This window comes from Abramis brama (assembly GCF_963993115.1).
Source record: "Abramis brama genome assembly, chromosome: 7".
NCBI lineage: Eukaryota > Metazoa > Chordata > Actinopteri > Cypriniformes > Leuciscidae > Abramis > Abramis brama.
Window position 1 is genome coordinate 23,528,291 of NC_139969.1, and position 288,358 is coordinate 23,816,648.

The 288,358-nt window shown below is 37.0% G+C and overlaps 13 protein-coding genes and 1 pseudogene across 19 annotated transcripts in view; 8 read left to right on the plus strand and 6 right to left on the minus strand.

Moving 5' to 3' along the window:
• Positions 1–41,581: 41,581 nt before the first annotated feature.
• On the plus strand, positions 41,582–98,839 carry tox (thymocyte selection-associated high mobility group box). Of its 2 annotated transcripts, XM_084120783.1 has the most exons (10): positions 41,582–42,083; positions 71,324–71,389; positions 73,673–73,780; positions 82,622–82,867; positions 88,370–88,621; positions 89,917–90,147; positions 91,736–91,816; positions 92,359–92,727; positions 97,073–97,221; positions 97,317–98,839. In XM_084120783.1, exons 1-10 carry the CDS (start codon positions 41,985–41,987, stop codon positions 97,351–97,353), a joined length of 1,638 nt encoding a protein of 545 aa, XP_083976909.1. In that variant the 5' UTR covers positions 41,582–41,984; the 3' UTR covers positions 97,354–98,839. The 2 variants fall into 2 exon arrangements, with proteins under 2 accessions (XP_083976909.1, XP_083976910.1); XM_084120784.1 differs by lacking the exon at positions 73,673–73,780 and having other exon boundaries at positions 41,624–42,083.
• An 832-nt stretch (positions 98,840–99,671) lies between these two features.
• Positions 99,672–103,484, plus strand: LOC311086554 (uncharacterized protein). Of its 2 annotated transcripts, none has more exons than XM_084119491.1 (5): positions 99,672–100,752; positions 100,903–101,024; positions 101,321–101,484; positions 101,576–101,708; positions 102,389–103,478. In XM_084119491.1, the coding sequence occupies exons 1-5, from the start codon at positions 100,671–100,673 to the stop codon at positions 102,893–102,895; spliced, it is 1,008 nt and encodes a 335-aa protein (XP_083975617.1). In that variant the 5' UTR covers positions 99,672–100,670; the 3' UTR covers positions 102,896–103,478. The 2 variants fall into 2 exon arrangements, with proteins under 2 accessions (XP_083975617.1, XP_083975618.1); XM_084119492.1 differs by having other exon boundaries at positions 99,690–100,752; positions 102,434–103,484.
• A 2-nt stretch (positions 103,485–103,486) lies between these two features.
• On the minus strand, positions 103,487–105,699 carry LOC311086553 (uncharacterized protein). The gene is made up of 2 exons (XM_084119490.1): positions 105,543–105,699; positions 103,487–104,964 (listed from the first exon to the last, which is right to left on the minus strand). The coding sequence occupies exons 1-2, from the start codon at positions 105,656–105,658 to the stop codon at positions 103,758–103,760; spliced, it is 1,323 nt and encodes a 440-aa protein (XP_083975616.1). The 5' UTR covers positions 105,659–105,699; the 3' UTR covers positions 103,487–103,757.
• Positions 105,700–119,448: 13,749 nt separating this feature from the next.
• Positions 119,449–120,461, plus strand: LOC311087516 (putative nuclease HARBI1; annotated as a pseudogene). Its single transcript has one exon. The product of its transcript is annotated as a putative nuclease HARBI1 (transcript).
• A 5,852-nt stretch (positions 120,462–126,313) lies between these two features.
• On the minus strand, positions 126,314–129,256 carry cyp7a1 (cytochrome P450, family 7, subfamily A, polypeptide 1). The gene is made up of 6 exons (XM_084120820.1): positions 129,123–129,256; positions 128,573–128,813; positions 127,876–128,480; positions 127,517–127,647; positions 127,238–127,416; positions 126,314–127,135 (listed from the first exon to the last, which is right to left on the minus strand). The coding sequence occupies exons 1-6, from the start codon at positions 129,203–129,205 to the stop codon at positions 126,836–126,838; spliced, it is 1,539 nt and encodes a 512-aa protein (XP_083976946.1). The 5' UTR covers positions 129,206–129,256; the 3' UTR covers positions 126,314–126,835.
• An 18,898-nt stretch (positions 129,257–148,154) lies between these two features.
• fam110b (family with sequence similarity 110 member B) lies at positions 148,155–194,587 on the minus strand. Of its 3 annotated transcripts, none has more exons than XM_084121082.1 (3): positions 194,446–194,587; positions 164,727–164,817; positions 148,155–150,676 (listed from the first exon to the last, which is right to left on the minus strand). In XM_084121082.1, the coding sequence occupies exon 3, from the start codon at positions 150,347–150,349 to the stop codon at positions 149,156–149,158; it is 1,194 nt and encodes a 397-aa protein (XP_083977208.1). In that variant the 5' UTR covers positions 150,350–150,676; positions 164,727–164,817; positions 194,446–194,587; the 3' UTR covers positions 148,155–149,155. The 3 variants fall into 3 exon arrangements, with proteins under 3 accessions (XP_083977208.1, XP_083977209.1, XP_083977210.1); XM_084121083.1 differs by lacking the exon at positions 194,446–194,587 and adding an exon at positions 181,842–182,316; XM_084121084.1 differs by lacking the exon at positions 194,446–194,587 and adding an exon at positions 182,121–182,311.
• Positions 194,588–203,275: 8,688 nt separating this feature from the next.
• On the minus strand, positions 203,276–206,802 carry selenof (selenoprotein F). Its single transcript, XM_084118962.1, has 5 exons — positions 206,674–206,802; positions 205,469–205,636; positions 205,152–205,215; positions 204,984–205,033; positions 203,276–203,950 (listed from the first exon to the last, which is right to left on the minus strand). The coding sequence occupies exons 1-5, from the start codon at positions 206,782–206,784 to the stop codon at positions 203,819–203,821; spliced, it is 525 nt and encodes a 174-aa protein (XP_083975088.1). The 5' UTR covers positions 206,785–206,802; the 3' UTR covers positions 203,276–203,818.
• Positions 206,803–207,416: 614 nt separating this feature from the next.
• hs2st1a (heparan sulfate 2-O-sulfotransferase 1a) lies at positions 207,417–219,439 on the plus strand. The gene is made up of 7 exons (XM_084119646.1): positions 207,417–207,833; positions 214,690–214,922; positions 215,257–215,342; positions 215,711–215,849; positions 217,219–217,316; positions 217,397–217,554; positions 217,637–219,439. Exons 1-7 carry the CDS (start codon positions 207,710–207,712, stop codon positions 217,861–217,863), a joined length of 1,065 nt encoding a protein of 354 aa, XP_083975772.1. The 5' UTR covers positions 207,417–207,709; the 3' UTR covers positions 217,864–219,439.
• A 1,949-nt stretch (positions 219,440–221,388) lies between these two features.
• On the plus strand, positions 221,389–226,420 carry lmo4 (LIM domain only 4; the record flags this gene model as incomplete). The annotated part of the gene is made up of 4 exons (XM_084120842.1): positions 221,389–221,410; positions 223,752–224,004; positions 224,819–224,915; positions 225,079–226,420. The coding sequence occupies 4 exons, from the start codon at positions 221,389–221,391 to the stop codon at positions 225,241–225,243; spliced, it is 537 nt and encodes a 178-aa protein (XP_083976968.1). The 3' UTR covers positions 225,244–226,420.
• Positions 226,421–227,752: 1,332 nt separating this feature from the next.
• On the plus strand, positions 227,753–253,392 carry pkn2a (protein kinase N2a). Its single transcript, XM_084119447.1, has 22 exons — positions 227,753–228,183; positions 232,977–233,268; positions 241,980–242,134; positions 243,122–243,251; positions 243,341–243,486; positions 244,787–245,015; positions 245,608–245,790; positions 245,908–246,017; positions 246,099–246,242; positions 246,474–246,549; positions 247,828–247,987; positions 248,084–248,201; positions 248,457–248,593; positions 248,670–248,760; positions 249,448–249,539; positions 249,637–249,813; positions 249,902–249,964; positions 250,340–250,416; positions 250,492–250,634; positions 251,275–251,382; positions 251,486–251,566; positions 251,681–253,392. The coding sequence occupies exons 1-22, from the start codon at positions 228,163–228,165 to the stop codon at positions 251,882–251,884; spliced, it is 2,937 nt and encodes a 978-aa protein (XP_083975573.1). The 5' UTR covers positions 227,753–228,162; the 3' UTR covers positions 251,885–253,392.
• gtf2b (general transcription factor IIB) lies at positions 253,362–261,897 on the minus strand. Its single transcript, XM_084119448.1, has 7 exons — positions 261,796–261,897; positions 260,684–260,790; positions 260,458–260,591; positions 260,227–260,373; positions 255,068–255,197; positions 254,206–254,487; positions 253,362–254,112 (listed from the first exon to the last, which is right to left on the minus strand). The coding sequence occupies exons 1-7, from the start codon at positions 261,810–261,812 to the stop codon at positions 253,979–253,981; spliced, it is 951 nt and encodes a 316-aa protein (XP_083975574.1). The 5' UTR covers positions 261,813–261,897; the 3' UTR covers positions 253,362–253,978.
• A 1,905-nt stretch (positions 261,898–263,802) lies between these two features.
• lrrc8da (leucine rich repeat containing 8 VRAC subunit Da) lies at positions 263,803–269,389 on the plus strand. The gene is made up of 2 exons (XM_084120509.1): positions 263,803–264,112; positions 265,449–269,389. The coding sequence occupies exon 2, from the start codon at positions 265,451–265,453 to the stop codon at positions 267,929–267,931; it is 2,481 nt and encodes an 826-aa protein (XP_083976635.1). The 5' UTR covers positions 263,803–264,112; positions 265,449–265,450; the 3' UTR covers positions 267,932–269,389.
• A 621-nt stretch (positions 269,390–270,010) lies between these two features.
• Positions 270,011–280,667, minus strand: znf644a (zinc finger protein 644a). Of its 2 annotated transcripts, none has more exons than XM_084120508.1 (6): positions 280,548–280,667; positions 274,518–277,140; positions 272,753–273,280; positions 272,072–272,197; positions 271,186–271,288; positions 270,011–271,014 (listed from the first exon to the last, which is right to left on the minus strand). In XM_084120508.1, the coding sequence occupies exons 2-6, from the start codon at positions 277,114–277,116 to the stop codon at positions 270,822–270,824; spliced, it is 3,549 nt and encodes a 1,182-aa protein (XP_083976634.1). In that variant the 5' UTR covers positions 277,117–277,140; positions 280,548–280,667; the 3' UTR covers positions 270,011–270,821. The 2 variants fall into 2 exon arrangements, with proteins under 2 accessions (XP_083976634.1, XP_083976633.1); XM_084120507.1 differs by having other exon boundaries at positions 272,753–273,283.
• A 254-nt stretch (positions 280,668–280,921) lies between these two features.
• Positions 280,922–288,358, plus strand: part of hfm1 (helicase for meiosis 1) — a 14,950-nt gene continuing 7,513 nt past the window's right edge. Inside the window, exons 1-15 of the mRNA XM_084119388.1 lie at positions 280,922–280,985; positions 281,550–281,605; positions 281,692–281,783; positions 281,908–282,020; positions 285,110–285,329; positions 285,468–285,718; positions 285,977–286,018; positions 286,451–286,521; positions 286,599–286,731; positions 286,860–287,011; positions 287,092–287,169; positions 287,267–287,422; positions 287,524–287,724; positions 287,812–287,900; positions 288,224–288,267. Of these exons, the coding sequence (XP_083975514.1) occupies positions 281,713–281,783; positions 281,908–282,020; positions 285,110–285,329; positions 285,468–285,718; positions 285,977–286,018; positions 286,451–286,521; positions 286,599–286,731; positions 286,860–287,011; positions 287,092–287,169; positions 287,267–287,422; positions 287,524–287,724; positions 287,812–287,900; positions 288,224–288,267 (1,621 nt within the window). The 5' untranslated portion in view covers positions 280,922–280,985; positions 281,550–281,605; positions 281,692–281,712. The remainder of the gene's footprint in view (positions 280,986–281,549; positions 281,606–281,691; positions 281,784–281,907; positions 282,021–285,109; positions 285,330–285,467; positions 285,719–285,976; positions 286,019–286,450; positions 286,522–286,598; positions 286,732–286,859; positions 287,012–287,091; positions 287,170–287,266; positions 287,423–287,523; positions 287,725–287,811; positions 287,901–288,223; positions 288,268–288,358) is intronic.

A 288,358-nucleotide genomic window follows, 5' to 3' on the forward strand; every position in this document is an offset into this window, starting at 1 on the left:
ATGAAAATGCTGTCATCATTTACTCACACTCAAGTTGTTCCAAACCTGTATGAATTTCTCTCTTCTGTTGAACACAAAAAAAATATGTTTTGAAGAATATGGGTAACCAAACAGTTGATGGGCCTCATTGACTTCCATAGTATGGAAAAAATACTATAGTAGTCAATAGGAAGTCAAAGCCCAACAACTGTTTGCTTAGTGACATTCTTCAAAACATCTTCTGGTAACACTTTAGAATACTGTTCCTTCATTAATGAATAATTACACAGGAACAAACAAGTAACGCATTATTAACATTCTAGTAACTACTATTAACTAACAAGAACTCTGATTAACAAATTAGTAAGTAATAGCGCTCAGATGAATGTAGTAGTTCATTATTAGCTAATCAATAACTACTATTTATTTTCATATCTCCCAGAGAACTACTATCTACAGGTTCATAATTAACATGAATAATGCATAATTTATAATAAAAGGTAATGGTAACCCACTAGTAATGACTCAAGTATTACTACATCATTCAAAAGGAACTACTAATTATTTGGATCAGTATTCTAAAGTGAAAAACATGGTAACTACCTAATATTGACTGAAGTCATTGTAAGCTTTTGAGATTTTTGTAAGCTTTTGAATAGTAATTCCTTCCAATGGATTTGGTAACACTTTAGTCATTACTAGTGTGTTCCCATGATCTTCACTTTAGAATACTGATCCAAATAATTAGTAGTTCCTTTAGAAATATGTAGTAACACTTGAGTCATTACTATCAAAAACCTTACAAAAGCCTTAAAAGCTTACAATGACTTCAGTCAATATTAGGTATTTATCATGTTTTTCACTTTAGAATACTGATCCAAATTATTAGTAGTTCCTTTAGAAGGATGTAGTAACACTTGATTAATTACTAATGAGTTACCATTACCTTATTATATATTATGCATTATTAATATTAATTATGAACCTGTATATAGTAGTTCTTAGTAGTCTTCAGTGAGGTATGAAAAATAGTAGTTACTGATTAGCTAATAGTGAACTACCACATTCGACTGAACGCTATGACTTACTTATTTGTTAATCAGAGTTTCTTGTTAGTTAATAGTAGTTACTACAATGTTAATAGTGCATTACTCATTTGTTCATGTGTAGTTATTCATTAATGAAGGAACAGTATTCTAAAGTGTTACCCATCTTCTTTTGTGTTCAGCAGAAGAAAGAAACTCATACAGGTTTGGAACAACTTAAGGGTTTTTGGGTGAACTATCCCTTTAAGGAACCTTACTGAATGTTTGCTTCAATTGAGCAACCCAGTCTACACACAACACTACAGCAAAAATATGACTGTGTATCTGCCATTATGATGTTAGCATGTTGTCATTTAAGGCGTTGACATGCCAACTGCAAACTGACTGAATTTGTATTTTAATCGTATTCTACTGGTCCGCAAGGAAATGTTAACATCACCTATATAGCAACTAGCATAATATGCAACTCCACCCAGTGGCTTCAAAGCTTCTAACACAGTATAATGAATATCCTGTTTTGTCTGTTGTTTTGTCTTCTGAATACAGAGGATCCACATCTGTCAATTCAGTCTAAAGTTATATTTGCTTGTTTGCTTTCAAAAGGCATGTTATTGTGTAAATTACACCACAATAAAAATTATATATATACTGTAAATATATATATATATATATATATATATATATATATATATATATATATATATATATATATATATATATATATATCACGATATCATCCAAAGTAATATAGCACATAAATAAGATAATAATTCAGCACCAGTACTGCAGTACAATGGTTTTACCATCACTTTTCATTTTTGTGAGGGTCACATTAGTACTGCTAAGGCATGTAGGTGCTGTGGGTCAAAAAAAATGTATTTTACCACAGAAGAAAGACATATAATTGGACTTTGGACCAAATTAGCTGTATTTTGTCAAAAGAACAAACAGATGTAGTTATCAGATTACTTTATGACTTTTAGATGGGTGTTATCAGATCACTTATAGCAACCGAAGACGGCTGTATTTTGAAATGTGTCGATTGAAACACGCTACAGCGCCCTCAGCTGTCTGAAAAAGAAATGACAGACAACAGCAATTGCTCATTAGAACTTCTGTCATTTCTTTTTCTGACCATAGTGCTATATTTGTGTCTTGAACCTCGTTAACGCCATTAAATTGCGCTCATTTCCTGTTCTTGCGAGGTTCAAGACACAAATATAGCACTATGGTCAGTAAAAAAAAAAAATTATTTGTTAAAATCACTCTATCGCTTATGGAAAGATGATAGTGTCACATCAGAGAGCAGAATCATCAAATCTCTAATGAGGATGAGAGCATATCTTGGCTCCACATGGTGTGGGTGAAGTGCACGAGAGAGCCTTTCATCTTCAAACACACTCAAATCGTCATGCTCTGACATCATGCATGGTTAACTATGGGTTAAAATTGTTGCATTATTCCAAATAAATAGACTGAGATTCACAAATAAATGTAAAGAGTTTTACAAAAATGTATAAAATAAAAATACAAATATGTTTTATGTCACAAACACCCTGCCTGGCACGCATTATTGTGCATTTGTGGATCCCCACATTCATTTGTGGATTTTGACACTTCTAGGGCCCTATGATACACCTGGTGCAATGCAGCGCCAGGCGCGACATATTTTTTTGCTAGTTTCAGCCCGACGCAGTTATAATTTTCACGTCATGCGCCACATTGTTTAAATAGCAAATGCATTTGAGCACATTTGTGCGCCCATGGGCGTGCTGGTCTGAAAACGAGGTATGTTCAGGCGCATTGTTGGCACGTTGCTATTTTGAGGCAACTGACTGCGCCCTTGACCAACTGAAACCTGGTCTAAAGTCAATGGCGCAATATTTTTTTTGTTATTTAAAGAGCGCGTTAGTAATATGCGCCTATAGGCAGGTCCACAACGCTCAGACCCTTTGTCCCGTAGATAGTCTGCTCGCACGTTTCCTCGCAAAGAGAAGCATTCAGTTTTTCCGCTTGCAAATTCCGCCATTTAAAAAGCGAATCCGCCATTCGGCGGCAATCCGGCAGCTTTTAAAGGGACTGGGAGATGAGACTCTGATTGGTTTATTGCACGTTACGCCCAAAACACAGACCATGCGCCGGGTGTGCTGACCATTTTTCCTGTCGTTAAACTGGCAAAAGTGGATTCAGACACGCCCTAAGTGCACTTGTGCCGTACGCTTTAGATCATGAGCTTAGATCATTAAAATAGGGACCCTATAGTGTCAAGAAGTGCAGACAAATCCACAAATAAAGGGACTGCACCAACCGCTTACTCCAGCCAATCAGATAACGACCACATTGCGCTGACCAATCGCAGCACTTTCTCACTACAACCAATCATGTTTGGCTTAACACTCAGGACGGGAACAGATTCATTTTGAAGTTTGCACCCCTGAAAGGCACTGTATTTTCATATGTATTCGCTTCGTTTAAACTGAGTTCCACACAACACACACAAAAGTGCTGTTTGTGTGGTTAAAAACCCATGTATATATTTCCATCAGGATCAGTGAATCAGGAAAAACTAAGAATTTATAAAACTAAGAAAAAAACAAAAAATTATACACAAATTATGAATATTGACAGATCCCAAGCATCATTATCAGTAACACCCTCTCTACACCGGACGCAAGTGGCATGACAAAATAGAAAACCCATTATATTATACCATCAGTAATACTGTCTACAATGGACATGATGCTGCGCAGCGCAACATAATGATTCACTGACAGTAAATGGATGCCTGTTCTTCTGAAGTACTACAGTACACGCACTTGCACTAATTTATACGAAGGACAAATTCGCTTTGTCCTTCATATAACGTCTAGTGTAGACAGCCTCGCACGGGGTAGACGCGATGTAAGACATGGCACAATGGCTGATTTTGCCTTTTAAAGCACAATCGCGGTGACAAATATAGGACATAATATCATGTATAATACCAAATATGAGCCCAAATGAAATGACCATCAGTGACGTAACAGTGCGAGGCTCAGCATCACTGCAGTTTTACTGGGGTTTTGTGAGTGGATAATGCAAATAAAAATCTTGCAATGCTGAAAAAAACATCTTTGCATTTATTTTTGGATGCTGTAAGTACCTTTTACAATCAAAAACTTTTTTTTTGGTGAATTGTATTAATTTTTGTGAAACTTTTTACATTTATTTTTGGATCTTAATCTATTTATTTGTGAATTTGTTTCATTTTTGTGAATCTCTTTACATGTATTTGTAAATCTCAATCTATTTATTTGGAATAATGCAACAATTCTAACCCCATAATAAATTGAGGTAGTCAACCTAGTGTGTCACGCTAAATGAAACGTTTCACTCCACTAATCAGCAAGAAGATTCGCACAATGCCCATCAGACAGCTAATTCCTCAATCCTCTTGTCGTTATTAAGACTTGATTAGAGGGAAATTATAGCATGAAAAATAAACAAGATACAAATGTTAATATGTTAATAGCTCTCCCTTGGCCCTGAAACAGGCAGATTATAACAATCATTCACAAATCCTATCAGTCTAAAACAGAATTACAAACATGAGCAACAAGCGTGCATTCATGCACACACACTTTTGTTTTTCTATCATGATGGGGCCTATGCATTGACTGCTATTGTTGTTATACTGAGCTACTGCTTTTTTGTCATCATACCCCTAAACCAAACCCTCACACAAACCTTTTTGCTTTAAGAGATTATTTAGTAGGTTTTTACTGTTAAATTAGGTATATACTAAAATAAAATGAATATTCAAATGATTCAATTCTGAAAATAATTATTTTCATGTTATGACCAATAAAAATATTGGACCAATATTTGTCTAAATAAAAAAAAAGATAAAGCAGTAAAAAATAAAATAAATCATTTTAATTTTGTAAATGTAGGCATCACTATATTACAATGTGTAGTATGAAAATGGATATTAATTTTGAGATTTGCTAAAGGTTATATTTAACAGCTATTAAATTATTTGCATTAAAGATTACATTTAAGTGAGAGATGATGGCAAAGGTAATCTAAATTAAATATTCAATCTTTAACAATAAATTTGTAAAATCTCTAATATCAGCCGATAACTGATATGGTACCGATGTGTATCACACACACACACACACACACACACACACACACACACACACACACACACACACACACACAATATTGGATATTCATTTTGAGATTTGCTAAAGATTGCATTTAACAGTTTAAATATTCAAGCACAAACAATAGAAATAAATTATATCTAATATAGATATATACAGTTGATAACTATGGTACCGATATATTGTGCATCCCTAGCGCTTTCACACACTCGTATGCTTTCTACATTGTTCTCTTTGACCAAGCCTATGCACATTCAAACTTTGCTCACTTCAGTGGCATCACAAAGACGTGCTTTGAATAAACATATAGATTATGTGTATGAATAGTCCAGAGCTCTTTTATGTGGCACATACCTGTAAGTAAACAAACTGATTGTGAACACAGAGGGGGGTGCATGAGCAGAGATCAGACAGTGCCTGAATGTCACTGTCCCAAATCTGCCCAAACCTGTTTTGATCAAACATTGTGCTTCCATGCGGGAACAGAAATGACTCAAGTGTGTAACCTGGAATCATTTTATCAGCTTGGACACAAAGAAGATATAAATTTGAGCTGGAAAATATATGTTTTATGTGTTTTCTTTAAATGGTCCAGAAAAACCATTCAAGTGGCCACTCTAGTGTGATGTACCAGCAAACACAAACTTAATGCAAGATGACACAGATTTATTTTGCTTATTTTGCTAGGATTTTGTTCTCAGATAAGTGCCGCTTTATTCTGGTGGTCTAGTTTGACATGATTCCTGGCACCAGGGGGCTGATGGCACACTTGTAGCTGCTTTGAAGAAACAGCAGGGGGAGCTCTGAGTATGCAAGTTTTTATGTACGAATGGAGGATAGAAAGGTTTCAGGCCACAGGCCATCTAATTGAGTGATCTGCAATGACCTTTCATGGTCAGAGGGGAAATATCAATGACAAAGGATTATTCCATTTGACATTTCTATTATTCTCCTCCAATATTCACATGGATAGTTTATTTGTTGTTTTTGTTGCCAACAGCACTATAGTGCTTGGATTTCAGACATGGATGATTACATTTTATCTTGCAGATTTTTAACCGGAAAAGTGTGGCACTATTTTCACAGAGTTTTAATCTATAGTCTACAATAAGATGTGCAACTTGCTACATGAATGTTCTGACCTCATCATGAGTTCCAGTTAAACATGTTCATGCATTAAAACATGTCTGGGCAAAATTCAGCTCTTCATTGTACACATCAGACATAATTGCAGTGGCTTTAATTGATTTGTTTCCATAGTAGAAGATTAGGTGGACCCAGATGTACCCTCGAGTACAGAGGTATCGCTTCCCCCTTTTGTTTTGCATTAATTCACAAGTTTATTGATGTCATTCCCGGAATGACCTTTTGCTATTACAGCTTTAATACAAAAGAGCTTAAAGCCCAAACAGATGGTTGCTTCATGGGTTGAGGGACAACTCAACGCCCTTGTAAAGCTGGTGCATTTCCCGTCCGCAATACTACTCATTTTAGCAACAAAAATATACTGTATGCCACGATGGAGACAGAGGGTCCCTTTACATTCCCTCAGCACAGATATCAAATCACTGGTTTCTTTTTTTTTTTTTCTTGCATCTGAATAGAGAAGGACCATAGTTAAAAAAAGAGAGCGAGGGGGGGAGAGAGAGAGAGAGAGAGAGAGAGAGAGAGAGAGAGAGAGAAAAATTCCTGGGATGGAGTAGTAAATCCCAAGGGTCCCCAATGCCCCAGGCTACTACACCTCCACAGACACTCAGAAGGAGAAGTATTATGGAAAAAAAAGGATTTAATGATAAGGTGTTTTAATGAGAAAGAAGGCTACAGAGAGAAATAAGATATAAACCACTATAGTTTCTGTACTGTTTGTGGACATAATATTCTGCATATAGCAGAAAATTTACATGAGGTGCAGATCAGCATTTTACTGGAATGGGATTCTGAAAGAGACATAATAACAACAGATATAAATCAAACAACAAAATCTAATCCATTTCACCATGACCTTTGTGCCCAAAAGAGAGAATGTGTGCAGAGAGAGACAGAAAAGGAGAGACGGGGGAACAGAGAGAGAGAGAGAGAGAGAGAGAGAGAGAGAGAGAGAGAGAGAGAGAGAGAGAGAGGAATGACTATTGTTCCATTAAGCTGCTCTAAAAATAACTACCATTTCTAACCAATGAGCTGTGGGTTGCTATAACGTCCATATCTTTATGCCAATGAGGGAGATATAAATGTGCAGTATGGAAGAAGAGAGGGGGAAGGGAAGAACGAGAGAGATATTGATCACTCACTCCCAAATGGAATTGAGTGTGCTTGACAACACAGGGCTGGGGGTGCACAAGAACATGGCCTTGTAATTCTGCCCACAGGCTCCAAAGAGAACAACATTCGGTTTGAGAATATTCAAATCATTTTTTGCCGTTTGCTGCGCAATTAAATTGTGTGGGCAGTTTACAGTTGTCAGAATCTAGCAGTGGCAAAACAAAAACAAAGTGGTGTTATGTTTTCAGACAATATTTTTTTCTGTTGCAATGTAACACAGTTGCGGGCTCCATCAGATATGTTTGCAAATAAGGCTGTTAAGATCATCAGTGGCAGTTTTGGACAGATGAGATATGAAAAAGAATCTCCACAGAGATTCATTACGCTTCTGTTTTAAAGCAGTTTTACATGAGCTCTTATATTCAGTACTACAGCTTTTAGTAATATGCAAAAAGTAAATATTGATTAACTTACATTTTAGTAAATAATATTTCCAAATGACGTCAAAACAGAATGAACCATGCGTCTCCGAGCAACACGCAGTAGAGGGTTTTTTCGTCCTGAATCTATTGAGTGGATAATTCAATGACTCATTTACAAAAGCAGTTACCTGTTTATTTCCTGAATGAATCAACGTTTTAAATGAATAGCTTGTGAATGCTTAGACTGACTCACAAAGACATTAGATGTGTTCGACTTGAAGCAGCGCTGCGCAGACCGACCGGCGTAGGACATCAAGTTACAGCGAGAGCGATTAGAGAGCAGATGGCTCCGTATGCTTTCGATTCTCCCTCGCTGTACTTTGATGTCATACACCGATCGATCGGTCTGCGCAGCACCACTTCAAGTTGAACAAACCTAGTCATTTGTTTTGTTCTTGAATTAATCTGTGTTATTAAACAAATTGGTTGAATGAATGATTCAATGATTCATACATTTCCAGAATGAATCAATGTTTTGAACAGAAGATGACAAGACTCACCATTTACTGGTGTAATGATGTAACTACCAGAAAGAATATAAAAATTCCCACCACTAAATTGAACAGAGTCAGACTGACTGAACTAAATATCAGCACGCTCGGCCAATCAAATTCAAGGACCAGAACTATCTGTTGTATAATGCAAAAAAAAATGTTTTTCCACAACGAGTATAAGACCCCTTTAAGCAAATAGCAGATCAGATTTCTTCCTTCTTGACATCCACTACTTATCTACTATCAATCTTTAAATCTAAAGTTACTTTAGAAGGCTCTTTGTCATGTTAGCAATCCTGTTTGGAGTGTCAGGCCTGTGGAAAACAAAACCGCCATTAAGACGAATATTACTGCTATATATGCTTAGCTGCAAATAGGGCTCAGATACAGGCAGCTGACTTTCGCACACTTGATGAGTGTAATCATGCAGTTAAAAACATTATTTAGACGCCAAGCTTACATAAAGATACTTCAGCATTTGTCCTATATTACCGTATTATTATTATTACCTATATTGTGCTACTTCTATTTAAAGATCATGCTGAATGGTCTGTATGGTCACTGCCTCTAAGTATTATCACATGTTTTTAAAAGCAATAGTTAAAACATGACACACAAGCTCCTTGCTTTTAAATGCTGCAAATGCAAGTTTCTTCTGGTGACAAAATCGATCATGACGGGGGGTGTTTATTATCGCAAGGAATCGCATCCAGCATGGCCAGTAGCAGTGGATGCAAATGGAGTGGCACTAGGTTTTAGCAGCCATTCCAGGCAGGCAGCAGAGCATTATGTGGACAGATTGGAGTTGATACGTGATTGTGTGAGGGCAGGGACCCAGAAAATGGGCAGTTATTGAGACTGGGCTCTGAGGGGAGGACAATGTCCCATTCAATTGGTGAATGTGACACAAGTGTTGATGATGAAATGTGAAAGAGAGAGACTCGAAACGATGGAATTTGCTGCATGGAGCCTCCCAAGTTTGGAATTTCATCACACTCTAAACTTACTTAGGCTCAGGTTTTGTTCGCAGGCTTCATGTTAACGTTCCCATACAGATTAGAATCCTCTCTAGATAAATGATATAAGATAGCAGTCACAACAGACTCTTCGTTTTGTTAACATACCTCATTAAAGAAGGAAAGCGGTTTGGAAAAGCATTGGAAAGCGAGTCAGGCATAATTAAACCCAATGAGTGGTCATTTAAGTACAACTAGAGGATAATCAATATTGATTTTTCAACTGTTATAGAAGTGCATTGATTAAACATCACTCAGGAATAATTGATGTTTCTGGGCATATGTTACATTAAAAATTAAAATGAAGTTCAAACTCGAATGTCTGAACATATATAGCGCTGGAAAATGATGGGGTTTTGACAAGACCTTGCTAAAGGGGGTCACTGCAAACCGTACTCTAACAGAGGCAATGACCCAGCAGAAAGAGATCATCAGAGCAAACTAGGTCTGTTGCCCCTCAAGTGGGCTGTGACAGTGGAATCAAAGGACTATTAGAGTGGTATAAGATTCTCCACTTTTCCTGAACTATGTGTCCTCTCTCCTGAAGCTGAAGCTTCCAGAACCCACCGAGCATCACTGAACCTGCTGATTAGCTCATAACAACCTCTGATCAGGAGTCCACTGTCAGACCACCAAGACTCAAGACGTTAAATAGAGAACTAAAATGCCAAGTGCCTGAGCTGAAGACGTTTTGATCTGTGCCCAAAACAATTCATCCATCCACTAAAACCACAATAGCTTAGTAGCTCTTAATAAATATCCCAATTAAACCATTCTTGTTCTGATTCCAATTTCTCTTAATGATTTTGGTCCTTTAACGATTCTTTTAATTTTATTAAGGAAGAAGTAGTCGTTGATATAACAGAAATGACAAATTATGTGATCATCTCATATTAAAAATGTAAAAAAATAAATAAAAGAAAACAAATAAACAAAAACAAATAAATGTGGTGGCATATTTTATTCATTCATCATGTATAAAACTCATATGTATTTTAATTACATATAATAATAATAATAATAATAATAATGTTTAATTTATATAGCGCCTTTCCCGAGCTCAAAGATGCTGTAAAAGGCAGATAGTATAAACATACGAACACAGTCATGAAGCAAATACACAATATGACTGATAATCCAGGTTTTGGGTTATATAAACAACCAGTCATTAGCCACACTGATTTAGGTATCAAATCTAACATAGCACAGTATCAGTTGCTTCATGTAGGCAGAAATTAATGACTAGGGTTCAGTAATTAGCATAAATTGAGAAACTCGAATTGATTCATGTGCTTGTGATTCATGAAAAAGAACTGGTTCATAAGAGTCATTTGTTCGCAGATAGAAATACACTAGTTGCGCTGTATATTTTTGATTCACTAAAAATAACCAGTTCATAGGAGTATTTTGCTCGGGATAGGACTTCACTGGTGAAGCTGTATGTTGTTGATTCACTAAAATGAACCGGCTCACAGGAGTTATTCAGTGAAGAATCAGACATCATTGGTTGCTGAACAGTATTTTGCGCTGAATGGTGCTGGGAACACTATCAGATTAGTACATTGTTATGTCTGCAACGGCAAAAGAAGAGAATACAAGTGCGAGAACCGTTAATGGAACCGAACCTCATGTAAATCATAAAGCTAATAAAATAACACCGGATAGGTATGCCAATTTAAAAAAAAAAATGGAAAAGTAACAAACTGAAAAAATTAGCAATTGATTATGTCATTTGTTCTATTGATAATCATAATCTTTGTATATTTGTTATAAAAAACTGTTGTTTCAGGCAATTTCCTTATTATGGAAGCCCTTTTCTACATTAGAAAAAAAATGCTTTATTGGGTTAAATCACAATTATGACACAAGAAGTCTAAATTATGACATAAAAAGTAGAAATTAGAACATAAAAGTCATAGTTATGACACAAAAAATCCAAATGATGACAAAGTCATGATTATGGGATTTTCTTTTTTACTTTTTGTCATAATTATGTCTTGCCATAATTTCAACTTTCATGTCCTAATTATGACTTTGTCCCTATAATTTAAATTGTATAATTAGATTTTAGCAAAGCATGTTTTTTATTATGTGGCAGAAATGGGCTTCCATTCCTTATAATATAACACAGCCTTTTATGATTTTATATTATAGATGATGGGCACATGTATCTATAGGTTGTGTCATGTCCTTCACTGAGCTCTCAGCCTCTTGAAAAAGTCAATGTTGTGAAATCTTCATGTTTATTTACATGGCTTCAGTGTAACAGACTCTCCTTTCATTTTGAGAAGTCAGCACAAGTCTTTTGGACACAGGAGAGCCAGACTACGAAACTCCACCAGCATTATGTATATTTTATTTGGTGTGGTTTGTACCTTAGTGGAGTTTCACACCTCCTGTAAGTGCTGTAAGTTATGCTTGGGCTGTATTCTGTTTCACATTCATAATGAGAAGGAATGGAAGAGAGGAATGTAATCACAGCTGCCCCTTATAAAACCCTCCTTGTGTTTTGCAAACCACATGCCACACTGAGCTAGCTGTGCCAAGTCAAATAACATGCATTGTATAGTAACATTTACTGTGAGACAACAGCTTGATTGAACATATTCAGCTCAGACACAATCTCCCATTACGGTCCGAGGCTCTGGTGGCTTGTCATCAGTGTATTGATCAGCAATTCATCATAGTTTGGATTTAGTCTTGGCTCTCTGTTCGCTTGTAAATAATGGTCATTAAAAATGGTTATGTATGACGTTTCCTCATTTATCAAAAATTATACTGTTTGCTTGTTCTCCACTCTCTATAAATGCCAATGCTATCTCAGTAACAATAACATAAGGCGTTTGAAAACTGAGTGATATGCAAGAATGTAGTTTTCAATGAATCCAGCAAGCTGGTTTCACTGAGTGAAGATAAATATTTGAGATAGAAATAAGATTTGGCGAAATCTAGGTCATAAAGTTCATGAAAACAAATCCATTCAGGGAATGTTTATGTTGTTTGGTCAAACTACTGTGTGCCCAACAATGTTCCGTCTAGTCTTCTTAGAAATTTTGAAAGAAGTTGAAAGAACACATAATTAGATGTCCATCTGTTGAAAAGATGTTTCAGATATAGGCACGTCTGGGTTTGGAAGCCTCAAGACCATGGCTAAATTTGTAATAGCATACTAGCATACTACTCTTACTATTTTTGCCATATGTCAGAAATAGTTGTATGCTAGTATGCTATTCTGAATTCAGCCCATATTTTTCTTAGAAAGTATGCTTAAAGTCACCATCAAATCTTTTAAAAAAATCCTATCTTCCTATCTTTTCTTCTCTAATGACGTGAGAGCGGGGCAACCTCACAGTAATAGCAAACCACAATTCCTGATGGACAAAATCAAATTTTTCTTGTTCGAGAAGCCATTTCACTCTGAAATACAACACAATAAAGAAAGAAAAGGCTATCGCAACTTCCGTTAAATGCTGACTTTAATAGTAAGCCCAGTATTTTTTGTTAAAGTTGCACGGACCAATATGGCATTATCTTGAACTTATACTGACGCCTAGTGTTGTGCGTATATCATTACACCAAAGCAAAAGCAAAAGCAGCTAACATCTTCAGTTATCAATGCTATAGAAATAAACTATTCAGAGTAAGCTATGAACAATTTGTTTCAAAGGAGTCCGATAATAAAGCAAATAAAATGGGGCTGGTCATGTGATTGTAGAATACAACAGTTTATCATTAGACTGTAAAAACGACTGCACTGTAAAAACGACAACTCAAAATTGTTCACCTTACTAAGATTTTTGCATTCACTGACAATAAAATTGCTAGTTGGAACTTGAACTCTGTTGTAAGCCACTTGAACTCACTTTCAGACGTTTCTGAGGAAAAGTTCATCTTATTTTATAAATTGAGTTGATTTTATTTTGAAGTTGTAGTTGACACCCAGTTAGAGTGAGGTCAACTTATCTGCGCATGCTCATTTGAAATTTGTCATGGCAACCGGCTGCGACGGGGTTTCCAAGGATTTTCCCAGGAGCTCCCTTTGAAAGTTTGAAAGTTTGCGTCCGCCATCTTGTCACGATGCCAGTGGTAACTTTCCCTGACGTCTTTGTTGAAGAGAAACATTCCTTCTAACGGGTAAGCTAATCATATGAATATGTATGCATTTGGTATTTGTATTACATTTCATTGCGGGAAACAAAATCGATAAATCATAACCAGGCGAGGCGTTTATGGCAATACAAAATCCCCCACTAGCTAATCGGTTAGAAGCTAGCTTATTTTGAACAATATAATTATTGTCCACATATTAATTGAAAGATTTGTGTGGCTGTTATGTTTGTTATTCTCGATGAATGATGGCATTGTTTTATGCATGTCTGCTTTGCTCATTGACATGAAACCGAAGCACCGGTGGTGGTTATAGTTCACATTGCTGCTCGTGACCATGCGCTGCAACCAAGGTAGAACTAACGTGCTAAAACTTCGGTTTGATATGGTAGTTAACTAGATAGATATAGCTTCTAGCATGCAACCTTTGTGTGCTTTAGCCCTTTTACAGACTTGAAAGTTCCAGTAACTGGAATTAAAAAAACTTAGTTGTCAGAACTTGAAAAACTTAGCTGAGCCAACTTAATAATTGTAGTTCTTCAAAACTTAAAAAATTAAGTTGATATCTTCAGCTCAAAAATTCTGTGCAGTCGGTTGCCTTGAAAATTTGAGTTGAACTAACTTTTTCTTTTTTACAGTGTGTAAACCCAGCCCGATCTGCCGGCAATTTGATTTCACCCTGCAGCTCAGGCTGTAAACCTGTACATTCTTCTATCCTGCTTCCATTACAAATTTGTGGGGACCAATCACAAACTGGCTTATCCACCTGCCGCGCTATTGGCGGGTTTAATCCAATCCAATTCCTTTTAACCTCTCGACGATGCTCAATGGCTTCTTTAGTTTAGCAAACAAATCGCTCAAGTGGGTGTAAATACCACTCACTTTCATGGGTTTTTTTGCACAACCTGCAAAAATCGCTCGATGCCGTTGCTGCTTCTGCAAACCGCTGATCAATGCTAAAAACCAACACGTTTGTTGACACGTTTCCTGCCTGGAGTTTTTCGCGTCGCTCTGCAAAGTACGTCACCCGGATCGTTGGTCTGATTGGTTGAAAGACTATCCAATTGTGTCATTTGAACTATCCCCGTTGATCACACCTCTTGTGCAGTAGAAAATACAGAGCAGACTCCGCAGACTAATGTTCAATCTTAAAAGATTGAGCTTGGTCTGGTGATAGCCAGACTAGTTTATCATTGTTTATAGGCCTACTCTTTATTTTTAGGTTTGAGCTGCACCAACACAAGATTAAATTGACAAAAGATTAAAAGCGTTTTATATAATAGACTCACTGTTGATCAGTGAAATATGCTGTTTCACGACAGCTGGTCTGAACGCAGCCCAAAACATCCCAGCAAATCATTCCTTTATCAAAATTTAGCCAGTCTGATCTTTACTCTTTTTTCTATTATACAAGCGCTCCGCATTGCAACTCCACCCCACCCCCTCCATCACAGAAAAAAAAAAAGAGGTAAAAATTGAAATCCAAAAACTCATCTTACATTGTTTGCTCTATAACATTCCGAACAGAGGATATCAGATGCATGGCCAGAGTGAGCCCAGGTGGAGTGGGAGTGCAATCACTCCAGAAGCAATAAAGAGCTGAAGAGATTGAGGTCTACACTGATCAAATCACACTGTTTCTTCTCATCAAAACGAGCACACTAATATTGATCTCAAACATAAAAAGCACACGCACCTGAACTCTTTTTCTGAAGTCGTCACAGGCTATTACCACATTCATTTTTCCCCTTTCTCCATTTCCCTTTAATTAATATCAAATTGAATTTCTAGTAGTGCCCTAACAACTTGACAAATCAAATCAAAGATTTTCTGGCCTGATAATACAATACATTCACATCTCACAGCCTGCAACGTGCCTTGCTTCTGTTGTGTGGAAGTAATCATTACGCCGCTGCTGTCAACAGCATAATCAGATCAAATTATACATGGGACTGTGTTTTTCCCGTTGTAATTGATTTACATTGGTGTTTACAGATTTGCAGTGCCGTCAGCTCAGCACTCTCTCAACTTCATTTTTTAAAGCAGATTCCAGAACAGATGCCATATACAGTACATGGCACTTCTAATAAGGTGAGGCTGTAGCTTTTATTCCCTGTAGCTTTAAGAGGATGGATGTGAGTGAGCTAAATGAATGTGGTACAAACTAGCAATGCAATATAGGTCATTTTGCATGATCTCATAATTTCATGGCTGTCAACTCTATCACCATGGACATGGACGTTCAGAAATGATATACAGCGAGGCCCAAAAGCTTGAGACCACATTGTGGGACTATTTCATATTTAAACCTAGAAATAAACAGAACATTTTAGGATAGTGAAAAAGTAAAACAAAGAAAAGCTATGACGTCAAATGAAGAAGATTGTTATTTCTAGGTCACTAAGCAAATTTAAGCAAATTTGTGACTGACGTCAACTGACGTGAACTCAAAAGGTCAGATGTTCTTGAGTCCAGTGAAGCAAAAGATTATTTTAGGGTCGTTCTCAAATCACGCCGGAGAACATGATCATCAGGTTTTACACAAACTTGTGGAGTTCATGCGGTTCGAGTGCTGCTGCCATTGAAGCAAAAGAGAAACCAAGTACATTTTCAACCAGTCAAACATTACCAAAGACACGTTTACTCAAATTACAGTATGCGAATATATTTTTGGACCCAGACTTTTGGACTATGTTTATAGCCAAACATTTATGGTCTCTAGTAAATAAAAAAAAATAAAAAAAAATTGTTTTTACACTATAAATCCATCACGCAATTGCTAGAATATGTTAATGGGACCATTCTGCACTTAAGATGCCCAGCAGCACCTGCACTTCACAATACAGCAAGGGCTACTGTAAGTACCTCACTGACAGACAGAAAGCAGGCGTACTGAACAAACTATATACTGTTTACTTTTGTTCACATGTTTAGGTTTCTGTTCCTTGCAAGCATGTGCAAACTTCTTTTAGGCGATTCTGGCCCACTATCACTGTCTAGCTCCATGCCAATAGTAAAAAGAAATCTTGGCTGCACATTTTCATCTGGGTCTGTAAGTTTTTTTTTTTTAAGGAGTTAAACAGCACAACTGTTTTCAACATTGATAATAATTGAGAAATGTTTCTTGAGCAGCAAATCAGCATATTAGAATGATTTCTGAAGGATCATGTGACACTGAAGACTGGAGTAATGATGCTGAAAATTCAGCTTTGCCATCAGAGAAATAAATTATATTTTAAAATAAATTACTGTATTTGATTTTACCATATACAATTTGAACATTGAAAATTAGAAGTAATTTTGAATTGAACATAGGGGTGAATTTTAAATAATTTCATTAGTTCCTTCAAAAAAAAAATACAGTTTGTTAATGGCAACTTACAGAAAACGGCAATTTTTTGTTGAAAAAAAGCAGCACAAACAGTTTTTTTCCCCTTTGCATTTTAAAGCTCCTGTTTTATAGTATTAATTGGTTTGTCTCACTATAAATCAATCTCACTTGATGGTTCAAATGTATCAAAATTAACATCCTAATGTAAGCTAACTCTCAATCCCCCAGTGAACAATGGCTAACTTTGGCCCTTGATCTCATGTTAGCTTCCAGCCTGAAAGACTTCTTTTCTTGCCATTTTTCCATTGTGTAAATAATCAAGTTATAATTAATAAAACACAGGCCCTGGAGCTTAACCAGAGCACACTTCCGAGTCTGCTTTATAGTCTGACAGCTATAGCTTTTTTATAGAGATACTTCCATACATCATAACACAAGCATATTCACTTTTTGAAAAATAACAGAGCTCAAAATATATACAGCCGTAACCCTAGCCGCATTTCAGTTTGTCCTTCTCTGTTTCCAAGAGACACAGTCCGTTCGGACAAAATGCAATGTTCCCTCAACATGCTAATGTTCTTTATATCGCTCCTCACTGATATTCAAAAACAGCTTCTTGCACAATGCTGACTCACTCATTTCCATTTCTGACTAAGCCTATTCAAACACTGAGATGATATATGCATGTACGCGGCGTACATCAGTGTGCAGTAGTTTTATAGAGAGTGGTAGAGACAGAGTTAAAGAAAATTTAAGAGAGTGGAGAGTGAAAATACGACCTTTGACAGCACACAATAACAGCTGTCTGAATGCTGGCTCTTCTTTTTTTTTTTATTGTAATGGTAAAAAATATTTTTTTGTTGAAATCAGTCTGAATTCATTAATGTTTCACTGAGCAACAAACAGAAGACTTGAGTCATAGTCTGAGAACACTAACCATGTGCTGGTAAATAAAACTGCTTTTGGTGTTGTGCAATCAGTATAAAGGGAGTTCGAGAATAATGGAAAATTAGATTAGTTGATGATCATAACAAAGAAATGCACCAGTTTTATTTATTAATTTGTGCTTCATCATGCCAGATAATGTCCTAAATGATCAGTTAATAAAAAATAAAAAACATGTAAAAGCTAGCAAATAAAACTAGACATTTTGAAATGAATTGGTGACATATATGCACATGACCTTTCAGTCTCTGCTCCTCATTCAGAAACTGCTCAACTATACATTCTACTCATTCTAAGCAGATATTATGAATTAAGATACAGAGTGCCTTTTGTTGTATGAAGCTAATTTTACCCTAAATGAAACAATGACACAAAATTCCAGTTTGTGTCATGATTAGAATGAGCCTTTGAGTGTTTTGCTGATTTTGGTCAAATAAAACCACAATGAAACCTGCAAATTGATTTCTTATGCCATTGCCAACATTTACAAAGGGACCCCCTTCGTCAAATATAAAGCTTTATATTTTTTTAACATTTTATATTATCGTAATGAACCCAACGCAAAATTATTCAAATATATGGAAAACGCTGAAAATACTTTGTATCAAGTTTAATAATTTTCCTACCCACATTATCCACTAAAAAATATATTTAGAGTTCCATTCAAATTAATTTGTATAGCGCTTTTTACAATAGACACTACACAGCAGTTTTCAGTTAATTTTGACAGCCTATAGTTCTATATTTTATTTGACTTCCAATCCACAGTTTGAAAAATGAAGCATCTTACACAAATTTGAAGGAGATCCCAATATCCATTTATTATTGTTTTGCAGTAGTAAAATATAATTGTAGAAATTATGGTATTTAGATTAAAACTGGTTACCATGGTAATTCATTTGTATTTACAGTTTGCAGTGTTCAACACTGTAGTGTACCATTAAACCAGACTAGTTATGGGGTTATATAATTCTATTAGCTCTTTTTTTTTTAATTGCCAATGTGTGAACAGCAGCTTGTAACGAAACCATGCAGAAAGCCCGTAGAATGAAGGACTCGGGAGACGGGACGCTTTTGCCGGTAAAATCAAAAGGATGTGACGTTTATGTGAGCTCCCGAGAGCCTCTATTCCGCTCAATGACACATGAAACGCATGCTTGTATACAATTTTAATGCCAAAATAGTTATTCTGTACTGTAATGTCTATGTGCCATGCACAGAAAAGTGATTAATTCAAATTATAGTCTCACCCAGGTCTAGGCCTATAGTCACAAATGTATTATCATAACGGTGTAATTGTAATTACCTCATCTGTAGACACACGACGCCGGTAAATTGCAGAGCTCATGCAAACATATCCACATCGTTATGATCAGATGCTTTCTTACATGCTGTTTTCTCACCGCTGTCATTTTTGTTGTGTGTTTATAGTTATTAAGGGGAAAGCGCGCGGCACATATTTACACATTGATCTAAAAAACCGCTCGCAGCAGCCTGAGCTTGGACGTCGTCTGGATGCTCGATATGTCGGTGCAAAGGTATTTCCAACTTTCTTTTACTTCTAAGCAAAGAACGAAAAAGAAATGCGCTTTGCCTGTGAGTGTATCGGGGCCTTCAATTATGTGCAGTCTTGTCACGTGTGTGCCCGAGTGCGAGACTGCGAGCACGAGCAATAAGTTGCCGCCTGCAGTTCACTTAACGGCCACCAGTGTCGCAAATAACAAGGGTTTCTGAATAAAGGCTATACTTATATTAGTGGAGCGGCTAAGTGATATAATCGTTCAGTTTATGATACAAGCGTGAAAATTGGCATGAGCAGTCTCCATGGGTCACTTGACAAGAAAATTGTCCGAGCCACTTGAAATTTCAAGATTTTAAATTTTTCAAGATGGCTGACACCTTAGTGGAGCAGTTAATTGATATAGTGGTTTATTTGGTGATACAAGCATGAAAATTGGCATGAGCAATCTCTGATGGTCACTAGACAATAAGCCACCCACAGCTACTTGAAATTTCAAGATGGCGGCCATTTTTCAAGATGTCCGACACCTTAGTGGAGCAGTTAAGTAATATAGTGGTTTTATTGGTGATACAAGCATGAAAATTGGCATGAGCAGTCTCTGTGGGTCACTTGACAATAAGCCACCTACAGCTACTTGAAATTTCAAGATGGCGGCCATTTTTCAAGATGGCCGACACCTTAGTGGAGCAATTAGGCTCATGGCAATTTTCATGCTTGTATCACCAACTAAATGATTTCTTAAGCCTAATTGCCCCACTAAGGTGGTGGCCATCTTGAAAAATGGCCGCCATCTTGAAATTTCAAGTAGCTGTAGGTGGCTTATTGTCAAGTGACCCACAGAGACTGCTCATGCCAATTTTCATGCTTGTATCTCCAAATAAACCACTATATCACTTAACTGCTCCACTAAGGTGTCGGCCATCTTGAAAAATGCCCGCCATTTTGAAATTTCAAGTGGCTCGGACAATTTTCTTGTCAAGTGACCCATGGAGACTGCTCATGCCAATTTTCACGCTTGTATCATAAACTGAACGATTCTCCCAAACATAAGTACTTAGCCGCTCCACTATATAGGCTATATAGCCCCTTTAATGTAGAGAATGATAGCATCACTTTCTCTTGCACTTTTGCATATGCAAATATCTGAATATTTTTACATTCACCCAATTGTTGTCTAAAAATGTATTGAATTCAGTAATCAGTTACAGTCTCGATCTTACTGGTTACAAACGAGTCACCTTTAGCTGTCTGCTTTGATTCCGGCTAATGCAAAGTAAGCTTGTGTTACAAACACACCCTGCCGTATACAATTACAGGTCTCCATGGCCATAATGTTTCTGTCTACTGTAATAATATCACACACATGGCTACTGAAAATGACCATGAGACAAAGCCCTCAACGCACAACAGCAAATTGAGGACAATTTCACCTGCCTATAAAGTTTCCTCCAAGTCATTTTGACTGACCTTGAGATCAACTGTGAATTATTTCTGTATTTATCTTCATAAAAATTCCTTCACAAATGCGATTACATTCATATGATAGATAGAGGCAATTTTCTATTAATTATGTTAGAGAGCAGGAAAAAATGCAGAGATGGTTGCTTTGAGAAGGTTTTTTTCTCTTATAAAACAAGTGTAAACAGAGACTGAATGATGTCTTTGAGTCAAAAGGAAACTGTGCTGCTGGCTCTGGTCCCAGAATTACTGAGAAAGAAAAGAGGAAAATGAAGTCATATATTAATCTTTGGTAATTGCAGGATACAGTGAGGTATATAGGACAGCCTTTGGACATCATTTGAGTTGAACCCAATGGCATGTAAGTAAAGCACTAATTTTGGTTTTGGCAGTGCACTGTGCTATTAAAAATGCTGGAGGAATGTGAAACCACACAGTTTCTCTTTCTGTCTGTTTTAAAAAGAGAAAGAATTAGGATTACAATTCTCTGATTGGAAAGGTACAAAGTACTTGAAAAACTGTGAAGGCCTTTCAATATAAATAAAGACCTGAGATATTTCATAATGATCTGCAGGACGTTTAGGATATGTTTGGACAGTATATTTCCTCTCCTCCTGTGCTAGAACTTTAGTACTTTGACTATTTGTAAAAAGACAGACTGGGTTATAACTCTTGAAGAAAAAAAGTGCTGTTTTTTTTGTAGAGCACAATGATACAGTTGGGATATATAGAATAATATAAAAAGAATACAGTTATAAAATAAAAATATAAATATAGCTGCAAGCAGCAATCATCAGGGTCAAGCGGAAGCAGACGATAAGTCATGCCAACATGGCTGGGAGTGTCAGACCAACTGCAACAATGAGCAATTAAAGACATTTAAAGAGAATCTTAGGCGAAATGGCTGAAAAATCATATAAACAGTAAAGAAAAATATGATTTAATGGATTACCACTTTCGACCAATAGGTGGCGCAGTTACGAAATTGATGTGGTGTGATCAGAGTGAGGTGACAATGACACATACAAAGTTTGGTGTCAATATGTCAAGGCATTGCAGAGATAAAGCCTGAATAGTCATTTTGGCAGCATGCCTAAACTTTGATGCTGCAGTATACGAAAACAGTTTAGTCTATCGTCACGAAATCCATAACTTTTAGTCAGCTTTTAGCATTTTTATGTCACTTACTATTAATATTTTGTCATTTGGGCATTAGCATATAGCCAACGACCTATGTTTTCAAACTTCTGACGGTGGTTTCATCTCGATTGGTCTAACGGTTTCAAAGATATTGGCAAATATTTTTTAAGCGCTAAATCATAATGCTACACAAACTGTAAGGTGAAATCTAGCTTGTTTGGTATCGTTGGACTCGGCAAAGATTCAGGAATCTATGAAGATAAGTCCCGTGAAAATAGGTCAACCACACCTAGAGTTATAAGCATTTGAACATTTTATTTTACCACTAGCTGGTGCTGGTTCGAAACTTCTCAGGCTCCTTCAGGGCATCGTACTGATGACCCATACCGAGTTTTGTAACGATACGTTCATGCATTCATTAAATACAGCATTTTGGTACAAAATTCAAAATGGCCGACGTCTAAAATGGTAGATATGGAAAAATTGGATATCAGTCGACTCGGCATGACGCCATGACGAATCAGAGGAATTTTTTTTTTTATTTCTAGCCCTTATGATTCAAAAGTTATTAGCATAAACATGAGTGAAACTTTGGATAGTTGGTGGCGCTAGTTCAGACTATCCTCTTTCTGTGTCCCAAATTTCATAACTTTCCCACAAGCGGTTCTATGGGCTGCCATAGACTCCCAGAGCAGAAGAATAAGAAGGAAGAATAATAATAATAGGAACGCCAACGGATACAATAGGTGCCTCCGCACCTTTGGTGCTTGGCCCCTAATAAAATGACAATTTATCTAAAACCTTTCAATTATTACAGGATACTTATATTTTTTTAATTGGAGAAGTGCAAAGAAAAGGCTTGTACTTATGAAACAATAAGTACGTTTGAAACATCTTAGGAAATGGTATAATGTCATGTTATTGTTTAACTGATTGATTTGAATAAGATCAAATCAATCAATGAAACAATAACATATCATTTTGTACTATTTCGTAAGATGTGTTTCAAAACGTTGCTGCATTCTTTACAGACATCGCAGTTGCATCCTTCATCACTGGCATCGCCAACAGATGTTGCTAAAAACTGCTTTCACAACATTAATGTTAAGCTGTGTTCGTATTGGCTTAAAGAGCTAATCTGCACGATGACTGGCAGTAGCATGTGCAGGTTCATTGAGCTGGTGGTTTAACCCTTCGTATGAGGAGTCACAGTACAGGACGGGGAAAAGCAGAAGTGAGCATGCATCCTCATTACCTCTAAATGCAATTAATTATTTATCAATGCAAATTCTAGCTTCACATGGCCCTTCCTTTTCGAGAGAAAAAAAGTGAAATTTTTATCATATTGAGAAGGCCGTATTAATAAAACATCAACTCTTTGCAATGTAGTCATCTTTATTCCTTACATCTTCCACCAGACTCAGAATATTCTCTTTTAGTGCCACAATGCACTCTAATGAAAAAGAGTGACAGGGAGGATTGCTTTTTTATTCAGGGAACCGGGGTGGAATGCACCTCATTTGAACACACCTGGAGGCTGCACAGGGAGGTTAGCGTCATTGATCAAAGAACAAACCGATTCGTGAATGTGAAATCTCTGACACGTACAGCCAGTGTATCCTATTTCAGGGACAAGGACTGCATTACAGCCGTTCCTCTCCAAAAAACACGACACAACAAACTGAGGAGCCCATCTTAACCCAAGACTCAGCAAACAATATATATGCACTGATGAAGGTGGATCGTTCAAATAACATCCCTGTCTGGGGTTCTAGCGCACCGACACCCCGCACAGGAAACATCTATCTCAATCTTTATACCTAAATGTGTTGTCTGAGAGGAAAGAACGAGAAAAAAAGAGAAGGAATGAGAAACCGAAATTAGCCTGTCGACAACAGGTCGTCTAGATGCACAGATCCACTCCGCTCCTTCTCTTTTTATTGTTCTCCATCTCTCTGAATCAAAGCAACAATCCGTCTGAAATCTCAGCATTGGGATATCACTCTTAATTCTTTGAAGATTTACTGTAGTAAGATGTGTAAGTTGAAAGTGGTGACTTCAGTAAATGAGGGTTAATACGCAGACTACTTTTAACAGCCATGAAATTTCGCCCAGGGCGTTCAACAATTCAGAGCTCTCTGTAATGACATGACTGCTGCCAACATGAAAATTCAAAGTAATTCATTGGTACTGACAGATGGAATAGATTGAGAGGAGGGTGAGTTTCACAGTTCATCCTAGCTTCTCTTTCTCGTCTTTTAACGCTGCGGATGATCCAGAATAAAGCTAAGAGATAACAGCTGGGTACACTGGAATAACATTTATAAGCTATACTGTGAGTGTTTCATAAACATTATTCCTGCATGTTAAACCAAAATCAATAAAAGCAAAGCTCATCAAAGCACAAAACTGTAGCATTATTTCTGAATTGTAAATGGCGAATTGCAAATCTGGCCCTTTTTGGATGTAGATGGTGAAGTACATGCTGTGGTAGTTGCCAATTTTGGTCTAAATTGAGAACAGCATTAAGTAGCCAAAAATATGACAGATACTATCAAGGCCAGGTCCCTTTGACTGCAAAACATGCAGGAGCCCACAGAAAATATAAACATGTCCTGTAGCGTTTTCAAGAGCTCAGAAAGTTGAAAATATCTCATTGATGTTTACCGTAAGAATTTAAATAGAGAAAAAAAGCCATTTCATGGTTATACACAACACACCATCAAGACAGAAATCAATTAAAAAGCAAAATACATTGCCAAAATAAATCCTGTTGAAGTAATGAACCGACCATTCGTGAATTTCTCAAATCCAATTTTGTGGTCGAGTTTTGAAGAGGGAATGTGGATGATTGCCATTTGGATTATGGAGAAGCTTCATTCATGTGCTATTGATTATACTGCTGATGTTCTTTTTCCTCTTTAAACATATTATATTCACATGAAGTCACCATTCTGATTTCCTTCCTGTCAGTTGTTTCCCTTTTAATACAGCCAATATTACTGGCAGAGTGGAAATGCTAAAACTAACTTTTTGGTTTGAAAACATGTTTAATAATGAAGACATATTAAAATCAACATTAAGAAAAAGCACGCAAGAGGCCACCAACCGAGTACTGCAAATTGCCACAGCAGTTTGAGTGTGATATAGTTTTTAATAGTCCCCCCTCCCTTCAATAACCTTGATAAAAATTTCAGAGCTAAATACCTACCGTTTTTTCCGGTCGTAATCCAGTCCCTGTTGGAATCTCTGATTGCGGTATGATATTTTTTTTCACCTCACTTCTGTTAATTTATTTTGACCTTTGTCGACTACCATAAGTTCAGTAGCTTATTTTGCCACACAGATTCTCTGACAGCCTGCTCCACATTCATTATAGGCCTTAATGCCATTTGATGAAAAAGCAGCTCAAAATGGCAACTATAATAGCTGTGTAAGGTAAGCATCTAAACCAGGGGTTCTCAACTCTGGCCCGGAGGTCCAATTTCCTGCATAGTTTAGCTCCAACATTGATCAAACTCACGTATAACTTTCTAATAATCCTGAAGACCATGATTATCTTGTTAATGTGTGTTTGATTAGGCCAGAACACTTGATCTAAACATTACTGAATTATTTTCCTCATTTATTAACATAATGTTAATTATTCACATTTACAAGTCTTATTTAAATTTTTGTTAATTTCATCGCCTGCCTAATTCAGTACATTGATTCTGTTTTATTACCCATAAATATATTACGTGATGCACATATTCACATATCCACCTCAATAGCTAATCCAATCCAAGTCCAAATTGTTACACAAAATCAAAACTGAATTGTTTGCAAAACTAATCCTCACAACAAACGCTTATGTTGAGGTCCTGAATGAGTCTGAGACTGTATCCGAAATCGCATACTTCCCTATATAGTAGGCGATAAAAAGTATGTGACTAGAGTATTATGACGGAAGTATGCGATTTCGGATACAGCCAGAAAGAATCAGTTGAATAAATGATTCAGTGACTCATAATGAGAGTCACTTGTTGCCACCTACTAGCATAATGATGTAACCTTCAGGGGGAAAAACACTTAAAAATCCCCAACACTAATGCAAGTAGTTCTTTAGACTGTTCTGTAGAATCTGTTTTTGGGAACTCATTGAATCTAATTTCAAATGCATGTCACAAAGTAAACACAAAAGCTGTTGCATATCCTGAGGGAAACATTTCTAACTAGATCTGTTAATGATGTAAAATATAGTTTTGTAAATTTGTAAATGTCTTACATTTCTGTTTTTACACTATCTACAAAATGGTAATATGGTAATTTGAGTGTTTCTGTGGCTTTGTAATGACTTGCTTCTTACGCTCTGTATTGTGGGGGTGCTCTCGGTTTATTTCATTTTTATTTTAAAGACAGAACTCCTGACTTATGAGGACATTCTTGCCGTTGGCACTTTATGTCTGTCATAATGAATAGAAAAAAAGAATCTCTTCTCTTCTCTTCTCTTCTCTTCTCTTCTCTTCTCTTCTCTTCTCTTCTCTTCTCTTCTCTTCTCTTCTCTTCTCTTCTCTTCTCTTATACTCCTTTCTTAATTTATGCAATACAACTGCAGTAATACAGAAGCCTGAAGCTAGGCAATTTATACAAGTAAAATTGCCTCTTTTTGTTATGAGAAATATAAATATATATCGACCTCTCAATAAAACAAAGTGCATCACATGAACCTGTTTGTTTGTTTAGATGGTCAATAAAAGTGGGAGCATGTAGCTGCCCTATTGATGAGAAAATAGTTCTCAGCAGACCTCCACTGCAATTAATCATACCGGCTATTAATGTCCATTTGTTCTGTTACCAGTGACTATGACTGCAGCCCCTTGCATGTGTTGACATTTGTTAAAGCTTGGTTTCTGTCAAGACCACTATCGTCAAAGATGATTGACAATTAGCATAAAGTTGATGGTATATGGTTCTGTTCTGGGCAAGCCATGGATGAGAGCAGCGATAACCCCCTTTAGGTTAAACAGAACAGAACCAACATAAATGTATTGCAGATATCATTAATGCTCAATAATTTAATGTGCAACATCATTTAAAAAAAAAAAAAAGTCTGATTCGAAGAGAAATATCAGAAGGCCAAGGCCTGACTGGACGAGAGGAAGAGCCAGGGATGGAGGAGGGCAATTAGAGCAACAAGATAAAGAATGGACCTGTGATAGGTATTTATAGACCTGTATAGGTGGACGTGGATCAGCTGAGAGTCAGTTGATGCGAGCTTGACTGACATGACCTGCCAGAACTAATGTTGCTACACTTGATTTCTGCCCACTTTATATGTTTATAGCGCAGGTTAACTCATGATTTCTGTTCTGTGCGTCTGTGCGCACCAATTTTGCACTTATATCTACTCCTCAACCAGACCACCTAGAGACTTCGGGTTTTCGGCATTATGTTAAGGAAGGTCTAATCTCGGGAACGCACAAAAAAAATCCAGGAAAAGATTTAGTGTTGTGATCCCATGAGGTGAGAAAATTGCGCTAAAACACTCACCGAGTTTTTATTACTTGTTTTGGTAAAAGTTGCCTGCCAACCACCAACAGCGTTTTTGATAATTTTCGCAAAAATGTAATGCCCCCCAGAATGATTGGCTGTATGAATATATGAACATCAAAAGAAAGATCAGAGCCTCTGCTTTTAAACAAACAAAATGTTTTATCCTAGCTTCATGCATTCTTTTTTAGTCAACACTTACTTTTTCAAAGAATACAACGTGTATAAGCAATCCTTTTATCGCTTGTTTCTGCTTCTTTTTTCCATGTGTTTTGATCGGGAGATTCTGTACTCTTTCCGAGGATACGTAATAGCGCCCCCTACAGTATAACAGTGAAAACAATGGCGCAGAAGCTTTGTCTCACAAATGACGGAAAATTCCGGCAGGGAATATTAAACCTTTCCATTGCATAAAAGGTCCTTTATCGTTTTAGATTAGGCCCATTAAAATGTTGGAAAAAAATGATTAAGAACTGTAGCCTACACTGAAAGGGTCTTTGGGGAACCCAAAATGGTTCTTCATGGCATTATTGCGGAAATCCACTTTTGGATCCTTTATTTTTATGAGTGTATTAAAATTACTTAATCTTAAATTCAATAATATTTTTATGATACGCCTAGCAACACTCTTTACATTTGAATATTCAATATAGCTCTGCTATTTCTTATTGCTTAAATAATGTAGCCTTGCATTCTGTATTTTCTTTGTTTATGTTGTGCTGGCTGATATGGAAGTCATCTTGGATTGGACTTGGTGTGGATTTCCTTTCTTATTTTGTTTTTTATTATTTGTTGTGAGTGTAAATCATTTACACATTTTAAAATGTGCTATTGTGCAATTTATTTGTGTAAAATGTAAATATATGTAAACAGAATGTAAATATGGTTTAGTTAGTAGTGAAACTGTACTAGTATAGCCTACAAACTGGGGTGAAGCAGTGAGTTTGCAACACATGAGACATAAAGAACTATTAGTAATAAAATGAATAGTCAGGAGATATACTGCAGATATAAAAGCTGCCCTGTAGTGTCTTTGCTGTCTCCAGGACAGGAGGAATAATTTTGCAAGATAGTTAAGAAGATAACCATTTCACAGAAGCATCCTTCACAAGCCATTATGGCTGACAGCCTATTACATTTCAGATTGAGGAGGTGAAATGATTAAGAACATTGTACTATGTTGCCATGACAGCGTGCATTTTTTCATCCTGAGAGTGTAATCACTATAGTTTCAATGATGTACAATCAAACCAGATGATAATAAGCAGCAGAGACATGGAGATATTGGGTTTGGAGGGATGTTTCCATGGCAACTGAAATAATAATCCCCATGATTGATGTTTTCTTTTGCGTTTTCCCCTTTGTATGGCTGTAAGATTCAAAGCCTGTGTTTTTTTTTTTCTTCTTCTCCACTGCAGCTTCATATAGTTTATTAGTCTGTCAGAATAGTTTATGAGATGTTGTTGCAAAGGAAATAACCAAGTTCTCCTGCTTAATAACATGCCACATTTTCTGTTTACATACTCTTTGGGTATAAAACAAACATCAATGGATTCATCTTTCTCAAATACATTTTCCAGTTGCATCCTGGGTAAACAATTTTGCTGTCTATTAGCATTCAGGTCACACATAAATGTCAGTGAGATAGGGCTTTTGGGCAGAAACGAAAATAACAGTCACAGAATGAGTTGCCACTATTTGTTCATGAACGATGTTAAAAGTGTGACACCCAATTACTCTGACAATAATTCAGCAGCCGGCTATTCTTCACAAATAAAACTCTATTTCTCTACATAATGAAAATCTGATCAACTTGAAATAGGGTTACATAGTGAATACGTGCTAGAATTAGTTATTTGTAAGTGTGCCGCTGTAACTTTGTAAGTCGTACAATAATTAGATATGTATTTGTTGTGTGAAGTGTGGGAGCTGAGATAGAAAAGAACAGATGGTTCTTTCAGTTATTGTGCCAGTATTATACTAACATTATTGTATATTGTCTTGGTTTTAGGAGCAAGACTCACCTTGCATGGAGCAAAAGTAAAAAGACCTTTATCACAGAATGTATTCAGTTTGGCTTGGGCATGAATTTAATTTCTAGTGCGTAATGCAAGACGAATGTGAGAACTGAGCATATGTTACACCAATCCACGGCAATTAAAAAACCTAACAGGCACCATAAAGTAGTCCATATGGCACATTCCAAATCTTCTTAAACCAAATTATAGATTTGTTTTTTTGTGTGTGTGTGTGTGTGTGTGTGTGTGTGTGTGTGTGTGTGTGTGTGTGTGTGTGTGTGTGTGTGTGTGTGTGTGTGTGTGTGTGTGTGTGTGTGTGTGTGTGTGTGTGTGTGTGTGTGAGGAACAGCAAGAAACTGAAGTTGTTATTCATTGAAAATAGCTCTTTTTTTCATTTAAAAAGATACAGTCAAGCTTGGTGTCACAATTGGTCATGTGACATGTGAGAGCCAATTGCATATAAATGCATTAAATAATGACAGAATTTCTATTTTCGAGTGAAGCAATGAGTTACATACAGCAGCAGTAACGTTTTAATGGTGCACAGATAAAAGTCGCAAGATGGTTTTCTTATGCAAATGTGCCTTTTGTAGAGGAGATCAGAATGAGATTTTACTCTTTCTAGTGCTACTTGAGCAAAACAACACCTATGTGTTTTGTACGTATTGTGTTCTGTATGTATATTTATATGCAATGCAGAAAATGCAGTGCTTCTGTTGATGTAATTTCCATGGCATATTTTCTTTGCATTGTCGATGAAGCCATAGAGCACATTTGTGCATTCCACAGACATGAGGCAATCGTTTTTTTTTCAGCACATATGGAGGGAATGATGAAGCTGAGTTCTTTAAACATTCATGACAAAATTGCAACAACAAAAAAAAAAGGTTTGAGACCTGCATTGGAAAATAATAAGCATTTCTAAAATGGATTTGAGAGACACTCAAAGAGTCTGACTACATGTGCAGCATGACTATATGAGTCATGGTTCAGAGTTAAACTAAGAAAATGTTTTAACACCAAGACATTGAAGCCACTAAGAATAAAGTAGCTAGTCTGTTGAAGTGTGATTTTATGTGCTTGAATTAAATATATATATTTTTTTACTTTATAATTATATACATATTTTTGGTGGGTGGAAAAAAGCATGTTGAATTGAAACTGGTTATATTGTCATTATTTCTGGTAATGGCCACACCTGTTTCTTGTTATGCTTTATTACTTTAGTCTTCATGCTGTTTGTCTTATGCGTTATCACTGCATCAGTGAGCCTTTTATTATTTTAAGCATAATTGCATCTTTCTGTATTTACATTCTACTCCATTATATCTCTTTCTCGACTTTGTTGCCTTAATTGTGTTCTGTACATTGTATGGCATCATGGAGTCAAGGATATCTCAAATAATAAATGCCTCGGAGACAAAACTCTTTGAACTCTGAAAACAAATCCAGTGTCAAATTCTTCCTGTTAGGTTCATTGTAGCATCCTGGTAAACACAATTTTGTTTCCCAGCGGACCTGCGCACTGTAACTTCCAGTGACATTGGACTTTTGAATGGATGGACTGTCCATCCACATTGTTTGCTGGATCCATGACCCTAGATTTCTATCAATCCACAAGAACATTTCACATCAAGCTGAACATAGTAGTAAAGATCATGTGGCTCAGACATTCTAGACTCTTTTAACGGCATCCATCGTGACCACCCATATTGTCTTTGGCCTAGAGCCAGGTCTTGTTATGGCGAGAGATTGGCTTCTGGAGCCGGCTCTGGGGTAAATTCAGAAGATTCTCTAGTTTTGACTTCAGAGGTCATTATAGCCTGCATGAGCTTTACGGTATGATGGTTTCAGGTATTGGTTACAGATGTTCCTTGTTATGTTTAATTAGTTACCTTCTTGTTATTTGTGAAATCTTGCATGTGTGTATCTTCAAGATTTCCCTTGTTCTAAGTATATTTTATTCTCCATTTGCTTACTATTTGCTGTTTCTCAACCGTCTTACATGGATTTCTGCACATTGTGCTTGGAATTACTATACTTTGATGGACTTATACCTGTCTTATCGATTCATGGTATTTAGATTATGTGAAGTATCAAACGGTCGGGAGGAGCCTAAACATTCAGTCCTGTCAATCATCATTACGAGAGTATGTAAGCAGCAGTCACTGCCATTCTTCCGACATCCCCCCTCCTCCCCGTCTCCTCCTCTATTTCTCTTATTCTTCCTCTGTGCAGTTCTGTTATACGGGGGTTTAGCTCGGACCTCGAGCCAAGCCACGGGTTCGAACCTCCTTCGAGGACAGCAAGCCAAGTTCATTTACCATTAACTATTAAGACTGAATGGTCAGGCAAACTGGTGAAATATGGGTTTCTATAAAAGAGTGGAATTTGTCACAGACATTGTGATTTGTTTCAAGACCAGATGGATGTGTGTGAACATCAATAAACAACTTACATATTTTTATTATTTTTTTGCCTATGCATGATCACATTATCAGTTATCGCAGCTTGTTGGATCTAAATATTCGCACAGACTACCTTATTTCAAATTGCCATATTTTTTTGCAGTGGATCTCAACCTTTTTGACTGGTCTGTTTTTTTCTAAACTCATTTGATATCTTAAAATAACCACACATGGTCGCCAATCTAAGAGTCTTCTTCATCTAACAACTAGGTTTTGTGGGGTATTTTTTTAAATAGTTGAGATGCACTGAATGATTTATCATTCTTTGGGGTCTTTCTACATAATTGGTGCAGTCTGTGTCTCTCAAATACATACATGTAAACGGTTTAACTGTTACTAATGTAGACAATAGTTAAAACATTAATAAGTTGAAAACATATATTAGTAAAAAAGAAAAAGGAGGTTGTGCGTCAAGTGTTTATAAGTGATACCATCATATTTTCTCCCTTTTAAAGTGATAAAGTATTCAATAAATCACTTATCACTTTATCTTTTGCTTTTTTACATTTTTACACTTGTTAACCCTATTATGTTAACCCTGTTAACATAATTTCATGTAAACAAGTGATAATTAAAAAATATATTCTGGTAAAAATGTTGGCATTAAATTATTTGGAGCACCGTGTAATTTCATGAGGCTTGTAATGTCAAATTAAACTTTAAAACTGTCAACCCTCTTACCATCAACCCGATAACCTTTCTTAAGGCTCTTATATTAAATTGTGCAAACTTAGCATGAGATAGCACAGTGTAATTGATAAACACTTAAACACATAGTTTTGTGTCATAGAATGTTTGAAATCTTACAAAAAAAGATATTTTATCAAAGAGGAACAGGGCCGTTTTATTGAATGACCTCTTTCTGAATTTGACTTCACATTACACTGAATTTTGTGCTCCACTATGAAGGTTTTCCAGTTGAAGATGAGGAGGAGCACACCGAGTGGACTGGAATGTATTTGGTTTGAGACTGTGAATGATGAAGAGAGGATGCCAGAGAGAATCTATTTTCCATGAGTCCCTGTGACATTATTTTATTTAATGATGATGTGCCCGCTTTAAGAGGCTGAATCAATCTCATTGTGTCATTGTGTTAGAGCGCTCATGCGTTGAGTGAGTATGTGTGTGTGGTGTGTACCATGTTAATTTATTTGTGTGTCTACATGTGTGTAGTACAATAATTTAATTCTGTGTGTGTGCGTGTGTGTGCGAGTACGCACATGTGTGTATGTGCGTGTTTGTGCATGCATGACTATATGAGGTGTGGTCGGATGTTTGTGGTGTAAGTGTGGGTTTGTGTGTGTTATGCTCATTTTATTGTGTGTGTATGTGTGTGAGTGTAACAATGGGGTCAAATCAGTCTGTAGAGAATGGAATGAAACCCAGTGGAACAAACTGCTGATGAGGCCACGCTCCCCCTCCCCTCCCCCTCACTGTATAACTCAAACCCAGGCTATAATACATCAATACTAGCAAAAACCCACTTCTCATGCATACTTTCATTGTCTTTTCATTGCGAGATATCTTTAGAATAAAGGATAAATCACATCAAGAATACCAAATTAGCTTAGTTATGTCGACATATTCAGGGCTTTTATGAACACATATGAATAAGGACCTACAGTGAGAGCGATGGCTGATAATGCGCTCTCCCTAATAAGAACTAATGAACCAATGACGAACTTCAGCTCTAGTTAGAAACATAGGGTGCTCTGCTGGGTTCCGGTCTGAATGTCTGAAGCTGCTATTCAGCTATTCATAATGTTGCTATATGTAGAGAACACGAGCCTCTATATAACAGTGTTTATAATAATGTGTTATTTTTAGTGTAATATGTCCTGGTTTTATATTTTTATATTTAAAAAATTTATGATAATATAATATATTATAATATAAAATGTATATACACTTATATACTTATATAACTTATATACTATAAAAATATACTTATAAAAAGTTATGTTAATTTAGTTTTTTTTATGTCATTACATTGTTTAGAGGATAAGAAACAAATGGAAAAGAAAACATTTTTTAATAATGATATTTTATTTATGTGTTATGCTATGTCCTCTTTAGTGGATTAAAAGAGATTAAATGACATAGGCAAAAAAATAGGGGTTTTTTTCATTCACCAATCAATTTTTAGGTTTCAAGATTTTTTTTAACCAAACTTTGTATAAAGATGATTCTCAACTATGTTATGAAATATATAATAGAATGAATTGATATACCATTTTATTTTATGCAATATGTGGGTAAAATGACCATAAATGGGTAGTGCCATTTAATACATTGTATCTAATTTGCATATTAACGTGTTCTTAGGGCAACATGTAATGAAAAAGAAGTGTATAAATGGGAGTAATAATTGGCAACATTTTCATAATAATATATATTTCATAGGAATATTGATATATAATTTCTTTCCCTATTCACTTGTTGTATCTCCCAAAATGCCTGATAAACATGCTTTAAAGCTGCATTATGCAGCTTTGCCGACTTCTTCGCTGTTTTCTCGCTTTTTGCTCGCGGGTTTCTCTATAGAGCTCCCCCTACAGCTTCGGAATAGATATTTGACAACACTGTCGTTAAAACTCGTTGGCTCGTCCCATCTTCTCCCGCTGGTCATGTGCATTTGTTTTCAAAGAACCCGGCGAACGCACGGAGCCATGTCCACTGAGGTATGTATAATACACAGAAGGCTAGCATATAAATGTTTAGATAGTATATGTGTGCAGTGCCGTAAAGCAGTTTGTTACATCGCGAGACCTGATATCACGCGATACTTCCTGATGGCCCAAAGTTGCAAGGGTGGTTTTTCGTCTCACAGGCGCTCGAGGGGTGCGAGAAGACCACCATTCAACCCGAAAACAGTCATATAACCATTCCAATGACTCCGAAGCTGTTCGGTTAAGATAAAAAAGTTACTTAGTTCACCTTTAAGCCCTGACGTCCTCTACAGTGGACATGTATGAAATCAATGCCCTGTTTTGTAACAGAAAGTCACATTTTGATTAGAAACCCCATAACATTCTAGTGAGTTGTTGATTTTGTTGACAAACAATTAGAAAATTTGTCAGATTTAAGTGATAATTACAAAATATTTCCATATGAGTGCTACATTTGATCACTAAATTATTGTCAGACATTTTTAAAGACCAAGGAGAGGCAGTTGTCATGTTGAAACCTCCAAATATTTGGAATCTCTGAAAATCCCTGAATGTGCTCATCCAGACTTAAAACTGTCACTAAAATATAATGTCCACTACAGTGGACAGAAGTCTATTCCTGGTTCCCTGGAGGATATTATATTATATTACATTATACTATATTATATATTTGCTGCCATATCAAAATATATTATTGTTTTTCTGATATAGGGATGAGATGTGGAACAAAGATAAGTTGTATGTATATATATGCACACAAAAATACACAGGTTATTTAGCAGGCCCATAAACAGACATGTACACACACCCTCTCACTTACACACAATGTAGTTTGTGTAGACAGCTGCGCACACATAAGTCAGTCACCAAAAACTGACAATGACATAACGGCATGTCACCTAATAAGGCTCATGAGCTTTAAAGTGATATCTGAGCAACATCTATTAATATGAAGTGGAACACAGCAAGAGAAATGCAGTGGAACCTAGCAATAATCACGAAAATAAATTTATGACAGAGAAAATATTACAAACATATGGCATATTAAAGAGTTGAAGTCAAACTCTTCACATTCCGCTTCCTTCCTGCTGTTTTGAATTATTTTAGAAACCCATTAACTCTGTGTATATGTGTTCCAGGCCTCAGGTTTTGGAAAAACAAGAGGACCCCAGAAATTAACTTCCCACTCTAGTGTAAAATAGCAGCCTTGTCAAATTCTTAAGTCTTCAGGCAGTATCTCCAGTCTACACTATGTGACAGGCAAGAGACTTCCCGATCCAAAATCAAAAGCAAAATTGAATTTGATCTGATAGATTCAAAATAATCTGGTTGTCTTGGTGACGGATGTGAAAATCAGAAGCAGGGGAGTCTGAAAGGGTTGATATCAACAGAGAACTGGACAGGCTGTCATTTCTGGCACAATCAGTTTTTATCTGATACACACTGCACATACAAACGCACACTACAACACATATATGTAGTGCTCGAAAAAACACACAAGTGACGCACTGATGTTGATGTCACAAAAATGAATCATTACACAAATAATACATCATTTTGTCAGGAATTTCTCCCACGGCCTCAAACACAATGCAAGGCTTATATGCATTTAGCAGGTCTGAATGAGAGAATTGATGTAGCACTAACAGGATATTCAGCAAGTTAACGAAAGTTTTCAGGAAATGGACCAAATCAAGCTTAGACCAATATGATGTAAATGCGTCCATGAATTTACGAGAAAATGTACTGGCAACAAATGCATTAAATGATGAGATTTATGGAGAAGGAAAATGGAAGAAACCCTGAATGCAGAATGGCCCCTGAGCAACGAAAGTGCAAATGTATTCAATGTACACTACTTGACATTCATCTATTGAAAGACAGACAGATCACCGCATGTGTGTGCGTGTGTGTGTGTGTGTGTGTGTGTGTGTGTGTGTGTGTGTGTGTGTGTGTGTGTGTGAGAAAGTGTGTGTTTATGTGTGGGTGGTTGAGCAGTGGGAGATGATTACATTTGGTGTTAGATACATTTTTTTGATGTAACAGAGCTCATCAAAAATAGGAAGAGGGTGAAACAGAAGAAAAAGGAAGGAGAGAATAAATTTGAATGTATGATATGATGTATTCAGCCTGATGCAGTGATGATACCTCACCCACAGCCTGCAGGTGAGATGCATACAATGTTTCACTGGATTAAGACGCTGTCAGTGTGAAAGCATGACCCTACATAATGTCTCTGCAGCAGCAAGCGGGCATTCTGTGATTTCATGGTGCTAAAATGCTTATCTTGCTAATTCTGCTCAAAGACACTGCAGAATTCATACGCAATGCTTAATGCTCACTTTAAAAGTCTGTGGAAAGAATCTAATCAAATATTCAATATAAGGGGGATTAAGGGTAACACTTTGAAATACATTAATACATATTGGCAGCCAATCTGAATATTGTCTATATACACTCGATCAATAATTTGATTGAATGAGCTAAAGTTAAGTTTTATTGCCACAACTTACTTTAATTGTGTTCAATCAAACTAATATTTAAAACTGAACTTTACTTAATTCATGTGTGTTAAAACTATGAATAATTTTTTTGTTGACATAACTAACTGAGCAGTTGATCTGTATTTCCCAGCATGCTTTGCTAGGGACTAAAGTAGGGGAGTAAGTTTAGCAATTAAGTGATATTTTATGTGTTTTTCAGTAAGGAAAAAGATGTTGGTAATTTATGTTAGTGTTTAATGTTCAGTTATGTAGGATATTTAGGAGTATATATAGGATATATAGGAGTTTCTGAAATGTTTTTACCATGCATTATGCAGAAGAGCGTTGATCTGAGCTATTGTCTACTGACATTAGTATATGATCATATTTGATCTTAAAATACATAAGAGTATAATAATGAATGTCATTGCTTGATTGAACACAAGAACTTTAAATCTCAGTAAATTAATAAAAATTTTTTTTTTTAAATTACACTAACGTGAACAAAATTAGTTATACTAATGCTATAAAGTTAAGGTTAACATACTAGAGTAAATTAATTTGTCTTAAACCTACCAAATTGTGTTGACCCAACTAAACTAAATGAACTAAATTAAATTGTGTGTAATTATCAAGTTATCATGAGCACCGTAATTTTTGAAGCAGATTTCATAACAAATGTCAGTAGATTTTAAAACAAGCGGTTCATTTATAAATCTGTAAGATCTTCCCTTCATGCTGAAAAGGGGCGGGGCTACATCAGGTCTATATGTTGGAAATATGCATAAATTATGTTCAATTACAGTTGATCTTTGAAAACACTAATCATTTAATAACACTGTTAAATGTAATATTTAGATTATCTTAAAATGAATACAAATTCCTTACTGTACATATTGTGATACCTAAATTTACTTTTAGCATTAAAATGTTTGATTTTAGTTTTATTTTAGTTTCTTTCTCTCTATGGGTATTCTGCCTTTTCCAGGCAGCACCAATACATTTTAATACCTTCACATGCATCTCACAGACAATTTAAAAAGATGTCAAAAAGCATTTGCTGAAAATCAAGTTTCTTGAAATCGAATAGATATGCACAATGTGCAAATGTTTATGATTTATTAAAGAAAACATTCATCTATGTGCTTTTGAAGGATTATCTGGCTATATCTTGAAGTTATTATAGTTTAAGACAGCAGGTACATTGTAAAAATGTTTTGTAAGGAAACCTAAAAAATGTGCTTCATGTGGTAACATTTAAAGTAACTGGTTTTATTTGAGCCAACAATGTTATTTATATGACTGAATCAACTTGAATACTTCAGGTTACAGTGAAAGACATTTTTAAGGATTCGATCAAGTAAAAGTAATTAAAAACTGCACTAATCCACCGGGTGTGTGTGCAGTGTGTGCTAGATATAGATTTGTGACTGTATACATATTCACACAAATCAAACTGCAGTGCATGGGGGAGGTTTTACATTTTTTATGGGGGAAGGGTGTGTGTGCAAGGGGGTTGTTTGAATGTACTTAATAGGTAATATGGTGGGGGATGGGAAGTTAACATTCAGGAGATGCCTGTTTCTGAGGCAAAGTTATGATTCCAAGTATCCAGCACTGGCACATGCTCATGCTCTTTCAAATACACAAGAGACAAAACAATAGGCAATCAGAGTAACTATTGCTCATACAATTAGGAACTGACCTCTGAACAGACTGGGTTTTGCAATTATAAAAAATAATCTGAATCTTTTTGTTCAACCACAAGTCAAACCCAAACTCTGGCTGGCACGCGTGTGTTTTGAAATGAATTCAGAGTGAATGAACATGCACTTTTATAAATGACCTGATTCACTGAATTCTGATGAACTTCAGCTGCGAGGAAGTTGGTTTAACACTGGTGATAATATTTGTAGCTATCAGATGTTTCACATTGTGAAATCCTATTGATTTTTGGTTCTGTGTACATCCGTTGAATTAATATTGACTAAAATGGAACTTCCCCATAGACTCAACCTCCAACCAAACACCCTTCCCAAAAGAAAGTCTCATCCACAAATAGTTTGGCAGTGTATGGGGAGTAAAACTGAACAAATTCTTCAACTAATATCCTAGTCATTCTCCTTTGTTCACCTCTTGTTCCACATTTGATAAATTAACACTGTGTCATCCAATTGAAATAAGTCTATTTACGAGCTCTCTCGTGATGTGATAGCTGAGTGCTAGTCTGCCAACACAATGCTTCAAATGCCAGCTGATACTCAAAGGTTAATGGAATAGAAACCTCATTGTACATTTATTCACCCGATGTGGGCACCATATTGTTCTTTAACAAAATGTCAGCATAGCTTAAATGTTAATGATTTCTCAAATTTCTTCAGCTCTGAAATTGTCTGCCACATTTATCAAGCTACCTCACTGTACAACAGAACTTTTTGAGATTCATACATGCATGCCTTTACGTGGTGTTGTGAAAGTGTGAACTGTTAAACTCAACTTTTAGCTCTTGGACACATATGTTTGTAGCCCATCTTTTTAATAATAAAAGAATAAAGTTAGATTTTATGGCTGAGAATGTCATGAAGCCATAATGTGGGGTTTTTTTGTGTTTTTTTTTTTTTTGGCTGCCAGTCACACATTGTTCAGAGATTAACAGCCTTTGAAAAAAATGCTGACATGACTTTGACCACAAAAAAGCAAGCTGTTGTGTGCACTAGCATTCAACGTTCAACGGCCTGTATCCAAACAGAACCAAAGCAGACTTTCTTTTACTGTGGCTTTTGATGCAGAAAGGCCACTGTAATAATACATTCTGCTTTGGTGCATTCATTGCCAAAAACATTATACCAACAGCAGCACTGTGTATCTCTATCATCATCAACCTCACCATCATCATCATAATCATCAATGATAAATGATGAATATTACCAATTTCTCGAATGTAATTGACAAGAAATAGGACCACCTGCACCTCCTTCATTTCCATTTGTCTGAGGAAACATGGGCTACTCATTTTCTGCAAAAAACATTATGCTCTGTCATAGACGGCATTGTTTTTTGTGTTTCTCTCAAGCTTTGATAACCTATAGTTCCTAAACAAATGAAAGCGAGAGAAAAAGATAGAGATAGATAGATCGATATATAGATAGATCATGAAATAATATCATGTAGCTATAGTTCCCCCCTTAAAATAGCCTTTTTTACGTTGTGCAATTTTGCAACATGACCCAGCGCACAATGTTTCAAAGAATGCGTATCTTGAATTTTAAGAGCATAAGTAGAATCTGGAATAGCTCAATCTTATTTATGCCTGTGCACAGAGCTGCTTAATAGACTATGTGCTGAGGTCTGAAGCGAGTAGTGAAGCCTGTCAGCTTTCTATTTTAATTCTGTAAAAGCAGCTTTGGTTGTTGCTAATAACTCATCTTCATTGATTAGCCTTCTTGAGATTTCCTGTCAATTGAGACTGTTTCTCCTAATTACAGTGGAGAAAAAGATTTCAGAAACTATAATTGTTCTGTTTCTGTTTTCTGAAGGCAATCACTCTATCTTTATGCATTAATAAAATAATAATAATAATAATAATATATAAACAGGAGTCACATTTAAAGTCAGTTTATATTTCATTAAAAGCAATACACAACAACAACAAAAATAAAAACAAAAACTTTAGAAGTCCTTGGACAAAGCATGTGAAATACCATAAAAGGTTTATAATTTATTATGACCATGCAGTGTTAAGTTACAGGGACCCTACCTAGGTGACGCAGTGTTATGTAATGTCACATTTAAATTAGTAAACTAATCTTTTAGAATTTTTCACTTTTAAAAACATATTGCGCCTATTTTATTTTTGTTTGTTTGTGTGGGGAGCAGCGACTGGAGAGGGGAAAATGAAAAACCAGGAGTGGATGTTTATATGGCAGTATAGATGAAGGGATGGATAACAGTTTCCAGATTCCTTTTATTTAGGATTGCCACTGCTATCAGTAAAATGTAGACCAGTGGTTTTCAGCCACTATAGGAGTATCAACACATTTAAACAATGAATAGTGCTTAATTGGATGATTCCACAACTTTCAAGAACTGCTTGCTCTTCAATAAAAACAACTTAAGAAAGATGATGCCAGTTTACATGATTTTGCCTACTTTTATTTTTTAGCAGGTTTTAGAGTTTAATTTAATTGTGAATTTATGTAAGATAGATTGTTTTATTATAACGTATTTTAAATTCCACTTTGGAAGTAGCCTATAGTTGTTCACAGGCCTAATGCACCCAGTGCTGGAGACTCTTGTTTACATTTCACGATAACATTCTAATGCGGTGAAAGACACTCCTGTCAAAAATATGTTTGTTTTGAAGAGCGATACTGGCACATCTAAACGGAATCTTCCGTCAGCATATGTTCAGACAGTATCATACGCAAAGTGATGCAAATCCTGAAGCAGGAGCGCAGTCCGCGCGCGTCGCAGCGCCCCCTGTGGCCGCTCAGCGGTACCGCCGCGTGGCTTGCGAGTCTTTTGTGTGTGAACATTGGCAAAGCGCTCGCTTCTCTCCATAGAGCAGTTACTCTGAGCCACAGCTGCACCAAGAAGATACACATCTCTACTCACAGCAGTCAACATAGACTCACCAGATGCTCTTGTTCTCTTCAAACCTGAGCACTTTTTTCCCGCGGTATCTCTCTATTGTAAGACGACTGAGGTAAAGGTTCATATAAAAGTTTTTGTGAAAACCGCGGAACGGATGTGAGGCGCAATAGACAGCCTCTTTCAGTCTTCAGTTGGCACCTTCTTCTCTTATTTGCGTTGCGATTTCTGAGTAAGCGAGGAACACATTTTCTAGTGGAAAGGCAATAGGGGCCGGTTGATGTTTTTACTGAAATGGACGTGAGATTTTATCCTCAACCTCCACCACCATCAGCAACAGATCCTTCCCGACTGGGACAGTCTCACTATTCGGACTCTCCGTACTGCAATAAGGTAAAGCTTCATTTCATGATGCATGCTCTTCATTTATGTGTTTTGTTTGAGTTTGGCCGGTTTGAACTTTAATGCCGACTGTCGAGGACTTGTTCAAAGTTTGTACTTCACCCGACTGTCACAGTGAGTCGGAGAAAGTAGGAGCGATTGAGCGCGCGAGACCAAAAATGTTTCCAAACCTGGTGACTTTGTTTATTGTTTTATTATTTCTTTTTTTTCCCTGAATATAAACGTTTATATATTTAACTGTTAAATGAGCACATTAGCATTTTCACGTGCCATTTACGTCGCGAATTTAAAAAGCGCCTCTACGGGTTGTCATAGAGACCGCTTATGGACTGTAAATAATATGCAAATAATTAGATCGCACTAAATAAGTTGGTAGCTAGAAGTAGCACTCGCTTACTCAAAAACACCTGCTCATCATCACAGCCCCAAACTCATGGGCATCAACAAACTGTCCTTTACCCAACACGCACTAACTACATAGTAACCATATGTATGTATATGTTTATTAATGCTGTTCACATCATATTTGTGTTTAATGCTTTGTACCTACGGAATTAATTGATCCTTCAAGTTCCCTGAGGAATAACAGAGATAGCCTATGTGGGGTTTGTATTCTTCTATTTCCCCTAATGATGGTGCTGTTACTGTGTGTGTGTGTGTAGTGCATGTGCGCAGGATAAAGAGAGATGGGGTAGACGAGAGAGAGAGAGAGAGTGTGTGTGTGTGTGTGTGTGTGTGTGTGTGAATGAGGAGGGGGTAGGGTTACTGTGGGGTGATAGAGTGGGGGTTGGGGGTTGTATTATTCCTTTCAATGCTTCTTGATTCACTGCCATAGGTCTCATATCCATGTCTAAGTGCAGTCACATACACAGTGAAATGTTTTATGGATTAATCCCATTTTTAGTGACAGACCTTATTTTTAAAAATCCTTGAAAGCGCAATTTCATTGCATTGTTTCAGTGATTCATTTGTTAGATGTAATTTTGATGTGAAGCAGTAAATTGTTAATATCTTTGCTGAGTTTATAAAACCAGGGTAGAGAGGTTGGCGGGGGTAGGGAGGGAAGGAGGGGAAGGGCTTTCAGATGTAATCTATATAGTGTAATTTTACTGCAGAGGCAAGTCAGCCTATATCAACTCCACTCGAGATTTTTCATCTTAGCAATTCAGAAAGAGAGGGAGGAGGGGAGCTGGAGTTAGAGGAGTAAGAAAGAGAGAGAGAGAGAGAGAGAGATGGGGGTAGTGGTGGAGGGACACAGCAGAGCAAACAAGTGAGATTGTGACAGTGGTGTGTGGTATCTCCAGAACAAATAGACAGAAATTGATGGTATGTGGCTAAACGGGGGTCACGGTACCAGTGGGACTGATGCAGTCTGTGCACATAGACCCCCTTCTGATTACCTTCCTCCCTACCTGCTCTGCTCAGATCCCAAAACACTGCGGCCCGCACTCTTTCTGTTTGATGTGGACAGAAAGATATAAAAACAAGCACTGTGTCTTTATTCATACACTATGGATTTTAGTTCCGAGCCTTCGAGACACACGCCGGTTCATAAGCGTTCAGTTGTTCTGCACTTTGTTGTGGATTTTCTGCAAAACGTGTAAATGCAGGAAAGTCTGTGTTTGTCTAGCGCAATGCTTTTTGTGCATTGAAAGGTACACGTTTAAACGAGCCTGAAGTTATTGCTGCGAGGATCAAGAAAAAAATAAAGCAACTTTGTACACACTATCTGAACTTAATGCTCCACACTTCCTGTGCTATACAGTTTGGTTCTTATCGCCCTGTGCTTATCATGCAACCTGCTCGGGACACAAGACACAGTGTTGCTTTGCTAAGAGAGTGTTTCCCAAGCAAATAAATGCAAAGGCAATTCAATCTGAATCTGAAGACGCCGTACAGAACTTGCTGAATCTGAATCTGCACCTCTGATGTGTGCTTTACATGAGTGCTGCTGTTAAGGAAGTCGAGAGTGGTCTTGAAGGGTACTCTGGAGAGATTGGATTACAGTCTGTTTGGGATTATGAAAACCGGCAGAGATGCAGCCCCTGACCATTAATGGCCAACAAAACCACTCCGCTGAAACCGACCTATATCAAAGCGAATTATTTATTTCATGGCTAACGACTTTCAGCTGGCGCTCAAGTCGCTGCATTAATGGAGTTTGCAGGCTCAAAGTTATTACGGCCAATGAGATAATGCAAGCAAGCTGTTAACACTACGCATGACTCATTGTCTTGTAAGTCTGTCGTTGATGTGGTTTTAAGGAATGGCGAGAGGCCCAAATTTCACAGGTTTTGCTTGTGTGTACGGTCTGTGCGCTGTCAGCTGATGTCACAGCACAAGTCTGATTAATTGGGCTGGGGCCAGTTACATAAACTGCAAGACTAGTCTTAGAAGTTAGTCATCACATTTTTTTTCTTTAAGAATGTTCATAACTATTTTAAGTCAGTTGCATAAAAACGTAGACTGGTCTAATTTGAAACCAAAACGTAAGACTGATTGCCCCATGACTAGCCAGAGTCTTGACATAATGGCTATGTTTATGCAACTGGCAGCTGGAGTCATTTTGTACCTACAAGGTTTGAATGATGCATACACTGTAAAAAAATATATTTTTAGAAGTTGACAATAAAATAAAGATGATTGGAGTACATTTGACAAGAAAGTACTATTTCAGTCTTTCTACAAAATTTCACATTTAATTCAATGTGTTACTTGCTCTTTCTCTGTAATAATTTGTGAATTTTACGTAGTGATTTCTGAGTGAACATTTTTTTAAAGTAAATCCTACATCAGTTTTATTTTCCAGTGAATTAATCAAGGCTGATACAAGAGGATTTAATTGCCTGTGCATTTAAAGCAACAGCAAATAATAGAGAGTTGGTGAGCATAACAGGCTTGTGGTTTTTTTATTGACGCACATTTTTTATACCTAGCAAACTGTCTCGAGACAGACACCTATAAACATTTCATAAAAACCTAGAAAATTAAATTCAAGATCTTTTGATTACAACTATGGAGTATATTCTCCTGAATGTTCTGTATGTGTTTTTGTAGTGTTTAGTACATTCCAAATGTGATTCCTGCTCTTAAGAAGATTACATTAAAAACGGATGAGAAATTAGATATCTCAAATATGTATTGCTGTCATGGGCCATGCTCTGTAATATAAAGTCTGCTGTGTGCGTGTCTTAGCCACAGGCATTTTCAATTAAGTAGAAATTACTGAGATCTTTGGTGGTCCTGGATGTCAGAGGGTCCCAGGATGTCGACCCTGACATAATACGTTGTCTTTTGTGTTTGTTAGTCAAGAGCAGAACTCAAACCCCACTCTCAACCCAACCCCCCCCCTACTCCAGCTGCAATGATCATTACATGCATGTGCATTTTTAACAAAAGGAGCTAACAGACTTATCATCTGAGTCCTGAAAGTGGAAGCTGATTTGACTAGGAGAGAAGGAGAGAGGAGCTATAGGCTAGCTCTGGTAATCTCTGTTTACCAGGTCACTGCTTCTTAGAAAGAGTGATGTGATGACAGGGTGAGACTGAGTGGGCATTTCATTCATGCCCCCCCCCCACCCCCCACCCCCCCACCCCCCCGCCTCGGCCTTTAGAGCACTGATCAAACCACACTCCTAAATGTGAGAGGAAATCAATGCATGCAGCAGTCTGTTTGTATTTGATGCTGTATCATTCACATGATGTCATATGGTAAGTGGTTTGCTGTACAAAAATCCCAAATCTTTATTTTTCTTGGCTCAAACTGAAGCATGTAAATATAAATCATGTGGGACTTTCCATATGGTAGACTTTGGTGTTCCACTTTGGTTTTTATCACAAGATCTATTAGATATGTTTGGCAAACTAACCTGTCAATTTAACATAGGATGAAAAGTATAGTTTTACACACATCAAATTCTTTATTCCCCCATTAGAGGTCTTGAAGGAATTTATCTTTATTGATTTATGTGTTTCTTCTTTTCATTTTTAATTTCTTTATCACTAAATCTCACAAATCTGAGTTTAAACTCCAAATTTTGTTAACATGGTTGCAAACATCACAAACCTCATTTGAAATGCACAGTAAATAAAAAAAAGTTAATATAATATTTCATTTATTGATCAACATTTAAGCAAGTTAAGCAGATCCTTTAACTGATCATTTGTTTAAAAAAAAAGAGTTTTAGACTGAGGGTTTTAGAATATGAAAGCCAAATTAGGGATGCACGATATATCGGCCACCATATTGGTATCGGCCGATATGTGTTCATTTTTAATGTTATCGTTATCGGCCTGTTAAGAAAATGTGGCCAATATATTAAAGCTGATGAATAATGTAGAATAATGTATTATTTCCTTCAGCTCAAACACTTCAAGATGCGCACTGTTCACTATGATGGTTTGGAATTGCTTGAAATATGATTGGAATCACTTCAAAAACGAAAATACAGTTAAGTGCAACATGTGCAGCATAAGTCTGTCATAGAGGCTACATACAATTATAATGAGAACAACAGATGTTTGGGTCATGGCTTTTAATGGTGAGACTTTTGTTTTTGTAATCAGGCTCTCAAAAATTATATAAGAATTAGGATTTAGAATTATCGGCCAATTTGTAAGTTATCAGCTTTCAAATATAAAGAATTATCGGTAATCGGTATCGGCCAAAATGTTCATATCGGTGCATCCCTACCAGTATGGTTAGAGTTTTGCTGAATTATTAAAAGTTATGTTGATTTCAATATGCACAACCAGGTGTCAGTGTTTAGGGCTTTAATACCTCCATGTTTTAATCGTTTTGAAAGCATTGTACGGTAACTCCAAAAATGGCTTGTTCTCCCCCTTTAAACAGAGATGTCCTTCCACTGACGGATATCTGGGAGTTTTTCCTATGTCAACAGCATATGTCAACATTACACCAGCCGGCCACACATGGGTGGATTGTCATAAATGTGAGATGTTTACATAGGCTGTGATCTTTGCTCATGTTGTGCCTAGGTCAAGCTCCAAGCACAACAGCACAATGAAGAGCTGCACATCACTGATGTGACTTTCTTTACTTGATGCTTTTCCATACGATGACGTCTCCACACCAACCACGCTTGACAGATAGCTTTACAGATGATTGACACTTTTTGATGTGTTAGAATGGTCAACAATAGTCACCGCAGTGCCCTGTGAGTAATATAACTAGTAACTTCTTACTGTTATCTTTGCAGCAGATGCTAAATCAGTTGTCAGTTAATGAACTAAAATGTACATTTGCTGAAAGAAGAGATCCAATTATTGTCTCGTCTCCACAATATCAATATATTCTCATTTAAGGTCAACTTAATTGCATCCAAATTTGGTCTTGCTGGTAACAAAAGCCATTACTGTTTGAGTTCCTGTTCAGTGGCTAGCTGGCACGGTTCACTGGCTTCTGTCAAAAAGGATTTGCTTCTGATTGACAGACTCACTGGAATGTGAATGGAGTTTTTAATTGCATATCATGTGTGCATATCTAAAGAGACAAGCTCTGTGGCTCGGGCTACTGTTCATTACGACTCTACAGGTCAACGTACAACTCAACTACACAAACACAAACACGCACTCGTTATATAGGACCATTACACGTGGGCTTGTTTCTTCTCACTTTCTTCCATTATGTGGTAGAATATCTGCTCAGTTTGTTTGCTTTGCCTTTACGGACATGTCCACATATAACTTTCCCGTATGTGGAAATTAAATACATAATATACTGTCCAAACACTCACACAGGAACTGTAGCAGATCACCAATTTATTTGCACACCATAAATTACGCTCTCTACCATCAGCAACTGTGCTATCACAAAACTCCACCAGCCACATTTCTTTTGGTATCCTGTACCTGGATACCAGCTTGACTTATCCTGCCAAGCTCCAAAAATAAATAAATAACATCATAAAAGTATTATTAATAAAAAAAATATTATCATATGACTTGTGTACTGTATTCACGGTCATTTGATAGCTTTGTGAGGAACAGACTAAAAGTGAAGTTGTTATTCACAGAAAATCTTCTCTTCCTCTTCATTCTGCATATTCAAACACGGTGTGTGTCACGTGTGGTTACAAATTTAACCAGGTTTAGCAGTATTCTTTTTTCCAATAAATGGTTTACATGGGTATTTCTATTTTATAAAATTATTGTTGGACTGAAGATTTTCACTGGATTTTTACAGTTACCGTCGATTCAGGGGGTTACAAATTAGGGTTCGGGGATGCACAGTTGGCCTCAAGTTATTTATACTGTGTATATATATATTAATTTGTAAACCCCTGAATCCTGTAAAAATGCTGTACTGTATAATCCTGTAACTGTAAAAATCCAGTGAAAATCTTCAGTATATAACCCCTGAATATATATATATATATATATATATATATATACACAGACATTATATATAAATATAATAATATATATACACACACACATATATTATGCAAACAAAAGCTTATGTTAGTTGCTATTAATCATGATTAATCGATTTGACAGCACTAATATATATATATATATATATATATATATATATATATATATATATTAGCTTTAGTACGTTGACTAAAACAATAATTTATTTTTATATCACACTTCAAATTAGGGCTGCCCTTGACTAAAGATTTTTCTAGTCGACTATTAGTCGTTCATTTACGCAATTAGTCTACTAATCGCACGTGTATATTAATAAGCCATAAATCATAATATTGAGCCTTTAATTGTCTAAGCATAGCCTAATCAGCGCTCAAGCGCACAAATAAAGCTTGCCACAGCCCACTGGCAAAAGTAATGATTATGAATGTGTCGTGAAAAAACAGCAAGGAATTTGTTTAATAATTTATTGATAATGTTTTCTGTGTTTTCGACTGCACAGATTAAGTCGAGGATGCTGACTCGCCATCTCCGCAGAATAGTGCACGCACCTATATGCATGTTTCATAACATAATCTTTTTGAATCCATTTGAATAGATTAATTTAAAAATAGACATTTCAAGCTTTCTATAGATGTATTTCGCATGTCTGTGAGAAAAGTTCACGCTGAGTTTCGGTTTATTTTTTGGCGCACTCAAGTTCACAGAGGCCGAGACGACAGAATGCGCATCCTGTTTGTTTTGTTTATTTTACAAAAGCACAATGTTTCGTTATTTTGAGTGCACACAAATAAAATTAGTCAGTTTCGAATTACATATTAGGCCAGTCTTGGTGTAAGACCAAAATGACAGAGTATTTTAAGTTAAATGCCAGTGATCACACCGGCGCCTTCATGTCATGCAGTATGCGCGCTATACTTTATCTTCCACACTTCGCACAAACACTTGGATATGCACCTAATAATAGCATACATTTATCTAGGTTAACGTTAAAGCGAGCAGCCATGTAAAGTTGCTACTTGCATGTTTTAAATGACAAGCTGCCTTCATATTTAATGAAGGTGGTCCAAATTATATTTGGGGGTCCTTGGCATTAAAATTTCAAAAACCTTTGGTCCAGTTAACCGTAAAGTTATTTTTATTTTTTTGTCACATGCTACATATTTGTTTTTTCATTCATATTTATGTTCTGTTTTCTCTCCCATGGAAGGTGTACAGTGAGAAAACAACAACATCAAAAAACACTGGTATTGTTACTCTGTATCAGGAAAGAAAAAGTGTAATCAGTGCACCTCTAGTCCAGAATGATTGCCGGTCATGATCTCCAAGCCCACAAAAGTGTTGTTAATTATGCTGGTAGAATGATTATTGTTGTCATTGCTCGTTCCACAGACCCAGAGGGCCAAACCTGAAAAACAGAATCGAGGAAAATAATGTGGTATCTGCAATCAGCCAAGGTGGTTTGGGAAATATATCAGTGATGCTATTAAATGCGAAATGACTGAGAACAATCTGCATAAGTGGAGTATGTTGTAAAGAGGTGAAAAGAGTTTGTCATAGTCAGTCTGAAGAGACCTGTGCTGAAGTGCTAAGACATCACTTTGTGTCTGGGGAAGAAAAGAAGGAATTTTGCTTGCTTGGTATGTTCCATTTTTGTCTTTATCACTGTGGAAAATGCAAGGCCATAAACACGAGCATTCCTGTGAGAAAGACAGCGTTCAATTGCATTTTACAGCCTTGAATTCTAGTGACATGTTTACGTCGTCTGCGTCTGTGTTTACGATGCTGGTCGTCAGTCCCAGTTCAGCCCTCTCCAATCTTTTGAGTTTTCCTTGCGTAGTAATTCAAACAAATGTGACATAGCGCTGCAGCCATGTTTGTTACTAAATAAGATTATTTTCTCAATATAATTAGCTTCTCTCTCTGCTAGCATATCAGCCAGTTTAGTATGATGCAGAAAATGCCAAAAGATCAACTCATTAAGTAGCTGAACATAATGATCATAAAATCTGGACATGTGTTCGCTTTATTTTGGCTGGGGAAATGTTTTTTTTTTTGGGCCGTCATGCGCGTCGAGAAAATTCTGGCACAAATCTGTGATTGCGATTCATTGGCGGCATCTCATTTTTTGGGTCTGCTTTGCCCAATGACAGTCTACATATGAATAGCTGATTAGGCTCCCAGTTTGAGGAAACATCCAAACAGATGGCTCTGTGAAAACCAATCCAGAATAGCTTAATTGTTTAGTTTAATCTCACTATGAAACATATTGCAATCATTTTCACATAAAGACTTTTTTTTTTGTCACAGAATGTAATGAAAGTTATGGTGCAGATCCAGGATTTTTGGAGCAGCCTGAGAATATCCCAAACATCCTCTTTCGCCATTAGTTTAATTGCTAATATCTTTTTAGGACTCTTACCATAAGAAATTTTCAGATTCCGTTGTTTGTAGTGTTTGAGTGCGTGTCAATAACACGCAAGCCGTGTCTCGCAACTGTAATCCTCTGTTTAATTCACAAACTTTTCTCTATTTTTTTCATGGCATATGCACGATTTCAATGAGTCCAGCATCTGTTAAATACACGTTTGTTTGTTTGTTTGTTTGCATGCTTGTAGTGTTATTCTGGCCACAACAATAGTGCCAGCCTCTCCATTGTGTGGTAGACTTTCAGCAACACGTCAGGACTTAAATGCGCACAGCAGCTTTGTGAAGGAGCACACCCTGGCCTTTGTGGGCCCATCTGTAGGTGAACTAATGGCCTGTTGTGTTTCCCCTCATTCAGCTCAGTCTTTGGTGTTTAAGTGGCACCTGTCAGCCTTTTGATGCCTGGCCCTCTGTTCTCCTGCGATCAGGAAGGACACGTTGCGAGTTACCGATCGCTGTCTTGTGACAAGTGTGAGATCATGTTTCAGCAGCACTAGAACAGGTGGGCCTCACACCTTTCTCCTCTGGAACATAATCATCAAAATGGACTCCACGCTCTGAGGCTTATCGTTAGCTGTAATCAAAACCTATAAGTGCAAAAAAGTAGGGTGGTGCGCAAAACATCAATATTGCACTAACCGTGATGTGGTTTCAAGATGATGAGAGCATTCTGATGCCTTGTTTTAGATTATAAAATGGAATTGATCTACACTACCATTCAAAAGTTTGGGGTCAGTACTTTTGTTTTGGAAGAATCTAATATTTTATTCAGCAAGGATGCAATTGATCAAACGTGACAGTAAAGACTAAATTATAATGCTGTTCTTTTGAACTTTCTATTTATCAAAGATTCCTAGAAAAAATGTGTCATCATGGTTTCCACAAACTGTTTTCAACATTGAAAATAAGAGTGAATCATCATATTAGAATGATTTCTGAAGGATCATGTGACACTGAAGACTGGAGTAATGATGCAGAAAATTCAGCTTTGCCATCACAAGAATGAATTAAATGACATTTTAAATTTTAAATACATTTTTCACAATATTACTGCTGGACTGTATTTTTGATTAAATAAATGCAGCCTTGGTCAACATAAATAAATCTTACAGACCCCAAACTCTTGAACAGTAATGTATGTAATTTGGAAAATCTACAGCAGTTTCTGAAAATGGGGTATTTCCTTTGCTTATTGTAATGTAATGTATTGTTTTCTAAATTACTATGAGATCTGAGTTGTTTTGTGTTGTTGAAAGAATTTTTAAAATGGAAAACATTCTGCAAATTGAGAATTTAAGTTCAGTTCAGTTCCTGAATTTGCATTTTGTTCAAATGTAAAAAGTTAGCATGTCTGTCTTTATGGCAGTATGTTTATACTTTATGTTAAAGTCTTTTGGACGTTTCCGCTGCATGTAAAATTCAAGAGCAAGAAGAAAAAGATGTTTTTAACAAACATCCCTTTTATTTTTTATTTTTTGTCTTCACTGCGAGCAGCTGTGTTTGAGGTCAAAATCGACCCAAAATAACAGACTTAAAGTTATAATTGCACGCTTGACTTTCAGAGAAACTCCCCTCATTGCTTGTTCATGGTCTGGTGAAAAGCTTTGAAGCAAGTCATTTGCCCAAGTTATTATTTGAGGGGTTGAGGCTGATCGATGTTCCATATTTTGGGGTGTTTACACATTCAGGCTTTTAGAGGACACACTCAGCCAACTCAACTCAACTCATGAGCCTAAAATTAGACATGAAAATATGCGTTACTCTGACTGCGGCGCACAAGAGAGCAATTAATTTTAGTGCGGCAAGTGTGTACGCCGTTCATACGCAAAAGAGAAGGTAATTCAAAGAGACTTAAACCTTATCAGGACAGCTACAAGTGAAATGGAAATGAAAGGCGGTGGACAGAGAAAACAAGGAGCTCATTTCAACAGGAAACCAGCAGAAAGTCATACTCAATTTTGTTTTATATTAGTCATACCTTTTTTGCGGTTTCCCGCTGAAAGGATAGAAAATGGAGTCAAAAATGTTTCCAAACCCATTTGTTTTATAGAAGCACTTTGAAAAGTTTTGCGGTTGAGGCTAGCATTAGATTAGTTGGGATATGTGACTGTCTGCCATCAAAACAGCCTTTCATCCTCTACCATTATTTTAAACACTAAACATTAAAATTTTAAGCTTTAAAGTCATTTCAGACATTAATTTCCGCATAGCTTTCAACTGAAACTGCGTCTTGTGGTCCTGATTTAGTAAAATGTGATTCTCACTGTGCTAGACAAAAGGCACAGTATATTAAAATCTGTCCAGAGGGGCACGTTTCTAGCCTCTTCTGGATTAGAGTGCAAATGAGTCTGTCATCACAAATATTAAACCCGATCTATAAAACAATTCATGAATTTTCGAAGCCCCTGGGCATTCAGTTTCATACCTTCCCTGTTCGTGGAAATGCAAAGCAGTATTACACAGGTGTTATGTGTTTTAAAAAATGGAAATAGTTCCATTGTCATTTTAATAACAAGATTTTTTTCAACCTTTCAATTCAAACGGTCGAGGCTTATAAGTTGAACGACAAAATCATCTCTGTTTCAGTACCTCTGAGTCTGATAGAGGTGGACACACTGTTTTTGCTCTCTGCAAACAAGGCCCTGAAGAGAGAGAGATAAAGAGAGAGTGAGAGAGATATGAACACACACACACACACACACACACACACACACACACACACAAATATATGACCCCAGTGTAAATGAGGAACAGCTGCACCATTGTAATTAAACATGGGCAAAAAAACTACACAAACAAATGAACCTCACAGCCGTAGGTCCTGAGGCACATTAAGGAGAGAGAGGGAGAGGGAGAGGGAGAGAGAGAGAGGGAGAGAGAGAGAGGGAGAGAGAGAGAGAGAGGGAGAGTCACAAAGCTTCCTACAGGTGGTTAAAACACGAAATTGCTTCTTGGAAGACAAATGAAGCACCCTTTAAATTTGTCAGATAGGAAGTTAATGCTTTTAGTGCTGTTAACGTAGATCAGGCAACCACATTCGCATTTGACACGTTTCACTGGGTGTAAACTCACAGTGCTCAGCTGTAGTTAGATTAAGCCAAATATTATTTTAAAACATCACACTAAAATGATGTGATAATGAACATCATGGACAAATAGCAATCAGAGTGTTTCCACTTAGTTGTAAATTATGTTATTTGGATTTAACTGATTATTAAATATTAATGAATTTAAAAAGATAGATAATTCTGCAAAGAAATGAATATCTGTTTTTAATTATTTTTCTCACGTTGCTCCAAACCTGTCGCTGTTGTTGTAGTTTTTCTTTTCAGTGGAAAATGAAAGTAGAAATTTTCTAATGTTTGACCACAACTGTCAAGTTTCAAAAAGGAAAGAAAAACATAAAAGCACCATAAAAGTGCTTCATTTGACTTGTATGTTATACTGATATATATATATATATATATATATTTGTGTGTGTGTGTGTGTGTGTGTGTGTTGAATGTATACAATACATTTACGTGAGAAACAGACCAAAATCATATAGCAGTCATATAGCACAAAGTTATGTAGCACAACAAATGGACTATTTTTATGAAATCTTTTAGGATTTATTTCTTTTCTTTTTTTGTCGTTTGTATGACTGAAGCTGCATAAAGATTAAACAAAAAGTTTTTGAAAAATATCAGTTTGAAACACCATGAGGGGAAAGCAATTACAGAATTTTCATTTTTGAGTGACATGTCCCTAAGTAAAAACAAATCTGTATTACTTGAAAGATAAAAATGACTTTTGCCATTGTTATGGATGTGACTGTAATGTAGCAACTATAAATATCATGTCATCAGCGCTTTTTTTTTAGTCTTCGTACCCTCGTAAAAGTGCATGTGTAGCATCACTCTATTTAATTAATATCATTACACATCATGTTTTTCTAAGGAAACTTCAAAGCAAAGTTGCAGCTCAGGTTCACCCGCAATCAATACTGTAATATGATAGAGATATTTTTGTCCTCTTAGCAAATATGCTGGTGATTTGCAGACTACAGTTCGAGAGATAACTTCTCAGGCGCCATTATCCAAGAAAGAGAAGAATGAGTCATAAAGGTAGGTTTTGGTCTCAGGTTATACTCCTTAAAGGGGTCATCGGATGCAAAATTCACTTTTATATGGTGTTTGCATATAAATGTGTCTTTGCAGTGTGTGGACACACCACCATACAATGAAGAAAATCCATTCGCTCCTTTTTTTAAAAATAATCACAAAGCCTAAACACTCTCAATAATCAAGCCGTTTGGATTTTCAGAGCAATATGATGTCATGTTGCTCATGCTCCGCCCACGACCACTGACGGCCTGTCACGTATTAGCATATTTCCCGTATTAGCATATTTCTGCCATTTGTATACTGTCTGCCACGGCAGCACTTTGTGTCTTGTCAACACGCTCCAAGGAAGAGGGGGGTGGGGTGAGGTGAGCAGTTGCTCATTATCATTTAAAGAGACATGCACCGAAACGGGTCGCTGTGAACAGAGCTGTTTTTGAGGAGGTAAAAAGGGATTGTTTTACACAACCATTGAGAAATTTTTTCCAAAGTGCGTTACAAACTTTACTTGAAGACCCTAAAGAATCATACCAACTTGTGGAAAATGGGCATCCGATGACCCCTTTAATCAATAGTTATGTAAACAAAACTACAATAGTGATGAACTGCAGTAGGTCCGGCTAATAGCGATGCAGGCTCAAGGCACATCTGAGGATGCCATGGAGACCCATGTGATCCTGATCAGGCTGAAACTCATTAGCCAGGCCAAATTTGTGCGATTGCCAAGGATGCCGAAATCTCGAACCAAACAGATCTTGTGGATGCTTGTCATGGCAACAGGCATGTATCAATAAAGCAATCTTTATTTCCTGACAGGGAACGAGACCTGCATTCTAATGGAGGGGCTGTTATTGCGTCGTAGCTCGGCACTGTGGCATAAACACTGCAGTCAAACTAGCTTTAGTTAACCCATACGTTTTGCTGTTAATGTATCAATGCAGACAACCGGTTTAGATGATTGACACATAATGGGATGTTTGTGCCCTGTAGTGTCCGAGCTTGTTTTTCCGTGTATGTTTTTAGCAGCGGCTCATTGGTCAGGCCGCATTAATTCCTATGTGTTTTCCTAGCAGGAGAGGTAATGAACAGGAAGTGATTGTGGTCATGCGTCCAGATAAGAGAGCTTGTGTCCCAGCATCCCTGATGCTTATCACCCACCACACCAGGGCGGCAGCTGCAGAGGAAGTGCATAGCGCCATAGCAACAGCCCAAGAGAGGAGAATCCGCTCTGAAGCTCTCAAAAATGTCTCGGGTTCAGCTCCGCACAAAACAGGGCTGTGGAATCACCTGTTTGAAACATTGTCTCTTAGAGAAAATGAAGATGCAGCATTATAAAAAGGAGTCTAAATTCTGATGAGTCATGTTCAAAGCTTGTTGTCAAATAACTATAATTGCATATCTCGGACTGCAGATAATATTTTAATGTGGCAAGTTAGTATAGGGAAAAATATTACACATGATAAAATAATAAACATGATAAAATATATTAAACACAGATAATTCCAAAAATAAATGTGTTGTTGTTGAACACTGATGTCTTATCATATTATAAAAACAATAAGCCACTAATGAAAATCAGTGTAACCAATGATTTTTTTTAACCAATATTCACACTAGCTTAATTGGTTATAGAGTATATACTTTAAAAAACAGAAAATGGCACCATTTGGTGGGTTTCCAAAGAATAGCACCCAAAATTCACAGGTAAAATAACTTTTAATGTATAGTTTATCACTATTTTTTTCTTCCTGTTGGTCAAACCAAAGAGAATAGTGCTAGCAATGACAAGGTCCGGGGTTAAAGTATTATTTTATTATTATTATTATTGGTAAACACAAATATAACAATTAGGCAAATGCTATATTGGTTGATATCTACCTGTCAGACCTGGTACAATCACAATAACTCATGGTCTTTTGTGGCTTGTGGAATTCAAAGCCTGAGCCATAGATTGAATGGAACAAATGTGGAAGGAATGCTTGGGGTTTTTTTCTCCCCCAAGTATGTCCACTGCTGATAGCATTCCTGGTCTCTCGTGTCGTGTCGCTGTAATAGGCCGGGCAGCGCTGGCGATGTGAGGCACTGCTGTGCTGTTGACTGAAGCTGAGCTGAGGATGAGAACACAGTGGCCCATTGTACTGCGTTCAGATACAGAGCCTGATGTGTGAGTTCGGTCAGCTCCTGCTGGGAGCTTTTGTCAAGCGGAGTAGCTCGCTCAAGGGTGTCGCTTTTTCCCCCTAAATACGTACGTTTCTGTGGGAGATTTGGGGAGGGGCCTGTCATAATGAACATGGCCCTTCTGATTTGCCATCACTGTCCGCGACAAGTCGCACGCCACCCCTTTGTCAGCGTAGTGTCAGGTTAAATGATAGATTAGCGGATTGATTTTCCTGGATATTCCGTTCAGTTGTCTTCCATGTTTTGCAAATTAGCAGGAAAATGACTGAACACGACTCTCTTTGTGGCTTTCCGTGTTTTCACCAGATGGCAAGAGCTGTGCTATTGATTACAAAAGGTGGTTCTTAAATTAATGTAAACAGCAGTTTATTAAGTTTTCATTTACTAGCTCTTGCAGTTGATAAAAATAGCTTGTTAATTGTGCCCAAATGTACCGAGTCACTTCTCCATGTCAATCAGGTGTGACGAGGGCACTTCCTAATTTAGAGGAAGGTGGATTCATATTTTAATAAGCCACTGTGCGTGGCATTCAGCCATGAGGTTAGAAAAAAGACGAGGCAACATCTGAATTAATCGCGTTGGAGGTTAAATTCAATTTCACGTAATGGGACTTGGCACAGGTTTTTTCCCGCACAATAGCTGAAATTGCAGCCCTTTCAGCTGGCTGCTGGCAGCCGTCCACCCAGGTCATTCTGGCTCCTGCTTCTTGTTGTCTCTTTTTTCTCCCCTCTGTATAAAGATACAGGCAGAAAAATGTTAATCCTTTCAGTGCGTCGCACCTGTTGACATTTTTTGGGGTCTATCGGTTTTGCGATTAGTGTGATTTAATGTAGCTTACCTCCCTGCAACAAGGACGGCAAGAGGGTTCTGGGGGGGGTTGTGTCCATTTTCCTGATGCACCAGGACAAATTCTTTGAGTCTGTTGAAAGTGATTAGATTTCTCAAGGGTCCTTGTCTCAGAAACACTACCCTACATAAATTACTCATGCTCTTCTCTCATGGGCTTAGGGACCGGCTGCCAGCGCTGGAACACATCAGCCATTTGCTTGTTCAAAGGTTGATTTGGTAAATATAAAGGCATAGGCTGACGTGATATTATTAGAAATTATTACTCTCATTCAGCAAGGATGTATTAAAATGATCAAAAGTGTTGAAAATGATTTCTATTTCAAATAAATGCTGTTCTTTTGAATTTTATATTCTTCAAAGAACCCTGAAAAAAATGTATCACAGTTTCCTCTTAAACATTAAGCAGCACAGCTGTTTTCAACATTGATAATAATTAGAAATGTTTCATGAGCAGCAAATCAGCATATTTGAATGATTTCTGAAGGATCATGAGACTGAAAAATGGAGTAATGATACTTTGATGTCATACACCGATCGGTCTGCGCAGCACCGCTTCAAGTCAAACACACTTATTTACTTCATTCCTGAATGAATCCGCGTTTTCAACAAATCAATCGAGCGACCCAATGATTCAATGGTCCATTCATAAAGAGAGCCATTTACTTAATTCTTAAATATCATTTCATTAAAAAAATAACTTCATATTTTGGGGATAGTTTGCCAAATATACAAAATATAGCACAAGTACATTTTTCAATCATTCATAAAATAAAATTTTGTAAAGATATATTGTTCAAAATGATAACAAAAGTCTAGGGCTCGTTCACAACAAGGACGATAACTATAAAGATAACGATTAAGATATACAGTAGTTCTGAAAATCGTTCTCAATATGAAAGAATAGCAGAGTCCACACCACAACTATAAAGATAACAGCACAAAGAAACCATAAAGTTGGAATCACTTTATTATTCAACAATAAAAACACTGACAGCCAATCAGAATCAATCCAGCTATAACGAACTCAAACCTTTCCGCTGTTGTGGACGCTAATATAGTTATCGTCGTAGTTTTCTTTATAGTTTGGTGTAAACAGGCCTTTAGACTTGTGAAACTTTGTTTATTGTTGATATGATGAAGTAAAGCCTAGTTCGATATTTTGTATCTAATTCAGTGAAGTTATTATTATTATTATTATTATTCTGACATTTTACATTAAGTGTGACTTACATGTCCAAACTATTCTCAATATAATGATGAGGAATGTGCACTGCAACACTGTGTATGTGTTGTGTAACCCTCTGTGCTGGTGACAGTGGTCTCATGTGGTTATTTGTGAGGGGTCACCATGTCATGCAGAAGGTTTCATGTCTTCAACTAGCTGTTCTGTGGTTGAAGTGCATTGTGGGACATTAGTGTAGACATATGTCGGACTGCATCCCGGACAGCAAAAGTAGCACACACACGCACCACTCCTGTTGAGATAAAAATAACGTGACCTACCTTTCAGCTGCAAACATCCTCAAGTGAGCAGATGCACTTAAACACTCTCCCACACGAGTTAAACACTGTTGACCCCGCACAGCTGCACCAAAATCTGCACCATTTATCAAAATACAGAAATGAAACAGACACCGAAGACAAACAAGGAGAATAAATGTTGTCATTGGGCTTTCGGTGCTGGAAAACACTTGTTCAAACACCCTTATCAAACCAAATTTTCCCCTCAACCAATCGTAAAATAAAGCAATTAAGTGGTCGTGTCACCATCTATTGGTCTCCAGTGAAATATGCCTTCATTTACCTCCATCGGGATTCCTGAAGCAGTAAATTATGATACACTGTAATTTTGTCTCACTGTGAAAGGATATTTAACAAGCCACTGGCTGCTCACTCTGAAACTTAATCATTTTTATCCCCCGTCTTTTTTCAGGTCAGCTCTGTTTTAGATGAGATTCGGTCAGTGTTGAAGCATATCTAGGGATTCAGTTAGGGGAAACAGACATTAAAGTTCACTAATGGTTTAATTTAAGCTAATTGCGCCGACACCAGTGACCAAAAACCATGAACCGTAGGAACCGATAAATCGCTTCACGGCAACAATACGAGCAAAGGAGAAAAGAAAAAAAAAAAAAAGCAATATGTCATCATTCATGAATCATTAAACCAATGAAGGAAAAAATTTTCCCAGAAGCTCGGCTGTCACTTTACAGACCAGACTGCAACGGCAAAGCTGCATCATCACGTTATTCCCCCTTATATAAATTGCCATTCTTCACAGATCTATGTTAGACCATTGTGAAGATAATTGTAACATTGGAGGCTGGTTTCGCTCTCTGCGTGGGGCTTTCACCAATCAACTGATAGAAATGAATACGTGCATTACATTGCGATATATTCAGAAATAATTCCGCATAACGCCTTGGAGGCAGAGCGCAAAAGGGAAAAGCCCAACTTGGTTTCTCGGCTCGACATGAAATCGTACCAATTCAATAAGAGCCAGCCAGTGATTTATACTTCATCCTCATCTCTGGGCCTAATATCAGAGTGCCTCTATAGGTAGTCATGAAAGTCACTCTAGCTCACTGTAATAAATTACAGTGGTGGAACACGAATGAAGACTCTTTCAGTTCAGCTTCAGGCTCTCGGAAAATTGCCATTTTGAGGGGGGGGAGTTGGGGGTGAAAAAAGAAATCACTTTGTGCCGTAATGCAGTACAGACAAAGGTTATTCATCAGAGGAATGATTTGAAGTCAAAGATGACTGCCACTCTTGATATTGAATGCTAGGGAGCAAAGAGAGAAACACTCCCCCCTTCTCTCTCTCTCTCTCTCTCTCTCTCTCTCTCTCTCTCTCTCTCTCCCTTTGCCTCTATTTCTCTCCATGACGACCCTGACCCACTTTTGTGGCTGCTTATTATTCAGGCTACGGTTTATCCATGGAAAGAATGTGTATAATTTGGTTTGACAACAAACCCCTGCGTGTTCCTCTCAGAGAAGTGGTTGCTATCGACAGCGACTCGTATTGAGTATTTTTTTTATTTCTTTATTTTAATATAAAATAAATCATAATGTACGCATATCTGGGGAATCAGTTATAGTTTTCTGCACGGGAACCATTCGAGTGTGCGTCTCGCGCAGAGCCATTGCTGTTAGTAACAGCGTTTGACCTTTAGATTTCTGCTGAAATTAAACCATGAGGAAACCTCTCTTTTTCGCCCATACGTCCTCCTTTCCACTGCGTGCCATTATGCTCACATTTTTCTTGCCCTCTCTGTGTTTTATAAACGTTGACATGTTTAGAATGTGAAGTTTCACCGGTGACTAATTACACCAGGGGAAACCAAAGGTGTACATTTGGATGTTGATACTATTCGAGCATCTGCTGATCAGAAATGAAACGGAGAGTGTTTCTGGCACATCTCCAAGACAGCATTAGCATCTTGCGAGAAGGCAGAGGAATATATTTTATTACCTGACAGGCTGCTTTTAAGGGTCCACACATGTTGACATAGGGAGGTCGGCAGAAGGTCTGAAAGGCCAGATGTACCTTCAAGTTGATACGGAGCGGCTGATAACAAGATGATGGGATTAATTATTTCCCTCAATCTGCCAACAGTCGCTAATGCAGTCATGTATATACAGCCGGAGCAAAATGTGTTCATATAATATATCATCTCATGTATGTTGTGAAAATGGGTGTGAGGAAAGAGTGAGGAGGAACTGAATTTAAACAGATTTGGGGTTTTGTGTTCATTTGAACTCAGACATAACAATATATGCAAAGACCATGACTGGAGTCAAAACAAAAATATACAAACAAAATAAAAAAAATTGTATACATTTGCATTTTTCTCTGCCCTGCCTGTGTTTGACTTATTTTTTTATTTTATTTTTTTAAATAAAGTATCAAAAAAAAGAATTTGGTTGCTTTTCGTTACTTAATGAAATAAATTTACTTAAAAACAAATATAAAAAGTAGGCCTATATATTTTTTGGAGTATTTTTAAGTTTATTCACATTTACCTAAATTGATGCATTACCTGTATAAAAATAAAAAATAATAAAACATTTGAACATTTTGGAGTATTTTTAAGCATATTCACATTACCTGCATTGTCTGCATTACCTGCATTAAAATAAATTAATCAATTAACAATAATAATAATAAAAATTGTACTCTTTATTTATTTATTTTAAATGTTGTAGTATTTTAAAGCTTATTGACATTTGCCTGCATTACCTGCTAAAACATAATAATTTATTGCAGTTTATTGAAAACAAAATAAAATAATTTAAGTTAACTTATTAATAAAACCCTTAATCTGAACATTTCAGATGTTCAAAATAAAAAAAACACGCTGGAGATAAAACAGCTGTGAAGTATTTCACATTTAAAAAGCACATTAGCATTGAAAAATGCATTATATCCATTTCTGTCAGTTCAAGAGGTTTTATGATAGATATTTTAGGGGGCCCATATATTTCAGCGGCTCCTAGTCTAACATAAAAGGGGACGAAAATGAGCATGGTGCTGAGTAGTGAGTGCATTTAAACCACAGGGTGTGGAAAGAATACACACTCGCAGTTTGATTTTCCCATACTCTGACCTTCCATAAGAAACTGATGAGGAATGAAATTGGTTCCAGTCTCGCGAAAAAAAAGAGCTCTGATTCACATCTGGACAACTGAGAGAGAGAGAGGGGGAAAGAGAGAGAGAGAGAGAGACGCTCAAAATGTCCTAGTCGGTGCAGTAAAAATGGTTCCTTAATGGTTTCATACAATGTGAAAAACTGTCATACTAACAATCAAGGCCTATGCTGCATTCCTGCCAAACAACTGCATTTAATGACTGAAAGCTGTACCACACTAAAACATTTGTGGAAAACAAACATGATGCCATTCACATCTGCGTCACATGAAATGATGAGTACAGCACAGCAATAAAGTCTGAGCACAGGTGCAACGCCAGAAATAGGATTCGTTCTATTTGATTACAGTATGTATCACTGAGCAGGAGAGATGTCACTTCTAGACATATCATCCAGTGCCAGAGAAGCAAATGCATAAAGCCAATTTGACAAAGGGGTCAATATACAGCATCCAATAAAAAAGAAATCTACAAGATCTGCCAAGAGCTATAAACATCAAAATAATGGCCCCACTGTTCAACACATATATTCAATTGGCTCCTCTTTTCTTATTTGTTTCTTGGATCATTTTATATTTTTTGCCATTTACAAAGTCGTAGAAGTCAAACATGATGCATGGCGGCGGAAAGTATGCCACATCTTCTACGGTGAAACATTAGCCGCGTCTGTACAACAGGCAATCACGAGAGATGATGCGGGGGCTCATTGATTGCACGCAAGTTGCATGATTATGTTCGGCGCAAAGCATTCCATTGCACTCATATCTCATTACCCTTCTTCCTGAACGGCGGCCATTTTGATTGGGTGCTGCTACAGCAGAGAGAACTGTTGAAACAAGAGAGTGCCATCAGCCTCCGGTTCCACAGGAAATGCATGATAATCTGTGTAGCTTCACCAAAAAGACCTCAAAATGTCCTTTGTTTGTAATCTGTTCTGTCACCAGTATGTCTGTGGCATCATCCATAGCTAACAAAAACATGTTCTTATATGTGCTAATATTCCCATTCAGTTATAAAAACATTATTACTGAAGAGGACCGTCTTGCTGTGAGGTGACAGTACCCAATGAGCCACTGTGCCACCCTTTTTATATTTATGTTTATATGAATTCAAGTGATAAAAAATGGATAAATGCAGGCATGCAATTCATTTCTTAAAGCCGCATGGATTTCAAATTAACAAAATTTTAAGTACCAAAAACGGTTAAGTGCATTAAATATTTATACAAAAATAACAGATAAGACTTTACTTTAGGATTCACATTTTACTGTAGTAATACACTAAACTGTGTAAGAGTCTGAGAAGTACACAGTCCAAAATATGGAATCATAAAGAGCATTTCTATACCAAAAACACAACCCCACCAACCAAACCAAACTCAAACATACAACTAGACAGCACACAAGTCAAATCTAACAAGACGTGGAAGACATCACTATAGAAAAAGAAAACTGTGTATATTAACTGTTTCATACGGAGTTTCAAACAAAATGCTTTGTGATGATTCAGTCTGAAGAGAGACCTTAGAGTGTAACGGCTATCTGCAGACTCTGGATGTTTGGTTTAAAATGGCATGGAATGGAGCGCATGCGCAGAGTTGTGAGTAATAGAAAGATAATGAGAGAATTTAGTTCACAATCATCTTAAATGCTGTTACAGTATAGGGGAAGTTCAAAGTCCAATCCCAGCTAACAAGGGACGTTCCCATAACTTTCACTAAAATGTATGTAAATGTTAGGACAAAATGTTCTTAAAACATTTAAAAAACTAGATGTTTTGAACATTCAGAAAACATTCAGAAATAACCTTTTCTAAACATTTTCAAAATTATAGAGTGGAATGCTCCTCTGACTTTCACATAAACCAAGAAAAAATGCTCTTAATACATAAAAAAACTGGACGTTTTGAATGTTTAAAAGACATTCAGAAATAACATTTTCATAACTTAATGGGATTGTTGGCTGAACATTCTAAGAACATATTTTTAGCTAGGATGAAGTCAGTGTATTATTCATGCTTGCCTGTATATTTTATATACAAATTGCATTCATTGTTTGTTCCTTATGCGTGTGTCTTGTTACTTCATGTTCTCTTCAATTCTCTTTTATGATCAAACAAGTAGTAACGTTTAAAAATTAATAGATGAACGTCCAACTAAACCATTCCAAATAATATGTTCCATGAACCATGTATAAATAATGTTGTTTTTTTTCTAATGTTTTGAGAACATTTTTAAAGGCCAGATAACTTTTTTTTCTAATATTTACACTACTTTTAAAGAACATTAGTGAAAATTGTGGGAATGTTCCCTGTTAGCTGGGATGTGTCTCTCCTAGGTTCCCTTCCCCCTTCTTATGATATCTGTTTATATTGGATCTGTACAATATGAATAATGTAGAGCAACCAATCTCATTACCATGCTCAGATATAGAATACAGATTATTGTATAACATTTGCATAAAATTATGGCTCTCGTTGAGGGAGAGGGAGCGTTCCTTTCACAATTTGATTTATTGGGTTCATTTACGGTGAGAAAGATTAGGTTTGAGTTACATAAAATTGGCTCGAATGTGAAATTTATGATACTTAAGTTGGAATTCAACACCTTAAAATCTGATTTTAATAGCTGCAAATTTTAGACACATTTCAGTTAGAATGACTTATCAGGAAGACCTTTATCATCATTAGCACTTTTCAAAATTAAGTTGTTTCATAATTCTACATATTTTGCACCTTCTTTTGCATAATACGCTCATTTACAATTCCTCACGAAGATGTATTTTGCTCATATAACAAATGCAACATTTCATAGCTTTTATTATATTACACACGCTATGCGAACATACCAAATGCAGTTTTGCTACAAATGCAATATTTTGCTGTGATTTGAAAGGCCTTCATTTGCGTCTGTTTTTCCAATTGTCGCTGTGCATAAATGAATAGCGTATCATGTTGATATTACAGCCCATAATTCTAGTTTTGGAAAAACAGTGGCACGCTGTCAAATATGGATGTTTGAGGAGTTTTTTGTGAATGCAGTACAATATAATTAGCTGGAGTGGCCAAGTACTTCGCTCAAGGGCACAGACTGGTCCTAACATAAAACATAAGGGTTTAACATCATCCCAGCTTCACAGCTTGTTTTCATCCCAGAACCTTTCAGAAGTCCGTCCCGGCCCAGCTAAGTGGCAAACACTTAAGATTAGAGGAACAGAAGTTCCTCATATATTTTAATAGAGAGTTGTTCAGAGCTGGTTGAGGTTGGCAGGGTGCCCTGGTACCTTCCTCCTCAATAGCTGGTACTCTTATATAATAGTGTATGCCAGGAAAAAGAGTTTGTCAGGAGGAGGGGGAGAGCTCAGGGTGGGGGTTATATAGGTTTAGCCAGAATGTTTCCATTTTATCTGTGTACACATTGGGATGATGAGGCCGGGCAGGGGGGCTCTGCAGAAATCCTGCTGACCTCTGGAGAGCTCAAAGAGCAGTACACTGATACCAGCTCCTCTCAGACTGCAGGTGCTGAAAGCTATTACTCTCTTGATTACGGATGGGAATCTCAGGATTTAACGATTCTGGTTCCTATTTCGCTTAATGATTCCGGTTTCTTAATATCGTTGAGGAAGTACCTGATAATTGATCCTAATTACATTGCCATTCTGTTTGTACAAAACTCTGTTCTTAATGTTTGTTTTTTAACTATACGTTGTCATATGAACAATCGGTGCATAATCATTTTGATTTTATTCTCATGAACTGTAGGCACGTAAAAATAAACAGTAACAGTTATTGGTTTTGGATGAGTCGTTTTGAGTTTGTGATTCATTTTGACGTTTATTAAAAATGCTCATAAAAGTCACGAGAATCAGACTATACTGACCATAATATATAATGTTGACAATAATTGTTTTTTTTTAATGATTCACATCATATTAAAGGTAGGGTAGGTAATTTCTGACAGGCTAGCAATTTTAAAGCATAGCTTTAAAAGAAGATCACACCCTCCCTTCATGGCGTCTCTAAAGCAACGCCTTCAAAACACACACAGCAGAATCTGCAAAGCCTCACGAGACAAGAGACGGCATTAAATTACCTTTACATATTTTCAAAAATGAGTTAGTTATTTTCACGTTCTCTATTAAAAACATTCAAAATTATATATAAAAACACCAAATTTGGCACACACCAAGTCAAAACCAAATATTTGATAATACCATGATACCACAATTGTTTGATTAACATTAATGAAAAAGACAGCCTATATATTAAGATCTACTGTACTGCATGGATCTAATATAATGTTACACATCAGATATTTTTCCCCAACAGTTAAACGTTCACATAAGACTTAACAGATAATGTTTGCATGAATACTAGCCAAAACAAATATTTTGAAATACTGTAATTCTGTGTAAATCGGGATTGCGCGCTGTCTGAGGTGTCTTTGTGCGCACACTTCGGATCTGTCAGTCAATGCGCGTAAGATTGTTTTGTTTAACATCAGCATGAGTTTGAAAATCACATTTCATCGGTTCAGACTCATGCTATCGAGAATTCGCTATGAGTATTCACAAAGTTGGAATGCTGCACTTTAAAACGATACCAAACTTGAGGGGAAGGGGAAGCTGAGGGGAAGCACAGCCGTTGAGAAGCGATCAGAGAAAAACAGCATTTTTCATGGACAAGGGAAAGTTACTACTCTTAGAAAACATACAAATAAAGATACTTTTAGATGTTTAATCGCTATTTGGAGCATTGGGGCATTCATTTTTGTGAAATCCTCAAATTCGACCAAAATGGACATTTTCCACTTTTTTTATTTCAGTGTAGGTCATAATTAACCTGTGCGCATTTCCGAATCATTTCAGCCATTTGTCACATGTTGACAGGAAGGTAAGACATCGTCCAATCATTGCCTTCAGACCAAATGCAATGATTGGACGAACATTTTTTGGTCCTGTGACTTCCACAGAAGATATAGGCCTACATGTTTTAATATTTAGACCACTTCTATTATTTATTGCTATCAGGATGTTTCAATAGTATAACAAAAAGTGTTAAACAAATTGCCTATACCCTACCTTTAATTCATACAAAATCACCACCTTGTCAAATAGTTACGTTTTCCTGTGAGACTGGGTTGGCCTATTCACACATGCTAATTGAAGACATTTTGAACTAGTGTCGAATTAGAATCAAATACAGCTCTCTTAAACACCTCGTTCTGATCGACAGTCAACTCCGAGACCATCCAGTGACACTAATTAGAATAAATTAACAGAAAACCCCTTGTAAGATAAATACAGGCATTAACGAATGAACACATCCCTGGCCACAGTTCAGTCCCCCACACACACACTTTGGCCCATAGGCCTCGTCGTTCTGAACCAGGGGAGTCATTTAAGGATGAACAGTTTAATTACAGAGCTAATAAGTGTTGCCACAGACTTTCTAATATTATTCTGGGAGAACACTAGCATGTCATTACCCTCCTTCCCCTAAGGAACACTTCCTATTAATCATAATGAGGAATTTGTTAGCATGTGGTCATGTCAGTTGGGATCAATTTCTTTTACCTAAGCTTTCTATGAAGCTGCCAGACGCTCGGGGCGGAGTGTGGAAGGGATCGATTTACAGTCCCGCAGCCATTAGGCCCTGTTTTGTTTTTGTTGTTTTTGTTATTTGATACCTCATTTGCATCAGCGCGGCAGCTGCTGAACGCACATTGTAGTCGTTTGTTGACCTGTTCGCACAGATACTTTCTTGCTTTTCGCACTAAAACTTGTTTATTTTAGGATGTAGCTGATGCCTGCGGCCCTGTAGTTTGATAATGGACTCTTGTGGTGTTTTTTGCTAATAATGCAATAATTTGTGTAGTGCATGCAGTTGAGCTGTCAGATTTTAGAATGGCAATCTGCACTAGGTGTGGTTTTATTGGTCATGTAATGGCACCTCAGGCTCTGAAAGAAAAGCTACAATGACACAAAATGGCTCCCTGCTTGCCACAAGATTGACAAATGCGAGTTTGCACGAATCAAGGAAAACCTCAGTCATAATCGGCCTGTACAGCTTGCAAAATGGAGCTGCCGGGTTTGCTTCGAAAGTGCAGTCGGCGTATAGTTGAGGGAGGGTGTTGGCCAACTGTTGCTGGATGGATTTGGTGTCAGTGTGATGTGTTTAGCTCTGAGGTTATACTTTTTTCAGCTAAGGCCACCTCACACTTTCCACTGGCACATTCATATGCAAATAGTGTCTGATAGGGTAAGAGCTAAGCAGATAGAACTGCGCACAAACACTGAGAGAGCCATGTTAAAGGTCATAACAGGGAGAAACCAGAGAGAATCTTTATAAAAATGGATATGGTTTGAACGGCTGCGTCTCAAATCTTCAGTTATAAATAACTGGCTGTTTATAAAGGCAGCTTACTAGGTCCCATTTCAATCAAGCTGCTACCTAAGTAAACAGAAAGGCAGCTCCTAGGTTTTGTAACAGAGCATGTGTCTAACTGCAGCATAGCTGAAAAATTAGATGCTTTTTCAACATTTTTTCCTTCTTATGAATTGATTTTGGTACACTCATGACTATCTTGTATGTTGTTTTAAAAACAGCAAATTTCATAGTTTAAGAATAGCCACATCTTAGATCAGCCTGATCACATTAATCACAATCAATAAGCTAGCATGAAATTAACTGTCATCCGTGTGCAAAAACCAATCAGATCAGCCCATCAACTCACACACTTAAAAGGTCGCAATGTGATAGGCTTTCATTAGGATTATTGCCATTTCATTTCCATAGAATTATCTGGAGCAGGCATAATGAAATGAGATGTGCTGCTTGGATGAACAGAAATATAAACATTCAGCCAGTGACAGGCATCAACCATGAGTTTCCTTTCTCACTCGATCTCCTCTTCTTCGTGATGTCCTTTTCTCATTCGTTCGTAACACTCAAATAAGTGTCATGGATCTGTGTTAATGACAACGCTGTCGGGACCTTTTGCTGAGAAAGCCATTCCCTCACAGCCAACTTAAAACATATCTGATTTCTGCTTTTGATGTTAATCAGTCATTTTTCATGGGTTTTAAAGAAGTGGAGCAGATGTAAATTGGCGTGTGTTTGTCAGGAAGGCGTGTCAGCAGAATTTGTGTGTGCAAGTGTGTTGCTGAGTGGACTGTAGCAGGCAGCCAGTGTGAGCTCCTGTAATTTCCCAGGTGTGCTGCACAGCTGGGTCACAGGCTCATTCTCCTTCATCACACATTTAACCTGCACTGACTCAGCTGAAGCTGTTTTGAGCATCTTCAGCAGGTGAATGCGCAAGCTGCATGTGTACTGTAAAAGACACTGTGGCTGAACTGAGTCATGGAGGTATAGAAGATTCATTACCAGTTCTTGTTTCATAAAGTTTTCTTATTAAATCTCAAGAAAAAAAAGAAGAAAAAAAAACAGTTTTAGAACTTTAAAGTCAACATGAAATACCATGCATGTGCAACTCATTTTACTTCTGTAATCTGACATAATTCTGAGTGAAACAGGATATTTAATGAGAAAAAAAGGCTTGATTTCATCCATCTGGAATAAATTGACGTGCAGATTACGTGCCAGAATAGAGCCGGATTGTTGGAAAGGAGGGGTTGAAAAAGTATGAGGGAATACATGACGTCAGCCAAAAAAGGCGAGTTGTTTCAGAGGCGGAGCATTTGCTGTGAAACAATCTGTATTGTATAAAGCGATATATAAATAAAGGTGACTTGACTTAATTTTCTTACATTTATGTTTAATATTTTACAATTATATGAATAGATTTAATAATATTAATATTACAAGCTATAATATAATTTTTATATTTTAAAAAAGAATAAATAAATCAGATTTTTTTTTTTTTTAAAAGGCTGCAAGATAAAAACAGATGAACTTCTGTTTGGAATAATATGCACCATTGAATCATACACAAGAAGACCAGAAACATAAATTAAGGAAGTAATATTAATATATATATCAATTTTTATTTAATGTTGACTGTAAAGGTGAAGCATGTATTTTCGGTGACAATAGCAGCATAATAATTGCAAAATTAGCAACTCTAATTTGGTGCTGCCAGTAGTACACACTTCATTTTATCCTAATTGTGGTAAGCCAATTATAAAATCTTAGTGTAAATAACATTTTTTTTTATTTGATTATCAGCTTGTCTTACATTTCATACTGATTTATCAGTCCATTGATGGTACTGTATAATAAGTCAAACTGTCAATTTAACAGGTTTTTGTACGTTTATATCTGCGGTGAGACACCTGTACCCTTCCTACAGGCTCAGGTCTATCCTTGTGTGGGCTCATCAGACTCCCTCTGTTGTATTCCACTGCACACATGAAAGCATTTCATTAATCCCCCTCAACCAGCAACTTTAATTACCACTGTACTAATTACATCAAATCACTGACATCTCCATCTGATACGGCAGGGACTTCAAAGACTAATTGTCTTCGAGCTCTGCGTTTTGGGAAGAAAGCACTGAACAGAAATACCAACCGCATGTTCTGTGGCTCTGTCTCATTCTGTGGCTCATATTATGTGTCAAGCTAACATTTCTGACTGTTTATTCATTGTTTTTTCCTCTCTCTCTGTTTGCAGTACGACAGTGAAAACATGTTCATGAGTATGCCAGAGCCCAACCAGGACTTTGTGCCAGGGAACCAGGTGGGTTAATTACTGCTCACTCCTTTTGTTTTAAGTCGTAATTAAACAAGTTTAAGCCGGCGCATCACAAATTAGAGCCACTATCAGTCGCCACCATAATCAGGGGCTATTATAACATGTAAACAAAGCATTTAAAGCGTAATGAAATGAAGCTTTAATGCATATTGTCGCAGGCTTTCATTTCCTCCATTTACACTTTCATTAAAAACGACACACAGTATGGACTCCACACAAGGCCGTGGGTTTATAAAAGGCAGACTGCAGCGCTTCAGTGCAGTTCTCCTCTAGTTACTCATCAAAAGTTTATTTCAGGATACTTGCACTTATTCAAACAACCAAGATAAAAGGCTGTTTCATCAGTGACTCAAGCTTTGCCGACTAGATAGTTCAGGCACATCTTGTTATAAAAAGCACAGCTTGATTAATTTTTTTTAACTAAAACATGCAGTTCAGTGCATTAAGGTCAAGGGTGAACATGCCTTCTTGAGGAGTGCAGGTTGTCTTACGGGACCTTCTACATGTTTGCCTAATGAATTAAGGCTACAGGTTAATTAGCGCCCCTTAGGACACCTGCCACATTCTGCTGTAGGGAAGTGAATGTGAATGTGATGCACTGTAGATGGACTGATCATGTGTGCACATGCAAACTAGTACGTTTAGAGTCAAACTTTAGGATTTTTCTCCCTGCTAGTTTTATCAGCCAGCAGCAGGCTATGTATGATGCTGCTGCTCTATTAAAACATTTCCTTCCTGCTTTTGTCATGAGCTGTTTGGGTTTGGCCTGTTTTTATAGACGCATTGATCTGAACTGTGCTTGCATTCTATTAAATTTAAGCAAGCTACATTTTGACATTTCAAACTTCGAATACTATACACAATGGGATGTAGAATAATTCTCAAGGTTAAAAACAACTTTTCTGCAAAGCGCCTCGATGCAGTAAACACAATGAAAGCGCTGAATTCAATCTGTTTGCGGATCACAGAGTTTGGCCTTTAATGTAAGACATGTAGAATGTAATGTGCAATAGCTCCCGCTCTAAAATAACTCCCCCCCCCCCTCCCCATCTCACTTGTGTTTTTCTCATTACAAGTTAAAAAAGTGTTATGAATAATTATTCCAGTTGATAAAGTAAATTTAATAATGAAACACTTTTTAAGAAAAAACTGTCCATATGGTTTGGCAACCTGCTCAAAACATCTTCTGTCTTTTAGTTTGACATAAGTAACGTTTAACAGGTTCTCTGAACACAGGTCTCTGTTCTCCTGAAATGCGTGAAGGTGCAATTCACACCTTTCTCACACTTCGAAAATTGTATATTTAAACTAAATCATGAACACATTTGCTTGCAGTTTGTCAAAGTTGTAGCTCTTTGTGCAATAACAAAAAATATATTTAAGTTTGCTGGTCAAACGTGGGGCATGATGGTCAACCAACTGACTAGTTAGGACAATTATTTCAACTACAATATATAATATAATATAATATAATATAATATAATATCATAATTTAACAGCAAATTAGTGTTACTGATTTTTTTTTAAAGAAACTATTCAGTGTAATCTAATCAGATATCAGTGGACAAATATATTAGTTAATAGTCAGCTGAAACTAAATGCTAATTGTTGGTTTCCACTGACTTGCCTAATTATGATGTTATGTTGAGGTTACATGCTTTGCTTTGTGCTTGAAAAGTCATGTTCATGTTCATGTTCAGCACAGGCCATATCTTATGTGAGTCCTAAAAGCTCTTCAATAAGCATTCACAATAGATTGTGAAATAGAGAATTAGTGGGAATTACAGTCTAACCTGTAGGCTGTAGAGACTAAGCCCAGTGGTGTTACGGCTCTCAATAGGACGAGGAAAAATAAATAAATGATATTTGACTCATGAATTATTCAGCACACTGTAGCAAATGCATTCAGGAGAATGTAAAGGAAAGTGCACTAAATTATAGGTCACTTACTTGTTTCAGAGTTACTTCTTTTAACATGAAAAGCTGCATACGGTCCTATTGAGCCATTACATAGCCTGAAATTGGTTTAAAATGTGCATTGTCTGCATTGTACATCCCTGGTCACTGTGTTTAAGGTGCTCGCGCTGCATGTTTGCTACAGCTTTAATGTGGGTGGAGATGAAAGATGCATTGAGAATCTAAAGAACACAGAGCTAAAAAATGGATTGAAGAGTGATGAAAGTTGAAAGTTGTGATGAGTCTTGCATGTGCATGTTTCTTGTTACCCTGCTGTGTCGGTTGACCCCTTGGCCTTGCATCCCACTGTAGTTCCGCGTACCTGCCAGTCCCAGCCAGACGCAGCACAGCAACAAACAGGCCGGCGGCCACTGGAAAAGAGAGACCCCTACACACACGGACGGCCACCGTCTGACATGGGTAAATAACCCCACACCAACGCCGACCAGATGCCCATCATTTAAAAATAACATCAACTGACGATTTTTGTGTGTGTCTCATCCATATGGACCCTTACATTTACGGGTTTGGAAAACGGAAGTGGCTGATGACTATTTATGCACTATAAAAACACTACTTTGTATACGTAATTTATACTTCATATATAATTCATTTTAAAGGGTACAAGTGAAGTTAGGCATCACAACATTGTAATGTACAGTATGAAAAATAGATATTCATTTTGAGAATCTTTTAAAGATTAATTTAAGTGAGCGTTAGATGAAGCAAAGGGCATTTAATATAATGTAAAAATAGAGGAAATTAGCAGCACAAGTAAATATCAATTATCGACCAATAACGGTTTTTATTTAATAAATCTCTCACGTTTTTTTGACTTTCTAAAAGAGTTAATCAAAAGAAAATGAATATTAATAAATTAATAGAGAGATAGATTACAACAATTTGCTGTCACTTCTTTAGCAGCTGTATTTGAAATCGTCTGTGAAGGCGCTGTAGTATAACATGGCATATTAGCGTATCAAAATGTCTTACACAATATGAAAATGAAACTAGCTAGCTAGCTAACTAACTAACTATAAATAAAACAAGAAAATAATCACAGTTTCTAATTGAAGAGATATAGCTTATAAATTAATTTGTACACATCTTTTTCACAATTGAAATGTTATCAGTTATTCTGGTCGCTAATGCTAATTTAGAAAATGTTGTGAAGCGACGCCTTAAACTCATTCGCAGCAGTACTTACTAGTTAGCTAGATTTTTCTTCTTTTAATTCCAGAGTTATATGACACAAAAGGGTCCTGCTATTTTAACTTTATATTAAATTATGTACATTAAGAGAGAGAGAGAGAGAGAAGCTAACCTGCTAAATTAAAGTGGAAAATACATCAAAGACTGTGAAAAGGGTCCATTGTACTTTATACAGTCTGTCTGTCCCTGCATCCTGCAATCCATTGTTGTGTAGATCACACTTTTATTTGCCATTGAGCTCCACATTGATTTCACATGTATGAATAGGATTGCTGTAATCTTAGAGCTGCTTTGAGTCTAGCACTACTTTTATGTTTCCCTTTGAATCTTAAAACTCCCTTTGTAGATATTACTTCCTTTTGCTTATGAGCTGCAGTCTCTCAGCTGTTTTCGTGCTTCCTTGCATCTCTCTCCCTCTCTCTCTTTCCCTCTTTTGGGAACAGGTAATTACTTTTATTGGCAACAACAGTTGAATTCACCTTGACCTCGGTGTGTGGTACGTAGCCACAATGCTTTCTCCTGCTTTTAAACACACATTAACCGAATTAGAGAGAAGTGTACCCCTGTGCCTATTTTAAACTTCACACTCAGGAAGCTAAAACTGAAGCTGAAAACCATCCGCAGCTCCAGTGCTGAAGGCAAAACATGTACTGCAATTGCGTCTTTTAATCTGCTCTATAATACGAAACAAAGGCAACCCAGAAAGGCCAAGTGTAAGGATCATGGCTTTTAAATGAATGGTTGCTGAAGTCCTTTTGGTTTGATCTGTTAAATTGTAGGTTGATTTTAAAGATGTAAATGCTGCCGTGGTCTGTGCACTGGTATGAACAACACTGTTACTCTCATAAGCCGGTCCTCAGAGCAATTGGTTGAGATCAATGATGTTGAGTGTACCGTTAAAGATGTAATTTATGTGCATAGATACTGAAACTAGAGGTGGCCTTTCACATCACTGCAGTTGGAATAGCAAAGCATCGTGTGCAGGGGTTAAATTGGGATTTTGGAGGTGGGGGAACCTTAAGATCTCGTAATGAAAGCCATTTTGCTCTTACGAAATGGAGCCAAAATTTGTGTAGTGGAGCAAGCAAAAACTGGTCTAGATCAAACATACAAAATGGAATGTATAGACAAATAAACTGATTACCTTTTTGTTCTTCTTTCAAAGGTGTTGAAAAACCATTCTGGCGCAATTTTATATTTGATAGACAAATATACATATATATAAATATTAGGCTATGGGGGGCTAGTTGTAATTTTTTATTCAATTTCTGTATTGACACATACCTTAAAAGTCTCGGTTACAAAAAAAAGCTTGATATTGCCCAGAAAAAGATACAGTTCAACATGCTATAGTGAGGCATGTTGTCACACTGTATGGTGTAAGTTGTTTCAATGGAATGTGCCATTAAGTAGCCATTAAATAGCCTATTTTCAAAAAAGATTAAATAGTAAAACAATTATGAACTATATATATGTAACTATATATAACCTCAAAAAGTGGTTTTCGGGCCGACCAGCACTGAACGAGGCATGGGGGGAAAATATTATATTATATTATATTATATTATATTATATTATATTATATTATATTATATTATATTATATTATATTATATTATATTATATTATATTATATTATATTAAAAGATACATTCTTATGAGCATCTCTTTTTGATAATATTGGCTTTAAATAATGTAAAATATTTAGTTGTTGGAAATTTAACTTGAGATCAGAGCTGGTGATGAGAGGGACTTTTTTTAGAAAGAAAACGGGCATGTGTTAAAATGACATTTAAAAACTTCTGTTAATCTCTTTGAAATCTGCATGCCTTTTTGCCTTCAAAACATCCCCACTGACTGACAACACTTTTGAAAGCCTCGTAGCTGCTTGAAGTGACAAAATGTGATACTGTTATCCATCTGAGCATCTCTGCAAGTGGAGATCCGTTCCTCTCTGAGAGACATAACAATAATAACAGCCCAGAAGAAAAAAAATAAACTGAATCAATGAAATGTTAAAATACATAGAGCATTCATAGGCCAGACTGCAGCTCAGCACTGTCTGTCTGCACACAGGTTCTCTCCTATCTTACAATCTCCTCATTCCCCCTTCTTCCAACCCCAAACCATGTGTTTCTTGGCCATGAAATAAAAGCCACATTTATTAGCCCAAAATGGCGGAGTGTTGAGCGCATGTCAGCCCACAAGCGCTCTGTATCAACGTTTATTTATTTTAAATGCAGCAGCAAGATGAAGTAGCGTGTGCCAGCGATGCTAGATAAAGCCGACTACAGCATACACTCAGCGAACACTAAAAATATACACACTTCTCATATTTCTGGACTACGCTCAAAGACACTACTTGTGAAAGCGCTCACTTTGACTCTCAGAGCGAGCAATGTTCGCTTAACAACTCTTGTTTTTTGTTTAAACCTGATAAGTGTTTAACAATCACATTTGGTTGAAATTGTCTTATCTGTGTTATAGAAGATGTAATGCGGCATTCAGGAAGTGCATTTGATGTTAATACTATCCCTAACTATAAGAGCAGCAGAGACCGTTACGATATGTTATTTGTTTGTTTCTTGCACAGGATGTATTTGCCTGCCGCAATGGTTTGACATGTATATAGTCTCTGATGAGGGGGGTTGTCAGATTTCTGTGTGGGTTTATATAGAGTTGCTCGTATCCATCCCCCACCCCTCCCCCCAGATGTTGCAGAGCTCTTGGGGGACCAGGAGAAAGCTGTGCATTTTAAACATGCATAAACTAACCTTGTGCTCTCTCCTGGGAATGAAGAGGCCCGTTCTTACATGTGTTTTTTTTTTTGTGTGTATTTCAGAAATGTTCAGAAATGTTCTCTTGAGCCAAACTAATGTTCCTATACAACATATTTATTAAATATTAAATATACAGTAGAATATCTTAAATAATCGCACAAATAATTCTACCATTGTATTTCTCATAGTATGCATTATTCAGAGATATTCATGAATTGCATATTCATGCATGCATGAGCTTTAAGCTGCTCAAAGGCACTGATGCAGCGTGCCGGACAGGGAGTGGTCGCTCGTGGACCGTGCCTGTATGCTTTGATCCCATTCGGGTTATAAGACACGCCGGGTGTGATGCCGCAGCTCGGGTCAGACGAGGCTTCACACGCTCTCATGTCACCTCCATTAAACAAAGTAGAAACCTCCTCCAAAATGCTTGACCTTGATGCTAGCACAAGACAGACAAGCCCTTCTGCATTTATCCAGAAGCTCTCAACAGTAATCGGCAGCTCAGCGAGTCCGAGGTTGTTTTGGGGGCCCGGCCAAAGAATGTTGCATTCAAATGATCACTGCCCCTGGGTCCCAGAGGTATTCATTACAGGCTGAATTGCTTTCGTTGCCTCTCTCACACAATCCCAGACTGGATGGCAAATGAAAAGCCGATTGGGAAAAAAATAGGGCACCTTATTAAGTTTAACTACTGTAGCATTTAACCTGACATCTTCATTATTCAAAATTACATTATAAAAAAGCTGCCTCATCTGCAGGCGCAGGTTATCGTTGTTTACTCTTCCTTTTGCTGTTCTTTGGCAATTTAATTGGTTGAAGGGCATGACAACATGTTGGAGCGCTCCTCGTGCCACATGGAGCTCTGGGTAATGATCCACAGCCAATCCTGGAGTGATCATTTAAATAGAGTAGTTTTGTTTCTGCGAAAGGCAAATACCTTAAAGTGTTGCCCAGAAAAAAAAAAAACCTTTTGAAAAGTTGCACCTAATGCCCCTTTCACACAGAAATGGCAGTAAATTACCGTAAAATTACTATAACGACTTTACCAGTAAATAAACAAATATGCTGTTCACACAAGCAACTGCGTTCTGGCTTTTTACCGTTAAGAGACCATTCACACATCAGCACCAAAATACCGGTAAATTCTGTGATGTCAGTCACTGGAAAATTATCTGTAAACTCTGCGCCGTTGTCTTCATTAGCCCGCATGAGGAGAAGCGCTTTAGTTTCACTATCTGTTCAGTTTGACGGCATTATTTTTGACAGGCATAAGGGGATGATCGCACAAAACGCGTTTTTGCTGAGCCGCAGCGCTAATGAATGAAAAAGAAGGCTCGAGCTGCGAGACATGGCGCAGCGGTCAAAGATGTCCATCTAGCGCATATTTACATAGAAAAACTATTAAAAAGCAGCGGTGCTTACTGTAAATGCCGTAATCAGTAAAAAGTAATCAATCTCAATAAGAACTTTATGATTGGCCCAAAGCAGTGCATTCAGATCTCGTACATACTCATACCGGTAATCTTCATTCTTTGTTCACACACAGCATTATAACCAGTAATTTACTGGTAATGGTACAACTTCTCATACTGGTAAATGGCCAGAACTGATTTACCAGTATTTAAAAAAAAAAAGGTCCTGTTCACACATGAGCTCTTAACGGTAATTTAACGGTAATTTACCAGTGAAGACTGTACAGTATGTGTGAAAGGGGTTAACTGTCACCTTCCTGCTCTTTATTTTTACTGACTGTTTTTCCTATTCTACATATTTTAGTAATCATCATAAATTAGGTATCATTCGAAAGCTTAAAAACTCAAATTCCTTTTTTTTTTCTAATCTTGACAAAACAGAAATCGTCAGAAAGGTCAGAGACTTAAGGTTCCATATTTGGCAACTGTTTTGTGATAGATGTGATATCAGAAAATTAATAATAACCAAAAAACAAGAATGCATTTATTTTTCTACATTTATTTAAAATGTTTTTGTTCTATTTCATATCATTTATCATGTTTATAAATGTTTTTTATTATTACTAAAATGATTAAAAAAATATTATTCAAAACTGAAGTGGTTAGGGGTTTGAAACCAACATACAAAACCACAGCTAGAGATAAAAAACCATTTGATTTTAAAAACTGTAATACAGCTTCCCCAGTTGACAACTAGCCTCAGTCTCACCCATCCTTCTAAATCGTCAGAATCATCCTAAATTTGTTTTAATGCATTTTGTGGCATACTTGATGGAGCGTATATCTTATCTCAAAATGCACTTTTTCTCATCCACCTCATATCTCAGTACATGTGCTCTTCTTTCATAATGACGAGCTGATTTACGCCTGTCAAGATGGAAGGCTTATAAACAATTCACATCTCCATTGTGAGGCTGCAGTAATTTAATGCATAATTTCTGCTGGTGAAGCATTTCTGCCACTCATTCACTACACTCTGTTAAAAACACAAGAGTTCTCTCTCCTTTCTTTCCTTATTGTCAGTGTAAACCGCATCAGATCCATGACTATTCCCCAAGTTTATTTCACTTTCCCCCTCCGCTGTGAAGCTTTGATTGACTGCTGGCTGTGAAGTCGCCCATAGACAATGATTCCATACAGCCATCATGACCATCATCAGTAATTGATAGTAGATTTAAATGAGTCTCCTGCTCATTTGCCATTCATCTCCCACCAGTCCCATTACCCTTGTGCTATTTGACAGGCAATCACCTCCCTGAGAGATTTGTTGTCCAGTCGAAATGATGTCACACGAAAATGGACAAGGACTTGCACGTTGTGGATCTCAAATTTGTCATTTTCTTCTCCTTCCCCTCCTTTGCATGTAATGTGAATGAGGGTTGGTCGGAAACTATGTGTCATCCAAAGTCCTCATTTACACAGAAATTGTTGTTTTTCTTCCATGTTCCATTTATTGTTAAATGAAAGATAGCCTTTTAGAGGGAAAACCGCACACCTAAATTATGTTAAAATTATACGTAGCGATCTGAATGTAGCTGAATTATGAATAGTAAACACTGAACTGAATGTACAGACATTGTGTGGGTAATTTCCCACAATCCTGACTCAGAATTTTTTTTCATTTATACATATGTATTATATATATATATGACTCAGAATATATTCATTTAGTTCATTTCGAATGATCTGATTCAGGTTTCATTAGATGAAACAAAAATATTTAAATTACCAACAACATGACTACAGATTGAAAAATGAAGGATGTTTAAACAAGAGGTTGGAATTGGAAAAATTAACTGACTCGTAGCACATTGCTTCAGAAAACGCATTTATTCAGATTAGCTGGAACTTTTTTTTGCAGTTTCCAGTTCAATAAGTAGATCAGCATCAGATGACAGCATGTTTTGATATGTTTGTACTCGCGGCCTCATCTAACGTCTTCTTTTTCACAACAAAAACACACAGATGTAGGAAATGTTTGCAATATCTCTTAATTTTTGTGCATTTCACTTTTTTTCAGAGCCACACACCACAGCACAGGGTTATTTATTTCCTGTGTTCTCTTTCTTGGCTGCCTGTTTACGCTCCTCAGTGTCACAAAAAAAGGAAAGTGTAAAAAAAGAAAGACAGGATACCAAGAAACATCACACACCGTTAGAACACATAAACAATCGCACCTCGACTCGAGCCGACAAAACTGTTATCCATTCCTGCTCTTATTTATTTATATAATTTTTACCTGAAAATAATCATTTATTTTTCTTCTTTCGACAATAATTACACAAATAAGTACATTACTCGCATGTATCAACAGCAATGCAAGCCACTGCAAACAGTCGTCTTGTTCTATGTGATTTATTTTTTTTCATTTGGCAGTCAAATCATTCCTCTAAGGGCCTTACTGTATGAATTATGCCAGCATATTTCCCGCAAACAAACGCAGACATCTGTGAGGCACAACACAATCAAATATGCAAATGAGCATGATACATTGGCTTTTAGAGGCAGAAGTAGGAAGCTCATTAAAACGATTATTGCAATCCTTAAAAGTAACAGTTGGACCGTTATTTGAGTTGAGCTTGAATTTGGAACCAATTTCATACCTAATTGCCTGTAGTTGGCTGTCTGACAGGTTCATTTAGTTTGCTGCAAATAAAAGCTATGTATTAGAGATAATAAAGCAGCAGAAAAGAGAAGCCCCTTTCAAGGTAAAATAAGAAGAAAAAAAAGAGAGAGGGATCGTTTGAGTCATTTCGAGTCAGAGGCTGAGGCACATTCACGGTTAGCGTTTCGTGAAGTGCTCGTCGTGATGTGTTTTCCGGCTTGCCTTTGGTACCAATGATAAACTTCATCTCTATGCCTTCTGATAACTGTATATATTTTTCTACAGTATTTTACTCCAAGGGAGTGTTTACCGAATAATTTATGATTTTGCTTGGATTTGTACAGCCTTTCATCTCCTTATCTGCTTTACATCTTTTTCATCACAGTCTAAACTGACAGGGGCTGGAGGAGGCAGCGTGCAGGACGGGCTGTTTTAAGGCAGCCAAAGCAAACTTCACAGCCAAGCGCAAGTGACTGTTCAGCCTCATAAAAGCAGCCTTTTGTTATAGTCTAATGAGATTGATTGACCATTTGCATATAATTTTACTTCCTCAAAGGCTCAAATAGTATGAATGGATCACTGTAATGTGCAGTGCACTTTGATGTACTTTATTCGGCATTTGATTTGTTGCGTATATAGTTGTGATTAGTCTTTTTTCTGTTATTGATACAGCGTGAATCATTGCCATAGCAGGATCGCTTCAGTGGCAGAATATAGAACATCAAAGAATGTTGGTTTTCAACAAGATTTTTCTGTTCGTGCTGTAACCCATTTCATTCTCTTATTTATAAGTATCAAATGGACAGTCTGTCCTTGTTCTAGCCTACGGGTGACCCCCTGTTGTGCAGTATTTCAAACTAACTGTTTGGAAAGCCTTTTCATGCTGCCTTTGGAGACTCTCTGACAAGAGTGCTTATTGCACTTCACCATCTATTCACTCGCTTTTCCATTTTAAAGTTACAATGTCATTTTTATGTTGGGAGATTTAAAATTTGATACCCTCTTTATCAGGTTATTTTATATTTACCTCTGAATAAATGATAATAGTCATGAAAAATGCATTGTATTCATCATCAATAATGACCAGTCAGAATCATCTTTTGAATAAGATTGTGGTTTTGTAATCAGCCAATCAGTGTTCTCACAGGTCACGTAACCTTTGTGTGCTGTGTCTCTGTTCATTCCAACAGTCCTACCCAGTGCCCAGTCTTGGGGACGAAGACTTCAACATCCCGCCTATCACTCCCCCCACCCTCCCCGAACACATGTTGGCACACTTGCCCGAGTCTGAGTCCGGAACGTACCATCACCTTTGCCCCCCTGTCTCCCAGAACGGACTGCACCCCTTTCACCTGCAAGGAATGGACCTGTCCGGCATGTCGGTCCCCAACATGTTGGGTCAAGATGGCGGTCTGCTCACCAACTCCCTCTCAGTGGTGAGTACTGGTGCTCTCTGTCTAAGACCTGAGGCGTATGGAAGCCCGTTTCTGCCTAAAAGGGTAATTAATGGGTACAGTTTAAAAGTAGTAATCATACTGCGAGATACAAAGCCAAAATTATGAGAAATAAAGTCACAATTGGATGATTTAAAATCCCATTGTGACATATAAAGTCATATTGTCATAAAGTGACACAGCAGCAATTGTGAAATATAACGTCACATTTAGTGATTTTGAGATAAATCACATTGTAATTTATAAAGATGAAATTATGAGAGTCAAAGTTTGTATATGTCACAAAAGCATTTAGGTACAAAGGTACATTTATATATTATATATATAAATAATATCTTGCAATGTACCTAAATGCTTTTGTGACATATACAAACTTTGACTCTCATAATTTCATCTTTATAAATTACAATGTGATTTATCTCAAATCACATTGTATTGCATCTGAAGTATATATATATATATATACATATATACATATACATATATATATATATACTTCAGATGCAAAAGTCCATCTGCCATTTTTCTTTTAAATGAGCATTTTTATAAGCCTCCTATGTTTAGGTATTTTCAAAAATGTCACTGACTAAAATTAAAAACATACATATGCTTATTTAAAAGAAAATGTCAGACGGACGTAGAGGTTTTTGCATCAAGAGAAAGCAGTTACAGTTACCTATTTTAATTTTTTTGTGCTCTGAGGTGGAAATGTGCTTCCATATAATATAGTATGGAAAGGTACCAAAAATACTGTTTCTCTGTGTATGGAGGAAATTTCATTGTAAGATGCACATGCTCTCCTTTGAGATGTCACTAATGCATTTTGCATGACAGAATTACGCAACAGCAAAGTCGTTTCAGTGCCCAAACAATGATTTAATTGACACCAATGAAACACCTCAGCAGAGATTATAAGAGGTTGGAGCGGCATATAGAATGATTGAGATAGCACCCAGCAAATGAGAGCTAATGTGATTTAACGCACAGTGAAACAATGCCAAATTCCCCGTTGGATTAAGTTAATTAAATATAATTTAGCATCAAGGCACTCCCCCTAATGCATTCTGCTTGCCATGTAGCTGTACTAGATAGTTGTACAGTACATTCAGAAACTGTAGATTTTAAAAAATCCTAGAAAAATAAATAAATCAGAAGTATATGGTTATTGCAATATAATAATTCATTATTAGAATATCTGTGCATGACATTATTTACATTAAGATTATTATATTAGATTTAATATTTGATATAAAGATAGATTACATGAATTAAAATGATTTTATTTGGTTTGCTAACTTATTTTTTCACCTCTTGTCTTTTTCTTGAATTATATTGATATCAATTACAGACATCTACAAATCGCTGCCACTTCTGCAGAAATGAAACCCAAACCTTAAATTTTGGTTAAGTGCAAGAAACCTCATAATGTTATTATGACACTTATGAAGTGTTGGTGAGCTGTGACTAACTGTGGTTGAAGATAAATGCGAGATGTGCTGCTGATCTGACGCTCGAGTCAAACTGAAACTTCTCCTCTTCATCATCTCTCACCTATTGTTTTCCACATACTTCATGTTTGGAGGCCAAGCCTAAATATTGAGCCTTGTTTTTGTGCAATTTTTTAAATCTTGACCTTTATTTATTTGATATTCGCACAACTGATTTATTGGAAGGCGAAATTACAACTGCCGTAAGAGGGAAAAATGGTACGACCAATATTTTCGATTCCTTTGTTACTCTTTTTGGGAAAATGCACCTTCGTAGTGCCCCTCTTAAACTTACATCAAATAGATTTTTAAAGAATAACATACACATGGGTGGGTAAAAAAAACATACTCAGTGACATGCACACTGAAAGATATTGAGATTCACAAAGGCATTTGTTCTTTTCACCTTAATGTTCTCAGTGCTTGGAGAACATCCATTTAGAGCGGCTATGAATTATGGTTGCCAGGCAACCGGACAGAGAGCTTGTAGCTGCAGTGGAGAATGAAAGAGCTAGCTGATGGAATTAATTTTCTCTCAGCATTAGCCTGTTGGAGCTGCCTTCTCTGGTGGAACAGAGAGTGCATTTATGTGCCTCTCACATTTTGCATTCATTGTATAGGTCTCAGAGCTTGCATTGTTTAGCCAGCAGAGATAGTTGAGTGAAATGTGCTTCACCTTAAAAACTATTAGATTAAAAGGAAAATTATCTCATAAGGTTTCACCATCCCTCCCCCTCGTTCCGTTAAAAAGAATGAAAGTAAATGCCAGAGAATAGCTAAATGGATCCCCTAGTCCCGAGAAACGACGAAGGCTTCTTTTTAAACGTATAATGTGAGAGATGAGATCTCATCGGGCCGTTCTGATGAGCTCGGTGATTCGCATGAAACGCGACGAATTTATTGGAAATGCTCAGGTGAAGTTTGCTTTCCAGAAAGCCACATGTCCGCTTAAATAAGCACAAGTTGATGTGTGTAAAATGTGCAAATCTAAACAGAGCTGACAGCGGAGGAGAGAGAGAGAGAGGGCGTGAGCGGTAAAAAGCTTCGAGATCGTCCATCATCAGCGCAAAAGCCACTAAATCCTCATCCAGCAGTGGCCTAAATAAAAAAAAAAGGAACAGTAATGGACATAAATCTCCATTTATTGCAAATTTGCAGCAAAGCCTACAGTTTGCAGCTCTTTGCTGTGCACTGCAAAACATTCGAGACCTTGAAAGTGCAGCGTGACAAGCTACTTCTATTAGACTGCTTTTGCATAGATCATTTACAGTGAAGTTTAATAAGAGACAGGTATTTGCGTGCGTTTGTGGAAAATTCAAGCGAAAGCAATTAAACACTGGCATGTCCAAATGACAGATGGCGTAATACGGCTTTAAGCTTTTATACTCCAAATTACCTCACTTCTCATACAGTATGTACTCCTGCATGTCATAAATATTGGGTGTTTTCCATCGTGTAGACTGTGACAAGCTATTATTACTAATAAAAAATAACAGCGATTCTGAAGCGGATTAACTTCAGAGGAAAGAAATTAATAGCTAAGATTATTCCAGAATATATTTCAAATTCATTCGAACGATCGAAAGGGTAAACAAAAAGCCAGTGTGTGTTTTAGCTTATAAAGATCTACAGTAACACAAGGACATGAAATACACCCTCATTACTCTGCCTGAAAAAGTCCTTATCATTGGGCTGTGGTTTTATTACCCAGAGCAAACAATTGGCTCTGATCTAGTCCAGCACTTAAGCTATTTATACCTTTTTAATGGAAACAGAAGGACATGAAAGTGCCCCTGAAGTGACAGCCGGAGTAAAGTAGACATTATTTTCCTCCCTTTAAAATGTCATTGGACTCCATGGAAAGCTGGGGTTCTCGCGTCCCTTTCATACGTCTCTGTCGTGCACTATAGGAAGATAAGCATGCAAATAGTCTCATACTGTACGTGTGATTACAATTTGCCCTGTGATTTAAAGGAAATTGATATCAAATGAGTATGACCTCCCTTGAAGCACGGGTCAGTGGATCTGATGAAAAAACAGCCAGCCCAGGCAGCCATTTGTTATTTAAAACTTAAAAAGTGCAGAACAGGCAACCTTTAGGGCTTTTGTCTGTGACCTCGTCACGTGACCTCTATTCATCCCTGGCAAGCCTTTGTCCTCTGTGTGGTGGAGATTAATGGTGAGCTCAGATGATAAATACCATCACAACCTCACTCTGACAAATGCGATTTGAGGGTTTTTTCCGCAGCCATGTTGATCCTCTTGTCGTAAAGTTTTTCTCATTGGGAAATTTCACTAGTTATTGTATGATTAAACAATTTGTCTTTGATTTTCACTCTTAGTTTCTGTCAGAAAGCGTGTCCTGCCTCTTAAGTTTTGTTTTACCATGAAAAAGAAAGGTGACCTTTAATAGCGTGCATGGTTTTCAAGTTGAAGTGTGTTTTCACACACAAAACTGACCACATTGTCTTATTACCCCACACAAGGTGGGTATTGTCTGGGTTGACTAGCAGAAAAAAGTCCCCCTCAAGAAAAGACAGATGTTTCACAAGAAATCGAGTGGGATGGGTTAAAACATTGGAAACACGGAGCGTATTAACGAGGTGTGTATATGAAGGTGAACGCATTTCGCTGAAAAACGAAACTTTCTCCTGTCCATTAACATTGTAATGGTTAAACACTAAAAAGTTGAAGAGATTTCCACTGCGATTTTCCCCCCCCGAGCCATTTCATGAGAACTTGACATTTTCACCAGTGTCAGTTTATGATTAGTCAGTTAACCGCTAAAACCTCTCGTATTAGAGGTTTTCCTTCCCATTGCTGTTTAATGTCACGTCATTAGTCCTTTGCAACTAAATCAATTGCGTTTGGATGCACGATGAATTCTCGGAAATTAATAGTTTATTAGATGCTTCATGACATGACATAAAAACACTTTCATGTATTCAACTGAATAAGTTGAACATAGCCTATGAAAGTGCTATTGGTTGAAAATCAAACTGTATATACACTACAGTATATATATATATATATATATATATATATATATATATTTCTATTAAACTGTAAAATAAAACTATACATATATAGTATAAAATATATAATTTAATAATATAAATTAAACTGTATAAACTCTAATATATATTCAATGTAAAACTTTATTTAATTTGAATTACTTAATTGAAATTTTAAAAATTGAAAACCACCCAGAACACCCTAATATCATGGCAGTGACTTTTTTTAGGACAAGCACCACTCAATAATAGACTGATAGAAGACAATTCCAGTATATTTAGTGTATTGAGGGTTCAGAGTGTCTGAAGTGTTTATGTGGGGAGGGAGACGCAGAGTCACCTGTCTTTCAGAGCAATGCCTGTGGCCTCTAACCCCAAAGCTCCACCTGTCGGGGGCATTGTGCGGCATACAATGGTGGGCGTGGGGTACATTTCAGGTCACCTGTTGCTTCAGACAGTATCAGGTGACAGACTACCACTACAGGGCTTGTCCTTGTCGGAAGTGATTTATCCCCCAGATACAGTGTACAAAAGCAATGTTTTATACACCCTGATACAGCCTAGCATTCACAGCAGCAGGAAGGTGAAAATATAAACCTGTCATAAGGTATGGATGGAGATATTAAGTGCTAGTTAAAATTAGGATTATCCTTGTATGTATAGGTAGTCCTTTCGTGAATTCAATTGTAACATTTTTGTGAGCTTAGTTTTAATAAGTAATAATAATTTTATTGAATAAGTAATAATATTAAATAGTGCTCAGTCGACAACTGGAATGCAAAGTGCCTCACCGTAAGCTTTTTGTTTTATTAAAAAATTGAAAATTAAAAAATTCCTTTATTCAAATTATTTTTGTGGTAATCAACATCATGCTACAAATGCTGCTGATTGAGATTCACTTCTGTTTGGTTTAGTTATTTGAAATATTAATTTCAACACCTATGTATATTTGTTTAAAATAAAGTTTTCTTTTAATCTTCCAGATGCAGCAGATGGTCAACTCTGACTCGCGTTACGGTGGCCACCCTCAGGTGGATACGCATAGACCCAGGATCCAACCTGGCATGGTTCCTCAAGGTCAGCTGACCACAATCAACCAGTCACAACTCAATACTCAGTTGGGTCTGAACAACAACAATGGCACCCGTGGATCCCCATCTCCACCAGAGAGCAAGTCCGCCACACCTTCCCCCTCCAGCTCCGTGCATGAGGACGATGCAGATGATGCTGTCAAGGTGAGAGAGGGAGCTTTACCCATTCTATGATCTCATGAATATAAAACCTTATCTTCCTCACACACACACACGCTCAGGTACTATTTTATGCACTGTGGCAAAATACTGTGTATTCAAAGGAATGAGTCATTGCTGACCTTTCAGTAAGTTGTTCTGCCATGTTTCCTTAAACACAGATTTGCTAAGACACTGATCTGCCTCAAGTCTGTTCTTCACAGCCCAAATACAGCACATTTTCTCCAAAACTCCACATCAATACTGATCCTCCTGATAGTGTGGCCATCTATGTGCTCTGCTAAGATATTTTTGTGTTGTTTCCTAAAATGGAAGACACGGTTAAGCATTAAAAAAGTCAAGAGACATACACCATCACAACTACTACAGTAGCTACTCATGTTGATGTAAAGTCTCACCGTCACAGATTTCAGGAAATTTGACAATTGTGATTTCCAGATCAAGTCATATCACAATCAAATCTGATATTTAATTCACTTATCAATCTTAAAATTGAAATGTAAATAGTTAGGACTGTTACTAGTATGAAGCTTTGGCTGGTGATTAATTGTCATTCAAGTAATTAAATTAAATGTCTGTTTTGTTAATTAAACAGTTACAGTATTAAAGTGTAAACTTAATACACATACACCTTAAGATATAATTTATTCACACTGAATTTGGAAAAATGTATGATTTATTTGAAGGCTTTTTAAAAAATATATATTGCACAGAGTAGAACATAATATTTGAAATAAAAAATAAATAAATATAAACTAAAATATTTAACTTCAATAAAAAAGTACTATTTCTAAATGAAATGTGCATTTATGGTATTTATACATGCAAATAAAAATCCCTTATTCGGATAGTCCTATATGATAAGGCCTTTAATGTGTACAGTGATCGCAATCCATAATCAATGATAATTGTGAACAAATGATTATGCAATAATCACAATGCCCTATAGCCAAAATAATTTTTTCAAGTTATCCTCAGTTCTAAAATTAATATTAAATTAGCTAGAAATATTTCTTTGTCAGTGAAATCTTTATAAAAATTATTTTAATCAGAGATGACAAACAATTGCAAAAGTCATGGAAATTCGTTGGTAAAAAGGCGTGGGAACCCGGTATATACGACTAAAGCGCGGAAGTCATTAAAATTTAAAAAATAGCTCCAGGCTTTTGAACAAGGCTCACTAACTAGCTTTAGGAAGATGATTCATTCATAAAGCTGTTATTATGGCTTAATCTAATTGGATATCTATTGTTTACTATAATGAGCTCCTCTCCTTTCAGATGAATGGGGCAGAGAAGAGAGCAGCCACAGACATGGCCAAGAAGCCCAAAACCCCCAAGAAGAAGAAGAAGAAAGACCCCAACGAGCCTCAGAAGCCAGTGTCAGCCTATGCCCTGTTCTTCAGAGACACACAGGCAGCTATCAAAGGCCAAAATCCTAATGCCACATTTGGAGAGGTCTCCAAAATTGTGGCCTCCATGTGGGACGGTCTCGGCGAGGAACAAAAACAGGTGACTTTCTCTCTTGAATGAACCTTGCTTGTGTGCAAATGTGAAAAAGTTACTTTATCTTGCTGTGATCTTGTTGCTGACTCATAAAGACTGAGGTAATGTAGCAGGCATTAGATTACTCAGTGCTTCTATATACACAGCACATGTTTTGTTTATTATCTAAAATATTATCTATAATATATATACAATAGTATGTCCGCATAACGATTTGTTTTGACAGCAGATGTGGTGACGCACATGTTGGTCAGAACATTTGCTGATTTCCCCTTGTGCAATCACAGAATAACATTGTCTCCAAAGTGGTGTTGTGGTCTAACATCAGCGCGGTTGTGCATGTAGGGGAAGTCTAGTCAGGTGTGAAAACAGTGCAATATGTGAGATGTTTTGTTTTTTTTCATTGGTATATAACAAAGAAAAGTTTTGTGGGGTCTGCTAATCGCTTTATCAAGTTTCGGTACACATTTAGCAGGAATACAGTCTGTAATGTTGAGTTTTGTTTTAGCCACCAAATGGCTATTTAAAGCATAGTTCACAACAGCATTATGGGTTTCAGTATTTTTTTTTTAAATGTTATTTTATTGTATTCTGAACTGGTTTAAAAGTAGATTCTCAAGTCACTATTTAAAATGAATAGTTCCTCCATACTACTTGAAATATTACAAGTAACTAATTAAAAAAACTGTCCTCATAAAAAAAAGTGTTCCACAGAAGAAAGAAAGCCATACAGGTTTGAAGTAACATGAGGATTTTCAGTTTTAGGTGAACTATCCCTTTAAGGTACACTTTAGTGTACCACTGTAATACTTTTAATTTGCTGTGCATTAAAGCAAATGTGTATATCAAAGTGAAATATTGGACCTTATGTAGTACAGTAAATACCCTTGTAAATGTTTAAAAAATGTTTAATAATCAAGGTTTCTTTTAAGATTGAAAGCAGTGATGATGAAAAGGATTAGCACTTATGTTAACACCTAGTCTCTTGTTTAGGGTGTGAACTTAGGTTTTGAAGAATGACATGACTTCCAGATTTGCTTCTGATTTCAGAATAAACACAACTGAAAGTACCCATTTCTCTCACCGAAGCCACCAGACAGCATCTACAGTCATTCTTTTATTTTTTGTAGTCGTTGATTCACTCATTTTTTACTATGTAAAACACTCAGCCGGTGAAGCTGATGAAAACACTTAAAAGTACTTTTCCTCAGGAGAGGATGTTTGCCTGATAAAAGAACATCATGTCTCTCATGCTGTTTTTGTCTTTCTCTATCGCTCTCTTTTGCTCGTCTTTTTAGTAGAGGTCTATTGGTTGATGTAATAACAGCACAGATGTATTGATGGGCAAATAATTACACATATGCCCCAACTGAAAGGGAAATATGGACAGTCCATAAAGGCAGAAGAACAAGCGATGGATAAAGTGGGCTGCACTCAAGCACCATTTCAGCGCTCCAACAACAATTACGCATTATGGCTCATAAATGGACTGCCATTAGATCCCATTTCTAAGAATAATTGTGCACAGGAACATGAAGAACAGCTTTGGCCTCTTAATATATTTTTTCTTTGTTTGTTTGTTTTATCATGGCAGGTGTACAAGAAAAAAACAGAAACTGCAAAGAAGGAGTACCTCAAACAGCTGGCTGCGTACAGAGCGAGCCTCGTGTCTCAGGTACGTAAATGACTCTGGGTGATTGATACGCGTACGCACTTTATAATCGCGACGTTTGAGAAGGGACATTTTGAAATGTTCTTGTTTGGCAGCTTAGAGATGTTTTTGAGACTCCTCTCGCACACCTGAATGGAAATATTATGAAGACAGCGTTATAAAAACATCTCACGCTGTCGTAGCTTGCAAGAAATCCAATATTATTTAATAAATGTTGCAACATTTGAGGCATACAACCTGAATGGAAATATTACGAGTAAGACTAAGGGGAATACAGAGAGATGTATTTTATATTTTTATTTATACATTCATGCAATGTATTTGCAATTTAGATTTTATACACATAAAGTATTTATACATATATATTTAAAATTGATATAACATTTGGATTTGATGTAATTTTAAATATACATATTTAAAAGCAACAATGACATTTAGACATCAGGCATTTAAAAGCAGACAATGACACAATACATGCTTAAAAGTAAAACTGTTTAAAACAACAATGCATCCAACAACTGAAATATTTTCGTAACTTTCTCTAGAGCTACAATGACCCAGGCGATGTGAAGGTATCACAGGCCTCTCAGATGCTCGGGCCCAAGCCATCAGTTTTCTCCGGGACGGGTCAGTCTCACCCTGGTCTCTACATGGCTTCTCCGTACCACCAGCAGACAGGACTCAGTCCCCATCTGCCCCCGATGCAGCCAGGCCTAGCCAGAGGTGGCACATCCCGGCCCAGCGCGCCCATGAGCATGGGCAGCATGACGGGCTCGTCCCCCCCTCCGGTGCAGATCAGCCCCCCCTTACACCAGCACCTCAGTCTCCACCAGCACCAGCACCAGCAGCAGCACCAGCACCAGCAGCAGCTCAGCGGCCACCCGCTGCCTCTGCACTCCCCATCCATGGCCCAGGTCAGACATCTACTGATGCTTTTGCCAATGAATAATGCTTTTTTTTTTTTTTTTTACATGCATTTGAATTTTGAATAAACTTTGTACATTTTAAGTGAGTTCCTATATGTACAGTACTGAACTTTTATTCAGCAAATCTACATTAAAGTGATCAAAAGTGACAGTTTAGACAATGTAACTAGATAGTCTATTAAAATAAATGCTGTTCTTTTGAACTTTCTATTCATCAAAGAATCATAACAAAAAGTATCACTGCTTCCAAAAACATTTTAAGCAGCACAACTTTTTTCAACATTGATTATAATAAGAAATGCTTATTGAGCAGCAAATCAGCATATTAAGAATGATTTCTGAAGGATCACGTGACAATGAAGACTGGAGTAATGATGCTGAAAATTCTGATTTGCCATCAAAGGAATAAATTACATTTGAAAATTTATTCAATTACAAATTTAAATTGTAATTACTGTTTTTAATGTTTTACAGTATGTTTGAGCAAATAAATGCAGCCTTTGTGAGTGTAAGAGACATCTTTCAAAAAAAAAGTGCTAAAAATAAAAAATATTAAGTCATAATTTTTTTTTTTGCCATGGCACAAAAATTATATTTATATAATATATGCACAGTTTTTGTTGCCATATCAGTTGACCACTAGTCCCCATGTCCAAAAACCTTAATAGTTCAATAAATACTTTCAAACAAATTTAAAGTTAGCATGAAATTGAATCTAAATTGACTAAAATTCGCTTTCTTAATATGTTGTCTTGGACTTAATGTGAACAGTTCACGGTAACACTTTATTTTACAGAGTCCTTGTTGCACGTGCTACATGTAGTTACTATAGTAATAACTATAAATTATGCATAATTGCATGCAACTAACCCTACAACAAACCTAATCCTAAATAGTAAGTACACGTAGTTAATTAATATTACTCAGTACTTAAATGTAATTACACTGTAACAAGGACACCGTAAAAAGTGTAACCCAATTCACCCCACCCATCTAACCATGTAGAGGGCACTTTTCACCATCCGGTCAATTCCTAATGGATAGAATCAAGACCCTCCCATGATTTTTCTTCTTCTATTGTGAAATATGTCACATTTAGGATGTAAAATGGGTTGTGCACTCTATTTCATGTTGACTTTAATCAAGAAAGACATTAGCAGCCTTTTCACTGTTATTAAAGCAAGACTAAAAAGAAGCATGACAGACACCAGGCCGGGCCAATTAAAGGATTTGCTCCTCAGCCAATCTATTTTCCATGAACCTCTTCAAGAACCTGCCTTGTCTCATACTTCTCCAATTTCCATTCTACATTATCGTGGAACAGATAGCGGAGAGTATATGTGTGTGTATGAATGTGAGAGTGGAGGAAGTGCTGTTTATGCAGCAGATGCTGCACCGTTTCATTTTTCATCATTTCCGGCCCCTTCAGCCTATCTCTCGCACCGGCGAATGAGGTCAAGAGAAGAACCATTAATATCTGCCAGCTTGTTTTATGTCCACACCGTGCAAAAAAAATCCCAGCGTATCACACAGACAGATTTTCAATTTTCTCTCTGTAATAAACAGATGCATTAGGATTTGGATGTGACTTAAGGTTGCACAGAAAAACTCACATTGAGATTGATGAATACATCAGTGTGGAAGACAAAACGCCTCAGCTATCTGATGAAAACAGTTTTTCAGACTGGGCCGAAGGAAATGAAATTAGTTTTCTGCTAAAGTGTATAGGAGGAGAAGGTTGTTTTTTGAGGACGTAGACAACAGCAAAGCAGAGAAAGCAAATAAAGGATCTAGTCTACCCATTCACACACAAACAACCCCCCAAAAAAATCTAATTAAAGAGAAAACGACCTCTTTTGAAATAACATTCACTGTGTTTATTGCCTGTCCTGTTTTACCATGTGAGGAAGAAGAGGGTGTTTCAACCGCAGCCCTACGCTAACACCCAGCCTCATTATTAGCATCAGTGCTAATTAAACCCTCCTTTCCCTAATAGAGATCCCAAACAGAGGTGGTTAAAGAGAGGTTTGAAGCCCGAGTCTCCTTAAACACTCGTGGTGACGGCGACAACGCCGTTAGCGTTAAGAGTTCTGTGTTGATCCGTTTCATGTCTTAATAGCCCTGAGTTGTGCTGGAACTTCAGTGGGATTGAGATGAGGTTGTAATGAGGTCCTAATGAATAGCACCCTTGTGCCTGGAAGCTCTTTAAGAGATGAGCATCAGCTGGGAGGCAGGACTGGCTGGTGCTGGAGAGAAGGAGAGGGCGGAGAATCACATTGTCTTGGGGTAAACAGGGATTAGCTTCATAAAGAGAGATGAATCAGGTGGTCAGGAGAACAGGTGACACGCTATCCAATGACAGCGGTTTGATCTTTCACAGAGGGATGCGCGACATTGAGTGATGAGCTGTTCACGTTTGAATTGAAGTGTGTTTTGATAGGAATCATTAAGGAATGTATAGATTCCATCAAAGACGAAACCCGAAAAACATATTTCTAATTCAAGCTGTTGCCGCAAAAAAGTTCGCCATCCACATTTGAATATGAAAGGCATATTGTTGTAAGTTTCCCTTCCTGTGCCTGCTGGGAATTCTGGGAAACGTTGTATTTAAAAGAGCAACTACTTGATTGAATTTCATGTGCTTCTTTTTTATCAGTCCTCAGCAGGAAAATTAACTATTGCTGTGGATGATCATCGTCATAAGGCAAAAAAAGTGTCTAATTTTCATGCAGATTATAGTGTGAATTTGTCTGAAGTCCAATTTTAGATTACCACAGGGCTCCTTGTATAGCTCTGTCAATCTTTTGGAGGAGAGTACGAATGCTTAAACTTGGCTTTCTCTCCTCCGTTTGGGGAGTTCTTAAGCCTGTTCCACAGATCCTGCCTTTATGGGAGAGTTTTTAAATCCAAAGGGGAGTAATAATCCTCGTTCATTTTTGCATATTTGTGGAGAGCAAACAAAAACGCGCAGTTCAACTTTTTCGGTGAGCCGAGGCGGGCTGGGGGGAGGTGGGGCGGTGTTGGGGGGGGGAGGGACACAAAGGGGCAGATGGAGCCTTTGTGATCGAATGAAGGAGAAGAATTTGAGGAACAATTCATGAATAGGTAGAATCTCTGGAGGGGGAAAAAAACGCAGCCACCTGCTGTCTTGCTCTTTCAGGCAGATTCTCTTGTGTACCACTGAGATTAACTTCCTTTTCACATGCAGTCTTTCCTAGGCTAAGAACAGAGAAGAAGTCTTCAAATTAGAATATCTGCTTCGTTTATTTTTCGTCTACCCCCACCGGTCTCGTCGACCACCGAATGCAGTTGCTCATTAATGCTCATTTGAGGCTGCTTGCGTTACACTGTCATCATGTCCACTTCAGATCGCGTAGGATGTTTGCTGGAATTAGACTTGAACGAGCTGTTTTGTGCTTCGCTCGAGTTTCTCTCAGAAAAACAGGAAGGCTAGTTCAGCATTCTGAATAAATAAATACAAGTTTTTTTCTTTGAAACAAATTCATACTTTTATTGGGCATATCAAAAGTGACAGTAAAAATAAATATTTGAAATAAATGCGTTCTATTTATCAAAGAATCCTGAACAAAAACTGCATCACAGTTTCCACAAGAAAATTAAGCAGCTCAACTGTTTTCAACATTGGTTAAAATAAGAAACATTTCTTAAACAGCAAATCAACATATTAGAATGATTTCTGAAGGTAATGTTGCTGAAAATTCAGCTTTGTCATCACTGGAATAAATTACTGTTTAAAACATAATCAAATAGAAAAAAGCTACAAGTATATTTCACAATATTACTGTTTTACTGAATTTTTGATTAAATTGATGCAGACTGGGTGAGCACAAGAGACTTCTTTCAAAAACATTTAAAAAAATCTCACCGGTCACATATGCGTAGCCAATGACATGGCTTTCTTATGTAGGCTTTTTTTTTCTAATTCTCCCTTTTTTAAATCCTAGACATTCAATCCCAATCTTATTATTACTTAAGTAATAAACTTAAACTTAAATTCCCCACACAAAGCCATTGTATGGCTTCAAAACAACTTCCGAACAGTCCCTGGTCACTACAAGCTGTTCTTATATGGCAAAAGCTGTGTGACCATTCCTTAAAAATGTCTACTTTTGTGTTTTCCAGACAAAAATAACAGCACGACATATTGTGCTGAAATAATTTATTCTGGCATATAAATAATAATAATTATATAACAGATCCAGCTTGCTTCTCATACCTCTGCAGTGTGAGCCTTGTCTCTGTGGGACCTGCAGCGTGTAAGATGTCATATGTAATCTGCTATTGTGTTCTTCTCTCTCTCTCTCTCTCTCAGGGTTTCCCCCTTCAGGCAGAGTATCAGAACATGGTAAATGTCACATCCTCCGCCGGACCTGGCCTGTCCCCTTCAATGGACTACCGCACCGGCTGCAGGAACGGACCGACCCAGGGCCTGGACTGGACCCCTGACTACTGCGGCAACGGGTGAGTGGACACTAGCGAGATCAATCGGAATCACTCAGGAAAATAAGCACATTTCTCTGACAGCCATTTTGACTTGTTCGTATTTGCCTTCGCAGGGCTCTGCAGAGGGACAAAGCCCTGTACCTGACCTGATCGACATGTCCAGCCTCACGCTCCTTCACGCTCACAGGACCAAGGCAGTTCCTCATCCCAGTACAGCTATTCAGGGCCTGAATAATTATTCAGGCCTTATTTTAGACTAGACACAATCCACGCATCAGCAAAACAACGTTTGAATGTTTTCTTTCTCATGGCTCACACTTTAGTGCACCCTACCGTGGTGGCTTTGCAATTTCCTTCTAGCTTCTGACATTCAGACCTTTTGGATCTTTAAAATAGAGTTTAAATCATCGAAAGCATGAACATGTAAATTGAATGCTAAAATTTGTTTAAATGCAATCACTTCTCTAATGATATTGACTTACCTCCTACTGTTCTGCGTCCTCATTGCGTACCTAATAAGAGGCCATGTATGGAAACCCCCTGTAGACGTGTGTTTTATTGGAGATTGTTTATGGTTTTTAAGACGTTGCGTAGGTCAGTTTGCCTCGCAGGAAGGTTGTCAATCCATCAGTTCCTAAGCACTTACCGCTGCGTGTCGGAGACTCCAAGCTCTCGCTGACAAACGGCGGAACGAGAACCAAAACAGAACTTCTTTTTTGTACAAAGAGGAAAATCACAATCTGGAAAAAAAAAAAAAAGCAACAAAAAAGAATGCGGATGATATGACTCCTACTTTCGCCCCTCTCTTTTCCACACTCTTTCTCGTCGTATCATTCTTCCTCTCTGTAATGATCTTTTCTAGTCAACTGCCTTAGAAACAGAGTTCTGTTGTAAGTATAAAACAGTCGCTCATAGGAACGTTATGAACGGCCGGACGGGTTGTTTCAAGCAGCCCTCGTTTCAAGTTGTAAATAGAATCTGTGTTACTCCTAGAGTATAAGACTTCATTTTTTTTTTTTCTAGTAACAATGTGATTTTGAATTGGACCACACCAGTTCGTTTAAAACTCGAAAAGGGATAATTAGCCAAGAGGAGTAGTTTCTTGGCATCGGAAGTCGCCATTGATTGGACCGACAAAAGAGACTAAAGAAGTATTCTTTTCCCAAGTTTAATAAGGTAAAGGTTGATGGCATGAAATGATTCATTAAGGAAAGTACTAAAGAAAAGTTTATTTTGTATTACACAAAATAATTCTTTTGTATCACTTCTGGCATATTGATTAATTTCATCCAAACTATGTGTATGAAACTGTCAGATGCTTATATGGTGTTAATTAGAAGAAACAGTGGCAGATTGGAGAGTTGCTGTATAACCCTGGCATATGGCTGATCATTTACTATTCCTCTACACTGTGTCTATATGAGATCTTTTTATGGTACTTGTTTGCGCCTATTTATGAAGGAAAAAAAATAACTGTAGGTGTTTTTTGAGTAATTATGTTAGAGTTCCAGGGATGTTTTTCTGTTCATTTGTTTTGACAGAATTGATCCAGGCAACAATGTGAATAATTCTTATTTAGTTTTTATTGTGTTTGAAAATAAATAAAGGCAAACCTGCATTTTTGTGCAGTAATTAATCAACGAGTGTCACGAGTGTTTCATTGCAAGGAATTCAGGGCATAATATTTGTATGGAATATTATTTGAAACATTTCTAACCTCATAATTCCTTTCCGCTGAGAAAGGTCAAGTTTAAGTTTATGTATAATGAACGCTAATTCTCTTCCTCACTGGTATCTCATAACTGGGTCACAGTGTTGTTGATACAGAATGTAATAACAACAATCCATTTTCCAACCATGAACACAGCACAAATAAACCTCCCAATGTCAAGACCACATTCCTCTCCTGCCGTACAGCTGCCATAGACTGAATCACTTAGGATTTTACATATTTATCTCGCTCTAAATGGTTCCTTGTGAACTTTTTTTTTTAATTTTCAATTTTGTCCTATGTCTATGTCTCCAAAACGGCTGTATATAATATAGCTGCTGCATACTACATACTCAACCTAATGCATACTGTGTAGGGGATAATGAGAGGAGTCAGTATTTTCTCCTGACAATACTTTCACTGTTGGTTACTCAAATTAACACACCTGAAATAGTAGGTTCATTATTTAGACTTGTTCGTGCAAGTACAAATCATAAAACAATTATGAACAGCTGATAGTGTTTTATCAGTTGTAGTTTAGGGTAAAGCAAGGTCAAAGTTAGGTTTCATAAACAGAACTTCCTCTTGACCTAAAACCCTATTTGGACAATGTCCAGCCTCAATAGACTTTGTGTAGGAGTCTCACTAGAAGCTGAAGACGGATTAATAGACAATCTGTATTCTGAACACCTCGCTGTTTTTGAAACCTATGGGGATGGCTAGTGTGACGTCACGACATCACTTCCGTGTCCAAGCCGCTGCGTCTAATGTAAACACAATGGCAGTAGCTAAGGAACCGGTCACTTTTTTTACGGTGACATCGTATTTTGCGGACACCCCAAAGTCCGTGAAAAAGGGTTTGAACTCGTACAACTCCAACAGAGTTGTAAATGTTAGTGTGCTGGCAGGTGGAAGTCTGAAAGGGAAAGTACAGGCTTCAATGAAAAGTAAAGTTTACGAGGTTGAGGTGAGGTCCCGACTCTTGAGTGACTCGTCAAATGGCACAAATTTCTATGACTTTTGTTGTTTTATATGAGCATAAAACAAATTGTTAATCAAACATTAAGCTGTCGCCCTTTACCATAAAAAGATTGTACATTTGTCACGGTTCAAACGTTACAAGTTTTTAGTAGCTACCGTTACCTCGCTAACATAAGGCTGTCGGCCACCAAGCTAACTTTACTGTACAAGTGTAACGTTAACTATTGTACTTAGCTATGTTAGAATAAGTACCTATGGTTTGTTGACAACTTAAAACTCTGGAAAAGTATTGCTCGCCCAATACAGATTAGACGTTACCTAACTAGTTGTTGGCTCCACCTAGTGCAACACAAAGATAAGAAAAACCTTTATTGATCTCACAATTCACTTGTTACATTCAGCTCTCAAGAAAACACTCAGGGTGTGCAGAATAGACAGGAAACGAACAATTAAATAGTAAATATAGGAGGTATCTTATACAGTGACTACCAGACTTCAGGGGGCAAAAAGTATAAACAATAAAAAAATAAACATACTATAATAAAAAAAAGTTAGCAGTGCAGGCTTACAGAGTGCACTACAAAGCTTTGCCTCTTAGCATTGTTAAGAGTTTTTTGTGAGGGTTAGCAAAGTTGATTTCACTCAGGTACACGTTGAGGGACAGGAAGTGAAGGCAAGTTCTTGCTCTTGTGCCATCGGGAGGTCCAAGTGCCACCATGTTGCAGCCCTCCTCATTTGGGCTGAGAAGAACTTCACCCGCACGGATGTCGAGTGTATGTGGAAGAGGCCCACGACACCCAAAACAGAGCAAATCACGGCCAAGAAAGTGTCTGTGATTGCACCTTCCACATCACAAGGTTAGTTCTTCGAGTAACTTGGAAATATCTGTCATGCTTTCTGTTTTGTTATCATTGGAAAAACAATGACCATATGTTTTCTTTTCATAGTAAAATCTAAGCCTGGGTTAGATAGCAGTTACCATCATATCCTTTATGCTATTTTTTCAGCTGGAATTAAACGCCCTGTCACCCCGGAGGACAGAGAATGGGCATCGTCATCTCTGGCACAGCTTGACCGTTTTACAGGTCTGGGTTGGATATTAGCTCCAGAACCTCCTGCACTGCCTCAGGTTTGACTTGTGTTTTGTTGTTTCATGTCCTGCTTTATCAGAAACTTCACATGTACACAACATTAAATCAGTTACAAAGATTGACGATATCCCTAGTAAGATGGTAAATTTAGTTTGACATATCCACAGATTTAAATTGCAAATCAGACATAAACCTGTTCAGACTTTAATTTTAACTTTATTCAAACCGCGCATTTCGTACACAAGGCAACTCAATATATGTATGTCTGTGAACAATGTTGACATGAAGGGATCTAATTGTTGTTATTCTGATTCAATGATATTTGTTGGGACAGACTTTTGACCCCTGCCATCACGTCAAAACTTTTGATGGGATATTGGCCAACTCCGGGTATTGTGAGGACAAAGCTCAACATCTCCTTTCATCCCTTGCTGTGAGCCCACAACAAAAGGAAGCCATCGAGAGGGCCACAGTTGGGCAAACTCAGAATGACTTATGGTAATAATACATACAAGGATCGATTGATTTCATGTGTACTAAAAGTCATTAGTGACTGTGAGGTTAACTGTTGTGTGTTTCTTTATAACAGGATGGCATATCGCAAGAAGAGAGTTACAGCCAGCAACTTTGGTCTTGTGTTGGCGGCAGTGAAGAGGAACTCTTACCCTCCTTCATTATTCAAAACGCTGCTTGGTCATTACAACTTCAAGCAAGGAGCTCATGTAAGTGATGGACACAAAGTTCTTTTAACCCTTGGGTACTGTAATAAAACATATCCTTTAGTTATATTTGTTATATGCTATCACACTCCTGGATCTTCCAAAGACTTGTGAAAACATCTGCTTTGGCACATTACTTTTTCTGCAGCATCAAATTTTAAGTAATACTCCCCAGCAACTCCCATTATAACCACAATTTTTCATTCAACCATGACACTGCAGTGAAATCACATATGAAAGGCATTCACAAGGTTAAAATCCATTATTTAAAAACAAAAAAATAATTGTTTTGATCAGGTCTGAGCTTGATGAATAGTGTTTGGGGAAAAAAGGTTGATCAAATTTTTTTATCAGAGGTTTTTTCAGCTGTAATGGTTGTGGCTTTTAAACAGCCAAAACTAGGTTTGAAAGGGTTGTAAATTTGCCCACAGTGTATTTTAGACCGTTTACATTATTTTTTATCACATATTCAAAATTTATGTACAATTAAGTTTCTTCACCAAAAATGTTTTTACTCTCAAATACAGTGAAGGTTATTGTCAATTAGTTCTACATATCACCCTTTGGTGGCAGAAAAAACCCACATAGAGACCCTAGGGTAATTTTTAAATCAAACAAGTGTAAACAAAGATTGTACTACAAGGGTTGGGCTGATATTTCTTTCCTTCTCTCCCTTTATAAAGCACCTTGTGATGCCATTGTGTATGAAATTCCCTTTCAACCCCCAGGCTTGTGATTGGGGAATCGTTCATGAGCCAAAGGCTAAAGAAGAGTACATGAAGCGCACTGGTGTGACCATCCAGGAGAGCGGAGTGTTTCTCTCTGACAGTGGCCTGCTTGGTGGCTCTCCAGATGGGACAGTATCTGCTGACTGCATCATTGAGGTGAAATGTCCTTATGCAGCCAGAAACAAGACCATAATTCAGGCAGCAGAGGCAAAGGACTTTTATCTCAAACTGGATGAAGTTACTGGCCTACTGAAAATGAAGCCGACTCACAACTACTGGCATCAAATTCAGGGCAACCTGTACCTTACGGGAGCTGGCACATGCCACCTGGTGGTATGGACTCCGCTGGATGTTGTAATTCTGTTCATCCATAAAGATCCAGCTTGGGCAAACAACATTAGTGTTTTAGAAATATTTTATAAGGACATTTTCCTGCCCCATATTCTCTCCGATATTAAATGATTAACCCTGCATTTGTTTACATGTTCTAAATAGGGATGTCAGGATTCAAATATATATAAAAAAGTAATATAATAAAAAGTAAACTTATAAATAGGCAGTAGAATATCATTATTATTATTATTATTATTATCATTATTAGCAATACCTATACCTACCTAGCTAGCTATAAGAAAGCAGATTTATGTGGATGTTTTTGAAAGATCTATGTCTTTCCATGTGCTTACACGGTTCATGTCCATTTTTACGTGACAAACGCGGCTGCACATGATCCTTTTTTTTTTTAACTCTTCCTTTGGCCGCTATGAAAATAAGATTTTCACATTTAACTTATGAACCTGCCATTGACTTCATGCGTTTGAGTGGATTTATGGACCGCGGTTATTGTAAAAATCAGTTAATCTTGACATTCCTAGTTCTAAAGCATTATTTTCAGTTTGAATGTTGTAGCCTCTCCCAATTTGTATATATCAATATCTGTGCATTTGTACCAGTTAAAATGATGTTTGTGTGTTTTGTTGTTTTATTTATTCTAAAAAAGAAAAAGAAAAGCAGTAACATGCAGTTCAAATAAATTGAGTGGGAGCAACATAATCAGTGTGAAGACTTTTTAATTGTCTTGTTCAGCTTCAGTTGCATCCAGGCTGTCAAACGGAACAAAATTATTCATTCAGCTTATGGAGGATCAAACACAGTTGTGTTGATAATATGTATAACAAACCTTTAAAAAAATATAACATTTAACATGTGAGTTTAGGAAAATTGATTAGCAAGTAAAAAACAACATTGATACAGTTCATATGGAATACAGTTAAAGAAAAATTCAATGCTGATGATGGCATTGTGGCAAACAGTGAGAGGAAATTCATGCTATTTCACGGAGGATGGGTGTCTGTAAATTTGTGAGAGAAACACACACTTTCAGTATCTTGTTTGCATGCTTTTTATACTGGTACGGAATGTATGACAAAATGTGAAATGTTTTCAGGCGCTGAATAGAACGCTCCACATGAACTCTTGCACTGGCAATAAGTCTGTTGTGGTTGATTTCCTCCATTGTGAACTGTCCGTTGACAAGGAATGTTGGGATGTTCAGTGAAACACCTGCAGGTAAAATGTCACGAATAGTGAAGCCCTTGTCAGCCATCACCATGTCACCTGCTTCTAGCTGTTGAAGTACTCCGCAGTCTGCTGTTATTGCTTTGTCCGATGTGCTTCCACCATACAGGTCACTGGCGAAGGTAATGAATCCATTAGGTGCCACACCAATCAGAGCCTTAAGCGTGGTACCTCCTTTGTAATGACTGTACAGATGACTTTGGGTGTCCAAACTTTCTGTGTTGGACACAGGTACTTCAGTACAGTCGAGCACAATCCGACAATTGGGAAATGGTTGGAAGCAATGTGGCAGGGAGGTTTGGTTCTTGAATCTGGAAGGAATTTTGTTTTCCATCATGCCGACATACAAAATGTCATACAGGGCACTGGAGATGGTGATAAAGATGTTGGTGACTGTGGCCCGGCAGCAGTTAAACCTCACAGAAAGGTCAACAAGACCACAATTCAGTCGGAGTTTCATCAAAGTCAAGAGCAGCTGATCGATTAAGGGCATTTTTTGGACGTTCCAATCAAAGTGATACTGGAGATCAAATTTGGAAAGAAGGGTCTCCAAAAATAAGACTGTGGCAGCATCTGGCAAGCCAGTGTAATAGTTGACTATGTCTGGGTGGGAGGATATTTGACTAAATGAAAATGTTTGTTTTTGTTTCTCCAATTCTTTCTTCAGTTTGTCATTTTCTTTTCTGAGCATCTTATTCTCAATTTCAAGCACCAAAACACTTGAACTACTTGGGGTCTTCTGAGCAGTGTCAAGGTGACTTGGGCCTGGTTCAGCTCCTCCTTCGTCCTCTACAGTCGCCGGGAGCATTTTCTTTTGCCGTTTGGTCGGCTGGCTGATGTGAGGAAAAGCCTTTCCCTCATTCCAGGCAAACCGTGTGGGCCCCGCTGCTTTGCCATGTGGAAAATGCCATCCACAGACCCTTGAGTTGTAGTTAGGTGTGAAATCTTTACGCCTGGATAAAAGAAAAAAACATTACATAAAGAACTCTGTGGCGATAAACAAAAAGAAGTAGGTTCTGCCAGTGCAGAACCCTTGTCCCTCTCACCCCTGTTCCACAAAAGCAACACAATTTGGCAACTGTATATACATAAATAGTGACTTTTATATTGTTAATGGCTTCATTCTCAAAAATGTAAATACTGACTTTATTCTGGTAAATTGTCACGTAAATCTAAAAAAAGGACTTGTAAACGACTTAATTCTGTAAAATATTACGTATATCTCGTAATTAATCTCGTTCATTCTTGTAAAATGTTTGTTTTTTGTAAAAAAGTTTAATATCTTACAATATGACTTTTCATAAATAACTAGCTAGTTGATTCTCATAAATAACGACTTTAAACTCAGTCACATTAAACTAGTAAATGGCAACTTTATTCCCGTAAATAATGACTTTAATCTCGATTATTTTATGTGGCCCCACTCCATCGTTAACAGCAACAGGTAACGTTATCTCGGCTAACGTTTAGCGCAAATACTGGCGCTAGCCCGCACTTAAATGTATTTTTCATGGTTAGATATCCAGCTTACCGTATCAGTTTAAGCCATCTCCTCTTCTCGTTGTCATCCAAAGGAAAGCGGTAGTAACTAATCGTTTTATTGACATCATTTCTGTTGTTACAACTTGGGACACAGCACTGCACCATTCTAGCCCAATTCGGTTTGGACACGGAAGTGACGTATTTGGCTACGATGACGTAGGCACTAGCCATCCCTATAGCTCGTTGTAGTTCATTTTTAGTGATGGCAAAATATTGCCATCTCGTGGCCAAAGGCAGAATAGCAGCGGGCCAATGTGATCTATGGTGCGAGTACAAAGAATCTTACTGTTTGTTGTAACAGATAAAGGCTGATATTATTCATACAGGCTATTTTTTTTATTTTCATTAAATTATTCATTTTCCAGGTAAACCTGTTTTTTGACTGGTAATTTGTCAATGTGAGCAACAATTTGATTTACTATGTGGGACTACCAGATGGTGCAATAGGTGACTAATGTTACCCTGCCTTATCACTTCATCCAAAACAAAGAATCAAAGAAAGAAAAACAGAAATCATCCCCCCTGGAACCACACCCTTTCCTACTTGCTCAATGTCCAAAAACAGTTGATAATAAAGTGTCCAAGGACAAATCTATGCTTTGCCTTTCATTTTAAACCACAATTATCTTGTATTCCCTTGATCACTGCTGTAATGTAAAATATCAAGACTAGACTTTGCTTCTCTCTGAAAAGTCTCACAATCTACACACAAATATGAATGCATTAACTGTTAACTGAAGATCTGTAAATGCTGACTCATGGTTTCCAGGCTCTTCATGTAAATGAAAGCCAAACCTTCCACGCTTAAAAATTAGAAGAACTGAATCTTGAGTCACATACTTTTCCACTAATTACAAAAAGAACATACTGAAATTGAAAAGTATTTTTCAGCATGTATTAAGATCATCATGACATAATTTCCTTCTGTGACAAGGTTTTGTGGGCAAGAAAAAAAAAAGTGGGTTTTCTATTTTAATAGCTATATTTTCAAAGGTAATTTATTACTGTGATGGTAGCGCTAAATTTTTTGCATCATTACTCCAGTCTTCAGTGCCACATGATCATTCAGAAATCATTTTTAAATGCTCATTTACTGCTCAAGAACTTAATAATCAATGTTGAACACGGTTGTACTGCTCAAAGGCAATATGTAAGTTTCGCCGCTGAGGTCGCTTATTCAAAACAATAACAAAGGCATAGCTTGATGAAGCCGTGAATGAGCGTGGATTCCGTAGAATCATGGGAGTTGTCATCTTTACCTCCACAGCCGATGGAAAACACTCAGGCAGAAATCATGTTCACAGGTGAGCTAATGTATTGAAGTTTTATTATCCCCCGGTCACACTTTGCCACGTCTAGTCCCAGACTAAAATGTATGTTTATTTTTTTTTTTTTCTAAGGCATGTTTATAAAAACTACTTAAATGTGCTAATTGAACTAAGGCCTAATCTTGGCTTAATCTAAGCCCTGTCTGTGAAACCAGCCTTAGGCCTATATGATTAAAGTTACGCCTCATTCGTCCCTGAACTTGAAACTTGTTACATAAATTATCCATTACATAAATAAAATAAAATAAACATGGTTATTGTAGTTAAACCATGGTAACCTCAAATTAACCATTGTTTTGCTACACTACCCATGGTATTTCTAGTAAAATGGTTACTACCAAATGGTAATCAATCCACCAAAGAAACATGATTTCTACACTTTAAATAAAACCATGGTTAATTTTCATAATGTTTGATCTCTTAAATTCACATTATTTTATTTGATTCTAATAAAACAGCCGCAAATGCTCAATTACTACTCATACAGGTCACTTTATTTGATTAATTAAAATTGTGGGATAGCCCTGTTACTTGGTCAAAACAATCATACCAAAAAATACATTTGAGTGTGTTGAAAGTTGTTATAATGTTACTCTGTGCGTTCGCTTGGTGGCTGCTGTGAGATACTTGCACACTGCAGTAATCTAGATCGATATTAGATTATCATATTAAAGGCAGGGTAGGTAGGATTTTTCAAAAAAAAAAACATTCCAGATTTGTTTAAACTGTCTTTATATACCAATACATAATTAAAATGTAAGTACTCTGAAAAAGAGAGTATAAAAATCGAGTGTCTGTAGACCTCTCAGGACTGTTGTAAACACAGCTAATTATTTCCATTCACTCCACCCCCTCCCTTCTGAGCTCCTTTCAAAGCCACGCCCCCAAAACACATGAACGCGCGACGCCAAACGCTCAGGCTCAGCTGGAAGACGCATTTATTCACTTGAGACGAGTGGAGAGGAAGGAGCGCAGTGCGTGCAGTGACATCATGTCAGAATCACATGTAATAAAATACCTAACTTTATCACTATAAATATAAACAAATAAGATGGCTTTTAGTACTCACTATCAAGCATATCGATACTGGTAAAGTTTTAAATACATTTTGTTTGATTCGGTAACGAGCTATATTTAGGATATAGGTAACGAGCTATATTTATAAGGCAAAGCTAAAAACAGGTTGCATTGATACACGTTTTTCCATTACCATCAGTTAAACTGTGATGAAGGTGAATTTTGTGTAAGATTCATATACGGTGTTTTGCATGTAAGAGTTTCCATGATGAAAACCATGTTTACATGGACACTTATAATCAGATTGACGGCTCAATCGGACTAAAAAACCTTCATGTAAACACCTTAATCGATCTGATTGAGCTCGATCCGAATGAAATTTCGATCGGATTGAAAGGGGTGGTTTATCCCTTTTGTAATCCGATCGAGAGAACATGTAAACACTTGATCGGATTGAAAACCGAAACTGAAAGGACTGCGCATGTGCGATGACGTTAAATAACGTAATGACGTATGACGCGCGAACGAGCTGTTCTTCCTGTTGAATAAAGTGTCATATCGCGCCTCTGTGAAGTGAAGCAGGACAACGTCCCACCAGTCCTTGTTTTGGATTCTCATCCACAGACGTCTGGTTTTGGCCGCGGGGAGGGGCATTTTTACTGCGTGATCAATAAGCAGCACGGCAAAACGGTTAATATGCTCTAAATTATGACCAGAGACGAATTAATATTACGTCTGCTGTATAAAACAAATAAAGAACCAATAGAGGAGAATATTTATGCGCGAAAAGCGGGAAACTCTGTATATTTGTGCAGTGTGCGCATGTCAAAAAATCAGATCCGATTTGAAACTTGTGACATATAAACGCGCACATCAACCCGATTACTTTATTTATCATTCATGTAAACTAGGCTTGGGCGATATGCTCCATTTTCATATCGTCTTATCGTCAGCCTGTGAGATCGGCGATACACGATATTATCGTGAGGGGGGGCGGGGCTTACTTATTTGATTATTAACTTGCTTATTTACTCATCAATTTGCTTGTTTTATTACTTCGTTTTAAATATGAGATTTTTTTCTATTTTGCTAGCAAAGGTGGAGTGTTTATTAACAGGCTAAATCAGGTTATTTCCCGGTATAGTGAGGTAAAAAAAAGATCCTAATCGTCAGCGGGAAATTTATGGACACACATTATCCTCTCATGCCAACAGATGCAGCATTTTGCCAGTAGGCTACTTCTGCATGAGATGAGAACACGTTTTAATTTCTTGGGTCAAAAAAAAGTGTTGGAGTCTGCGTTATATGTCCTCCTACCAGTGCTCTCTCTGTCTGGATGCACTTCACTTATGCGCACCGCACTTCAATAAGCCCAAATAACGCGGGTTTTAAATACCGGGAGAAATCAGAGGCAAAAATCTAAAAGTCGATCGGTTATACCTAAACCTATGACTTGACTCTGATAAAGGAAAACGGGTTAATGCGTTTACATGACCACATGCATTGTCAGTTTATTCAGCATAATCGAGTTAATAACGTGCATGTAAACGCGCTCATTCCCTGAAAATGAAAGCAGAAACGGACTGAGCTTTCGCTGCATTAACGGCGCGTTCTCTCTGAGACGACGGTGGACATAACGGTACAGCAACTATCAATTTACTGCCTTAATATTTCTCTTGTGGACTTACATTATTGACAGTGAAAAAATTAGAAGAATATTTCTTGTTAAACAAGTTTGAAGTTGCTTGTGATTTTCACAGATGGCAGAGTTTCACAGATATGCTTCGTGAACTAAAGACTTTTAGGCCTAGGCGGCCTATATAATTTTATTGATATTATTATAATTAATATTTTGTAATTGTATTGTTTTTAGTGTTATTAGTGTCATTAAATATTTTGTTAATGTGCTATGGAAACAAAATACTGACGAACAACGATGCCGTCTTCATCTTGGCTCTGTATAAGAATGATGCGTCTGTTAAAACAAGCACTCTTGACAATTTGTGAATGGATCACCTTGCAATTCAATTTCGTTGTGGGATGTAGTTTTTTTAGTCTGTTTTAAAAACATTTTCTTTGAGGAGTCCTCATATACGCGCGCGTCGGTGATGTCGCAAGTGTGGTTATGTGGTGATGTCGCAAGTGTGGTTATGTGGTGATGTCGCAAGTGTGGTTATGTGGTGATGTCGTTATAAATTTAGGCAAGGCAAATATAATTGTAGTTCCTAATTAATTTAATAACTATACTAGCTTCATAATAATAATAATAATAATAATAATAACAATGATTTAATACATTAATGGGAAAACAAGCCAATTATCGTATTGATATCGTCAAAGGCATCTGCCAGCAGCGATATCTCTGTCTATCGTCGATACACGATACTATCGTCTATCGGCACAACCCTAATGTAAACACCTTGTTCGGATTCATCAATCGGATTGATTTCATTCCGATTGTGTCCATGTAAACGCAGCTGTCGGCGTGGCGTTTTCGAGATGCCGAGAGCACCACGTCCGCGACTAACTTTGACTTGACAGAGCTTCACGAGTCACGACTAGACAGGGACGCCCCTTTGCATGTACTTTATTAAATAGGTGAGCAAATGTATATAGAATGAATCAATGTTATATAGCTCAACATGATGAAATGTTAGAATATGATCAGTATGTTATTATAATGTTGATCTAGCTTACTGCTAGTCTCATATAGCCAACAAACTAACACATAGAATACCATTGTAACTTTCAACACACTCAAATGCAGTTTAGTGTGATAGTGTAGACCAAGTGAAACAGCGCTGCGTTACCTCACAAGTTTCATTCGTCTAATTAACTGACCTGTGTCAGTAGAAATTCTGCACTTGCGGGTAGTTCTGTAGAATGAAATTTATTATATCCGCGGGACTCGCGTGTGGCGCTGATATCGGTCTCTCATTAGCAATCGTGCCCTGCTTCATACCTAGGCTTGGGTATCGAGTATCGATTGGAACCGGGACTAGCTTTGCGATTTTCCCGGAATCGTTCAAAAGTTTAAATTTCGATTCCTAGTTTCGATTCCCAGTCTGCCGACCGGAAGAAGACACCGCTGTTAGGGGCTGTTTACACTTGGTCACTTCATGCGTTTTCTCAGATTGGATAGCTATCTGATTAATCAAAACGATTCCATTTACACCTGGTCACATAAATGTGTTTTTGCGAAACGGATTTAAATCCGATCTTCAATTCCCGCGCTATATGCAGATTGTGCACGTCACTGAAAGCAACAGATATGAGCTGCATTTTATTGATCATCAGCTAATTTCAAAATCAAAGACCGCAATAAGAGAGAGTGACAACAGCCCTGGTAAGATCATTTCTTTCTTTACTTTTAATGATGATGATTATGTGTTAAGCGTCTGCGACTTACTTTCACTTTACTTTGCGATAGTTTGCACGTTGGCTTAATGAATGCTCAGCTTCTCATCTGCGGTGACGCGCGTGTTCCAGTATCGTCGTATCTGGCTATTACATTACATAGCCTATAACACGCTCTCACACGTTTATTTATTTATTTTTTTGCATTTTTGGGAGGAGCACAATTTACATATGCGGTTTCAACAACCAGATGCATTTACACTTGTCCAGTTTCGTCTGGAATGCGGCCCAGGCCACCTCCTGAAGTGGTTTGAGCGATCGGATTCATTTTACTCACGTTCCCCTATTAACTCACAGTGCCTCATAAAATGTATTCCGAGCAAACAACCCTGACGTTAAACTTTAAAAACGTACTTATATGATGTTTTCTTATTCTTCGGTATCTTGCAAGTTACAACCATATTCTCTCGTCCTCTGCTCGTTCGTTTGAAAACTGCGCGCGATGCCGGCGAACGTAAAATAAATAAATAAATAAATGATGAAAACACATTTACACATGAGTGTAAACAACCTTATTTAGCCTATTTTACCTGATAGCCCATTTAGGTCAGACTATTTCCTTCAGAAAGACCGTTGGTTAGCTAGCTCATTTAAAATATCCTAAAAAAATTGTTTAAAATAGATTTGATATTTATATTGTACTGTAGTTGAAAACAGCCCTGTGAGAAATTCATAGTAAAGTTCATAAAAAGTAAAAAATTCATAGAATTAAAATTGATCTAAACTTTTTTGACCCTACCTCTTAAAAGAATCGGAATCGAGAATCGTTAAGAACCGGAATCGAAACAAGGAATTGGAATCGGAATCGGAATCGTTCAAATTCAAACGATACCCAACCCTATTCATACCACAGTCATGTTAAAAAACATCAATGTATTCACTCATCCATAAACATTATTAGATCCATCGGCATGACGACAAGTTCCATAATTCCGCTTATGCGTCATTAACCTATGCCTTTGTTATTGTAAGAGGTTAGATATTGTATTGTATAAAAATGACATAGCTTTAAGTTGTAGCTTTAAGTTAAGAGGTGAAGGTAATGGCTGTTTAATGACCTTTAAGGCACAACATGTAAGATTTTTGGATTAAAATATCCAAAAAACACTAGAATATTGTTATATGTTTTGTTGATTTGTGGATTCAGCTATTTTAACCATAGACAGTAAAAGAAATGGACACAGCGACCCCATAGACTTCAACGGAGAAAAGTGAAGTCGATTAGAAGCACTCACTTCCTGATGGCTGAGCGTACTGCGCAGACTCAAACTGAGCTTGACGACGTAGATGTGACGTGAGCAACCTGTCTGTCTTCTAGTAGCTGTGCCAAGAAAAATCTGAATCATTCCCTTCCGAAACTTGCAGAGATGGAGAGTGTGAGTAGGAGGTGTCCATGAGCTAGGAGCAGGAGCAACTTTTGCTAAGTATTCTGATTAATTATTTTGTCATTTTGCCTCCACGTCCCCCCTATTGCCTGCGAGCTTCTCCTCCTGTCTATACGGTAATTTCTCTACTGTGCGACAGAGAGTCGAGTGCTTATGACGCAATCGTTAGCCTATTTTTACAAAAACTGCTTCTACGGGGCCATAACGTAAGATACAAGGTAATGGAGCCTTTTATACATTTTCGTGTTTCTTTAGAAATAAATAATGGACAAATGGAGTCTTTAAACGCCTCAGATGTAAAGTTATTCGCTGTCAAAGTGACGCCAAAATGAATGGGAGTCAATGGAATGCTAACAGCGGGTGATGGTCTGCTAATCAATGGCGGTCCCCGGGGAAGCTTCAGTTTCCGGCTGATGGATTGCCCCCTTGATTTTAACCAGTGTAACGGCCTGTGTCATTCCGTCGCCTGTCATTGACGTCATATCAGTGCTACCCTTGATTTCGCAGAAACCATGGAAACACCAAAAACACTTTAATATATTTTGTGTTTTATTAGACAGGTGAGCTGTTTGGATACCTTTATCGACAGAAAACTAATCATTGTTATATAGCTCAACACGGTTAGTCTTATTGTTTGAATCTCTTGTTTTCTTGATTTACCGCGAGTAACAAGTTTGTACCATGCCTCAGAGACAACACTATTATGTCAAGTGCCTAACAGTATAATCAGAAAGAGCTTTATTTGTCGTAACAGTAATACAACATTTTCACAACCTTTCAATATATTTTAAAATGAATTGCTTGCCACTTACCAGCACAGTCATCCAGCTTTTATTAAAGGTAGGGTAGGTAGGATTTTTATAAAATACTTTTTTTCAAATTTGTTTAAACTGTCTTTATATACCGATACATAATTAAAATGTAAGTGCCCTGAAAAAGAGAGTATAAAAATCGAGTGACTGTAGACCTTTTAATCTGCAATAAACACAGCTCATTATTTCCATTCGGGACGAAACAATTGATTGGTTTGGGCAACTGTCACTCACTCTCGCAACCATGGCTACCACCCCCTGTTGCTAGATCTGCCCATATGCGCGCGCACCCGTTTGATTTGAGGGGAGTGCAAGAGAGGCGCGGAACCTACGAAGAGTTTAATTATGGCAGAGAAAGAGCATTCAAAATTCAAAGCATGGATTTTAGGGTTAGCGTTAATTATAATAAAACAACTGTCAACAAGCTTTAAGCACAAATGGTAACGTTCTGAGAATGAGCCAGCATTGCTTCTGGAAGTGCTGGTGGAAGAAACAGAACTAGGGGCCATTTGTTCAAAACATTTAATCTGGATCAAAATGATCCGGATTTAAAAAAAAAAAATGTCTAAATGTCCAATAGTTAACAAAATAAAGAATGTTCAGGGTTCTTCTTCATCTGAGGAGGAGAGACCAGCATTTCCAAGCCCTGCTTTTAGGAGGCGGATCTGAAGTTTGCTTTGGTTTGCTGCAGTTTGGTCAGCTTGATTTGTTCCTCTGCCAGGAGTATCTGTGCTTCTGCTCTTTCAGTTTCTCGTTCAAGAAGTGATTCATAGGCATCATCATTATTATTCGGCAAAGGACGCTTCAAGCCTCTTTTCTGAGCTCCTGTGACTGCTGGCTCTACCAGTGAGGATCCAGGTTGTTCTTCAATAATAGGGCTGAGATCCAGAATTAATGTTTCCTCTGCATTAGGAGGAACTGCCTCACTTTCCTCTACAATTGTAGGCTCACCATCCCCTACAACACCTTGAATCGCGTGCAGAGCTTTAGAGTTCTCGCCTCCAATAATGTCCAGAACCACATCTGTGTATTCACCTTTCTTAAAGGGTTTGTTGCCTGTTTGGGTGTTTTTTGCTTCAGCAAGGTCCTTTGTTGCTCTGGCCCTAGTGATGTTACGTATGACACTGAAGCTTCGATGTGCGTATCACACAAGCAACACAATTTCAAGTGAAGCCCCGTATCGGTGTGTGTATTGGTTTAGTCACGTGATCGACAACAAACAAAGCCTCACTTTCTGTCCAATCACGTGCGCGTTTCGCTTTGGGTGTCAGAAGGCTCGAACCCCAGATCTTATTTAACGAGTCATTGTTGGCTCAGTCTGGTTGATGGGTTTGTGAGGAGAGTGCTGTACTTTGAAAGTTCATCAATATATTACATTTAAATAACCAACATTTATTTTTCACTACTTAGGCTATTCTTTTTTGCTGTTGTTGTGTCTTTTTGTTTTTGTAAAATCTTTGCACTTTTGGTGATTTTAGGTAATTTGGTGTTGGTATTTGGGTTTAGGGTGGGATTAGGGGAGAGGGGATAGGGTGCTTGTGTTTGGTGAAGGGTTTGTATTTAGAGCAATGGCAACAGCCAAAAAAAGGAAGACTTCCCCTATCTGGGAATATTTTGAGCTTATAGCTTCCAATGTATGTATGCATTTCTATATATATATTATTTAAATATAAATTTAAATTTAAATGAAATTGTTTTACTTATTTTATTGTTGTATGTTATTTCTTACTTTCATATTACTTTTTTTAGAAGGTGAGATGTGTGACAAAGAGCTTGTCTATGGAAACGACACATCATCCATGCTAAGGCATTTCAGAGCTTTACATGAGACTGCACAGCCCTACAACAATCCAAGCACACAAAGTAGGACTGTTGCTTCATGATTTTTATTCATAATTGTGAATGCATTATCATGATTTCAATTAATATATGTATAATATATATTTCTTCTTTCATTATAGCATCTCACAAGCAAATGGTTGATGAGGCATTGGTCAACATGGTCATAAAAGCAGCCATTTACAGTGGTTGAGGATGAGGGTTTCAAGGGCCTCATCCATGCCCTTGATCCTTCCTATATAATCCCAACCAGACAGGTGAGTATAGCAGAGGTTGATTTTGATGTATAATCTATATAATAAATGTATCTATAATAATATAATTTTACTATAAATGTTTTGTGAACTCAAAAAGGCTTTAAAGAAAATGGTGGCTTCAAAATATGAAGAAGCAAAGAGGAAGAAAAAGCAACTGCTGTGTCTGTCAAGAAGAGATGCTTAAATGAGAACACTAGTGTACTATTTATGAAGGCTATATCCTTAACACCAAGCATATCTGCTGACTCTGTTGATTTTCTCCTTGATTCTTTTAACTCAAAAGTTAAAAGTGTAATTGATGATATTGCTCCTGTGAAAGTCAGGAAGAAGAGTGGCAGACAAAAAGCACCTTGGAGAAACTCAACAGCAGTGCAAAATATTAAAAGACAAGGCAGAAAAGCAGAGCGCATGTGGTGGAAGACAAAACTTGTAGTCCATTATAACATCTACAAAGACAGCCTTCATGCTTTCAATATGGAACTAGGCAAAGCTAGACAGACTTTCTTCTCAAATATTATAAACTGCAATTTAAACAAAACACGCACTCTTTTTGCTACTGTAGAGAGACTGACAAACCCCCCAAGCCAGATTCCCAGTGAAATGCTCTCAGACAGCAAGTGCAGTGAGTTTGCTTCTTTCTTCTCTGAGAAAATCAATAATATCAGAAAGGCGATCAGTATATCCTCGTGTGGCGCTGGGGACAGACAGATCAGACCACATCCGCAGAAAGTTACTATGTCTGATTTTGAAGAAATTAGTGCTAAAATTTTGGAAGAAACCGTACAGCACCTTAAAACATCAACCTGCGCTCTTGACACACTTCCCACATCTTTTTTCAAAAGTGTGTTAAACGGTTTAGAAGCAGATCTTCTAGAAGTGGTAAATGCCTCACTTCTCTCTGGGAGTTTTCCAAACTCCCTTAAAACTGCAGTTGTCAAGCCCCTCCTGAAAAAGAACAATCTGGATAAGACCATATTAAGCAACTATAGACCGATCTCAAATCTTCCTTTCATAGGCAAGATCATTGAAAAAGTTGTCTTCAATCAGCTGAACAAATTCTTAAGCTCGAATGGATACTTTGACGATTTTCAACCTGGTTTCCGACCGCACCACAGCACAGAGACAGCGCTCATAAAGATAATAAACGATATTCGCTTAAATACTGATTCAGGCAAATTATCAGTGCTGGTACTACTCAACCTCAGTGCTGCATTTGACACTGTCGATCATAACATACTTCTTGACAGGCTGGAAAACTGGGTCTGGCTTTCTGGGATAGTCCTAAAATGGTTCAGGTCATACTTAGATGGGAGAGGTTATTATGTGAGTATAGGAGATCATAAGTCTGAGTGGACATCCATGACATGCGGAGTCCCTCAAGGCTCGATTCTTGCGCCACTCCTGTTCAACCTGTATATGCTCCCAATGAGCCAAATAATGAGAAAGAACCAAATTGCCTACCACAGCTATGCAGACGACACACAGCTCTACTTAGCCCTATCGCCTAACGATTACAGCCCCATTGACTCCCTGTGCCAATGCATTGATGAAGTCATCAGTTGGATGTGCCAAAACTTTTTTCAGTTAAACAAAGACAAAACTGAAGTCATTGCGTTTGGAAACAAAGATGAAGTTCTCAAGGTGAATGCATACCTTCACTCTAGGGGTCAAACAACTAAACATCAAGTCAGGAATCTTGGTGTGACACTAGAGTCAGACCTTAGTTTCAGTAGTCATGTCAAAGCAATAACTAAATCAGTATACTATTATCTGAAAAATATTGCAAGAATTAGATGCTTTGTTTCCAGACAAGACTTAGAGAAACTTGTTCATGCTTTCATCACCAGCAGGGTGGATTATTGTAATGGACTCCTCACTGGCCTTCCCAAAAAGACCATAAGACAGTTGCAGCTCATACAGAACGCTGCCGCCAGGATTCTGAGCAGAACCAGAAAATATGAACATATCACACCAGTCCTCAGGTCTTTACACTGGCTCCCAGTTAGATTTAGGATTGATTTTAAAGTATTATTACTGGTATATAAATCACTCAATGGCCTAGGACCTCAATACATTGCAGATATGCTCACTGAATATAAACCATATCAGCTAGAAATACCAAGGGTTCACTCTAAGCATGGCGAGTCCGCTTTCAGATGAGATCAGATTTGCTCCTACAGTAGTCACATTCAAATCCAGACTCAGAACACATCTGTTTAGCTATGCATTTACTGAATGAGCACTGTGCCACTGTTCGTCCAACTGTTTGTACTGTGTATTTTATTTTATTTTCTAAACTGTTTTAATTATTCTTATTTCTTTTTATTATTTTAATTTCTTCTATGTAAAGCACTTTCAATTGCCATTGTGTATGAAATGTGCTATATAAATAAACTTGCCTTGCCTTGCCTTGCCTATAACATCGGATATGTGGACTTCTATCAACACGGATACATATCTTGAAATAACCTGCCACTATTGATGACAGTTATAAGCTGAATACAGTGTTGATGGATGTTGAGAAGTTCCCAAACAGGCACACAGCGGAAAATATGGCCGCTCACACCAAGCTCAAGTATTTATTTATTATTATTTTATTTTGTATTATTGTATTTTATAATTGTTGACCATTGATGTGTGTTATATATACAATTTCTCCTCACACTTCTAAGGTGGAAACCTTTGGCTTCTGTTGGACAGTGCTGTGGAGCAAAGCTCAAATGCCACTTCGAATGCGATCGTAGAAGTGGATAGATACCTTACAGAGACAAACATACAAAGAGCTGAAGATCCAATTGAATACTGGAGAATGCAGTAACAAGTCTACCCCCACCTATATACATTGGCATTGCAGTTTCTATGTACCCCGGCCTCCTCTGTACCATGTGAAAGAGTGTTCTCTAAGGCTGGGGAAGTACTGTCTAAGAGGAGAAATAGACTCAGCCCCAACACTGTGAAACAACTTTTATTTCTTAATAAAAATAATTAAAAACTGTATCACCTTTCTGTCATTCCTACAGTTACATAAGCACTATCAGTAACAAGTGTCATAAGCACATTTAATAACAGATGATGCTATCAGACAATGTCCTTATTCATTGTGTGTGTGTGTGTGTGTGTGTGTGTGTGCGTGTGTGCGTGTGTAGAGAGAGAGGGAGTAGGCCTACATTAAATCTTATTGAATCATATAAGCTTATATTTTATTGTCACACTTTAATGAGAAAATGAATTTATTTAATGAACAAATCAAACACAAACATGTAAGGCTTTTATTTGTACACATAACATTGAAACTATGGAGTGTGTTGTGGTTGCTTCATCTGCCAGAGCTTCTAACACAAGCTTCTGGCTGCTTTATTTTAAATAAGCACCAGATGGCGCTGTTCTCGACACTCTCGAAGCTTTGAATCTTTTCCCGGGTCAGTCAGGGGAAAGCCTCAGTGATTCATGAGGCTTCATTTCCCCATCCCTATCTGGCCCATCTAAATTTCACTTGCTCCAAGGTCCTCTTCTGGCCAGACCCCATTGCATTCACATTCTGGGTGATTTCAACCCAAATGTCTTCCTTCCTTTTGTTAGTCACCATTCCACCCGCAACAGAGCTTCCTACTATTGCACTTAACACCCTCCAGCAGTGCATGGGTTTCTGCAACACTGAAATTAGGTCCTTTTGAGTTCATGGTTCCACCTCATCTGTTGTAGTGAACATAGTATTTATAGCCTTGGGCATGATTGATTTAATTGAACACAAGCCACAGCACGTCAGCCAATTGGTGTGTGGGTGTTTGACAGCCATCTTATATTCAGCCTTTCTCAGAGGACTTAGAGAGAGGCACTGACATGGCAGGTATTGTCCATCGCTACCACCGTTTTGGTGGAAGAGGATACTGTAAAAGGGTGTATGTTGAGCGTGCACAAACACTGGAGCAATACACCACTGAAGAACTGTATGCTCGCTTTTGCTTTGGGAATGCTGATATTAAGTACATTGGAGACCATGTCAGGCCAAAACTTCAACGAACGGAGAACCCGAAGGAGTCACAGTCTGTCTGTGGAAGAACAGGTACTCATTGGTCTGTGCTTCTATGCATCTGGGACTTTCTACCAAGTTGTTGGTGACAATATAGGAGTGGACAAATCAACTGTGAGTGATGTAGTGAAAGCTGTGTCAATTGCATTGGCCAGCCTGGTCAATCAGTTTGTTTCACTTCCAAAGGATGTCCAGATTGCCCAGACCAAGCGCAAGTTTTTTCTTTTGGGGAACATGCCCAATACTATTGGGGTTATTGACTGCACTCATGTGCATATCCAAGCACCTCATGAGAGGGATTGGGAGTACATCAACCGAAAGGGGAGGCGCAGCATCAGCATCCAACTTGTGGGCGATGCTGACCTCATCATCACAAACTGTGTCGTGAAGTGGCCTGGGTCTGTTCATGATGCACGTATCCTGAGAGAGAGTGCTTTATACAGAGAGTTCCAAACCAACCGACCGGATGGCATAATATTAGGAGACAGTGCCTATCCACTCCTACCATGGCTGATGACTCCTTTTCTTGCAGCAACCACACCTGCTCAGGCACGCTTCAACACTGCTCATTGCAAAACAAGATGTGCAATTGGGCGTTTAAATGGAGTTCTGAAGAGACGCTTTAGAACCACAGGGAGCATGCAACATAATACTTGCGTGTATCGTCCTGCACAACATCGCTACCAGGTGCAATGTCCCTCTCTGGGATGTTTATGATGCACCTGAGCCTGTTGAAGAACCAGACCAACCTCTGGCGTTATGTCAGAATGAGGGACTGACTGGACGCATAGTAAGGGATGCAATTGTTAGACATTATTTTTGACAGGCTCATCTCTGATGATTGTTTCTTTGAAATTAATATAATGATTATAATTAATAATGACAAAAAAATGGAATATATTATTTTTGTTTGTTATCGAAATCTGTTTGGGGGATTATTTCATGGGGACAAGATCATTTTTATTTTTACTTTACAATACTGAATAGCTTAATTGGTAGCCTACGTCTACTTTATCTACTTTATCACTGTTACAATGGTTACACAAGTCAAGTGCAAAATATAAATAAAAGTTTATACACTAAATGATACAAATGTATTATTTGACCAATTTTAAAGTTTTACTACATTTTCTTCCTGGAATCCAACTTGAAATCCTACCCCCTGTTGAGTTTTTTTTTTAATCAAAGTTATCCAAATCCTACTGACAAGTTTTGAACAACACAAACTGAAGGTTTGATCCAGATTAAAACTAGGATTGGATTCCGAGATCTAATCTGATTTCAGATTCTTCTTTCCCTTTTGAACAACCCATTTTCAAGATTTTATCCAATCCGATAACCAAAATCCGATCAGCTTACCTTTGAACAACTGGCCCTAGGACATAAAAGATACCAATTCAGCTAAGGTCCATCTTAAACTTATTAAAAAATACAAATTCTGATGTTTAAAGAAACAGACAAGCCAATGTTCTGACCTTTATTTGACTGGCTTTGCAAGAGGTGACTGTTTTTCATTATTATAGTAACCTGTTTGAGCTTGTCTATATTGTGTAATCCTGTTTTCTTCACCAATGTTGCCACTTCACTGAATAGTGAATCAGCTTGCAGCAGCATGTTAAGTCATTTATGTGTTGTTTCATCAGAGCATGTGCAACAACTTCTTGTATTAGAGATAAAACACTCCACGTGCATTACAATAGCCACATTATACAATCAAATGGTAACTTTCCCCCTGGATTCTGGACTGCATAAGTGAGATACAATTAGATGCATATTCTATATGAAACTACTTGTTTTACTTGTCAATGTTTATATGTAATGTACTGTGTGTGTGTGTCTGTGTACCTCAGGTTGCTCCAGGGGGCCTGCCACTGTAATTACTGCACTACAAATCACTTTAGATGAAAGCATCTGCAAAATGACAGCTTGCTATTTATTTTCATACTAAATATAAATCTGAACGTGAGTATGTTTTTTAACATTGCCTATCAATAATTATTTTTAAAAAACAGATGGAAAAATGGGGGGAAAATGCCTGCATATGGAAACCTAGAGAATGGCCACATCCATATGTAGTCCAAGATTGGTTGCCCACTGAAGCTAAGCAGTGTTGAGCCTGGTCAGTACCTGGATGGGAGACCTCCTAGGAAAACTGCTGGAAGAGGTGTTAGTGAGGCCAGCAGGGGGTCTCACCCTGTGGTATGTGGGTCCTAACACCCCAGAATAGTGATGGGGACACTATAACAAGCACTGTCCTTCAGATGAGGTCCTGACTTCTCGTAAAGTAGGGGTGTAACCCTGGTGTCCTTGTCAAATTCCCTCTATTGGCCCTGTAGTGGATTTTTTTTCTAAACCTAACTATCTGGGGTGTCTCCAAATGGACACCCAACTCTGTACCTGGCTCTATTTATTGGGTCTCGTCCCCGACGTCCCCACTCTATAGATCACCTGTAACTAACTACCTGGCTCTATCTATTGGGTCTCGTCCCCGACGTCCCCACTCTATAGATCACCTGTAACTAACTACCTGGCTCTATCTATTGGGTCTCGTCCCCGACGTCCCCACTCTATAGATCACCTGCTATTCTGACTCGTTTTCCCTAAACCTAGTTTTCTAAACTAGCTTCCTACCTAAACTAGCTTCCTGCGCAGGAATAAATCGACAAACAGACCTGCAATTGTCCTTTAAATGCTTTAATCACGGCCAGGAGATCTTCCCGAGCAGTTCTCAGGGAATCTCTCCCAAGAAGCAAGGCCGGAGGATCTCAGACAAATTCCATTGAGAATCCCACCGAAAAACACATATACAACAGTTTTTATAGAATCAAGAAAACAAATAAGACTAACATGTCACCTTCAATATGATTGGTTCAATTGGTTCAAAAGCCCCAACCTTTTCCCTCTGTCACTGGCATAAGCAAACTCTGATTATTTATCACAAGGTTTTTGCGAACTAGTCATGTCTAGTTTCAGTTCCCCTTTCTGTATTTATACACATACAGTCAGTCACAAGTTTTTCCCCAAAGAGTTTGGACACATTAAAAGCATATGAATGTTATTCCTGCAAGAAAAACAAATGTTAGTTGATTAATTAAAGTTGATTAATTAAAATTCATTCACAGCCCTTATCAATCATGGCCTCCTAATAATCCCCGCTGAATTGGCTCTATCATTCTCTCTCATCTCCACCTATAGCTGGCATGTGGGGAGCGCACTGGCGCCGGTGTACACCGGTACTGGCTGAACACTAGTGGTGGTTGAGGAGATTCCCCCTAACATGATTGTGAAGCGCTATATAAATACCTCATTAATTTATTCATTCATTAGAGCTGCACATTTCTGGATAAATAGAGATCACTATTTTCTCAATATTCTCAAAAGCCAACTAAACAAAAATAACGTGATTTACAAGATGTTCTGACAAAAATGTAAAAAAAAATCAATAAATATATATTTAAAAATATTTAATTAATCTGAATTATTATTATTTTATTTTTAAACTTGGTTTGAATGAATGATTCAATGACTCGCTCATAAAAAATTAACTTGATTAATTACTGGATGAATCAGCTTTTTTGAACATCTCTGTTGAATGAACTGAATGATTCAATGACATACATTGAGCACAAAATCAGCATTTCAGAATGATTTCTGAAGGATCATGTGACACTGAAGACTGGAGTAATGATGCTGAAAATTCAGCTTTCACAGGAATAAAGTACATTTTAAAATATATTAAACTATAGACCCCGACCCCAAACTTAGTGTAGCTAAACTGGATGCACATACACATTTTAGGGTTAAAATCCATCTCCATCTCGAACCAACTTCTAGTTTAGACCCATAAAATACTGTCCCAATCCAAAGCTTTTCAACCAAGTTCCAGATGTTACAAGACAAACAACAAGGTAAAGGGTTTCCTTTTGTTTAACATTTCTGTAATAACAGACTATATGAACTGCAATAATCAGCATAATATTAACCAAATGATTAATATTCTTTGCCATTTTATAACCCACCATTGTCATTAAACCTTCATCTACTTTCATTCTAATTTATACACTTTTTTCTGTTTCATTGTTACAGTACATGACTATGGTATGCGAAAACAAAAGAACAATATAGCCTGTGCCAGATGAGACTGATTCCCTCAAACATTTAAATCCCTTTTTGCAGCCGCATTCTCCTTCACACAGAACGCTTCAGTCTCATTTGCATGTTAAATGATTTATCTGTCTCTTCAGGTATTGAAAAAGTGAGGCGAGCAAATCCATTAAACACTCTGTAAGAATGGCCAGCCTTCAGCAGCAGAAACGTTGCTTCTAGATGGTTCATTTCCATATCGGAACTCCATATCATCTAAAGCATTAGCCTAAATTGCAGTGACCTTGAGATAATCTTTATGAAGCAGTTTAGATAATATAAAACAATGAACTCCTTTACTTTTCAATTACACCATATATATGCTTTTTCTATCAATTAATGATACTCCATCCAAATGCCTATAGCCTAAAAGTCTTAAGTTGACATGTAAGTTTCAGCATGATTGATAACCTATAATAACCTATAATATCGTGACAGACATTTCCCCTTTATTGTCTTGCACAAACAACTCCAGCCCTGCAAGATAAGGCTATCCAGATCACAGGCAAACAACTAATTCAGATGTTTTATTTACACTGGCGAAGCATCTGTCTGCTGACTGTCATCAGGTTCACTAAAAAAGGCAAAAATTAACCACTCTCATCTATTCTGTACTGAATTGGATATCTTCTCTGACATCAGTATCCTGCTTCTTTAGAAATGTAATTTAACACGTATTCAGCTATTGCACATCACCTACGAGACCAGTGGTGTAACCTGTAACCTAATCTGAATTATGACACATAATGTTATCACAAGACACTGATCTTTATGTCAATCATAATTAATTAAACATTGAAGACATCATATGCTGAGTTTAATCTAAACTTCCTATCCTTTAGCAAATTGATCTTTTGTAGTTCATGTTGGCATGTTTGTTACATAATCAGCTCAAGGTCAAAGCGTACAGCAGTTCGCATGAGTACACTCTTTCACGTTGTTCCATGAAGACAGTTGATGCATCATCGGCCCGGGTTTACTTAGAGTCACTTTAATATTTGCATACCTTGTGCCTAGTGGTTGCAAATCGTCCTTGACACAATCTCTCTAACACAATCCATGTGTTTATCAACTAAATTTAGGTCTATGTTAGGATTACTTTTGGCTATTTGGCATTCTTGGACCTAACAAATGCTAAGGAAAAGGTAAACAGGTTAAGAAACATTGACTTGCTTAAAACATTGTGTGTTTTTAAACATTCATTGGGATTGTGTATAATCAATTGGCTAGATTACATTATTAGTATTATATGTTTTATTAATTAGTGCTGTCAAATCGATTATTCACATCTAACATAAAAAAAATTGTTTACATAATATATGTGTGTGTATATATTATTATATTTATATATATATATATATATATGTCTGTGTGTGTTTGTATGCGTGTCTGTATACACACACATATATATACACTAACACAGACATATATATAATGTATATAAATATAATAATATATACACACATATATTATTTAAACTTATTATTATTAAATGTTAGATGCGATTAATCGATTTGACAGCACTAATGTCCTTTAAAAACCAGCCTATGCTGCTTTGGTCTTAGCTAATTTATGCTGGTCTCCCAGGCTGAAACGCAACAAAAAAAAATCTAAAACCAGCTAACAGACCAGCCTGACCAGGTTGGGACACCAACTAAAACCAGCACAGTCATTGTTTATACAGTCTACAGCAAAATATAGTTTATAAAAAATATTATACAAAAAAAAAAGTCACATCAAATATAGTACTTGAGCCCTGGAAATCCTATATCAGTTAAAATCCACAGTTATCATACCATGTGATATGTACAGTAACTTATTTAGCAAGTATATTTCATGAACAAGTAGGATATTACTTGTAACTGGTATTCGCACAGTCATTGGGCCCTATTATACACCCAGGCGCGACGCAAGGGTTTTTTGCTAGTTTCAGCCCGACCCAGTTATCATTTTCACGTCCTGCCTGTAAGTTGTTTAAATAGCAAATGCATTTGTGACCATTTGTGCGGCTATGGGCGTGCTGGTCTGAAAATGAGGTGTGTTCAGGTGCATTGTTGGCGAGTTGCTATTTTGAGGCAACTGAAATAGACTGCACAATATGTTTTTGGTCATTTAAAGAGTGCATTAGTAATATGCGCCTGTAGGCGGGTCCATAACATGCATACACTCTGCTTATTAAACACACAAGTACGCGCAGCAGCACACAAACATGCCAAATATTAAAAATAAAAGGATTACAATGTAAAAGATTATTATTGTGTACATTAAGATATGGTGGAATCTGGCTTGTCCCGTAGATGGTCTGCTCGCGCGCTTTAACCTCGCATATGAGCAGATCCGTTTGCGCTCTGGAGACGCGTTCGGTCTTTCCACTATCAAATTCCGCCATGTAAATAGCAAATCCGACATTGCTGCTACCTACTGGCAGTTTAAGTTTCATATTTAAATATCATTTTATTTTTCAAAAATCGAGAAAGCTTCTCAAAAAACCTCTGACTGGCTAGTCTAGATTCTGGCTTTTTTTTTTTTTTTGGCTGTTACAGAGATCATTGTGATACATCAGATCAGGACAGTTATTTCATTGATATATTTCAAGGGGTAGGATCACCTGCATATAATTCCATGTAAAATCGCTTACAGCACCTTTAAACGGCTGGTGAAAAAGACACACTCAGGTATTTGGTTAAAAAAAATTTGCTCTGTACATTCAAAATAAAATTCACAAAGCACATAACTTTACAAAAATGGTGAACAGCCAGTGAAAGAGGATGTGGGTGATTACATTTTATATGCAATGTACAATATATATATTTTTAATAATGCCAGATAGTTTAAGAACTGAGAAGAATACTATGAATACACAACACAAGTGCAGTAAATGTTACTGAAAATTTTAAAAGGAGAGCTCTGAAGTTCCTTTCAAACTTCCTAAAATCTCTCTCTAATCAGATTGAATAGAAAGAAAACACAATTCACATTTGTCTACTTGGACATGATGCAAAATGTACATTATTTACAGTTTAAGTCAACAGTCAATAAATAAGTGTGAGATCCTTAGTGAAATTTGAGTCTATATCGAAAGTCAACATCATAGGTGGGCTGCAAAACACCCAGTCCGGCCCGAGACTGGTCCAACGGTGGTTCTTTCACATCAGAGTCCAAAAGTTCCATCTCAAAGTACGCTAGCAACAGAGACAGGAACTGCTTAATCTCGTGCACCGCAAAGAAACGGCCCGGACACTTGGTCACCCCAGAGCCGAAGGGCATGTAGTAGTATCGAAGTTTGCGTCCGTTTCGGTAAAAGTTGGTCTTCTCCTGCCCATTCTCGTCAAGGTATCTATCATACTTGTATGTCTGTTTGAAGATAAAATAAAATGTACAGGTTAATTCAAATATTTTTCTTAGGTGAAAGCTGCTATGTATCTATTAAACACCAGCAAAGAACATAATACTCACCAGAGGATTGTCATAGACCTCAGGATCAAAGTGAATCATCGGGGGGTATAGAGCTATTACATCATCTTTACGGATGTGGTAAGACTCATTGTTGTCCAGGTGAAGAAGGAAATCACTCTTGGCCATTCTCACATTCAGGGACGCACTGGAAAGTCTCATCGCCTCTTTAATGACACTGTCTGAAATTGCAGGGAAGCTTTACACCACATGACCTTTTGGTAGGCTATGTTAAGAATGTTGAATACATAAATGTTGAAATATTTTCAAATTGTTTCCCACCTAGAACTGGCATGTTGTCCAACTGTTCCCTTGTTAGTACAAGTCGAGAATTTGGGGGATCGACTTTCTGATGAGAACTTTCAAACGTTCGCCTCACCTCCTCGCTAGCAGCTTTCATGGCTGCAGGGCACCTGAAAACAAGCAGAAGTTTTGTCATCATCCTAACAAGTACATTATTGAACTGTTCTCTGTTGTATACAATAATATAGATCAGTTTCCATATGGGTACAGTAAATGTCTTTTCCAGGAACACTCTAATGCTTATCTCCATACTACAATTACTGTATTTATCTATGCTGGTTTATAACTCTGGGGAGTGACTACTGTGCAGTTTTATGCAGGCTGAGTATGAGTTGTACCTGATCATATAGAACAAGGTCCAGAAGGTTGCAGGTAAAGTGTTGGCTTGTGAAGCCCACAGTATGGCCACATGGGTCCTGGCTTTACTCAGCTCATTGAAGGTAGATAATGTGTCATTCAAGAGCATGCGCAAGGATACGAGGTCAGACATATTGGTACGCTTGCTGAGGTTCTCGTGAAGCATAGTCTTGGCGAGGTTCTCGCGAGCACTGTAGGCACTCTTGAAAACGTGAATGGGGAGGCCAGCGATCAGAGCAGGAAAGATCTTATCAAATTCTTTAAAGTTCTCGAGAGCATTGAGCACCAGAGCTTTTTGGGCTTGCTGACGTGCAATGCTCTGGTCCCCATCCAATTCCTTTCCAAAGAGGGTCAGGTAGCCAGCTTCAAACATGGTCTTGTAGCAGAAGGCAAAAATACCATCGCTCTGCCACTTGGAAGTTTCGGCCTTCAGCATGCCTGACTGCAACATGGTGCTCTGAAGGTTTTCCATCATGGTCTCAATTAGAGAAGACAAGGCGTCTCCTTGCAGGGTCTTTAGGAAGGTCTGATGCAGATTTTCGGTGGTGTAACCGTGGCTTGGATCCATGCTCTCATGACCAAATGCCTGCAAGAACAAATGCATGTCATTATATGTCAACTTAAGTAGTTAATTTTGTAGTTAGATTGCTGAAATAATCAAAAAGTTATTTCCAGTACCTTTGCAGAGGCATCAAAGTGAAATTTCTTCCAGTCCAGATGCCTTCCTTGGCGGATGACGGAGTGGTAGGAGAATGGATCACAAAGGAAATGGACATACTGCCCAGCGATCTTGCATGTAAAAATGTGACCATATTTCTTCTGTCTGCTGCGAAGAAACTCCAAAGGGTTTGCCCCAAACTGAAGAGCACAGCCAAGGTAAGGGATCCAGCCATTTTCCACTGGAGGCTCCCCGGGCTGTCTGCAACACCCACAATGTCAAACAATTACAAAACAGCTCATAAATATAGTGTTTAAGAACAAGAATCAAGTTCTGCCATGTAGTTTTTAGAGAACTTAAAATAACTTACTCTTGATTCTATGCAATACCATACAAAGATTATTATTATTTTTTTGTGAATATCTTACATCTTTAATTTAAAGAAGTACCCTGCGAGTTTAAGTCATTAAGCATTACATAACATCAGTTGTCAAACAGATGCGAATCCCACGTCCCCATGATGTTCCTAAGATCAGTGAAGCTTTTAGTCACAGATCTGTGGGTATTTACCTTCTGCGTATTCCTGTGATAAGCCAAAGACAGCAACAGAGCCCAACCACTATGGCCCAAATGAGGGCAATGCTTAGGATCATAACTGCTGGGGAGACAAAAACTGGAGGAGCTAGAGTGTGGCTGTAATCCTTGAAGATGCACTCATACACTCTTAGCCCTGTTTTTATACGATTCACCACAAGCCACAGCCCCTGACGTAACCTCAACTAATGACTGCCTCCAACACTTTTTTCTGAAAACGTGCCAGATGCCTTTAAGAAAAAAAAACCCTGAATAGGTGTATATGTGTTTGTGTGCTTGTCCTTGAACGGAGTCCATGGACACCTCCACCTGAGGGCCAGTAGACTGTACTTTGATAGTACTGCAAAGTTGGGAAACAGCTTCAAGGTCTTTGATGTGTGTGTTTTTTTTTGTGTGTAAACTCTCTGAAACTCATTTTAAAAAGTTAAACATGTCGATTAAGTCATGCTTTTTAAGTATCAGTTTTTAAAAAAAGCAATGGCCTAACCATTCTCTGTAGATACAGTACCAGTCAAAAGTTTGGAAACACTACTATTTTTAATGTTTTTGAAAGAAGTCTCTTATGCTCATCAAGCCTGCAGTTAAAAAAACAAAAAAACAAAAAAAAAACAGTAATATTATGAAATATTATTACAATTTAAAATAATGGTTCTCTTTTTTAATATACTTTAAAATGTAATTTATTTTTGTGATGCAAAGCTGAATTTTCATCAGCAAGTACTCCAGTCTTTGGTGTCTTATGATCCTTCAGAAATCATTCTAATATGATGATTTGATACTCAGTTATTATCAATGATGGAAACAGTTGTGCTGTTTAATATATTTTTTTGGAATACTTTTTTCAGGATTCATTGATGAGTAAAACGTTAACAGCATTTATTCATAAAAACAGCATTTATTCAAAATAAAAACATTTCTAACAATATAAATCGTTACCATCACCTTTTATCAATTTAACGCATCCTTGTTGAATTAAAGTACTAATTTCTTTAAAAAAAAATAGTTATTGTTCCCAAACTTTTGAACGGTAGTGTATATTGTTACAAAAGATTTCTATTCTAAATAAATACAGTTCTTTTAACTTTTTATTCATCAAATAATCCTGAAAAAAGTATCTCAGGTTATAAAAAAAATATTAAGCAGCACAACTGTTTCCAACATTGATCATAAATCAGCATATTAGAATGATTTCTGAAGGATCATAAGACACCAAAGACTGGAGTACTTGCTGATGAAAATTCAGCTTTGCATCACAAAAATAAATTGCATTTTAAAGTATATTAAAAAAGAGAACCATTATTTTAAATTGTAATAATATTTCATAATATTACTGGGTTTTTTTGTTTTGTTTTTTTTTAACTGCAGGCTTGATGAGCATAAGAGACTTCTTTCAAAAACATTAAAAATAGTACTGTTTCCAAACTTTTGACTGGTACTGTATGCTAAAGCCATGCTATGTAAATATGCAAATTCATTTCTGTGGATATATTGCTATAGAAACCCATATTTCAAAACCACAGGTCATTCAGACAACGTCAGCTGAAGACAACAAAACAACGAGTTTTTAACAACGAATGCGTACACCTACATACTATTTTTCAAGTCAATGTTTTGATTGCGACACAAAATCTATTGATGACTAAAAGGTGGAGGTTGCGTCAGTGTCACAAATTAAAACAAACAATCTCATCCATCATTACATTTAATATATTTAAACAAAAATGATATCGCTCTTATGCTACACCAGTTGTGTCTAAAATAATTCTGTTTTGCAGCTTGATTGTGTCAGATGAGCAAGTGTAGCGAATGATTAGTTATATTTTCAGCAGAGGTCTTCTGAGTATTTCCCTGTCCTGGTGATGAGGAGAGGTCAAAAAGCTGTATGAATTGGCAAAGTGTTTATTTGTTAAGCAAGAACTAGACGTTTACACTATTGTAACCTTAATGTGACAGGTCACTTCTGGATAAACGGTCACAAATCGTTGGTAACTGGTGCTCTGCCCAAAAACCTAAAAGCATTAGTGAGTTCAGTCAGTTTAGAGTCAGACATACTGTTAAAAACTCACTGACATGAGCTAGTAAGTAACATTTTCATAACAGCCTTGTTCAGGCTGGTTTAATATGATTACAAGCATCAGACAAATTATCAGAGTGAATGAGCATAGACATGATTTTAGGAATGGAAAATTACTAACACACCTTGTTTTGTTACCTTTGGGCATTTAATCTATTACACCTGCATGCAGCAGTCTGAGAATTAAGATTAAAATGAAGTCAACATTCTTCTCAGATATTATTGGCAACTTAATGGATCGGTAACACTTTACAATAAGGATTCATTTGTTAATATTATTAACTACATTAGTTAACATGAAGTAAAATTTAAAAAATACTAATTTCAACATTCACTTATGCATTATTAAAATCAAATCAATATTTGTTGATATTTAATGGACCTGCAGCTAATGAGACCTTTTTAAAAAATGTTACCAAAAGATCAATAATCAGCTTTAAGTGTCAATGTATTGCTGATCTTATCAAAAGCACCGTTTGAATCTTAATATGTGTGACGTGTCTCACTGAAATTAGTTAACTTTATTGATAAGGTCCAGATGAAGGCCATGTTCATCAACTTTAATAATTAACACTGTGATGGCCAGGCATTCATTTGACCTTGAAACTGCAGATAAACCAAACAATCTGCTGCAATCAAATCACTATATACTGTAGAGAGAGCCTCAGAGAGCCTCTTTCCCCATAGTTTGTTCAGCTCACAAACCATTACAAAATGTTTGATAAGTGAAATGTAGCATCATATGTACATACCAATAAAAAGTGTGAGGGGGCTCAGCTATATAGTGCGGTGGGTTTTTTATAGATAAGATTAATTATGTTACTAACCATGGAAATCTGACTTTAGATTTTAAACTTATGCTAAACTTTTATCACACTTCCCATTTTCATGTCTGATGGTGACTAACTTTCCATTCCAGATAAAACTAAATCATTCTTACTTCCTTTTATTTAGGATGTAGCCATCAGATGAACTTTCGATATGATCTAACCTTCTAACAAACGTCTGACTCAATGTAACCTTGGTCAAATGGAACTTTGAAAATGGACTCAGTGTTCTGTTTTTTTTGGGAGACCCAGATAGACTAAACGTCGACAGTAGACGAGTAGATGATGAAACAGTCGATTTGTAGACGAGACCCAGAAAGTTTGGTTTAGGGAAAAATCTACCACAATAGCATGAAGGCATTCATAAAGCTTTATGGCTGCTGTTATTCTCACGTGCATTTAAAGATTGAATTCAACTGAAAATAGGTTTTTATTAAACATTAGCCATTACTCCAAATGTAAAGTCTTGGAAATACCATATATGTTCAAGTTTGTGTTTATATTTATCTTTTTTTAGATAAATTCTCCATATTATTGGGCCACTGTGATTTTTTTGCCAGGTAAGACATGGACATATTTTGTTTATCCTAGAACAACAGTACTGTCTGAAAATTACCCCTAAACAAATCCCTACCCATAATTTGTACATTTTAATGTGTTTGAAAGACAAAAGCCTTCCAGAGACAGTAATACTTATATGACTCACTGAGTGATAATAATAATCAAATAATAATTAATGTGTTCATCAGAAGCTGACTATGCAATTTTGAGAAAACTCTTCTTACATGTGAAATGATTTCTGTAAATGCAGTGATGAAATGCTGTGTTGGCAAGGCCGGATTTACCACCGGGCCGATTGGGCCGGTGCCCAGGGGCCTCCGACCTCTAGGGGGCCTCCAAGACCCCACTAACTGTGTGACATTATTTTTTCTTTCTTTTTTTTATTAAATTAAAATAAAATGAATGAATGAGTGTTTGTGTGTATGTGTGTTAACAATAATTTATTTGCACACAAAAAAGTATCATGATCAGATCAGTTTTTTGGCTGTGACTTCCTACACCGTAAACTAAACACAGTAACAAACGATGACACCGATTTTACCATATCAATCCGAACGTGAGTCCAATAATGAAACACTGGAAGAACTAGTTATTCAGCCCGAACCTCCATCGCAAGGATGACTCAAGCAGGACGTTTCTCAGTGATACATTACTCATTTTGAGGTACATTATGAGATGTTGCAACTGTAATTCCTCACCATCAGCATTAACAAGTGCATGTACATCAAACAAACCGATTATTTTACTTGTACTTATTTATTTACAGAGTATTTTTCTAATTTATTGCGGTGAACACGTGGAAACTGTATCAATTACAGTGCATACATTAGCCGAGCTCTAGCGTGAATGACTGATGTAACATAAACGTTGGTAAAACAAATCTTGCTCCATGCTTAATCTTTCCTCAAAGTAGTGAGAACGACAGAGAATCTGCATTAATAGACACAGTTATAGGTAACAGTGGCCAACAAACTGATTAGCATAGGTATTTAAGTAAGACAGTGATAACGTGAGTTAGCCAGTTAGCAGGAGACCTACACAATATAAAACTCAAAACTAAGTATTTTGAACTCCCATCTTCCAAGAGCAAGCGGTTTGCAAATCCTGCATTGAACTCTGAGATTTGAGAAGCAGTCGTCAGTAAAATAAAGGGAACACAGCAAAAGTTTTAGGATTATACTGCTATGATATCGTGGTAAAGATGAACTTTAACCGCTGATTCTTCACATACTCATTCTTGGGCAGTGAAAATAAAACTGACTTTACCGTCACATTGTAGAGCACTGCGTCTTCTAAACATGATGCTATCCAACATCCACAGGGATCAGCTGTAGTGTTTGAAGGGTTTCAAGTTTTCCCTGGTGTCTGCAATATGCTAATGTTTCGTCTTGACGTCACAACGAAATGGCTTATGACTCGTTTGAAAAACGATTCATTTCATTGCCGACTCTTATTTTTGAAAGAAAATAACTTTATATATGGTGCACTTTCAGATTTAAAACTTTGCAGGATGTTTTCATTCACTTAGGCCTCATTTATACTGCAGGTCTTGAGCATATTTCGCGTTTGTCCATCCGTACAAGAACCCCCTTTAATCATGTGCAGCATTTCAGATAGTATGTCAAGTGTAAATACATGAATCGGATATGGGTCACAATTGAAAGAACGTGTAAACGGACGGTCAAAAAAATCGGATATAGGCAACAAATCAGAATTGGGCATCAAGACCTCCAGTGTAAACAAGGCCCATCCGTCCATTTGCAGGTGCATGTCAGGGTTGCTCTCATCATTAAACCGCGGAGACGTTGCCTAATGCCTCAGAAAATCCGATCTGCCTGTTTATATGACAGTCGCATTGGCACATATCTGATTTATCTCTGATTTATTTCCACATATGAATGAGGCCTGAAACCGATCTCGAAATATCCGAATGCATGCGTTTTTTTCCTGTTTACACTGTCATAGAACACATCCGATCTGTGTCACATATGAGCAAAAAATCGGAATTGGGTTACATTTCACTTACAGTGTAAACGAGGCTTTAGAGCTTTTACACACTGCATGAAAGGTCATTTTCAAAAATCCATAATAGGGGCACTTTAATTTTCCTTGATTTTATTTTGTGATTATTTCAATTCCTTACTGTGTAAAGCACTTTTAATTGCCAAAGTGTATGACATGTGCTATATGAATAAAACAGCCTTGCCTAATGTTGCATCACAATAAAAAAAATTAAATGGATGTAATTGATTGTGACAGTGAATAAAGAATATGCTGATGTACATGGACTCAAGTCACTTTTTTGGAATTTAATCAATTAAATAGCATTCATGTAAAATATAAATAATAAAATAGTACTGTTTAATACTGTAAAAATAAGTCGCAGTAAGGGCATAATACTGTAAAATGAAATTGCGGTATGGGCATCTTACCGTAAAACAAATTTTTTTTATGTAAAGGGGAGCTTACAGTAACTTACTGGCAATAGTGCTGCCAGTAAGTTCCGGCAAAAATACGATAAAATGTCTAACAGTGCATTTACAGATCTCCTTTGCTGTCACAGTTAACATTACAAGAAATGGTGTTGGACAAAGTGGTTTTGTTTTAAAGTAAAGAAAAACCCACAGTTTCCTTTTACTGTTTCTAAGAATTAAGACAATGCATTAGTTTGGGCCACAAGCCTACGAGGGGGGAGGGGGGCCTCCAAGATTTAGTGGCCTCTGCTTTCTAAATCCGTGCCTGTGTGTGGGTCTCAATTTTCACTGATCAGCACATGACTAGTGGTCTGTGTGTGTGATTCCATAAACCTAGAAGACCTTCTGAAAGAATGAAAGAAAAATGTAAAATATAACAAACAAATAGAATCAATGAATTATGAATAATTTACTGCTTTTGGGAGAATAACATTTAATCATGTAATCAATAGAAAAGTAACTGTAGTCTGATTACAAGTATTTTAAAATGTAATATAATCTAATTTCAATTTTTGGAATATTATTACGTAATCCCGTTTACATGTAATCAGTTACTTCCCATCACTGATTATAAGGGCGAATAATGGTAAAATACAGGTAAGATACAGGAAAGAGAAAGAAGAATATGTTTAATACAGTGCCCATCCAACTTGGCTTTTGGCTATTTACACAAATTTTATGTGCAGGGTAAATTTGTTTGAAAAGAAAACTCTTGCTTGTGAAGCTGAGCAAAGACTCCAGGACTCCTGAACTATTTAAGGGAATGTTTGAAAACCCCTGGTTTAGGGAAAGTAGGTGACAGTAGAAGATAAGATTCTAAATAAAAGTATAAAATAAAAAGGATATTAAAAGAATAGAACATAAACAAACAAACAAAAGCTATTTTGATGTAAGAAAGAAAAAGTTCATGTCTGGTTTTGTATATAATCTGAATCAGCAGGACACCTTGTTTAATTTGTTATATAACATCTAAAAGCTTTTCACCTACATATAAAAAAAAGACTTATCATTGCTGATCAGACGGTGAGGGTCATAACATAACTTTCCAAAGCACTTGGACTGCAAAAAGATTATACAACACAGGACAATGTAGTGGAGATGGGGTAATGCATGTTGTAACACGGGGTGAGTTGTAACATGATTTTAATGAATTAGAAATTAGCTACCGTGGTGAAATCTTTATCACATAAGCACCACCCTCCGGTAGTGCCAGTTGTAAGACTTTGTTTGAAAATAAATAGGATTTACCCCAAAGGCTAAGGAAAGCCCTTCCCTGGAATTAAACATTTATTCAATTGTATTAGCTTGAATACTATCTCTATCCATACCCACAACTGACTTGAAACTATAGCGCTGGGATCACATCAATGAAAATAATACGTCAGAGACTGTGAAGTGAAGCACATTCCACTGGTTTTTATCCCATCTTTAGTTGGCAACGACATTGTCGGTGACTAGTCTCAAACCTTGTGATAAGTAATCACAAAAAAAAGTTTGCTTGTGCCAGTGACCGAGGCGAGGGAAAGGTTAGGGCTTTTGAACCAATTGAACCAATCATACTGAAGGTGACATGTTAGTCACTATAATCTTATTTGTTGTCTTGATTCTATAAAAACTGTTGTATCCGTGTTATCTGGTGGGATTCTCAGTGGAATTTGTCTGAGATCCTCCGGCCTTGCTTCTTGGGAGAGATTCCCTGAGAACTGCTCGGGAAGATCTCCTGGCCATGATTAAAGCATTTAAAGGACATTTGCTTAAGTCTGTTTGTCGATTATTCCTGCACAGGAAGTAAGCTGTAGTTTAGGGAAACAAGTTATTTAGCGAAACACTAGAGACCTTACTTCCAAGTGATAGTGTGGATCGCGTTAAGAACACTAGAGACCTTACTACCAAGTGATAGTGATTCAATAGGGGACGTCGATTTGTAGACGAGACCCAGATAGACTAAACGTCGACAGTAGACGTTCGGGGACGTCGAGGAAAAATCTACCACATATACATGAAGTTACATGTACTCCAGAATATGAACTTCTGTATGGAATGTATGGCTCTTGGGGGCAAGACATAATGTTTTAAAGAACAGAAGCATCATACTTCCTAGCACCAATAGTTTTGTCCTGCAGTTGGTACTCCAACTTGTATAATAAGCCTGTCCTGTCAAATGGTCATGAGCATGTGTCTGTTGTGTGATGAGATAGCCAGACAAACTCTGCATTGCGTTCAACAGTCACTTTGAACGGATGCCAAGGAATGTTGTGAAATGAAAGGGAGCCTGTTTTGAAGAAGTTCTTTGCAGCTTATTATCCACATGAAAAAGTTTTAATCATTAGCATTTCTTACACCACCAAATACAAACTACAATAGAATAGAGTGAAAATAAGAAAAAAGAAAAAAGAGCTGGATGAATTGCAATGCAAGTCTGCAGAAACAACTGAACAGGAAAGACATTTTATCAAAATATTTGTTGTTTAAGCTTTTGCTAACTTTAATTATATTTGATCAGATATTTATACATCACTGAACTCATTTAAACCCATAAGCTGAGCATTATTTACAATGTCTTATAGGTCTTACTTTGTATTTACTATTTATGCATACTGTATGCACTTTTATCCAAAGTGACTTAAAATTGCGTTTAAGCTATACATTTTTTCAATTAATTCCCAGGGAATCAAACCCATGACCTTGCTAGTTGCTAGTGCCATGCTCTAATGTTTGAGCTACAGGCTCTATAATGCAAGAACTTAACTAATCCACAACCATAAACAAAGACACTTTAATAACTATAAAATAATATCTATAAATGTAAATATATTTAACAAAAAAAATTCTCTCTCTCTTTCTCTTTTTCCGCATTTAATTTCTGATCTAATTGACCTTATACTTGAAACTTGCATTGTATCGACTCTTATGATAAACTGCTTCTGCTGTTCCTCACTTGTATGCTGGATAATAGCATCTGCTGGATAAAAAAAAAAACATAAATGTACCACAGCGCTCATGTCTGTGACTGAGCGCATAAATGCACTTTGACTCTCACAGAGCCATAAAAGGAAAACATCATTAAAGCAAAACTATAACTAACCTTGAAGTTGGAATGGTAGATAAAAGGATGTTTGTCACCTGTAACCTAAAATACTCAGCTGAAATCAGCCAAAAGACCAACATCTGTTTCCAACATCAGCGTTTATAATTCATAGCACACATAAGGAACATTTTTGGCAAATCACAATTTTGCAAAATCAGTTTTCAACACCAAAACAGTTACATCAGTTATATTTTATTGTGCTCCAAATGTACAATCAATACAAACGTATCGCCTCAAAAACAACTCTCTTTACCAAAACGGCCCATATCATGTGTATCTGTTAAAGGTCAGTTTGCTTTTTATTTCAGTGCACTCTGTGACATGTATACAGTAGAGAAACATTTGGAGAATTTCTGCACAAGCATTGATTTTTCCTAGCCATGTTGTATGTAGAATTCATGATCCAGTAAATACGTCAGTATACTGTTATCTGTTTGAACTATGAAATGAGGCAGATAGGTAAAGGTAAACCCTGACCTCTTCAAAAATACTCAACTACAGGGCTAAATCTCTAAAACTTAAAGATTCCAGTTTATTGTCCTATTCTGACAGTTAGAATACCACACTATTTTATTAGACACTCATGACAGTGTCTCAGATTTTACAATCCAACTTTGGCAAGAAGATCATGAATGCATTTATCAGGCACTGAATAGAGGAATATTAAAGCAAAATCCTGTGTCATCCTTCACAGTGGCGATTCACATTTTTTAAACCGTTTAAAAATCTGCTCATAGTTGCTCTGTTTTGTATTATTTTTATTGCTGCCTATAGCAACAGTATTATCAGTCAACAGAGTTAAGTGCATCTGTCACTTTAGGTCAAGGCTAGACCCTAATAAATTGTGCATACAGTATCTACATATTCTGCAGGACATTTCAGGAGGACTATCACTATAACAGTGGGAAGGATAGAAATTATCCACAATGATACCAATATGTTTGCTGTAGGATCCAGTATAATTAATTCAATGTTTATGTTATGTCACACATAATTAATCACCAGATGGAACTGATGCAAAAGAGGAAGGTGAAGGAGGCCAGAAGCAGTTGAGTTTGTCAGAGCTGTGTCACACTGGGTTGCATGCTGCTCCTGATATATGAAGACCTGGGATTGAGTTGATGGGATTGGGATTGATGTCTCAGCCTTGTTCCCCTTTTCTCCCATTGCACTTGTCTGTTTACTTCACACATCTTATATTACAACAGAAGTTATCACACAGGTCAGGAAAAAGGAATGAATGTAAGATGAAAAAATACCTATTTGTGACCCTGGACCACAAAACCAGTCACATGGGTCACTTTTCTGAAATTGAGATTCATACATCAACTGAAAACTGAAAAAAATAAGCTTTCCATTGATGTATGGTTTGTTAGGATAGGACAATATTTGGCCGAGATACAACTATTTGAACATCTGGAATCTGAGGGTGCAAAAAAAAATCTAAAATATTGAGAAAATCGCCTTTAAAGTTGTCCAATTATGTTCACGACTGTGCTGTGCAAAATATCTTCATGGATCATGATCTTTACTTAATATTCTAATGATTTTTGATATAAAAGAAAAATGAATACTTTCATATCATCATTACCGATGAGTCTTATCCTGAACTCACCTGGTTTCATGGTACAGAGGTTCTGAATTACTTCCTTTTCAGTGTGATTACTTTTCAGTCTCTCCTCAATCTGTCAACACAGTTTGCTGACTGTCATCCACTGGTCCCTCATATATTTTCAATCCTCTGCCTTTCATGAAAGCTAAGTCCCTCAGGAGAACACAATGTCTGCTCTAGCACTTGATGAGCCCTTGATGCTAAATGGGAGATATGTCAGTATGTGCTGTTGTAGGAGCAGATTTGCCTAATGTGGCAACGTTGTGTCATTTTATCTGTAAGTCTTCCAAGCAGAACAATCTTCAAGATAAACAAGAAAAAGATAGTCTGTCAAGGCCAACTTTGAATTTTGGCTCGACAAAGCCTTGTATAAAAGTTAGTTTGAAATCTGAAGGTTATTTAGGCTCTGTGTACTTCTAATACTTTGGAAGATTGCAGAGAGATTTGAAGTTTAAAGATTATAAGTCTTGGGTATTGTAAATACTCTGGCCATTTAAAGTGATATACAAAGTTTGAAGAGATTTATACTTTGCTATAAGGGTGCTAAGGTGCTCTGAGTGGTTGCAGTTGTTTGGATTGGATTGGTCTTTGGTCTAGTTTGTTTGGAAGCTCAAGTTTGAAAGCTGTAGGTAATTAGTTAACCCTTTATGCGGTGTTGAAAACCCTGTAACGCCTTTTGTGCTCCTGCATGGTCAAAATGCTTCAAAATGACCTGAACACAACCTGAGGGTTTTGAACCGCAAGTCCAAGTAATGTCGCACACTAAGCAGAACAGCCTGTAGGTCTGTTCTAACTTTGGTGGATGTAGAAAGCTCTAAGGCTATGTTCAGACTGCAGACAAATCAGATTTTTTTCTCAAATCAGATCTTTTTAGGCAGACTGTCCACATTATTAATTACAGGTGATCAAATAAGATTTGTGTGCCCACACAAAACCAACATATCCGCATTGAACATAGTCGCTTACTTGCTTTGGTAACGATGTAGGCGTAAACATGTAGGCCCTATGTGATGAGGCTCTCAAACGGATGCAGTAAAAAAAAAGACTCTGTCGAGTCGCAGTGCGGTGAAAAAACAAAAACAAATAATGCTATCATAATAATGCTGCGCAGCTTCTTGTTCTTGGGATTGCATTATAAATATACATTATCCTTATGAAAATACCAGAGATGACTTGAAGAACACAGATAAACCATATGGTGTGTTAATTATCTTCATGTTTAATCAGTCAAAATGTCTCTATCTGCATTTTATTTAGCTACAGCGATGGCTTAGTCCATATTAAAGGGATAGTTCACCCAAAAATGAAAATTCTGTCATTAATTACTCACTCGCATGTCGTTCCAAACCCGTAAAGCTTCATCTTCAGAAGTCTTTTTGATGACTTTTCTGAAGAGACCGCTTTTATATCTGCGGACATAACAGCTGCTCAACCGAACCTGCTTGACACGCAAGAACCAATCTCATTGGTTCTCGCACGTCAAGTGAACATGCTTAAGCTTCCGTTCACCACAACTGAAGAGTACATTTTTATATGTGAATAAAAGCTTAAATTAAATCAGTTCATCATATAAAGCAATCGTGTCTTTTCAGAAAATTTGGACTAAACCGCTAAATTCATATGTGCTGAGTGTGCACCTGTGGAGAAGGAGAAAAGATGAGAATGTCATCAAGGTACAAAAGACAAACTTGTTTACCATGTCCCTCAGCACGTGATTGACCAAGGCCTGGAAGACAGCTGGAGCGTTAGTCAGACCGAAAGGTAGAACCCCGCCCTAGCAGGTGGTGATGAGGTACGGAAAGGGAGTATAATCAACCCTTGGGAGGAGAAGTGCCTGGAGGTCAATGGCACAGTCATATGGCTTTTGAGGAGGTAAGGACATGGCTTGAGACTTGCTGAAGACCCGAAGAAGATCATGGTACTCCGCCGGGACTCCGGTGATCTACTACCTCCACCTGCAAAACAGAACACACAGAGCCAGGAGAAGAGGCAGCACTAAGACAAGACGCTAAACAAAACTGACTCCAGGCAAACACGGAGTTCCTAGACCAATCCACGTGAGGGTTGTGCTGCACTAGCAATGGATGCCCCAGGACAACAAGACTTACATGAGAGGTACTGTACTGTGGGTAATGGTGGAGATGAGCTGGCCAGCTAATGACCATACAGAGATGGGAGAGGTCCTTGGCAAATGAACTGTCCATGAAATTGCCCTCAGTCCCAGAGTCCACTAGGCCAAGCAGGAGTTGGAGGCGCCCCCTTGTGCTGGAAGGAGACAGGTATCAGGGTGCGAGAAGAGGGGGAATTCACACAGGAAGAGGCACCCACCAGGATTCCCTGGTTCCTCTGGCTTTTAAAGGGCACTTGATGACGAAGTGCCCAGGCTTCCCACAGTACAGACATAAACCTTGTGCCAGGCGATCTTGTTTCTCCTGAGGCGTGAGACGGAGACGCCCCAGCTGCATGGGCTCGGGGTCCATTGGAAGAGGCAATCAAGGGACGGGTTGACTTGGGGGAAGAAGCCCTCCGCCAGCCTCCAGACCGATGCTGGCGCCAGCAAAGGAGCCGACCCTCCACATGAAGAGCCAGGTCTACCAAGGAATCCAGGTCACGGGCAGCTCATAGTTCTCATCCTGGATGTCATCATCCAGCTCCTCAAGAAACCTGAAATGCAGGGCCCCCTCATTCAGTTTGGGTCCCCGTCGTAAGGTTGTGGGCTGTTGGCATGAGGTTCAGGCTCGTGGTGGAGAGGAGATTGGGCAGGAGGAATGACTGGTCTGGTTCCCAGGGCATCTCACTAGAGCTCCTCAATACGGGCATTGAGTTCGGCCACCCGAGCTGACGGGAATTCAACCTCCTGTGAAGTGATGGTAAGCTGGGTGGCATGCTGGCCCAAGAGAGCGTCTGCTGGATGAGTGCTGTCCGAACCTGGTCCATCCAGACTGTTCTGTTAGGAATCAGGATGAGATTCAGTTGTGGGCACAACAAAACTCAGTTTATTTCTAGAATAATAGCACACAAGGCCAAAAGCAGTCAACAGAAAAATAATAATTAAATCCAGCAGAGGGCGTTGGACAGCTCAATTCCCAGGCAGACTTCAGGAGAAAGGGAGGAACACATAACACAATAGACCATGGCACCCGGCGTCCGATGGAGAGATCGCTGGTGGGCGAGGAATGAGAGGCTGGGGTGAGTGAAGTCAATTTCAAGGAGCAGGAAGCAAGCCAGGGCAGGGGAATGCAGTGTAGACGGCATGAGAAAAGAGAGAAACAAAACTAAAAGAAACAAAACAGGCACTGGAGCCTCGAAACAGGACACAAACACGATTTAACTAGACAAGACAAGGTATTACAGCTGGCCGGAGCACTAGGTAACATACACAAACATTCTGGCACAAGACAGCGAACAAGAGAGGGATAAATAGGGGAATAAATGAGTAAGTCAATCGATGACAGGTGAGCAATTATGTTTAGTGGAATAACAAGAGGGTGGGGATGATGCCACGATGAAAGCAGAGCTGTCAGAACAAACCATGAGCACCAAGACAATGACCAAGACAACAAAACTGGGCTGATCAGACAAAAAATAAAATTATCTGAGATTTTTCTTGGATAAAGAATTCTTGCAGTCATGCCACTTGATGAGGTCATGTGACAACAATTTTGCTTACTACTGTTTAATACATTTATTATTTGCATAATTCACACAAACTTTATGAACTGTATGCTGCACAGTTTTCAGTAAGCTAATATTCCTTAGTGAACATAGCCAAAACATACAGCATGTGTCTTTCTTGCATGTTGAGGATCATCTCTGTGTGTATGCTGCCCCCTTTAGGCCCTGTGTGTAATGTTTTGAATGAACTATCAAACTGTGGAACTGTTTTTGCATTTTGTTCTCATAAGGGAACACATTTAAAAACATTAAACGCAGGATAAAAACATTGGAGTTTAGTAATGTGAAATTAGATTTATAAAAGGCTTTTCTATTTATATTTTCACCCATGTAGGAAACAGAAAGCACCACTAGGGGACAGTCTGTGTTCATCATGATGCAGTTATTGCATGATGATTGCACGAATGGCATCCATCAGACATCCAAGCACCTAGAATGAACCAGTCAACAGCTTGTTTGTTTATGTGTTTGTTTGTTTGTTTGCTGGGGGGGCATATAATTAAAATACGACTTTAGCAACACACATGCATCATAACAATCTAAGGATCCAGATATGGTTTGTGTTCCTTCTTTGTGTGCCAAGAGTTTGATGCAGAACTGGGAACTGAAATAAAAGCTTTTAGGTCAATTATAGTCCTGCGTGACTGACCTTCTATCCTCTGTGCTGTGACCACAAACCTATACTTGTGCATTGTGTCCCTGAGAAAAGCATTGTGTCGCTTTTGTGAATTGGTTCTGTTACACTGAAAGTCATTGAAAGAACAAATAAAATGAGTTTCTAATAGACAACTGGCTAATATCAGGCATAGAGATACACAGCAAGAAAAAGTATATTTATTACGGAACTATCAAAACATCAAGCATGTGTAAAATGCAAATGGCTTCTCATTATTCAAAATACTAACATTCAACAGTTTGGGGTCAGTAATTTTGAAAGTCTTTTGGAAGTCTTTTATGGCTGCTTTTGACCAAAAATACTGTAAAAACTGTAATATTTTGACATTTTTACAACATTTAAAAAACATTTCCTATTTGAATAGCCTGTATTTTAAAACGTAATTTATGCCTGTGATGGCAAAGCTGAATTTTCAGTATCATTACTCCAGTCTTCAGTGTCACATGATCCATCAGAAATCATTATATGCTGATTTGCTGCTCAAGAAAACAGTTGTGCTGCTTTATGTTAGTTACCACAGTCGCCCAAGATAAGAAGGGTTACACACACTTAACACACGACACGGCCCAAGTAAGCTTTACTTAATCTCCATATTCTACTGTATGTAGGCACTACATGCATCACACTAATGACCACATCTGCATGCCATCTCAGTATTATGTCCATTAAAGGTATTCAGAAATGGATGGCTTATGCATTTCTCATCAGAATGAAAAAGCCCTTCAATCAGATGATTATGGTTGTTGGTAATACATGTTGCCCCTCAGTTAAGGGGAGGATGTTAGAACAATCTGCTATAGATATGTTAGAAATCATGCTTCTGTGAATGGAATATGCCAAAAAACACACTTTTAACAGACCGATTTAAAAGACATGATAAACTACACTGTTTAAATATATAAGCACAATTTATGTTTTATAATTCAGATTCCCCCTCTTTTAAGCATCTTCAGTTATTTTAGGCTAGATGAATCTTAGAGCAGCTGATAATGGTTAGCTGTGGGCTGCCATTTGAATTTCAATTTCAGGAGCATTCATTGCACACAGAGCCCTCTACTCTCCTGACTGAACACAAGTGAATGCAGGTTGTTGACAAAGCTTTTACCAAGCTACTGGAATTTTAACGATGGGTCGCCACATGCTTTCTAATGATATTTTGCTCTGACGGGTTGTTCGTATTGTTCAAATACTTGACAAGGTAAAACCTGATTAGTTGACAAAAGTATAGGAGAAACCTAAAGTCCTACAAAAGTAGGCCCTAAACCACCATGATGTGACATTTAAATAAACATAAAACATTTTTGTTGAAACAGATAAGTTGAGATTTGATTTGAGAAATCTAAATGAAAATACAAGGGATTGCTGTAAGAAATAGTAATTTTACAATTTACCCATTAAAGTAAGTTAAAGATATATATATATATAAAAAAATGATTAGGCTACAATGTCTTATCACATTCAATTTCAGCATTCTTATTCAATTTTAGGTTTTGGCCCAGTTTTTCCTTGATTTATGTGATAGCCTAAAACAATGCATAGAGACTGCATAAAGATCAGGCTTCTTAGCAAAAGTCCAGTATGTATTATGGACAGTGTAACACATAAAAGCAAAAGTCCAGTAGGCTATTATCTGTTTTATAATAAAATATGTTATTTACTTGCAATTTACTTGGTTACATTTAACCAAGCTAAATTGCAACTGAACTTAACAGATCAGCATGCATTTCCATTGTTTTTTTTTCTACAATAATCGTGCAACTTCATCAAAAATATATTTTTAATTTTTTTTTAACTTTTTTTTTAAAGTTGCATTCACAATCCACTTGATTTAAAAATGAGTGCCCTTCACTTTTAATGGACATGACACTTCTAAATAAATACAAAAGTAAAAATTGACCAAGAGTGCCATGTAGAAAATCCTCTATTTCAATACTGCTATAAGGAGATATAGTGCTGATGAAATCTCTGGTTATTTATGCTGCAGCGCCACAGACGAAACAATAGGAAAACAAACAAAAGAGGGACAACGAGGCCACATTCTGCCTGTTATGACACCACATGATGACTGTGAGCCTCTGGCCTTAGAGAGAGGTGGCAATCGGTGGTAAATGTCATGCTAGTTCACAGCTGTAGCAAAGCGCTAGGCTTAAACCGCTGCATTAGAAAAGCATGAGTCAAAGGGATGAAGAAACTTGCTGCCTTTGTGTTGTGGAGGGAGGCGTGCAGGGGGAATGATTACAGCCAATGAACCCCACAGCCATGTCGCAGCATCCCTCTAGTGAGAGAGATAGAGCTCAAACATGGCTTGCTTTCATAGCCTAATGTTCTGCTCCACTCCTGCCAGGGAAAGAGAGAGAGAGAGGCGCTATAGAAAGGGCATTCATCAATGCCTCTTTTGTCAGGCATGCAAGATGGAAATTAATGAAGGCGTTCAAGAGAGGGTCTGATGTTATTAGTGTAACTTCAGGAAACAAAATGGAAAATTAAATTCACCTCCTTATTGTTGCCTGGGGTGCCATTTTGTTTCAATCCAGGTCCTCATAGGAAAAAGCAAGGCTTTTTTTTACCGCCACAGCTCGACAGTCTTGTGCTTTCCTCACATGAACAGATAAACCCTCCCATTAGTCATTAGATCAACTGAGAAATTATCTTCATGTCATGCAAAGACGGAGGGAAGATTCGCTAATCCTACATTTCTTGGGGTAAGGGGAGTAGGGGAGGGGGTGTGCATTGTGTAAATATTGTTTAACAGGCACTCAAATGCTATTACAAACAATTTATAATTACCCTAAAAACACATTCAATTTCAGAACAGCAAGAGTTGGCAGCCATTTTGTGGCTTAAATAACAGACACACCTTATTCTGGTTACTAAAATCAACAGCCACTTATAAAAGCTGTTCAAGATAACAGCATAACCTAAGAAATGTCACTTTAGGTGTATTTTAATGCAGTGCTATGTGGTTGCAAGGGTGTTGCTATGGTGTTGTTGTTGTTGTTTTTTTTGTTGTTTTTGGAAAATGATAACAGTGATCAGTTCTTAAAATATATATTTTTTCATTGTCAACATATTAATAATCTAAATAACCTTTTCCAGTAAAATGAATCGTTTGTGCATTGGAAAGGTCAATGGATGTTAAAGGTCCATAGATGCCAATAAAGAACCTTTCATTTTGAGTGTGTATTCAGGTCATTACAAGTGGCTCAGGTATGTGTTCAAGAATAAAGAAGCAAAAACACCTTTCCTTAATAAGGCACACAGTTTAAGGTATCATTCACGTCTGCACTTTACATGTGCACCAAAGTTGAATAAGTATGAGAAATAGTTATACTGAGATTTGCCTTAGCAATTACCACAAAGACGAGTTCAGTGCTTTCGATTACATCAAGTCTTTTCTGTAAACTGCAGAGAAAAGTGGGTGAAAACATTAGGTTTCACGTAAGTGTTTCAGCTTGTGACCCATGGATCCCTTGAGCTTGTTTATGAGTTAGGTGCTCCAGGGACCAAGGGGGCCTCTAGTGCAGCGGTCTGGACTTTCTAAACATTTGTGATGAATTAGATCATTTCCTCTTGCCCTGAGAAAGCAAGCAGCACAAATGACTAAATTAAAGGCACCTACCCTCCTGCAGACAGCCATGCTCTGCAAAGAGACAAGGGCTACAATGAGAGAGCAAAAATAGGGTTGTGAGAATACAAGACTTGACAGCTGTTTTCTCAGGGTCAGCAATGAGAGGATCGCATGATTGGCCTTTGTTATTTTTTCACTATCTAGCCAATGTGTGAGCTGGTTCAAAAAGCATTCTATGACTGCTTAAAGGGATAGATAGTTAAAAAAAGAAAGAAAAAAAGATTTTGTCATCATTCATTCACCTTGATGTCGTTCTGAACCTGTATGAGTTTTTTTCCCCAGTGGAAGACACATTTAAATATTTTGAAGAATGTTTATGCTTCACTTCAAGAAAAATATCATATACATGCATCAAATATATACATGACAGTAAAATACATTCAAACATTTGAGTTTGATGACAAAAGTTGGCAAAATCAGCCATTTATTGAAATGAAAAAGAACTAAATGTGAACAAACATTTGATGAAATCTTTAAGTAACAGCTCAAACTTCAATATACTGAACATATATGTCATTGCAACAACAGTGTTGTACAGATTTGTTCATGGACAAAGTCTCACACAGCCTCGCAATGCAAGCCCAAAGGGGGAACAAACAGACCAGGAGCTACTAGGAACATAGCAGACTCGTCATCACACAATGCTTTTCAGACAACTCTGAAAATGATATACATATTCTTACAGCATTTACACCTTTCGAAACAATAGTACCACAAAAATAAAACTGGAAATTTATGGACGACAGACAAAGTGAAAACAAACCACATGAAGCTGAATGGTGTCGTGATACTGCTGGAACCATATGACCAGTGCAAGGCTGACCAAGACAAGGCGGGCAGGGGAGATGTCAAGAATAGACTAAAACATGCTTCTGCTGCGCCTATTCACAGGTTTATATACATACAGCTCATATCCATCATAAGAACAAGTAAAAAAAAAAAAAAAAAAAAAAAAGTGACAGAGAGAGAGGATCAAAAGAAGTCTAAACACACTGCAGCTCTGCATTCATACCAATATGGCTTCCTGGCTCAGTGCACCCAAGTGAAATAAGAAGCACCTGAAAAGTGCTGGCATCAAGACGTTTGATAGACAGAGGCAGAAAGAAAAAAGGAAATATGAGTTGTTCTCAGCACAGAGATGGCATTGACGCAACCATCTTTAAAGAGGTTCCTACATGAGCTGCATTACCTTGAGGCCGCAAAGAGGCTGAGTGTCTAAGGAGTCATGCAGATTCAGAAGACAGCGAACACTGAATGCAAAAAAGCGAGTAAAAAGAGCCGTCAACTCAAAAGGCTTTGCCATGTAATCTTTAGAGATTTCAAAGACAGTGCATGGATTGCAAAAATAAGCAGGTACCAAGTCCAGATTGGGTTATGGAGGTCTGCTCCCTCTTTTAGACGTGGGAGACTTTCTGAGACTCCCGCGCCTGCTTGATGCTGTAGAGCCACTTAATGACCCGGGCGTTCCGTTCAACGGCAGAAATTCCATAGGGAACACGCTCCCCGGCATCGTCTTCTTCATCGGTCAGGTCGTCGTTGCTATGCCGTGACTGCTCACAGTCCGAGCTGATCATGCTGGCACTACGGAAGTTGAGCGACACAATGTCAGAGTTCGCTCGGGCAAAGCTTTCCACACCTACGCTCTCCAGCTCCTCGGGATCCAGCCCACAATAGTTGAAGAAGCGCTCCACGTCTGCGCCGGCCCGAGCATAGCGGTCGCTCAGGTCTGATTTGGAGCGGTGCAGAGAGGGCCTGCGGGCCACAGAATTGCCCAACTCCAACTCTGTAGCAGTGCTGGCCAGTGTCTCTCTTTCAGGGGAGCGGTGTGCATTGTCACAAGCAGCCAAGGCCTTAGCGCTAGGCTTGGGCGGCAGTGGTGGTGCGGAAGAGCTGCTGCTACGGGCCGCTCTCAGTGGCTTGCCATTGCACATGCGGCGAATGTCTGAGGAGCTGTGGGAGGCATGCAGCGTTGAGCGCTCACCAACGGCCTCGCACGACCTTTCCTCCAGCAGCCTGCGACTTAGGTTCAAGTTGCCTCCCTGTGGACTGTGTCGACCTTGCGTGGAAGATGGTACCTTGAGCGAGTCGGTAAAAGAACGACATCCAGGTTCCGTCAGCTCGGATGAGCGATGCGGCGCCCAGCTGCGTGCCCCGACTTTGTAAGATGTCCCCTTGGCAGGCCCCTCGGATGAGGAGGAGCTGTTCAAGATGTTCTTCAAGATCTCCAGGTTGAGATTCTCCCGTTTGGTGGTGGTTGCGCAGGTGTCCGACTTGGCATTGTTGTTGGAGGCCTTCAAGCCAGATCCCACACCGCCATTCCTCTTGACAGGAACTGGGCAGACAGGGGGCTTGGCCAGTACCTGTGGCTTGATGGGTTCCTGCTTAGCGTTTATGACCTCCTGGCTCTTTACGTACTTGGCCTTGTCGGCCTCGAGACGCTCCACGGCACTCAACCGCTTCGGGTTTTGCTCAGTCTGGCGTCGGAAGTAGTCGGGCCCCTTGTTGAGGATGCGGAGTGGGACAGCAGAGGCAAAGGCCCCACCCTGGACGGCGGGCTTGCTATCTGCCTGCAGCGTCTCGGTGGGCATCTCTGCTGGTCTCTCGGCGGCCGCCGTGGTGGATTCCGCAGTGGACTCTCGTCAAGGGGCAGCCTGGAGGCACACACATCAAGCCAGATGACCGGACTATTAATCCCGTCTCCACTGGCTGTCAGCAGTGAGGCCTCATACTCACAGCTCATTAATTAGCCCCCGCTTCCTCCACGCAGCCAGGCCCCGCACAACGGAAAAAGAGAGCACTCAGCTCCAGTCAGTGTCAGCACAACCTGTCAGGCTCAGCCAGCTGGGAGGGAGCACCAGAGGATTGTGGGGAAAAGCCTTGTCGCTGCTCATTTGCTCCTGGCCAAGGCTGAGGACCTGAAACACACAAGGACCAACCATGTTAAAGGAGCAGGTGACATCACATTCCTAGCAACAACAGGAAGAGCTGCGACTCTGGCATGCTGTTGGCTGATGATGTAAGCACGAGAAAACAACTAATAGAAACACATGTACACCTAAATATCAGTGGAATTAACACATTTGGGTGGTGGTGGGTGTGTATGAGAAAGTTTTTAAATATAGAAATATTTATATGCACTAGTGCACCGTGGTTCCTTATGTATAACTGCAATGTTTATCCTTATATGATACATTTATATATGTTACCATTGTTCGTCTGTGTAATCAACCAATAAAGCAAGAGAATTTGATAAGCCATCTTTCTTACATATTGCTTATAATTATTTCATAACAACATTATATGAATATATTCTCATAAGTCAAAAGAGGCAAATTATTCTCATAAAACTGCAAAGAAACAATGATTCAGCAATTTAAGTGTGAGTGTGCATGTTTTCTTTTTGCAGACAGAGAAATATAGACGTATGATCAGGATTCGTGTTCCTGCCAAAACCCTGAGGCTGTTTGCAGGGGGACAAGAAAAAAAATACATTGAAGAGAGGAAGAAACACAAAATGGTGGAAAACTTTCCTGGTCTCATAAATAAAAGTAATTACAGAGGTTCTTCGACAACAGTGTTGGTGGTGGCCACAATAGTTCTGGAAACTGCTATGACAAAGCAGTTTATGGCACAACAGTCTGTGACAATCTTCTGATTCAATCTAAGGGCTGCAGAGATTATAAAAAAAATAAACATCAGCATAGCCATTACTGAGACGGCAAGTGAATTTCTTTTTTGAGTTCAGGTCTGTTTTATATTAAGCCTTCACATGCCTAGGGTTTTTAGCTCAATAGGTTTATGCTGTCTTGCTTATATAGCTTCACACTTATTTAAATAGCATATCTGTACTACTTTGTAGTGTAGAAAATGGTCTGTTATTTCAAATAATGTTTTGTTATGCAGTCAATGTATGTTGACAATTACAAGGTCTAGGTAACTTCAAACCTGTGTAAAACATTGTCTTACAATGGCACCCATATCAGAGTTATTACACACAGTTCTTAATTTCTGTGCATCCTGACCTCAGGCATACAAATCCACTGATTACAAGCTCACAAGGGATTTTATTGTTGTATAGCAATCAGCTTTGCAGAAATATCATATAATTTAATTACAAAAAACTCCCATTAGCAAGTAAACCTCACTGGACCCAAAAGCACTTTTTTTCCGCCCAAGCACTTAAAATGTCCCCAGGGTCAATTCTGGGTTAGATAGAGACTTTGCAAAGTCTTAGAAAAGTCAGAGGTAGTATTGGAGAAAACAGCATAAGATGGCCTTTTAAAAGGACAATTTAAACTCCTTCATCTGTGGCATGCTGTCAACACACTTGAGGTTATGTACTTATAATGGAAGTCTATGAGGCAAAAAGTTCTACTATTGTGCTTTTTATAAGCGTTTATAAGTCGCAATTTAATTTCAGTGGCAATTGACAACGTCACAGATGTTCTTAATAAAGCTTATCAAAATATTTCTGGTCAAAAACACACACACATACAAAACAACTTCTACTAGTAATTGGAAGTGAATTATGTACCAGCCAGAGAGTAATACTATTTAAACTAACCTATTTTGCCATTTGCGGGACATTGGTGGGACAAAACCAAACATATACAGCAAACAACTTTGCAGTCACTTTATTGATGATTTAGCTAGACATAATATGAGCAGACTGTGATGAAAACTGTGTTCTTTAATAACGCCATCAACAATGTTTATATGTTTCAGGAAGGGGTCAATGATTATAAACCTAAACCGCATATGGGGAATGGGCCTTTCTCTTCAAACATAATTACAGAACACAGAGGATACTAAAACACGGGTCATGTAGAGAGTAATAATTGTAACGATCTCCCCAAACGCCCTCGCAAAGAAAAAAAAAACCCAGTCGCCTTTAATCCTCTGTGTTGAGTGCTGTAGCCCCCTCCCCCAAAACAGAGTAAGCCCAGCTGTGGGACTCCAGCCAAGAGCCATCTCACATCATTTCATCTCCCTCCAAAGCCCTTCTGAATTATCAGAGCCAAAGACAATCCCCACGGCTTTCTCAACGCACCCGCTCACCCTTATCGCCCATGTAAGAATAACCCTTTACCTCACCGCACCATCCCTGTGAGTTGGCCTGCTGAAATGAAACAGCGATTTGTAAAACGGATATTAGAACGACTTCCTACACGATCAGTAATACATGCAGGCCTCCCTGCATATGTGATCCTATGCCCTTATCAGAAACATACCTGTCGTGTGTGTACTACAGTAAATATTCCTTTCTGGTCTTAAGAGACCACAATGAACTCTGTGGCTTTAGTGGTAAACACTTTGCAATAAGATTACATTTGTAAACATCAGTTAATGCATTAGGCATTATTAATTAACAAATAAGCAATATGTTACAGCATTTATTAATCCAGTTTAGTGTGAATTTATATAGTGTGAGAGTATATTCTCTCTCTCTCTCTCTCTCTCTCTCTCTCTCTCTCTCTCTCTCTCTCTCTCTCTCTCTCTCTCTCTCTCTCTCTCTCTCTCTCTCTCTCTCTCTCTCTCTCTCTCTCTCTCTCTCTCTCTCTCTCTCTCTCTCTCTCTCTCTCTCTCTCTCTCTCTCTCTCTCTCTCTCTCTCTCTCTCTCTCTCTCTCTCTCTCTCTCTCTCTCTCTCTCTCTCTCTCTCTCTCCACACACACACACACACACACACACATTATTACATTGACTTCATTAAATATACATTACATATAAATATAGGCTTGGTATCGAAACAGATTCTTAATTTAATCTTAATTTGATTCTCGATTTTCGATTCAACTATTATTACGTATAATATATATACACTATACTATATATTAATATATATTAATATTACTATATATACTTTCGATTATTATTTTTGTTGTTTTTGACACATGTATCCTTGTGAAATTTCATCTTATTATTACAATACAATTCTCGATTCCAATTTTGATTCCACAGCTAAAACTACTAACTAATATAAATTTTGAACATTATAAAAGGCAAGTAAATGACCATTAATAAAAAAAAGAACAAATAATCAAACTACAATCAATAGCACAAATAACTAAATACAATAGAACAAACATACAAATGAAATTTACAGTGCTTTTCAGGTTTTCCAGGTAGGTCTAACAGTAGTTTATTATGCTGCTGTCACTTTAAGACTAATGCATGGATACAATATTATGCTGTTAGTTAAAATCGTGAGATGCAGGTCAGTGGAACTAAAGAAAGTGCAAGGTCTAGTGATAAATACTGATAGTGTAAAATATTGATCTTGTACTCAGAGGTGTAAACGATTTTTGTCAGATCAAAAAACTCTAGAATCAGAAAGTCCCTCTCCCAAATATCAGCGTTTCTGGCTAGCAAACTGCTAATCATGGTTCACAGCTGTGGCAAACTAAAAGATAAATTAAAAGCTAATAAAAAAAATCCATATACCGATACAACCTAATAACCTATACAAACTTGCTGTTTAGTAAACAAGTCAGCACAGGGCAAGGATATGTCAGCACTCAGCAAAAGTACAGAAAACTGCTTGTTATTTCATGAGGTCTTTATGGTTTCTTACGTACAGCTAGCAGATCACAAAGCACATCTGTATCAACGAGTGCGTTTCCCATGTTAGGAATGTTCTCTCAGCTGAACCAGTGTTATACTCTATGACCACGTAAGCCACATTCCAGTGCGCCTCGGGTCATAAAAATCACAGAAAAGCGCAGAAAATACGCCACATCAGCTGAGCCGTTTGGCAATGTAGCAACACCACCATTAAAACCATCTTGTTGTCTGAGAGGCCAAACTTTTTTCTTTTAATCCCAAACACATGATGATCACGCGAACAATTTTTACTCAGGCAGTTTAAAACCAAAACTGACACAAAAAAAAGAAAAGAAAACTGCTGCTTTAAGGCCACATGACTACTTCAAACAACAATATAAAACATCCTGCTCGTAGATGTGCGTTACGTTATTACTAGATTCACGAGTCTGTTGCGTTTATCAACTCTGAGATGATATTAAGCACCAATGTCCCGCTGAGAGTATTGGGTTACAAAATCATGTATAAAACAAAGAGAAGATTGGATTTCAGCAAAAATCCTTTTATCACATTTGCCTAAAGGCTCGTCCTCTAGTTACATTTCTCAGGGTGAGAAGAACTACAGTAGGCTATGATCCTGCTTCACAGCAAAACTGCTTTATTAACCTGCTTTGGTTTTGGCGTCAAAACATTTTCTTACTAAATATTTCATATATATAAAAAGCATACGTACAAAATTATTTGTTACCGTTATTTAGAACCAATAAATATTTTTTATAAATAGCCTAATAAAATCCTATTTTTACATAAAAAAAACAGTAATTTATAAAGATTTTTTTATATATATATATATAAAAAATACAACCCTTATCAGTGTCATAAAAGCACATGCAGAGGAGGTTTGAGATAATCTTAAAAGCATTTTGACCTTTAATGGAAACAAGACTTTTGGACCCGATTTATTCATATGTTCGCAATAGTTTCATAAGATTACACCGCAGCTGTACTGTTGATTCTGGTTTCCATATGTTATCCGCTCACACCAGCAGCAGTAGCAGCAGCTCGGGCTGTGACATTAGAGCTGGTTGTGTGCTGTGAGCAGTGGGCTGGACTAGAGACTCATGGAGCCAGCAGATGAGCCCCGGCCCTCAGGGGAGAGCAGCTCATTGGCTCTCCCCTCCTGTCACTCATCCAGACATGGGCCCACTGTCACAGCAGGTGTGTGTGTGTGTCTGAATGTGCCAGAGCTCTTGTTACATAATTATATCATATATAGAAGCCACCAAACCAGTCGCAGTGTCACACAGTGTCTATTCGACTGTGTAGAAGCTGGTCTACAATGGACACATGATAGCAAATTATCTAAATCCATTTGTCTTGTTATTGGTAGTAGGACCAGGGCTGCCAACTTTTGAGTTTAGCTTGGAGTGAGATGACTGGTAGGATACAGTTTTTATTATTGCTTGACAAAAATTTCAAGATTTCAATTCCATTCTTGTGATTTGATTCCGATTTTGATTCAATATTGACTAATTTGAATACATGTTTATTTAAAATTTTATAAAAAAAATAATCTCACCTAATGCTGTAAACATAGAGGGCCCAATCTGCTGGTATTATTAAAGGTTAAAAATAAGAAATTAAATTAAATATAATGCAGTTTTTGTTATAACAACAATTATTTAATGACATAAGTAAAAATATAATAAATGTAATATAGTGCTCAGCAAAATCTCCTCTCTAGCTATTTTTTTCTATTCAATTAACATGCTATGGTCATTAAATGGCTTTCCTGAGGTAAATGTAACGTTATGTGACAATTGTTCTCCTGCTGTTATATTGACCTCTTTCCGTGGTTGAAAAACCAGTTGTACTGCATCTTTGAATAAAAAAGTAACAGATGATCGGTTCACGTGCACTTGAACTGAGGCGCTCAGCGATCTGTCACGTCACATTTACAAGCGCCAAACGTATTTTTGTCTGAATTTCGTAATAAAATTGACGGAATCTAAGAGCTGGGAATTAGTTTAATATTAAAAGTACCTCTTTGCTCCGCAATTTTTCTGTGCAATGGATGTGTGGCGTGAGAGCGTGTGATAAGTGTCAATTGCGTGAGTCTCACGCTCAATGCGTGAGAGTTGGCAGCCCTGGGTAGGACATTATTTTCAAAATCGGCCATCAACCGGTTGTTTAAAAAACAGCCGATGATCAGGGCCGATTATATCCTGTCAATCAAAGGGGGGTGGAAAAGGGTGTCAGACTAGGACTCATACTGTGTGAAGAAAATGTCTCATGTTGAATTTAGGTCATACGCAACAATAACGCATACTCATACAAAAAAGACAATACTTATATTAAAAAGTCTCAGCATTCAAATTCTGTCAACTTTTATCACAAAATCGTGTTTTCAAATTTTCTAAAAAAAATTCAAACAATAAATTTTGTTCAAGTGGCAGTGCGGAGTACATGTCTTTTCTTCCACTTTTTCTTCCACATGTCTTCACAGACAGTGAATGTACTGTCAAAAAGCAATTCACATGCGCAAAATAAAATTATATATTCATAAAATACATTTCACAAATGCAAAACACAATTCGTAGATGTACAACTGTGCACAAAAACCTTTGAATGTTTAAAATTTATGAGTTTATCTTTAGAATTGTGTGTGTGTATTTTTGAGACTTTCCTGGCAGCGCACTCCTCCTTCACAGATCAGTCGCACTCTTTAGCCAATTAGATTTAAGCTTATCAATCGACCAATCATAATCACGTGAGGGCGTGCCTACCTTCATGTTACGTCTTCAGCTTTCGACCACAGTTCATTACTAAGTAGAGGAATGTGCAGTTGATCGGTTCATTTCTGTGTGTTTACTGAAGTTAGAGATCAGTTGAAGCAATAGTTTATTAACTGCCGTTTAGTCCACGTGTGAACATAAACATTTATTTTTAGTATTGATGGATTTTCATGTCCTGTCCACCACACATTCAACTGATGATGATGATGATAATGTAATGACGTGCATACACAGGATACATCTGTGTTTTGTTTTAAGCTGCATGTATTATGTAATTTTATTGTTTCAGATTTCCGAGACAGATGATGTATGAAGTTGCAGACAACCAGTTCTATGTTCTTACCTTTCCTACTGTAATTCTTTCAAAACAGTCATGTTGCAAGCCATCCATTTTGACAGTTGTTTCAACAAGAGGTTGAAAGTGATGCATTGTTACTGTATTCATTTGTCTCCTGCTGACTTTATGTATTCTATGACTTTATGTACTTTATGACTCCTGCTGACTCCTGAATAAAGCCCTGCTATGCATGCATTATTAAACGTACAGTATGGAATTTTTTCTCCACTAGGGGTCGCTAACCTATTTACAATAACAAAGGCGTAGTTTGATGACGCAACATTTGCTAAGAATTATGGATCTTGTCGTCAACGTCAAGCCGACCGATCTAATAATGTTTATGGATGACTGAATACATCAATGCTTTTATCATGACTGTGATATGAAGCAGTTCGGGATTGCTAAGAGACAGCTATCAGCTCCACACGCGACGCGAGTCCCGCGGATATAAAAGGAATATGGACATTTCATTCTACCGAACTACACGCAGAATCATTACTCACAGGTCAGTTTATTAGACAAATTAAACTTGTGAGGTAACGCAGCGCTGTTTCACTTGGTCTAACATTACACTAGCACACTAAACTGCATTTGAATGTGTTGAAATGTATGGTGTTAGTTTGTCTGTATGAGACTAGCAGTAAGCTAGATCAACATGAGAATAACATACAGATCATATTCTAACATTTTATCATTGTTGAACTATATAACATTGATTAGTTTTATGAAAATGTGCTCACCTGTTTAATAAAGTACATGTAGGAGCGGTCGAAGTCTCGGACGTGGAGCTCTCGTTTATATACTGTCTATGGGAGCTCTAGGCATCTCGAAAACACCGCGCTGATATTGATTCTCGTTTTAGTTCTCCTTTTTTATCCAAAGTCTGCTTGCCATGGTCCATAATGTTTGAACGAAACAACAACAGCGTGCAGATAGACATTGCGAACTACAGTGGTCCACGTCTGTCGTCTTGGTTACTATCAGAGGGCTCTAGTTCATAGCTCTGGTTACCATGGCAGTACAAGCGGAAACCAGGGACAACGCGGATATGACGCCATTGACTGCGACAAAACGGAAATAAAGAAACGTGCCATGTCTTCGAATTAAATTAAAATTTCTCCTGGTTTGAAAGTTGTTGGAAACAGTCTGGATAATGTAAGTAAACAACTAAAAAAAATATATAACATAGATATAGTGATTTTTGCTATTTTTAAAGCAAAAAAGTTACATATTGTGCCTTTAAATGTTCTTGTTTTATGTCAGAATTAAAAGATTCAAAGACAGTTACATTTGATGTATAAGTTTTATTAATTTGAAAGTTTCTGAATCCTTTGGGAATAATATATATAAAAATGACTTGGTCATGAATGATTAATGTTCCCGTTACATATGAAGATCATGAACTGACAATCTTAAGTATGAATGAGTGCATGTCTTTTCTTCCACTTTTTCTTCCACATGTCTTCACAGACAGAAGACATATTTGTCTTAGACACTTTAATTTTATTTGTGATACTGGCACTGGAAGGCCCACAGCAATTTCAAGGATATTTTGTGATCTCAATGCCGCTGCAGTAAATCAAAGGTGCTCTGTGATAGAGGAAAGGCTCTGAAAATAAAGCCTAAGGTAAATAGCAAACCTATTAAAAGGCATCATTCTGACATCCAGACCAAACACAGGACGTGCTGTGCTTTGTCAAGGGCTACCTGGCAGGCACAGGTAGCAACAGCGCATCTATTTTGAGAAGGTCTACAAAACACTAAATTACAAGTGCACATAACCAGAATATGACCTTCTATGGCTCATGAAAGACTGCAGGTGAGCCTTTCAAAGCACAAGCACATTTGTCTGTATTCTTAAGAGAGCAACTTCGACTTTAAGCACATTTAAATATGCTCCCTTCGCTTTGGGACAAACTCTAGGAATGGCCTTTAAACTACTTTCAAAGGCCATGCTAACAGAGAAGCGTTTGACACTCCGTGAGTGTTAATTTTGGACCATGGTTACATAAGTTCACAAGAATAAAAGCAACACCGCCGCATTGCGCTGTAAAAGCTAGAATCTGTCCACACTGGATGCGAAAAAGCGACTGTTGCAAATCTATTTGTTCTACGTATCTGAAGTAGTTCAAGCGCTTGGAGTAACATGACCTGGGAGAATATAAATGTTCTAGCACAGCTTTGTTGAGTGTGTTTCTTGCAGCAATAACTACCTAACCAGCTCTTGGAGTTAATGAGAACAAAGTTAATCTAGTTGATGTAAACGGATGCAAGGGATATTAACCCAGACTGAGGTTCATTAAGAGCAAAGCCATGACTCAGATTATCCTGTACTAAAGCTCATGGGACAAATCTCACCACTCATGACTTTACTCATGCCTCATCAACCCAAAGCTTACGGGCTTTGATCACCCGTATAATAGTGAATGAATGATGAGCGTATGTATGCAGTTATACTGTACACTAACTATCAGGAACCCACAGCGAAGACCCTAAGCTCTTGTGCACTTAATGCTTTATCTGTTCCGGACCCAGAAAAAATAATCCCGTTAGTGCTACTCAAGGAGCAGCGAGAGGACAGCAGTGACGGAGAACTGAGGATGGCCTCAGTTGGCTTGGTGATCCTGATGCTGTGGATTGGATCACTTTACAGTCTCAGCGTATGTGTTAACATGGTTCATCATGATACTGCATTATATTCTAATGTGTATATTCACGTGCGTGAAAAAAAATAAATAAATAAATAAAAAATATATAATAATAATAATAATAATAATAATAATTATATATATATATATATATATATATATATATATATATATATATATATATATATATATATATATATATATTTATTATATTATATATAATATATATATATATATATATATATATATATATATATATATATATATATATATATCCTGGCAGCGCACTCCTCCAATTAGATTTAAGCTTATCAATCGACCAATCATAATCACGTGAGGGCGTGCCTACCTTCATGTTACGTCTTCAGCTTTCGACCACAGTTCATGGCTAAGTAGAGGAATGTGCAGTTGATCGGTTCATTTCTGTGTGTTTACTGAAGTTAGAGATCAGTTGAAGCAATAGTTTATGAACTGCCGTTTAGTCCACGTGTGAACATAAACATTTATTTTTAGTATTGATGGATTTTCATGTCCTGTCCACCACACATTCAACTGATGATGATGATGATGATAATGTAATGACGTGCATACACAGGATACATCTATGTTTTGTTTTAAGCTGCATGTATTATGTAATTTTATTGTTTCAGATTTCCGAGACAGATGATGTATGAAGTTGCAGACAACCAGTTCTATGTTCTTACCTTTCCTACTGTAATTCTTTCAAAACAGTCATGTTGCAAGCCATCCATTTTGACAGTTGTTTCAACAAGAGGTTGAAAGTGATGCATTGTTACTGTATTCATTTGTCTCCTGCTGACTTTATGTACTCTATGACTTTATGTACTTTATGACTCTAGGAATAAAGCCCTGCTATGCATGCATTATTAAATGTTCTTGTTTTATGTCAGAATTAAAAGATTCAAAGACATAGTTACATAGTCAAGACATTTGATGTATAAGTTTTATTAATTTGAAAGTTTCTGAATCCTTTGGGAATAATATATATATAAATGACTTGGTCATGAATGATTAAGGTTCCAGTTACATATGAAGATCATGAACTGACAATCTTAAAGGGATGGTCTGGAGTAAAATCAACCTAGGGTCCTTTGCACCATGACCTCGAGCCAAACACCCCCCCCAGAAGCCTTTTTTCCCTTGGTTGAACATTATTAAAAGTTAGAGCTTATTTAGAGAAATCAGCCGGAGTTCACAGTGCATTAACTAATGTTAACAAGATATTAATAAAGTATTAGTAAATGTTGAAATTAACATTAACAAAAATTAATAAATGCTGTACACGTGCAGTTCATTATTAGTTCATGTTAACTAATGAAACCTTATTGTAAAGTGTTACCAATATATTAAGACATTAATACATAAAGATAAAGTATAAAAGAGAATAAAGAAACAACATGCATTAAGATGTTTGTGACTGCTATCCAGATGTCACGCCAAAGGCGAGTAATCCTGAAAAATGCAGAGAAACAACAAGTGTAATAATTTAACAACATACACAAATTGCACATATGGCAAATTAACAATGGGTGCTCATAAAAATAGGTCTATTCACTATTTAAAGAACAATCTCGATGAGGCCAGTGCTAAGAGTGCTAGGGTGGGTATTGGCCATCCAGATGATTGTTTTGCAACCATTTGCGTGATTGTAACTGAAAGAGAGAGAGCTGTCTGAGGGGCTCTGTCTGTATTCTGTACCTGCAGCTGCAGCTAAAATACAACCAAAGAAGCATCATTTCTTCTTCATTTTTGACACAATATGGGACATCTGATTACCACAGCACTTGCTTACATCAGTTAATAGTTCATAAACTATTGCTTCAACTGATCTCTAACTTCAGTAAACACACAGAAATGAACCGATCAACTGCACATTCCTGCTTAGCCATGAACTGTGGTCGAAAGCTAAAGACGTAACATGAAGGTAGGCACGCCCTCACATGATTATGATTGGTCGATTGATAAGCTTAAATCTAATTGGCTAAAGAGTGCGACTGATCTGTGAAGGAGGAGTACGCTGCCAGGAAAGTCTCAAAAATACACACACACATACCCAAGGTGATTCACACGTGAATGACGATTTGCACATTTACATTCAAGGATAAACTCGTACATTTTAAACATTCGAAAGTTTTTGTGCACAGTTGTACATCTATGAATTGTGTTTTGCATTTGTGAAATGTATTTTACAAATATATAATTTTATTTTGTGCATGTGAATTGCTTTTTGTGAATATATATTTTTTCACGTATGCACTGTAAACCTAGCCTGGTAATACCAAACTCTGCTACTTCGCTTTGCTTCGTAGACAGAGTCTGGCATGGCATAATTGAAAAGCGTTTTTCTTTCTCCCAGGGGGCGCTTGTCTGAAGTTTAAAATCATTGGTTACCCGTAAGCCAATCACATAACGTTTGGTTATGGCGTGTGTTATGCGCATGCTCAGCCGCATCTAACTTCCACTGTAAACACATGTATGATGCGAAAACAAAACCATCGAGCGAAATACCGGAGTGAACATGGCTGTGAACGACTTTTGCAGATTATGTGTAAATCTACGCATCCACAGTACAATTAGTGTCTACGTCGTCACGGCTCTCAGCCCACCCTCTGTTCGTTGATTGGCCGGCTGTTTTCAGGCCGGAGGAAAACGGAAAGCTATTACGCTGTCTCAGACTGAGTACAGAAGCGAAATGAAATTGAGCGGAAGTACGAAGTCTGACGTAGTCAGGCTACTGTAAACCCAGATTTTGATTCAACTCAAAGAGATTGAGTTCATATTACTTAAATGTGTCTAATTTATTGACATTACTTGTTAATTCTGATTAAGCTGAACTTTTTCTTGTCCTTTCTTATTGTAATTGAGTTTTTAAGTCCAATCAGTAGTTTCTACTCAAACAAACTGAGTTTGTATTACTAAAACATGTGTCATTTCTTTACATTAATTATGAATTCTGAGTAAACTGTACTTTTTAATGGCCTATCTTATTGCAATTATGTGTTTGAGCTCAAACAACTTAATATCACCAAGTTTTGCCTGTCCAACGGTAAGTTCAGAGGGTCAAAAACAAAATATGAAATCGCAAATTAAGTTCGTGATTTCTGGACGTTATTGTTGTGTCCCTGATGTTAATGTACAATTGATTGATCCTCATTTAAAACTGCATTAGCGTTGGTTGACATTTGTTTTTCTTTTTTATCTTTTTTTTCATGCCATCACTGAGGAAACTACACACTAGAACCATATTAGGCCATGGCTTTGTTTCTTTTGTTGCTAAAAAAAAGACATGTTCAATAAAAATAAAATTGGATCAGTGTAATGTTGCAGTTGTATGTGTGTATTTTACATGGCTCTATTGATTGAAAGATATTTTGAGTTTCAGGAACTAAAAGTTAAGTTGGGTCCGTTAGAATATACAATTTAGTTGAATTGGTAATGGAGTAATGCTTACTTAACAAGCTGAGTTAAATAAATGGGTGGGGAATGATTGTTTAAACTAAGTATCTTCAGTTACTGTAACTCGGTTATAAGTACATTCAACTTAAATGTTCTATTCCATTCCATTATGGGCTTAAGTACATTGAACGTAGTCCACTTCACTTATTCAACTAATGCTTCATTACTTAAAAATTTTAAGGCAACGAGTTACCTTGGTTTTTTTAAGTAGATTCTACTTATCCGGGTTTACAGTGTGTGAATTGTTTTTTTGTGCACGTGAATTTTGTTTCTTGCATGTGAAATTGTCTACGCATGTGTGAATCAAGTTTTTTGCGTGAATTAATAATGAGACTGATCTGCTTCCATATTTTTCAAACTACATCAGCCTGCAATTGCACATAATTTAATCAAAACACAAAAGAAAACCAAACAAAACAAAAATTAAGTAACATATTGTTTCACAAAGGTCCAGTGTGACTGAATGTGATGGTTTAGCAGTCTTGGACAGCTGTTCCTAACATGACTGTAGGTGGAGACCGTTTCAGGCATGTTTTGTAAGGCAGTCGGTCTGAAAAGATAATCTTCTCAGGTTAATTATAATAAACAAACTGCTGAGAATTAGACACACCATAGATGACTTGACTCGAGCACCAAAATTCTCATTCTCTTTTTCATCAATTGTGTTAACAGATTGTGGACAATGAAAAAATGGCATTTCAAACATCACGCGATTACATTTTAACGGCTTGTTAGTGAGTCTGGATTCTGGAACACATTGATTTCATCATTGCCTTTACCCAGATGAACATACTGAGTTACGCACTTCTGAAGGGTTGGAAATGATCAAAGGGAATGTGTCAGCTTGTACAACCCATTCGCTTAAGAGGAAATGACATGGGAAAAACTTTTCCTGCACTAAAAGCTGCTCCCTCAGGTACCTCTTGTGTTTCTGTGAAGGAACATCTGCTAACGCACACAACAACAAACACAACACATTAGCAGGACCTGGGAATGCAAACAGACTCTCTGCCCCCAGCACTGCAGATATCATATGAAATGTTTGTTGGTGTATAGACAATTGGTTGGCTAGTGTTGTTCAAAGTATAGTTTTTACAACTAACTAGTAGTCTATAAGTTATACTGGATGGAAGTGCATTTAAGAAGATGAAAGATGAAGTAACCAACCTCTGTGTGGCTCAGGTTTTAACAGGCTCCGAGCTGCTGTCCGAGCCGCTCTTGTCCTCCAGATGCTGCAGGTTATCAGAGGGGGTGACGTCTAGGCAAGAGAAAACAGCAGGTAAGATGCTGCCTTCACAAATCAGTGAACAGTAAACTCAGTGTTTTTCTGATAGCTTTATTACCAAAGCACTAGCAATGAGAAAATTGTTGTATAATAACAATGGTAAATGGATTTTTTGTGTGACATGTACACCTTAAATAAAGCTTTTATACAAATAGGAATTCTAAGGAATGAGGACTAGGAGATGTAAGAAATTGTGTAGAAACCAAACTATATATAATAAAAAGAAAAGAAAATTACATTAGAAGTTAGAACAATTTCTATAGCATGGTGGGGGAAAAAAGTCAATCAGTTAATTACATTTTCAGAATTTTGACAAATATTACTGTTGACAGTGTCTTCATTCTAACCTTGTTACCCAAATTAGTATTATTTTAAATTATATTTATTTTATATTAATAATATACCATATTAATTAGCACTAAATAATATTAATAAATTATAATATTAATATTATTTTATATCAAATCATATTATATATATATATATATATATATATATATATATATATATATATATATATATATATATATATATATATATATATATTATATATATATCATATTATATATATGTTGTTAAATAATAATATTTACAAGTAGCCTAATATTTAATCATATTAAATATTACTTTTTAATATATTAGATTAAGGGCCCTATCATAAGGGCCCACTTAAATCCATGTTAAAAACTCATCTTTTTTCTTGTGCTTTTAATCTTCTGTAACTTTTACGTATTTATTGCTCTTATTATTCCTTTTACTTTCATGTACAGCACTTTGGTCAACCAAGGTTGATTTTAAAAATGCTCTATAAATAAAATTTGATTTGATTTGATTCATGGAAAGTTGCCAATATCTAGCACGGCGTCGTTTTTCAAAGACGACCAAATGAGTGTTATAAGGGGTTAAAGACCATTTTAAACCTGGTGATGTTGAGCAGCGCAGCCTGGATTCCGATCTCTTATTTCGAGACAGCTAAGACTGCGATTGTAAGGACATAAGTGAGCCGCATAAATACAGAGAGTGGATGATGAGTGTTTGCATGTTGAGCTCACAGTGTTACTTCCCTTTTACTGTGTTAATGAATCATCATGACACTACAGAAAGCAGCAGATGTTGGAGCTTCGCAGGCTCGCATGGCTACAGTTTATCATTTTATGGGGAAGTTCCTCCAGACACGGACATCTAAGTAATGAGAAAATCCTGGTGCAAACTCGCTGCTCGGGGCTTAGCACTTTAATGAAGCAGTAACCACATTATCACCTCAGTCAGAGAATACAACCTGACAGCAAAACTAGAAATACAGAATCACCTCATTATTGATCCATTTTGTTGACATTTTTCACATTTTTTTTTTCTTTCCTCAGACTAATCAAGACACACAGATGAGATGTCAAACCGGCATATTCATTATGTCATCCCTCCCAAGAGAATTCAACGCAGTTCATGTGATTAATGATATGAAGGAACAAAACACCCATTTAGTCAGCTGGATCCTCCTCACATTGCACGCACTTTGAGCAAACTATACTATAGCAGACTGCCGAAAGAACACCGCAGTCACAGTGTAATCACCATGGGAAAATCTCAGTGTAAAACTGGGAGTTGTGAAAAATATGATACACCGGTGTTTTGCCAGATGAGAAGTTTATCCATGCATCATCTTTTTACTCTTTTAATTCATTTTATAACTATATCATATATCTCTTAATTTATTTTATAACTGTTTTAATTTTCCTTGCTTTTATTTTGTGATTTTTTTAATTCCTTTCTGTAAAGCACTTTGAATTGCCATAGAGTATGAAATGTGCTATATAAATAAACTTGCCTTGCCTATACCACTGAGACATCAACTGAACCCAAAGGCATCAACTTTGAGAAGCGTACAAAAACAATTAAGAGTAGGCCTATAACCAATGGGTCTAGGAATTTCCTGGGAGTAAGATGGTGGATTTGCCTTTCCTTTCACATCAGACATTCACTGGTCCAGATCCAGATGCATGACAGGACTGGGTGTCTCACTGGATGTACGATGCAAGACATCTACTGGCACTGCGGGAGGAAGTGCACCTGGTTTTTGGTACTTCAGTGATAATAATAACCATGCTAATATTTAGCGACTACAACTACAATGCCCATTTCTCAGTAGAAATAAGTCAGAAGTTGGTAAACAAACAAACAAACAAGGCTGTTCAGACTGCAGGCAAATCCGATTTTTTTTAGGCAGATTGTCCACACTATTAATTGCAAGTGATCAAATAATATTTGTGTGTCCAGACATAACCAACGTATCCGTATGGGTTGCTTTGGCGGAATGAGATTTTTTTATTTTATCAGATGTTTTTTTTAGCTCTAGAAAACAAATGATATTGAAATAAATGAATATGAGTAAAATGTTTATTTAAAGAATTGAATAAAATACAATATTTTATACATTTTATTTATTGATTTTATTTCAATATGTATAATAATAAAAATCATTAATAATCATTCTTATTAATATATATTTTTTAAATAAATAAAGTATTTTTTTTAATTGTACATACAGTGAGGAAAATAAGTATTTGAACACCCTGCTATTTTGCAAGTTCTCCCACTTGGAAATCATGGAGGGGTCTGAAATTGTCATCGTAGGTGCATGTCCACTGTGAGAGACAATCAAAAAATGAACTCCAATCAATTCCCAAAGTCCTGCCCTAAATTTTTTCCTCATTCGAGAAGTTTTACGCGGATATACGTCACAAAATGGAAGAAAAGATGACTGTTTTGCTGACTTTGGTAATTTCACTGAAAATAAAGAAAAAAAACAGGATGCCTTCTCTTCTAAATGGAAGAAAACCAGCAAATCTAACAGGGGTCACTTTGACCCCATTTATGCATTCATATAGGTTTTTACTAGTCATGTATTCTAGGGTCAGGGGTGACCATGGTTTAGAAACTTCTAGTATCAGAACATAAATCCCGCTGAGAGCTGGTTTACTACTCAAGCACAGAGACAGCCTTCGCTTTTCACGTGGTCATTTGGCATTCCGTGCAGACGGCACTCTTCACAGAGCCAACCGCCGACTTTCACAGCTTCATTTATCTGTGAGCAAACACCAAAGCCTGCATTATCATTACAAACAAGTCCCAAGCCATGAATCACATACAACAGCATGTGGGTGAGTCAGTTCCCAAATCTACAGCCAACAGTGTCAACTTAACTTACAACACTCACTTACTATTCCACTTCAGCATGAAACTAAAGAACAACAGAGAATGAAATGCTGCGAAACAAGAACAAAGATCTAACAAACGATCGTAGTAACATCCCTGAAACTACAGACGATCTGTAGACGTCAGTGGAAACTAAAACTCTAGACATTAAACAACAGCTCCGTGAAGCGCTCATCAGCCAGACACAAGAATACATTATACTGTTGAATGCAAGTGCTATTTATGTTCAGTGTGTCTCGTCTTTCATGCACACACAAACTCTTCACCTTGGATGCTGCTTGTCTTTGATGGCACTCCCATCATGCCTTTCTGCCACCAGCAGCAGCAGAATCAGTCTCTCTCAAAGATCCAGTTTTAATGAGAAAACATGCTGCACCAGGGAGACTTCACATCAGTGGTTGGCAAATGGTTTTGCTTCATAACCCAGATTTTACTTCTGGATATCATGTGGCGACCCAATACAGTATTGTTTATCGTGTCAAAGAACAAAACTAAAAACCTAACAATACAAAATTATATCCACAAAATACTTCAATAATAATAATTTAATTTCATACTTAAGCTTAATTTCAACAACAAAAAATATGGGAAGCAGTTTCTCCTTTTTAAACCTGTTTAATTCGCTATCAGATAATTATGAATGATAATATTGTAAGTTAGCCTATATTTACAAAAAAAAATATCTAAATGTAAATAATACCATTTTACTTTTGTCCCCTCTAGATACTATCCTCTCTTTTAAAAAATATTATATTCTCATCTTAAAGAAAAATATTAATAAAAATAAAAATGATTTGCATTTATCATTATTTTATCACTGTTGTCCATACCAGAACCTGAAACTCATTTTTAGGCTGTGGCCTATAGTTGAAAACCACTGATCTACATTGACATAAAAAAAGGTGCTTCTTTAAATTTTTAAGTACAATCAACTTAGATGTTTAAGTCGTCAACTTAAATTATATTAAACTTCTAAAAAAAAAAAAAGTTAAAAAAACTGCATTAAAGTGATGTAAAAACGTGTTAACTTGTCATAACTTATTGCTCATATAATTTTTTACAGTGTACAGACCTAGAAGCTGAGACGGATACAGAGAACGTCGGACGAGATCTTTCACTAAAGGAGAGGAAGTTATGGTTTGAATGGAGCTGGAGGGCCAATCAGAAGCTCCACCTTGCAGAGGCTGTTGTAACTTCGCCGTTTGAAATCGAAAGCGAGGCTCTGGTGGGAAGAAAACCGGAAGTGTCGCCTTTAATCACAGGAGAGTCGTGAATGCGATGGCGTATTGTTGTGTTTAATGATGTTGTGTCAATTCTAAAACTGTACATACATTTCTTTCATACTTTAGACTATATACAGTGAAATTCATTTATAAATAAAATAATTTTTTATATATATATATAATTCAGAAAGTAAAAAAATAAGCAGGAATGAACTATATATATATCCTATATTGGATATTAACATCCAATAGTGTAAATCGCGGCAGCAGCTTCAGGTTGGTAGTCCAAGGCATTGTTGTTTATCTTTACTTCCGGGGTTCTTCCCACCGGAGCCTCACTTTTATGAAGGACTAAAAATGACAGAACGAAAAATAAATAAATAAATAAATAAATGCAGAAATAATAGTGAAAATAAATACATTTTGGTAATATAAATGGCTATTTCTGTATTTTTACATGTATTTATTTATTTATTTATGCATTTCTATATGTATTTATTTATGTATTTATACATTTATTTATATATCTATGCATTTATATATTTATTTATTTATATATTTATATATGTATTTATTTATACATTTATTTATTCCTACATTTATTTATTTCTGTATTTCCACATTTCTACATTTATTTATTTCTGTATTTCCACATTTCTACATTTATTTTTCCCTGCGCATGTATGCTAATTGACCAATGGCTAAGTCACGCCCCCTCCACTCACTCGGACAAACAGTCAACATTCGGTAACAGGCGCTTTGGCAGCTGTCATAGTAGGAGACATTTCACAGGAGGCAATTGATGATTTTTTGGAGACAGAAAGATTATATATCATCTCGATGTCACCAAAAGGGCCTTAAATATGCATTGGAGGGTTATATTAATAATTTTATTGTTGAGAAGGTCGATAGCTTCAGCTCCAGAACAAAGATTTACAGTTCACAGTGTAAACGTTATAGTTTGGTGCTTTTGCTTCAAACGCTCGCTTTATACGCGCGTTCTATTCGCTTTGGATTCAAAATGTTCAAGCGTCGAACTAGACGCGGATACGCGCGAATTTGACGCTCTATTCACGTTTGGTGTGAGCGCAGAATAATGAACAGGCTGCAATGTCAAGATTGCATTGCTGGAATGTGTGTGTGTGTGTGTGTGTGTGTGTGTTTGTGTGTCTCTGTGTGTGTGTGTGTGTGTGTGTGTGTGTGTGTGTGTGTCAGAGAGCGGGCGCGATCGAACAGTGGAAACATAAAAACATACTCCATTTTGTTCATACAGGACGTAATTAAAACTGCAAAGTGTTTAGCCTACTTATATTTGTGTAAAACACAACATTGTGCTTTTGTCAAACTGTAAACTCTTGTCAAACTGTAACCTACAACTGTCACCCAACCAAAATCACACACACACACACACACGCTGTTTAAAAGCCAAAATGACAAGAAAAAACATAAAAACGAATGAAAACTGATAACCGCAATGCATTGCAATGGACGAGGAAGCAGAGAATGTCCGAGTGTATTGGGTTAGCTATGCGTACTGTGATTGGCTCATCGCGTTTGGGGGCGTGGCTTAGCCATTGGTCAATTAGCATACATGCGCAGGGAAAAATAAATGTAGAAATGTGGAAATACAGAAATAAATAAATGTAGGAATAAATAAATGTATAAATAAATACATATATAAATAAATAAATATATAAATACATAAATATATAAATAAATGTATAAATACATAAATAAATACATATAGAAATGCATAAATAAATAAATAAATACATGTAAAAATACAGAAATAGCCATTTATATTACCAAAATGTATTTATTTTCAATATTATTTCTGCATTTATTTATTTATTTCTACTTTTATTTATTTATTTATTTATTTTTCGTTCTGTCATTTTTAGTCCTTCATACACTTTCGATCTTTCGATTTCAAAATGGCGGCTGCGTGAAATCAGCGTATCCAGTGGCACAGTGAAAACATAAAAGGAACCATTCAGCAATTCATATGGAATCCATGCCTCCTTCACTTGATGGTTGGGAAAAAGGAATACTACAAACTTACAGAGACTCTCTTTAATTCAAGCGGGCCTACAGGAAAGCTGGACAGTCCCAAACCACTAAAAGAACAAACGCATTGCCACACACCAAGGTTTATTTTGAGGAAACAGGCCCCGATGGGGACAAACAGGTTGGAGGTGTGGTGGCTTTTGCACAGGATCTTTTGTTTACCAACAAGGCCAGTATGGGAGAGGCTGGCCTCCTTTGAGGAGGGGGATGAATAAGATTGTTGCAAGTATGTTAAAAGCTGAAAACAAGGAGTGTTTCTTCATTAAAACAACCCTCCATAGCAGGTCCGCTTTGAGAAAGAGGCCAAGCTATGGGCCGGCACCCAGAACAGCTTAATGAGAGCTCATACTGAGAGGGAGGCAACGGCATACATACAAACACACGCTTCTGGCACACAAGGTCGAAAATGTACTTTCTAACATACCTTTACGCCAACGACGGGCGAATTTGGAAAAACTGTATTTTCATCATTTTCATTAAAAAATATATGTTTTTGTTCCCATGGAAAATGGACTTTATATTTAGTAAAGAATCCTGAAAAAAATGTATCACGGTTTCCAAAAAAATATTGAAGAGCACAACTGCTTTCAACATAAGAAATGTTTCTTGAGCACCAAATCGGTGCATTTTCTGAAATTTTTTCTGAAAAAATTTCTGAAGACTGAAGTAATGATGCTGAAAATTCAGCTTTGCCATCATAAGAATAAATTACATTTTAAAATATATTAAAATGGAAAATCAGTTATTCTGAATTGCATTAATATTTCACGATATCACATTTTAGTGTATTGTTGATCAAATAAATGCAGCCTTGAGCATCAGAGACTCTACACAAAAACATTTTTTTTAAATCTTTAAATGTTTGAATGGTAGCGTGTATATGTGTTGAGCCCTTTTCAGTGTTTGTGTCATTGCACATCTGTAAAATTGTGAAGATACAACGTAATCTTATCCATCAAAATCATGAATGGCATCAATACAAAACGCTATCAGACTGACATGTGAACGTCAGTAGGGCAGTGAAGGAATTTGAGGTAAGCCGCTGTTTGTTTTAAGCCCTATTCGGACGGGATTAACTTTACAAGGGTAGATGGAGTAATGTAATTTTACCACAGGATGTCTGTAATAGTAATGGCCAATTCGCACGGGATAAGATATCTCAGTAAAACTAGCAGAAGTGGGAGGGGTAACTCGATTTGCACATCGCCGTCACCCTCCTGTCGTCATGTGTGTATTATGTTGCTTCCTGATATCGAGATGTCACGTGCACAAACAACCTATATTTATATATATAAAACAGTTATGTCCGGTCGAACGATGTATTAATTAACTTCAGATTGGATTGTGTTGGTAAAAGGCACTTACCCAACGCTAAAAGATGTTTTGTGTCTCTAACAAGTGCTTTTGATCTTCTTTCTGATCTGAATGGAATGTGGAAAACACTTGAGTTTTGCCACAGACTTGTCCCAGCGTCTAGAACGCAACTGAATGCTTTTTCAAGAGTCTCCATACTTGAAAAACCGCGGAAAACTACTTTAAAACAGGAATGACGAATTATTTACGTACATATTTACAGCGGGTCTATTCACACGGGATTAGTATTACCTGAGGTAATTTTTCTGTACCTTTTTACTGCAGGTAAAAGTCACAATCAAGTTAGTTTAACATGGAGAGGTGGGGTAAAGTAATTATTACCAGAGCTTCTCTGTGATTTTAGTCCCATCCGAATGTGCCATCTCAGTAATCATTACAGACAATGTCAGTAAAGATTACTGAGATGGCACATTCGGATGGGACTAAAATCACAGAGAAGCTCTGGTAATAATTACTTTACCCCACCTCTCCATGTTAAACTAGTCCCGTCCGAATAGGGCTATTGTCCGTAATCATTACTGAGATGGCACATTCGGACGGGACTAAAATCACAGAGAGGCTCTGGTAATTATTACTTTACCCCACCTCTCCATGTTAAATTAATCCCGTCCGAATAGACAGAGAACGAGGATATGCAGTCTCCTCATTATTAGGTTGGACACAGGAGTATGGGGAAGGATCAGAACAGCAGCAGACGTTGGAAATGTAAGGGTGGGAGGAGAGACAGAGAGAGGACATTGTGCTGAGTAAGGAACGCTGCAGTGCCCGTCTGCTGCCTCACGATCTCTAAAGTTTTCGTCAAGGCTCAGCTGGCCCAACTCCTCTCTCATGCACAGGCCAAGGGCACAGACTACAGCACAAGCTTGTCCATAGTAAACTCAGCTAAAGGGCTGTTCAATGCTCCAGTAACTCAGAAAAAAGAACCCAACACCATCCGTGTCACCCCTGCAAAAATAACCTTTTTCAGATTTGTCAAAAGACAGAAGACTAAAGGTAAATCCAGGAAGGGCTCAAAAAAATATTCTGCTTGCCCAGTCTATTCCCACCACACACACAAAACAATTAAAAATGAAATCATTAAATAATGTAAAAAATATTTGTACCATATATATTAAAGGTACACAATGTAACACTTTCTGTTCAATATCAACACAATTCAAATAATGAGTCAATACATTATCAATCTTCCAAAATGTGTTTTTGTCTTACCCTGATTCACATTCTATGTGTTTATAGTATTAGGCCTGATGGGATGGTTGTTACAGGAAATTCCGTATGCATCACTCGCCTGTGCGTTTCTAGTCATATCCGTAAATAGAAAGGTTGACATGGAGCAGCTAAATCTTTAACCTCTGGGGAATCACCCACTTTAAAAAAAAAAAAACGCCAAACAGAGAGTCTGCTGGCAAAAAGAGAACGCGACAGAGCTCGTAATAAAATATATTAAAATACGCTGAGATGGCGTCAACAGGTGAGTAGGGTATTTTATAGGGCTGCACAATTAATCGCAATGAAACCGCACACGATTTGGCAAAGGCTGCGATTATTTTATGCGCAGCTTGTCAGTGCAGCACGGTTGATCGGTAAATGCTGCTCCATCTGAACACCAGAGGGCGCTCTCACGCACACACGCCAAATATGCCCTGCCGCAGAAGTACGATAACGTACATCATTTCAGGAAATCCCTATCGGGCATCATCGCTGTAGCTGAATAAACAGAAGATTGAAACGCTTTGATTAAACATGACTAATAACCACACGACTGTGTAAGAAGCCACATCATCTCACAGAGGGATGCTCAACTGTCGTGATGAAGTGAGTTTGGAGTAGAAGCATGTTATTAAATGTTGTTTGGAAACCTGTTTGACGCGTGTTGCTTTTTCAAATGCATGCTATAAGTGACTCAAACTCACAGTGCTTTCAGATGGAGCAGCGTTTACAGAGCCGTACATCAATGACAAGCTGCGCATAAAAAATAAAATAAAATAAAAATCGCAGCCTTTGCGATTTCATAATCGCAATAAGCCAAATCGGTTTAAGTGTGATTACATGTAAATTGCGATAAATCGTGCAGCCCTAGTATTTAATTTTTTTTAAAGTATAGGTATAGTATTTTAGCCTAAAGCTATAAGTATAGTTTTTTTTTTTTTTAAATAACAACTCTTCAAAGTGTTCCCGATCCCTCCTTCGCCCTCTCAGCTACCCAAAATGTCTCATAACATATCAAAAGGGAGAAACACATGCACCCACTGAAATCACAAGATGACAGATAAAAAAACAAAGAAATTGAGTTTCGGATATAAACACTAGTGCACTTTGCATCACATTAAATTATTTGATATACTTATACACATGAATTATCAGATGACATGAAATAGGGATGAGCGGATCGATCTTAAAATATGTATACATTCGACATTTATGCAGTCTTTGGTCAATACTTTCTTAATATCCTTTATAAGGTATTGTATTGAACAGATAAATTGCCATATGTAGCTCGCTAACAGAGTTCATTGTAAAGCATTATCTATTTTGAAGGGTCATTTCATTATTCATTGTGCTGGAATTTATTTTCAAGGAAGTACCATGTCTTTTAATGGGTATAGCTACAGTAACATTTCAGCTTGAGATCCTTTCCATCTAAACTGGTTAGATCTCTTAAGCCTGATAGTGAATGTTTTATGAGCAGTAGGCTAATCTCTCTCTCTTTTTTAGTTATGAGGAAAGAACCATATTCATCCACACAGTCACACAGAGCTGAAGTGCAACCAAAACAATGTTCTTCCACAAAATGCATGTAGTTTTGTTTTTAAACCACTAGAGTGCGAAAAGTTACATAGTGTACCTTTAAATATGGCAGAAGAAAATACATTACATTACATTTTTCATTAAATGGTTGTTACAATACTTTAGTTTTAGTATGTTTATTAGTTAATATGCTATAGTACTATGATAAATATAATAATAACAATAATAATACTTTTTTTGCTGAGCTATAATAATCATAATAATAATAGTAGTCATTTTTGCTGAGTCCTGTGCAAAGTGAAAAAGAGCTAAAACTGTATCTGTATCTCTGATTTCAAAGAGAACATTAAGCTTGTAAAATGTTTTTCATTTTTGATGAAGTATTAGCATAAACAGTGCCGGTATTATGTAAAGCTGTGATAAATCAATGATGGATGGAATATCAAATAGCCATGCCACGTGAAAACCAGCTGGAGACTCGACGGAAACAAAACAATCCGGATGCAACAGCGACGTGTGCACGCTGAGACACATGTGTGCCTGTATAATCCTCAGCGTGTTTGCCCATTCAGGCTGATTTCAAGAACTCACTGAAAGATATTTTGGGTGATGGATAACATCCTCTTATGAATAATGGCACTTAGGTCTCTGTTTACTAGAAACAAAAGTCATGCATGATATAAACCAGCTAATCAGTATTTCATCATGCTTTATGCCATCATTACTGAGGAATGCTGGGTAAAATAATGGGAATTAAGTGCATTGAAATTGTACTCGGAGCAATTTTTGCCTGGCAGTTTTAAAAATAACTCTTCAGCGTGTTCCCGATCCCTGCTTCGCCCTCTCAGCTACCCAAAACATCTCATAACATATCAAAAGGGAGAGAGAGAGAAACACAAACACCCACTGAAATGACAACAATATGACAGGTTAAAAAAAATAAAGAAAAGAGAAAATTATCTATACACATGAATTATCAGATGACATGAAATAGGGATGAGCGGATCGATTTTGAAATACATCCAACATTTAGGCAGTCTTTGGTCAATCCTTTCATAAAATCAATCCTAAATGTTTATTTTATTTATTCTGTGTGAAAATTAATGCATTCCATGAACATTAAAGTGCAAGAAACTATGCTATTTCAAATAATTTTGTAGTATAGAAACAAAAGTTTTTATTGACATGCATGTTATAATTATTTATTTCAATATGATGCCTTTGGTATACAAAAATAAATGGCTATAATAAACCTTTTTATCTATATAAATTACAAAAAAAAAATTTTTTGTTATCCACATTAGCTCCTATTATGCAACAGCACCATGATACATATAAATATCATTAAAAATAATATTTTTTGCTTTTTACTAAGCCCTGACAAGAGTGAAAAAGTAAATGCAAATATAACATAATATGACAGGTTAGAAAGAACAAGAATGTGAGAGTACATGATACAAACACTAATTCACCTTATATCATACAAAATTAATCAGTATTAAGGAGTATTGAAAAAAAAAAAAATGAAAAATGTGAAAAATGCAGAAAGTGTGAAAAAAAAGGTCTGCTGATTCCATTTGGCTCTGGTCATGAATTAAATGATCTCTCCTCAGCTTGTGTTTGCTTATAGAAAATAATAAATGCAAAGCAATAACCCAAACACAACCATATGCATCGAATGAAAGACAAAAACTGATAAAGGAGAGAGGGAGAGGGCAAGAGCAATGGATTGTATCACACACCTTCGAAGCATCAGTAGAATGGGCCGCACAACTCAGGGTGCCGGATTACAGCCAGCCAGTCGTGACATCAGCCGTGTGCTTGATTGTGACACCAGCAGACAAACACACACACACACACACTCGTCTGACCATTGCCACCCACTCCTCTCTCTAATCTAATTACAGTCCCTCAACCAGCTGCTTGTGTCGGCAGACAGCAGCGGCAGGACTGAGGCCGGTGCCGTGTATCAGCCATATTAAATTTTCATAAACTAAATCTTTCGAAGACAACCTGATACTGCTGTTCTTTTAATAAGTGGACCGGCTGGACAAAGGCGCTGTGGATTCAGACCTCATCCAGTCTATTCACTAAAACCACAGTCATCATCATAACCTTACCTTCAATATGCCTTCTTACACAAAAACTAGAGCATTCAGCACAACACCACACTCTTCCCTGAATGTGGAGGAACACAGTTGAGCAAACCACTGTCATGGAAAACACAATGAATACTCAGCTCTGTCCAATTAAAAATCCATGGCAGGAACAATAAACATGAACCGCGGTGTCAGATATAGCCTCTTCCATGACCTCATGGAGCAAGTGCACTGACTCCTCCAGCCCAGTTTACACCATCTCCAACTTTGTTGCTGCAAGTCACTGGTAGGAATTGGCATGAGTACTTAGTGCTCGACAGACAGTGATGACCACTCATGAATCATTTTTTCGTGTGACTTCAGAAAATGTTTTTCTGATTGGTTATGGCGCAACTGTGGGCTGTAACTTGAGGTGCATAGCATTGGCATGCGGACCAGAACGAAGAACTGAAGTGAAACTGTCCCTGTAATCACTTTGATAATGAATATACAGTTAAGTGCAAAATGTGCAGCACAAATCTGTCATATACATAACATTATAATGAGAACACTATTGTAATAGATTGTTTTGAATTCTTTGTTCAGTTGTCCATGCTTTTACCATGTTGTTACCGGAGGAGCGCATTCACGACAAGAGTTGCACATTTTGACTAGCACTTGTTCATTTGCTTCTTTTTGTGCAGATGCAAGTTTTAAAAATTATGTTTATGTTGTGCATAATCTGTTTAATGTCATATAAGGTACATTTGAGTGAGTTAATTAACGTCAAACGGCACTGCCTGACATTATTCACTATGATTTGATTATTTGAAACTATCATATTTCTTTAAAAATGTTCATTTTCAAAAACACTGATGATGCATTATTAACAATCTAGCTGTTATATTTTTCTTGTCACATTTTTTTGTCAACAGTATGATTTAAAGGCACAGTTCAGCCCAAAAAAGACAATTCTGTCAATAAACCCTCAAGTTGTTACAAACCTGTATGACTTTCTTTCTTCTGCAGAGCACAAAAGAAGATGTTTTAAAGAATGTTGGTAACCAGACAGTATTGGGGACAACTGATATGCATTGCATCGGGAGAGAAAAAAATATGACATTTCTCAAATACCTTCTGTTAAATACCTTCCAAAAAAAGAAAGAAAGTTATTCAGGTTTGGAAAGGCATGAGGGTGAATAAAATGACAGAATTTCCATTTTTGGGTAAACTATCCCTTCAAAATGGTTGAATTATTGTCATGACGCACATAACACCTGTAAGTCACCACCAGTCACTGTTATAAGGCATTCTTGGTTGCCCTGGTAACATAATTCGATGTTGACACTGATGTTTTATGCTGCTAAAAACATTCTGGAAGGAAAAAGGTTATAAATAAATTGCACCAGTGCATAAAGCATCATATCAAAGACTGACATCAAAAACAATCTGACTGCTGTAGTTTAGCCAATCAGAAGAATGTGATGCTCTGTGCCTGACAGTCATTTTGTATGGTTTTGCTAACATGTCTTAACGGGGAGGGATTTTGGAGAGAGGGGGGTCTAATTCAGTGGGTAAGTCCAAGGAGGTCTGTAATACCTGGATAAAAGTATCCTTGGGTCACTTTAAGGCTATAGTCTTAGGGGGACTCAGTCCCGCCACCTAAGCATGAGCCAATGTATACTTCATGCCTTAAGTGCAAGAGATCATGAGCCAAAATCTTGCTTGAAAGATGTCGCATATTTGATATTTTATTTTGTGATTTCAGTGAAAAGGAGAGTGTTTGGATGAGAGAGCTTAGTACAAGCAATACCTTTGCAGACATCCGTTAGCATTGCCATTCATCTCAATGAATCACTTCTTTCCAAAGCTGTAACAAGAATAGCAGCAATTTGGACACTCTCAAAACATCTACTATATAATATAATGAAATATTTACAATTTAGATGGTGCTTGGAAAACTGTCAGTGCACATGGCAACTTTTAAATAGCTGTCGGTGGAAAACAAAAGTTTTTTGGGTCCAGATAGTGTAGCTACAGCATCTACCAGCGTGGGCTAACGCTAACTCAACCATGCTAGGCAGCCAAAACCTCCACTCTTTGTCCAAGTCTGGTGTGGGTTAGCAAACTAGTTAATATTGCTTACAGCTCCTTTAAATGAGTCTGTTGACTGGATTATAGTGTGTGCTAATTTAGTCAAAGTATGAATTCATCATGCGACATTACTCCTGCATACATGCTAAAAAGTACATTTCAAGCTACAACTTCAGCTCATAATGGTGAATTGTAAATCATAAAGGCATGTTTATCAATTACTATTGTAGCTTACTATATGTAGCTTACTTGGCTACATAAAACTAAATGTGACTCGGATGTAAACGATCCAGCACTAGAGCTGAACAACATATATAAAGTGCATGGGCCTGTGGAAGTTTCTCGCATCGTCTCAGCATGGGGGAAGGTTGGCTCAGAGGAAGGCCACTGTGAGTCAGAGCTCTTAATCCCTCCATAAGCGCAGTTTCACCTTTTTCCAAGTCGTGTTTCTTGAACACTGTGTGAACATGCTGAGAGTACAGAAAGCGTTTGTACATGGGGATGTATTTTCCACAGAGAAAGAACATGCAGCTTGTTGCTGTTGTGTTTGATGCCGTTTCAAAGTTTCCACAACATCACAGGACCTACATCGTTAAAAGAAACGATCTAAACTCAACGGTACTCATGTGTGGTTTTGAAACGCACATGGAAAAACTGTGTTATCAGGCTGGAATTCCATTCAAAATGTTCAAGTGTGTCCACAAGATAAATGCATTAAGACTGAATGACTGCTTGACATAGAAATAGTGGGGCAATGACAAATCAGACTAATAAGATAGCACAAGATAAAGGAAAATCTAATATGCACTTCCATTTAAAAGTTTGGGGTCAGTAAGATTTTTTATTGTTTTTGAAAAAAGTATCTTATGGCTGCGTTTATTTTATAAAAAATACAGTAAAAAGAGTCATATTTTGAAATATATTACAATTTAAAATAACTGTTTTCTATTTTTTTCTATTATATTTAAAATGTTTATTCCTAAAGCTGAATTTTCAGTATCATTACTCCAGTCTTCAGAGTCACATGATCCTTCAGAAATCATTCTAATATGCTGATTTGCTGCTCAAGAAACATTCCTTCTTATCCATTTTGAAAACAGTTGTGCTGCTTATTATTTTTTAAAGAAATTGTGATGGATTTTTTTTCCTCAGGATTATTTGATGAAAATAAAGAACAACATTTATTTGAAATAGATTTATGTTTATTGAAATATAAATATTTTGAAATATAAGTCTTTACTGACATTTTCTATCATGTCCTTGCTGGATAAAAGTATTAATTTCTTTCAAAGAAATCTTCTTTCAAAAATCATACTGACCACAAACTTTTAGTGTAGTGTATAAAACATATATTCTTTATACCATGAACACATGTACAAAGAGTGTATACACATTTGTCATTTTCAAAAAAAAGTTTTTAAATATTATATTTTTTAAATAGTTTTTACTTTAATATAAATTATTAATTCAGAATATTTTGTGCAAAAAAAGGGACAAAAGTCGTCATTTTAAATCATTTCAAATATTAATAAACAAAAATAATTTTAAAAGTCAGAATGAATTTTATTTTGGAGATTAAAACATGCTCAATAAACAAGAGGTGCATTCAAGTCACTGCATTACACTCAATTACATTTTTTATGTATTCTTTAAAATTTATTTAATCAACAATAGATCTGGACAAAAGAAAAATGAACGTCATTGTCCCTAGCAACAATTTACATCAGGCAATCTGGAAAGATATTCATTCCCCCAACCAGAAGCTGTTAATTCGATCAAAGAAATCCCCTATACATCATTAAGGGACTTTGCATTTCATCATTTGGGTCTGTTAAATGCTAAACTCCTATCGCTTGCTGAGGTGATTTATTGCTCTCCATATGAAACGGGTCTGAATCTGAATAATCCTTTCATGGTCATTTATAAAGAGATTAATTCTGGCAGTCATCCATCCAGACAGACAATAATACAGGCATCTCTGCTGCCCACCCCTGAATCACAAAGTCTTTAATATTTAGTACGGCTGAACTACAAATGTAGGTAATGACAAAGAGAAAGCAGTCTCACTCAGACAGTTGTTTGCCATTTAAAAAAAAAAAAAAAATGCACCTTTGGGAACTCTGCGTTCATTTGTAATAATACTACTATAGAACTGAGTATGTTAAAGTATCATCGTCAAAAACTACCACAAGATACTCACGTGATGAAGTTTCCTTTGAAATCCACACAGAGATGACAAATTTCCAAAGTTGGCGTACAAGGAAGCACAGAATCACAGTACACATCTTTTGACATACTTCATTGACGGGTTTAGTCCCGAAACAGTGGCAGCAAAATGATATTGTCCTTCCAACTTAATGAAATCTTACAACTGACTGGATAGACCAGCCAGAACGGCAGTTAGTTCTCAATCAAATGCTATTAGTCTAATACAGTCTGACTGCCTTCCTTAATCACAGGACAACATTGAACTGCTTACCCTCTTTCCTTAAGTGGGAAGACCCTAATCTTCACTTAAAAAAAAAAACATTCTAGTCATAACGAAGACTTTATGAAAGTGCGATATGTTATTGCAGGACCATGTATAGGTCATATGTTTAAGCCCACAGAAACATTGTCCATTTGTAGCTCTGAAGCAGCGCCTACCGCACAGAGCTGAGAAACATCTTAATCGCATCAGTGGAGATTGTAGGCCAGATTTCAATGGGATTACAGTGTCATCACCGCTCTCACTGCCCACAGAGAGTTCAGTTCAAAAAAAAAACTACAGATATAACATGGACACTTTTAAATGACCTTTGGACAAACGGTAACGACGACTGACCAATGAGAGGAAAGATACGAGAAATTTCATCTCTAGGTTTATTATATAAGGTAAAGCACTGAAAGGAGTAAGTTGGTTAAGAGTTAAAAAAAAAAAATGTTGGCATCAAAGGCTGCGTTTACACTTGGCATTAACATGCGACCTGTATCCGGATGTTGTCCACATAGACATTGAAAAGACAAGTGTAAATGCGCTTCTGATCGGAATGTTTCGGAATGCAAATATACTGAAATGTTTGCCTTCGCAGTTCGCACCCGAAAGTTGCAGAACCATTAATTTTCTGTAAAGAACACACATTTTTCCCAGCACAGCTGGCAACGTTCTCGGACCCATACATTTCTCTGTACTGTTTCCATTATGGCATCTATCCACATTATTAGTACTTGCAGCGTCTTCATCCTCCTCATTTTGCGAGATTTGTAAAATGTCCCCCGACTGAAAACTGTTTTTAAAAGAAAACCCACCACTTCAGGTCGACTTTGCACCGACTTTTTTTTCACGGGAATGCGAGATCCGATCTGTTATCCAGATACAGAAGCCACTTGATGTGGACAGGTGTAAACGCACCATGTCCTGATTGGCTTATGATCCGATCTGCTTGATCGGATCACGGATCGCATGTTAATGCCAAGTGTAAACGCACCCAAAGACAGTGATTCACATGCAATGTTTAACAACATCTAGTGAGTCACTTGGAGCTGTGTTGAAAACTGTGAGAATTTGGCCATTTTGTGAACCAATCCAAATATTGTAAAGTGTCTTGTTTGTGAAACAAAACTGAGTGAAACCTAGCCTAACATCTGTCAGTATAGTTTATTTTTCAGCATAGCCTGACTCCCTGGAGGCCTTTGTAATGTCCTTAGATCCGGCCAAATGTTTACACAAGAATAGTAAAGTCTACAAATCACAAACATCTTAATGACCAACCAACAAGAAAAAATGGCTTCATAAACATACAAAATATAAATCAGGGATAGGTGATTATGGTGTACCAGTCATCCAACAAACATGTTATGAAGTTAGAGTGTCTTGTGCAAGCCACTGACTAACAGATTTTAATTTTTTATTTTAGCACACCCTTATACTGTAAATAATGTATTAATGCATAGGAGATGCAAAATGGTTTGTTTAAAGGGATAGTTCAACCAAAAATGAAACTTCTGACATCATTTACTCACCAATTCAAACCTGTATGCATGATGGCGCACAGGAAAGCACCGGCATCTGCTACGATTTTATCATTAAAATTGCTTAAAACTACACTATGTAATTTTTGGGCCTCTAGCGGTTAAAGCAGAAAACTGTAAACCCTAATGATCAAAATAATTAACTGGTTTGAGTAAGGTAAACTTAAATTAAACAAATTAGTTCAATCAAATTAACTTTTATGAGCATATAGAACTTTCTTTTTCTTTTGGGTTCACAAAACTGACACATTTTAAAGTAATCTGAATTGTTTCATTGTTTTGAACTTAGTTAACTGAAACTGGGCTGGGATTTCTATTGCCTTCTATGTCATGATACTCGAAAGGGAGAGTAAATGCTAAAAATTTTGAGTTAAATAATCTTTTATTGTGCAAGATCCATGTAAAGTGAGAGATTTAGTAGAGTTTAATGTTTAGCTATGCTAATTAAGAGTTTCTGTTATGTAGGTTACCATTATGGTCATGAGTGGAGCATGAGTTGAGAACAGGCATGTTAAATGTTCTTTATTGCTGTACTCATTCAGCAATTGCTATACTATGATAAAGCTATCAAAACCCTGTATTACTAATTAGCAAGTTAGCATTTACTAAATTAGCTAGTTAAAGCTAGCTAAGTTTCTACTACTAAAAAATAATGGAGTTGATATTACATGATCATTTTAAGTGAAAAGTATGAGTTAGCTTACTCAAATATTTCAAGTTAAGAGCAATTAAACATCTGCCAGTTCTCCTTACTTAAACTTTGAATTTCTTCTTTACCTAAAAATGTGTGCAACTGATTGAGTTTTGGCAACTTATTCAGGTTTACAGTGTACAAGTTACTTGCGTTGTTTTAGTAAAAGTTGTGCTTTGGCTCCATTATTCTGCACAGATGAATCGGATGGCTTGAGGCGCACCATGGTTACAGATGATCACCTTATCGATGCATATATCAAAACACTCTCAATATCAAAAGAAAGTCGGATATTTGAAAAAATATTTCTTATGAGCAGACGAGCGAGAAGGGTTGACATGGAGCAGCTAAATCTTGAACCTTTGGGGAATCACCCGTTTAAAAAAAAAACAGCGAACGAGAGAGTCTGCTTGCAAAAAAGAGAACACAACAGCTCGTAATAAAACGAGTCAACATTCTCTTGGCTTTTCGAAGAAGACGAGAACTGATGAATTTGAACAGATAAATTACCATATGTAGCTCTCTAACGGAGTTCATTGTAAAGCATTATCTTTTGTGAAGTGTCATTTCATAATGAGTTGTTGTAGTGCTGTGCTGGAATTCATTTTCAAGGAAGTACCATGTCTATTAATGGGTATAGCTACAGTAACGTTTTCAGCTAGTCAGCTTGAGATCTAAACCAGCTAAACTGGTTATATATCTTATGCCTAGTAGTGGATGTTTTTTGAGCAGTAGGATAACCATATTAATCCGCACAGTCACGCAGAGTCGAATCACAACTAAGACAATGTTCTTCCGCAAAATGCAAAATTACCTTTGAGTTCTACTCATGAAAGAAAGTCATACAGGGACCGGTTGCATAAACAAAGCCATTATGTTAAGACAGTGTCTTAAGTTCTAGTATGACCCACTAGCAGTTAGTCAGGGGCAGTCAGTCTTACTTTCCGGTATCAAATTAGGCCAACTCTATGAAGATCTATGTTTTTATATAACTGATTTAAAAAAAGCTATGAACAGTCACTCTTAAAGAATTTTTTTTTTATATCTGCCCTGTAAGACTACTCTTAGAGGTTTATGCAACTTGGTTTGAAACAGTATCAGGGGAATGGTCATAATTTCCTTTCTAGTTTTGGGGGGAACTATTCAAGTTCTTTTCGAAGGATTGGGGATAGAATATTTAATAATTTCAAAATAAAAAGGCAAGTTCCCAAATTTATATAAGAAAGAAAAAAATGGATGTTTGTTCACAGGCAACATATGCATTTCTGCCAATACTGTGCCACCAGAGAGAACTGGATGTGCCACCATGAGAATTGGCATTTGGATTGAGTGCTAATGCACTGCCACTTGAACCGACCCTGGGGGTTGGGCACAATTTTACCCTGGCCAGGATTGACTCAAGCCAACTAAATGATTTAAGCATCTACACAAACTCCAGGGTATATTAACTGTACACATCACCATGTATTTACTACTAGGTGCCCAGCGGACAAGCTAGTAGTCACTTTAACAATCTCACCCCATCACATAACAGCCCATAGCATAACATGAGGGTCATCAAAAGGATACTGTACGATGCATAATGTACAGCAGCTGTTAGCAACTAGTGGACGTAACCCATTGCTGAAAGAGAAATATTCCAAAATGTAGCACAAATAAATAAGCACCTGAAATGAGATGGCAACAGAGAAAGTAATTCATCTCTTCTCTAGTATAGCACACTCTGGACGACATGAAATAGGTCACCGTTTGAGCGCCGTGCTTGGCCCTCTGCCAATGCTCCCAACTATTCGCCGATCCTCTTCTCTTTTTTTAAATTCCTTTATTGTTGATCTCTGTCAAAGCAGTCATGTGAATGCAAGATGGCAGATGATGTAGACTGCAGACATTTTATTCATTCCACTAGGCATACAGCACTAATACCTGAGTGATGGGAAGATTTTTCATTTTAGGACAAACCCTTGAGAATTTTAGTATTCCTAAAATGGAGGGCGACTGTGCTTCTCTAACACATGTAAGGCTAATCCTATTGTTATTGTTGATAATGTCTGAATGGAGACTGAAACATGAAAGAATGTGGGAAATAACGGGTTAAAAATCCTCACAATACCAAATGTTTTCCTTCATCTCAGAAATTGCTTGGATCTTATCCCGTCAACAGAACACCACTATGGCATGTTTAACTGCGTAATTAAGAGCCCATTCCCTAAATACAAAGACAATCACAGGTTCATGCATGCTTTTCATCCTGTCCAGAGGATTTGGGTCACATTTTAATCCCGCAGTCAGACAAACCTTACAGAGTCTAGCAGTTAATTACTTTAACTCAACATAATGCACTCTGCTTATTTACATAATTCACAATCAAACGTAATATAATGATAAATTAAACATTTCATATTTCACTGATGATTAAAGATTTATAAGCACTTCTTTAATACAGACACTTAAAGGTCCCAGGGGTTGATTTATATTACAACTTTTGTTTTGATTGCTACTTTTCAAATGGCTTTATATTTTATTTTTCTCCAGACCTGGACATTAAATCTTTACATCATAAAAATATTAACATTTTTAAAACTATGATAACCTAAACAAAGGGTGAAAAGGACGAGCCATTTAATTCCGAAAATCCATTTTCAAAAATATTTTCTACCTGAATTGCAATGAACAAAAAAATGAATTTTTAGACATTGTTAGTTGACATTTAAATAAGTTTAGTTTGAGAAGTGCGTTTCTAAAAGTCCACAAAGGCCGAAAATGCCCATAGTTGAAGAAACATCCTTATATGTGATTGTCATATATTAGAAAGAATTCCAATATGTGAGCAACTGCTGTGAAATGAGTTATGAGGGAAGTGTTTTACAACAGTGGCAATTATTCCCTGCTCCATATCCATCACCTCTTAGCCAATAAAAGCAGGATATTATAATTCACTCAAATAAAGATAATCACCCAGGCAGAGACATATTGAATGATTTCTAATAATTCTCCGGAAGTGGGAGAAGGAATGTGACCTGGCACCTAACATCAGTTCCCAGTGTGTGTGCCATCTGCTGTGGAGCACCTCCATAGGGCTGCTTTCATCAACACCTTCTATTGAGCTATTCACACTCGCAGCAGTGTGGCCTTAATCCTCCTTCAGCTGACCCAGCGTTGGGACACTTTAATTGCAAAAATATTTCTCAAGAGCCTGTAGACAAGATGCAATCACGTTTCTCTATGATATAGGCCGCCAAGGCCTGAGCTGGAATAAGTGCTGAGAGATTCAATAAAGGCCTGATCTGCTGTGCTTGCGAAAGGATTTTATTTGTTGATGCATTCTGTAATATCAAAGCAATATTTAGTAACAGGCCCTGTAAAATGTCTGCAGGAGTTATGTAAGAATAGGGCCGCAAAATCCATCAGCCTAAAACAGGACATTAGAAAAGCAATAAACCATAGTAATGGATTAATGGAATTGGGGTTCTAGCCACATTATTTTCAAGTTTCACTATTAACCAATTTTGCAAGCTTGCGCGAGGCCTGATTGAGTTGCGTTAGAAGTGTGTTGTCACCATGTCTAAGAGATGCTGTTTTTTCCACCCCGAATCAAAACCTCCTTTTTGCGGCCCTCCTAAGGCAGATGAAATTACAGTAGTTAAAATATATTTGTGGCGATTTTTATAACGACATTCTGAACCATGCTGATTTGCAAAAAAGGGCTATTGAGGGTTTTTTGCAGGCAACAAGCCTGCGCAGCAACAGGAAATAAACAATAATGAATAAATAAGAGGAAACCTGCCAGTAGGTGGCAGCAAGTCACTGTTTTAAAGAGTGAGTCATTGAATCATTCATTCAAATCAACTCGTTCTGAAATGTTGATTCTTTCATGAACGAAACATGTTGCTCAGAGATGGTTCTGATGTGGCTTTGTTTGGAAATACTTTCATTGAAGGGGCACAAAAAAACAGACAATATGTATCTGTCTAAAATGCAACTTAATATTTGCAATATGCTTAAGCATATAAGCATACGGACCTGATACTCACCGTTTATGGTAAGAGGCGTTACATTTCGGATACATGCGGTAAGTGCTAGACCAGGGGTGTCCAAACTCAGTTCTGGAGGGCCACTGTCCTGCAGAGTTTAGCTCTAGCCTGCCTCGACACACCTACCGGGAAGTTTCTAGAATGCCTAGTAAGACCTTGATTATCTGGTTCAGGTGTGTTTAATTGGGGTTGGAGCTAAACTCTGCAGGACAGTGGCCCTCCAGGAGCAGGATTGGACATCCCTGTGCTAGACAATCATAACCGGCTGACAAATCAGCGCAGACTGCGATTTCCAGAAGGCGGGTTTTAAAGAAATCAAAACTAAAACAGAGCGTTCAGACAGAAGGAGAAAATAGATGCTGCAACAATGTAAATTATAAGAAGAATTATGAGTTTATCATTAAATTATGCAAACATATTCTTGTAGACCCCATAAACAAAATGATGAACCTGTAAATGAGCATAATAGTACTCCTTTAATTCAAATAAGCCAATAACCAATATAGTACAAATATATGGTGTACCCCTATTTGATTAGCCTAATAAATAAACCTTAATATTTAATAAAAAACTAAATAAATTTCTTTCTAATACATAAATATATTTTGCTAAAAATAAAACGTATCATTTATTGCAGTGAGGCTACTGAAAATATCATCAAGTCAAGTACTAATCTAAACTACTGATTTACCTGGATCAGCAGAAAAAAAAAATTATAGTCAAGCTCTGAAAAACCAGAGCGTGGATAGTAACGCATGCACGCAAAAGAGTGGTGGTTCTGCTGACAGGACACCTGTCAGTTGTGACTAACACGCAACCTACTCTGAGGACCCTTTAAAACAGACCGGTGGCATGTCCTGAACAAAACAGCGAGTATGGAGCCTATGTACCCTCTTGCATGCACACAGACACAAACACACGCCACGCCTAGGCACATTACAAAGGCCTGCTGGGGGTCAGGCTATGCATCTGCGGCTCCTATTGATGTGATGAATCAGACAGATGGGCCTAAACCACCCCTGGAGAATAAACAATACAAAGGCAACATGAAACCACAATAACGCAACCTGGGCACAAAAGTGTTTCATCACCACTAATATAACTACTCGGTCAGGGGGCATCCAAACCAGTTAGTTTTGTTGTGAAATCAATCAAGCTACAGACCATGTAAAAAAAAAATTGATTTGTCTTAAATCTCATTAAAACACATTTAAGTGTGAGGATGGTCGTTGATATACCGGTAGACACGATTAACCGGTAGAAATTTTGGACTATCGTCTCTATCGTGCTTATGCTCACGTGACATTGCTGTGCTGCGTTATCGTTTGCATGCGTTTTTAAAGGGATACTTCACCAATTTTTCATATTAAACTATGTTATTCCCTTAACTAAGACGAGTTGATACATACCTCTCTCGTCTCAGTGCGTGCACTCAATCGCTCTGGCGCGCGGCGACACTTTTATAGCACTTAGCTTAGCCCAGTTCATTCATTAGGATCCAGACAGAGATGAAGCTAGAAGCGACCAAACACCTCCACGTTTTCACTATTTAAATACAGTTACACGAGTAGTTACACGACCAAGTATGGTGACACAAAATAAAACGTGGCGCTTTTCTAAGCGGGTAACAAGGATAACTATAATGTATGGCGGAATAGCACTTGGGACTCGGGAGCACTTCGACTCGGCGCAGTAAAAAGTCACGTTGATTCTACTGACAGAAGTGAGAGGCAGAGGAGAGGCAGAGCTCTGACAAAAAGATGGTTTCTGAGCACTGTCTGAAAGACTCGCACACATTAAGCCGCTGCTCATAGAGCACGTGAGTACTGAACTGACTTATTTTTGCCGCCTAATTGGACTTCAACAGTTTCACACAATACTTATGTGTCAAAATGCCCGTCTTTGCAAGAAACTTCATAAACACAGTCATTTATGTCTTAAATGAACATAAACAGTTGAGAAGGAGAACGCATGTAAGAGGAACCGTGCATTCGATCTTAAAGTGACAGCAGCCTAATAAACCTGCTGTCGTCAGTGTCATTAATGTTAATCAAACAACAAAAAAGAGAAAATCTCTCAATGCTCTTGACTGAATCACTTTTGTCTCACTTTAAAGAGGCTATATGCAACTTTTTCCCCAAAATAAACGTAACAATAGCCTTTTTATTTGACCATTTATGACTCAAACATCTCCTGATGAGCATACTGACACCTTGTCAGCTTCCAGTGGGTGCACCTATAAGCCTGTATCCTATTTTTCCTATTTTCTGTCGGGTCGGATTTTTCGCGCGCTGTCTGCGGATGTGACGTCAAGCGCGTTCATGTTAAACGTTTCAGATCACTCTGCCACCACCGCTAGTCAGCAAACAAACTTAGTTTCTCAAACAATATATGTATTTGACTGTTCTTACCTCTGTAAACATAATGTTGACTTCTTTGCAGCGGATGACTTGTGAAGTGTGCACGTACGAGAGCGAGCAGAAAGGAAGAGCAGTTCCGTTTTTTGGCCACAGGTGTCAGTCGCGAGTTTAAATTTCAGAAAATCGCATGTAGCCTCTTTAATAAGAATAAATGTATATTTAATTTGCACAGTGAAGATATGCAGTGTTTTTAATACATTTGATTACTTTATACAATTTATGTAGGCTATAGTATTTCTTATTTCTAGTGCTTTAACTGTTTCAGGTAGGTCTATTGCTTTGTTCTATTGTAGTTTGTTGTCCTATTGCTTGTAATTAGTTTTTATTTTAAAGTAGGCTAGTATTTGTTTTTGTTTTTTGTGGTATTGAAATTGGTAACAAGCAATTATGAAATCAAGATCTGGGAAATCTGGGTCAGCAGGACTTGAGACATAAACATATGAGACAAGTGAGTTGTAAACAAACTTGCTGAAAATTACTCAATTTTAAATTCTACCTCGGACAGATTGGAAACTCATTTTCAAAATGGACTGATGTTGACTTTAATTGCTGATGTGTTATTTTCAATATGTAAATAAATATACTGGCTCTTTGCAATGTCTTTTCAGTGCTTTTGTGGCCGCAATAATGTAACCTTTGGATTTTCTTAATTTTGCAGCTTTTCTTATAGGAAATATTAATACAAAGGTATGCAATCAAGAGATTGATTGTGATTAATTCATTGGCATATCAAGTAATTAATATGGTATTATTAAAAATACCACTTGACAGTCCTAATTATTAGATTTTTCTCAAAACTTATGAAATTCATAACATCCTGCTGAAAGTTTGACTGCTTTTACCATATCCATAACACAGTGTTGTTAAGTTCTTCCATGACATGAAATTAATCTAATCTGAGACACATCATGACCACAATATGTCCACTTCCTTCCCATCTTCCGTTCTTCAGATCAACCAGACGCAACATCAAAACAGGGGTTTTCATGGATGTGCATTCAAGATTTTACTCTTTATAAGGGACTGGCTATGAGTTTCAGCAGCTTTGGCTGAAAGTGCTTTCCTTTTGTAAAAGTTTTTTTAGATGGTTATAGATTTAGTAAACTGTTATTTAGATTTTATATTAACAAATAGGTCTACTTACATAAAGGTATAAAGGGACTGCACAGACACAAATGAACTGGGCTGAATGAAGGTAGTAGTCTTAAAGAAAACATGGTTGAATGAATTCACTCTCTGCTTTTGCTATGGCAAAAAAGAGGAAGGCATTTGAAAAGCTGATATACCTACTGGATTTAATTACTCTCATGATTTATCCTGTGACTCACCGTTCATACTGTGAGAAGACTGAAAAAGCCCAAGACTTTCCACATGTGAACAACAAAACTCACCCTGAATGACCCACTGGATCATCCGCTTAAATTATGATCCAATCGCAGCTGGCTCGACCATGTAATGCAAGTTGCCAATATGATGTCAAAATCTGTCAGCTATTCATAGACTGCTCTGCTGTTTTTAAGACAATTCCTCAGCCAAAGAGGAGACTGTAATAAAGAACTTGATTTCCACAAGCCCTGAGAGGAGCGCTGACAAAAAAACTCTAACTGCATTTTCATCTGTTACCTCTAAACGCAGTTCATTTCCGCATCTCTGCTGAAGTCATCATGGCATTCCTCATATAATCATGGCTTTACAATCCCATGACACTGTTCCAGCTCTGAGCTTTTCATTCCACATCCCATCTTTACACCGCCGAAGGAGAGTGCACTACATTTCTGTTGTGTTATTACCGAATTCTGTAGGTTTGATGCAATGTAGCTTGTAATCAAAATGTAAAAAGAGCAAACAGCCTAATTACCGGCATAAAGTTAATCAAGAATTGTGCAAGAAACTCCCTACATTACCTAAACCAGTGGTTTTGTTTCAAAGCCTAGCTTTTGGCGACCCAACTCACTTCAAAATTGTTTATCGTATAAAATAAAATAAAATAACAAAACTATTCTTAAACTAAACATGTAATGTCTTAATATTACCGGGAACTTTATAAGCCCAACAATATGTAAAAATATGAATATGACATATTTGTGACAAAATACCACAGTCTGATTGGACACACATTCTTTAAGATAAGACACATTCAAAAATGTTTTCTCTTCCCTTTTAAAGTTGCGATGTAATGGAAATATTGACAGATTGTGTCTTCCATATTGTGAGGTACATACGATTGAAACGGCTTGTCGCAAAAGAAAAAAACTTGGTTTGGGACTTGGTTCTATTGTTTATTGGATGGAGGCAGACCTGAATGTGAGCTCGAGTTGGTTGTAGGAAAGGGGTGGGTTTAAGCAAAGTAAATGATTGGAGAAGTCTAGCATACGTCAGTCTGTGGTTTCAACAGAAGATCAACATTTTAATTATGAATTACAAAGTTTTTTCTTCTGTGAAACATACGCATTGATAAATCATTCATAATAAGCTCAATAACATGCATTCAGAAAACAGATAGGGTTAATTTCCATTTCACGCATTTATGTTTTCATCCTAACTATGCCAGCATTGTTTCCCTGCTTTCCACGACCTGTGACCCGCCACCAGTTGAGTTTAAACTGACTATTTTTACTGAGGGAACCAACAGAGATGGTATTTAAAAGTGACGGGCAGTTTCTTGTGCTCAAAACAAGCATTAGTCTGTGGTTGCTCAAACCGAACGACATAATAGTGAGCTTTTGGCTAATGACTAACGCTCAAAACCAGAATTTTGAGATGCAAGTGTAAGCCAACCTTATGACCAACCCCTTAAGCAGCTAGGCTATCCTAATCCAAACAGACAGCATACTCCAGTCAAACAGCCTTTAAATCTGGTGGTTTGAGCAGCTGTATCTTATACAAGTACTTAAAAACACAACAGGTCACCAGTGCCACATTTTAGACTGCAACGACAGGCACCCTGTCAAAACTTGGATATCTGAATGACTTAATCAAGCTGTCATTACGGCTTGTCTGATTCCCTTCAAACCTCCATTAGAAGCTTAGAATGATCCAAGACATTTAAGCAACATCTTAAAACAGGACATATTTTGAGGGATGCAGAAGGAGGGGGGTGAAAGAACAAGGAATGTATGCGTCTATGTGTTTGGCATGCTGGAGTGGAACTACATTAGTAACAGTCCTGGTAGATAATCAATAGCCCGCTCAACACATTACAATAAGCCAGACTCATACATATAGCCTACATTATCAGACAGTTACAATGGAGAAAATAAAGTAATATATGGTGAGGAAAGCCTGTTGTTACTTCAAGCGTATTGTCTGTCTGATCTGTAATCCATGCGGTCTCATGACAACAGCAAGATTTACTGCAAAATGCAGTTAGGAGGAAGATTATAATGCAAACACTAGCAATATTGAGCGAATGGTTCTTCAGATATGCTGCTTATATATCAAATTCCCTGAAGATAAACGCAGCACAGTACAACCACATGCAACATGTCATTGGCAGTGTCCATGTCCATGGAATTTGGATGTCTGGACTGGAGTTGAACAATAGGTGAGGGATGCTAGACTGTTATTGAATGGGCTGTTGAGGTCTAAACAGAGACTGACGCATCCTAAATACAGCGTGAAAAAAAATGATACTGACTACAAAGAACTTACCTTTATGATCTGCGCGTGAAGACTTAAAATGAATGAGGATGCTGCAGTATATTTCCGTGCTCATTCACAGTCGACTGGAGCAGAAAACCTTGCGTTGGGCAGCACCGTATCAGCCTATTGAATCCCACTGCATCATGAGCCTTGGATCCAGAATAGACCGTTGTGCGAAAGAGGGGTGGACGGTCAAACAAACTATATAGTTTTTCGTTAACATGATTAGCTGATCCTCAGTTTTACAGTAAAGAGAAATTAAATCCATTCAATAACACATAGATTACATATGCAATAAATGTATCCTTTGTTCAGTGACTTTTCAGGTTTAAAATAACAATTCACCCCTGTTTTCAAAATACTGCTGTCCAATTTTCTTAAAGGGACCGCTACGTTTAGCACATTCAGCTGATGAGCGCAGTTTGTGGTCCGTTACATGAAATGTCAAGCATAAATAATGAACTTGACCTCTGGGTAAAAATATTCGTGTTAAATCTAATAATGTTTTGGACAGGTTTTTCCATTTTCTGTCTACTGTATTTTAATATTTTAAAGAAAAGAAAAAAAACTTGTATGAGAGTTATTAATTTAATAGAGCTACTACTACTAGGCTATTCCTTAATGCTTATACCTTTAGTTACCTATAGCTACTTTTATTTATTTATTTATTTATTTAATTTTATTTTTAAAATTAACTTACGCCTGGTTTAATTGCCAATTTCAACATGAAATTGCAAATGGGAAACTGCTTATTATTATTATTATTATTATTATTATTATTATTTTACTATAGAGTCTATATAGAGCCAACATTAATTTCTGTAATGTGTCTGGCATCAAGCTTATAAGACACATTGCACGAGTCACGCCACCTATAGGTTTAGATGTGATAAACTCTTTAATATGAAAAGTTCAAGTAAAGCTTGATTTTTGAATGACTAGATAAAGTACTGCAACATTTCTGTTCACTTGTCTGAATAATGAAACTTGTTTAGAGGATTGAGCATCTTTTTCATCTACTCGTATCTCTCCATAGGCTACTACTAAAAAAATCTATTTCACTAAGAAGAAAAATGTATAGGAATCTATAATGTTGTCATATAACATTTGCTGATGTTGTTCCAATCACATGCTTTAACTGGCTAATTTGAAGAACTGCTCAATAAAGTCCTTGAAATTGTGGTTATTCGTCATTCAGTTCAATCATCAATACATGTAACACATGACTGTCATTAAACAAATATCTTGAACTAATTAATCGTTTATCTTTCCCTTATCATGTTCAAAGAGGAAAAACATTTGACATTAAGAGATATTAGTGATATTTCCCTCTCAAAGGGGGACTGTTCACAGCACAGGCTTCTGAGGGGTTTCACTTCACAGACCTTCCTGTTACCAAGCAACAGCTAAACTGAGCTGAAAATTGGAATTCTTGTTGTCAGGCAGAGGCAGACTCAACATCATTTTACATCACTAAATTCAAGACCTATCAATTATTGTTGAAATCATATACAGTGTGAAATCCTTTTGCTGAAATTATTAAGAAATAATGCATGCTTAATTAAACAAAAAACAAAATTAACCTCATCTCAAAAGTCCCACTGTATGAGTTTACATCAGAACTGATATGGAATGATGCCATATGTGTCTACATTTTACTCGCTTAATGTTTTCTTTCTTTATCAGGCTTTGAATCATCAATACGCTCATTGGGAATGCTGAGTGAGGCATTAGCATATGCTCTCCGTATGTGTGTTTGTTGTTCCAAGAGAAGTACACGCTGCGCTGAAGGAGCCGCCAGACATTGTGTTGACACTGAGAGAGCAGATTACAAGTGACATTCAGCCTCCAGTCCCATGTGGCAAAGCCCTAGATGACCCACTCTTGAACCAGCCGCCAGTTCTATCACACATCTTGATTCCAAGCTCCTGAAATTCAGAGTGATTTTTATAAGATTAAGCTGATTTGGTCTAACACAGTATTAGTTTATTGCAGTTTATCTTCACACTGCAAGGCAATGAAACTCCATCTGAAGTGGCATATATACCAGGAAAAGGATGTACAATTTAATGCTGCACTATGTGGCATAAAAGCACTTGAGCAGAAATTACAATTGCAGAAATAATGTTAGGAAATTTTAAATGCATGTTTTAAAATAGAAACACTTTCGCATATAAACATAAAAGAACTGATATGGAATGATGATGCAATATATGATGCAAAATATATATATAATTACAAATATAAATATTACAACGTTTCAGGCTGAAGAAGAAGATGAGGCAGGTGAAGCAGATCTAAATGCAGCAGTTATTTTATTAATTAAAACAAAAGAGTGATATCCACAAATGAAGGTAAACAAAACAGTTTGCAAAAGCACATCCAATACCAGACAATGAACTCAAGTCATATATACACAAGGTAATGAACTAAAAGGAAACAGGTGTGAGTAACTGATAAAAAACCATGGTAACCAACAATGAGAGGGAAAATTGAACAATAACAATAATAGAATGTGATATATATATATATATATATATATATATATAGTATATATATCAACATCGCATAACACAGAGTGAGAAAAAATATAAAATAATTTACATTTATTTCTACAATAATAAAATGAAAACAGAACAAAAAACATTTTAAAAAATCAGATGTATCAGGGCGATTTAATGCACACAAAAAATATATATAAAAAGAATGGTCCAATATATAAAAGGCAATTTATCTGATTATTAAGATGAGTTACAAGTTACTTTTAAGTGCATACCACAACAACAGTCATACTTGTGTGATTTAAATCCATGGAAATTGTATTCATGCAAGAAGGACTGAGTGACAAATCCGCTGGAAAACCGCAAAAGTGGAAAAGTGTAGTTTCTCACTGAGTCATGCATTTGGAGAAAGGAACAATGTTTTCATCCATAAGGAGTCGTGCTTTCCTTTGCTTAATTTTTGTTCCACCTTCTGGGCCACAGAATGACCCTGAGGCTGAGCTATGCAGACTGACACCAGTCTGCTCCTCTGCATAACTGAATACTTTACATGATATTGGTGAAATTATGCAGTTTAGTCTGGAAAAGCCACCAAACCTCATGAAATATGATACAGCTTAATTGTTTATATGCAGTCTTCAATGAAATGATTTTGGATTAATTTGCTACCTCAGTGTTGAACGATCAATATCAACAGTGACTTCTGGGATTCATTTAAAGGTCTGACAGACAAAGCTTGGTGGGTCTTCAGCATTTGCTGAATCAATTGCAGGTTCCCTTTTTAACAGGCAGCATCTGCAACCAATCCAAAACACTATGTAGGTCAAGTTCCCACCACCCTCCATAAAGACTGGTTGAGCACTGGCACATCCACAAAATCTCTTGCTCTCATTACACAAAGGGATTGCAGCTAGAGCTCAATGTCGAACCGTTCCCACAACTGGAATGAAAAAAAATAAGACCTTGAATCTGAGGACATAACAAGAAATAAATGTGCATGAGGTCAAGATCAGGAGGGAAAGGAAACCAAGACCTGAACTGAACCATAAACGGGGAATGGGAAGAACTAGAGCATTCTAGAGACAGAAAGCCTCATTTTGACTGTTTATGCTTTGCTCCATTTCACATTTCTCATAACAGCACTGATCATAAGACAACACTGACAAGCCTTCATGCAGGAAGGAAGCATTATCTGAAACAGCAACCCATCAGGAGACTGAAACAGCCCAATGAAATACAGAGATGGATAGAGAAACAGGAAAAGTGAGGGATGAGAGAGTCCGAATTTCTTATTCAGCGATACTGAGCACAAAAAAAGCTTTTATCCTGTGCATCATGCATCACTTCGGTGGACTAGGCCGAGACAGGCGAGGCTTTGTCAGGAAAAATCAGAATCAGTGAATATAGTCAGCCCCACTTGATGTTTTGAACAAAGGTCGTTTTTGGGTTATGCTCACAGCGCAGTGTAAAGAGGTCAAAGGGGTGTTGATATTTTGCCAATATCAGTTGGAGGGACTTGCTGTTTTTGTGTAGCTTAATTCTAAAATATGTTCCTCTGAGAGAAACCCTCTCCGAGTATTGGCTGTGATGTGCGTGTTCCACATTTTGGACAAAAGTGCAATGAGCAACTGGGGGTGGAACGAGCTCTTTTTTGTATGAATGTTCCATTCAGTGTTCATATAAAGCACAAACATTTTCCAGGTATCACAATTTCAAAACTGGTCGGTAAAATGTTTTAGAAAGGAGTCTCTTATCGGCTACATTTATTTGATCAAAAAAAGTAATAGCCTATTGTGAAATATTATTGCAATTTAAAATAACTTCTATTTTAAAATGTAATTTATTCCTGTGATGGCAAAAGTTGAATTTTCAGCTTCATTACTCCAGTCTTCAGTGTGATCCTTCAGAAATCATCTCAAGAAACTTTTCTTGTCACAGTTGAAAACAGTAGTGCTGCTGAATATCATTAACATTATCGCAGAATTTATAATGATGACAGAATTATATCGACTGCACATGATTCTCACCAAATAATAAAAAAGTGGAAAAGAAATAATATAATTATCGATTTTACTTTTTTGCCAAAAATCATTAGGATATTAAGTAAAGATCATGTTCCATGAAGATATTTTGTACATTTCCAACCGTAAATATATAAAACATTTATTTTTGTGAGTGAATGCAGCAGAATCGCGAACATAAATGGACAACTTTAAAGGCGATTTTCTCAATGTTTAGATTTTTTTGCATCCTCAGATTCCAGATTTTCAAATAGTTGTATCTCGGCCAAATGTTGTCCTATTCTAATAACCATACATCAATGAAAAGCTTATTTATTCAGCTTTCAGATGATGCATAATCATAATCATGCTCGATTTCAACAAACTGACCCATGTGAGGTCAAACACTGGTTTTGTGGTCCAGGGTCACATACTGCACACCTCTCTTATTGCTTTTATAAAACGATTAGGCTACACACAATACAAATATTAAAGCCAAATATATATGTAGCCTGATAATATACCCTATGTATTAATATGTTTTTGGAGTAAAATCATGAAATGCCATTAAAATCCTTAAAATCCTTAAAATTTAGTTTGGAACAAAAAATTATTATAGATTACGATAACTGAAATACAGGAATAGCCTACCCCACGAAACGTTCTGTGGATGGTTACAGATAGAGCGACATCTTGTGTGGGTGCTTGCATATGATATTATTTTGGATGAAAGGGGCATAGTAGATAATGAGGTGAAATCTGGAAGAAATGTGCTATGATGTTGAAGAGAAGCAGTAACTGCAGGCGGAGCGCATATGGAACTCATCAGAGATGAGGAGGAGAGTCTGCAGTGCTGTGCTGCTTGATCTGCCACAACTACTGCCTCTGGACCCCGGGAGGGCTAGTATGTTTTTACTCATCCTGAAAGGGGGGAAAAAAAGTGAGAATAAGTTCAATTTTCCCACGCACACTGATAATTCGTGACAGACAGCATATTGCTTTTGTGCATGCTTTTGGAGCAACTTTAGTAACATCCTGCATACCGTCGATGACGTTCAGTGTTTATATAGGCCTTACCTGTTTGTGGGACTCGATAACACCAAAGTTTCTCATATTTTTTTAATTAGGGGTAGTCTTCTTGTAGCTACCCCTAATTAAAAAAAAAATATGATAAATATATTAAGCTAACAAATTAGACTATATGATATTGTAAAGTTTACAATACAGTCTCATTTGTTAGCTTAATATATTAACTAACATGAACTAACAGTGAGCAATACATTTATTACTGTACTATTTATTAATCTTTGCTAATGTTAGTTAATAAAAATACAGTCGTTCATTGTGTCCTCACGGTGCATTAACTAGCCTAAAGTTAAAGATAGCCTACTGCACCTGATATATATATATATATATATATATATATATATATATATATATATATATATATATATATTTTTTTTTTTTTTTTTTTTTTCTTTTTTTTTTTTTCTTCTATTTGGGCAAAATGGTTTAAACCCCAAATATTTTAAAAGCAATCATCTGTGAAAAAAACTGGCTTTATGATGCTATCTGTGTATTATAGAGGATTGTAATAGATGAGAAGCTCTTGCCCGGGACGGAAAGCCTTGGCCAATAACATGCTCAGAAAAAAGGGGGTTGCCCATATTGAACTCAGGGCCAAAAATTCTAAAATGAGCGAGTACATCATGAATCCATTTTCCAAACCGTATTTTGTCTTATCCTGAATCACTACGGTTCACCTATAATAAATGTTTATATTCGGACTATTTTAGACTGTTTCGGGTCGTACAGCTGCGGAGTAGCCCAGTACCTGCGTGACTCGTCAGGTTACAATGTTCTTCCGCAAGAGGCATGCAGTTCTGTTTATTAACCGCTTAGAGCGCCAAAAGTTAAGTACTGTAGCTTTAACAAATACCTACCTACAGCGTTTGATTTTAATGTCTATTAGTAAATGTTGAAATGAACATTAACTAAGATTAATAAATGATGTAGAAGTATTGTTCATTCTTAGTTCTTGTTAACTAAAGTAGTTAACAAATGAAACCTTATTGTACCAAGAAGGTTAATCCTTACAGATGTTACTATGCTGTGCATTTACAGTAGTTAGTTTTAGAATGACGTTTGTATGAGATTCCTGATGGTTTAACAAACTCTGTTTATCTTAACATTTTTAATCATTTTACATTGCAGTAAGATGTGTGTACAGTTGGCATGGACAAAGCAACGCAAGTGGGAATGAGGAAAAAGTAGATCAGAAAGCACTCGCTATCAGTAAATTCCACACGATATGCTGTTGCACTGGGAACTGTGATGTTGAGTCATTTTTAAAGTTCAGATTTAGAAAAACAAAGATGGCACATTCTGGAAATAGATGAATGGCTCAGCAAATTGTCCAAAACCAGGCTATCAAAATGTGCTTGTAATTTCATTGCTAACTGGTGACTAACTGATGACTAACACTGTTAGGTCCCATTAAAAAAGAATGACTCTAAACACATTGTGTAAATCTGTGAGCAGCATGATGTGCCAAACATGCGGCATTAATCAGTGATTCAGAGCTTTCCATTTGCTGACATCTGCAGACTATACCAATTTACTTTAAATATTTACAAGAAATGTACACTACTGTTAGAAAGTTTGGGGTCAGTAAGATTTGATTTTTTTGAAAGAAATCATTTATTTTATTCAGCAAGGATGCAAAAGTAAGAGTAAAACATAATGTTATCAAGATTATCATGGTTTCCACAAAAATATTAAGCACAACTGTTTTCAATATTGATAATAATGAAAATTTTCTTCAGCAGTAAATCAGCATATTAGAATGATTTCTGAAGGATCATGTGACACTGAAGACTGGAGTAATGATGCTGAAAATTCGTTCAAAATCATCTTACCAACCCCAAAATCTTGAATGGTAGTGTATATGATGGGAATGTATATATAAATATTTATTAGTTTGATGAATGAATGAACCATTATTATAAACACATACACTATAAAATTACAAATACATTTATACTATGTAGAAATGCTTAAAAAAAAGAAAAAGATTTGTTCGTTTGTATGTCATCTGCTGGCTCTGAAACCTTTTCAACAATCAACAGTGCTTTCAAAGTTCCAACCTCCAATAATAGTGTATATATGCATCTAATCTGGGCCTACTGGATATCTTATTATATAATTTCTGGATTTGTGAGAAGGTCATGTCAGAAATAAGTATTGATTTATTAAGTATTCAAGTTATTAAATCAAAACACTTAAATTTGAACTATGGGTATGTATCTATTTGTTATAAACTATATCCCCCGGTTTCACAGACAAGACTTAAAACTAGTCCCAGACTAAAATGCATGTAGGAGCTGTTTTAATAGCAAATTGCACCTCATATCTTAAAAATGTAAGTACCATTGATTTGGCTCAAGAAGCACACCAGTTGTTGTTGTTTTCTAGGGCACATTTATAAAAGCTACTTAAGTGTCCTAATGGAACTAAGGCCTAATCCTGGCTTAATCTAAACCCTGTCTGTGAAACCAGACCTATATCTTTTAAAATGTATATTTTATTGCCTTTCAGTCTTCTAACTGACAAAGAAACTTTATCCACTGTGAACAAGTTCTAATATTTCGTGTCCTTAAATTAGTGTTTTGTTGGCAGTTAGATTAGGCTGACATTTCTGTAACATTGAATGTGAAATGAAATTACTATTAAATTAGAATTAGATACTAGTTTAGATGTTTTGGCCTGGTTTCACAGAGAGAGTTTAGATTAAGCCATAGGCCTTAGTTCAATTAGGACATTTAAGTAGCTTTTTTAAATGTGCCTTAGAAAAACAAAAACATTACTGGTGTGCATCTTGAGACAAAGCAAGCATAAGATATGTCAATGCAAGTTGCTTTCAGTTAAAACGTTTTAGTCTGGGACTGGGTTTAAGCCTAGTCTGTGAAATCGGAATCTCATCCACACTTGTCCAACAAGAGAATACAACCAAAATGTCTGCTGACATCTAGTGGTGAAAATACAAATGACACAGGACAAATGTTACTGCTCCAAATGTCTGTATATTGGAGGCACACCCTATATGTGGAAGGTTTGACAAACAATTATACTAATTAACTCTAACACTGTAATAAAATCTAGTTCACTAACATTTTGGCATTCATCAGTGCACAGTAGAACTCTTAGATTTACCTAAACACCTCCCCAAAATGCCCTGAAACAACACTTGAAGTGATTCAAGTTGTTTATCATGAACAGCAATATCACTTAAACCATTCACACATTTACTTATGAAAGGTAAAAAGTCAAACAAAAACATTAATATGAAAAACAGGTTTATTTGTGTGTGCACTAATGAAACATTTAATGAACAGATTCCACGTTCTCATACTGGGGTAGATCTTGGAGATTTCCACCATAACAGCATGCTAAGAGAGTTACACAGGGTCTTCAGGCCTCACATCCCAGGGACTGGTTTACTGTCAGGCCTTCACTAACGTGCAAATCTACAAAAGCATGAGCTACGTGGAGTCAGACAAGCTTTACCAAACCAGCACATTCAACACGCTTCACTTCTTTCACTCAGACACAAGATGTATAAAAGGCCTCGGCACGTCAATCAATTCAAAAACAAAATGTAGCAGAAACATTAACTCAAAATAAGTACAGTATGTCCTGATAAATTAAACCCAAACCAGACGCTACGGCTTTTACTTAAAAAAACAAAACCAATTCAAAAAGTATGTTTTTTAACGTCCATCATTGAGCACAAAAATGAATAGTGGTCCTTTGATTCAGTTTGAGATTTAAAAAAAAAAAAAAAAAAAAAAAAAATCTGCATTTAAATATGAAATGGGGACTCTAAATTCGATCTAACTTCTCACTAAGAAATTCTTCAACGCTGTCTGTGTTCCACTTGAGGATGCTGAGCTCTTCAGCAATGTTCCCGTTATCGTCCAGCAGCTTTAGTACAGGGTCCGAGCCTCTCACATACTGGAAGAAATGCAAAAAAAGCCATCTAGAATTAACCAGTGTTTAAGCCAAGTATAATATTAATATTATTTTCTGACAAATGACAAAAGTTTAGGGCCTGTAAGATTTTTTTTTTTTTATGTTTCTGAAAGAAGTCTCATGTTCACCAAGGCTGCATTTACTTGTTAAAAAAAAATACAGTAAACTAATATTGTGAAATATTAAGTTTAATTCTAGTCTACTTCTTTAATTCTTTAATTTGTTAATTCTTTTTTTTTTATCAACACTTGAATGTGGGTAAGTTTCATTACAAAAAAGCAACATTGAGCAAAAAGCTGAGAAAATCAATCATTTGACTACATCCAGATCGATGATCAAAACATAGATGGAGTAGATCATTCAGTAACATTAGGAAGTTTTGATTTAATGATGCTGTTTAATGTTGATGATTGCATTATTTACATGTGATTATATTGCTTTTTTCTGCTGCTTCTTCACACTTGTTTTGATCCGGAGAATCAGTACTCTGTCAGAAGATGTGTCACAGCGCCCCCTACCATATAACAGTGCCCTTTCTCCCAAATGACGAAAATTTCCATCAATGGCAAAGAATTAAAATGTAATTTAGGCCTATTCCTTTGATGCAAAGCTGAATTCTCAGCATCTTTTCTTCAGTCTTCAGTGTCACATGATCCTTCAGTAATCATTCTTATAGGCTGATTTGCTGCTCAAGAAACATTTATCATCAATGTTGAAAACAGTTGTGCTGCTTAATATCTTTGTGGAAACCGTGACACATTTTTTTTTCAGGATTCTTTGATGAATAGAGTCCAAAAAGAACAGCATTTATTTAAAATAGATTTTTTTTTTATCTTTTAGTTTAGTTTTGATCAATGTGATGCATATTTGCGGGGTGGGTGGGGGGGGGGGGGGGGCATCCACTTCTTTAATACAACTTACTGACCCCAAACTTTTTGAACGTATAACTTTTTTTAATATATATAATGTCCATGGCCATGTTTAATAACTTAAATATTTTGCAAAAAATAATTACCTTGATTTGAAGCCCCCTGAACATCTTTGGCTTGTCACTCCTGACAAAAGCTGAAGGAAAATATGGTCACAAAAATTAATGCTTTGTAACAAGTGTGCAAAAACAAATACTCTGCTATTAAGTTTGAAGTAGCAGTTACTCATATTTGAGGGCAAATCCTCAATCTACCTTGGACTTGAGGGAACCTCCCCAATTTTCATCCACAGACCTCAAGGATGGCTCCTGGGTAGAGCTGTCAAAGAAATCAATGACAAATGCACATTAATATGGGTGAATATATAATGACTTAAAGTCAAGTGATATGAGAGCAAACCATGGCCTTTAGCTCGTTGCATCTAAATGTTTGTGCTGTAACAAAAAGTTTCACCCATTTTTCATTGGGTGGGGGGGGGGGGGTAAACATCAGGAAAGCTTCATTAAAGCTCCAGCACTCTGTGTTCATGGCTGGAAATGGCCTTTCCATTTGGCACAGAAGCAGAACTCACCTTCCTAGACTCCAGCTGAGCCTCCTCTTGGCAGCACTGGCTGCATGGAAGGTCTAACTGGTTCAGGCTGAACTGACCCAGGAGGTCACAGGAGCTACACAGGAGATTGCTGGAGAAGCCCAACTCCCTGCACGCCTCGGAGGACAGCTCCGCTCCATAAGACGACAGCTGAGCCGAGAGGAATGACACCACAACTTAGACACTTTACACTCAAAACAAGCAGTAGATGTAATTCTCTAAGCACTAACAGCAGTTGACCTTTATGTCAACATCTTAAACCTGTTTGAAATTCTCAGCTGTTCACTTTGATTTTAATGACCGTCAAATGCAATTTGCAAAGAAAAAGGCAAATGGAGGGTAAAGCACAGGTGCATGAATTTGCAACCTTTGGCTACAGCTATGATAACAAGAGTGTACTGTTTATAGTTGGTGAGTGACACATCTCGCCTCTACATTTGGTGAACTTGCTTCCTAGTTATGAACAATAAATAAAAATGTATTTCTTTGTTAAGTTTATATTAAGAAAAAGCACAACCAATCAAGGATTGAAATTCTTTTTATTTGATTCGCAAAGGCTTAACAATAGGTTGAACCTGGAACGTGATTGAATTGAATTTTTTATACCCCATAATATTGTCCTTTCTTAATATAATCAACAAGCCCTTAAGGCATTTTTCTCCACACAGGACAAAAGTGGAATAGCACTTGGTGAACTTGCTTCCTAGTTGCAAGCCCAGCTGATCTCAGGAAATCCCCAAGAGAGGGAAGAATTGTGTAAACATAAAGGAAAACATATTTTACATTACTGTAATGTTAATTTTGAAAGCTAAATGACTATGCTAATATATGCAATGTAACGTTACTCGTTCATTTTTTTTTTTTTTTTTTTGCAGGCAAGTTAAACTAGTTAACAGCTTTAAAATAGAATCATTACAGATTATGCAAAAAACATTGTCTCATTTTTTGTCAATGTCAAGTTAGTCAATGTCACGGGTAGAAATTTAATCTGCGATATTATGAAGATTTCCCTTACATTATTTACAGAATCGGCCAGTTGGGCCACGTCATTAGCTAACATTAGCGAGCCGGCTAACCATCGACTCAACGTAAGTAGCCCAGATTTTACAAAGACATGTGGATTCCTTGTCACTGTTGAATATCTACTTTCAAAGATGAAAGTGTACAGATGTGTTTCCTTAACCTACCGTTTGTAATAACGGCAGTAACCAAAGCAGGTACACTTCCCCCGCCATGAGTGTTTCTTTTCCTCTCGCTGTCGCTGGGTTCAGCAGGAACAGGAAGTGCGTCAAACACATCCGCTACACCGACAGCTTATTAATAAAAGTACCAGCATAACCAAAGAATATCAGTTTATTAATAATAATCATTATTAATAATTAAGTGTTACCTTAATTAAGGAAGAATTATTTTTATATATACCCCATAATATTGCCATTATTCATCAAGCCCTTATGGCATGAACGATGTGTTATATGCATATTTTGTTTCTCCACACAAGACTTAAGTGTATGAAATAACACTTACATTACGATTAATGAAATAGCTTTATGGGGGTTTATTTTATAGGTGAGCTTTTGCTTTTTTTATATGCAATAAATATGAAAATATCTGCATGTATACACGTTCAGGTATATGTAAATATACCAATATATTATAGGTAAATATAACGTGTTGTTGTAAAGACAGTGAATGTAGAGGAGATTATTATTATTATTATTTTTTTTTTTTTTATTGCAAGAAAAAAGGTACAAATCACAGATGACTAAACAAAACATACTTAATAACATATACAATTATAGCACATAAACAGTGTACAATACAAATGTAGAGGAGATTTTTTTATTTTATTTTATTTTTTTAATGTAGAGGAGATTCTCCAGAGCGACAGCTGACCGCCTGACGTCAAACGCACCCGGCGATTGCGCATGCGCACTAACACGTGCCTTTACTTCTCAGGATTTAACAACAACTGAACGTACACTACAGCTGCTACTCAAGTACGGTAGAGTCTGAGCTGTTCTGATTCATGCAGCAAAGTATACAATATAAGCCTAACCGTTTTTGTTGGGATAGTAAGCGTCCATTGTAGTGCAATTCGCTGTGTTTATGTTCGAGGACTGATTATGGGGATCATAAAATAACAGCACTGCTCGTTGCATCCATAGAACTGTGTCATAAAGTTCTCGGTCACGGTATGTCCTCCCTGTGCTGGATTTTTTGATGGGGCTTTTAAGGTTAAAGATGCCGCCGAAGTTTCAGCTCCTGGCTCTGTTGGCCTTCGCCATTGCGATGATCTTTTTGGAAAACCAAATTCAGAAGCTTGAGGAGTCACGGGGGAAGCTGGGTAAGAGTCTTTCCATGAAGTATTTGGAAATAATTTCTTGACTAAAAAGCAGCGTAGTCTGTCGTATTGCTCCAATTTGTTCACATGATCATTAAGCAACTTTATAAATGTGTGATTTGTGTCCTCAGTACTGTTTTGAGGGAGGTAATGGGCATTCGTGGGTATGTTTGGACTACATGGTCCATCATGTCTCAGGCAGCAGCTGCATTTTCATTCAAGCAAGATCCAATATCAGTTTTGACTCACCTAGTTGTGCAATGGATATTTTCCTACATCAGTGTGAAGCATGTATCTCTTGACTTGCACTATCGAGCTACTGCATCAGAACAGATTATAAGGACTGGGACAAAACAGGCTATTAATCAACTGAAGAAAATACAAGCAACATTTTTTTGGATTCATCTATTCAACATGTTTGGCAGGATTGTGTTTTTTCCTTGCCCGTCACTCAATATGGATCAGATATAACACTGTCCGATATAACAACATGACAGCACTATTTAATTATTATAAATATTGACAATAAATGAATGAATTGAGACTACATGGTGCTTTCAAACTGATTTCACCATCTTGTCACAAAAGCCAGAAGAACTTACATAAAATCACCATAAATGCATATTAGATCCAATAGCCCTTTAGTTTTTCTGGTGTGTCTTGTTATTAACAGGACCTACATAAAATGAGTGGAACCCTTTTCTAAAAAGACATCAATTAAACAAGAATGAATTAAATTAACCAAAATTGACAGTCAAAATGTGTTACTAAAGATTTATAAAATGTACAGCACAGCTATTTTTTTAAATTAATAATAAGAAATGTTTGTCAAATGAGTCATGATGCTGAAAATTCAGCTTTGCCATCACAGGAATAAATGACATTTTATTCAAATAGACAACAGATATTTTAAATTGTGTTCATATTCCACAATATTATTTTTTAAAGAAATGCAGCCTTGGTGAGCATTAGAGACTTCTTTCAAAAACATTCAAACTAGGGCTGCACGATATTGAAGAAAAATGCGATATGCGATAATAACCCATTGAATAATGCGATATGCGATACGATAATGCTTAAAGTGTGTAAAATAAACTAAATTTGAAAAATTTGAATGGTAGTGTATGTGACACAGCTTGCACAGCATGGCTGTGTGTGCCACAGAAAATATAGACCTTTGCGCTTAATAAGAAGAATTTCGTTTTTACCTCACAAGAGCTGAGTGAGATGGTGAAGCACTTGAAATATGGACGAGGATCTTCAGGATGAAGACTGATTTTGATTTTAGCAGATTTATTAAAAATGTTGTTATAAATGTATTTATAAATATTTGACGGTGTTTTACATAATTATCTACAATGTTTTCTCCTCATTACAACTAATCGATTGAAAAGAACAAGATCAGTTATTTAAAAAAATCTGTGAAGTACACTTGTCAATACTGGGCTTTTGTATTTTGGTTGAGTGCTTCTGTAATTCCAAACACAAGCCACATGTCTAACTAGTGAGACATGTCAAACGCACATGCCTATAGAGCGATCGGATATGGGCTATATTTCATGTCCTGTACAGGCTATTCTGAATGCTACACCAGTTTGACTGTAACACATCACTTCTGCATCATCATATCTGTTTCACAGCACCTTCACAGAGATATATCTGTGCTATACTCAAGTTATTATAGGCTAATGCTTTGTTTGTTTGAATAAGCGATGTTCTTTCCACTAAAAATTGGCAAGCTGTTGTTTAGGTTAGCTGGTTCCCACCATCCACGCTGAGTTACATCAACCAACAGGTTTTTGCTCTATGAATAGTTATATGAGAGAGCCGTTAACAGGCAGAAAGGTGAGAGGAAGGTTTTCCATCTGGTTAGACCTGGAGAAAGCTGTCAGTCTTTGCACTGCATAAATTGATGATGTTTTTGAAACTGTCATCCTGTCTTGTTTGACTGTGAACAAATGGGGTCTTTAGTACATGTATATCAAGTGTGAACTGTTTTATGTGCCTCAATTTCAGGATTGTTTTCTGACTATTTTTCATGTGTCGCATCGATTTGAAATGTTGATTTATTATCTTTCCGTTTTTCTCTAATGATGGCAGCTGACATACACTTTCACGGTTCATCAGCATCGGAAAAGTCATTTGATATCTAACCTGATAGTAGTTTGTCTCCATTTGCTAATGGAAGTTCTGGGATTCCCTTTAAACAAGCTTCAAATTGGTTTTGTTTTTAGCCCTGATGAGGCTGTGAAAGAACATAAGCCCATGTCTTATAGCTTGGCACCAACACATTGACTATTGTACATTTTTAGATCCAAAATAGCCATGTGTTTATGAAGCTTAAAGACTTTGAAAGCACCGTTAGTTGTTGAAAAGGTTTCAGAGCCAGTGGATGACATAAACTAAACAAATACTTATTGTAGTCTTTAAAAATGTATGTAAAATTTAAAAGTGTATGTGTTTATGATAATGTTTCATTTATTTATCAAACTAATAAATATTATATATAAAGTAACCACTGCCGTTCAAAAGTTTGGGGTTGGTAAGATGTTTTTTTTAAATAAGTCTCTTATGCTGATCAAGTCTCTGTATTTGATCAAAAAAACAGTAATAATGTGACTAGTAATGTGTTTTCTATTTGAATATATGTTAAAATGCTATTCATTTCTATGATGGATAAGCTGAATTTTCAGCATCATTACATTACATTGCTCAGGAAACATTTATTTTTATTATAATGTTGAAAACAGTTGTGCTGCTTAATATTTTTGTGGAAACCGTGATACATTTTTTTGTATTCTTATACATGTGTTTAGTGTCACTTTTGATCAATTGAATGCATCCTTCCTGAATAAAAGGATTCATTTCTTTCAAAATGAAAAAATCTTTCCTAAACCTAAAATATGTGTGAGTTTTGTCAGGGTTACAAGTTGTTTCATACATTTTTCTAATACCTCTAGATGTAAATTTGTAAAAATTTTGAGTCAACTGAAAGACAAATCAATACCGTTTAGTCTACATGTGATGATGATAATTTCAACCTAATGGTCAAACAAACTGAAAAATGCGTGGTACACTTTATACTAATCTTACTTATGCATAGGAAATCTCACTAAGTATAACCAGATGGTGCATAACCCGGGGCAGATTATAAACTTAATACTTTACTAACTATTTATTAAAACTTCAAAGCCCCCTTGAATACCAGAGGCATACATCTGCCTGCATTTCTTAGTCGATTTTTATGGCCTCTTTGTACACAGGACATGTCTGTTTTTCTTTTGTACTTAAGAGTGCTTTCACACTAGCACTTTTAGTGCGCATGCACCCGGGTTCGATTGACGTCAGAGTTCGGTACATTTGCATGATGTGATTGTGAATGCTGCTGTACTATTCCGGATGAACCGTACCCCGAACCCGCATAAATATGTACAATATGTGGGCAATATTAGCCGTTAGAGTGTGCATCGATCTGCACTTCAGATTCTGACTGGAAATAGTAGACCATCCGGGTATCTTTGGATCACTCATTTATTTCAGCATACTACAATTTGGGACGTACTAATTCTATTTTCGAATACTATTTAGGATGGATAGTATGCGAATTGGGACGCGCTGCATTTCTCTCACTCAGCCTTTACTCTATCAAGGCTGTAAATGTTGTTGTGGCATGATAATGTCACTTTCTTCAAGCTTGAACATAAAAATGACCCCACAGTGACCTCCATGTTGTAGAGACTCTCAGAGGGAAATCTGACTGGATTTATTTTGTTCTATCTAAGGAAAGACTGTAACCTGATTTGAAGTAGCCTATTGAAAAGACATCAGTCAGAGTTTAACTCGTCAGGTTTGGCAGCTGACTGCCATAAATCCTCCTCCCCTCCTGAACAGCTTGACACTTGTAGATATTAAATTTCATTCGCTCATCTTATTATTTTTGACCTTTACTGGAACAAGACACTCAGATTTTGCACTGTCATTTCACATCATGAATTGTATTAGATCTTTGATTTTAAAAAAGTTTTAAATATCGTTGCTTACACATGTAATATGTTTTTATATGATTTTTTTAAGCTTTTGACAAAAGTTTACATTTTAATGAATAATAATCCCCCCCCCCCCCCCCCAAATATCATGAATCATTATGTCCCCAATAAAATACCAAATATAAATCATTTAGAATTTATAAACATAATCATCTTAGTAGAGATGTATTCAAGACATTGTATGTATGAATTGCATTATTTTTTCATGTGTTTTTGAGTATTGGGTTTGTTACATATTTATTACTTTTCTTAGGGATAGTGTAAATGTGAATTGCTCGAAAAACACTACAGCAACTGCAAAAATTCATTTTAAGTAATGTTTTCAGGGTACAAGAAAAAACAGTAAGATTTAATAAGTTACTTGTGAGGATGTGCTTATTAGAGAAGGCGGTGTGTGAAGGCTAATAGAAGTGAATGTCTACAGTCATAGCATCAGTTACACACAATCAGCCTGAGGGCCCTCTTGTCTGTTTTTAAATGAGCGCTTTCATTCGGCATAAAGCAGCAGTTTTGTGTCCATCATGTAGGAAATAGGAAATGGTTCAGGGTGTTTTTCTCATTAACGTGCAATTAAATTATTACATTAGGCTGGGTATTGCACCCGTAATGAGATGGTGAAACAGTCACGTCTACCCATAAGTGCTTGAACCCTGACGACTCTTTTACCTCAGAGTCAAACATTTTCCATTACAGCTCAGCACACACAAAAACAAGTTAAAAAAAAAGTAGGTCAGAGGCAAATTTCTTATTCTCTAGGTTTAGTCTTTGTTTTTTTCTCACAATTTTAAAATAACAAAATGCTTTTTGCACGAGTGACAAGATATTCTCTGTTGTCGTGGGAGAGTCTGACATCATAATATGGCATAGCAACAGTTGTTGTCATGGGCGATGCCAGTTGTCCACATGTGATGGTTAGAGACTCGAGAGCAGTCGGAGCTGAGCGGGAATGTGCCGTGGTTGGCTTGACATCATCACCTCAGGGTAACAGCTGCCCGTTCCCCAGCTCACATTCACACACTTCTGTCACCGCGTCGTGTATACTGTCAAAAGTTCTATCTCAAGGTCTCACGAGGATTACAAGGCCATAGGACCTTTCTGTTTCAACCTCTACATTTTGTTCATGAATTCACTGTACTTTGCATTACTCTAATACACCAAGGCTGCATTTATTTGATCAAAAATACAGTAAAAACCGTAATATTGTGAAATATTATTATAATTTAAAATAAATGTTGTCTATTTGAATTTATTTAGAAATGTACTTTATTCCTGTGATGCAAAGCTGAATTTTCAGCTTCATTACTCCAGTCTTCAGTGTCACATGATCCTTCAGAAATCATTCAATGCTGATTTGCTGTTCAAGAAACATTTCTGATTATTATTATCAATGTTGAAAACAGTTGTTGCTGCTTAACATTTTTAAGTGTTACTGTGTATAATATATAAAAATATAAAAAAAATATTAAAAATAATACAGTATGTAAATAGACCGTTCTGGAAAATTAATTGTTCTTTTACCTTTGTCAAAAAAATGAAATGTAAGAATACATAAGAATATTATCAAATGTGAATCCCTTACTAGTTGATTATATAAAGTATTATTATAATATAATTTTATAATTATTATGCATTGTGCAGAAATATAATGAAAGACATATTTTCCTTTAGGATATAATTATTTATCTAGTATTCTTTACAGTTCTGTTCCCTCAACATACAGTACTTGGAGTATTCCTGTATGAATCTGGTATATGGCAGGTTTATTTGCAGTATTTTGTTTAAATGAATTATGCAAAAAAAATATATATATACAGTACCAGTCAAAAGTTTGGAAACGTTACTATTTTTAATGTTTTTGAAAGAAGTCTCTTATGCTCATCAAGCCTGCAGTTAAAAAAAAACAAAAAAAAAACAAAACAGTAATATTATGAAATATTATTACAATTTAAAATAATGGTTCTCTTTTTTAATATACTTTAAAATGTAATTTATTTTTGTGATGCAAAGCTGAATTTTCATCAGCAAGTACTCCAGTCTTTGGTGTCTTATGATCCTTCAGAAATCATTCTAATATGCTGATTTATGATCAATGTTGGAAACAGTTGTGCTGCTTAATATTTTTTTTATAACCTGAGATACTTTTTTCAGGATTATTTGATGAATAAAAAGTTAAAAAGAACTGTATTTATTTAGAATAGAAATCTTTTGTAACAATATACACTACCGTTCAAAAGTTTGGGAACAATAACTATTTTTTTTTAAAGAAATTAGTACTTTAATTCAACAAGGATGCGTTAAATTGATAAAAGGTGATGGTAACGATTTATATTGTTAGAAATGTTTTTATTTTGAATAAATGCTGTTTTTATGAATAAATGCTGTTAACGTTTTACTCATCAATGAATCCTGAAAAAAGTATTCCAAAAAAATATATTAAACAGCACCACTGTTTCCATCATTGATAATAACTGAGTATCAAATCAGCATATTAGAATGATTTCTGAAGGATCATAAGACACCAAAGACTGGAGTACTTGCTGATGAAAATTCAGCTTTGCATCACAAAAATAAATTACATTTTAAAATATATTAAAAAAGAGAACCATTATTTTAAATTGTAATAATATTTCATAATATTACTGTTTTTTTTTTTTTTTTAACTGCAGGCTTGATGAGCATAAGAGACTTCTTTCAAAAACATTAAAAATAGTAATGTTTCCAAACTTTTGACTGGTACTGTCTATATATATAGAGAGAGAGATATCTTGGAGGCTAAACACATTAGTTTAAATATCTCTCCATATACTTTGCAGAACGAGCCATTGCCAGACATGAGGTACGAGAGATTGAGCAACGGCACATTCAAGAGGGGGCGAAGGAGTCCATGGTAAAGGAGGACGATTTGGTGGTCATCTACAACCGAGTGCCCAAAACAGCCAGTACCTCCTTCACCAACATCGCCTATGACCTGTGCAACAAGAACCACTACCATGTGCTGCACATCAATACCACCAAAAACAATCCTGTCATGTCCCTTCAGGATCAGGTCAGTTTTGTATCATTTGTGCATGTTCACTGTTAGTGCCTCCCGCTTACAGCCATCCAAACAACAGATTATAATGCTGGAAGGATCCAAATGTTTACTCACATTCTCCCAAACAGCTTCTAAATTACACAAAGCATTTCCTTAATAGAGCAATACAGCAGATGTTATGGTATGGTGCCTTTATGGGATCATGAGGCTTGAGGGGACTTAAAATGGGTACATTTCTATCATGAATTTCTAAGAAGGTTGACCTTTTGAATTTTTTCTTCTTTTTTCAGAGCATGTTCTTAAGTGATTTATTTAATTTTTTTAACATTATTTATTAATGTTTCAGGTACGGTTTGTAAAGAATGTGACATTATGGAAGGAGATGAAGCCTGCGTTCTACCACGGACATGTTTCCTTCCTGGATTTCACCAAGTGTGTATTATGTGCTCTCTTCGTTCCCTGTGCAAATTCCCTCAGTCTGTTGGGGTCATTGTATTTCATTGTACATCAATGAAGGATAAAAAAAAAAAGAAAAAAAAAAGTATCCTGCTGACTCCTGGTGGCTCTGAAAAGAATTGCAGCACGCTTCTAGCATCTGATTTTGAAAGAAACAATCATATTGTTTCCTGTTTTCAAAGTCTTCCTGTATCTTTTACAAATCTTATCAAATTCACATACTTCTATGCACCTACATGCATAAAGTAAATATTTAATCATGCGACTGTACTAATACAATGCATTTACTAGGAATGATACATGAAATACAGAGCTTGACAGTTCCTTTCCCATCCCTTCATCAGATTTGGAGTGAAGAAAAAGCCTGTTTACATAAATGTTATCCGGGACCCCATTGAGCGTCTGGTGTCTTACTACTATTTCTTGCGTTTTGGTGATGACTACAGACCCGGCCTACGACGCAGAAAGCAAGGAGACAAAAAGGTGAGTCTGGTGTTTTTGTGTTAAAGTTGTTTTGTCTATTTTTAATTATTCTGAATTTCATGACTATAAGGTACTGAAGTTTAAGTTCACAAAACAAGTTATGGTGCTAGTAATTTTAATAATAGTAATATTATTATAAATATAATTATATGAATAATATTATCAATACATTAAATATTACTAACATTTAGATATTATTAATATTATTAATAATACATTTTATTAAAAATATTATTGAATTATAAAATTCATTTATTATAAATTATGATATTTTTTACAAAAGCTATGGTGTTAAAGAATATGATAAAAAATAAAAAATAATAATATATTATTAATAAATATAGTTAATTTTATTAATGTTATTAATAAATCATATTTTAAAATATAATTGTATATTTATTACATAAGTATTATATATTTATATATTATTATATAAGATTTATAAATACCATTTAAAATAATATAAATTTATAAAATATTTTTTGAATACAAAAAATTTAATTATATTCAGATGTGTGCTTTTAAACTTTCTTTAACGCTGGCCCTGTTTTTTACTTACCATATTAAGTGCATTACTGTAACCATGATTTTTACCACAATTGTTTTTTTGTTTAGTTTTTTTGCTGTTGGTGTAGCAATGTTCAAGTTCAGAGTTCTTGAATACAAAATAAATAAACCAACAACAAAGCGAAAGTCAAGCGACAGCCCCTCATGGACGACTGCCGCATATAAACACAATAGAACAACATAAATGTCCTAGGCCTGGTCCTCTCTCATCCTTCACTGTCGTCACTCCTCCTTTTATCCTTCTAGAGCTCCTCTGTGGGACTGGAGACTGGTGACGCTCATTAAAGGCACACTATGCAAGATTTGTACCTTAATATAACAGCTTTGAAATCATTTCGATGGTAAACGAACTCGTAGTAGGGCGAATCATCCCGATAACAAAGGCAAGACCAGCAATGCAAGTTTGAGAGGTGGCGCCCCGACAAATCTCACAAGAATCACGACTTGCTTTACAGCACAACGTCACATACCTCTACGGAAGACACTAGCACATTTCAGACATGAATCATGGCAGAGTCGACGAAGAAAACGAAGAAAGCGCGGTCGGAAGAGTGCAGAGACGGCTCTGCGTGAGTGGTATTTACGGCAGTAACGTTAAATACAAGTACTCCACAGCGACTCTAGGGGTCACTGTTTGAGAAAAACGGAAACTGCATAGTGTGCCTTTAACACTCGCTCCGTTCCCACAGCTCTCGGGCCTGCCCTGCTTGTCACGGCTGTCAGTTGAGCTTAACTTTTGGTCTTATCAAATATTGAACCCAGAAAGTCTATTTGTAAACTGTACGATCTGCATGTGTTTCAGACGTTTGATGAGTGTGTTGCTGCTGGAGGATCTGACTGTGCTCCAGAGAAACTGTGGCTTCAGATTCCCTTCTTCTGTGGTCATTACTCTGAGTGCTGGTAGGCCATTCAATGTCTTTATGCGCATTTCAGAATGTCACTTTTAGGACTCTTGTTACATCTTAATAATTTTTTTATAGGAACATTGGCAGCAAATGGGCTTTGGAGCAAGCCAAATACAACCTGGTGAATGAATATATGCTAGTTGGGGTGACAGAGGAGTTGGAAGACTTTGTTATGATGTTGGAGGCGGCGCTTCCTCGCTTTTTTAAAGGGGCCACAGAGCTCTTTCGGACAGGTATGATGCAATGTAAGTTCTTAAGTGAATATGTAAAACATTAAAACTAAAATGATCAACTTTTATTTGTCCATTTTTAAAGGGAAGAAATCGCACCTAAGAAAAACGAGTGAGAAGAAGCCACCCACTAAAGAGTCTATAGCCAGACTGCAGCAGTCAGACATCTGGAAAATGGAGAATGAGTTTTATGAGTTTGCACTAGAGCAATTCCAGTATGTTCGGGCTCACGCAGTGAGAGAAAAAGATGGAGAGCTTTACCTACTGGCACAGAACTTTTTCTACGAGAAAATCTACCCAAAGACTACCTGAGACCATAAACGCTGTATGCTGTGGTCGGAAACACTGGAGGAGGACACATTACATTGATATGTGTGTTCTACCTGACTCTTCTCCATCTTGATATGTACATTTCAAACAGCTGAATCTAGTATGTGCCACAGGGAAGAGTCTTGTTCGTCTCATTATTCAAGACAACCACCACCTTTCTGCCATTTGGGTTTTATACAGGTGCTGTCACATTTCTTTCTTTGATCCTTATTTAATACATTAATGGTTATTGTTTTGATTTGTTTTTTTACTTTTTGACCGATTGATGCTGTTTTGGGGCTTTTTACATCTTATTTTAAAGTGTAAAAAGAGTACAGATGACTACTAAACATTCTTGAAGTTCTTTATCAAGCTGAGAAAGTATAGTATTTTTTTTTCAGCATAGTAAAATGAGTACTTTTTCTTGGACTTTTAAAATACGGTTTATGGAATGTATTGGGAATACACAGATGTGATGTGGATGTATGTATTTTACGTTGTTAGCATATATCTTGCCTTTAATATGGCAGATCAGATTTGTTTTGTTTTAAAATGTATCCACAATTGCTGTTTGCCATTTTTTAAATCAGAACCTTCTGCCTGGGGTTCATCCCTGCAGTTTTTCAGCAATTTCAGAAAATATATTTTTATCTAATATGTATGTAAATACTGGTCATTACAGTTACAGTTGGACCAAACATTAAAATGTGGGAGGATAAAGAATTTGAAGATAAAAACAAACACAAAAATGACTAGATCTGCATGTGGATCATTGTACTGTTACTGGTTCTTGGTAAGCAGCAAATTTGTGAAAAGATTTTACATATTTTATGACTGAATTATCAATTTGTTTTTTGTTTTTTATGTATATTGTTCAAACATACTTAATTTCAAAGACTTGTCAAGCCTCATGGCAAAATACCATTAGTTTGCTGCTTTATGATTTAAAGATTATGTTAATTGAACTGATTGAGACTTGTGCCTTTTTTTTCCCTATGACACAGAGCTGTTATTACAGCCAGTGTAAATATGACTTGACATAGCGTGTAAAAAGGTGAGAAATTGTTTTACAAGGTGAAATGTTGGTACAGTTGCATAGATTGCCATTATCAACATCAATGTGGAAATAGGCAACCATCATATGAAATTGCTTGCATTGTTAATAGTACTACAAGAGTGGAACTGATGTCTTTTTGAAAATGGAAATTTGTCTCTCGAGTTTATTATACAATTTCAGTTTTTCTGTGTACATGATCTTTACTATCCACACGTTTGTGCATGAAATGGGTGTTGCATTGCACATTTCCCTCTAAAATCTCCAAGACAAAATATGAGTAGAACAATATGGTCTTTGTGACAAAGGATCACTTGCTACTTAAAAAAAAATTGTATTTTGAGGTTTTACAGGATCTTTTGAATGTTTTTAGATAATCAAAACCAATCTGTACTGTATGAAACACTAGAGTAGCTATAGCTATCAGTTTTACTATCTTTCTTTCACAGTGCCACCATGTGAGCCTGTATTTGCTCTTATTCTTTTTTTCCTTCTTTTTTTCATTTTAAATAAATGAGACTTCAGGAGCTTTGCTCTTTTCTGCTGACATTGCTGAGGTAGATTTAAAAACAGATTGATGTCAGCTATTATAAAAAGAGCTTGATTTGTTTATTTTTCTTCTTCTCTGTTATCGTTATAATTTTGATAAAAATGGCACAGTCTGTTTCTATTAAAAACAAAAACAAAGGAGAAGCTAAAATATATGGAGGGCCATCAGGGCATTCTTATATGAGAAAATTATATTAGACTTCATTTGTTTATTTTTTAATATGCTTTGTCTTTTTTGTAACTAAAAACACAAATTAAACCTATACTATTGTTCAAAAGTTTGGGATCGGTTCCATTTAAAAAATTTTTTTTTTTTTTTTTTAAAGAAGTCTCATGTATTCATGTGATAAAAAAAAAGTATAATCGTGAAATATTACAATTTATAAATGTAATTTATTCCTGTGATGGCAATGCTGAATTTTCTCCATCATTACTCCAGTCTTCAGTGTCACATGATCCTTCAGAAATCGTTCTAATATGCCGATTTCCTGCTGAAGAGACTTTTCTTATTACTATCAATGTTAAAAACAGTTGCTTGATATTTCTGTGGAAACCGTCTTACATTTTTCGCAGGATTCTTTGATGAATAGAAAGTTCAAAAGAACAGCATTTATTTGAAATAGAAATCTTTTGGAACATTATAAATGTCTTTTCTGTCACTTTTCTGTCACTATATTTCTTTAAAAAAGAAAAATCTCATCTTACTGACCCCAAACTTTTGAATGTTATAGCGTTCGACATAACCATCATTCTGCTCAAGGCGTATGACGTTGTGGCGCTATTTAACACGGACTAAGACAATCACATTCATGTTCACACTCAAGCAAATGTATTAAATGTGAAAGTGACATCGGTATCAAGGTCATCTTTAGATTCAAAGGCCAATATGTTTAATGCATCCTTGCTGAATGAAAGTATTAATTTCTTTAAAAAAAAAAAAAAACTTACTGACCTCAAACTTTTGCACAGTGGTGTATGCATGTCTTTTCTGAAGAAAAAAATAATCTTTTTTTTTTAACCTCCATAAACTTTCTTTGATCTAGAATAACTGTGTATGACCCAATGGTCTGTAACCTCTCTTCTTCCATAGAGGAGCTCACCGCTGACATGAACACAGGAGATGTGCTCAAGAAGTGATGTGCACCAGTGCAATATCCCTGTTATCTCATCAGGGCACATACAATTAATAAACATCAGAGGGGTGATATGCTTTTGAGTCCATCTCAGTGGAAATGTAATCAGCAACACAATTAAAGCATTATTGAGTCATTCTTCCAATGGCATGGCCTAGATAATAGTGTAAATAATTAATTTTTCTATTAACCCGTTGTTGTCTCTTTAGCTTGTCTCTCTCAACACACTGGGAACAGATACCAGGCTGCCTTTCAGAGATATAATTTTTCTAATTAGCACTCAAATGAAGGGCTGTCTGTAGCCTCTGATGGTCATTGTTGGCGGGTTTTTACCTCCCCCCGGTTAGATCATGATGGGTGATTGAGCTGTCACAGCAACAAATAAAGGACCTTTCAAACAATCCCTTTATGTGTTTGATCGACAGTCCAGCTTCCCTTCATTTTTAATGAACATCATAATTGTTGGCTATAGTCAGTGGGGAAAGGATACATTAATTAGAGGAAATTGTTTCGTTAAAATAACCAGCTAAAGTAGGCTAATGTAGTAGATTTGTTTGGAAATGTTCTTCTAATCACCAGGACAGAAACGCACATCATTGTCAAATGTTTCACAGATTTAATTATTGAGCAATAATGAAAATCTTGTGCTATAAAGACATCGGCTGGTTCCGGCTCTAAATAATGTGGCCTCTGTCTCACGGTTTCCATCTGATGTTTATCTAACTGTATATGTTCAGACAGCTCACACTCTTTGTTAATGTGACTCCTGTGCTTTACCTGGAACATCACAACATGCCTCTGCTCAGTAAACAAAGTAATGGAGATGTGGAGAAAATTACTTATTTTTCTATAAACTTTGCGCTCCGCCATTAGATCAACGACTGTGACCTCATTACATAAACTTAATGATGGGGGGGACAGGCAAAACCAACAATAAGGGCTGAAAAAAATAATAGCTCATGTACATTGATAATTACATTTGTGCTGAGGTTAGTCTGGCTTCATGCAAATTCATGTTCATGTGTCCATATGTCTCTTTTTACTGTACACTGTTAATTATATTTTTATTTTTACATTTTATAGAAAAAAAAAACAGTTAATTGATGAATTGTAAGTGACCTTGAAAATCGAATTGTTTTAACATCACGTGATATGTAATTTTACTGTAAAATACTATAATACTAAAAACTATGATTTGCTATTAGAATTTACAGTGAAAAACAGTAAAAGGACATTCCCAGAAGTCCCTGCATGCAAAAAAATTATGATCAATAAGTTATGGCAATTTTGTTTGTTTTTTTTTACATTGCTTTAACTCATCAAAATAAGTTAAGCAATTTAAAAAAAAATATATGTTATACAAGATTCAACTTTTTTTTAAAAGTCAGTTTAATGCAATTTAAGTTGAAATGACTTAAACATCCAAGTTGATTGAACTTAAAAATTTAAGGCAGCGACTTTTTTTCTTACAGTGTATGATTATATTGTATATCATTTTTGCTCTTCTTATTTCTGATAATCAGTGTTGTACATAAGTTGTTTTTTTGTGTTACATTTTCAGTTATTGTTTATTTCATTATAGTGTCATGTGTGTTGCCCTGATGGTGTGTTGTCGTTGTGTATATGACCATCTATATACGAGTATTGGCCATTTTTCTTGGACAGGCCAAGTACGATGAACTTGAATTCATCACGTGGCTTTCTATTGTGCCACCTGTTTTAACATAAATGTTAAGGTAAAAAGCAGATCAAGTAGACTCCTATATTAACTTTAAATCTCAATAACATGTATAGTTAAAATTGTAAAATATACAGGCACCAATATGCCATCCCGTAACACCTAAAACATTGTCACTTTACTTTGACTGTGCATTTCTTTTTTTAGAATGTAAATTAAACAGGTTTTTTAATGGTAGTATAATGCACTTTTCTCATACAACAGATTGCAGTTTGCAGATATTAGCAGCAAACCTGAAGTTAGGTTTTAGTTCCTCCAAGCAAACAGCACATATATCAACACTAAGCTACTCTTAGTCTTTGTCTAGAGACTAATTCATCAGAGACTAATTTTCTGCATTGAATAGTGACATAATACACCATAATGAGTGACAGAAGCCAACAAACACAACCCTCTTTCCTCCCTCTCAGCTCCTACATCTCTGTAATCTAGAGAGTGCGCATGTTTGAATTAAGATAAACAGTTTTCCTTGGTTCCCATGACTACCACTTTTCAACCAAACTGCTTTGATTGTATTTCATCTGATGGTAATCATGGCTAAATGACAGACAGATGATAAGAAAGGCAGGATCCTTTTCTCACGGATGATTTTCTATTATCTCCCAATCAGACTGCTGTCAAGGTTTCTTTTCATAGTGATTTGGCCATGACGCTGTGTGTGTGTGCCGGTGTTGGGTGATTAAGGCTCCATTGTAAATGACTCCGAATAAGAAATGTGAGGCACTTCTTCTAAACTTAAAGTCACTTTGACAGTTCTATTTCTGCGAGATAATTTTGTAATTTACTGTTAAAATTTAAATAGTAGCCTACATTACATATAGTCAAATGATAATCGACCCAAATTAAGATAGCATCAATAATGCAGCATTTAAATACTGCATCTGCTTCAGCTCGAGACCAAAATTTAAGTGACTGCTGATTGGCTGAAGCGCGCCTGACGTCAGCTCACGGATGTTTAAAGGGGATTGAAGTCTGATAACCGAGCAGTGTAAACAGCGCCGTTAACTTACAATGCTCAGACCTCATCATGATGATATGCCAACGAGAGTTAGTTTAAACGTAAGTAAATGAAGTTTTATTCGTGACATTTCTTATTTTTTTGCCTAAAGACAAAATATGGTCCGGCGTCTGCGTCTATCCGAGCTGACAGACTGAACGCGATCCTCTGTTCTGTATTTATGAGCCTGTGAAATAATCTGTAAGTTGTGAAGCAGGTAAGTGCGCATTTTTGTGCCAAACAAGTATAAATGTGTGAACTTGTTTACTTTAAGAAGATTGTTTATCTGTCTGTGTCATACAGATAGAGGCCCATTGGTTAAATAAATGTATTGCCTACTTATCTACAGAATCCAGTCTGTGTTTCTTGTGCAGTTTTATAATTGAAACATCTGATCAGTTTACATTCACTCTGTTCTAGGTAATGACCCATTTATTATGGTAAACACTGCTTGTAATACACAACCGCCTCATGTCAGAATGGGGGCCCTGGCATGGAAGAGGTGTGTTGGATGTGGATGCAAGATTTTGGACCGCTTCCTCCTGTTTGCTTTGGATGGATACTGGCACTGCCACTGTCTCAAGTGCTCCTGCTGCCAAGCCCAGCTGGCAGAAATTGGCTCATCGTGTTTCACAAAGCGTGGCTTGATCCTTTGCAAAAGTGACTATATAAGGTCAGACTACAGGAACAACACTTTATCTTCATCCTTAATAATTTACCATCATTCACATTCTGAGCAAACAAATGTACTAGATTAAATGAAAGCAGTTATTTTGTATGTCTAATATAGTCTTCTGTCACTGTAATAAATAAAATAAGATAGACTTAAAGGGATAGTTCACCCAAAAATGACAATTCTATCATTTACTCACCCTGATGTCGTTCCAAACCTGTATCAGCTTCATTCTTCTGTGGAACACACAAGACAGTATTTTGAAGAATGTTGATAACCAAACAGTTTCGGTTACCATTGATTTTCATTGTATGGGCAAAAAATGCAATGTAAGTCAATGGGAACCGAAACTGTTTGGTTATCAACATTCTTCAAAATATCGTCTTTTGTGTTCCACAGAAGAATGAAATTCAAACCGGTGTGGAACTACTTGATAGTGAGTATATTATGAATTTTCATTTTTGTGTGGACTATTCCTTTGAGGGGAACGCATAAGTTGAAAATACTTTAGTATAGTTTTTGTCCATACGATTCAAGTAAATGGGAGTCCAAAACAGCACTGTACCCCATTGACTTTCCTTTTATGATATTGAAAAATAAAAATATCTTCCTTTTTGTTCCAAGTGGGGTGAGTAAATGATGACAGAATTTCATTTTTGGGTGAACTATCCCTTTAAATTGGGAAACAAAGTGGGAAAAAGTTCAAACAGGAATGTAGGTTTAAAAGCTGTAAATGGCTTTCTGTGTTTGTGAAAGAGGAAAAAAGACTAATGACTTGCTTATTAAATAACATCTGTGATGATATTCACTACAGATTATTTGGTAACAGCGGAGCCTGCAGGACTTGCAGCAAGTCTATCCCAGCAAATGAAATGGTTATGCGAGCACAGGGCAATGTTTTCCATGTCAAGGTAATTTACTCTATTAAACTGACCTATTTAAATACAGTTCATTCATAAATTATCTACATTTTTACTCCTACATTTTTACACTTACATGCTGAAGTGTGTTTTGGGGGTGCGGGGTGCCTTGTAATATGTTTTCTTCATTGAATTTCTTTCTTTGCTCTTGTAGTGTTTTGTATGCTCTATCTGCCATAACCAGCTACTTCCTGGTGACCGCTTTCACTATGCGAATGGAAATCTGTACTGTGAACGGGACAGGCCAACAGCTTGTGTGCACAGAAACGACCACTTGGATTCACTCAGGGAGCACAACATATCCGAACAGAAGTCCTGAGCTCATCTTTTTGCTGAGCTCTGAGAAAGAGACACTAATGGAGCTCCTAGTTTCATATTCAAGACCTCATATAACCCAGTAGTTGCTTTGTCAGCTACAGTCTATTTTGTGAAGGTCTAATATTGTGGAAATTCAACGTATATGGTAATATCTGGCAGTTTAAATGAGGTTAGCCATTGGAGCTATAAAGCAATATCAGCGAGCATCCTTGCGTATCATAATCAATTATGAATTGGTTTTGCAGAATGACCTTTCTTATATGTTGTGGACCTGCAATTTAGTTTTGGTGTTTGTTAGTTTTGAAATAGTCTTCACTTTCAGGCAGTGAAAACACACCATCCTCCACTGGTGTGTGAGTGACGTTTATCTTTTGGTAATGATGCGGATATTCTTCCTGGTCTGCAATTAACCTGCCCATAAATCAATTCTAGCAGCATCCAGAGAGCCCATGTACTCTGTATCCTTTAAAACAGCACTCCAGATGATCTCTTGGAGAGCATAATGGGTTTTTTGTTTGTTTGTTTGTTTGTTTGTTTTTTAAATTAATTTTAAGCTTGCTATAAAGTACCAATCTTTAAAGTATGTTGTGAAGTTATATTTGCTTTGTTCAGAATAATTAAAAACCTTAAACTCCTTTAAGGATCTCTTCAGAGCTGTGTTTTAAGTTACTATGATTCATTTTAAATGGTTTCTACATAATTGACAGAATTCATGGAGAACACCACCCTCTGTTGGCTGAAGTGAAATTCTGTAACTTAAGAAATGCCTGTAAATAAGCCTTTGTTAAAAGATAAGAGAATTGTCCAGTAAAGGCAACCATTAACATGATAGCTATGTGCAGGATTAATCCATTAAATTATGCATTCAGATCACCATTCCATCATGTCCTTATCTGTAATTATTGTAATATGGATATTTTTGTGTGACTCATGCAGCCTAGAAGAATGACTGATGTACTTCTGTATGCTTCTGCCTTCTTAACCAGTCTGACTATCAGTCCATATTTCTGATGAGTATTATTGATTCATTATTCTGTAGTAAGGATTTGTCCTTTAAATGAGTTTATATGTTCTGCCATAAACTAAAATACATTGGATGCTACTATAAAATTGAAGCATTATAAATAAAAGTTGCTGCTCCTGCATATAGTAAATCTGAATATATTGTCATTAATTTACCTGTCAAAAAATATAAATAATAAAATAATAATACAGAATGTTGTTCATGCACCCAAAAAATAAATCACAAAGGAATGAGTTGCACTGCTTTAAAAGCATAAGTCCTTAAAGAATAAGTCCTAATAAAAGAATGTGGCCCTGCCTTATAGAATCACAATAGAATGACGGTTGTGCTACTTCTATAGAGTCTCTATGCAATAAGTATTGTGTTATGTCAAATAAATATTTTAAGGAGTCAAATCTAAGTCTAACACATATTTGAAGACACCCCCACCCAACATAATTTAGTAATTCCAGAAGTCTCAAGAACTGTACATTCTTGAATAATAAAAATCGTTATTGAAGGTGAAAAACGTTGAAAAAGAAATAGGATTACTTGAAAAAAAAATTGTGCATTTTAATTTATTTCAATATTTTACATTTTAATATTTAAATGATTTAATATTTAAATGATTTAAAGTCACCCTGGTCCCCAAGTTAAGAATCACTGATAAAAGTAGTCATTATAGAAAGTTCTCTAGAATAATTTACTATAGAATCATTTAAAACAGAACGATTTGTTTTTCAAAATAATTATATAATGTGTTACAGCGATAGAATACGTCGCGATAGAACGAATTTTTGTTACTTCTACATAAAAAGTCCGTGTATAATGAATATACCTCTCCAATAAAATATTTGTTGCGCTGCTCTTACGAAATAAATCGCAGTAAAATCGCCCAAATAAGTGTTATTTCTGAATACAGTTATTATTATTAAAGTTTATTTAGATAGGGACAGATACAAAAAAACATAGAGAAACTTAAACAGTCATCTGATGTATGTATCATAGTGTTTTTAGCTAAAGCTAATTCACAACACTTGTCTCTATAGGGCTTTTAGTTAAAAATAAAACTACAGACTAACTTTGTTAGAGAGAGCACAATGCAGAAACTAAATATGAGAGCAATATTGTTCCTGAATTAGCCACAATTTTTTTTTTTTTTTTTTTTTTTTTTTTTTTGAAGGTGGGTAATGTTGGAATACATTTCAAGTGGTCTGGTAACGTTAGAGAATTCCATAATTTCGCCCCTTTTACTGAAAAGGCAGTTTGGGCAAATGATGTTCTACGGAAAGGAATACTACAATTGCCTTTTAATGCTGCTCGGGTGGTGGGTGGTTCTGGTAACACTTTGCTGTCTTGTTATTGTTTTGCAAAGGGGTGGGCGAGCAGCGTTATTTAGGCCAATTTAACAAAGTGCAGGGAGATAAAATTAGCAAAACTTAAAATCTTATATTTGCTCTATTAAGCAATAGTCCTGTTAAGTCCTGCTATAATTAGAGTTGCTGCTCCTGTAGAACTAGACTGTTGTGTTGAAGCCTCTGTGTTTAGTGATGAAGCTGTTATTGATCACATGATCGAGGGTGGACTAGCAGTGGCTGAACTGGGTGCGGGAACAGAAACTTTTGCACTTGGGTCGTTCTGCCACCCGCCTCCCCTTGCCTTGTTCCGATTTTAGCAGCAGCAGAACTCTACGTTCACCCCAAATGCGCGGATCTCCTCTCTGAGCTCTAGGTTTAAACCCCTACATTTACAACAAACTCTCAGCTCAACCATGGGACCCCCTCCGTCTCCCGGCCATGATCGTACGGAAAAAAATAAAGAGCTTTTCGCTTGAGACGGAAACATAACAGCCTTGTTTTTTGGGAGTGACTCACCTCCCCTTCCCCAGAGTTTGATTCAAAAGAGTTCACAACCAAGATGGCCGCCGATCCCATGCAGGTAGGAAAAGTTTGTTATCTTGTGCAATATTGATGAAAAGAATCTTGAATTATGTAAAGTGTGCACGGCGACTTTTATGCTTCACAAACATAGTATGCGCCGTAAGCGCAGCTCTCTCGCGCACTTTCAAACCACTTCTTTTCTTCCTTTGGGACGAGCTTCTCCCTCCGCCGAAGAGCTCATGACACGGGAAAACGGGGAACGGGGCATGAAAAACACTTATGACAGGAGTTTAGAGCATGTATTTTCTCCCGTGCAGCCATAGTATTGTCTCCATTTAAAATTGGACTGATTTTATGCGGCGTTGCCTATTGGAAAACACGGAGTTTTGATGGATTGGAATTGAAACCACTGGCTGTGTCTTAACCTAACTCAGTGAGCTGCCTAACTAACGTTAGACTGCAAAATGGGATGAAGACAAATCCTAAAACAGATTTAAATAAAGCTAATACACAGTAACTTATTTTATTAAGTCTACTGCCGCCCTCCACCATTATTACCACCACAGCATTCCTGAAATTGAGGCGTAGTATAACGTTTACTGGGAAGTATTAAGTTATGTTCTCGTGGTTTATGCTTGTTTTGAGATGTTTTCTACAAATCATTTTGTAGTTATTTGGTTGTTGCTTTTTGTCTTTTTGCTTAGTGCTGAACTGCAGTCTTGTTTCTGACTTTTTGAAACTAGCCTATCAAGATTGAATGTGTTTACAATGTACACATATATTTTAACACCCTAAGTGGTTTGTTAGGTAACATTAACTAACGAAACAATTTATACATTAACTATTCCAATTCAATTCTTTCTTTCTTCTTTTTTTTAATAAACTGTTTATTTGCTTTTGAAGCGTCTTAAATGTCAAGATAATGTTTTTGCCAATGGATGGCATTTCAATAACTGCAATGAGCTGTCATCCATTATAACTCAAATTATAATGTGCCTTTTTGTGTAAGACTTCTAGATATGGACTTTAACCCTTTCTACAATAGTTACTTTTTTAATCCACCCATTAGCCTATCACTTTTGATGTTGTTGTTCACAGATATAATCATGATATCTGAACATTTGAAAATTCAGCTGTCTGGTATGCAAAACCATGCAGACGTCATTTTGCCAGTGTATTCAATTTACAAAAAGAATTGTGTGTTTTTCAGCTATTTTAAACTGGAAATGACAACGTAGTTACCAAAACATGTTTTCTCAGCATTGTTCCCAGAACTGATAAGTCCAAGAGTATTCTGGAAAGTGGAAGAGACACTGCTGCATAATTTGCTTTTATGTGGTGAATGAGATGTCTGATGAGGTTGTAGTTCGTTAAAGTGCTCTTTAAGACTTTCTTTAGTGTATGAAGGGAGATTTTCACCCCATCAGTTTGAGTTTAATAAGCAAAGCGCTTTATTAATGACTTTTTTATTTTGTTATGCTGTTTTAATGTTGATTTTGTATGTGTGTGTGTGTGTGTGTGTGAGAGACTTGTCCTGAGTGTAGCACAGCTGGCGGTACAAGGAAGAGATAAGGTGCAACTGGCTTTTTCCTAACTAAAATAAAGTACAGTTATAAAATATCACTGCTGTTACAACTTTACAAATATAAAGTAAAGTTGCTTTTCCATGACCTTCAGTTGACCCATGAGTCAGTGCTGTACGTGTAAGCATAGTGCCAGTTATGTTTTATTTATTTTTTTAGACAGTAAAGTCATGCATGAAGACTATAAACAAGTGGGTCACCAAATCTAAAATTTCAGAAGATTCAGCCCAGTTTTGCTTTTATTTATAACTTACAGGAAAAACTTAATCAGCATAATTCAGAATAACGAAGCATAATATATCTGTACCATATTGATTATCTGCTAATATTAGAGAGATTTTATTTGATCTGTATTGGTTAAATTGGATATTTAAATGTGCATGCTCAGTTTTACTTTTAGATTTACTTTTATTTAGGCTTGACGTTTAGTTAAAGGTAGGGTAGGCAATTTTCGGAGAGGCTAGCAATAGTGAGTTAGCTTTAAAGGATAAAAGGCCCATATATACTCACGGCGAAGTTCTTTTTCGTTCTTCGTTTAGGGGTAAAACAAAGTTCGAAATACATGACCAGCGATATACTGCAAGCGAACATCCGACGACACCCCACAGAGCGAAGTTTAAATATGTAAATATGTGCGCGTTTTCCACTCAATAACAAAATGAACACACTAATAAAATTGCAGAAAACAGCAAGCATTTTTTAATGAAGCATCATAACGGCATCTAATCATCGGCAACGTGGATTGATTTAGACCACTTAACTTAGCTAATGCTTTCAACCAGCATAACAAAAAAATGGTTGTGGAACAAATCACCTACCCTGCCTTTAATCTTTCAAAACACTCATATATAGGGGTGGGAGATATTGACAAAAATGAATATCTCGATATTGTTTTCCAATATCTCGATATCGATATTCAGACGATATTTTTGCCATCCTTCAAAGAAATGTGTGCAAACTGGCAAAGAAGGTCCAGTTGGTCTTTTGACTTGCTGCATCTGACCTATTATTGTAGCCTAGGCTATAGAAAAAAACAATAAAGGAGCTAACTAAACAGAATCTGAGGTAGCCCCTACTTTTTCCCCTTACAAAAAAAAAAAAAAAACGGAACTAGGCACCTCTTGCAACAGTGATTATTAAATCAAACAACAATATTGTTGATGATAAATTCAAATTAAAACTTTTTATTTTTCAAATCGCTATAAATCCATCCATTTTTTCCCCAAAACGCTATAAATCAATCCTTTTTTTTTTTTAAAAATTGATGGTTTGTCTTTTTTAAAAAGTCTTTTGTCTTTTATTTTTCCTGTTTGCATTTATGAGGAAAAAACACGTGACAGTTCTCCAAGCGGCACTAAAAGACTTTCAAACTTTCACAGAGACCTCAAAACAGAAAGCACAAAGCCTTTCTTTAAAACGAATTTCGTTTTGTATTAATTGTATCTTAATTTTAATAAATTTTTCATTAACCAATTTCCTGGATTTAATACATAAGAAAAGTAAATATAGGCTAGCAATCACAACATAAGGTGCTTGAACTGGAGATTATATCATCATGAACCGAACCGTAGCCTACTCGCCTCACAGGCCTAAAAAATGTGAAATATATTTACAGAAAGCTGGTTCTAAACAAAACCATCCAAAACAAAATAAAACTATGTAGCCTAATAAATGTGCATTTCTCCGGTGCGTTCACTAGCCTACTGCGAAGATCACGAGTCAATAGCCTATCGTCAACTTCATCTTTGCAGCCGACACAGAAGTTAATAAGCAATTAAAATGTCATATTGCAATATTTTACATATTCATAATCATTACTTTTGCTGGTTCTTTGAGGCAGCTTTTTAGGTTTATGGCGTTTTAGAAAAGAGCTCTTCACGTACAAACACCGTTTCACCAAGGCACAGTGGCCCTTCAGCACATAAGAACAAAAAGAGAAAAAGCACGCACTTACTAATTACGAAACTTTGATGTGGTTGAACAGGTGAAACAGTCACAAAATTCCTCTGCAACTCAAACCTTCTCAGTAGCCTACGAGTTATGAAGGAAGAGAACAGCATTACAGTTTTCAGCGCGTCCTCCTCTGATTGCTGTGTTGTGACTGAAAAAGTGCGTGCAGGAGCACATGCGCAAAACGTAGGTTTGTAAAATGTCCTTTTGTAAAATGACATGATAAAATAAAAATAATTAATATATCATTTTAAAAACGGGTTTTCGCATGTGCTTCTGCGCGCACTATTTCGAATTTAAGGTATGAATGTGCGTTTTTGTTGACACGGGACCATCGGAGGTTGCTTCCGGGAATAGTACTGCCCTACAGTATTAAAAATCGCTACTTATAATTGTTTAGAAGGTTATAGTGTGCGTTATTTGTTTTCTCTTTAACTTCTTTCAGCTCTTTTCATGTTTGGCCTTTTCATGTCAAATTATGAAATATTCGATATCCCAATTTTGCATATCGTCCAGGCAACAATTTGGATATTATCGTCTAAAACGATATATCGCCCACCTCTACTCATATATTATTGTTTAATGTAAATTGTTATATATGTGTATGTATGTGTAGATGTAGATATATATATATATATATATATATATATATATATATATATATATATATATATATATATATATGTATATGTGTATATATAGACAAAATAGTATTGAATTTTAACATTTTCAGCCATAACTGAAAATTAGGCTAGTTATTGACATTAATATCGGCCGTATATGACTATATAGAATCAGATATGTTTTGCTAATTGTCTGTGCATATTTGACGAACTTCGCCTTCATCCTCCCTTAGACCTGAATGAGCACATTCTGCTGAAAGTTTTCAGTACTTTGTTTTGAAGCTTTATTTATGGCTACAATTTCCCCTGGAGGAAGATTAGAGGAGCTGTGTCAGTTCTCTTACATGTTGTCATGAGCCCATGAAGAGCTGGGCTAAGCAGGATTTGGCTCACCCACTCAGACCAGTTATCCTCCCTGCTGATGTCAGTGATACTGTGTTTCTTTGTTTGTGTACCTGTGTGTGTTTTCGTTCATGCTTATGGGGTTTGTGTGCAGGGTGCACTAGGAGATTTGAATGCAATATATAATGACTCGTGTTACTGTGAGCAAAAATGAATCCTTAGGAGGGAATTTCCTTCATGTGTTGACTAAGAATGTTTTATTTATTCTTTTATTTTTTGAATGGGAAAAAAAGACCTTTATGTGAAAGCTTTGTATTTATTTGTGATGACTATAAAAGTTTTATTTTGTACAGGCTCACATGGTTTCGGAGCAGCTGGGCCTGGGGCACAACCTTGACCTGTCTGATACCATGGTGCAGCAGAAGCTAGATGAAATCAAGGAGCAGATCAAGAGGGAGATCCGCAAAGAGCTGAAGATCAAAGAGGGGGTGGAGAACCTCAGAAAGGTCACCACAGAAAAAAAGAGACTGGCATATGTTGATAATATGCTCAAGAAATCCAACAAGAAGTTAGAGGAGCTGCATCAAGAGCTTCAGGAACTCAACGCTCATATTGTGGTAAAGGATCCAGAGGATCTTCTCTTAGGTATGAGCAAAGCTGTCATAAGTAAGCTTCAACTGTCTGCAGCGCCCCATATGATTCAACCCCCTTTGCAAATCAGATTTATTGGCAAAATGTACAGACTTTCAGCTGTTTGCAATGTACAAATCAAACAAAAGTAATTGAAATAGCTCAACACAACAAATGTTTCAAGTGGTTTCCCCAAATTCAACTAAAAATGCAACTTTTAATGACTTCTGCAGTCTCAGAATGATTCAACCCCTTCATGGCAAGCATCTTTAGTACTTAGTAGAACACCCTTTTGCTGTTATGACTTGCTGCAAACAAGATGTATAACCAGACACCAGCTTCTGGCAGCGTTTCTGAGGTATCTTAGCCCATTCTTCATGAGCAATGGCCTCCAGTTCAGTTATATTCGTGGGTTTGCATGCCGCAACCGCCTTCTTCAAATCCCACCAGAGATTTTCTATGGGGTTCAAGTCAGGTGACTGATGCCACTGTAGAATCTTTCAAGACTTTTTTCTGCAACCAAGCCTTGGTGGAATTTGAGGGTAGGCTTGGGATCATTGTCCTGTTGGAAGGTCCATTGACGCCCAAGCTTCAGCTTCCTTACTGACGGCATGATGTTTTCTCCTAGGATTTCCTGAAGGACGATGATATCTTCTCTTAATTTTTTGGACCATTCTTTTGACTAACATGCAGTCAAATGTGACGCTCAACAAAACTAGGCTACGTCTACATTAATCCGGATAGATTTGAAAACTGAGTTTTTGTTTCAAAATGCTCTCCGTCCACACTAGCGTTTTCCAAAAGTTTCTCATCCACACTGAAACGCCGGAAAACGCTAAATTCACCTTACAGCGCGTGCGTAAACCCCCATAAAAGCTCACTGAGATGATACAGACACAACAAGACATCAAGTTATCATGCAATTTTTCTGGCAGGATTATTTTATTTAGCAAAATATCTCACCGTTCACTCATGCGTCCAGGTCTCACTCACTCACCATTATTTGTTTGGTCTAAAACGCAACTGCTCTCATGTTTTGCCGCAGGACAGCAAATGCGAGTGAATTTTCTGTCATCTTTGCAGGAGAGTGATATGAAGAGTGTGAAAAGTAACATATTTTAGCCACTGTGTGAAATTGAATAGCACATAACAGGCACAAGACCGGTATAAACATGAATATCTATGGGTTCAATATGTGTCACATGACTAAACTTACATCATTGTTTTCAAATACCTCCGTTTTCACAGTCCACATTACAACGCGAAAATGTAGTTTTCAAATTTATCCACTTTGGAGAGCGTTTTCAAAAAGCTTTGTTTTCGTTGATAAAAATGCTCTCAGTTTGGACGTTAGGCCAAAACGTAGAGAAAAAGATGCGTTTTCAAACGAAAACGTGTTAGTGTGGACAAGGCCCTAGCCAGTTCAGATATTTCAGGTGTTCTAGCTCAAGCACACCTGGTGCAACTAATGAAGCCCTTGATTAGTTGCATCAGGTGTGCTTGAGACAACACCTGTTTTGCAGATTTGTGCTGTTGTGAGGGATTCTATTCAGGGGGATGAATAATTTTGAGACTGCAGAAGTCATTAAAAGTTGCATTTTCAGTTGACTTTGGGGAAACATTAGTTGCGTTGATCTATTTCAATTACTTTTGTATGATTTGTTCATTGCAAACAGCTGAAAGTCTATACATTTTGCTAGGGGTGTAACAATATATCGTGTCACAATATATCGCAATACAAAAATGCAACAATATGTATCGTGGATAGTGACAATATGTATCGTGGATAGTTCACCCAAAATAAAAATTACCCTGTGAGAACAAATTTAAGTTTTCAGAGTCAGTACTACATTAAACTACAATATATTATGTTGAATATAATGTATAATAATGGGGGAATATTAGTGGGTCCTGATAATGCTTATGTTATAAGTCTTATGTTACCAGTAAAAAGTGGCCTACATTATTTTAAATATATCTAGCCAGTGACAGAGTGCAAGCATATTCGTCTAAAATAATTCTTTCAGGTTCAGAATCATGAATATATTAATTCTGGTGTCACCATTGTCCAAGCCTATTCATTTACACCCACAATGTTATATCAAATTTAGCATTTAATCAACAGTACATTTTTTCTTTACCTTTTATTATATGTCTTGGAGTATCGCAATAATATCGTATCGTGAGTTTAGTATCGTGATATGTATCGAATCGTGAGATTAGGGTATCGTTACACCCCTACATTTTGCCAATAAACCTGATTTGGAATGGGGGTTGAATCATTATATACAACCTTATATATATATTGTGTGTGTGTGTGTGTGTGTGTGTGTGTGTGTGTGTGTGTGTGTGTGTGTGTGTGTGTGTGTGTGTGTGTGTGTGTGTGTGTGTGTGTGTGTGTGTGTGTGTGTGTGTGTGTGTGTGTGTGTGTGTGTGTGTGTGTGTATACACATGGACACTGCTGTTCAAAAGTTTGGGGTCAGTAAAAAAAAAAAACTTTTATTCAGCAAGGATGCATTAAATTGATCAAAAACATTTATAATGTTACAAAAGATTTCTATTTCAAATAAATGTTCAAAATACTTTTGAACTTTCTATTCATCAAGGCTCCAGAAAAAGTAAATGTATCATCATCATCATGTTTTTCACAAAAACATTAAGCACCACACCTGTTTTCAACATTGATTATAATAAGTAATGTTTCCTGAGCAGCAAATCAACATATTAGAATGATTTCTGAAGGACCATGTGGCACTGAAGACTGGAGTAATGATGCTGAAATTTCAGATTTGACATCACAGGAATAAATACATTTTAAAAATGTATTCAAATTGAAAACTTAAGTAATGTTTTTTTTTTTAATTGTATGTTTTAGTCATTTTAAATTATAATAGTGTTTTTTTTCTTTATATTGTACAATATATTGGTGCGGGTAATATTTGTACAAATTTCAAAGGCTTCATTTATTTGATCAGAAATACAGAAAAAAAAAATTAAATGGTGCAGTCTTGCGGTTTCCAGTCGGCCATCCTTATTGTTGCTATTTTTGAAAAAATGTCTTGCTCCACAGTGTCCACAAAGCACTTTTTGATTGCTTTGAAGATAATAAATAGGTTTTCATTTGAGATATGTGAGCACATTAACACAATACAGGTGTAACAGGTGTAACAGTTCATCTAAACTGAATGATTACAGAGCAACCCTCTTTGAACTTTATATATTTTGGTGAAGATATCTGCCAGAAGTTTGGTCAAATTTCTTGCTCTACTAACCGCATCCTTATATGGGACAAGATTTAGCTTGGCATGGAAACCTTATCTGATGTGAAGGGGCTTTTGTTTGGTGACTCAGCGCAAGAGGAATGTCGCCGTGTGTCACACCTCTGTGTTGACCTCCTCAGTCTGTGTCCACTGAGCAGAAGTCAGCAGATCTGCTTCCAGACGCTGCTACAAGAACTGCGTGCCAGTGCCTCACTGATGATGTAATCGTGCTCTCTGTTGCTCAGCACTTGTAAGGACTGGAGCCCAGACAGTGGACTTTCCGTATAGCATGTACACTACCAGTCCAAAGTTTGCAATAATTAAGATTTAAATGAATTAATAATTAAGATTTAAATGGTTTTCTCACCAAGGCTGCATTTATTTGATCAAAAATACAGTAAAACACTAATATTGTGAAAATATTATTACAATTTAAAATAACTCATTTCTATTTGAATATATTTTAAAATATAATTTATTCCTGTGATGCAAAGCTGAATTTTCAGCATCATTACTCCAGTCTTCAGTGTCACATGATCCTTCAGAAATCATTCTAATATGCTGATTTACTGCTCAATTGTTATCAATTATTGTTGGTACTATATATATATATATATATATATATATATATATATATATATATATATATTTTATTTTTTTTTAAATTGTACTGGTCTTAAAGTTTTGAATGGTAGTGTATCACGATTTCCAGAAAAAATATTAAGCAGCACAACTGTTTTCAACATTGATTATAAAAAGAAATGCTTCTTGAGCAGCAAATCAACATATTAGAATGATTTCTGAAGGATCATGTGACACTGAAGACTAATGATGCTGAAAATTCAGCTTTATCACAGGAATAAATTACATTTTACAGTATAATAAAATAGACAACAGTTATTTAAATTGTAATAATATGTCTTAATATTACAGTTTTTATCAAATAATTTTTTATCAAATAAATGCAGCCTTTATAAGCTTGAGACATCTTGTAAAAACGTCTTTTGACCTGTAGGAAATAAATTGCTAGTCCAGTGTGTTAAAGGCCTTTAATCTGCTTTTAAGCACCTCTTAAGTCTCCTTGTAGTAGGTTAGTAATATCTGCTGTGTGTGTGCGTTATTCTCTTACCCTGCGGACTCTATTTATAATAACCACAACAGAGGCATCTGTATTTATACCTTGTGTAAGGATTCTCCAGGTGCTCAACAAAAGACAATTGTTCATCATTAACGTGCTTCCCACACAAAGGTGCTCTGTGAAGATTTATTAAGCACAGACAACCTTCTCGCTTCCTCTCTGAACCTCAACAACCTTCATAATTTGTATGTGTTGCCTATGTAGCAGTTTTATTTAGATCAACTCATTTTTGGAGATATGTTATATTTTGGGATTGTTGTGATGTTATCATATCCTTTAACTACAGATTAAATGGTTTAAATTTCATTTATGGTTCGTATTGTTTGAGGTTGACTGTTTATAGAGGCACATTTTGAGGCCAAATTTTGATGAAAAAGCTGAATTTTCAGCTTCATTACTCCAGTTTTCATTGTCACATGATCCTTCAGAAATTCTAATATGAAGCATACAAGAAACATTTCTTATCAAACTTTTTAAAGGCTCAAGGAAGGAACTACAGTCTTTCCATGTATATATGAATTGTTTTCGTGGTTTAATTAAATTTAATATGGAAAATAACGATGGTGAGCTCCCATGTTTGGACGTTAAAGTTTTTAAAGTTGAGCATATCTTATCAACAACGGTACATAGAAAACCGACGGATAGAAACAGCCCATTGCAAGTAGTGACTACTAAAACAGGGTCTACCCTATAGTCAGTTCCTAAGAATAAAACATATTTGATCAAATAGAACAGACTTAGATATTGAGTCAAGAAAATGTAATGATACATTTTTAGCACGTGGATATAAGAATCAGTGATTGGAGTCGTCTTTGGAGAAAGTTAATATTTTAGATGACGTCTCAATTAAATATTCCAAAATAAAGAAAAATTTGTTGATGTTATGTTGTACCACATATACAGTGGGGAGAACAAGTATTTGATACACTGACGATTTTGCAGGTTTTCACACTTACAAAGCATGTAGAAGTCTGTAATTTTTATCATAGGTACTCTTCAACTGTGAGTGACGGAATCTAAAACAAAAATCCAGAAAATCACATTGTATGATTTAAGTAATTAATTTGCATTTTATTGCATGACATAAGTATTTGATACATCAGAAAAGCAGAACTTAATATTTGGTACAAAAACCTTTGTTTGCAATTACAGAGGTCAAACGTTTCCTGTAGTTCTTGACCAGGTTTGCGCACACTGCAGCAGGGATTTTGGCCCACTCTTCCATACAGACCTTCTCCAGATCCTTCAGGTTTCAGGGCTGTCACTGGGCAATACGGACTTTCAGCTCCCTCCAAAGATTTTCTATTGGGTTCAGGTCTGGAGACTGGCTAGGCCACGCCAGGACCTTGAGATGCTTCTTACGGAGCCACTCCTTAGTTGCCCTGGCTGTGTGCTTCGGGTCATTGTCATGCTGGAAGACCCAGCCACGACCCATCTTCAATGCTCTAACTGAGGGAAGGAGGTTGTTGGCCAAGATCTCACGATACATGGCCCCATCCATCCTCCCCTCAATACGGTGCAGTCGCCCTGTCCCCTTTGCAGAAAAGCATCCCCAAAGAATGATGTTTCATTTCTAATAATTGCGCCAACAGTTGTTGCCTTCTCACCAAGCTGCTTTCCTATTGTCCTGTAGCCCATCCCAGCCTTGTGCAGGTCTACAATTTTATCCCTGATGTCCTTACACAGCTCTCTGGTCTTGGCCATTGTGGAGAGGTTGGAGTCTGTTTGATTGAGTGTTTGGACAGGTGTCTTTTATACAGGTAACGAGTTCAAACAGGTGCAGTTAATACAGGTAATGAGTGGAGAACAGGAGGGCTTCTTAAAGAAAAACTAACAGAGAGTCGGAATTCTTACTGTTTGGTAGGTGATCAAATACTTATGTCATGCAATAAAATGCAAATTAATTACTTAAAAATCATACAATGTGATTTTCTGGATTTTTGTTTTAGATTCCGTCACTCACAGTTTAAGTGTACCTATGATAAAAATGACAGACTTCTACATGCTTTGTAAGTGGGAAAACCTGCAAAATCGTCAGTGTATCTAATACTTGTTCTCCCCACTGTATATGTCAAAAACATCTTTAAAAAACAGTCATATTTTAAACACAAGCGAGAAATGTAATAAATTGTTTAATAGATCTTAATCAGAGCAGCACCATGACAGGTATGAAAGCGAGGCTGTGAGGAATATACTTACCGTGCTTTCAATGGCATCCTCTGTAAAAAGCTGTATAAAGCTCCTAGATCTTTTGTCATTTTCCACAGCTCATAATATTGTCTGGGGTTTTTGTCTACTGAAATTTCTCGGAAAGGTATTTTTTGCAGTGTTTCGTAAGCAGAACAATAAAAAAACACATTAAATAACAGTACAACCCACTGAAGAGATGTATGTCTGTCCCTCACAGCCTTGCTTTCATTACCATTAAAAATCAAAGATGGCGCTGCTGTGAATAAGGTCAATGATGGACCTCTGTTTGTGTATTCTAGGGGAAGACATTTATGGGATTACTTGGTACATACCAACACCACTTCTGTTGAAATGCATTCAAAACAATCAAAGGTCCATGCAAACATTGTTTGGCTTGTCGTGACATAAAGTAATTTTAGCTATTCTAAAAAACAGGAATTTGAAATCAGACATTTTATTTTTTGTTGTTCAACAAATGTGATATATAATTACTTTCTTGCCCTTGTGGCCTTCAATATGTGGGTAAGACCAATCGTCAGCTGGGATTCCATATTAATGAACACAGAAGTGATATAAATAGAACCAGTTGCTCGACATTTCACAGGTGTAAATCATACAGTTAATGAATTGTTTTTTTGTGGAATAGATATTGTATTTCTGATGCATCGTAACTCGAATATGGAACAGAAATAATTACAAACTGAAAGCAAATGGATTTTTAGTCTTGATACTTTACAACCACATGGTTTGAATGAAGACTTTTAGTCTAGTTTTTTTATATTGTGAAGCTGTTTTTTTCTCCTTCGTTTTCGTATATTGGATATATAAAAATCTTAATGATCCCAAACTTTTTTTCTTCAATCTGATGACTCCATTGTTGCCAAAACAATGGAGTAAAAACAGAGTAAAAAAAAAAAGGCTTTGCTAAATGAATGGAAGGAAGATCTTTTTATTTTATTTAACATTTTATTCTTTTTATTATTTATTTTGCCTTTTAATACATAGAACCTTAACCTTGTTGATTTAACAGAAAAGTGGAGGAAGAGAAAAGTGCTTCATGTAAATAAAAACTGTTTTGCCATTATTTCTGTTGAAGTCTATAGCATCAGTTGATGCTATCAAAAATATATTTGTGTGTGTGTGTGTGTGTTGCCTGCTACCATATTTTGTATATTACCCAGCTCTGCAGTCACATAAAGTGCCTTAGTGAGAGCTGATGTTTTTGTTTGTTATTTGCAGAAGTCTAACTGGTTTCATTTGCCTATAGAGGTGGGGGAGTTTTTTTCTCTAGTCTGGACATGTAAAGTAGTGCTGTGCTTCACTGAAATAATTTCAGTTTTCGCAGTCCCTCATCACAGCCACACAAAAACATTCCTGGAAAACTGCAAAGACTTAAGCAGTCACACTCATAAGAGTGCTTCACCACATGGACCGCTTTTTAAACTTTGCTGCACCAATAATGACAAATTAATTCAAAGCATAAAATAAATATTCATACTTGGATTAGTGCAGCTTTTAAATGTGACTCTTAAAGGTTCTCAAAGGTCAAACAGAAAATCAGGTACTTTTGCTGCAACATCCTTCCTGTTATTTGTGGCTGAGCCAAAAATCTGGAACTCGCTGCAGAAAACTACAGAAACTTAATTTCTGTTGCTCTCATATTACTCAGCTTCTGACTCCTGACCCAAAGAAATGATCATTATTCAATTGGTCCTTTATGGTGGTGGTTGTGTGGAGAAGTAGTTGAAGATATGGTCTACTAAACAAAATGGGTTTAAGCCTCCCACAGGGGATATCCATCATCACCATTGTGCCCTTGAGCAAGACACTTAAATAGATAATCCACCCAAATGAAAACTGTCATCATTTAGTCACCCTAATGTCATTCTGTCTTTAGTGGAACACAAAAGAAGAACGTTGGCAACCAAACAACATTGTTGTCCACTGACTTCCATTGTATTAAAAAAAAAAAAAAAAAATTCTCAAAATATCTTCTGTCATGCAGGTCACAAACGACGAAGTGTGAGTAAATGATTACAGAATTTTCATTTTTGGGATCTGTTTAACTCTTGGTTGCTCCAGGAAGGATTCTCCTTGGATTCTCTTCAGATCCTACTAACTTTTCATTTGTTTCCCAGACTGCCCTCTTACACTGGACAGCCCCAAAAGTGAAGCACGAACATGCACTAGCAGCAGCAGACTAGCGGCCCTGAAAAAACAGAACGACATTGAGTTGAAGGTGAAGCAGGGGGCCGAGAACATGATCCAGATGTATTCAAATGGCTCCTCAAAGGTAATGTACCATTTGGTTTTATTTAATGACCTTTTTTGCTTGAGGCTTCTCTTTTTCCAGTGATGTAGAATCCGGGACTCTGTTGTTTACAAAGCACAGGAGAGAACACTATAGTCCCCTTTTGGCCCTCAACCTACACACACAACCAGTCAAACGTTTATTCCTGTGATGCTGTACTCCAGTCTTCAGTGTCTCACGATCCTTCAGAAATCATTCTAATATGCCGATTTGCTGCTGAAGAGACTTTCCTTATTACTATCAATGTTAAAAACAGTTGCTTAATATTTCTGTGGAAACGGTCCTAGATTTTTTTTTCCAGGATTCTTTGATGAATAGAAAGTTCAAAAGAACAGCATTTATTTGATATAGAAATCTTTTGGAACAATACAAATGTCTTTACTGTCACTTTTGATGCTGAAAAAAATATTAATTTCTGTCAAATAAAAAAATCTTACCGACTCCAAACTTTTGAATGGTAGTGTATGAGCAAGGAAAAAAGGCCAACACATAAAATACATCTAAATTCACTTTGTTAGAAACATGGACCCCAGAACTCCTGCTTCTCTTTTAATGTCATGTTAGAGTGCAGCTTTCCTGAGAGGTTTGGCCACAGGAGTGGTGCTGACGGTGAGCTTATCCCCTCTGACTACACACACACACACACACACACACACACACACCGTCAGGATGTGGAGTGTTAACAGGCCTGAAGCACAGTGCAGCCCTATGGGAAATTAAACAAGGGCTGATGTCAACCAGGAAATGACTTGTAAATGGAAGCCTTTCCTTCTCACAGTCTGTCAGACGGGACGCAGTCCCTGGAATATGTTTAGCCTTTGACCAGCCTGCACGAGAGTGTCTAATAAAGTGAAGTGAAAATAAAAAACACGAGGAAGAGAATTTCCTGTAAAACAACATTTCATCACATAAAATCTGTATCTGTATTTGCATGACTTCTGTTCTATGACTATGTTGTTGACTTCACAGGACAGGAAACTGCTTGCAACAGCACAGCAGATGCTTCAAGACAGCAAAACAAAGATCGAGTTCATCCGAATGCAGATCCTCAAAGCCAGTCAAACCAGCGAGCTCAGCTTCGACAACAATGATGTCATTGGTAAGACTCAAACGTAGTTCCTCCAGCATTAGCAGTCACAGTTCAACAAAACACAAAGTAATAAAAATATTTGTGGCGTTGTGGTGCAGCCAAACCCATCATCAGTCCGCTGGACCTGCGGGTGGAGGAGCTCTGCCATCACACACGGATAGAGTACGCTGTGGCCGAGGGGGCCAAGAATGTCATGAAGCTGTTGGGCTCTGGCAAACTGGCTGAGAAGAGGGCGCACTCAGAGGTATCTTCAACTGTATTGTCATCACTTTTAGCACTATTTTTAAGTTTTAACATGTTTATAGTTTTCACCTTCTGACCCTTGCAGTCTTGGAAAACAAGGTGGTCAGAGAGACCACCAGCAGTGTACGAGCTTGACTATTCGAATAGAATAGAATAGAATAGAATTGAATTGAATTGAATTGAATTTTTTTTATTATTATTATTTGACACAATTAAGCAAGGTTACAATTTAATTTGTAAGCTTTCTTGTGTGAAATAAAATAAATAATTTGTAAGGTTGCTTAATTGTGTAAAATAATAATAATTTTTATAAAATATTTTATTCCAGACAAGCAAGATTACAAATTAAATTAAAGAAAATAATTTAATTTAATTTGTTTGCTTGCATGTTAGTGTGAAATAAAAATCAGATAATACAATTTGACAGACATTCTTGACAGACATGGTCACTATCTCCTTGTTAAGTTGTGGCACAACAAATACTGTTTCCAGGTTCAAGCCTCTACTCCATTCCAAGTGAGAATACTATCTCCACAGCTGTATATGAGCACGGTTTAATTATTTATAGCACACATTTAAAGGGATAGTTCACCCAAAATGAAAATTCTGTCATCATTTACTCACCCTCAAGTTGTTTCAAACCTGTATCCAAAAGCCTGTGCCAACCCAGATAGTTGACGTTAGCCATTGACTTCTATAGTAGGAAAAAAATACTATGGAAGTCAATGGCTAACGTCAACTCTCTGGTTACAAACATTCTTCAATCTTCTTTTCAATCTTCTATTCTTTCAAACAATCTTCTTTTGTGTTCAGAAGAAGAAAGACATTCATACAGGTTTGGAACAACATGAGGGTGAGTAAATCATGACAAAGTTTTAATGGGTGAACTATCCCTTTAAGATAAGCTTTAAAAACTCACGATGTACACTACTGTCTCTTGTTTCATGGCCATCTGAGATTTCGGTATGAAGATAAAAGTTTGACTTTTTTGATAGTACTACTGCACACCGTGAGATATTTTAGCTCCATTTGTTGTTTGCTTTTGGGATCTGATAGAGCGTTTGGACCCGGAAATGTTGATGCGTTAAGTCAGACTTCACAACCAGATGGACCAGAATTATATGCATGAAAATTCTCCTTTTATGTTCCATGTCAAAAATATTAAACGGGTTTGAAACAACATTGTTGGTGAACTATTCTTTTACTGCCATTGTTTTCAGCTTACCATATACAAAGTAAGGTTCACCTGTGCATCCATGTAACTGTCATTAAGTCCTCTGCTGCAATTCTGTGAAATCCAGGCCCAGGCCAGATTCAATGAGTCCAATCAGAAGCTGGATTTGTTGAAGTATTCCCTGGAGCAGAGACTCAATGAGCTTCCGAAGAACCATCCCAAGAGCAGTCTGATCATGGAGGAGTTATCGCTCATGTCCTCTCCGGCCCTCAGTCCCCGCCAGAGCTTCATATCCACACAGAACCACAACAGCACTGTCAAGAACCAGAACAGCTCCAAACCAGCTGCACTCACAGGTGACTAACACGTATTACCTTCAGATTTAGCTTAATATGTTAAATGAAGCTGTTAACCGGGGTCAGTACTTTTTTTAAAAAAAGTAATGCATATTTGTATTCATCAAGGATGCATAAATTGATCAAAAGTGACAGTAAAGACATTTATGATCTTATACAAGATTTCTATTTCAAATAAATGCTGTTCTTTGCAACTTTCTATTAATCAAATAATCCTGAAAAAAAAGTTTCAGTTTCCTTAAAAAGATTTAGGTGTACACCTGTTTTCAGCATTGATAATAATAATAAATGTTTCTTGAGCAGCAAATCAGCATATTAGAATGATTTCTGAAGGATCATGTGACACTGAAGACTGGAGTAATGAAGCTGAAAATTCAGCTTTACCATTTAAAAATATTAAAATAGAAAACAATTATTTTAAAACAAAATAATATTTCACAATATTACATTTTTTACTGTAATTTTTGATCAAACAAATACAGCCTTGGTGAGCAGAAGAGACTTCTTTCAAAAACATTTTTAAAAATCATACTAACCAGAAACTCTTGAACAGCAGTGTTTTTTTAATGGTGACTGTTATTGACTAAAACAGGCAAGTTAGAGGTTCGACTCATGGGATGTCAGGACCTGTTAGACAGTGTTCCTGGACGGTCAAAAGCCACATCGGTGCCGCTGCCCGGTTGGAGCCCCAGTGAAACGCGCTCCTCTTTCATGAGCCGTGGGAACCGCAGGGGAACCAGCGTTCGAAATCTCTCCAAAAATGATGACTTGTCCAGTTGAGTAGTTCTTAGTGCTTTATTTCAAGTGGCTTTTCACAAGCCTTTTATTTGAGTTTATACAACTGTGCCAGTTGAGGAGCTTAATATGTGTATGTGTTTCTGTTTGACTCCAGATGAGATTAGTGCTGTTCTGAAGCTTGACAACACTGTAGTTGGTCAGACCAGTTGGAAACCTGTCAGTAATCAGTCGTGGGACCAGAAGTTTACGTTAGAGCTAGACCGGGTAAAACTCACAGTACATGTTCATTCAAAACACTCCTGCATCTTGTTTCTATATGCTTTGACAAATGTTTGTGTACCGTAGTCTCGTGAGCTGGAGATCTCGGTGTATTGGAGAGATTGGCGGTCTCTTTGTGCAGTGAAATTCCTGCGACTGGAGGACTTCCTGGACAACCAGCGGCATGGAATGTGCCTTTACCTTGAGCCACAAGGGACTCTGTTTGCAGAGGTACCTTTACAATATTGTCTCTCAGCGATCAATACTTTCTCACAAAGAGCCCTCTGATTAGCAGCCTGGAGCTCTGTGAGAAAGTCAGAGGAATTCCTCACGCTCAGTGGCCCCTGAAACCCCCGAGCAGGTTTTCCCACCTTTGCTTCTTTAATGAAACTGAGCCTAGTAGATCTGAAGTGGAATTTGATTAATTTTCAGAGCTTGGTCTAAAAGCCGTTTTTGTTACAGGTTACCTTTTTTAATCCGGTCATTGAGCGAAGAACCAAACTCCAAAGGCAAAAGAAGATCTTTTCAAAGCAACAAGGTGAGCGCATCTCCACTACATAGACTTTTTTTTTTGTAATTGTCAATTCATCAGACCCTTTAGGCCTTGTGTCCACCAAAGCGTTTTTAAGCCAACTGAAAACGTCAGGCGCTCTGCTGAAACGCCCAGCTGTGGGCACTTTTTATTTTTCCAGTTGAGACGCTTTGCTTGCTATGATACGTAATATCTGCGGAAGTGTTACTATGATCTCGTTTCACAGATAGTTTGTTTCTGTATTGTTTCTATATAGAAATTTCGATACAATGTAAAGTATTTTCTCTGGCTGTTGTTTTAAATTTGTATGCTTTTTATTATGCTTGTTGTCACCTGTTGCTGTTGTACAAGCAGGATGTGGCGGTTGGTTGTGTTTTATTTGTCCCGCCCCTCCTGCTCTGTGATTGGACAGCTGAGTAAAAAGTGACAGGGATGAGTGCTGCGTTTTACCCAAAGTAGAACATTCTTCAACTCTCGATGACCAGTAAAAAAATGGCGAGTACTCAGCGTGAAATAAACGCTCAGGCTTGTCACGTTGCTGGCGCTCCCATTGAAAACAATTAAATCTGCTAGCCTCGGGAAAAAAACGTTTTGGTTGTCATTTAGGGTTTCTTGCACCAAAAACGATTGGTAAAATAGCTTTGCAGGACTTTTTGCCAGACTTGTAGAATTGTGGCCTTTTTTTGGTAGTGCATATTTAAAATTTCTATTTGAACACCTGCTTGTATGTATAGAATAAATACCCAGATGGCCTACTACATTTGCCAAAAAGAGTAATATTCAACAATTATTGTAGTGTATCCCACAATGCAATACACTCAAGACTCAACATTTCATTTTCAGTGTGAGGGATGAAACAAAAATAATAAGTCTTATTTGATTGAACTGTAAAAAGTTCAAATGTTTTACACATAATTTGATTCAAAATGCTAAATAACCTACAAGATGACAACTGGACACCACTTACTGAAATCCTCATGAATTGATGGGGTAAATCAAAAATCGCCCCCAAAAAAAGGTTATTTCAACCTAAATAACTCATAATGGGCCAATTATAAATGCAGTGCCTTTTTACACTGCTTGTAATAAAGCAAAACAGTGTTTTATTCCCACCTGTCAACAGACCAGGGCTTCAGTCCCAAATCTGCTCCTGCACCTTTACACCATTTGGTGCAAGTTATGTTATTGTCATTGTAGCTTCTTGTTTATATAACCATGATCTCTAAGTAAAGGGGTTTATAGGGGTCTGATGAAAGTATTTCTTTTCGTCTCCCATGTCTGTAGGGAGAACGTTTCTGCGGGCCCCTCAGATGAGCATCGGTACATGGGGCCGGCTGGTGAAGAGGGCCATTCCCTCTCCCAATAACTCATTTAGTCCTCAAGTGGCCGAGCTGGCTGCTGAGACCGGACATAGCAGTCTCCCAGGAACCCCTGCTCTGAGGAGGTATGAACATACAATTCACACTAACGCTGGTAAACAAGTCACTTTTGTCTAGGTGGTGCTTTTATGTGTCTGTTTGCATTTGTCTGGCCTCTCTAGTGACCCAATAGTGGCAAAACTGGACTTTGACAAAGACGCTACACCAAAGCCTTACTCTCCTGTTAGTATAAGAGAAGTCCTGCCTGAGGACCAGATCCCCAACAAAGAGCGAGAACAGGTAACATCACACGCTATCATGTGGTTGTTGCAGAGATAAGCCGCCCAGGCATCTGAATTGATGCCATCTGTTTCCTTGAAAGCACAGTTAAAAGCCTCTGAGGATAAAGATCTGAAGCAGACATATAATTCATGTTCAGTCTCTCATCTGCCCCCTTGCATTTGAAAGGAATAGGAAATCCCTTCATCGTTACTTTTATTAACATAAAGATCCAGTCTCATCTTGTATAAACAGAATGTCTTTTTTCTTTAACAGGACACTTTGACCGCATTTGACTACCGAATTGACAGGAATAGCATCATTGTTCAGTCTGACCTTGAGGAAGTCGTGGAACGTGAGACTCAACCGTCAGCATTACAGCTCATAACTTTTCAAAAGAACACAGAAATAAGGTGAACTTTTTATAATTCATATGTTTTTCTTGTACTAACAAATATACACTTGACTGAAGGTCTTTTGTTGTTTTAGGGAAGAAGAAGAAGAGGAGGAAGAACAGTTTCATTTCAGTCTTAAAGACTTTAAATGTGTTGCAGTGTTAGGACGGGGACATTTTGGAAAGGTACGAGGGTGTTCATGCTTAAAGTTGTTTTATTATTTAGTGGTGATTAAGGCAATAGTACTATTGGATATTTACTATACTTTGGCATTTTTTGTGCATGCTCTTTTCCTCTGTTTTTAGAATGTCTTTGTCGTCATCTCACGCTCACTTCAAGTTTCAATTTTGTTTTATTTATATAGCACATTTAAAAACAGCAAGCACAGCTGACCAAAGTGCTGAACAACACAAAAAATGAAGAAACACAGGGCAAACCACACATTTATGACAGAAGCTCACAGTGAATTGAAAGCCAAGGAAAAGAAATGGGTTTTAAGAGATGACTTCGTTAATCTTAAAAAAGAACGAATAAATTAATAACACTGTTAAATTAACAATATTTATTTATTTATTTAATATGGACCATTTATCAGTTATTGTCCATAACATGAAAAAAATTGTCAGCTTGTCAGCATCTGGCTGAATTTTAATATTCGTACATCCCTTCTTTTTTGCTATTAACCTTTTTATTATTAAGTGATCAGGCTTTCCAGGATTTATTTTCTGTGATAGGTCATAGTCACTCAGAATCACCTTAGCAACACATTTTGGTGCCCTGACAAATACCCAAAATAGTGGTAGTGAAAGGCAAACACAATTCACAGAAAATGAAAACATCTTACGTCTGTATCACTTTACCTTTTCCCTTAGGTGTTACTAGCAGAATACAGTATTACAGGTGAAATGTTTGCCATCAAGGCCCTTAAGAAAGGAGATATTGTTGCCCGTGATGAGGTTGAAAGGTAAAACTTTTTTTCAAAGTTTTATATATGATCATTTGTGAGCAACATATATCAGCTACTAGCTTATTTGATCCTGTCTTGTTTCCTATTTTCCCAGTTTGATGTGTGAGAAGAGGATATTCGAGACTGTGAACAGCGTGCGGCACCCGTTCCTGGTCAATCTTTTTGCGTGTTTCCAGACCAAGGAGCATGTGTGTTTTGTGATGGAGTATGCGGCAGGAGGAGACCTCATGATGCACATTCACGCCGATGTGTTTTCAGAGCCACGGGCCACGTGAGTGACACAAAAGTCGTGCTTTTTAAGATGGTTGTAATCAAGCCTTTATCAGCACTACATCTTCTGTTGTTCTTGATTGTTGCAGGTTTTATGCAGCTTGTGTCGTCCTGGGGTTGCAGTTTTTACATGAGCACAGGATTGTATACAGGTATGTGGAAAAATTGGTGGTGCTCTGTACTTTTGGCCCGATATACTTCAAAACTGGTGTGACGTCATTTCAAACAAAATCAGGTCAAAACGAAGTTTATTTTTGGAGTTTGTTTCTGTAGTTTGAAACAGCTTGCCAAAGCGATCCAGAAAAGTTCACTCCAGCTGCTAAACACCTTCGAACTACCACTGGTTTGTGGTGATGACGTATTAAATAGTATGCACTTAGGATGTATGGTCACTTTCTTTTTACCTCCAAGTAAAGAATGAAAAAGAACTTCACCACTAGTATATCGGGGCTATTAACTATGCAAATTTTGACAAGAATGTTTGTTTTTCATTTATTTATTTGAGGATTAATACATTTATTCTTCAGAGATCTGAAGTTGGATAACTTACTGCTTGACACAGAGGGATTTGTCAAGATTGCTGACTTTGGTCTTTGCAAAGAAGGTAAGGGTATGTTTGTTTTTGTGTTGCCCTCTGTACAAGCACCAGATGCACATGTTCTACCTCTTTCTGTGTTAGGAATGGGTTACCGGGACAGAACGAGCACTTTCTGTGGCACTCCAGAATTTCTGGCTCCTGAAGTGTTAACCGAAACATCCTACACGCGTGCAGTGGACTGGTGGGGGCTCGGCGTGCTCATTTTTGAGATGCTTGTCGGGGAGGTCAGAGCTCATCTACTTGTACATCTCTCCAAATATACTATTGTGTAAAAGATAGGGGTTTGCAAAAAAACACAAAAAAAGTAATGTTGTGAAATATTATTACAATTTAAAAGAACTTTTATAATTTAATACATTTTAAAATCTTCTCTCCAGTCTTCAGTCGCATGAAAATATTCCGAAAAATATTCACATTTAGAAAATATTCTAATATGCTGATTTGGTGCTCAAGAAACATTTCTTGTAATTATCAACGTTGAAAACATTTGTGTTGCTTTAATATTTTTGTGAAATCTGTTCTTTGGTCATTTCAGGATTCTTTGATGACTAGAAAGTTCAAAAGAAAATCATTTATTTGAAATGGAAATCTTTTGTAATTTTATAAATGTCTTTACTGTCACTTTTGAACAATTGAATGTGTCTTTCCTGAATTAAAGTATAAAAATATAATCTTACTGACCCCAAACTTTTAAACGGTAGTGTACCTCTTAACCATCATTCTGCTCAAGGCGTATGACGTTGTGACACTACTTGACACATGAAAACAGACCAGACAAGAAGACAATCAACAAAATAATGTTCACACTCAAGCAAGGTTTTTTTTAGGCATTCTGTGTGACTAAGTGGATTCATGTTTCCGTAGTCTCCATTTCCCGGTGATGATGAAGAAGAGGTGTTTGACAGCATTGTAAATGATGAGGTTCGCTACCCAAGATTCCTCTCAACGGAGGCCATCTCCATTATGAGAAGGGTTGGTACCAGGAGCAGCTTTACCAGTGTGGATTTTCCAAGTGTAGACACATTTTGTAGGAGTATCAGTCTCGTTATCAATATTTTTTTCACTTTGTACACAGTTATTAAGAAGGAATCCAGAGCGACGACTTGGAGCTGGTGAACGCGACGCACAGGATGTGAAGAAACATCTGTTCTTCAGGGTAAGTTCCGAAACATCTGGCTACATACACTGTTTCAATCCTTACAAGATTTTTTTTTTTTTTTTACCTCTCTCTCAATGAATATAAATATTATTTGTACCTTATTTTTTCCAGAATATTGACTGGGATGGACTATTAGCAAAGAAAGTGAAGCCGCCATTTGTACCCATAATCCAAGGTTCCAGTGACGTTAGTAACTTTGACGATGAATTTACCTCAGAGGATCCAGTGCTGACACCGCCCAGAGAACCCCGGCACTTAAACCAGGACGAGCAGGACCTGTTTGTAGACTTTGACTATATTGCAGACTGGTGTTAGCCGAGTGTCGGCATCCCTCCCTCTACACACACAGATGCAGATAATGTGAATCAGACCATTTGCTGATATCCCCATTTTGTTTTCAGTGTTATTTAGGAATACCACAACCTCTTTTCTGTTTTGACATTTCATCAGAGATGATTGGACCTAAGCACTGATTGAGAAAAACATGAACTGACCAGTATAGTTTTTAACTATACTGACAACTAACCACAGCTCATGAGAACCATGTGATCAGGTGCCTTTCTGGCACCCCCTAGTGTTGTGGAAGTCAGTAGGCCACAGAATTTCATCAGTTACACTGAGAAGGATGAGCCTTGATTTTGATATTTTTGTATTTGAAGCATTTACAATGTGACTGGTTAAAAAAGTCTGTCAAATGTCAATGTTAATTATTTAAAAGTATTTTAAAGCCATAGACCGAGATAATAGGTATCTGATATCCAGTGAATGTACAATTTGCCACCATTACCAAAACATCTAGCCATTTTTATGCAATGGAGTCTATACTCTGCCCTACAGTACAGTACAGTATTAGTGCATTATGATTCTAGTTAGAATAAAAAACGCAAATGATAACTACCATAATAACAACTCTAGTCGTAAATATATATATATATATGTACATGTCATAGTGCTCTGAAACAGGAAATGTATCTTCTTTCATTCATTAAGTTATTTTTGTCAAGTTTAAGCATCATGTTATTGTTTTTTAACCAGACTTAAGCTGTCAGTGGATTTACACTAGCATTCAAAAGTGTGGGGTCAGTAATAATATACATAGCACTGAAGACTGCTGAATATTCAGTTTTGCCATCACAGGAATAAATTACATTTTAAAATGTATTGAAATAGAAAACTTATTTAACTTGTAATAATATTTCAAAATACAGTTTTACTGTATTTTTATCAAATAAATGCAGCTTCGGTGAGCGTAAGAGACTTCTTTCAAAAACATTTAAGAAAATCTTACCGACCACAAACTTTTGAATGGTAGTGTGTGCGTCTAATAGGCAATCACATTACCTCATTTGTTGAGTTAGCACTAGTTGTTCCCTACTGAAATTCTTCCATTTCATAGGCTTTTGTTCACAAAAAACTCATAAATGATAGACATGAGTCATGACAGACTGGAATCCATGCTAGACACTAAATATCAACATGAATATACTAATAACCCTAGATGTTCAAACATGCACCTGAAGCTTCATAGGTGTATCCAAATGGAGGGGTAGATACTAGTTTGAAGTCTGGTGTGTTATAGGCCACACTACATGAACACTATCAAGCTGGAAGCACTAATTTTTGTCTAATATATTCATGTTTTATCTAAATTGTGGGGGGAAAATGGACTTTACAAAGGTTTTCTACCCACTACTTATGTCTAAGCATGATGCAAAGGAAATGTTTCAATGGTACAGTTGTGAAGTTTGACTTGACAATGATGTAAATAACAGGTTTTGCTAAAACTGTCAGCCCAAATGCAAAAATTAAATGTTTATTATGTACGTTTTGAGCCTCTTTCTGGACAATCTGTAGACCTAATGAAATGATTTGTCACTTCAAAAAGCATTATCTGGTGTTTCATGAAAACTTTTATAATAACTGAACTGTGAGTACAGAAACACACAAACAGAAACTTCCACTTCATACCGTTCCCCTCGTATAATAAAAAAAAGAGGGAAATAAAACCATTTGTGAGTTACACTTTCAAATCTCAAGGTATCTGTAAACCTGATTTTGGGGTTTCCAAGATGTTCACCATGCTTTTCTGAAAAGCATTCATTATTTAAGTTACTAAATATAATGCAAACAAGCTAACAAAATAATTTTCTAGAAAAGAAAATGTTACAGTAAGAAATATGCCCAGTTGGAACCACCAATCAAATTCCCACTTGGACATATGTACAATTTATATACACACAAATGAAAGTACAGCCTGTAATTGTGTTTAATCTTGGAATGTGTCTTATGCACTTTGCCGAATCCCTGCTGTTGTCTTTTCAAAAGGCTTGTGCCCTCACAGCAAATTTCAAAGAGAAAAGGGCAAAAATTCTGCAAGTACAAAGAGCGGTGAGTGGGGCACATGGGTGTTTACAGTTGAGGCAGTTTATCCACAGGTGTGTCGAATTTGAAGTCGGGAGGAAAGAGATCGGCAGCACGGGGGTAAATGAGACGGTAAGACTGACGGATGGTGACGTCTGCCACTCCAGCAATGTCCCCAATCTCTGCATGAGAGAAAAATAACTTCATATATCAAGGACACAAGCAACAGTTTGTTTTTGATTATCACGATATGCGAGTGGATTGTTTTCTCTTACCTTTCTGTGTCTTCTTCTCAGCAGACGCTTGCGAGGCCATATAGATGGCTGCGGCTGCCACTGAGATTGGACTGCGCCCCGGAACCAAGTCCAGCTCCACAGCCTTCCTGGCGATGTAAGTGGCCGCCATTTGCACCTGTTTGGGCAAGCCCAAGTTGGAGCAGAAACGTGACATGAAGTCGCCAGTTGTAATGAGGTCCACACTCGTCTCAAGAGCCTTCAGGATAAGCTTGAAGCAACGGCCAATCTCCTTCTTAGAGATCCGAGACACGGCACAGATTTCTGGGGTGGAGGGAGATATGAATTATTAAACAAACTTGTATATCAATACCTGCTTAAATATTAATAGCTAAATATCTTCATCAAGCATAATATTTTGAGTTAATAGCATAATCCTAAAGGTAAAGTACTCAATTTCTGCATCACCAAATGGAGTTACAAAACCACAGTGTTCACACTTTTTGGCAGAATTAACCTACAAATGGCTCACTTATAGTTGTCTCTGCATATTAAAATGGGATTGGAGCAAATGTTTTAACGCAGAAAAGAATTATATACTTAATATGATGATTTCATGTCAAAAGCTCAGTAAATTAGTCTATCCATCACCAACATCATAAAAAAAAAAAGGTAACACTTTATTTTACAGTGTCCAGTACATGTTACATGTACTTACCATAGTAATAACAGTAAATAAGGCATAATTACATGCAACTAACCCTCAACCAAACCCTAATCCTACCCTAACCCTATAGTAAGTACATGCTGTTAAATAATATTACACAGTACTTAAATATATAATTACACTGTAACAATGACACCTTAAAATAAAGTGTAACCAAAAAAAAAATGCAGGTTTTACCTTTAAATGTTCTAGGGACGCCCTCCTGTCTGCACGCTATGTAAAGGCAGGCCGAAGCGATCGCATCATTACTTCTGCCTTTCAGACTTTTCTGTTCGTAAACCTGTTTGAACAAGTTGTTTGTTCGGTCCTGTAACAGAGAAAACCATTTTTAAACAGGGCCACTTCACTGACACTGCGTCCAAAATCGTAATATTTTCTTACTATATAGTATGCGAAAAACACTACGCCAAAAGAGTAGTATGTCTGAATACATAGTATTCAAAAAACAGTAGGCAAAAAGTCCCTGGAGGACCTACTACTTCTGCCGAGATACCGAAGTGCGCATTCGATGACCACTTTACTATCCCATGAGCCAACTGGAGGGGATTTATGAATGGAAGTGAAGTGAAGTGACGCAACTGACGCTGGTACGCCCATAGATATCCATATAAGGCTAGATGTCTTACGGCGGAGTCTCGAACGGCATCACCGGCGGCCATCTTGTCACAGGCAGGCTTTCTGGCGGGCTCTGTGGTACCTGATGTAAGGTGAGTGATCAGCACGAACACAAATCCTCTTATCTCGCTGAAATCTTGACGGATTTACAAACGGTTTGGTTTCTTACAAACGTTATTAACGTGGCTATAATTCCGAATGCTTGAACATATTGAACATAATTATTCATATGTATGCAGTGTCATAACTACATCTCTGACGTTTATAACAAACCAAACCGTTTGAAAATCGGTAGAAAATTGAGCAAGTTATGGTTACATGCAGTACATGCAGCATTAAAACACAATGTTACGAGTGAGCGAGCTGCCTGTGGCAAGATGGCCGCCACGTGCGGACGTCGACCTCCATTGGCCAGCAGTGCGCACGAGACATCTAGCCTTTATTATATGATATCTATGGGTACGCCAGGTTATAGTAACAACATGGCCGATGTAGTACGTCCGAATTTCATTCATACTAAGCATATTCATACTATATAGTAGGGTTGGGCGGTATATAGAATTTGAACTATATCACTATATTTTTTAGAAACGATATGGAATGAGGCAATACCGTTTATATCGATAGTAGTTTGATATGAGCACATCTGAAAAATAGCGGAGGACGCAGTGTGAGCTGCTGCAGTGAAAGTACATAGTACAATTTGTCCTAAACATGACACAAGCTTATATTAATGGCTTCAAAATAACTGGTAAGATACAGTTAACAAGTTTAAAGCAGCTTGCCCTGTCAGATACTGTTGCTGACTGACAGATAAATACTTGTGCTTTCCTCAGTGCTTAACTTACATTTCACAGTTATATTCTCCATCTGTAAATGTTAGAAAGTCAAACAAATATGTCCATTTCACTGTCAGGAGAGGGCGAGCCTTCTACAAGTGAATCTCCGCTAAAATTCAAGCTTCCGTGAATGAGCGCCGCCGCGCGGATGCGTGCCACACAGACTGAGCACAATAGAATAGTTGCACAATAATTCTGACTAAACATATTGCTAAAATATTTGTTGGAGACAACAAATGTGCCATATGTGGAATTTTAAACCTAAAAGTAAGTATATTTTTTATAAAAGTGACCATTATAAAGGGGTAATCAAATGCAGGCTAATATAATTAGTTTGTGCTTTTGTTTTTATTTTCATTTTTAGTTTAGCCTTTAGTCAATAAAAAAAAAAAAGCATTATTTTTGTTTTTGGATTGTAATGTTACAATGTTAGAATGTAATGTGATTTTAACCACCTTTTCGCACATAATATATTGCATAGCCTACATTACATTCACTATATTTGTTTCCTTCAATATCAACATTGTTTGTAGGATATCATTGGGCATATTTTCTTTATCAAAATAGAAAAACGTAGAAAGTACCGAGATATATATCGTATATCGCCATTTAACCAAAAAATACAGAGATATGATTTTTTGGCCATATCCCAGCGGACTATAACTCTTATGCTTATCTTAGAAATCAAGTTAATTGCAAGATACAGCAAGCTAAGTCTGAATTTTATACTGATTCCATTGGTGCAAATGTAAAACAGCCTAAAAAACTGTGGAAAATTCTCAATGATATGGGATTCAACAGCAAAGGCAAAATCTAAGTCTGGAAAAGCAGGGCTTATTATTAAGAATGAGATGTGTTTTGATAAGCGGCTGATTGCCTGCCATTTTAACCATTATTTTACAAACATTGCTGCCAGTTTGGTCAGTAAATTGCCTGGTGTTTCTGACAAATTTGGCATAAATTTTGTTAACTCTTTTTATAGAAGTAAAAATGTCTCTGCGGGTGCATTTGCAATTAGCCCGGTCACAGAGGATAAAGTAAGAGCGATCCTCTCCACCCTGTCAGTGAATAAGGCCTCTGGCTTGGATCTTATCCCCTCCAGGTTTCTTAGGGATAGTGCAGGGGTTATATATAGTATTCTTACCCATATTATAAATTTGTCCTTAAAGGACAAATCCAGTGAAAAATGAACCTAAGGGTAATTAACACATGGTTACCGAGTCGATCGTTCCCTGCGATGCGTTTTCATGAAAATCGAATGTATAGAGTTTTATCTTTAAAAACAGATTAGCTCATAACACTAGTATATGGGGCACAGAGTAAGTAAAAGTAAATCGCTAGTTAATACCACTAACAAGGCTCAAAATAGCCTCACACTAACACGGTAGCATAATGAGGGTCCCTACATGCAAACCGAAGCATTGAGAACTTTGTAAGTGTAGCCTACAGACAGTTTAATAAGAAGATACTTTATAAAGACAGTACATTACGCGTTTACAGACAGGCGTCATCTTGGAAAACAGTCTCGACTAATTGAGTCACGAATGCCGTGCTACGTTAGATTTCACTATGCGTAATTCCTATCGACCAGCTCACTTAGCACGGCGTTCGTGACTCGATTAGTCGAGACTGTTTTCCAAGATGGATCCTGTCTGTAAACGCGTAATGTACTGTCTTTATAAAGTATCTTCTTATTAAACAGTCTGTACACTTACAAAGTTCTCAATGCTTCGGTTTGCATGTAGGGACCCTCATTATGCTACCGTGTTAGCGTGAGGCTATTTTGAGCATTGTTAGTGGTATTAACTAGCGATTTATTTTTACTTACTCTGTGCCCCATATACTAGTGTTATGAGCTAATCTGTTTTTAAAGATAAAACTCTATACATTCGATTTTCATGAAAACGCATCGCAGGGAACAATCGACTCGGTAACCATGTGTTAATTACCCCTAGGTTCATTTTTCACTGGATTTGTCCTTTAAGTCAGGGTGTTTTTCCAAGCGATATGAAAAATGCCAGAGTGGTTCCTCTTTTTAAGAAAAGTAGCAGAGCTGATGTTGGAAATTATAGGCCAGTATCAATCCTGTCAGCTATATCAAAGATTTTTGAGCGTCTTGTGTATGAACAGGTGGAGGAGTATTTCATCAGGCATGATCTATTATATGAGCTCCAGTCTGGCTTTAGAGCTGCATATTCTACCGACACCCGTCTCATTCACCTTTTTGATTATGTGCGTCAGAATTTTGATCGAGGGAATTATGTTGGTATGCTATTACTTGACCTGCAAAAAGCATTCGACACTGTGAACCATAAGATTTTGATTTCTAAATTACAGTGCATGGGTTTTAGTAACTCAGCACTCATATGGTTCACTTCTTTCTTAACAGACAGGACCCAGGTCTGTGATGTTGAGGGGACCCTCTCTGACACACAGAGTATAACATGCGGGGTGCCCCAAGGTTCGATCCTGGGGCCCCTGTTATTTTTAGTATATATAAATTACATATCAGCTGCGGTACGGTGCAAGTTGCTATTATATGCTGATGATTCTGTTTTACTTGTCCCAGGGTTTACACATGTTAAAGACATTGAAAATACTCTTGGCATAGAGCTCGAGTCTGTCAGCCAGTGGCTGGTAGACAATAAGCTCTCTATGCATCTGGGCAAGACTGAATCAATTTTGTTTGGTACAAAAAGGAAACTGGCAAAATTAAATACTTTAAAGGTGATGTGTAATGGGTTTGAAATTGTATCCAAATCAAGTGTTACATATTTGGGTCTAACATTGGATCAATCACTTAAAGGTGAAGCCATTGTAGCCAAGGTTTTAGCCAAATGTGCCTGTAAGTTAAAGTTTTTATATCGTAAGACAAAGCTTTTTGATTCCTCTGTAAAGAAATTATTGGTATTAACTCTGATTCAATGCCATGTAGATTTTGCTTGCTCTGCATGGTTTTCTGAGTTGACTGCGAAATTTAAAAACAAATTCCAAGTGCTGCAAAACTATGTAATTCGGTACCTATTAAAAGTACCCTCCCGTACTCATTAGGTAGGGAGGAGTTTACAAGAGCTGGTCTACTACCTGTACATCTAAGAGTAGAACAACTTAAGTTGAATCATATGTTTAACATTGTTAATGGTCATGCCCCCAAATATTTATGCTCTAACGTAAACATGGTCCATACGCAGCATGGCTATAATACTAGGGCCAGCATCCGCTCTTGCATAGTTCCTAGAGCTACAAATGCAATTAAAAATTATTTATTTTATACTGGTATCATGGCATGGAATAGTTTGCCTACTGCTACAAAACTCCTATCATCAAGAGGGATTTTTAAAACACAGGTCAAAAAACATTTATGGGACAGGGTGAATTAGTTATTGATAATTTGGAGAGTCTTTATAGTGTTTTTATTTTGTTTTAGTTTGTTTTTACGTGATGTTTTTTACCCTCCTCTTCATATTGTTTGTTTTTGTTTCTTTATTCTTGTCCGTTGTGTTTCTGTTTATTGTTTTACTGTGTGTAACACCAAGGACCATGCTGGAAATAAGTATTTTTACTTTAGCATGTTATCCTTTTGGATTACTGTCTCTTTCTTTTTGTACCGGTTTGATCAAGAAATAAAATCAATCAATCAATCAAAGCAGCTTATAAACAACAAATGTAAAGTTAACCACTCAAGTTTTGATTTATAAAATATAATATCAAATATATAAATGTGATAGAAATAAATAGGTTGCATAATTAAGATGTAGTTATTCAGGTTTATTGTTAATAATTCTTTAGTTTGGTTGAGGCTCCTTCCGTGTTGTGCATAATTACATTATTTGCATAATTACGTTACCCTCTAATTCAATAACAGTAGGCTGGAACACTCACAATGATGTTTCTGGGGAGATTGATCCTGTCGGCCATGGTGCTGATCTCTTTGAAGGCATTCAGCATGGCTCGATCAGAGCTACTCATGGTTCTCCGATTCTGGTACTTGGAATTTCCAAACTCATCAAAGCTCGCTGCACCTGTTCCCTGAAATAGCATAAGGAACAGATATTTAAAAAACCATGACGAGAACACCAAAACACAAAATCAATAGGTAGACAAGTTCCTTACTTTGCTGATCATGGTGGTGAGGTCACCTCCATTGAGGAGAGGGTTCTGGGCGTCACCAACACGAGACGGGTCTTTAGTTGCTTTCTCATTGGTGAACGTTCTCCATTCTGACCCTACATCAATTACACGGTCACCTGCAAAAGAAAGGAAATGCACGCTTATTGTCTTAAGTCAGCGATGAAAAAACATCCACTCAAAGCTCTAATATTCAGGTGGAAACTCATACCTACTACAAGGCCACATTCAGGGCAGATCATGTCTCCTGCCCTGTAGTCCTCCACCAGCTGTGCATCGGGGTGATTGGGGCATTGCACCTTGGGAAGAGAGTCTCCACTGAAACACACAAGATTCCAAAGGTCAGGAAAAATCTACATGAACTCTGTTGACGTGAGAAAACAATTGTTTGTCTGTGGATTAGGATACAGTAAACAGTACAGGAAGATGCCCAAACATTCTTCTAAAGCAGGTGCATATATAAAAAAAGAAAAGTTTATTTTTTAATTATATAGATTAATTAGAGATAGTTCTTGCCGCATCATTTTTTCAAACACAGCAGAGCCACAGAGTACATATGCAATTCTAAATACTGCAAACCAGACTTATTCCAACATATCGTTTTAAATTATTATTATTACTACTACTATTATTGAATATGCCATATGGTTTGTTCTATTATTTGTAGATCTATAAAATATCAAACTAAAAAAAAATCTGTTTTGAGTGTTTTCATAATTTATCCATAGTTTAACTCTACAACTACACAATAACGTCTTCATTAATTAAAGAATAACAAAATATAATCTTCCAGCTGTTTAATTTTTTATTTTATTTTATTTTAAACAGTGGACTTTTACAGCAGATGTTGTAGCCTCTACAATCCAGACATGAGTTATCACAGATAAAAAGCATTATTTATTTGATAAATAATCAATCGGCATCACTTCCTGAGTTTCCAAGTGTCCCTCTTGTTACTTAATGTACGTTACGTGTAGTTAGCGCTGTTAGCTCTGTGACGACTGTTATTCGGTTCGATTTTGACAGATATCTCAACCTTCCACGCAGATTTAAAATAACAACTCAGACGGCTAGTCTTTCAAAATCACTTGCTGCCCTCATTTTGTCTTATTTCATGAGATGCGAACGGCTAGCCAACATGCGCTAGCAGAAAATGACAGTGTTCATTTCCCAAGACCTCCTTTATACGCATCACGTCACGATGACAACAAACTTCGACAAAAAGCCTATAGAGGCCCACACCGGAAAGATTCAAAGGTCATCTATGCCATACGTTTACAATTGATATCAAGGAGGAACAAAACCAGCAGAAATGTAACTAACCGGCTCGTTGACGCCATACTGTTAGTATCTGTTGTCCACGGCAGTGACTCTATGGTGAACACAATGGACGCCGGCTACCCCTATTTATAGGTTTTCTAAGTCACGTGTACAACGGCGGAGACGGAGAGCCACAAGTGACAAACTTACGAATTTATGATTCGGCAAATTTTTTATGTCAACAACATGTGGCAATTTAACAATTTAAAGTTTCAAATGGGCAATTTGAACCTTAAAATGCAGGAATTCAATTTGTAATATTTTCAGATAAAGTAGCCTCTTCATCTGATATTCCAGGAATTCAATTAAGGTGTCTTGATCATGTAAAAGGGATAGTTCACCCAAAAAGGAAAATGTTGTCATAATTTACTCACCTTCATGTTGTTCCAAACCTGTAAGAGTTTCTTTCTTCTGTTGAACACAAAAGAAGATATTTTGAAGAACGTTTATAACCAGACAGTTTACGGCACCCATTGACTATAGTATTTTTTTTTTCCTACTATGGAAATCAATGGCTACAGTGAGTCAACAGTCCGGTTACCAACATTCTTCAAAATATCTTCTTTTGTGTTCAACAGAAGAAAGAATACCGGTTTGGAACCACTTGAGAGTGAGTAAGTATTGATAAAATTGAACCATCCCTTTAACATTTCACATTTGATTAGCTATGTTCCTCAAATAAAATTATTTGTATTAAAATTAGGTTTGTAGTTAATCTAAAACAAACTAGAGAAAAATATTCATGGAAATAGTATGCATAAACTACCCATAATTTTTGAAGTGACAGTCCCAGAAGAAGCAGGTTAAACTTTTAAGGTTTAACACACACACACACACACACACACACACACACACACACACACACACACACACACACACACACACACACACACACACACACACACACACACACACACAATCTAAAATATAGGCCTAGTTAAAATTTCATAAATTATAGCCCAACCGACATGTTTGAGTCTGGCCTACAATTTGCCTCTAATTGTGTAATTTTAACTCAAATGTGTTCTTAAATAGTACAGAACAATAAACTACATTGTCCGGACTGAAACATAACACAGGTGCAGAATTGCACATGACTACAATGGAAAATGCGTGATTTGTCTCATTTTAAAATAATTGGTCTGCTGTTTACTGGCGAGGCTTTTAAAGTTCCTATTTGAGAATTATATACCATCCCTAAATTCATGAATCATTTAGCTTAATAATGCAGATGTGTCAAACAAAGTTATTATGGGTTTAATTCCATTTGTAGAGCTCTCAAAAACCAAGGGTTGGGCCCTCTTATAAACCATCCATGGTGAGAACACTCATAGCTCTCTAAAGGGATCACCTTTCTAATGACATTCAACAGCACTAAAGAAGCAAATACACTGATAAACAAGTGGTGATACTTTTATGGCAACTGAAAATGTGCTGAACTTACATAAAGAATAGAAATCTATATGTCATTCCTCATTGCCTTGGGCTTCTGTTCATGAAAATAAATGTGCATGCCATAAATATATTAAATATCATGTTATTTTATGAAAAAGAATGATTAAAAGCATCCAAAACACTGGGCGGAAAAAATAAATGACAGAAGAGGAAGAAAAACAAGCGTGTTCATGATTCAACCAGACAAAATAAAGCTATGTTCCTCTTACAAACTAGCTGAAACTTGAAAAAAACATTTTAGGGTGGGTTGATTTTACCAAGACATTTCCTGCACCCTGTACCAGCCAAACAATGCTGCACTGGGTCCTAGTTTCCTCATAAAAGAAAGAAAGAAGAAAAAAGAAGAAGAATGAGCTGCACGGGGTTAGTCTCAATTATTAAATGGTTATGGCTGTCAGAATTGTAATATTTCACATACTCCACTTATAATTGAAAATACACCTTTATGTAAGACACTGCTTTTTGTACAGGGCGCGTCTTCTGGGCTAAAGGGCTTTTTGGTGATAATTCACCTTATCCGGTGGGTTCATAAACGCTACGCAGTCACCGTCCAATGAGATACGCAGTTGACGAGCGGAACAACTTCGTCATTTTGACTGCTGAACTACAAGTCGGAGCAAGTCGGACAAAGAATCGCATGTTTTAAACCTCTCGCCGAGTTCAGACTTCTGTGGACAGGGTGTGCATTCCTTGACGGACATTACATTATATGCTGAAAGAAGATTGTTTGGTGGCGATTGTGTATTTGACTTTTGTAGTCCGTTTCCTGCTCAACGTCAACTTTTGTCAAATCTAGCGTCTACAGCAATATGACAACGATAACAGTGCGTGCTCTTCTATCCCAGTGAGAACACCAGCAGAGACAGTAAGTAGACCGCTTTACTATCTGGGTCTTTGAGGCTTGTTTTTTCCTGCTTCCTAGAAATATATGATTCCCTGGGGTTGCAGGTTATGTTAGTTCAGTTCGCGTTTTAGACTCGATCTACCTTATATGTAGATCCTGACATCGTATTACTGCAAATACGAATATGAATATTTCTATTTTAAGACGTATCATTAGCCTGATATTAACCATTTTAGAACAACCTGGAAACGTTTTCCATTTAACGTTACTGGGTCATCGATTAAATGGGTCCATTTCCATTCTGAAAAGGTTATTTAAAAAAGTTTAATAATAATAATAATAATTTAATAAAAATAATGAATTAATTACTTAAAAATAGTAACATGGTTGTCAGTTTTGTAGTTAAATTAGCCATTTGTCCTTTTACTATCATGACACTACAAGGTGTTACTTAGACGGAGAATTTAACTGACATTAAATTAAAACATAGCCTTGTTTTCTGTAAAAAATTTTTTTTAAAGATCGCCCTCTACTGACAAATGTAACAAATGTGAATTTAAGTGTGGGAGGAAGCCTGAAATTGTCCTGAAAAGTTCACTATGCCTTCAAAATAAAGGCACATAAGGCATTCATTTTATGGAATGACCAGCTATGTAATCACGTTAAAGTCAGAATAATGGGCTTAGCTTGTATATTTCTTAAAATCCTTAAATAGTTAACACAGACCGAATGGCCTACACAAATGATTAACAGCTGTTATGTGTTTCCAGACTCTATTTCTCAGGCAACAGTCTGAGAAAATAGCAGGCAACGAATAAAGCTGCACTCGAATTGTGTGCATGCCACTAGGAGTACATTTAAAAACAGAATTGGGATATTAATACCACATTGGCTGCTAAAATTGGCTGCTGTTTTAACCTGGAATCAGAAAACATATCCAAAGTTTATGGACACGTGTTTTTCATGCCACACGAACATGTAAGACGTTGCAGTGAAGTGCCATTTCAAACATTACACGCTCTTGAGATGGTTCGGACCATTCATGTTGTAACTTGAAGCCACATGTGGCTAGCAGGTATTTGACGAATAGTGCAAACTGCACAGTCAGTACATGCACTCTGGTTAACTCACTCATTTATATACACATTTGTACATAAGTTGCTTTCAATTAAAGAATCTGCTAAATGACTAAATGTAGCCTAAATCTACTCTTTAAAATATGGTATTTGTTTATTTTATCTGGGAGTAAACACCCAAGACTTTAAAATGTGTACATCATTAACATTTGAGACATGAAGTTAAAGACTCAAATTAGTTCTGTTCAAACATGCACTGACTGCACTGCTCTTTATTACAGGGATGTTTAGTCTCACTGAAGTTGCCTCCCTTAATGACATCCAGCCAACCTACCGTATTCTGAAACCATGGTGGGATGTGTTCATGGATTATATTGGGGTGATAATGTTGATGTTAGCCATCTTTTCTGGGACTATGCAGTTATCCAAAGACCAAGTGGCATGTCTTCCCATTCTTGAGGAAAGCACAAACCCTAAGGAAGCACAAAATCTACCAGAATGTTCCACATCACTTCTGGCGACTGCACCCACACCCAGTAAAGACCTTCCTGACAGCGTTGCACATGAACTTCTTAACACTCAATCTACCCCCTTAAAAGGAGAGGGTATGAAGTCTCAACCTGAACCCAGAGGACGTAAAACAAACCTGGACTATCAGCAGTATATTTTTGTCAACCAAATGTGCTACCATGATGCCCTACCATGGTATAACAAATACTTTCCTTACCTTGCCCTCATACACACCATAATGCTGATGGTAAGCAGCAATTTTTGGTTCAAATACCCAAAGACCAGCTCAAAGATTGAACACTTTGTTTCCATTTTGGGACGGTGCTTTGAATCGCCATGGACGACGAAAGCTTTGTCCGAAACCGCTTGTGAAGATTCTGAGGAAAACAAGCAAAGGTTCACAAGCGGTGCGGTTTACAAAAAACATGTATCCTCAGAGGACAGCAGTCAGTCTACTCCTTTAATGGAAACTCCAACGGTACAGTTTCCTACCGAAAAGCTCATTGCAGAAGCTCCCAGCCTGACCACCTTAGACAAAAAAGATGGAGAACAGGCCAAGGCTCTTTTTGAGAAAGTGCGAAAATTTCGAGCTCACATCGAAGACAGTGACTTTATCTACAAACTCTATGTGGCTCAGACTGCAATAAAAGCACTGAAGATCATTTTGATTTTGAGCTATACGTCAACATTTGCCGCACATATCAGTTTCTGCCATATATGCCATCCTAAAATCGAAAGTTTGACCGGGTATGATCAATTCATTTGCACGCACAACATGGCATTCATGTTAAGGAAACTTCTCTTCACCTTCATGGCTATGATATGTCTCTATGGACTGGTGTGTTTGTATACACTCTACTGGCTCTTCAGGAGACCTCTTAAGGAGTACTCTTTTGAAAAAGTCAGAGAGGAAAGTAGCTTTAGTGATATTCCTGATGTAAAGAATGACTTTGCGTTTCTCCTACACATGGTCGACCAATATGATCAGCTGTACTCCAAGCGATTTGGTGTATTTCTCTCCGAGGTCAGTGAGAACAAACTACGAGAAATTAGCCTTAACCACGAGTGGACGTTTGAAAAACTACGTCAGCATGTGACATCCAATGCTCAAGATGAACAAGAACTTCACCTCTTTATGCTGTCAGGACTCCCTAATGCAGTATTTGACCTCACCGATCTGGAAGTCCTCAAGTTAGAGCTTATTCCTGAGGTCAGAATTTCAGCCAAAGTTTCTCAGATGACCAACCTACGGGAACTACATCTATATAACTGCCCTGCTAAAGTCGAACAATCCGCTTTCACTTTTCTCCGCGACCATCTGCGATGCCTTCACATTAAGTTTACTGATGTTGCAGAAATCCCAACATGGATTTATCTTTTGAGGAGCCTCAAGGAACTGAACCTGATTGGGAGCCTGAACTCTGAACACAACAAGATGATTGGTTTGGAGTCACTGAGAGATCTGAGACACTTGCGGACATTGTATCTCAAAAGCAATCTTAACAAAATACCCACAAATCTAACAGAACTGTCACCACATCTCGTCAAACTGGTGATTCACAATGATGGCACTAAATTACTGGTACTGAACAGTCTCAAGAAGATGACCAGCCTAGTGGATTTGGATCTCCAGAACTGTGATTTGGAGAGGATCCCCCATGCCATCTTTAGCTTGGCTAACTTGCAAGAACTGGATTTGAAGAATAACAATATCCGGACCATTGAGGAAATCATCAGCTTTCAGCACCTAAGAAGATTGGTGTGCCTCAAGCTGTGGTACAACAAGATCAATGCCATTCCACCATCGATAGGCCTGGTAAAGAGTCTGGAGTCCCTCATTATCTGTCACAATAAACTGGAGACCCTTCCTCCAGCTTTGTTTCATCTCCCCAAACTGAGGCACATTGACCTCAGCAACAACTCCATCTCAAGTATACCAGTGGAGGTTGGACACCTTCACAACCTTCAACATTTTGCTATCACAGGGAACAAGGTAGAAGTTCTGCCTAATCAACTGTTTAAATGTTCCAAACTGAAGGTTTTATTGGTGGGTCATAACAGCATCACCTCCATCCCAGAGTCCATTGGGCAGTTAGTTCAGCTGTCCCAACTTGAGCTCAAAGGAAACTGCTTAGATTGCCTTCCATTTCAGCTTGGCCAGTGTCACCTTCTTCGGAAAAACCTCCTCTTCGTGGAGGATCATCTTTTTGACACGCTGCCTCTTGAGGTCAAGGAAAGTATCAGTAGTGACTAATGGAAGTCTTCAGAATGGATTTAAGCATTATTAATGATAATTCGCTCTTATCGGTTGATGAAAATATAATCAAACTAGCCAAATATATTTAATAAATGAACATGCAAGGGGCGGAATGTGGACACTCTTATAAATGATGGATGTTTCAATTCTTTGGAAATCTGCTGAAATTTCAAGGACCTGCTAATATGTCATCAACGTATGTTCTAGAAATGGGCCTCAAAGACAGGAAGCAAAACCATTTGTTGCAAAATATAACAGGAACGTTGCAAATAACAGGTTTGTTTTTGCTTTTGTTTGCCTATTAGCACAGGTATGTTTAGTTTAAATTATGTTCTGTTACACATTTACTTGTATATTGTTTATTGTTATTTATATACATTTAAGTTACTATATTTAATATGTAGACTGATGTGTATTTTAAAGGGATAGTGCACACAAAAATGAAAATTCTGTCATCATTTACTCACCCTAACGTTGTTCCAACCTTGTATGACTTTCTTACTAATGTGGAACACAAAAGATGAAATTTCAAAGAATGTTTCTACTGTTGTTTTGTCCATCAGTGGGGCCCAAAACAACATTCTACCCCACAGACTTTCATTGTATGGACTGAAAAAAACTCGGACTTTTTTTAAAATATATACCACTATGTTCTGCAAAAGATAGAAAGTCATACAGTTTGAACAACACAAGGTTGAGTGAATTATGGCAGATTAACCATTTCTGGGTGAACTATGTATAAAGGTCAGTAGTTACCCTAAATGTCCTAAATTTTCAAAAGTGTCTATCAGCACCAGTTTTCTTATGAAAACCAACTTAATTTTGAACAAAATGCTTTTATATGTATCATGTATTTCTTACGATTTAGTTTAGGAGCAGTGCTTATCAACATTTTATAAAATCTAAAAGACATGATCTGATATGATGAAAGACGTTATGAAATTTCACATGTTCTCTTTAGCAATAACTGCAAAATTGCAACACACTTTTGAGTCTGAGAATGTATTTTGAATTTCCTTTGTTAACAGTGAAACATATACATTTTCTTTTTGCTGTATTGTGATGATAAGAGGCCTATCAAGGACTAAGAAATGCAAGATGGGGGGGGATGTGCATGCTGCACTTCATGATTACAACCACAGTGACCTTGTAAAGCTGCTCGAGGTTTACTTATGCATTGTCGTAACGACTTTATCTTAGAATATGCCACATGCTTGGCAAAGAACATCTGGTAATACTGCCCTTTGCAATGTAATGATTAATGTCTTATTTTTTTCCGTTTTCTGATTGTTATTATTAAATGTTGCGTATAAATTAGGTTTGAATATGTGTTACAGTGTTTTAAAAGTACAATGGTACAAAGGTTTCAACCTGTAGTTTGAGCACTAAAAACTGATATTTACAAAGAACGATACCTGCAAATATCACAAATTAAATTAATTTGATTTACGAGAATCTGACTTCTGCTTTTTGTACTCTTAATTGATTTTGGCTCAACAGTCAAACAGGCACACTCTTGAGTAAATTCAAGTATTTAAATACCACACTTTTGCCTTCATACTTGTTTCAACTTGTCTGCCGCCTTATTTCAAATTCAAACACGTTGGTTTATAGAGTATTTGCCCACCCCCTTCCAGTTGGCTTTGCTGTTGTTTCCCCAAGACATTTCTACACCTTTATAACCATGTTTGTAGTTACAGCTGGGGAAAAATTTGCCCAAGACAGAGCCCTTCAGTTACTTCAGTGTGATAATTAGGACCCTTCTGCTCATGTTTCATTTGAAGAAAAAAGGAGTATTTCGGGGAAAAACTACTTAGAGAACTGATATACCGATAAACTTGTTGAAACCAAACTTCTCAGGATCTGGTTAAAACCACAAGTTTTTCACATGACTGGATGATTTTGCTTTCTGCATGTATTCCAGTATCACTAGTAATGTCTTCACAATGTCGTTTGATTATCTACTCATCTGCTAACATTGTTGGCAATATGCAAATTATGTGGTGTAATCTGTTAATATGAACAATTACATTCATGTAAAGTAAGTTACATTCATAGCTTAACATACCAACAAGCTGAAGACGACAAAAACATTTTATTCTGAACAGCAAAAATGTTTATAGTGATTTACATTTTTCACATAAATTACCTAAAAAGGTTTATACACAAAAATATCTGAACTGTAAAAAATGGCCTACACAAGTAACAGTTAATGTTTTTTTTTTGTTTTTTTTGCACACGTGGCAAACTTACAGATTTAAGATAAAATCAAAACAGGGTAATAAGTGAAAACCAAAATGTTACGAGCGGAAACGGTGTAAACAGGGAGTTATGACATGCATACTGTCTGAACCGCTAAATATCAATAGAACAGGATGTTTTACACAATGACTGATGTGTTGGCATGAGTTAAACTTCTGAATCAAGTAAATATATAGACTTACATTTTTACACATATGCATCATATGTGCACCTTCCAAGGCTCGTGGATGGGACAACAAAAAGACAAAATTGTGTTTGTTCTCAAATTAAAATGGCTTGTTATAAAATCCACAAACATAATCATTTCAGTTTTTGTAGAGCATAGATCTGTGATGATGACAGATTAAACTCAATGTGAGAAGCATCTGAGGTAAAGGTTGTCTTTTGGAGGTGGGTTCCACTGAAATCTCAACATATTCACCCACCATTCGTACGTTCTTTGACCATGTACAACACCAGCACAATGTAACAATATCTAAAAAGCGGTCTGTGATAAGAATGGATCCTCATTCAGATTAAAACCAAAAGTCCTTACTGATGGCAATATAAAATTTAAACCAAATAACCAAACAATGTACACACAAGTGATATTTCAAGGACAATCTCTGTGTGTGTGTTCCTGGGCTCATGAGGATGTTTGCATCACTGAAGATTGTGCCTGTGGTACGGTGTTGGAGCAAGAGTCCTTGGGGAAGGAGGTGACTTCCACCATCCCAGCCCCTGTGTGCGGTACAGCGGTATTCATAATGTGCCTCTGTAAATGCTTTATCCAGTCCTCCTGCACTGACAAAGGGCCCTGGAAGACTAGGTCACAAAACCTGCATGTGGAAACAATTACACATTAGATTACAATGACAAATGTGAAAAGAATGGAAAAACAAGAAACAAAACAACTAGACAAAAATCATTTTACAATATACAACATGCATTACAATATATATTGTAATATTATATTAAATATGCATTTATATATTTGTAACAGAAGTTACCTGCAAGTAAGTCTGTAGATTTCCTCTGGACTGTGTAGCAGCGGGTACATTTTCTTCTTTGACCCAGACCTTGATCTTTGCTTTCTCTGTTTACAGTCATAAGCTGCAATAATGAACAATGCATTTATTAGAAATTACATAAACATATTTAAAAAGCACACCATATGCTTTTAATCTATAACAACATTGAAGGCTTTTTCTCAGGTTTTTAATGTTTAGCAAAATATGTTAAAGCACCCATTCCATAGATTACAAATAAAGTCTTACCCTTGTGGTGGCTGGCTCACATGACCAGCCGAATACCACTCACTTTATCTCAGTAACCCTCTATTATTGGGCATTTGATTGTGAAAAAAAAATAAATAATCAAATGATAACAATACTTTTACAATGGCATAGTGCAGCAACTACAATCTGATTAACCATCAGGTGTCTGTATAAATCTCTACTAAAAGCACCTGAATTATCCTTGTAATTATTTTTTTTTTTTAAAAAATCTATTAAAAATGTTTATATTACTTAAATGGTTAGTTCACCCAAAAATTTAAATTCTGTCATTAATTACTCGCGTTAATGTCAATGGAGGGACAGAAAGCTCTCAGATTTCATCAAAAATATCTTCATTTGTGTTCTTACGGGCCTTCTCAAGGTCTTACGGGTTTGGAATGACATGAGCGCGAGTAATTAATGACAGAATTTAAATTTTTGGGTGAACTAACCCTTTAAGTTACTTCCATGTTACTTTTTTTTATGAGAAATTGGAAGAGTCAAAGCAAAGTTTAGTAAAGGGTGTGAGCATGTGACATGCATTCTGCAAGAAAGTAGAACAAGAAGCCAAATGCAAGTACACAGGTGCATTTACATAGGAGGAAAGAAAGGTGCGTACTAGTTCCATCCAGAAGAGCTTTTTTCTTTCTATGTGCATATGCCCTCAAATGATTGGAGAGACTAACACCACTGTGGAAGGTGGCATTACAGTGCACGCAAACTTTTCTATTGAGTTCACTTTTCTCTGTAACAAAAACACAACACATAAAAATGAAACACTTATAGTCATTATAGATACTGTAATACACTGTTAATGTACTCTTCATGTTCAAACCACTAAAATTCAGGCCTCTCATCAAAGGATCATTTAGCAGTAGCGATCAGTGTATATTTGGAGAAGTCTAAGATTTGTAATTTACATAAAATACTACACTAGTGTATAAAAAGTATATAAAGCAGACTAAATTGTATGGCTATAGTGAAAATAAAAGTGATACATTTACATTTGAAATAATTATAGCTACATTTGAAACATTCATTATTGATTAAACAATGAGGGTATAATCTCTTCATGTTTAGATTCCACTCAAAATTATAACTTTGACATTACTTATTCCTCCTCATGTTGTTCCAAACCAGTATGCTTGTTCTTTTTCCGCATTTCAATCATATGGGTTTGGTCAAACATAAGACTGAACAAAGTGTCACAGAATTTCCTTTTTTTTTTTTGCAAGAACAGTCCCTTCAAGGAGTGGTTCAGATTCATTACAGTTGATCAGTGAAACAAATGAAACGTTACCTTCTAGTGAATTTGGCACTGCTTTGAAAGGTTGTATCTCAAGGCCACAGTCTTTGCCTGAAGATAAAAGGAGAGCCTTTCTCGCCATGTGGGATGAGTGCTTTGCTTTGGTCTCTTCATGGGCTCTTCTTTTCTTCAAAATTCCAATCAGATCACTTGGTGGTGAGCCTTTATTAATCTCTATCCTTTTCTTTTCCTCCTTATCTTTATGCCGTTTGACAGTTGAGGCGAAGGTTAGTCCGTTATTCAAACTAATAGGATGGAAAGACTTGGTGGCGCGGCACTTCTTCTCAAGAACCTGTAGCTTCATCTGAAACTGTTTCTTGTCGCGCATCAATTCTTTCAATATGATGACTGGAGATTTGGATGCGGTGGAAGTAGGTTTGCCCAGTCGCTTCAGGTGGCCTCGTACATGATTGGACAGCCCAGTCCTGTTGTCAAACCACTCCCTACAGAGTGGACAGATGAGCTCTGTCTGTTGGCAGTCGGTTGGCAGCTCTGCAGAATGATCAGTCTGGGATGTGTCCTCTGCTGGGAGCAGAAAGCAAAAGGGAAACCACATGTAATCAGCCCAATTTACAACAATTTATTACATTAAAGCCAATTCAATTTGTCCAAACTAAAAGTGAAAACATCTAGATTTAACCAGCCTGCATGTCAGTTAACTTGCACCACACCGGAGGGAATTTTAAACCACAACCATTCCTGACTGTAAACAAATCAAGTACATGTGGCCAGCATGAGGGCACCGAAAAACAGCTTGGAGAAGTGAAACTTCAGCAACCGCAAAATAAAAGGTGCTATCACAGGAACACCTCAAAGAAAATTGTATTTGCCAACAGCTTATATACTAATGGCTTTTCAATCAGAAATGATTATATTCATTCATTTGAATTGTTATAACATCCTAATGATGAGTATGTCTGATTTGAGTGCTTCACACCATACATGAGGGTGGTATTATTATTCTAAATGTGTTGTGGATGGTGCACACATTTATACACCATTTTTATTTTCTTATAGAAATCTTGATATGTTTATGATAAAGCTATACATACATAAGCACTCTGAAATTTGGACATTGCACCCACAATAAACATCAATTTGTCTACATTTTTAATAAAATTATAACTGACCAAATACACAACCAATTTTATACAATTTGGCATGACAACCTAGGAGGAGTATGAAAAAGTATTGCAGATAATTCCCTTATTGTAGCACCACTTTCTGGCCAATTATCAGAAAATTTGGTCCACTGCCTCTTGTAGACATATTTACCAAATATCATGATGATAGTCCTTTCAGAAAAATTGTCATACACTATGTTCTGACGTCTACACCAAGTTTTCTTAATTTTGGAAAAAATACAGGTCAGCCAGTAAATCTGGACGACACCTGACAAATGCATTGGGTTGTACCTGCTAAATGACATTTTCCACACAAAAAACAAACAACAAAAAACTCTGTAATGGTCTATATTAAACAAATAAACTTTAAATGAGTATCGCTTGTCAGTAAGTTCAGCTATATGCCTAGCAGTACACAAAATATTCTAGAGATGCTCCAAAAGATAGAAGCCGATAATTATTTTCATGTTATGGTCACAAACTGGTTAAACCAGCTGCTAAAATTTCTAGCCTACAATCAAAACGTTATTCTTGAATCTGAAAAAAGGAAAGTCTCATAATTAAAGATTTTGCTGCATAACTACTACCTTAATTGATTTTATTAACAAGACTATCAAGTACAAGAGAAGCATCACCTGTTTTGATTTGTGGCAATTTTCGTCGTCGAACTGGAGGTACTTTGTCAAGAGAAGCGACCTTAGCTGCAGATACAGAATGGCGTGCTTTTAGGCCCACTCTGTGCAAATGCCCTCTTATATGATTAGAGAGGCTAATTCCTGACTCAAATACAGCAGGACAGTATGGACAAGCCTTCAGATCTGCCTCAACATCTGAGCTCGCTTCACGCTTTACAGTGGCGATGGACTCTGAGATCTCTTCTTCCTTGTATTCATCTTTGACAGAAAACATCCTCAGGGAACTGTGATTTCTCTTAAAGTGACTAGTTGAGGCAACAAGACTTGCCTTTGTAGGTGAAGTCTGTTTTCTTACAAAACGTGCATTAGCCTTCTTGTTGATTTCACATTCTTCAGGTCTAAGATCATCATTAGAATCACACATAAAGTCAACGTTGTTGATCAATTCTTTACTCCTCTTGGATGTTTCAGGTTTCTTGAAATTTTGGCGACATTTTGGGAAATCTAAAAGAATATCTTGGCCCTGCATATTGTGGAATGGAGTTGACATTTTCCTTTTGGAAGGTGACTTCTTCAATGTTTGCTTTTCCAAACTTAAATGTGTATAATATGAGTTTCCAACATCTGAACAAGTGACGTTTCCATCAGACTTAAAAGTTCTTTTAGTGTTCCCTTCTTTAGAATGAGCTGATCTTTTCAGACACTTAGAGGGGGACAAACTAGTTCCTGTTCCAGAGTAATTGAGGGAATTGTCAAGAAACTCTGTTGCACTGCTTCCATCAGGATGAGTGTTGCATTCTGAGGCACTCTGGTCACTAGGTTTCTTTCTGGATAAAAGTGTGTGAATTGATTTGTCAAGTCTTGATTGGCTTTGGACACTTTTGTGCGTCCACACCTTTTTCTTTCGTAATAGACCGCACTTCTGATCAGATGACAAGTTTTTGTCTGGTGCACGGAGCTTCACTGACAATTTTGGTGACTTTGCTGTTGGTTTCGCACAAGAAGTAAGAACTTTGCAAACAGAGGTCGGCTGTTCAGTTAGCGATAGTTCTTCATCACTGCTGTCAAGGGAATGTGAGGATGCTTGTTCTTCATTAAAATGCGGTTGACATGAAGCCTTAACATGATTTCCAATGATGTCTTTAGGTTTTCTTTCAACAGAACAGGAGTAGGAAATTGGACATGTTGATTTATTGACTTTGCGCTCCTGAAATCCATCTGATTTCCAAACAGTAAGATCAGCACCACTGATGCCATGCTTATGAAGCAAATGGCGTCTCAGTTCAACTTCATTCATTTCAACAAAATCACACTTGTTACAACTATAGTATCGCTTGTCCTTCTCATGGGTCTTAGCGTGTTGCACAAAGGTGTTCGGACAGTTCGTTCCAAAGGTACATTGGGGGCATTGTAACTTTGCATCTTTACCTTCATCTTTAATTTGATGCAACTCGTTTATTTCTTCCATAATTTTCTGTCGCTTGCCCCGGTGAACACTTACGTGATTTAACAGTGAACTATGATCATGGTAACACTGTCCACATTCCTTACATATGAATGGCTTTGAACTAGTTTTATCTTTATTACCTGTACTTTGTCTGTTTTCTAGCGATTTCTCTTTAAAACCACTGTTACGCTGAAAAAAAGTTGGTTCCTCCCTAGAGTCTGATGGCAAAGTTTCTTTAATCAATCCCATCTTTTGAGTCTTGCTAATAGGTTTTTTTGCTGATTTGGGAAATAGGTGTTTGACTGCCTCAGCAGCTCCATTTAAATACTTGGTATGTTTTACAATGGGTGACTTTAATTTGGATGGTTTTCTTGGGGAACGTGTCTTCTTAACAGGACTGCACTCTGTCCGGCTTCCTTCACCTGGGTGATCTTTTTTTGAATCAAAATTCAAATCAGAGTATAGGTCCTCTGAAGGATCGACTTTTAAGACCAATTTTTCTTTACGTTTTCTTCTTTTACGGCCGAGTGGTGACGGAACTCGTCTTTTATGGTTGATGGGTGAAGGAACGGGGGACAGTTTTTCCTCCATTTCTAGACCGTTATCATCATCCCACAGGAACTTCATAAATTCCCTTTGGGGATTCCAGTTAAGGTCATTTCCATCATCATAATTATCTAATGAACTTTCTGGAGATTCAGTATCAAAGCCCCATATACCCCTATTCTCCACATCCTCCGCAGTCAACGTTTGTCTGATTGTTATTTCCCCCTCTTTTCTGAGTGTATCAGGTCCTTCAAAGTGGACGTTGGTTGTGACAGAATTCTGAGCTTGTAATGATTTGGGAAGGAATACTGGTACATTTTTTGAAATATCCAACAAGATTTCATCTGATATATGGGGTGAGGTGGATCCATTGACGTAAGCAGCCTTGGCTGGGCCATCGGAGCAAATGGAGTCCATAAAACCGACACTGGTCAGGAGGTCTCCTTGGTCACCAAGTAGTGCCATGGTCTCTTGAGGACAATGCACTGATGGACCTGGTGTAGCCCCCTCTGCAGAGAATGTCTCGCTGTTCAAAAGGTCCTGAGAGATTCTTGACATTGAGGTGTCATTCTCCTCTACTTTGGCACTCTCCTTCAAACCAGACATTCCTAGGAGTCCTAAGGACCGTTTCTGGGGACAAAAAAAAACAAAAACAAAAACATGAGATGAGCACGAAAATCAATATATAAATGAATTCATGTTAAGTTAGGGATATTAAAAATAAAATAACCCTACAGCCAATTTAGGCTGATTGATCTATAGCATACCATTCATAGAATTTATTTTAGGATTGGAAAAGGAATATCTACTTATATCCTCTCTTGGTTACTATTTCAAGCACTCCAGCAACAGCATTTTGCCACATTTTTGGAAACTTTCTGTAAAATTCTGTAAAAGTTATTTCACCTAAACATGAAAATTATTTCCCTAATCATTAATTCCTCAAGTCGTTCCAAACTCGTAACCCCTTATTATACTGCACACGTCTGCGACATATTACGGCTCCGACAAGGTTTTGTTCCCTGCTCCATGCACTGCCAACTCATGGCAGCATTTCAGAAGCGCAGAAACTGGATTCGCGAGACTACGAAATTAGCCTGTTTTTTTCGTGTTTTTTGTCTTGATTTTTGGGGTTCTACCATGGGTTAGTTGGCTAAATGGTTATGTTTTGTCCAGTTTAATTGTGTTTATTGTTGTGTTCATTGCTATGTCCTATTTTGTTGTGCTGTTAATACGCTTAAAAGTCCAGTTATGAACGACATGGATGATACATTTTAGCTGTGTTTTTTTAGTTGTTTAAAATGCATCCTCAATTATCTTGTATCTAAATTTCACATTAGTGCCTGTGCGGCTTGGATGCAGCAACCGCCAAAAACAGACCAGGCACGTATCTTTAGCAAAGCAGCGCGGAGAGCCGCTTCTGGGACACTTCTGAAAAATTCTGTGGCGCGGCTGTTATAAACACAAGCATTGACAGGAGTGGCCACGACCAGTGGTGGCCGTGTCGGAGCCGTAATGCGCCAAAGATGTGTGCAGTGTAAATAAGGGGTAATACTTTCGTTCATCTTCGGAACACAAATGAAGAATCTTTTTAATGAAATCTGAGTGCTTTCTCTCCCTCCATTGACAGCTATGCAACTACCATTTTCAAGCCCCAGAAAGGTAGTAAAGACATCATCAAAGTAATCAGTGACTTTTATGAAGCGACGAGAGTGCTTTTATTTGCGAAAAAAACAAAAAAACTTTATTTACGAATATAAATCTCCATTCTCCAATGCGCTCATGAGAGCAGCACGACGCATGCGTGCTGTGTTGACGTGAGAGCAAACCTTGTTGCGTGAACGTGCAGCACTCAAGTAAATTGAAGTTAAACCACTGGCGTCACATGGATTACTTTAGTGATGTCTTTACTACCTTTCTGAATTTTCATTTTTGGGTGAACTAACCCTTTAAAACTATTAAAACACATCTACAGACATCAACATCAGCCATTGTTTATCACTGAAGAGATCGTAAAATTGTTGCTGCGTTTTATTAGCCCACAATATGTTGTTTAAGAAATGTATACAATAGAGTTATATCTGCATGGGCAGTAGATCAATTCTGGTTGTATGTGATGTTGTCACCAAGGTAACATTACATTATCTAGCTATGTTGTAAGGCTAGATTTTTGTTAAAATGGTGGCAGCTTCAAACATTTCAGCTTCAATATCACTATTGTATATGGCAGTAATAAGATGCAGCCTAGTTATTTTCCCTGAATAATATTAAACTAAATCACATCTGCTTGTATTACTCTCAAAGTAACTTTGGATCAAATTGAATTTGATATCGTAAACGATTTAAAAATAAACAGATAACTACATATAATTTCTACAACAATAATTAAACATACAGGAAATGCAAACTGAATTCAATGTAAATCTTTCCTACACTTTATGGACTTAACAGTGCATGGGTAACAAAGTCTATGTCCACATTGCAGTCCAAATCCGATTAATTGAGTATCCGATTGGAATCTTATCTAAATTATTGACTGTTCACACTGTGTATTGCAACTGTTCATATCTGATTTGTCCTGTGTGGTGCTCTTTCGTTTTCCTTTCCTTTCCTTGGTTTCTATGGCAATTACATTGCGTTGGTAGGCATATGCAAACGACAACAAAACGGTTATCTTTAACGTGGTGAGAGAAAGTGACAAACTACGCAAAATCCGATTAGAGCGGTCAGACTTAAACAGATTTCCAGAAATGCGATTTGAATAGCCTAGGACTTCAAATCACATATGAATGCAGCTCAAAACGGATTAGTAAAAATTGCATTTCATGTGATTTTTTTTTTGCTGCTCACACTTACTAAATACAATCAGATTCCAATCATATATGCACAAAAATCGGGTTAGGACTGATAGTCTGAATGAGGCTAAATATGTTTTTGCCATTCACATTTGTACATGATAGTTTTGCTCATGGGTGATGAACAATCATCATAACTGGACTTAGTCATAACTGTATTTAACTTATACATATATTATGCTATTATATAAGTGCACTACCAGGTTACTACAAAAATTCTACTACTATTATTAATAATAAAAAAACATTATTTATGTACTAGCTATAGCTACTCTTGACAGCTGGTTAACAATATAATTCAAATTCAAATACAATTTCAACATGTATAAGTTTAGTAAGCCAATCCATTCCTATTGTACATGCATTTTTGTAGTAAGCACCCCTGACTGGTTGGCATTGCATGCTTAAATTGATAGTGGAAATGACACATACAAATAGGCAGAGTTTTAGCTTAATACTATAATAACATTAGAGTGTGCACTATAAATTGTGGCTGATACAGAGCAGGTACAGGGACACCACTACACTGTGCACACAAGATATAGGAAGGAATTCACTTTGCTTATGTGCATTATGACACATTGTATAAATAAAATATAAAACACCTGACAACAATGTACAAAGAATCACCAACAGACAACGGGAAATCACTACAATCTCTTCGGTTTATGTGACAACATTATACAAAATCACATGCTCTCAGAAAATAATCTTTAGGAAAACATCTGTGCCTAAATGTATAAAAAACACATGAATAGTTTAAATAACACGTTAAGTTTTAACAGTTGTCATGATATATAATTGTTGTGATGGAATTCTTAAACAGCACATTATATCTTTCTGGATCAAGTTATGTATATTGCATAATTAGTGGTTCACAAAACAGCAAATGCCTTCAACCCTGCAACCAATTTACTCACAAACAGTCATTTTTAATCATTCAAACTGGCAGTGCAAATCGAGAATTACGTGCATTAATAACTTGAAATATATTTCTGACATCTTTCTGTTAAGGCATTGCTGTTACTACATGAGAGTGTGCTATGAGAGTGTGCTAGCAAGGTAGCAATCAAGCCCATTATGTTCAACATCAAGCTTAAAAACACTTGCCCGTAGAAGAATGTTGGGGACACTTTGATAGTTTCACCTTTCAATGTTGTTGGCAAATGAATTTTAGCCTACCTTTCTGCAGGTGCGATTGTGGACAATAAAACTGAACTGAAATCATTTCATTTTTGCTCGCTCAAGCTTTCCATCTATTGCGAAGCCGCCATATTTGCTCGATGGTCCACAGACAAAGGCATCGCACCTCATTGAGGGGGACTCCAAAAACTTGACAAAATGTATTTTAAAAAGTGTTGATATTATCATTGCCTAAAGGCAGCTACTTATTTGTGATAAAATTTTAGTCAAGAAAAACATATTGAATACGTTTAATCGGGAGAAAATTAATCATTTGTATGAGTCCTGTAAATAATGTCCCCCAAACAAAAAGTGGACTATTCCAAATAGGTGGCAAGTAGAAGTACTGACGGTAAAGTGAACAGAAGAAGATAAGCAGAAAGAATTACAATGGCACTCTCAATCAGTTATTTTGAATAAAATAACGCTCATAGCACGGTATATCACAGTAAAATGATTTATCTTAAATAATGAATGCATATGCACATCAAGTTTGAACTGGGGAAACACAAGAAATTCCTTCAATGGTGTTTCCCCAAAATAGGTCTAGTCAGACAGGCAGCTATCATTATAAAGAACGTAAAAGGCGTTACATTTATTAATTTAATTAAAATATTGTAGCTTTCTGTTATTTAATTCCGTAAAATACAGCGTGTAGAGCCTTACAAAGAGTATTCCTGTTGATTATCTGGTCTCTGTAATAAAACGACAATGTTTAATGTCGCAATGATGATTTGCATGACCTTGGTCGAGACACAGACGGTTCACAGCTCGCGCCCATAGACTGGCTCGCGCCTCGCGGGTTCGATTGCCGCCTTCACGAGAACGCCATTTACAAAGTATTCCTCATAAACTGCTGTTTTATTAGATACAATCCATGAAAATATACATATATGTTATGTTTTTAGACTTTTAATAGTCACTTTACTATTTATGTTCACACAAAGTGTACCAAGACATTCCACCGCATACATTAAGCGATTAACTTAATTATTTTCGCAGGTTTCACTCGGAGAAACATTAGCCTGCCGGCTAACAGCTAAACTCGAGGGTTCACAGTAAATAACTCGCTTTACATCAGTATATTGTATTGCTTTATAGCAGCTTTATGTCGCCATTATCTATATTAAAGTTGTTCTTTTAGGTTTTCAATGACACCTACAAGATGTTAGAGTCTGAAGAAGGCGTTTCGTCTCTGGATAACCTGTTTTATGACAGGCCAGTAATTCATAAAGTGTGAGTAGGCCTTTACACATTATACCTGATCTGAGACACGCCAGATATCTGAGAATGAATTAATAAATGTTGAGAAACTGGTTATTACGTTTATAACAGCACTTGTCTATATGGCTCTGTTTAGGAAACCATTATGTCAGGGACAAGGCTCCTGGATCTTTGGTGCTCCACCCTCATTATCACAAATACCTGCAACACAAGACATCCAGGGAGAGGCAGTACACCTTTCCTCATGTAGTGAGTCTTGTTTGGATTGAAGTTAAAATAAGGTTTGGGTAGTTTAAGCATATCATGTGTATTTTTAATCAACATATTTATATAATCGTTTGTGTTTACATAATATAGGCTAACTATGTGTGTGTACTGTGTATGATTATTTTGTATATATAAATGCACACACATGCATGTATATATTTAAGTTTTTTTTATTTTTTATACATAAAATATTTATATGTATAAATAGATACATGCAAATATCTCTTATACATACATATGTGGGTATTTATAAATACAAAATAATTATACACAGTACACACACACACATATACACTCACCTAAAGGATTATTAGGAACACCTGTTCATTTTCTCATTAATGCAATTATCTAATCAACCAATCACATGGCAGTTGCTTCAATGCATTTAGGGGTGTGGTCCTGGTCAAGACAATCTCCTGAACTCCAAACTGAATGTCAGAATGGGAAAGAAAGGTGATTTAAGCAATTTTGAGCGTGGCATGGTTGTTGGTGCCAGATGGGCCGGTCTGAGTATTTCACAATCTGCTCAGTTACTGGGATTTTCACGCACAACCATTTCTAGGGTTTACAAAGAATGGTGTGAAAAGGGAAAAACATCCAGTATGCAGCAGTCCTGTGGGCGAAAATGCCTTGTTGATGCTAGAGGTCAGAGGAGAATGGGCCAACTGATTCAAGCTGATAGAAGAGCAACTTTGACTGAAATAACCACTCGTTACAACCGAGGTATGCAGCAAAGCATTTGTGAAGCCACAACACGCACAACCTTGAGGCGGATGGGCTACAACAGCAGAAGACCCCACCGGGTACCACTCATCTCCACTAAAAATAGGAAAAAGAGGCTACAATTTGCACGAGCTCACCAAAATTGGACAGTTGAAGACTGGAAAAATGTTGCCTGGTCTGATGAGTCTCGATTTCTGTTGAGACATTCAGATGGTAGAGTCAGAATTTGGCGTAAACAGAATGAGAACATGGATCCATCATGCCTTGTTACCACTGTGCAGGCTGGTGGTGGTGGTGTAATGGTGTGGGGGATGTTTTCTTGGCACACTTTAGGCCCCTTAGTGCCATTTGGGCATCGTTTAAATGCCACGGCCTACCTGAGCATTGTTTCTGACCATGTCCATCCCTTTATGACGACCAAGTACCAATCCTCTGATGGCTACTTCCAGCAGGATAATGCACCATGTCACAAAGCTTGAATCATTTCAAATTGGTTTCTTGAACATGACAATGAGTTCACTGTACTAAAATGGCCCCCACAGTCACCAGATCTCAACCCAATAGAGCATCTTTGGGATGTGGTGGAACGGGAGCTTCGTGCCCTGGATGTGCATCCCACAAATCTCCATCAACTGCAAGATGCTATCCTATCAATATGGGCCAACATTTCTAAAGAATGCTTTCAGCACCTTGTTGAATCAATGCCACGTAGAATTAAGGCAGTTCTGAAGGCGAAAGGGGGTCAAACACAGTATTAGTATGGTGTTCCTAATAATCCTTTAGGTGAGTGTATGTGTATATATAGTCATGTGAAAAACAAAGGACACCCTTTAGAATTTTATGGTTTTACGTATCAGAACATAATAAAAATCATCTGGTCGTTAGCAGGCCTTAAAATAAAATAAATACAACCTCAGATGAACAACAACAAATTACATTACACTGTGTCATTTTTTATTTAATAAAAATAAAGTCAAAATTGAAAAGCCATGGGTGACAAACTAAGAAGATCCTGTGATTAATGCTTGTAGAGCCACTTTTAGAAGCAATAAGCTGAAGGAATAATTTTCTGTATGACAGTATCAGTCTCTTGCATCATTCTGGCCCACTCTTCTTTACAACATTGCTTCAGTTCATTGAGGTTTGAGGTTTGTAAATTTGAATTTCTTTCTCAAATATTAGCAAAATTCAAATTAGATTCGAATTCTAAACGCAATACTTAAAGGGGTCATGAACTGCATTGTTTTATTGTTTCATAATGTTTCCTGGGGTGCACTTATAACATTAGTATGATTTTTACTTCATAATTTAGAAATAAAAAGCATTTTTCCTACCCCGATAATAGCCCTCTTGTTTCTGTTTGAAGGGGCGTGTCTGATATGAGATTTCAGTGTAAATACCCACTGCTGTGATTGGCTGACAGCTTTGCATATGAAATAGCTAGTATAACATGTGGAACTCTCTCGAAATCTTTTTTACTATTACTGCTCTCAATGTTAACTACTGAAAAGTGATAATTATAGCAATGCAATTAGATTCGATGCATTATATTAAGATCATGGCATGAAAGGTTGCAGTGATGAGCATCGCATCTGATCTCAGACATGTATTCAGCGATCTCGTCATTGCAACTCGATTTCTGCACACTAATGAATGCTTTCGTCATAACTGACAGTGCAAGCACAATGTAAATAAGAGATTCGTTGATTATTTGGCAGCAAACTGCCAAAACTTCTGCTTTTATAGAGGTGATCACACTTGCTGATGATCAATTAATCAAAGGCATTTGATTAGCAGCACCTGACTGCTACTTACCCTCTTAATTCCTATGGAAGCAGCAATGTGTGCTTAGTTTGTCACCTGTACTTTTCCATTTTGGCCTAGTTTTTGTTAAATAAATAATGACACGGTGTAATATGTCATGCGTTGTTGTTCATTTGAGGTTGTATTTGCCTAATTTTTAGACAAGGGATTAAAATTGTCTGCCAAGGATCAGATGATATTATTATTTTAATTATTATGTCCTCCTGATACATAAAACCATAGAAATAGGGTGTCCTTCCTTTTTCACATATACACACACACACACACACATACACATACATATATGCAAAAAATACATGGTGAGAAACTGGTTATTATTGTACTTTCATGACAAATATTAGTAAACAATGTATGTATCTACATTTGTTGGTACAGGTTTATATTGCTACAAATTTTCAAATTTTACAACAAATTTCACTGCTAGTTTAGAGTGCAAATTTAATCACTTCCATTTCTTATTAGAGATTGTAGTGACTTAAATGACAAAAAAAAGCTGTTACGTTTTTGTTTCCTTATTTATGAAGGTTACTCTCAGAGATCGAAGAAGTTTCTGGCTCCAGCTCAAAAACCATGTCACAATCCTAATGAAAATGTCCAAGATCAGACTGTGAAATCATATGAGCTGGAGGAATCTGTTTTGTGGACCCATGAACCCTCTAGAGAAATAAATCAGGCTGTCGGCATGAAGGGTTTTGTGGAATCGAGGCCTTTACCTACTGACAGTGCTCCTCCCTTCAAGACTAGGTAGTCTTTGCTGCATCTTGATTGAGTTAACAAAATTTGCTGGTGTAACAAGCAGTTCTTTGTTTTTAAAATGGATATTGGCAGTAGAACAATAAGTGGGTAAGCAAACTGCCTTTATTGTCCTTGTTATTAACATAGGTTGTTCAGAGCTCCCACAAGAAGGATCTCTGGCAATGGTGAAGACGGTATCCCAAATCATATGATGTCAACAACAAATTACACTGGTTTCCTTGGTCAGGGTGCTATGACAACGAGCGGCCCACAGACTTCACGTGCTTTTGGTACCTGTAGTCCCTTTATTGGCTTGGCCCAAACAGAACAAACATGTGATGTACCTGCAAAAACAAACCATAATCTCCATCTTGGTTTCGAACCTGCAGAATTTGAAGGTAATATAATACTATAGAACTAAAAGTTAACTGGAATGCCATGACGTAGAGTTAGTTATGTGGAGCAGTCCATGTTGCCACAAATTTACTACATTAACCAGCTATTCTATCTGAAGGTAAATCTTTGTATGGTTTAATAAAGTAAAATATGCAGTCTTTTAGGGCATACGTAGAAAAACTATAAAAAATGTCCATAGATAACAGTTAGTGTTAGACTGAATATTTGTCCAGTTTTTAATATTGATGCTGTTTTTAAAGGGTCATCTGGAAAAGGAACACTTCGCTCAGTCTCTGAAATTCGTATCCTCCTCCATTCAGCACAGCTGATAATAAAAATGTTTTAATTCTATTAAGGACCTCATGAAATCAGAATCAGACTTTTCTGGCTTTTAATCCATGTTCATTAGCATTGAGCTTAACTAAATGCTAGTGTACTCCTAAACACTGACAAAATTAACTTTTAGACAATATTCACATGAAAAAGATTCTCATCTGGGAATACAGATCAAAAAACTTTGATGATTCATGTTGCACTACACATATTTTTGTCAAATTAAACAGGACAAGTTCTTTGATATGTCCCACCCAAAGTTCCTGTTTCAATAAGACATATAGGAAAACTCTAATTTCATGGGGACTTTAAATCATTCATGTAAGTCTTCTTCAATGTACTTTTATTCCTTTGGAGTGTGAATGATGGCATGTTCATTGTTTTCCTTGATATACGTGTAGCTGCTAAATTCAGGAATGTGTTTAAAGAATTCCCTTACTTTAACTATGTGCAGTCCCAGGCATTGGATGATGTAAGTCTCTAGCATTTATATCTGTATAATATAAAGTTCATAAACACAGTATATGGCAGATTATTGCTCTATTTCAGGTTCTGTACACCGATAAAAATTTTGTTGCCTGTGCTCCCACGGGCTCTGGGAAAACGGTGCTCTTTGAGCTGGCCATTGTTCGACTACTGATTGAGGCTTCTGAGCCCTGGCACAATGTCAGAGCTGTGTACAGTGAGTTACAAATGATAATTATTATTATTTAAGATTAATAGGATTATAAACTAAGCATTGTTATTGGAGACATTTTATTCAGTAATTTATAACAAATACTGTCTGACATTCTTTGGTTTATGCTTTAGTGGCACCAATTAAGGCTCTTTGCAGTCAACGATATGAAGACTGGAAACAGAAGTTTGGACCTCTTGGACTAAACTGCAAGGAGTTAACTGGAGACACAGAAATTGATGACATTTTTGAAATCCAGGATGCTCATCTAATTTTTACAACTCCAGTAAGTTGCCATATATGGTACAGTCTAGAGTACATCAAACATATTTCCAACAGGTGTGAACGTTTTTTTCCCCTTAAAAGGAGAAATGGGACAGCATGACAAGGAGGTGGAAGGATAACTGTTTATTGCCATCTGTTCGTCTCTTCCTCATCGATGAGGTCTGATTTATTTACTCCCATGTGATCTGTATTTGAAAATTGATTGCAGTGTTTTGTTAATTAATCCATGACATTTTTGTCTACGTACCATCTCTAGGCACATGTGGTGAAAGACAAAACCCGTGGAGCGACTCTTGAGGTTGTAGTCAGCAGAATGAAAACCATGCACTCAAACCACCTAGCTGTAAATCCAGAATCAAAAGCATCTGTGAGATTTGTGGCTGTCTCAGCTACCATCCCAAACATCCGCGACGTGCGTAGTTTCATGAAGTACCAAAGTCATTCAAATAAATCTCTTTATCTGTGTTCAGGTTCATTTAGATAATTGCTGTGCTGTTCTCTACAATTTTGAAGGTATCTGAATGGCTTTCGGATGAGTCAGGGCCTGCCACTTGTCTGGAGATGGATGATAGTCACAGGCCAGTGAAACTGAGGAAAGTGGTGCTTGGGTTCCCCTGTGGAAGTAATCAGAATGAATTTAAGTTTGATCTTTCTCTCAACTACAAAATGGCCAACATTATTCAGACCTACTCTGATCAAAAACCAACCCTTGTGGTAAGTGAATCTTTGCGAATGCAAATTTGTTGGGTTGTGTATTTTAAAATAAAAATGTGATATGATACATTTGTTTGAAATTAACAGTTTTGCTCCACAAGAAAAGGAGTTCAACAGTCTGCTGCTGTGCTTGCCAAGGATGCCAGGTTCAATATGAGTATTGACCACAAACAAAGGTACTATAGTCACATTCAGTCCAATCCTGCTCGTAGAGGGCCACTGTCCTGCAGAGTTTAACTCCAATCCCATTTAAACACACCTGAACAGCTAATCAGAGTCCTACTAGGCATACTAGAAACTTCCAGGCAGTTGTGTTTACGCAATTTAGAGTTATAGGACAGTGGCCTTCCAGGACCTAGTTTGGACACTTCTGATTTAAATGCATATTTGAGCATATTGTTGTTGAACTTCCACAGATTTAATTGCCAGATATTAACTGTAGTTTTAAGATTACTCTTGAGATGTGTACATCTCTTAGTTTAACTTTTCTTTTTCATAGACTGATGAAATATGCAAACTCTCTGCTTGATGCAAAACTCAGAGGTCTGTACGATAATGAGATTTATTCTGCTGTGCGACATTCATGAATACATTGGTCACTGTTTTATAAAGGTAAACTATATTTTTTTCGTCT

Coding starts and splice junctions, on each gene's coding strand:
- tox (XM_084120783.1), top strand. CDS start 41,985: ATGGACGTGAGATTTTATCCTCAACCTCCACCACCATCAGCAACAGAT. Junction 91,817..92,358: donor GAGCGAGCCTCGTGTCTCAG/GTACGTAAATGA, acceptor AACTTTCTCTAG/AGCTACAATGACCCAGGCGA. Junction 97,222..97,316: donor CCTGACTACTGCGGCAACGG/GTGAGTGGACAC, acceptor TTGCCTTCGCAG/GGCTCTGCAGAGGGACAAAG.
- LOC311086554 (XM_084119491.1), top strand. CDS start 100,671: ATGTGGAAGAGGCCCACGACACCCAAAACAGAGCAAATCACGGCCAAG. Junction 100,753..100,902: donor TGCACCTTCCACATCACAAG/GTTAGTTCTTCG, acceptor CTATTTTTTCAG/CTGGAATTAAACGCCCTGTC. Junction 101,025..101,320: donor AACCTCCTGCACTGCCTCAG/GTTTGACTTGTG, acceptor TTGTTGGGACAG/ACTTTTGACCCCTGCCATCA.
- LOC311086553 (XM_084119490.1), bottom strand. CDS start 105,658: ATGGTGCAGTGCTGTGTCCCAAGTTGTAACAACAGAAATGATGTCAAT. Junction 104,965..105,542: donor AGATGGCTTAAACTGATACG/GTAAGCTGGATA, acceptor TCTTTTATCCAG/GCGTAAAGATTTCACACCTA.
- cyp7a1 (XM_084120820.1), bottom strand. CDS start 129,205: ATGATCCTAAGCATTGCCCTCATTTGGGCCATAGTGGTTGGGCTCTGT. Junction 128,481..128,572: donor ACTTTGATGCCTCTGCAAAG/GTACTGGAAATA, acceptor TTGTTCTTGCAG/GCATTTGGTCATGAGAGCAT. Junction 127,417..127,516: donor GGACAACATGCCAGTTCTAG/GTGGGAAACAAT, acceptor CTGCAATTTCAG/ACAGTGTCATTAAAGAGGCG.
- fam110b (XM_084121082.1), bottom strand. CDS start 150,349: ATGCCCACCGAGACGCTGCAGGCAGATAGCAAGCCCGCCGTCCAGGGT.
- hs2st1a (XM_084119646.1), top strand. CDS start 207,710: ATGGGGCTTTTAAGGTTAAAGATGCCGCCGAAGTTTCAGCTCCTGGCT. Junction 214,923..215,256: donor TCATGTCCCTTCAGGATCAG/GTCAGTTTTGTA, acceptor TTAATGTTTCAG/GTACGGTTTGTAAAGAATGT. Junction 217,555..217,636: donor CACAGAGCTCTTTCGGACAG/GTATGATGCAAT, acceptor CCATTTTTAAAG/GGAAGAAATCGCACCTAAGA.
- pkn2a (XM_084119447.1), top strand. CDS start 228,163: ATGGCCGCCGATCCCATGCAG. Junction 242,135..243,121: donor ATTCAAATGGCTCCTCAAAG/GTAATGTACCAT, acceptor TTGACTTCACAG/GACAGGAAACTGCTTGCAAC. Junction 248,594..248,669: donor CAAAAGAACACAGAAATAAG/GTGAACTTTTTA, acceptor TTGTTGTTTTAG/GGAAGAAGAAGAAGAGGAGG.
- gtf2b (XM_084119448.1), bottom strand. Junction 260,592..260,683: donor TGAATGTGGCCTTGTAGTAG/GTATGAGTTTCC, acceptor TTTCTTTTGCAG/GTGACCGTGTAATTGATGTA. Junction 254,488..255,067: donor CGTCCCTAGAACATTTAAAG/GTAAAACCTGCA, acceptor CCTCCACCCCAG/AAATCTGTGCCGTGTCTCGG.
- lrrc8da (XM_084120509.1), top strand. CDS start 265,451: ATGTTTAGTCTCACTGAAGTTGCCTCCCTTAATGACATCCAGCCAACC.
- znf644a (XM_084120507.1), bottom strand. CDS start 277,116: ATGTCTGGTTTGAAGGAGAGTGCCAAAGTAGAGGAGAATGACACCTCA. Junction 272,198..272,752: donor AGTGCCAAATTCACTAGAAG/GTAACGTTTCAT, acceptor TTTTTGTTACAG/AGAAAAGTGAACTCAATAGA. Junction 271,015..271,185: donor ATCTACAGACTTACTTGCAG/GTAACTTCTGTT, acceptor TTCCACATGCAG/GTTTTGTGACCTAGTCTTCC.